General features: G+C 44.1%; 2 protein-coding genes across 2 annotated transcripts; one reads left to right on the top strand and one right to left on the bottom strand.

The window, feature by feature from the left end:
- The first annotated feature begins 162,900 nt into the window (after positions 1–162,900).
- RCN1 (reticulocalbin 1) lies at positions 162,901–176,960 on the top strand. The gene is made up of 6 exons (XM_079787730.1): positions 162,901–163,395; positions 168,571–168,764; positions 169,752–169,930; positions 171,584–171,644; positions 174,504–174,703; positions 175,798–176,960. The coding sequence occupies exons 1-6, from the start codon at positions 163,142–163,144 to the stop codon at positions 175,903–175,905; spliced, it is 996 nt and encodes a 331-aa protein (XP_079643856.1). The 5' UTR covers positions 162,901–163,141; the 3' UTR covers positions 175,906–176,960.
- A 5,563-nt stretch (positions 176,961–182,523) lies between these two features.
- Positions 182,524–270,154, bottom strand: LOC307109381 (uncharacterized protein; the record flags this gene model as incomplete). The annotated part of the gene is made up of 3 exons (XM_079788059.1): positions 270,064–270,154; positions 257,328–257,573; positions 182,524–182,908 (listed from the first exon to the last, which is right to left on the bottom strand). The coding sequence occupies exons 1-3, from the start codon at positions 270,066–270,068 to the stop codon at positions 182,524–182,526; spliced, it is 636 nt and encodes a 211-aa protein (XP_079644185.1). The 5' UTR covers positions 270,069–270,154.
- Positions 270,155–288,358: the final 18,204 nt, after the last annotated feature.

Raw genomic sequence — 288,358 nt, 5'->3', positions numbered from 1 at the left:
CACATATATTCTCTCTGCACCACTTCCTCGTGGAAATGGAAACATACCTTAACACTGTCTTACTTTTTTCACTTAATATTGTATCTTGGAGACCCATTACTCCAATCCACTGTATTGACCTGCCAAAATTTATTTAATCAGTTAAAAACAGGGTTGTGGGGTTTTTTGGTGTTTTTTTTTGTTTGTTTGTTTGTTTTTTGCTATTACTGTATAAGTCAAAGTGGCAGTGAATGTTCTAAATATACATTATTTTGCACGAGCATGGGTATATTTGTTAGACAAATTACCAAGGAGTGGAATCGTTAGGTCACAGGGCTCATGCACTTTTTAATTTTGAAAGATGATCAGGATGTTTGTTTAGGTAGAACTACTATTTAGCAGTTCTTATTTAATAAGATTATCCTGCTACATAAGTTAGTAGTCTCTTGGTCAGAAGGAACCTCAAAGTTCCTTTCTAGAAATGTCTCAACCAGGTGCAAGCTACAAATCTCTAGGACGTAGTAAAATGGTATCACATTTGGAGATGTGGAGCCCTCCTGTCAAAAGCAATGTCAAATAGACCCATGGAGTCCTGCAGATGCTGCTGGGCAATGAAAGTGACCGTAGAGGCCTTGAAGGACAATCTACTGGGACTGCCAATGTTACATACTGTAGGTGCTGCCTGCTATTAATTAGGCTGAACCATATGAAACTGTAGCTGTTAGACCACCTTTAACCTACAAAAATTGCAATTTTATTTTCATGTTATTTAGTAGTTCAACTACCATTACATTTATATTTTGGTATCTTAGAGAGAATTCCTTAGGAAACAAGGGTTTAGAGCTTGGGAAGTGGAGAGAGAAGAGTGAGGGTCAGGAAGGTCGACAAGGGCATCACAAATTGAGGGTATAGGAGACCCCTGGGAATGTGCCTGCATAGAAGGCAAAAGTGTGAATCACAGGTCTCATGTCTACAAATATTCATGAACTGAAGCCGCCATCCCAGCTCCCCATGTGAAGCAGAGAACTGCAGTGCAGCAAGAATGATCGGGTCAGGGCAATGGTGGTTCACATCCCCGGGTATGTGCATCTGGATTAGGGTTTAACCCCACAACAGATTGAAATAGTGGTTCATTTTGGGATTTGGTACTGAAAACTTCAGTTCAACACTGCGGTCAGTATCTGTCCTGCCAGCATAGGCTTAAAAGTGGCCCTGAAGTTCATTATCTCAAGTGGCTGCTAAGGGGATGATTGTAGGGATTTCCCCACACTTGGGAAGAGCTGTCCTGGAGCACCGGGATAAATATATAGTGAGGGAAAGTGTGCTTCCTTCTAAAATTATAGATACATAACAACGTGAGAGTTTAGAAACAGAAAGGAAAACCCCACCTATAATCACCTCCCTGACAAAACAGCTCTGAATTTCTATAATCCTTTCTACTCCTTGACCATTTGCTTTCATATTTTTACACCGTTGCAGTCACACACTTTTCTCATTTTACATCTCAGTTTTGCCAATTATTGTTTCTAAATAGTCTTTTGAATGGTTGTACTATAATTTTCCTATCCCTCCGCCCCCGTTCTCAGATGTTTCAGGTTGCTTCCAATTTCTTGCTCTTAGAGAAAAGGCTGGGCCTGAAAAAAGGCTTCCATCCACACTTTAGTGTTGTTGTTTTTTAAATTAAATTATTCTGCTGCACAGCTTCCTTCTGCCAGCATAGAAATCTATTTGTCTATTTATCTAATATTAAAGGAGATAATTTGGATAGCAAGCACTTACTAGTAAAACAGTGTTTAGGAAATAATGAGTGCTACATAATGTGAACGATTATTATTACTAGTCAGTATCTTTCATCACCAGTGTCAGAAAAAGACCTGCAAATAAAGAAATTTTTGAGAAAATATTGGATTGCCCACAGAGAATCAGAATCAACAAATGGTGAGTAGTCAAGTGAGACTTGACACTTTTAAGAAATGGTGGTTAGCTATTTTGTATAATGCTGCTCCATTTGGGTTTATAATTTCTGAAGCGACAGGTTTGGGATAACCTATGTATATCACAGAAGTTATACACCTTTATCATCCCATTATATTAAGGGATGCATAATGTTGATATATTTTATTAAGTGATGTTAACCTTGATCACTTAGTTAAGGTGCTGTCTACCAGATTTTGCTAGGTCAACTTACAATTTTTCCCTTTTCATATTCCATTCAGTAGAGGCAAGTCATTAAGTTGAGCTCACATTCAAATGGAGGGGAATGAAGTTCCACTTTCTGAAGAAAGAAGAATCAAGTAATTTGCAGACATATGTTAAAATCACTACAGTAATTCATTTTGGGGGAGGTACTTCGAGTCTATGCTACTATTCAGTTTCTCCTTAAAATATCACTCATTAATTTTAGCATTCATCAAGGATCTTGCCTGTACTGTAGCAGTTATATTATGGAGCTCATGGATTTCTGTTTGTACAAAGAATGAAAATTCTTACTCATAAACTCATTTGAAGTTTGAAGTTAGTTTTCTTAGCAAAGAAAGCATTTTCCTATGGCAGAGAATTCATCCTGGAGAAATGAGAATAAGGACATTTTGGGGTTTTGTCTTTTTTCTCTTTTTCTAGCCTTAAGATGGAAATCAAACCATAGTCTTTAATTTATAACAACAGTTCTCAGCTTTCAGCTCACATATTTGTTATGAAAATTAAAACAGAAGAGTTAAAAGGACCAGAGAGGTGTTATCAACAAAATGGGGTACTAGGTACTTAGGCAGAAATTAATAATACACAGAGATTGAGTTTTCAGTTTCATCAGCAAATCTTGTAACTTCTGGAGTCTTAGATGTTGCCTAAAACATAAAGTCCTTATTCTTCACCCATTTTGTTTTCAGCGACATGAGGCACATTTTGTAGTTAATTCTCTCAAGAGGGACAAGGATGGTGAGAGAAGGGTAAATCTCCTACAAACAGGAGAGGTTGGTATGATTGTTATTATCCCAATGACTCCATAAGAAAAAGCAAAAACTTGGCAACACAACATTGCGTTGTTTTTTGGAACAAAAGTGGAGAATAACTTTGTCTCCATCTGCCAGGGACACCGAAAACAGGCCTACTCTTTACCGTGTGTGTAATCTCCATGGGAAGAGGGAGAGAATGAGGTGGAAGCCATACCAGAAAGGATCCCAAGAGTTCTATCTTTTAAAGAACGGTGGGGGCCCTGGAAGAGCTTCAACTCAAGAGAGGAAGAAAAACCCATAGTGGTATCTGAACACTGAATTGGGTTTAGAGAATGAAAAACATGCAAATAGGAAACCATTCAAAAGATCAGAATAAAGGTTATTCTATGACAAAAATAAAAATAAAAAAAATCCTCCCAAATACCTCCTAACAGTATCATGGAACCTTGACTCTTGACTCTGGGCTGCACTTTGTGTTCCAGATGACTTGTAAAGCAATGATTTATTGGCCCTGGAGCCAGGGATCTTGGGAGCAGTTCAATAAGACAGTGTGGTCTGTGAGTCCCGAATCATTACTCTGCCTGGCAACCTTATGACAGCTGCTGAATCTTGGAGGGGGCCAGGAGGAAACGATGTTGATTTATAGAGGGAGTAGAAACGTTTGTCAATGAAAATATAATTGTGCTTCTTCCTAGCTCAGACATCTATGGAAACCAGACCAGCCTTTCCTGACAATTTAACATAGACCAACATTTGGAACAGGAGCATCTTCTTAAGACCTTCTACTTTTTGTTAAAGGTTTCACTTTCATTCTATTAATATACTTTCTATAAGCTAATTGGTGCACACTTGTTCTTTATAGTTTGTAACCTTTGCCATAATGTTAATAAGTGGCCCTCTGAAGGTGAGTGTAATGCACAGTGTACATATATCTTTGAAGGAATAAATTTGTATTTTGTAAGCAATCGTAATACCTGCATATGTATATACATGTGATATGACAGACATAGTTTCATTTGCTCTTTATGACAACCTTGTGTTTAGCACATTTTGAAAGATGAGGAAACTGGGATTCTGAGACTTTCAGTAACTTGGGTAACGTTACAGATAATGACAGAGCTATTGGCTGAAGATTAGAGTGTGGCCTGTTGCCCTGTCTTTCCACGGCACTGGCCCCTCGTGCTGCTAGCCTCCTATAACACATTAAACGATGAAGGAAGCACATGCTTCGAGGAGTTTGGCAGGATCAATTAAAAGCAATTGTATTTTCTCTATATTAAGCATAAAAAAATTAAAAGCCATCCAGGCTTGAACTTTAGATAGACAAGTAATAAGTTGCCCTCACTCTTAGGTAGAGCCCCCAGGAAAATGCTCTCAGCTCTGGACAGCACACACATGAATAAATAGTAAAACCTTATCATAAGAATAATCCTGCCCAGGACTGGGGGTGGGGCTGCTCAGAGAAAGTGGGGATGATGTTCCAATGGACACCAAAGTCCAGAAGTTCAAAGCCAGAGCAGGGGAGAGCCTTGTGTGGGGCACAGAACCTTGGAAAGAGATTTAATCCAGCAGAGAAGGGACTACCTGAGTGGGAAGGACCTGCAATTTACCTTCTCCCAGGGTGCACGTCCTTTGGGTACTGAAAAGCCATTTGCTTTTTGTAGAATATATGAATTTTCTCATACTTGTAGTGAATTTTAAAATCCAAATGTTGTGACATGCCTACAATTTTTTCAGTCCTACTATTAGGGATATATATTATGTATTATATACAACTAGAGGCCCGGTGCACGAAATTCGTGCATGGAGGGGGTGTGTGTCCCTCAGCCCAGCCTGCACGCTCTCCAATCTGGGACCCCTCGAGGGATGTCCGACTGGATCGGGCCGATCCAGTCGGACATCCCTCTCACAATCCAGGACTGCTGGCTCCCAACTCCTCGCCTTCCTGCCTTCCTGATTGCCCCTAACCGCTTCTGTCTGCCAGCCTGATCACCCCCTAACCACTCCCCTGCCAGCCTGATTGATGTCTAACTGCCCTCCCCTGCAGGCCTGGTCCCCCCCCCCCCCCCCCGCCAACTGCTCTCCCCTGAAGGCCTGGGTCCCCCCAAACTGCCCTTCCCTGCAGGCCTGGTCGCCTCCAACTTCCCTCCTCTGCTGGCCTGGTCACCCCTAACTGCCCTCCCCTGCAGGCTTGATCACCCCGAACTGCCTTCCCTTGCAGGCCTGGTCCCTCCCAACTGCCCTCCCTTGCTGGCCATCTTGTGGTGGCCATCTTGTGTCCACATGGGGGTAGCCATCTTTGACCACATGGGGGCAGCCATCTTGTGTGTTGGAGTGATGGCCAATTTGCATATTACTATTTTATTAGATAGGATGGCCTCATATATTGTTGGATGGAATACCTGTTCAAGGCACCAATTTCATTCTAATTAGGCTTGAAATCTGAAGTTGTTTGTAAGGGAAATAATGAAAAGATTTATGGACTTAAGATTTAACCAGGTATGACCCTTATTAAGAATAGAATTTGGTGAGAAGAGTGAATGATGTAATCCAGTCTCAGGGATTATTTATATTCACACATCCAATGTGTGTAATGCTGGTCTCCTAAGTGTTTCCAAATGTGCAAAAGAACTTTTATTTATTGAAGGCCTTCATTGAAGATGACTCTAAGATACTGATATAAGGCACATGAGTTGTTTTTAAAATGTGAATACTTAATATTTCATGTTAATAAATAACTTAGGAGTCAGCTAAGTGAGTTGCAGGGCCTGGGCAATAATCCCGGGTCCGAAAGTCAGTATCTCCCCCTCTGCCATGTGTCTAGGTAGCCTTTGCTCACAGAGCCTGGCTTTAGATTCCTTTCCATTAGAGAGTTACCATTTCCTAGGAGGTTGCCAGGGAAATTGTTGAAGGCCAGTCCCAGGCTGGCTAACTCTCTGACTGGGCTTCCTTGGGAAGCAGAAGAGCTGAGGTGGGCCAACCCCTCTGGCAGGACTCATGGACGCTCAGGTTCTCCCTCCCACCCCACCAGACTAGGAGAGCTTGGAACCAATCACAAAACTCCCGAGTTCTTGCTTTCTCCTCTTGCACAAAACATGCATTTAAATATTTAAGAATGTAAGAAGTTATGAGAGGAAAATGTTACATGACTATTGCTGAGAACTTAAGAATAGTTCTAAAATAAATTTGTGGATGAGAAGATAAGTCTGTTAATGTAAAATTCTCCAACTCCCAAACTACCATTATGCATTTTCTCTTGGACAGGGAATTTTAGGATCATCTCTTCTGACCCATAATAAAGCCATTTATTTCTCCCTAAGATGAAAGATTCATTTATTTTTTCCTTGTTGCTCCTTGGTAATTATCTCTATTACTACTTATAATCTGGCCAATCTTATTCAATAACATCCTATGATTAAAGCCAATTGGCTCATGTTGAAAGCTGAAGGCAAGTTAACCAGGCACAAAAATATCACCTTTGGATAAGAGAAGGCCAACTTTCAGTAGGCTGGTGTTTGAGAGATTTTTGGTAGGGAAGGGTGGATGTTGACCTGATACTAACATTCAGTTTTTAAAAAGTCATGCTCAAATTAGGACTGAGTAGCATATGGGTAGTTCCTGACATAGACCAAAAGACAGATCTGCCTACACATGAGGTCAAAGAATGTCTTGTTGATTTTCAAATATTGTTCCAAGTATTATACTGGGCAGCCTTTCAGAAAACAAGTAAAACCAATGATGATGATAACGAAAGTAGCCACCACTTATTTAGCTGAGTCATTTACTTTTATTAATTCACTTTATTCTTTCCATAGCTCTTTAATATGAGGCTTATTATGTAAGTTTTTTAGAGAAGCTACCTGATTTGATCAAGGTCACTCAGTTAATAAGTTGAAAAGCAAGGATTTGAACTTGGTTTTGAATGCTCAAGTTATTTTATGTCCAACACTGTACTTGGCATTGATGGGAAATATGAGAGGAGCACAAGCTCTTTTCTTGCCCTTCAGTTAACAATCTGTCTTGGGATAGATGATACACTAAAAACTCTTAAAGAGCAATGAATAATCATGTACAATTAAATCCCCTCAGTACTTAATCCCCTGTTACTAGTTAATAACTTTTTTATTAGATAGTCCCTGTTCAAATTACTAGTATAGTTTCTGTCTCCCAATTGGATCCATGCCATGAGGCATACACAACCGCTGGGGCTCAGCGATGACGCCAGGCATTTGGGGGGCGATGTTGAAGCATGGAGCCTCAGCTTTTGAGCTGTATGACCTTGGCAATCACTCTCAGTCTGTTGCTTCATTTAAAAGATGGGAATAATGCGTACCTCAAAGGAGTGTTGGAGAAAAAAGTGAAATAGTGTGAGGAAACTGGTTTGCACACAAGAAGGTCTCCCGTGACAGCAACCAAAACATCAGTAGTGGCATAAAGGCTCAGAAATAGTGCTATTAAGATTCAAATCTATTACAAATTAGAGGTATACCGCCACCACCTGTTTTCAGTACAAACCTTTTTATCTGGCCTAGTTTTGGAGTTGTTTCAACTCTACAGCTCCTTTGAAAATGCTAAATACCATGTAATGAGGTGCGTTGTCGTTGCCATAGGATTTTGTGAGTCCTTCAGTATTTCTGACCACATGTCCATCATAGTGCCCTGTGCACATCAATTCACAGAGAGTGATTTTTATTAATAGTGGACTTTTCCGTGTAAGGGTCCCTTTCTCAAATATCTCCCCCAGTAAGGTGTCACCATGAGTAAAGTCCACCATTTTCATGTTTTTGGATAAATACTATTCCCTTTAGCTATTCTTTTAAAAATGGACTTATTCCTCTGAGGACCAATACATGAAACTTCCTTTAATCATGTCTACCTTAGTGGGAGTTATTCGACCAGGTAATTTTGTAACAGGAAGTGACCAGATAGCACGGAACATCTGGAGAGAAAATAATGTGATGAAAGTTAGGGGAGGAGGGTGAGTGAAAAGGAGTAGTCATAGAGCAACCTGTTTCCCAATTCTACTAGTAGTCAGAGCCAGCGCTGCACACTGGACATGCACAGTAAATATTCTCTCATTTTTGCAGAACTAGGCATTTATAGCAGAAAACAATCAGCAAATTTGGGAGGTTATAACATAGAGGTTTAAATTATAGGCTCTGTAATTAGCTAGATCTAGGTTTGAGTTTCAGCCCTGTTGTTAAGTAACTCTGTAATACTAGGCAAATAATTTTATCTCTCTGATCCTCAGTTTTCTCATTTATGAAATGGGGATGATAATGGTACCTACACAAAATTGCAGTGAGAATTTAAAGAAATAATGCATGTATTGTTTAGCACGGAAACTAGCATGCAGTAAATGCCATTACCTATTGTTGTTATTAATGTTAAGTATTACTCAGAGTTAGGCTGGTGGAAAAATTATCTCATTGTGGTATTATGGGTCCCATGACAACCACAGGATACAAACTACAGTGCTCAGCCTATCCCAACTTAAGTTATTAAAATATTTTCAAAATAAACTTTTTATTTTGCAATAATGCTAAATTTACAAGGAAGTTGCCAAGGTAGTATAGAGGGTTCCCATATATCTTTTACCCACATCCTGAATATTAACACACTTGAAAATGTGTTTAGGTGTGACAAAATTCTCACATTCTAAAAGTTCTCATTCTTTTATTTTGTCCATGTTTCTTTCTAGTTCTTGTTTACCTGGTGTGATAGATGGAATTATTGTTCTCATTCCTTCACTACCAATAGTATTTTTTAAAATATATTTTTTATTGATTTCAGAAAGAGAGGGAGAGAGAAATAGAAACATCAATGATGAGAGAATTATTAATTGGCTGCCTCCTGCATGCCCCCCACTGGGGATCGAGCCTGGCCCTTGACCAGAATCAAACCCAGGACCCTTCAGTCCACAGGCCGACTCTCTATCCACTGAGCCAAACCGGCTAGGGCCTACCAATAGTATTTTTAACATCCACACCTTTGCCATAGCCTCGTACTATAATATAAGCATGGATATATTTGCACTCTCTACAAAGGATGTGGAGTGAGGTTCTTTCCTTTTCATTGCGACATTTATTTAAAGCACTGGTTCTCAGTCTTGGCTACACATAGATCATCTAATACCAAGGTCCCACCCACAGAAATAACAATGTCATCATCTGCATTGGGGCCCAGTCACCACTTTTGTTTTAAACACCTCTGGTAGCTGTGATGTGCAGCCATGTTTGAGAACCACTTCTTTAAGGTATAGTGTTTTGAAATTTAACATGTGTCATTTCACGCCGAGTCTCTCTTTCTGCGTCAGGTTGTTTATACGAGTCCATCCATTTCCGTATGCAGTGCTGACGGCCCCGTCATTACGCAGACTGGTAACTGTAATATCACCTGCACGATATGAAACCTTCAAGTAATGCTGCAAAAGTTGAAGAACAGGAAATGCAGTCTGTTTGGAAATTGACACCCTCCTGGAAGAGGAAGGAATAGAAGTATGAAAAGGGAGCTCAGTAATGCACACACGTGGGTACATTTGTTCTATAAACTATCACTTATATCATTAGAAATATTTTAAATCAATATACTCACGTAGTTCCCACTTCCTGATTCACCTATGCAGTCTGGCTTTCAACTTCCTTGGGGAAATAGTTCAGGGCAAACAAAGGGCAGTTGATTGTCCTTGTCATGCAGAGAAACCTCTCTCCCGCTCAGATACCTGCCCAGGTGAAAGGACGTGGTTTAGAGAAAGAACTATTGAACAAGGTCAGGCACTTTTTTTACTGACACATGTGCTAGCAGCCCAGGGAAGGAATCGATGGGAGTGCTTGTGCATGGATCAAATCACTGACTCCTTGGCATCTGATCATCTTAGTTTTTATTTTTATTTTTAAATATATTTTTATTGATTTCAGAGAGGAAGGGCGAGGGAGAGAGAGATAGAAACATCAGTGATGAGAGAGAATCATTAATTGGCTGCCTCCTGCATGTGCCACACTAGGAATTGAGCTTGCAACTCGGGCATGCGCCCTGACCAGGAATCGAACCGTGACCTCATGGTTCATAGGTCTATGCTCAACCACTGAGCCACACTGGCTGGGCGATCCTAGTTTTTAAATTTGGGGCAAAACCGGAGGTTGATTTGGAATTTTGACTTCCTTCATTTCACATTTCCTGCCTTTCTTCCTTCAGACAATTCCAGGCTTGGATTTTCAGGTGACCTTTGGCCTTTGTTCTATGTCACCCTCCTCCATCCTAACCCCTTCCTCCTTACTAGCGGGGTCATTAGGAATCCGGATACCTGAGTTCCAGTCCAGCTCTGCTTTTGACAAGTTCTGTTTCATTCTCTGAGTCTACGTTTCTAATCTCATTTTCCAAATCTATAAAGTGGAACTGCTGATGCCTGTTCATCTCATGAGGTTTTTGGGAAGAGTAAATGAATAATGTCTGTGATTGGGCTTCGTAACTGTAAATCTGGGAGTCGAACACAAGAGTCAGCACATTTGGCCAATGAGCTGACCCATGACAGTCCATGATAGCTCTGGTGAGTGCTGACCCAGTGCGTGGCCCCCGTTGTGATCACATGCAGCTTCATTGTTGTCTTCTTAAACACAGTCATTTTTGAAGACCTTGGCATACAGAAGGGTTCTGCACCTCTGCTTTGAAACCACTCAGCATTCAGGAACTGGAAAAATGGAATCACTACCCATTTCCCTCCCCAGTCCTTCAGTTCCTAGCAAAGCCTTTAGGAGCTTGGGCACATTCGGGATGAGGAGTGTTTGTTGTGGGTGACATTGGATCCTGAGCTGACAGAATTTCACACTTCTGGTTACACTGCTGGATTAGATTACAATTTATTGTTGAGAACTGTAATTAGTTATAAACAAGGATCTGAATCATCTTTTGGCCTACCGTACCATTCCAGTTTTGTTTCTTTAGGTGAGAATAATAGTGCAACTGGCCTACACAGATGTACTAGTATGTGTGTATTATGTATATCAGTGCATTATATATACATGTCCTTATTAATATACATACTCATTGTGGCTCACGAATAAAGACCCCAATCATAAACAGTGACTACCTGTTCAGTGACCACCACTTACTCTGCACATTTTACGTGCTAGGGTTTTTATACATATTTAATTCTTACAATAATCCTGTGATATAGTTATTGTCTCTTTTTTATGAATTTGAATTTTTCAAGATCACCAGAGGAGGGGTTATTTAAACTCAGATTTGTCTTGCAAAACTTGCAAATCTTATACTTCTAACCACTCAACTTTTCTTTCTATTTTGCTTCCTCACCCAAGATGTTTATTGGAACCTGTGTGTGTAAGGGATGGGGGGAGGCTGTCATGTGATTACTATAAAGAAATGAGACTAAGGCCATACCACCCTGAATATGACCAATCTTGTCTGATCTAGGAAGCTAAGCAGGGTCGGGCCTGATTAGTACTTGGATGGAAGACCGCCTGAGAATACTGGGTGCTTTAAAAAAATAAAGAAATGAAAGGCATAATTTTTTGTTTATTGTTATGATTCAGTGGAAAGCTTTTATATGTTACTTGATGTTTTCTGTAATTTAAAAAAGTGGATAATTCATTTTCAATTTCAAAAATAAAGATTTCTGGAGATCAAATACACTTCCAATCAATGAAAATTTATCTACTTAAAACTTTGGAGAGATTTCTCAGGCACTTTAGCATGAGGAAATGGCTTTGAAAGTCTCAAGAAAGAAAATAAGGCACTTCCTCATCAGGAATAACAATGTGACATTGTCTTAGAAAGGATTCTCTTGTTGCAAGGAATAGACACTCACTAAACAGGCTGAAACCAGGAGAGAATGTATAAGGAAGCATAGTGTCTATCTGAACCCAGAATGTTGCAGTGGGCTATCATGGTGAAAATGTATCCACTGTGCATTCAGCTCCTAGAATAATGCCTAGTTCAAAGTTAAGGTTCAATAAATATTTGTCGAATGGAAGAAGGAATGAATTTCTACATTTCTAAGGGACAGAATCCAATTTGCTCAGGTGCCCATAAGCTGGTCCAATCAGTTTTGGCCAGAGGGCAGATTATATAGGAAGAGGTCATATGATTCCCAGAGAAGATCTATGGATGGAGAAGACACCCCAACAAGTGTCTGAAGTAATGAGCCCAGCTGGTGTGGCTCAGTGGTTGAGCCTTGACCTATAAATCAGAAGGTCACGGTTTGATTCCTGGTCAGGGCACATGCCCTCGTTGTGGGCCCAATCCTGGGTAGGGGGAATGCAGAAGGCAGCTGATCAATGATTCTCTCTCATCATTGATGTTTCTATATCTCTCTCCCTCTCTGAAATCAATTTTAAAAAATTTTAAAGGCAGTAATGAGTACCTTGCCTTGATGGAGCTGCTGAGCCCCCTTTTACGTGAAACAACATGGCCCTGCTAGGGAAGCACTATAACACTGGCACAAGGTAGAAGTGGTTGAACAGAAAAACCAACTTGTTCATACTTTATCTCACTTTAGAATATTGGGACAATGGGAATATTTTGAAAATATGAAGCAAAAACACCCTGTTTATAGAACTAACAAACCCTGTTAGTGACCACCACTTACTGAGAACATTTGAAAGTAGTTTGTTTCCAATTCAGCAGGGGCAATGCTATTAGAGTGCTACTTCACAAGGCAAAGATTGAAGTAAGGGTCAATGTTTGGTGCAGAAACACCTGATTGACAATTTGGAGACTTTGGTAAGATCTGTAGAAACCCCACCTGAATCTGGACTTGGTCAGGGAAAGGCCAAGTGTCTAAGAGCAAAAGAGACCCTTACCTGTTTGGCCACTACCTACTACCTTTGCTCACCTGTCTTTGTCCACCTCCCATTCTCCCAGTTCTCAGCATATTCACTACTGCTGTAGCCACACTAAATTCTCATCTTTCCCCAAACATGTCTTTCCTTTCATGCCCCAGCCCCTTAACTCAAGCTTTTCCCTCTGCCTAAATGTTTTTCTTACCTTTTGGGTAAATGCCTACTTACCTTCAAGGTTCCACATTTAGTTAGCCATAAAGTCTCCTCTGAGCTTCACTCTATATCCTCAACTCCCCTCCCCCCTTTATTATTTTCCTTACTCTAGAGGATATCGAGAGAAAACTACATGCCCAGAAACTCTTGTGGTAAGTTTAAGTTTGTGACTGAGGTCCATCAACTGGCTTTATCCACCTGACAGATGAAGGTAGGAGTGAGCAACCAAGACAGAGGCCCCGGATGGGAAGATCACCCTGGCAAGCATGTAGTATAAGTATTTGGTTCTTCTGGGATCGCAGCATGGCTAGTATGTAGTCTCTGGCGTCATAGGTGCCAGTGATGGAAGGTGCAGAAGTGAAGATACCTAGAATAGTCCTGTGGTCTGGGTGATAAAGTATTGATTTCTGGATGTAAAGCATCGAGGTCTGATCCTCCTGGAAATTCTCTGATGGTCTGATCAGCCTAATATTCTCTAGTAAATCCCCTTGTGCTTTGACTGCAACTAAAAACCTTTGCTAATACTGCACCCCAGCACAAGTTCTAGATCTTAATAAGCTTTGGGTTGCCAATGTTTTGGATGTGGTGAGTACTCAGGAAATGAATGAATGGGTGGATGAATGGATATGTCTCAATGGGAAGTCTCTGATTCTGTAGGTTCCAAGGTGGGAATGGGAAAGGTGTTGGGGACAGTAACATTGAATCTGAAGAGATGGGCTGAGTGGTAAGTGCACAAAGGAACCAGAAGGAAGCTGAGGAAAAAGTAGCCTTCAGTCCTGCCAGCTTTCAGTTAGGTCATGCTATGCCTACATATACCCTATTGATTCAATATCTCCAACAACAAAAAAAATCTGGTTAATTTCAAAGAGCATAGCTGAAGCTTTTGCTCGGTGTGCTGACTAAGCACTCAGTGGGCTGACAGAATCATATTGATTGGCTGGGTTGGTAGCACATCAATAGTCTCAGAGACCCAGCCAAGTAGAAGGGTGTAAATTGGAGATGAGATTGGGTCTGAGAGGAGCACGTCAGGGATAGAGGTGCTGTGCAAGTCTTGGGGTGATGGAAGGAAATAAAAGGAAATGTGGCTTTCATATTTTGTTGTGATTATTTTCCTTTTTATTTTTTTGTGGCCAGTAGTAGGTTGATAGCCAACTTTCTTTCTCATTGACTGAAACAGCATCTGCTGCTGGTGGTGGTTAGCAATCTAGAAACAGCATCTTGGAAATGAATAGCTGGAAATATTTGATGGGACACTCAGTGAGAAGCAGACATTTGGAAAGTTACGAAGCTTCACTCTGGATGGCCTGTAAATTCCACATACATGCACTAATTAGGTAACAAGACCTAATTAAACTATTTGGAGTGATGATTGAAAAATAAATATTTTAAGGGGCTAGAGGGCAAAATTTAAATGCTCATTTCTTTAGTTCACAGTGTTGACTGAGGAGTCCGGATAATTACAAATGGTAATAATGATTGATAATTCTATAGTTGCCTGTGTTTACATTGGACATGAAACCAGGGAACTTACCTCCTAAGTAAGCCCTCATTGATGTCCTTTCCAGAAAGGCCTTGGAGAACAAAGTTTGTATCACAACCAAGCAGCAAACGGAGTTAATTGTGACATGAAGCACAGGAGAGCAACTGGGGGTAAATGTTCAGACCAAGGGAGTGAGATGGGGGTGGAGAGAGGAAAGAAGTGCCTACCAGCCAGATAAATGGCAGATGTTTTTTGAGCATCTGTGTTTGTGCATGACCCCTGTGTTAGGTACTGTGTGGGGGAGGGAATAGGGGTGGGAGAAGGAGTCAAAGGGACATCTAAGACATCTACAATGTTCCTGGGAGGCATGACACGAGAGGAACATGCTATTCCTTTCATATGGGGTTTGTGCCAAATCTGTACTTCAGGAGCTCCATGGATGGAGAGGGTGAGGACAGATGGGAGAAGCTTCTTCAAACAGGCAGGTGTCAGCCAACAAACACCAAGCGTTCTTGGTGTTGAGACACAGGGTTGATCAAGAAAGAGTCCCTTCCTCAAGAGGTTCCCATTCGGGAGGAAGGTAGATCACACACGATCTTAGAATACTATTATTAGATAAAAATATCAGATTTATTAATCAAGGAGATGTTAGCTGCATGGAATCTGGTGACCTACACTCAGACACTGTCACTTCTGACACTCTCTATTATTTGAAACAGTCTCAAGTCTGCCCAGGTTTAAGTAGAAGTGACATAGGCTACACATTTCAGTAGAAGGAGCATAAAAAATTTTATGGACATATTTTCAATCTGACATGGAAATAAAAAAAAATTTAATTTTTAACTCCTCATAAAAGCCTCCAAAGCCTGGGACATCAGTTTCTAACCTTTTCCACACAAAGACCTTGCTTACTAAAACCAAGTAGAAATCCCCCTGAGAAAATACTTATTGTCTTTCAAGGATTAGCACACACTCACAGCATATAATTCAAGACAGCTAAACACAAAGAATTCAGAATAGTACAAATAATGTAAAATAGCCTTGAAAACTTACTACCTAGAGATAACCACTAACTGTTGAAGAATATCCTTTCAGATATTTCTCTACGTGTTTACACATATAAATATGTGAATAGTTTTATGTAAATAGGATCATGCTATTGAACTCTTTTGAAATGTATTCTCTTTTTCCCCGCTCAATAACATGTTAATTTTTCTATGTTGCGACAGAAACTGTTGGTTCCTTACTCAGTATCTATTGTCCCTTCATTTCTTAGCAGGATTCCCATTTTAATTCAGGAATCCAACCCTCTGTGAGTGGCAATTCATTTTTGGGAAGGCAGACTCCATCTCTAGTCCCCAGGGTAAAAGATGATTTGGCTTAGTTAAAATAGCAGTCCATTCCTCTGGCCAGTGACTGGAATAGTGATGGAATGTGACATAATTCTGGTTAAAGTGAGGGCCAGACTGAGGGCAGGTTTTGGGGCATAGATTTCCCTGATGATACAAAGAGATATTCTGCACCCTTTCTACTTCTACCATATATTGTCATTTCTACACACGATGTCTATCTAAACTACTGCAGCTTCACATGGTTTTTGGTGTGTGTGTTTTTTTCATGAGAAAACAAATTATTGTTTAATTGAAATGAATTGAATTGTGTCTTTCTGTGACTTACAGCCAAAAGTATTCTAACTGATGCATGTCCCCCCAAAAACTTATGCAAAAGTACTTTGAATGGCTGCCTATTCGATTGTATGGGTATGCCAGAAGCAACTCTAGAAAAATTACCAATTGTTTGACATTTAGGCTATTTCCTAAAATTGTTGTCATTGTTTTTGCCATAATCAGCAACACTGATGAGTATCAGTATTTTCATTAATTCCGTTTTTAGGTGCTCCTTGGTGTTTATGCACCTTCCATCCTCTGACAATACTAGTAAGTCTCTAACCCACAAGATTGGTCCTCCTGAGACACAGGCTCTTAAATCTGCCTATCTGTCGAAGAGAAAAGTTTGGGACTTTCAGTTATCCCCATTTTTTTTCTTCCTCCAGTGGAAAGAGCATGGACTTTGGAACCAAACAGAAATGGTTAGAGACTCATGCAATGTCCTAGACAGACTCTATGCTCTGTTTGTGAGACTAGAAATACCAGCGTTCAAAGTTGTCCTCAGAGTTAAAGGAGATGATGTATATGAAACAACTCTGAGTTGGAGCCTGTATGGAGCCTGACACATCGTAAGTGCTGCAATGGTCATTACTCTCACATTGTATTACTAGTATTTACCATCTGGAGAAATGTGTGTGGAAGAACAGGAAGAAGGGTCATTGCTCTCAGAATGTGTCAGTGAGATGTTATTTGCATTCTTTCCAAAAGGGCCAAGACTTCCTACTACTTTTTTTTAAAAACTTTTAATTTAAAATAATTCTAGATTGACAGAGGAGTGGCAAAGATAGCATAGAGAGCCCTTAACCCAGTTTCCCCTAATGTTAACATCTTATATAATCATGCCACATTGATCAAAACCGACAAGTTACCATTGTGTGGGCCACATGCTAACCTGACAAGCTCAGGGAAGGCCTGCATGATCATCTTGCAAACTCAAGAGACCTAAAGTAACCACAAAGGATGGTCTGAAATTAAACTCTAACTGAAAGCAGTTATGGTGGGTAGTTACATCCTAGGCCGGCATCTTCACTGACAAGGTAAACCTTTACCTTAATTAAGCCTGTCTTTTTGCATCTATAATAACATACCCTTGAAATGTCTGGGTAACTTGTAACTTCCCTTTATCTGGACCCCTTGAGACACAACCTAATGTGCCAGGGAGCCAGGACAGATACCACAAATTCCTCCATTGTTATCATGTTAATTGTTCCTTCACCCACCTAAATATGTGTCTATCATTTTACTTTTTATCCAATCCCAGGGGTTTCCCCGCTTTGCTTTCTCCCGCCTCTCTAGTCCATCACCTATGTCCCTTCCTTTGATTGCAATGTATAAATTCAGATGTAACCCGCCATTCTCCGGAGCATTATCTCAATTTGTTGAGGTTCTGCTTCCCAGCAATTGTTGACAGTTTGGCTCAAATAAACTCACAAAAATTCTCTCCAGGTTTGAATGTTTTTATGTTAACAATTGGTAATACCATTAACTAAACTACAGACTTTATTTGGATGTAACCAGTTTTTCCACTAATGTGCTTTTTCCATTCCAGGATACAACCCAGGACACCTACCATATTGCTGGCTTTTAATAGACTTGGAGCCATTTCCTTGAGGGCTGAGCTGATCAAACTTCTGTTGAAAAATATCCAGGCACTATTTGCCCAGTGCTATTGCCCGGTGCCACCCTGACAACTCTATGGGGTAGGAATTCCGGTCTTCATTTTATAGATGGGGAAACTGAGACTCAGAGAAGTTGAGAGACTCCATCAAAGTCGCTGAGAGGCAGAGCAGAATTCAGAGCACGCAGCTGGTTCATGCTTGGCTGCCTTTCCCAGAGGACGTGGTTGGTCTCCTGCCCTCTCCCCAGAGCCTGTCCTCAGTGTGTGGCTGGGAGGGCAGAGGGAGTCCTTGAGCAGGGGCCCCGTGCCTGTGGGCAGAGTCAACTCTGGCCAAAATTGGCCCTTTCAGACCATGCATCCTCACTCTGGGTTACCTCCTGACCCTTCAAGCCCCTTTCTCCCCTTCCTTCCCCATCAGCTCTGGCTCTCAGGAAGTTGCTGCTTGTCAATCTTATCACAGCGCTGGGCCACAATGCAAAGGCGCCTCCTGGTGATTGCATTTGAATAGGGACCGGAGCCTAAAGTCAAACAAGGAGGCTCGCGTGGGAGTGGGGTGATCTGGGCAGAAGTATTGCGCAGCCCTTCTAGGCCACTGAAGGCAGGAAGGCGGCTCCTTCTCCACTTACTCAGAAGGCTTATTTCACCACCTGAAATGTCACTGACAGAACCCTTCTTGCTCTCATTCTGTGGGACTGCCCTGCTCCTGGGGACAGGGAAGGGACTTTCTTGTAGTCAGCACAGCCTAGGATCTTCCCGATTTCCCTCCCAGGAGCACTGTCCAAGGGGCAAGCAGGGGGCAGGGGGTCAGCTTGCTCTCCGAGCGCCCAGCTGCCTCACCCCTGCCAGCCCTCCGAGGGGCCACAGTGTGTGCTGCGGGTCACCTCCCAGCAACGCGGTCAGGAGCTGTATGCATCACTTTACCCAATAAGGAAACGGAGGCTTGAGCTGCCCAGCTAGCAAATACGGGAGTGTGGACTCGAACCTGCACCTGCTGGCTCCACAGTGTAGAATCCTTCCATGATACCACCTGCTTTCATGACGATTGTTCTGGAAACAGGACCATTGCCAAACCAACCTCAGGTTCCTGGTGCTGGGAGAGCCCCATGCTGTCCCACAAGCAGATCCCAGGCTCTGGAGGACCAGGCTGGTGACAAAGCCCCCTTTTAAGGGCCGGCCTGAAGGTGACAGAGGGCTCTGCTGGCAGGGAGGAAGGTGAGGCAAGGGCCTGCATCCAGTCAGGGAGCGGGCATTTCCTCATCAGCGTGACACACTTTAAAGAATGCCCGTAGTGAATTAGTCTCTATTTATCCGGCAATGAGGCCTGGCAGGGGTGTTCCCCCGGCCTGGAGCAGCTTTAATCCTTTTGTTTACATGAAGAGAGTTCAGTGAAAACAGCATCCTCCTAAGCTGGAACCGCATTTCAGCTGCAGGTCTGCTCAAGTCCTGATGCAGAAACTGGCTCTGGGGGAAACAGTCATAATATTCAGAGCTGCAACCTGGGGTGACTCAACTCAGAGTCACCGGCTCGCCGTGGCACCTCTCTTGCTCGTGGGTGGCTTTGGGTGACTGGATGAACCCAGAAAGTCATTGCTGAAGTGTGTGAACAAGAACAGCGACCCTGCCCTGAGCTCGCCCTACACACCAAGCACTTCCCAGGTATTAACAGGGTTAATCCTCAAAGCAACAGGGCGGTAGGCGGACAATTACCTGCACTTTATAGATGAAGAAACCGAGGCACAGAGAGCTTAAATATACTGCGAAAGTTCACACATTCATTCAGTGGCAGAGCTGGGAGTCGAACCCAGGCAGGCTGGCTGGAGCTGGTGCGTGCGGACTGGGACTGGGACTGGTGCGTGTGGTCTGGAGGGACATACTAGTAGACCAAAGGGCTCCTGCTGGCTGCCTACAGGTGATTTCCTTCAACTTTTTAATTTGTCTTTCTTAATTTTCTACAATATACATTTTGTGGGGACAGGCAAAACAATAAAAGGATTTATATGATTTTTTAAAAAGAGAGGGAAGCTAAGTCCTTGGTGAGTACACGTTGCACAGGGCTCCCTCTCAGGGGTGTGCACAGAAAAGCAGTTTAGAGAGAACACTGTGGCTCAGGTGGGCAGAGGGCAGACAAGTCATTGATGAAAAATGAAGGGTTTGCTTATTGACACACTCTTGCATTGGTTCGATTATTCACTCATTCCTTCAAAGAAGTATGGAGCCCCTGTTCTGTGCAGGCACTGTGGTGGGCACAGGGGTGTAATTATGCCTAAGACAAGGTCACTACCCTCCAGGGGATCCCAGGCCCAGGGCGGGGTGGGGAACGTTGTGCTTTTAGTTAAGCACCTTGTAATGTGTTAAGGCATCAAAAAGTTTGCAAGTCTGTTCCCTCTGCCAGAGTTTGCATCCTTGAGGGCAGAGACTGGCACCTACCACATATTCCAACCATTCATTCATTCGTGCACTTTTGCATCAGCACATGGTAGGGCAAGCATGTCAAGCTCGTGGCCCGCGGGCCGCATGCCTCGTTTATTTGGCCCGTGTTAGCCTTTGAGTTTGACATGCTTGATCTAGGGTTTTCAGCAAAGGACCAGCCCAAGTGGGTTGAAGGAGGCAGAGATGAGGATGGGTAGAAAAATATCCAGAGGCTTAAGAATTGAGAAAGTTTCGCCAAGTGGAAAAGGTACTTCCAGGTAGAGGGAACAGCATATGAAAAATGACAGCAGTGGGAAGCTGCCAGTGCATTTGAGAAAGTGCTAGTGGTTCAGGATGGCTGAAGCATGGGGTGTGTGTGGGAGGGAGGGAGGACTCAGGGACGGATGGGATAGGAGAAGAGGGCAGAGCCCACATCCTGGTGGCCTTTGTCATGCTAAGGAGCTGGGACACAACCATGGTTAAGTTACAAGGAGAGAGAATCAAAGGACGGAATGAGGGCTATATGTGCAGATGAAGGCTAGGTCGTATGAAAGAATTCTCTCCTCCTCCTCCTCCTCCTCTTTCTCCTCCTCCTCCTCCTCCTCCTTTTTCTGTTTCATAAGCCCTCCTCTCCTTGTGTATAAGGGAGAGAAAGGGTAGGAAATGAACATCTTTCGGCATCTACTATATGCCAAGCCTTGGTGAGTGCTTTGCTGCCTTTAATCCTGACTCTGGCACTTATCACCAGCCCCATTTTCCAGGTGAGGAAACTGAGGCTCAGAATGGTTAACCTCAGAGCTGAGGTTTCCACCAAAGTGCATCCGATTCCAAAAGGGGTGCTCATTACACTGGGCCAGACACAGCTGAAAGGGGAATTAAGCTTTGCAAAGTGTTTCATGTTTCTAGGCTCACTGGATCCTCAGCATGACACTGAGTGGTAAATTGGGCAAGAATCATCACCCTGCTTCTCAGGAGGAACACTGAGGAACAGAGAGGTTCGTTGACTACGTGACAGTGATTTGAGAGTTTCAGGATTAGAGACCTCGTGAGTACAAAACAGGTATCCATCTGCAAACCACACATGGAAACAAAAATAACCCCACGAGTGCCTCTCAGTGCAAAGCGGCCGCTGTGAACATGCCACATGCCCACTGGAGAGCCTTCGCATGTGGAGCTTTGCCGCTGGACTAGTCCGAGGGGCCAAGCCAAGTGGCCCAGCTAATCCTTCCTCTGCCTTCTGCCTGCTTCCTCTGTCACCTTGGGGGGGGGGGAGGGGAGGCCCTCCAGAGGGGGCACCTACGATTCTCCAAGAATCCCTCATTCGGCTCCCAAGATCCAGCACAACCTGCGTGCGGAATGTTGGTGCAGTTTTGACAAGATGCTCACAGAGGTTCAGTGACTGGTTTTAATTAGGCCATCTTTGTTTACGTTTGATGTTTATCAGCTAATTGGCATGGCAAGGTGTGAGTCACACAGCTTTCCCCTGGCATGGAATCAGTTTGTCAGAGAAAAAACCAGGAGAACAAATGATCCCAATTACGAGAGAACCCACCGGGCTAATTATCATCCCACTAAGGACGGAGCCTCCCCTCCTGCTGCTGCGGCTGAGGCTGCACCAAGTACCCTGGGATCCTCCCACTCCTTCCCCCAGCTCCAGAAATCCAGCAACCCGGGATCCAGGGACCCAGCTGGCTGCCTGAAGATTTATTCTCTCTTTTTTAAAAAAAATATATTTTTATTGATTTTTTTACAGACAGGAAGGGAGAGGGATAGAGAGAAACATCAATGAGAGAGAAACATCGATCAGTTGCCTCCTGCACACCCCCCACTGGGTATGTGCCAGCAACCAAGGTACATGCCCTTGACTGGAATCGAACCTGGGACCCTTGAGTCCGCAGGCTGACGCTCTATCCACTGAGCCAAACTGGCTAGGGCAAGATTTATTCTCTTGAATTCAAAACCCACATGTCCCCTCAGCTCAGACACATCAGGGCAACATTCCCCCTTTAGTCCAAGATCATTCTTCCCTGTTACCCCTCTCACAAATGATAGGTTAGGTATGTTGTACTTTTCCTGTGTACCAGGCACCATTGGAAGCACAATTCTTTATTCCATATAACACAATTAGTCGGGCCCCATTGTTATCTCCATTTTGCAGATGAAGAAACTGAGGTGGGCAGCGATTAAATAACTTGTTCAAGGGCAATCTCAACAGAAGTGGGATTTGAACCCACATGACCTGTCACCGTAGCACTTTCTATTGTCCATCAATGATTCCTGAAGCCCTGAAATCAACCAGTCAGGATTCTTTAGGCAGATTTTTGGGGTGACTCCCCCTTTATGTAGGTACAACTGCCTTCTAGGACAGTGCTGTCCAGAGCTTTCTGCAATGATGCAAATGTTCCCCGGTGTTGTCCAACGCAGTAGCCACTGGCCACATGTGGCTGGTGGGACAGAGGAACTAAATTCTAGATCTTATTTCATTTTAATTGAAAGAGCCACGGCTACTTGCTACTTAGATAGCAGTTCTAGCTAATCAGCTCTTATTCCTCAGATGCAGAGGTTCTCTAATCAACCCTGTATTTGTGTCATCCCCTGCTCCCCACTTTTCCAGCCTTTCAGCCTCCTGTTGGACTTCCTTTGGATGAACAGGACCAACAAGACGCAGGTCTCTTCATTTTCTGTCTTCTCCCCTCCTGTGCTTTAAGCCCCTCTCCAGCCGAGGGGCTTGTGTGGAGGAATGTGGTTCGGCTGCCCTTGAGTTGAATGATGAGCGTGGACCTTTGGAATGTCCACAAAGCCCCACACCCTTCGCTGGGTAACAGATGGCCCCAGCTTTCACCAGCAGGGCCTGAGCACATTGTCACTCCCAGCTGAAAGTGAAATATTCAGTGGCATTTAAATTAAATAGACTCTAATGCTTCAGTAATATTAATTACGTTTTCATTCATCCCTGGCCTAATAAATCAATGCGTAAAGAGGGGATGCTCGGGAGGCTGGCAGGCTAGTGGGGCCACTGGGCCTTTGTGTGAGCCCGCACACAATGCCCCCATTCTTACTGGGCTGCGCTCGCCCCTGCAAACATCTGTGCTCGGCCCCTCTTGAGGAGGAGCCAAAGTGGTAACATTTACACTCTACTCGTCCAATTTGTCCCTGCACTGCTCCTGCTCCTGAGTCAACAAGAAATGTGAAGGCCACACTGAAAATAGCACGCAAGATTGAAGTGTGTGTGTGTGTGTGTGTGTGTGTGTGTGTGTGTGTGTGTGTGTGTTTGGAGCCAGAGATTTGCAAAATTTGGGGGGCAGAGGGTTAGGGGACTGATGCTGAGACTTCTCTTTAAGGTGCAGGATTGTGTTAGCTTAGCTTTAACCATGGGAGGAAGGAGAAAAGAGAGAAGAAAGGGAGGAAGGAAGGAAGGAAGGAAGGAAGGAAGGAAGGAAGGAAGGAAGGAAGGAAGGAAGGAAGGAAGGAAGGGGACCATAATGACAGCTATCATGGAATGAGTGCTTATGAGGTGCCAGGAACTATGCTAAGCTCTCTTATTTATTCCTTACAACAATTCATTACATGAAATAGCAACTATTATTGGCCCATTTTACAGATGAAGAATTGATTTGTGGTTCGGAGAAATTACATAACTTGCTATGCTTTCTGCCCATAAGTCCAAGATGATCTTCACTTCCATGATCTACTTCTATCATAAGGAAATACAGAAGAAAGAAAGGGATCTAGGGGTGTGGTTTGGGTGGGGGGCAAGGGCCAAGCTTTGAGAAGTTTGCAACTTTCCCTGGAGTTTCAGAGCTTTTTTGGCTTTGGGGAGGTCTGTCCCCACTGAGCAGTAGCCTCCACCCCACTCTGGGACTATCCATCTGTAAAAGAAGCCAATAAAACAGTCCAGAGAGCCTGCCCTCCTAAATCTTTCAGGACAAAACCTCCCACTTGTGATGTTTCAAAGCTGCCCAGAGCTACCAGTTTACCCCCAGAAGTCCCAATTCAATGCCTCTGATTGGAAAATAAATAGCCTTGCACATAAAAACCGCAGGCCAATTGTGACCCCGGGAATGGAAATTCTGTCGCAGACCCCTGCACGCCAGCCCTGAGCCTGACTACCAGGGCAGGGCAGTCTCTCCGACTGAGCCGAGTGGGAACCGGGCTGAGGGCCGGGGTGGAAGTGCGGATTTCAAAAGTGGCTCCTTAGAAAGATTTCTTTTAAACTGAGATATAATTGACCTGTGAGTTAACACAATGATACAATATAGATAGATATTGTGAAATGACAGATTTTTAAAAGCCAGATTAAAAAAGAAATGTTAAATTCCACAAGAACTTATATATTGTAGAAAATACATATAAACAGAAGGAAGGGAAAACATCACCTTAGTCCTACTGCCAGAGCTAACCTTTGGTACTTTTCCTTCTAGAGACTCTTTCTACCACTGCTTAGCAAAAAAATGGACCATAAGATGCAAACTGCTTTGTCACTGGCTTCTCCCCCATCCCATCAATATGGCTCAAGACTTTCCCATGGCATTAAGTACATATCTACACCACTGTGTTTTGAATGACTAGTTTTGCAGCTTAGGAATGAAACATGCTTTATTTAATCAATCCCCAATTCCTGGACATTTGGCTTGTTTCTATTTTTTTCCCCTCCCACACATAATACTATAATGAATTTCCCCTTGTGGCTAAATTGGGGTACTTTCACATTCCTGATAAGTCTTTTATAATAAATTTCTCAAAGAGAATTTGCAAAGTCAAAGTGAATATACATGCATAGTTTGATGGTAGATATACTGAGTATTTGTTAGGATTTTAAAAAAATTCCTTGGGAAGCTAAGTCTCAATACCAAACCCAATTTCTTTTAAAAAAATATATTTTAATTGATTTTTTTTTAAGAGAGAGAGGAAGGGAAAGGGAGAGATAGAAACATCAATGAGAGAGAAATATCAACATCCATCAGCTTTCTCTTGCACATCTCCTGCTAGGAATTGAGCCCCCAATCTGGGCATGTGCCCTGATCATGTGCCCTGACCAGGAATCAAATTGGAGACCTATCGGTGCATGGTCTGACACTCAACCACTGAGCCACACTGGCAGGGCCCAATTTCTATCCAGTGTAAATATCCTCACCCTTCATCATTTAAGCCTGACACTTAACGCAGGTTTGACTGTGCAAATCCAAGCTTTGGAGCCTTCCAGGCATCTTGTTGGTGATTATGGCTCCGCCCCTGCAGCTCCAGGATGAAGGCAGCAGCACGAGTGTCCCACAGGACGGCGCTGAGACGTGCGGCCCAGCCTGTGCTCCTGTAGTCAGCCTAAATCCGTTCAACATCAGCTCCACCTGGGACTGGCTGTGTGCCCTAGGGCCTAGGAAATCACCCAACCTCTCTGAATCCACGCCCCACCTGCAAATTAGTGGGTGATGTGTATGTCTATCTTATTTCTGTGAATATTAAAAAAATATGTAACACACTTAGCACAATGCCTGGTACATGGTAAATGTTCGTTCAACATTTGCTACTATACTGTTGCTATAGTGACCCACTAGTGTGCTGTTTGACTGAACTCGTATTTATTCCAGTCTTGGGGAGTTTTCTTGGATGCCGAAAGAGAAATCATCAATTGTACCCTATTGAAATCCGCCTACATTACACTGAAGGTGATTTAATTCAAGATGCTATCAGTTGAAGCCCTACCACGAGCTTGACACTGTGTTTTGCACTCTGGAGGAAGCAGAGGTGAGGGTACCTCCAGGAGCTCACTGGCTGGCTGTCACGCTGGAATATGCATCAGTAACTCAGAACTAAGGCAGTATGTTGTCAATGTGTAACGAGAGGTGCAGATAATGCGTGGATGAGGCATGCTGAACTGTATCTATGGGAGGAGGGATTTGAAGTGGAGCTCACTGAGATCCAGTTACTTGTCCAAAGCCACACAGTTACTAAGATTTGTAGCTGGGATTAAATGTTAGGTCTGTTTGGTTAAAAACGCATGTTTGTTTACCCCATAGTACCAATCAGCAGATAAAGGTCAAAGCCATTCTAAAGCAGACTAAGGCTGCCCAACAGAAAATGACAGAAATGCTTTCCATCTGTGCTGTTCAGTATGGTGGCTACCGAACACCTGAAATGTGACTTGTTTGAGTGAGGAACTGAATTTTAAATTTTATTTAAATGTGGCTAGCGGCCACTGTGTTGGACTGCACAGGTCTAGACTGAGGAAACTGATGTTAAGGGAAAGGGTAATATTGAAGATCAAGTTTTCCATGACTAGGACAGTGAACTATTTGTAGAAAATAAGAAGTGAAACGGGAAGCAGACACTGATTGGAGAGGCACCGTTAATAATAATTTAAAAAATAGTTTTCGTGGAGGCCAAATATTTTTCCACCCTTGGCTCAAGGCATCTGCTTGGTTGATGTGCTCGGTCCATGCCATCTTTGTGGCTCTTTGTCAGATAGCTTGGGGCCCAGCCAAAGCCCATGGGGAGGGCTCCCTTTGGCAAATGCATTCCCCTTCTTCTCTGTTTTGTATTTGGCATTAAACCGAGGAACTGTCTCATGCTGAAACCACCACACGCATCTAATTCCCATTTTGTTTTCTGTCAGATTCAGGCAGAGAGCTGATAGAATAGCTGACCCTTTGAGGTCAAAGAAAACTTCCTACCTGTAGTTTTTCATGATTGGAACTGTGCAAAGACACACTAGGCCACGTGTGGAGGAGGTGAGTCTCCCATCAGGAGAGGTGTTCAAGCACGGGCTGAACAATCATGGGTATGTTGTATCAAGGTTGTGAATTTCAGGCAAGAGTGAAAAGGCGGTTGGAATAAAAGGTCCTTTATGTTATTTCTAATTCCCAAAGCCGGATTTTTTGTAAAGCAGCACCTTTGCTCTATAAAAAAATCCTCATCTATTCATATTCAATAGTCAAATGAGTCAAATGTAGACTAGGAACCCCCTGAGGTCAGGGATATGTCATATTTACCCCTATACTATTGAGCCAGGTGTGGTACTTGGCATGTGGAAGGTGTTCAGAAAATCCTGAGTTTGAGAGATCATTCAGGTCTTGATGTCTTAACCTAGTTTTCATTTGCTTTGATGAGAGTAAATGAACTAAATAAATCCAATGCAAATTTGGGTTACTCTTCATAAGGACCAATCAATCCTCCTGTATAAATTTACTAAGCACCCTATGTGCCCAGCCGTGTATACATAAAAGGGAGGGAGGGAACTCACAATGACCAAGTGTGTACTATGGGATGAGTACTGTGGTTCATCGGCATACATTTTGTAGTATAATTATCCACAAGCTTGGAAGAGGGACTAACATTCATATTTTATAGTTGAGAAAGCAGAGGCTTGACAAGGAAGCAATCCAAAATCACATACTAAGTGACTGGGGTAACAGTCAACAGCCTTCAGTCCGAGCCCTAAACTGGTTTATGGGGCAGGTGGATTAAAATTTATATAGGAGAGATCACTGTCGGTAAGGATAGGAGACTGGAGGGTCAACTTGGGAAATATTGTGGACACCTCAACACTGAAGTGGTGGGGAGATGTCTTCTGAAACCACCATGCCTAGTGGGTCACATAGTAGCTGTAGGTAGGTCCTAGGAGCACCATAATAGATAATATCACCTCTTCACCTCAGCCCTTCTCATCCTAATTCTTAAAAGTTCTTACCTGACTATAGGAACCCATAAATTGGTGTCTAAAGAATTACTTCAAATGGAAGACCCTTTTCTTTCCACCTCCTTCCCATTGGCCAACTTTCAATGCGGTTTAATTAAGAAAGTGGTTCATGATGCTGGGAAGGCCAGACTTCAGGGATGGCTGATACAGTTGCCCAAACGATGGTATTAGACATATCTCTCATGTGCCTTTGGGCTCTTCTGCTTCAGCTTCCTTATCAGGGATGGCCACCAGTGACTCCAGACCTTCTTCTTACCTGCTTAGCATCTTCAGCAGAGACCAGGCAACTTTCCCCCAATAGTTACAGGGTCTGCAGAAATGTAGTACAATAAATAATGCTGCGACTGTGAGTTCCCTCGAGCTAGAGGTTTGCGCTGGGTCTGACAGATGTCAAGCACTGATGTGTTTCCCTTGAAATTTTAAAATATCCTGAGGCAGTCCTGGGGGTTCTCTGTGGCACTCCAGGCGCTTGGTTGTACAGTCTGGGATAGAAGGTTGTTGGGTTACATTCTCCCCTTGCCTGACTTGCTGCTTCTCTCCCTTTCCTAACTCCTGGCCTTATTCCTTCCTGTTCTAGTGTTTTGAGTTCTATCCTTTGCATTTATTAATGTATCGCTTTAAGCATGTTACTTATTTTTTTCTAACTTATTCTTTCTAACTCTTAGTATATGTGAGGATCATATAAGATTCTATATTCAACAAGCACAGTGCCTGGAAGATAATCAGTGTTCAGAGTTGTAATTATTGTTTTCTTCTTATTGTTGTTAATATTAATACATGAGGATGATATATTAGTCAGCATTAAGCTCATCTGTGAATGGCAGAAAAACAAAATAAATGGCTTAAGTAAAATGGAAGTTCACTTCTCTCTCTTGCAAAAGGCCAGAATGATGATCCATGGCCAATGCAATGTTACCCAGTGTTAGGGATTTGGGCTCTTTCTCTTATTTATCCACTATGCACAGCTGCATTTTCAAGACTGCCTCATGACCCAAGACGGCTGCTCTAACTCCAGCCATCTTGCCCCACGCCAGCCAGAAGGAAAAAGGCAAGGAGAGAAGTTCACGCTCTCGTCCTAGAAGCTGCATACCCCAGTCCTGCACAAATCTCAATGCTAGAATTTACGTTGCATTTACCTGCAAGGGAAATAGAGAAATAAAAAGTTATCCTGGGTGGCCATGGTGCCCAGCTAAAAGTTCTGTTACTATGGGGGAAGGGGAGGCTCTGTCATAGCAGGACAGTTGGAAAAAAGCCTAGAAACTGGGCTCACTCTGCATAATGGAGCTCAGAGAAAACCATGCTTCTGCTTAGAGGGAAACACTGCACACTTTTGCCTCCTGAGGAGAATGTAAGACTGAACCCAGAATTTTTAAGAGAGCTGGAAGTTGAAACTCCGGTCTGACACTCTCTTCCCTGAGCCGAGGAACTTAGGTCTGTGTTTCCCCTCGCACTGCCAGCCTGGGCCGGGAGAGGAAGGGCACTGGCCCCAGACAAACTTGGTTTGGGGCCAAATTCCAGGGCTCTTGGGGCTGACTGGCAGCCACTCTGTCTGAGCAACCTGGGGGATCCTGAGAAAAGAATGAACATCCGAATCCCAGAACAAAATCAGCAGCAGTGATGCTCCTGCTGCCCGGGTCTGTCTAGGAGGCTGCACAGTGGGGAGGATGAGGTCATGGTGACAAATGAGAGAAGGGGGAGGCCTCGAGAGTGCAGAGCCGAGGGAGGGAGCCAGAGCAGAGCCAGCGTCAGGGGCTCCATCTCTCGTCCTGCCATGGCTCTGGAGTGATTTTGGACTTCAGTCTCCCCAGTTAGAAGACAGGAAACACATCTGCTGTCCTCGCTGCTTTATAAGGCTGCTGTCAGCAGCAGCTAGGGTTAAGACTGTCCAGAAAGTGTATAGAGTTTTTAAAGAAAAAGGGGTTTGTTTGCTGGAATTGGGGTGGGGGTGGATAGAAAGGCAGAACACACAGAGGGTTTTTAGGGCAGTGAAACTGTTCTGTATGATACTATAATGGTGGATACAAGTCATTATACATTTGTCCAACTCATAGAATGTATTACACCAAGAGCGAACCCTGATGTCAACTACGGACTTTGGGTGATAACAGGGCACCAGTGTTGGTTCATTGACTGTAACACTGGTGCATGATGTTGATGCTAGAGAGGCTGTGGGAAGGGTATTGGGGTGCGTGGGAGTGGGTATGTGGGAACTCTGTATTTCCTGCTCAATTTTCCTGTGAACCTAAAATTGCTCCCAAAAAATTATCTATAATTTAAACAAACAACAACAACAAAAAAAGACAATAAAGGAAGATGACCTTGGGAGTAATATTGCCAAGTCAGGGCTGAGTAAAGAGTTACTGAACAGCTGTTGAAAAGAAGTCAACCATGCATATTCATCATCTGGTCCAAAAGCCAACTAGAAGGCTACAAGGACAAGTAATCAGATATTAGGTAAATAGTGGTTATTGATCAAGATAAATGTAGTAAAAGAGATCAAGAAGACCCCAAACATCCACACAACATAAAATTGCTCATGTCTTGTTGTGGAGTGGTCTGTGTGATGGGGTGATAGTTCACTTTGGATCGTCGAGGCAGGAAGTAGGTAAAGAGGTGGCTGCCACATTAACTGGGTCTTACTGGTGTGCTTTCCAGTCATTCCGTGATCATGCCTTTAATTCCTGCATTTGGCAGATACAGTTCGTCTGCAAGTACTTTTGTTCCGCATTCAAGTTTTTCTGCTCTTTGAAGAAAACCAGGGTTATACACCGCCCTGAGGAAAATACAACAGGGACCCGTGCCTAGAGCAGCGCTGTCCCATAGAACTGTCTGCCACAGCAGAAATGTTCTAATCTTCACTGTCCAATATAGTAGCCACCAGCCACGTGTGGTTACTGAGCACTTGAAATGAGACTAGGGTAATTGAGGAACTGAATTCTTCTCTCATTTTAATAAATTCAAACTACAATTTTAAAGAGCTACATGTGGCTAGTGGCCGCTGTCCTGAACGGTGTGGGTATAGGGTCATACTCCTCAGTAGTTTATTTTCTACTCATCTTAGGTCTCTTGGATATTTGTTTCTTATATATGTACATGTGTGTGTATGTGTGCATGTGGGGGGCGGGGAGTGGCACATGCATTGATGAGCATATAAGAATACTATAGCACTTCCCATGGATGTTGTTAACTCACAAATATTCCAGACCCCAAATGACAGGGCATCATCCTACACATCTAGAAAAACTTTTACCTGAAAAAAGCAGAAGATGCACGGAGTCCAAGAGATAAGACAGGAGTTTTACTGAATTTTGTTGCTGTACATCTTCTGTAAGTTTTTATCGTAAAGAAATAGATTTTGACATTTATAATTATGCATACATAATGGGTCAGGCGATCAGATCAAGGTCCAAGGTTGGGCCCTGGCTTTGCCACCAAGTTGCTGTATGAATCTGGGCCTCAGTTTCCCCATGGTTACTACAGGGTACATTTTTGGTTGAAAAACATAAAAATGGAAAACTTACTTCAGACTGGTCCAGATCTTCAGCAAATTAGGTCAAAGTGTGTACCATAGGTTCTTACCTTCAGGGCGTCTCAGAACCTTTAATATGCTCACAGGCATTGTGACTCTCCTGATAGGGGATCCAGTTGATGTCTTTCCTCAACTTCCCCAAGTTTATTCCTGTTTGAGGAGTACCTTGTAGGCAGGACTAAAGTTATGTGGGACACACTTAGGGAAATGCTAATTTGGAGGCAGTATTAGTAGTGTTTTTGGGACACAGTTCTTTCCCCAACTTTCACCCCGACCCCCATCCTGCCAGGTGTGCAGGGAAGGGGTTCTGCACTCAGCAAAGAGCTGAATCCTGTTTTCCTTTGCACAGATGCAGCTCCCCATGGCCCCAGCCATGCAGCTGCCCCCCGCAGCCTGTTTTGTTCTGAGCACAGACCCGGAACATGCCCCGCTGGAGGGACAGTGTTGACCGAGACCCCCAGCAGTATCGCCATCTCTGTGGGAGCTGGCAGCACCTCGCAGAGGGCAGACTTTGGCTCTGCACTTGTACAACCAGTTGTAAATTCTGCTGAGCTCTATGGATCCATCTGGATGAAAAGGTCTGTATAAATGCAAGGTCATTATCGTTATCAGCTGTCCCAGTTGGAGCCCAGCGATTCACAAGCCCTCAATCAATGGGGCTTTTCCAACAATCCCGTCCTCCCCAGCTTGAAAAAGGTGTAATTACACAGAGCTGCACATCCTCTGGAGAGACAGAGGGCATGTGTCGCCCCATGTCTGTCCCCAGTTGTGATGGAGAGAGGAACCTCCCAGATCCCCGATTAGACACATGGACAGAGGTGCCCTTTAGGCCCTGCTCCGGTCAGGGACAAGTAAGAAACTGAATGCCCCCCTCCATTTTGTACTGCTAGACATGAAGGGGTAGCATTTTTTTTTATTTTATTATTATTATTATTTTTTTTGCCTGTCTTCAGCTCAGTGCTCTCAGGAGACCTCTCCTACTTTTTTTTTGTTTCCTGATTTCCTCCAGGACCAAGGAAACATGGACTCAGAGATTCTTCCTTTGGGAAGCTGCTGGCCCACAAGCACACAGAGGTCAAGAGAGGCTCCCTACTTGGGCCACTCTGAGCCTGAGAATGGAAGCCCCGCCTCATTCTTTCCCTACAAATCTCTGGCCCTTCCAGCCCTGTGACCCTGGGGAAGTGCCTGACCTCTCTGAGCTTTCCGAAACAGGGATGGCAACTCTCACCTGCCTGAATGCAGGGGACCAGGACCAACTGTTTTGGGGGGCCCACTAGCCTATTAGGATAGAAAGATCTTTCATTCTAACTCAAAGACTTTAGGTGCCATAAAGGGGAAAATAAAGAGACACACTTCATTTTAAAAATAGATTTCTTCTGTTTCTTATATCCACAACAGAGAACGGGAACTCCTTCGGGGGGCTTAAAGGACAGCTCAGGGGTCACAGAAACTTACTAAGAGTCGGGCTCTTAGGAAATTCGCCAGGGCTGACTTTTCTGCTCCTCACTTGTCTGACAGCAGCCTCCCACCAGCCTCCTGGGCCTGTGCCCCCACAGATGTTGGGGGGTAATGATAGTGTGCCCCCCCCCCCAGGATCCTGACTTGCCTCTTAGCTCTGGTGAACGATCTCTAATGAGGCCAGAGGCTTTCTCCTGTCTCCAAATATGCTTTACGTGCAATGCCTGAATCATGCCCCACCCTCTTGGCCATCCCCCCACACCCTCCAATCTCTATTCTCGAGAAAATGACAGGGAGCTGCCGAGGAGATGTGGTTAGAAAGAAACCTAAAGTGGGAGAATAAAAGAAGACCACTTCCCCTGTCACTCTAGAGACACAAAGTCCAGGCCACTTTCACCCCCAAACCATCCATTCTGTCCCCAGGACAATGACTCCTTCACTCGGGTTCATTTTTAACTTTTAAAAATGGCCTCTGTGACCCTGCAGGGTGAGGCTTTGCCCTTTTGGTGAGAGGGAAGTGGCCTTTCTGAGGTTATGCTTGACACACACACAAAAATTCTCCATGACCTTGGGCCACGTCTCTGATAATAGACTGGCTGGGTGAGGAGCCCAGCCCACTGACCTCCCGGGTGGCCAGGGTTCTCTTGGGACCTTGGCTGACGGGACATTCAAGAGCACCAGGGGCACACTTAGTCATGTCTGGGGAGCAGGGTCCAGACAAGCTTGAGGAGCACTGCAGCCCGAGATCTGGTCCATCCGGAGCGCTTGGGCCAACACATCCTGGGCAGCCGCAGTTGGTCTCCAAACCAGGTCTCTGTTTGGGGCAGTGAGAACTCTAAAGCCTCTTGTTTATGACTGAGGACTAAGGCAGGGCTGTGACACACCAGCTCCTTCGTCCGGTTCAGCCTCCAGGACTCTGTGTTCCAGGCTCCTTTAGCTGGAGGGCACTGCTCAGTTATCGGTGCACGTGGCCATGTACATGAAGCCTTAATATTTGATGCTTTATGATTCTAATAATAAAAACATTAACTCTACCTCCTGTCATTCTTAGAAATGAGCCCGATTTACCCCCTTCTTTATTTTTTTATTTTTATTTATTTATTTATTTTTTAAAATATATTTTATTGATTTTTTTACAGAGAAGAAGGGAGAGGGATAGAGAGTTAGAAACATCGATGAGAGAGAAACATCGTTCAGCCGCCTCTTGCACACCCCCTACTGGGGATGTGCCCGTAACCAAGGTACATGCCCTTGACTGGAATCAAACTTGGGACCCTTGAGTCTGCAGGCCGACGCTCTATCCACTGAGCCAAACCGGTTTCGGCTACCCCCTTCTTTAGATCTTTATGAGACCGGATGTCAGATATTTAACCTAAGAAATATTTAGCGTATGAAAAAGAGTGTAGCCCTAGCTGGTTTGGCTCAGTGGATAGAGCATCAGCCTTTGGACTCAAGGGTCCCGGGTTTGATTCTGGTCAAGGGCACATGCCCATGTTGCGGGCTTGATCCCCAGTGGGGGGTGTGCAGGAGGCAGCCGATCAATGATTCTCTCTCATCATTAACGTTTCTATCTCTCTCTCCCTCTCCCTTCCTCTCTGAAATCAATAAAAATAGAATTAAAAAAAAAAAAAAAGAATGTAAAAAACACCCAAGGCTGTCCTAAAAAATAAATCATAAAGAAGTAAACAGGCTGCCTAGGCTTCCTAGCGCATGTTTCACAGGCTGTGCTTAGCAAACATGATCCTCATGGGCACGGCCTTTTATTTAGCAGTAAACCCTCCCCTGACTCCATTTGTGAACTCGGCATTTAGAATGTGAAGAGTCACATTAGCTAACGTGGACAGAGAGCCCTCCAGAGGGGGCTGATTTTTATTCAAACCCCCGGGAAAGGAGTGTGCACGTGGCGAGAGGTTCGGTAAGGGAGGTGACGCTGTTTTTTGAGTCTGGTAGACACAGGAAGAGGTGCTCACCTGGTCTTCCACGTAAGCCTCACAACCAATCCTGGAAGCAGATTTGATTGCTCTGGTTTTGCAGATGAGGAACCTAACGTTCTGAGGCATTAAATAAAGTATCCACAGTCCCATAACCTCAGAACTAGGATTAATGCCTGGGGGGTTGGGCTTCTCGTTCCTGGTTCTTCTGAGGACACCACTGTGCTCTCTCTCTCATCGCTTGTAACCATGGGAGCCAGGTGAGTAGTTTGTTCATTTCTCCAAGCCTCAGCATTCTGCCCTAGTAAATGGAAATGAACATATGTGTCTCACTTCCTTCCCGGGGCTGCTGTGTGGACAAAATGAGATAATACCCGAGGAGAGGAACGAGAGAGCCTCTCCCTGCCTTCTCTGTAAGGTTTCAGGCCAGCCCTGCCCAATTTGTCCACGGAGAGGAGACTGGCTCCCGCTGTGATCCTAGAGTAATAAGCCAACTTTTAAACTCCGTACCAGCATATCTCAAGGCAGAGGAGATTTAAAAGTCCACACCTTAGGATGAAATTCTGTCCCACTGAGACCCTGCAGAGAAGAAAATAATAGGTTATCAACCACCTTGTTTCAAGCTTCCTCAACCTGACATAGAAAAGCAACGTGGCTGAAGGGAGACCAGCGGTTTTTCACTAGATCAGCCCGTGGCCGAGGTGACAGTGGGGGCAAAATTGTTAAAACACCCTGGGCCCCAGCAGCCAGGGGCAGTGCTCAGTAGTGGCATACAGGACGTTTCATAGAGTTCCGCATGGGAATTTTTTCAGATTGAACCTCAATCCTGAAACTATTCAACTTCCAAGAAGACGGAGATGCCATGGGACAGAACCGCAGTCCCACATGACACAGGGGCAGCTGGCCCAGGCACACCGTGTCCAGGTTAGAGGGGAGCAGAAAGCCACAGGGCCAAGCAAACTGAGAGAGAAGCTGTCAGGGAGAGGAGTGAGGGAGGAGCAGTGGGCATTTGACAAAATACATCGACGAGAAAGGATCTCCTTAGCATTACTTTTGGCAAAGCCCGTGCAATTTCTAAAAACCCTTTTGTGAGAAAATTTCCAATATGCAGAAAAGTTGCCAAAAATATCCAAAGAACTCCCAAGAACATACTCATTACCCAGATTCACCAGTGGTTAACATTTTGCATATTTACTTTATCATTATCTTCCTCACCACCTCCTCTCTCTATAATTGCTTTCCCTGACTATTTGAGGGCGAGTTGCAGACACAATGCCACTTTACCCCTAAATACATTAGTGTGGATTTCCTAAGAACAAAGTCATTCTTTTACATAACCTCCGTACAAATAAGAAAATTAGAACATTCAGCAAAAATTTTTACTTAATCCAGGGATAGGAAAACTTTTTCTGTAAAAGGCGCCCACAGTAATTATTTTTTGCAAATAGGCCCTACGGTGCCTGTCACAAAAGTAGTGCAAAAGCAGTCGTCAGCAATGCATAAACAAATAAACTTGGCTGTGTTCCAATAAAACTTTATTTATAATAATGGGTGGCAGGCAGGATTTGGCTGGAGGACTGTAGTTTGCTGACTTCTGATCTAACCTAAAGTCCATATTCAATTTCACCCATTGTTCCAATAATGTCCTTTTAAGTAGATTTCCCCCCTGTTTCAATCTAGGATGGCACATTGCATTTAGTCATCATGTCCCCTTAATGTTTTGTAACATAGATGGCTCTTCAGCCTTCTTTTATCTTTCATGATTGACATTGTTGTAGAGTACAGGCTGGTTATATTGTAGGATGTCCTTCACTGTGGTTTTAGCGAGGGCATTGGTCCATAGAATCAACATCGGACGGGGAGAGCGTGGGCAAGTAGAAGAGGCACCCTGGCCTGATTACAGCACAGAATGTGTAGCAATAAAAATAGTTGCTAATAATAATAATGAGATATTGCCGAAACCGGTTTGGCTCAATGGATAGAGCGTTGGTCTGCGGACTGAAAGGTCCCAGGTTCGATTCCGGTCAAGGGCATGTACATTGGCTGCGGGCACATCCCTGGTAGGGGGTGTGCAGGAGGCAGCTGGTCGATGATTCTCTCTCATCAATGTTTCTAGCTCTCTATCCCTCTCCCTTCCTCTCTGTAAAAAATCAATAAAATATATTTAAAAAAAATAATAATGAGATATTATGTGATATTGAACATCTATGTGCCAAGCACTGTAAAAAAGTATTTTAACATACAGGATCTTTTTAATCCTCCAATGATGCTATAGGCATGATCTATCATTGTTCCATTTGGGGAAAACAGAGGTGTAGAGGACGGGAAATTGCAACAGTGACCCCAATTCTTCTCTCCTTTCCATATCTACTATCTTTGCAATGTAACTGTCATTCTTTCCACAAAAGGAGGCAGGTTTATTTCCATACGCCCTGACGCCAAGTTTGACTATGTGACCTCTTTTGGCCAACAGCATGAGGCAAAAGTGCCAGGGTGTCAGTCTGGAGCATGGGCCCAAGAGACTTCGCATGTTTCTGCTGCTCTCTTGCGCCTCTGCCATTGCCAAGAGAACATATGTGGGCTAGTACTCTGGTCCCAAGAAGAGGGTGGGAGACATGTGGAGCAGAGCTATCATCAGCCACGCCCAGCCTAGGTCAGCCAACCCCCAGTTGACTTCCAGACTGGTGAGTAATAAAAAATGATTATTTTAAGGCACTGAATTTGGAGACAGTTTGTTAGACAGCAATAACTAACTGAAATAAAGGGTTTAACTAACTTGCCCGTGGTCACACAACTATTAAGCTGTTTAGGTTTTGAAGCAAAACTAATGATTCCAGAGACTTCCATTTTAACCACTATGCTCTAGGTACATATTATCACTGTATAATTTATGCTTAAGCTTACAATATGGTAAGTGAAACATAGTTCTCATTTCACAATGTAGCTATTTCCCAGCAATTCTTGTATTGACTTGATGAAGTCCATATGTTCTTAGAGAATCAGGGTTTCTTAAAATGCTGGGGTCACAGATTATTTAGAGGATCTGATAATAGCTCTGAGCCCCATTTCTTTCTCCTTCCTCTCATGACAAGATCATACAAACAAACACACAGAATTTTAGATACAATTTTAGATGGTTGGTGTGTTCCCCCAAAGCTTTCTCATAAACCACCCAGAAATGTATAAACTCTTGGTAAGGAATTCTGGTTTTAGATGAGAATTTGATCTGAGGAGTCACCCCCTAATGGTTACAATCAAGATTTTTTATTATAAAACTACAGGTGGGCAGACTTACTTGGCCAGATTTTTCCTTTCATTTGTGTAGCTTTTTAAAAAAATTTGATGCCAAGCTACTTAGTCCAGCCTCACCCCTGTTCTGTCTTCCCACCCCAGGCCCCTTGAGTACACTCTAAAACCCCAAATGATCTTTGTGGCAACTTAGAAGCAAGTGGGTTTTGTCAGAAATGCTCTCATGCTCCATTTCCTCCGCCTTTGCCATAACCACTGCCATCCTCTGCTTTGTTCACATTTCCAGATAAAACCAGACCAGAGAAAGCTAAATTTAGACTAGCCCAGTCAGCCTCTCATTCTTCCTTTCTGGTAGGGGTTGGTGTTAGTTTCCATCCCAGGCCCTGCATCCATTTAGTCACTACCAATCATGAATAACTATTGAACATATACTTCGTGCCAGATACAATGCTATGAGGTAGAAAAATAGTAACAGCTGACATTGATTGAGTGCTTGTTGTGTGCTAAGCATGGAGAAAAGTGCCTTTTACCTCTCATTGCATTGAGACCTTAAAAACAATCCAGTGAGGTAGGTTGTATTATTATTTCTGTTTTGCAGTTAAGGATGCTCTGGCTTAGCTCTACGTAAGCTGGTCAGAGGTTGTAGTCAGGACCTGAACCCAGACTTCTGAGCCATGTTCTTATCTACTGGCATTCTTTAGCCTACAGCCGGCCTCTGGACTCCTGCATTGTTCTTAGGATAATCATTTATGCTAACTGAAGTAAGGATGAATATCCTATGATGATCTCTTGGCTGGAGTTACTCCATAAAGTATAACTCTCCACACTCTATTGACACATACAGACAATAAAAGACTGTCTTTTAGGGAAACCACACACAAAGAGCTAGTAAAGAAACACTTTGCCCCTTTCCTTAGAGGCAGAGAAGAAGTTGGTAACTGCTCTTTAAGAAATCACCCAAAAAGGTCAAGGCTTCTAAGGTTTTGTTTTGTTGTATTTAAATGTGCAAAAATAAAATTTCAGTTTGATTCCCTCACAAGGTGCTGATAAAGAAACACATTGCCCCTTTATTAGAGGCAGAGGAGAAATTGGTAACTAAGAGATCACCCAAAAAGGTCAAGGCTTCTAAGGTTTTGTTTTGTTGTATTTTAATCCCTTTCTCTGGTCAAATAAGGACAACTATTATCTAAATGCCTGCGAGGCAGCAAATGAGATAAAAAACCCAGAAGCTCGATAGCACTAGGGAAATCAATGGTTCCTTCACTGGGAAGGACTGAAGGTGTTGCAACTCAGGGTCCTGAGGATTTGCAGTTTTGAAAGTAGCCAAAGGTGCTAAGGAGAACCCACTGGTCATACTGACAGGCCACGGAAGACTGATGAACTTGCAAGTTTTCAAGGAAAACAATAGTAACCCTCATCATCTGGGTCATTACCATCAAGATAGGGAGCTCTCTGGTCACCTCAGACAATGTGGACTGATCTTTAAGACCAACCTGGTGAACATATGAGCAACCTAGTTTTCAGTGTGTGGGCACATGAACCCAGGTTGGATTGCAGGTGAGCTGGGAGATTGTCAGCCAATTTGTTATAAGTTCATGGTCCCAGACTTTGACAACTTCATTGAGGTAGGGGTGGAACCCAAGAGAAGTAGCTGGACTCAGGGTTTTTTAAGTGTGCAAAGAAAACCCCAGCTTCCTCCATCCCCATCTCTTAGGGGATTCTACACATGATGGGATGACACTATTTCTTTGGCAGGAGTGGAGGTCAAGGTGAGGTGGGTGGGAATTGTTATTCCTTTCCTTTCCATAACTACCAAGTAACATTAGTTTCCTATTGCAGGGAAGAAATATTTTTCCCATTGATTTTTATTTTTTTATTTTTTTAGAGAGAGTGGAAGGGAGGGGGAAGAGACAGAGAAAGAGAGAGAAACATTGATGTGAGAGAGACACGTCGATTGGTTGCCTCCGCATGCGCCCCAACCTGCCCAGGGATCAAGCCTGCAACTGAGGTATGTGCCCTTGACCAGAATTGAACTCAAGGCTTTTCAGTCTGCAAGCTGATGCTCTAACCAGTGAGCCAAACTGACTAGAGCAAGAAGCTATTTCTTAATCTTGCCTCTATTCTCTCAAGTTGAAGGTTTTAAAATTTGTCTCTGATAAAAATGCTTGAATCTGTTCTTTTTGTTAATTGTTCAATCTGTTCTTAAGGTCCAGAATTCCCTTTGCTTTCCCACCAGACTTTGTTGAAAGCTAAGAATAGCAGGCAGAGTTCTTAAAGCAAAGTTAGGAATAGCAGAACTAATTTCTTGACTCTCAAGAGGTCTATGGGCAGCAAGATGCAAAATGAATGCTAAATTGATCATTGATATGCTGGGAAGCCTTCAGCCCAAGGCATCACTTGCTAGTTTTTCTTTGACCTCCTAGGTCCTTCGTTTTGGTCCATGAAAGAATTAATAGCTACCTATCTTTTCTCCCATCGTACTGTATGTGTGTCTAGATATAATTTATCACAATCAGTTATGACCTCCTTGAGATGAGAGACTACATCTTTCGTCATTTTTGTATGCCTGGAATACAGTCAATGTTCAGAAGTTAATTATTGATTTACTTAAATTACATTTTCATGTACCTGCCAGAATAAAAATTCTTTAGAAGGGAATATATGAAATGTAAACTTTTATAAAGATTCTTCCTTCCTTTCTTCCTTTCTCTCTCTCTCTCTCTCTCTCTCTCTCTCTCTCTCTCTCTCTCTCTCTTCAAGATCGAATTTAATTCACCTTATCTTGCTCTCTAACAGACCACCCTGCTTTCCCTGGGAGTCTGGGCAAACATCTCTGATTCTTATAAAAGATGAATTACCTTCTTCGAAATACAGCACAGTAATTTAAAAATTAGCTTTTAGATGAAGTAATGTTGTCTAACATACCTGACCTTATTACCAGATTCAAATTACACAAATAACTTGGTACTGACCAGAGATGCTATTTTTAAAAGCAACATTCAGTTAACTGAAGCATCTCCTTACAGAGGCGGTCTTTCCCTCATCAGTGGATTTTCTCTCATATTTTTCCAGAAGTTATTATTTGATATGATGAGAACAAGCTTTTAACCTCAGAATTAATCTAGACTCTTAGAGTCCTCTGTGGTTTGTTTTGGTTTGTTTTAACATACAGAATTAATCACGCTTGTGCCTTGTCTGAGGCCCTAGGGATCAACATATAGGGAAGTTTTGTCCACTTTTCAAGAACAGAGACATCTCATCAAGGGATTAAGAGTATGTGACAGATTAAGGAAGTTTATCCCTTTAAGCATGAAAACTTTCTTTTGTTATTTTAACAATCTTAGATGGAAATCTCTTTCAGATACGTTACACGCTCACCCATCTTCCTTTTTGTTTTTCCCTCCTGATTTCTTAAATTCCCAGTGCTGCACAGACTTTACTCTTCCTCGGGGCTCAGGGCAACATTGCAGCAGAGGCTTGCCGTTCTATGAGAAAGCCTGGAGGCTCTTCGCCTCTAGATAACCACCCAAGACTGCCCAGTTCCACCCCCTATTTCCCTTGCACACCCAAAATAGAAAGACCTTTTTTTTTTTTTCTGATTATAGGAACAATAGTTATTTGTTAAAAATTTTAAGTAACATAGACTCTATAAAGTAAGAAGAGAACAATTTGGAACATATCCTTTTAGAATTTTAAAATGCATAAAATATATACCAGTTTTAGCTGTATGACTTTGGGAAAGCTTGTTAACTTTTACGAGCGTCTATTTCCTAGTCTATAAAATGAGGATAAAAGCTACCTTCTGGGGTTGTTGTCAAGGTCAACTGAGCATTTCGCAAAGTGTCTGGCATATGGCAGGTGTTCAGTAAGTGTTCGTTCTCTCCTCCAACCTTCCCTTTGATGAACTGGTTTAGGGGATTGCATGGTTTTAAATGTTAGTTCCAGGGACTCTACTTTCACTGCTATCAGTGAATATTTATTGTAATGTGACCACGTGTAGCAATAGCAACATAATTGAATACTTTTCATGTGCAAAGTCTATTTTAATCCTCACACCTATGAGGCAACTACTATTGTCTCCCCCATTTTACTGAAGAAACTCTGGCTTAGAAAGGCTAAGTAACTTGCCAGTGCTGGGTAGAACCAGGTATCGTATGGAGGAAATCTGATACCAGGTCCTATGTGTTTGATCGCTACGTTATTTTGCCTCCCAACAGACTGCAAGGATATAAGCAGGAAGTATGTCAAGCATCTAGGTGGGGAGGTAAAACAGGCAGATGGGCACAGATCACTAATGCCTAAGCATGAGTTATTCAGTCTCTCTTGGGCTCATCCTGCCCGTGGCTTCAACATGGCTCCACATGGCTGACTCCCACTTCTCCATCTCTAACCTTGACCCTCTCCTGCTTTTAGATGCTCCACTCTTACTTCCACCGACCCAACCTAACCTTCTTTACCAACGCCACGCCCATTCCCATGCCACCCACTGAGTGCCCCCACCACTGCTCTTCTCCTCTCAGCAGTGGAATCTTGGAGCCATGGCTCCCTTTCCTGGCCCCTATTGTCCTTCATTGGCACACTGCCCTTTCTTTCCTTTGAAAGGCCTCCTGCAGATCTCATATCTAATCAATTCTTTGGGTCAAGGCTTTATTACTTCATGTCTGGATAATGACAAGCATTTCACACCCCCACTTTTTGCTCACCCCTTCTTTCAGTCTACTCCTGTGACACAGCTGCTCATCATGCCACCACCATGCCTATGACATCGAACAAGCTGGGCTCTGATGCTCCTTTATGGGCACACTCATTTTCTGCTGCTCACCTGTGAAATGTCTCCCCCCAGACTTTGTCTTTCATTATCTCCTCTCCCACCCGTGCTCATTCTTGCCCCCCAAGACATTGCACCCATCTTCTTTTTATTCCTGGGCTGCCACTTCCTAAGTGTCCCCCACCCTACTCTACTCTTCCTCTGGAGAAAAATTTAGTTTCTCAGTATTTCATAGAAATACAGATTTTTAGAACCAGAATACTTTTAGGAGACCATCCACTCTCCTAAATTTTTAAAAAAATGTGTCCCCAGAAGCTGTCTTTTTTATTTAAGACTCAACTGAAGAGGTACTTCCTCCATGTCACTGACTCTGACTCCTCAAAGAACCTGATGTTCTCCAGGGCTTTGAGTAATGTTTGTTCTGTTTGCTCAGCTGGATGTCAGCTTTCTGAATGTGGGAACCACATGTTCTTGTTTCTCGTACCCCATAGCACCCAGCACTGGGCTTTGCACACAGAATTTGCTCAACAGATAGTTATTAATGGATGAATCAGTGAGGCAGACAATTATATAAATTAAGAGCATCCCATAGGGACTGCAGTAATTAGGAAAGACTTCATGAAAAATTAAGATTGGTGATGGGCCTTGAAGGATGAGCATTCTGATTTATTTTGTCCAGAAACAAAAATTCAACCTGCTAAAGGGTTTTTGCGTTGCTTTGAGATGTAAGAGGTGGTCTGGGAGACATGAAGAGTCACATCCTTCTCATGGCTTCACATAGCATTCACATGCTGCTGATTCTGAAATGTAGCTCTCTAGCCTGAACCTATCCCTTGAACTTCAGACTTGTATAGGCACTGGCCTGCTGGACAGCTCCATCTCATAGAGACAACTCAGATTTCTCAGGTCCCAAACTGAGTTCCTGACCACCACAGCTCTTTCCCTTTCCACTTGCTCCATCCAGAGTCTTTCCCATCTTAGTAAATGTGCTTCCACCCTCTTAATTGCTCAGGCCTCAAACCCCAAACACACCCTAGGTTGTTTGTTTTTTTACACTTGACATCCAATTAAACAAAAAGCCCTGTTGGTTATACTTATACCTGTCCAGTATCTGACTCTTTACCACTTCTGCTACTACCTCTGACTTGGTCTCCCTGCTTTCCTATTTACCAACTCTACAGTGTAGTCTCAACACAGCAACCAATGCTAATCTTGGAAAAGCATAAGCCAGCTATGGCTTTCCATTTCTTTCAGAAAAAAAGCCCAAAGCCTTTATAATGGCCTACACATACAGGATCCCCAGCAACTCCACTGACTTCATCTCATACGTCTCTTCCTTTGCTTAATCCTTCCAAACACACTGGATGCCTTGCTATTGCTCTACCTCGCTAGGCATGCTCTAGCCTCAGGGCCTTGGAACTTGCTGTTTCCTCTGCCTGAACCACTTATTCCTGAGGTATCTGCTGTGTTGATTCTCCCACCTCCTTCAAGCTTTTGCTTAAATAGTGGGTTACTGTATATCCCTGTTTGCTCAGGACATTCCTAGTTTGCACCTGTTTTCCAGTGTGATTATGAATAGCTTCCCCTTGCACTCTTAAAAGTTTCCCAATTTGGATGATAAATTATATGTTCATCCTATTCAAAGGTTACCTTCTCAATGAGGTCCACCCTGATCACCCCACTTAAATTGTGCTGTCCAACAGTTGACATTCCTCACTTCCCTTACTCTGTTCTATATTTTTCTATTGCACTTATCATTCTAAAACTTTTTATGTAAGTTGCTTATTTATTGAGTTTATTATTTATTATTAATTTGCCTCACTTCACAAAGAGAGGAATTTTTGTCTATTTTATTGATTGATTATATTCCTATCATCATTCTAGTGCATAGCAAGAGTTCAAAAAGTGCTTGTTTAATGAAATAATTTATTTTGGAAGGCAAAATGGTGGGATTTGTTAGCACTTCACATCATTTATGAGGAAAATAAAGCTGAATATGTGATGCCAAAATGTTTAGAGAATTCAGGATGTGTGTTGCTAACCTGCTTACAAAGGATTTTGAGGTAACTTATTAAAATAAAGATTTGATGTGTGGGGAGCATGATCCAGGAGTGTGTATGTTAAAGGTAGAGAATGAGGTTGGGTAAAAGGATGAGGAGGTAGTTGTACTGGGAATCAAAAACTAGGGATGATTGTTGCAATTGATATAAAACTTAATACTGAACTTCCTGGAAGCCCAGGCACAAGGAAAAATATCAGATTGCATAGCTCTGCTCCCTCCCCCATGGCCTGATATAAAAGGAGGGCATTGGTTCAAACATATACTTCCAAGTTTTACATTTCAATAGGAAAATACCATGTTGATTTTTCTAAGTTGGGTAACCACACATCCAGAGCAGTCACAGTGTATACATACTGTCTCAGGAAACCTGTTTACAGTGCCCCCTTTCACACACAAAGTGTCTTGGTTTGCATAATACAAGGTCACACCCTTCGTAAGTGACATCAAATAACATGATAGATAATGGTTTCAGTATCTGCCTTTACAGAGGGGATGCGGACAGGTTGCTCATATGACCTTTGGAAAGACCAAGGCCTGGAGGATGAGCTGGGCTCCTTTGAGAATCAAGACATTCTTTGAGAGACACAGAGTTCCATACTTGCTCAGACGCAACTAGACTTTGGGGAAGTTTCTACTGTTAAGAAGTTCCTGCCACCATCTGGCTCTTGACACTTGCATGATGTCAAGGCCCTTGTTTACCCAAAATTTTCAACAACAGGGAACCCCTTCTTGGCTCATTTCTTATCCTAGACTTTTGAAAGTGGCTGGTGAGGTCAGCTGGGGAATTTTTATTGAATCTCTTTGGGGTTCTAGGGAAGTTTTTATGCCTGTTACTTCCTAAACAGATTTGTGGGTCTTTTTAATGGGACTGAGTACATGTCCCCTCCCATCCACTAACAAGATTTCTTTTTCAGGGAATAATAAAATCCAGACCACCATGTGTTATATTTTCCATGAAAAATCAAATGCTTCATTTTACAATATTCAAAAAGCCACTTGACTCAACTCGAGACATTTTTTTTTTTTATCCTTCAGTCTAACAATACTGTCTGGGTTTGCAGCACTTCATACAATTCTCAGCTGGAGTGGAATGGCCTGGTTCTTTGTGTAGGCCCTTAAGTGCTGTGACCTTGGGCAAGTCCTTTTATCTCCCTGAGTCTTACTTCCTCAGGTGTAAAGAGAAGATATGAATTCTAATTCTATAGTCCCTTGTAGCTTTATTGATATAATTCTCCTGGAGAGCTGAGAGGTTTGTTCACAAGTTGTAACCTGAATACAAGTACAGATATCTATCTTTCTTAAACACCTGGCATTCTAAACTCTCAATACCAGGAGGTCCTCCAAGTTCAACCAGCCAGGACCAGCCTGAGGCCTAATTAAAAGACATAAAAAGCTTGACTACTTCCTTGCTCCTTTCTTCTCACCTTGTCACTCTCCTTTTTCTTGGCTCAGGAAGGCCCATCAACAATGACAAGGTAAGTCAGAACTAGGGTCCTTATGCAGGTCCCAATTCCAAGAGTTTCATCCCTTCTCTCTCTCCATCCATTAGAAATAGATCCATTGCAAAAAAAAGTATTATATTTTTAGAACACTGACCATGTGCCATGTACAAAGTATTTTGCCACATTTAATTCTCACAACAATCCCATGAGACAAATGTGATAGTTGTTCCCATTTTGGAAGTGAGGGCTTAAATCCCAGGAAGGTGAAATGACTTGCCAAAGGCCATCCAACTAGGATGTAGCAATGCAGCATTGCAACCCAGTTCTGTGAGCTCTGAAGCACACCTGCTTTAGCCATGTAAACTGCCCGGTTAGATCTGTGGTCTATTTTCAAGATGGCAGCCATTAATGTGACCCATGAAGCGTGGGCTAAAGGGAGGAGACACCATTTATCTACTATTTCTTCTAACCCAACATGACCAATGAGGTGATTTCCTGACAGTTAGAAGGGGAGGGAAAGGAGAGCCATCCTTCTGAACTCTAGTGCTCAAAGGGCTCTAAGGCCTCACCAACCTAAGCCTGGGGCACATGGGAGAAGGGACCAGCCCCTTTGCCCTGCAGAGTGGACAGGAGCTGAGCTGTGAAGATGAGTCTAATACCCTGTTTTCTCACCTCAGCTGCCAGGTTCCTTCCTGTTCAAAAGCCACTGAAGTGGATGCAAAAGGCAACCAGAGCCTGAAGCCTTGGCACCTCCCCCACCTGCAAAGGTCAGATAGTCTTCTCGGGAACACAGCAGAGGAAGCAATGTCCCCAGTCACCCTGTGCTGGGAGATGACTTGCTCCCTTTTCTCCCTCCCCACAGAGCTCTAGCACCCATGCCAGTGAAGTCTTTGAAGAAAGAGTGGATGGGGCCTCAGGTGCCAGCAGGAGAGGAGGCTGGAGAGGAAGGAAGGCTATGTCTGGTCTGGTCTTTCCCCACCATCCACAGAAGGCTCCTTCTTCACTTGGAAGCCTCCTAACCTGAAATACAAATGAGACCCCTGGGATCCCAAAATAGCTCCCTTCACAGCTGCACAGCATCCATTTATAGCACAGCCGCTCTGCAGCCTCAGGCTGCTCCTGAGATGGCACTTCCGAGGTCAGAGTCTGTGAACACCAGCCTCAATGTCATTTGAGAACAGAAATGGTCATAAAGGACCTATTATGATCTTGTCAATGTTTTTCAGGATTTGCCCCAACCCTTAGAGACTTGAAAGGGCCACATTTGTTTTGACCCAGAGCCAGACGACTTTATGTCCAACAATAACCCAGAAGCACATCAGATCCCTTCCCCAGTGCCCCACAGCAGGTGAGACTGTTCTGTGTGGTGGCAGCAGGAACACACAGTACCAACTTTACGCTTGGGCCTCAGGCCAAGTAACTCAGACACCCCCAGGGTACATCCACCAGCAGGCTTTATGTATCGGATGTTCATTTATTAGCAATGAAAACTAAGGCCATTCATTGACTTCATCCATTCACGTGACTCATACCAATTCTGAATGTCAGATTACAGAGCAAAGAGACACCCTTAACCCCTATGAGCTGTGTCTATAATTCCTTCTCAACCCTGATTTAAAATAAATGAACTTCCACCCACTTTCTCACACGTGGCTTATTTAGAGAGGGGCAGAAATGTGTCGCCCATTCATAACCAAGTGTATTTTGCTTTTTCACTGGACGCAGGAGTACCAAGACATGAGTATGCAGCCAGAGACCCAGATGCTACTAATGCTGAACATGCAAAATACACAGCTATCAAAATAGTGCTCATGGAAAGCCCGGTACTGAAGGCAGTGAGAACCTTGTTCACCTTTTCTAATATTAATACTAATCAAGGACATTGGTTGAGCATGTTCTCTCTGCCAGGAGCTGTGCCAAGAAAGCCCTTTGCTTCCAGAATCTCCTTGGCTCCCTATGATTACCCTGTGAGGTGGGTCCAATGATCACTTCCATTTTTCAGATGAGGCCACTGAGGCTCAGAGAAGGTAAGTTACTTCCTTCCAAGGTCATACAGCTACTAGGTGTGGCCCAGTGAAGATTTGAAACTGGCACTTAGTTTGGGTGGCCATAGCTCAGGTGGTCAACACTGTGCGCTGTTGCCTGGTCTCCTTCCACTCAGCTGTGTGTTTCCTGTAACAGCAAAGTTGGCTTCCCAGATCAATGTTGCAGCTTCAAAACTGCCTGTGGACAGGAGAACTGACATTGCTAACACAATTTGCCTTATATTTATTTAAATACTGTTTGGGCTATAGTTTCATTGGATCTCTCCTTCATCCTTGCTTTTTGGTTTGGTTTCACTCCTCTGTCAGGAATCGTGTGGTCTTCCCTCCTCCAATTCCCAACTACTGACTCAGCACCAATGCCTTGTGCTGTTCTCCCAAAGGACAATTGGGTTGTCCTCCAAGTTGTACCATAAAATCGCTCCTCACCATATCCCCTCCCTCGAAGGAAAGGGGAAGGGCTATTACCCAAGAGTTTCTTAAGAGTGAAAAGAAGAAAGGAAAACACACGCTGAGATTCAAGATCCTCAAGCTCATTTTTGAGGTGACTTCTTCCCAGACTCAGCTTCAAGTGGACCAAATGGACCGGGGAACACTGCCTGCCTGCCTGCCCCCTCGGAAAGGACAATCCAATTGTAAATACTATCCGCACTTCTGAGAACATTTGAATGGTAATACCCAAGCAATTACTTTCCTTTCAAGATCATTAAACACAAATCAGACTCGTACTTTAATAGGGCAGCCAATGTCGTTAATGGTGGGGAGGGTGGCATAAAGAGTAAGTTTTCCCTCTAATGGCTGAATGTTTACATTATTGCCCTTTCGGAGAAGCTTTGCTGGGGGGGAGGGGGGAGTACTCAGTGCTCCAGAGCATTTCTAGGCTTTCTCGCACCCCGGAATTCCACCTTCTTTTGCCACACACACACACCTCCAGAGCATTTGGAGGAATGGCGATTGTCATTGTGACCCATGACAGCTCCATCCATCCCCCCCTGTTACCCACAGTCTCCCTCATCCAGCTTTTCCCCATGAACACCAGAGGGGCCCAGGGAAGAAAGTCGTCTCTGGAAGGAATAAACAGTGGTTTTTACATAGGAGGCTCCACTCTCATGACTGGGATCCCAGCTTTTCCCTAGCTTCTTTCTATTTTAGGGAACAGAGATGCTTTACAAAGGTGCCAGAGGAGCCTGTTCAGGTAGAAGGATGGGAGAGGGATGGATCCTTCGAGAAGAGAGGCCCGTAGAACTTGTTATCCTCTTCTCCCTGCCTCCCTGGTCCCCTAGTGGCATCTCTGAGACCACAGAGAGACAAGCTGCTGCCCAGTAAAAAGTGGGCACTGAAGTCCGTGAGGGGGCTCCTGGAAGACACTCACCAGAGGTGCTGACCCCAGGTATAGGGTAGACCAAACCTCACCTCACGCTGCTGAGCCTCTGCCAGTCCCTTTGCTGGTGACCATATAGCATGTCCTAGGGCCCTCCCTTGGCTCCCTGTGAAAGTGACCTGAATGGGTGCCTAAGGTGTGAAGTCTCAGGTTCACCCAGAAGGTGTCCCTGAACATTTCTCCTGTCTGGCAGTTGGGGTCTGAGAGTCCTTTGCCAGGGTCTAATGCCTTTCACTGTTCATTGAGAAATTGGACTGCAAATACGGTGTTGTGGGGCTGTTTTCCTTTAAATTTGTGGCTTAGGATATTTTTATTTTTAAAAACTTTATTGAGAAATAATTGACAAATACATTTATACATACTTAAAGCACACAGTATGATTATTACATATACATATACATATACATATACATATACATATACATATACATATACATATACATTGTAGAATGACTTGTGGTTTCATTTTGACCCTTATTTCTAGAGAATAGAAAATAGAGTATGCCTAGGTTGTCATTTCTAAGGAGCAAAGTAGTCAGGGGCACAGGCTTTGGAATCAGATAGCCCCAAGTTTTAATCAGCTCAGTTGCTTGTATGTGACCAAAAGTGGTTTGTTTAAAGTCTCTAGGCCTTGGAGGGCCCTAACCGGTTTGGCTCAGTGGATAGAGCGTCAGCCTGCAGACTGAAGGGTCCCAGGTTCAATTCCAGTCAAGGGCATGTACCTTGGTTGCGGGCACATCCCCAGTAGGGGGTGTGCAGGAGGCAGCTGATCAATGTTTCTCTCTCCTCGATGTTTCTAACTCTCCATCCCTCTCCCTTCCTCTCTGTAAAAAAATCAATAAAATATATATATTTTTAAATGGAGGGGAGGGCCCAGAGGCTGATAATACCGATTTCACAGGGTGGTTATAAGGTTTAGATGTGTGTAAAGTTGTTCAAAAAGGCTGCTCCATGGTAAGTACTTAGTGGTAATTTTTCTGTTCTGGAATCAGCTGTCTGCCTGTTCCAGACACTTCCAGCACTGAATGTATAGACATAACAAAGTGGTACAGTTACTTCCAAGGTTTATGTGACTACTGCCACAGTCATTCTTAGTATCAGCTTTTGATGAAAGAGGGAGACCAAGCAACAAGCCCTGCTGAGTTCACAGCTCTGCAGAGAAACTGCTGCATCCCCATCTGTCCCAGGGGAGTGTGACAGTGAGGAAGCGAATTCTCCCCAGTAGTTGTTCTTCTCTGGGACAAATATTCACTTCACTTTTTTTCTTTCTTTTTGCTTGCAGGTCTCATCCAGGTAATGCCACAAGAATAGTCCTATTCATATCTTTTCAGTACACTACTCTAGCAATGGAGCCCAGAATATGCCTTACATTCCTTGATCAAGAAACAAAATGGCCAAAAAAACATGGCTGTCCAATGGGCACAGAGTGATAGGAAGTTTGGCATTTAGGAGAGCTACGTTTGCCCAGGGCCACCAATGAGGTCCATGGTCCTGGAGCATCTTTTATACTCAGATCAGCCAATAACAGACACAGTCACATCCACCAATTTCATCAATGTGCCCCCTCCCCCCCGCCCCGCAACTTCTCCTGCTCTGGCCTGGTCTGTTTACCTTTCTGATTCTTTTGGACAAGGGCAAGATCAAACTCTGGGCACCTTCAGTGCCTAGTCTACTGGTTTAATCAAGAGGAGTGAGTACTCTGTCAACTGGAATCTCAATATTCTGCTCAAGAACATCCATTTGTACCCCAGGAAAACACAAGTACCTGAAAAGTATTATCTTGAGAAGTATTTACTAGTATTTAAGGATTTGCCTTGAATATTTCTCACTAATAAAGCTAATTATGAAATAATACTTCCAACAACAGCTATTGCTACTTAGCCCTGTGGAGGTAATAGTAGATCAGCAATAAAAGCTTTTAATGCATTCTCATTTGAAGCTCACAGAATGGGTAACTGACACTTGCCCGGAGGGGTTCATGGCTGAGTCTCTGAGCTTTTGTATGCATTCACTAGTTTTCATGGTCTGAAGGAGGCAGGCCTACATGACCAAGTCAAGGCTACCTGATTCTGTCAGGGAGCTGGAAGGGAAAATTATTTTAAAAGTTTAATAACATCCTTTCTTTTATAAAACAGTACCTGTTACTACAGCAAATTTGGAATCCTACATAATAAAAGAATAATATGCAAATTGACTGTCACTCCAACATACAAGATGGCCACACCCATGTGGTCAAAGATGGTTGCCCCCATGTGGACACAAGATGGCCACCACAAGATGGCCAGCAGGGGAGGGCAGTTGTGGGCGATCAGGCCAGCAGGGGAGGGCAGTTAGGGGTGACTGGGCCAGCAGGGGAGGGCAGTTGGGGACGATCAGGCCTGCAGAGGATGGCAGTTAGGGGTGACTGGGTCAGCAGAGGAGGGCAGTTGGGGGCAACCAGGCCTGCAGGGGAAGGCAGTTGGGGGGAGCCAGGCCTGTAGGGGAGGGCAGTTGGGGGAACCAGGCCTGCAGGGGAGGGCAGTTAGGGGTGACCAGGGCTTCAGGGGAGGGCAGTTGGGGGGGACCCAAGCCTGCAGGGGAGGACAGTTAGGCGTCGATCAGGCTGGCAGGGGAGTGGTTAGGGGGTGATCAGGCTGGCAGGCAGAAGCGGTTAAGGGCAATCAGGCAGGCAGGCAGGAGAGCGGTTGGGAGCCAGCAATCCTGGACTGTGAGAGGGATGTCCGACTGCCCATTTAGACCTGATCCCACCGGTGGGATTGGGCCTAAATGGGCAGTCAGACATCCCTCGAGGGGTCCCAGATTGGAGAGGGTGCAGCCTGGGCTGAAGGACACACAGCCCCGCCCCCCCCCCCCCCCGCCCCCCAATGCCAAATTTCATGCACCAGGCCTCTAATCTTATTTATAAATAAGTAGAAAAAAAGAGAAGAAATCCATCCATAGTTCCACCACTTAAAGATAACCAATGTTAGCCTTTGGAAATACTTCTGTCCATTTTTTTTCTTTTCATGGATTTTTTATTTATTGTACAGTGTGATTGTTCAATTCATACATTTTTTTCCTGCTCTTTTCCAGGAGCATAGCTATAAACATGTTATTGAAAACTTTTTACAAATGTAATTTTAATAAATGTTTAACATTTTGTTGTAAAATTTATCTGACCATTTCCATATATTGGAGATTTAGGTTGTTTCCGATTTTCTGTAATTATAAATAATGCTATAAAATATGTATGAGTATAAAACTTTTTTATTATTTAAGTCCCAGAATTAGAAGTACTGGGTCAGAAGGTAAACAATTTATAGCTCTTAATCTATAATGGATAGTAGAAATTGTTATGTTGGCAAAGAGGGTGGACTTAATAGTTATTTTATGTTTCTAAGATTTTTCTTTTTCCTATATTTATGTGCCTATCAAGGAACTATAAGGCTTGCTAGGTACTGATTTTCAATATCAAACATTTGAGGTAGTGTATGATTCTCACCTTTCAAAAGGGTGGTATTTGTAAATAATATTAGAACTTGAATCAAACACACTTAAGCAAAAAAGACCATTTACTGGCTCATCTAATTAAATGCCAGAGGTAATATGCATTCAGGAATGGTTGGACCCAGGACCCTGGTTTTCTTTTCCCCATCCTTTGGCTTTTATTCTCTACGGGCTTAATTCTTAGGCGCTGTCTTTCCTTTTGCTCATATGGTTATGGTAGAAGCTCCATCTCCATTCCACCTTCCCAGCAACCCTAGTGGAAAAAGCTTACCTCTTTCCCACTAGTTCTAGCAAAATTCCAGGATTGAGACTTATTAGCTCTGATTGGCTTAAATTGATTCATGTGACTTGGTCAGTGGCATTTTATACTCTGTTAGGCCCAGCCTGGCTTACCTGCTTTTTCCTAGAGCTGGACAAGGAATCCTCTCCACCTAGACCCAAACTGACTGCGAATGGAAAAGAGGTAGTCCCCCAAAGGAGAATGAGGAGGTGTCAACCTGAAGAAGGGGGGTGAATGCCAGCCAAGCGAGAACAAGTGTCCATTAAAAAGCACTCCTCTTTTATTGTGCTCCTGGAGCTCTCCCTCTAACATAGGCACCTCAAACGAGGTATTATTGCCTTGATAAAGGAGCTGAGCCCTCATGACACTCTACAGGAGTCACATGATCATTAACACCAGGTAAACAGGCCACAGTGGAAGTCATTTCTAGGAAACCAAACCCATTTCTTTGCTTATTTGTTTGGCAAATATTTGTTTTAGCACCTACCTTGTATCAATTCAGCATTTATTTAGCTGCCGATGTTCTAGGTGCTGGGAACACAATGGTTCCTATCCAATCTTGCCTTCTAGTTTAACCTTTTGAAGGCTCTAATGAATTGCCTGAGATGTCTCCAATGCACCCGGCTGTCCACAGGCCATGCATGTGTTTATTTACAATTGGAATGGCTCATTGCCGCTCTGGCAGGCTGGGCTATAATTTGTTCAGGCACTTAAGCTTACTATTAAAAAAAACAACACACTACTTCTTCACTAGCCTTAATTTGGCTGTTATGTTTATACTGGAGATTGTCTGTATGCAGCAGTCAACTTAAATGCAGCAGAAATGTAAAATAGGGCATGTGAAAGAAAATAGGTAAGAATTGCTAATACATCCCCACCAATGAATATAGCTTCTCATGTGGCCTTTGAAGGTATTTGCATAACCTAATTTCCCACACCAGAATTGCTGTTATCCATTCACATGTTGAAATCTTTCTAAAAGAGAGAGGAGTCATTTGTACTTTTAGTCATTGGTCATTTTACTTGAATATCACAACATGTTTTAGTCAGAAACATCTCCCTAGAGCATAATATCATGGAACCTTGTGTCCGAAAGATGTATTGAAATTAGTGAATGAGTGTTCATTCATTCAGCAAACATTGATGGAGCCATGTGCTCTGAGAGCATTTTTGAGCCAAACGAAGATACTGAAGTCAACGAATCTTTCATGATGCGATGTCTCCAAGTCTGAAGAGGAGTCAGCCAAGCAAAGAGGGCAAGGCATGTGGATGCTGAATAAGAAGACTCTTCATGGACACACTGACCTTGTGACCCCGGAAGTCAGTTGTCTTCCTGACTTCATTTTGCTGACTTTGCACTCTGAGTAACAGGGTCAGAAAAGGTAAGGAGGAGGCCGCAATGTGAGGAGGTTAAGAGCTCAGGTGACAAGCTCCCTGAGACTTGCCTTTAATTGCTAGTTCCCTACTTACTAGCTGCATGACTAGGTTGTTTCTTTTCTCTAAGTTAATGTTCACAACTGTAATGTGGGGTTCCTAAGAGATCCATCTCAGAAGATTGCTATGAGAAACACCCTAGATACTGCATTAAAAGCACTTAGCTTAGGGACAGGCATGTAACAAGGCCACGGTAAATGTGAGATGTATTTCTGCATTACTATTACTGTTACAATTATTGTTGCTATTGTTACCTTGGCTGACAACTTTAATTATTATAGTAGGTGCCGAATTCTCTCGCTTATTTCATATATGTTTAGTGGGGCCCATTATCCACCATGCACACACATGTTGAAATCTTTCTAAAAGAGAAAGGAGTCAAGAGATGGGGATAGAGCTGTGAACAAAGGGAAAGGTTCCTGCTGACAAGAAACTTAAAGCCTAATGGAGACATATACACAATTAGCAAACAAACATATCTATAATAATAAAAGTGTAATATGTTCATTAGGCTGGACATCCTTCCGTATGTCCTTCCGTCCTTCCGGATGAAGCCGGGGCTGTGAGGGAAGTCTGGGTCCCAGGTGCCAGAGGGAAGCTGGTGCTGGCAGCTGGGGGAAGGAAGGCCTACTCTTGCATGAATTTCGTGCATCAGGCCTCTAGTACATAAATAATTTAAGTTCAGAGGTGAAATGTGCTCTGAAGGAAATAAAATGGAAAGTTGTAACACAGAGCGATGGCAGGTCAGGGGATCTTCAGATAGGCAGACCTCTTGCCAAAGATGTGAATGCTGAGAAGACAGCAGTTAAGTCAAAGTCCTGAAGGAGGGCTCTGGCTGATGCCTACATTTCACTTATTCTAAGTTCATTTGCAACAAAACATCCTTTTGGAGAATGGCAATTTGGATTCAAGAAAGAAGGCTAAGGTCACTTGAACTGTAATACATTTAAAGACGTATCTGATACTAATACTACTCTGTCTTCTCTCACTCTGCTCTCTCTCTCTCTCTCTCTCTCTCTCTCTCTCTCTCTCTCTTTCACACACACACACACACACACACACACACACACACACACTTCTGAGATCTTAGGATTCATATTTACAGCTACTTGAGGTATTAGATTAGTAAGTAACATGAGCAGAGCCTGTAGCTTTACTTTGATGTAGAATTGAGCACAAAAGTATCTCTGAACAATTTCTCCCATCATCTTCTTTGAATTAAAGCACAGAGCGGCAGGTGCTGGCTATTCCTCTGTCCCGCTGCATCCTGGATGCTGGAAGTTGTTATCCCGGCATTCCATGCCTCTGCAGCCTCATTTCTCCTCACTTTTCCTTGGAGCCCTATTTCCAAATGACTTGCTATTCCTTGCTCCTTTTGCACTTTGAGCCTTTGAACTTTTGGTTTCCTCTCTCTGGACCTCTCTCCCTTCTGTCTGAGGTCCTGTCTTTTCCTGCTGGCTAATTTCTTATTCTTCCTCCAAGACTCAGAGCAGGTAGCAATGCTCTGTGAAACTTTCTTATTTCTGCTTTCCTCATCCTGTATCCCCTTCATCTCCCATCAAATTGGGTTCAGAACCTCTTGTATCTCCCACATTGCCCTATCAGATCATAGCTATTAATTTGCATGCCTTTCTCCCTTGGTAGACAATGAGCTCCTATAGGGCAGGTACTGTGTGCTGTTTATATATGTAACTAGGTACTTCACCAGGCACTGCCCAATTTTCCATGATGATAAAAATGTCCTATATCTGTGCTGTCCAACACAGTAGCTACAGGAGGCTTTTGAGCACTTGAAATGTGGCTAGTGCAACTGAGGAAATGAATTTTATTTAAATATTAAAGGCCTGGTGCATGAATTTGTGCACTGGTAGGGTCCAGCTGGCCAGCACCCCGATGGGGGCTGATTGGGGCCAGCAGCAGGGGGGAGGGGGCATGGGAGGTTGGCTGGCTGGCCCTGCTCCCAATTGGGGTAGGGGGGGCCAATTGGGGCCAGGCCAGCCAGGGGAGAGGGGCAGTGGGTGGTTGGGGTTGTAGGGGGGCTGATCAGGGCCCCCATTGGGCTGGTTGGCTGCCATGGTGCATGTCATAGCGACCGGTTGTTCTGGTTGTTCAGCCATTCCGGTCGCTTGGCTTTTATATATATAGATATGTTTTTTAAAATTTTAATTACAGTTGACATGCAATATTATATTCATTTCATGTGTACAACCCCATGATTAGACATTTCTATAACTTACTAAGAGGTCACCCCAATAAATCTAGTACCCATCTGAAACCACATATAGTTATGAATTTTAAATTTTATTTAATTTTAATGAAACTGAAATAGCCACATGTGGCTTATGGCTACCATTTTATTGGACAGGATAGACTAGCCTTTTATGCAGTACACAGCAGGTGTCAAATAAATGGCTCTTGAAGGAGCATATAGTTGTAGAGCTCTATATTTTTTATGTGAAGGTAAGGACTGAAAGATCAATTCTTTTGCCTTTTATTTTTAGTGACTTTGATCTCTCAACTGCATTAATACTCTCACTGGGCCAAAACAGCAAGTTTATCAATTTGCTATTCTATTGAGGCTACGCACATAAGTTCTGGATTCAAATAAAACCCAAGTCTGATCTAGTTTCACCACTTACCGGTACTATTTACCATGTACCACTTCCAAGTTATTTGACCTCTTTAGGACTCAGTTTCCTTATTTGCAAAATGGGAATATTAATAATACCCTGATCAAGGCTATTTGTGTTGATTAAATAAGGTAATGCATATAGACTATTCAGTACACAGTTTAGCACATAATTAGCACTCAATAAATACTAAGCAACAATTAGTTACTCTTTTATTCATGTAAATCATGTTTATTGAGCACCTACTATGTTCCAGATTCTATGCTAAGGGATAGAAATAAAGAGTCTTCAAGCCAATGAAAATGAAAAAGGGAATATAAGAAAAATTATGGATTGGAAAGGACATGATATTACAATATGAGTATCAACACCTTATGTTTTAACCAAAAAAATCATATTGAAGTATTTTCTTTTCAAAGGGGTAAATTTATCCCAAATAATTTTTTTAAACCTAGAGGCCCAGAATTTGCACCCCCATATAGTGTTTGTTAATGCACTCAGTCTAGATCAACATTTTTTTCATCATCCAGTAATAAATTTGTAAGTGGCATTAAGCTTTTATATTGTGAAATCCAGTTCAAAAGAATAAGATTTTTCTGCTCTGAAGAGGTTCTATTTGCTGACTTTGATATATCATTTATGCATCTCATCCATCATTGATGTATTACAGCTTTTACATGAGGCACCGACCTTTCGAAAGAAAAATAAAACAGCATCATCCTGATATCTTGTTTGTCAATACTGTTTTTCGAGTACTAGAGATTCTTGTGTTCTGTGGAGTTCACTCTGAAGCTCCCTCTCTTTGGAAACAAATGGCGGGAAGTCCCCAAACAACCTAGGCTTTCCTATTTCATGGAAGAGCTGCATGTGCGTCTCCTTTTAAATTCCGAAGTGCAAATGTCACGTAATGAAAGTATCAGCAGTTACTTAAACATGGTTAAATATGGAAACTCGGCACAAAGTCGATGTTTATTTGCAGTGGTGACAGTGATAAGGGCAGGAGCCCTCCCGATAAGTGGCTTTCAGCCTCTGTTAATCATCTGATGGATGGATTCGTGTGAGGCTGGTCACAAGGAAGCATCTTGTCCTCTGTAATGGACCACGTTGATCCCTCTAGTGGAGGGGAGAGAGGGAGCACGTGCTCGGATGGTTCCATTATTCTGCCCAGAACAACCTCTGCTGCTGCTGAGAGGAGGCAAATATCAGGAGACTTTGACCTGAGTTGGAGTGGAAACCTGGAGATTTGCAGAAGGTCACAACTGGAAGCGCTCTTGACGATCATCTAATCCAACCCCTGTATCTTTAGATGAGGAAATTTCCATGTGAAAATATACCCCAGCATTTATTAATCAATGCACATGTATTTACTCCCTGCTTAAAATGTATAGCCAGCTGCACACTGCGCGCCAGGCAATTCCTTAATAAGACAGCAAGGCCCTTTATAAACTAGATTCTACTTCTCTCTCTCTCCCTACTCCCAAGCCCTCTTCTCACCATGCTACACTTCAATGGGAGAGTCCCAGCACTTTGAGCTTCTTGCTGGGAAACTCCTATTGAAGCGTTAGAGGCCTACTTGGATGTCACCTCCAGAAAGGCCTCCCTGACTCCCCAAGACCAGGCTGAGTACCCTCTCTCATTTCTGTTTTTTTTTTCCCCCCTCTTCTAGCCATTGCCTAACATATCTGTCTGTTAACTGTCTGTCTTTTCTACTTGACCAGGAACTCCTTGAGTACCAGGATATTGTTTCACCCATAATTGTATCCCCAGGGCCTTGCAAATTGCTTGCCACATAGTAGGTGCTTCCTGAATATCTTTTGACTAAGTGGGTGGCTCATATTATATGCCAAGCCCTGCAGTAGGTACTAGGAATACAAAACTGAGTAAGACACTGTTTCAGTAGTAGAGGAAATTAGGTTAATTAATTCAACTTATTCATGGCTTTTCTTACATATGACATTTTGCCCAGTTTACCAAATCTGAACAAGTCATATTTCTCAGTTTTGGGAAAAGTATAGAGAAACACTTGAAATTTCCAAATTTTCAAGCAGTGTTTACCAATACCACTACCATTAGAAATCAGACTAAAGCAATCTCAAATAACTTGACCTCAACTGAGCAGTCCCCTCACAGTGACAGGAAACAAGCTCATATTTGTTGTTCAAAAGAACCACTCTCAAAGTAATCTCAGGTCTGGTAATTATTCTCTCTCATGCCTGTTGAGGTGACAGGCAGGAATGAGAAATAAGAGCCCTATAGGATGTTACGACTTGAAGAGGCTTTGCCCCCTTCTTTTACAGAGGAGAAAATGGCAGACCAAAGAGAAGTGATTGACTCAAGTTCAAGTAGAAAGTTAGTGGCCACCCTGGGCCTTGAAGTTCCTTCTTTGATGAGTCACCATTCAGAAACATGACCCCAAATCTCCCATCCTAAATCACTCATCATTAGACACACATCTGTTGGTGGTAGTAGACATTGGCACTTTGGGCTGCTCAACAGCCCTGCTGCTTGGTAACAGCACTCTAATTTTTGTTTGTAAACCTACCCCTCTCACACATGAGAGAGCTGACCCCTCTCAGCTTTGAGTGTGCATCCTGATGGACTTCAGTCAATTAGCACACCCACCAGCACTGTGGTTTTCAGTCTGAGTTGAAAGTCATGGAAGTTTCTCATTGGTTCAGACTTAACAAGGACAGTCCTTTTCAGCTGATCTCTCAGCCTAGTTCGGCAGTCAGAACTCAGGCTAATGAGCCCCCCAAAGCTCCTGGCTCATAAGGGATTTTTGATCTATAAACAGAGGCTGCTCTTGAAATATATGAACACAAATACCTACAGAAGGTCTCCATGGCATCTGTGTTCTGCTCTCACATGACTTTCTGCACACTCAGATTCTATTTTCTTTGGTAAGCACCTGAACCTTGTAAACTGCCAGTCCTGCAGCAGACCCATATGCTCTGGGCATGTTTGCAAACCCCAAGAGAATCAAAAGCAGAAAAGGGAGCAGTTTTCCAAAACTTGAGCCTCTGGTCTGATGGCTCAAAAGTGTTAAAGGATTTAGCAACTCAATAGAAAAACCCCAAAGAATCCCTCTCAGAAATGCTGAATCGTGATTTTGCTTTCTTCCTCTGAAGAGCAACTGGGAACTCTCACCTGAGTCCTTATACTGCAGTCTAGATGGGGACAGGTGTAGAGATTCTCATCAGTCAGGCAGGAAATAGGATGCCCTGAGAGGTACAGTCACTTTAGTTAGGTAATACATCAGATCACTGTTGATACTCAAGAATGTTGTTTGGCCTTTTACTAATGCCCAAGTTACTGCCTCTCTGAAGGTAGCTAGAAGCAGGGGTTTGGGTGCAGGTGGGCAGAAAACACAAAGGTAAATGCTGCTCCCCAGAAGAGAGATTGGCAATAACAAAAATTATATTTTAGCTTATTCCATACAACTGAAGTTAAAGCACCTGAGTCTCCAGCCTGATCATTGTCACCACAGGGCAGTAACATTCATAGTCCTGAGCAATGCAGTTTGAAGATGGTATCAAATATCAGAAAGCATGAACCTCCATACGCTCATAAGAAAACCCTGCCGAAACCGGTTTGGCTCAGTGGATAGAGCGTCGGCCTGCGGACTCAAGGGTCCCAGGTTCGATTCCGGTCAAGGGCATGTACCTTGGTTGCAGGCACATCTCCAGTAGGGGTTGTGCAAGAGGCAGCTGATCGATGTTTCTCTCTCATCGATGTTTCTAACTCTCTATCCCTCTCTCTTCCTCTCTGTAAAAAATCAATAAAATATATTAAAAAAAAAGAAAACCTTGTGAATATGTCATTGAAAATATACGTATATTTTTTAAGTTATCACCAGAAACTTCCAAAATTATGCAGACTTCTTAGGGTGATACAGGCATTTGACTTTGAAGAGGCCCTGTACAAGCTGGTTTTAATTCTTCTCTTTACACTAGATTTTCCCACAGGTTGTGTGGCTGCCTTTACATTCAGCATCTGCCTTCTCTCCTCCTTGCAATCGGCCTTCCTCCAGCTTCAGCATCTCAGATATCATAGTAGAGACGGCTAATTATTTCTCAATACACATTCTTCCTTCAGGAGAACTTTCAAATATTTTGCTGAGGAGATAGCTGCTCAGCTAAAAACTACATTTCCCAGCATTCCTTGCAGCTAGTGTGGCCACATGACTCTTCTTGACAAAGGTGTGTGAGTGAAAGTGATGTATGCAATTTCTGGTAGTATAATAAAGAAAAGAAGCATGCCCTACCCTTCCTCCACTTCCTCCTTTCTTCTGTTTGGAACACGGATAAGATGGAAGGAGTTGGATCAGCCATTCTGGGCCATGTTTTGAGCAGAAGAGCAGCGAAGGAGCCTGGGTCCCTGATGTTATTGAGCATAAAAATCTAGACTCTCTACCTGAACGTTAAGAGAAAAATAAACATCAATATTATTTGAGCCATTGTATTGGGGAGGGTCTCTCTTATAGCAGCTTAGCATGTTTCTTAATTTAAGTCATGGTTACATCTTTAAAGCAGCTATGGGCAATACTCAGGATAGAGAATTAATGAGCGACAGACTAGAAATCAACAAACTCACCCATTTTTTATTTTTGCTGGTCAATAATCTTTAGGAACTAAAAAATCAGAAAAGAGCATGTCTCATTGGTGACGTCTGTTAGCCAAAGAAATGTGGAATGGAAGGTTTTTGATGGAATGGAAGGATATGGATGTAAGACAGACCTGACTTGGACTTACTAGTTTTGTGGCCTTGGTTTATTCTTAACGCTTTTATGTTTCTCTTTTAATCAAGTGGCTGCAATAATTCTTGCCTGGCTATTCTGAGAATCAAATAAGACCATATGTTTAAAGATAACCATAGTAGGATTGAAAGAGTCACGAGGTCTGAGTGAAACCCATCTGCCATCATCTTGCCTTGGGCAAGTCACGGCACTTCTCTAGGCCTGTTGCCTCATCTGTCAAATGAGAAAATTTAAACTAGATGATCTCTGAGGTCTTTTGCTGCTCAGACATTCTATGGTTTTAAAAAAATCCAGTTATAATATTATGAAAAGAGAATCAAATTTAAAGCAACACTTTGCCAGAGCCAACTTGGCTGGCTACGGAACCTAAGTTGATTGTGTTTATCACATCAATTCTGTAGTCAGAAAGGTTGTAATGGTAGCTTGAACTAGGCCACGGTGGTAGTATTTACACCACAGAAATTGGCAAATGCTATAAAACAGGGCTTACCAGCCTCTGCAGAGAGCCGATTGTTAAACATTTACCAGCCACACCACTTACTACAAGGAAAGTAAAATGAAGTGTTGTTATGTCTTGGCACTTAAATTAGCAAATACAACTAATAAAGTTTAAGACGAGAACGTACAAGTGTGTTTTTATAGTGTACAGAGGACCAAGGGGGAAGAATTAGAAGTTACCCAACTCCTGGATCCCAGGTGCTCTGGTCCAGCTTTGGGTTGCAGTAAATGGGCCCCTTGCGGCATGAAAGAGTTAATACCTCTCCCTCAGTGACCAACTTACCTGGCCTTGTTGTGCTGTTGTTACTTCAGATGCATCATCTTGTAATTTAATTAAAACCAGAGATTTGAGCTAATGGGCTGGTGGTGCCTGTGGCCCCACCGTGGCCGAGAGTCGGGCTCCTGGGAGCAGGAAAAAATATCTTCCAAGGCACCAGGTGATCAGAAGTAGTCGTTAAATTATTCCAGTTAATCCAAACAGAGTAGTTACCTGGGGCCCTGACTCATCTAGCCAAGTGGGACCTGTGGCCTGGACAATATTTGCAGACTCTGGACCAAGGGATTACCACTCATTCATTCTCAACATTTAGCGTGTCTTCTCTAAAGTGTGTTTGGAGGAACAGCAGTTCCTTGGTATGCTACTAGCACCCCCTTTCCCACCCCAAAAGGAGTTCATCGTTAAAGATGTCTGGAAAACATTGGATTTATCAAAGTAAATGGGTTCTTTATGGCAGTACTTCTCAGAGGTTTTAACAGGCTGAAGTAGTACTTCTCAAACTGTCTGTGGTGATACATCATATTTTTAAATTTCCAATCAATACCTGGACCTATTGCCCCCAAGTGCAACTTACCATGTGAGTTTGCCAACACCCAACCTGGATCAACCCTGTCCAATGAGATGAGTTCATGTGTCATGCACTTGGATGTCCTAGCAATGTCCAATTGTCATAATAGTCTCTCATTGCTTAATGGCAGTTTTTGTACTTGCCACTTGTTGTCCAGTAACAGACTGTGGCACAGTGTGTGGGTCTTACTCTGAGTAGAACTGTGCTAAGTGCCTGGCTGGCCTCCTCTGGATGGAGCAGGCTCCTGTCCTAACAGTCCTTTCCTCTCTCACTGGGATCCTCGGGTTTGAGCTGGTCATTGAGGAGGAAAACAAAGCGCACCCAGAGCTTCCTTCAGTTCCCCCCAGGCTTGTTCATTCAGAAAAGGAATAGCAACCTTCAGGATGGACTTCCATGAAGGCCCCTGAAATAGAAAGTCTTTGCAAAGACTATCTCATTTGGTCTCTGGGAGCAATACACTCATTCCCATCCCAGGCCCCTGACCCACATACTAAGGGTCACATGTGTCTATAAGACTTGGGCAGCCCTCAGCCAGGGCACAGGTAGCAGGGCCCAACTCCATCTCTGGGCTCCAGAATTATTTATTCACAGCTTGACAAGTGGGTGCCAGTGCAAGGCAACTATCCCCTCCCTTTTCTTCCCTTCCACTTCTTTCTTTTGAGCTGATTCTTGTTATGCATCCGCATTGGAAGTCAAGTGTAAATAGAAGGCTCTGACTACCAGGTCAGGCTGCTGTCAGGGTTTCCCCCCTCTCTCTGAAATGCTCACTGTCCCTGCCAACATTTATTCTCTACCTGTCAGAGCCGACTCCCTCCAATGTCTATATGGACAGATTCCCTCCTCAGCTAACACTTCCTGTGACCCAAGAAGTACCCAGAATCAGGCTGTCTCTTTCCCAGGAGAGACAGCTTTGGTTGGATGTTTTTCCTCACCCTTTCACCAGTCTGTTCTTTAATGTGGGGAACAATTTATTCATGAGGTGGGCCCAGGGCCAGTAATGGGAAAGGAGGTGCTATGAAGGATTCTGTCAGGTAGAGGATGCTAGGATCCACCCCAGCACTGTGTCTCTTGGTACATTCTTGCATGGTCTCAAAACTTGCATGGTCCAGATAGAGTGAGATCTCAGAAAGGTTGGGTGTTAGGTAGTATTGGGTTTTGGAGTCTCCCTCGTGTTCAGAGTGGGTGTCCAGCCAGCATGTGAAGTGGGGAGAGGCAGGTCACTTGTGTAGAAATGACAGTTAATACCATGAGAGTCAAGGTGGAGATCTCTGAGGCAGGCTGTGTGGGGACAAGAGAGAGCCTGGGAGAATACCCACAGTTAGTGAGAGGAGTAGCAAGAAGAATTAGGAAAGGAGGCTGGGAAGGAGAGATTGGAGAAATAAGAAGGAAACTTGGAGAAGATAGCACCTCATCAAGCCAGGGAGGTGAGAATCGCCAGTGTGTGTTGCCAAGAGATCAAGAAGGTTGAAGACTGACAAAAGGAAGTGGTGGTAATTAAGGTGGCTCCCAAACAAGGCAGCCTGGTACAACCTGCACACCTGCAGAGGGAGCCATCCACACCTTTGTCTGTAGGATTGGTGACCCTGGAGTTGCGTGGCCCACTACCTGTGTGGCTACTGAGCACAGCTCTACTTATGAGAATCTCGTCAGCCAAGGAGTGAAGGCAGAAGGCCCATATGCTGAGGTGTAAGTGGGAGGTGAGGCAGGAGCTGGGACCAGAGAAGGTGACCCTTGAAAAGGGTTTGGAAGGTTTGAGAGGAAACAACATATTTTTCACTTGAATTATAGCTGGGATTTAGAAATTTAAGCATATTTTAGGCAAAGGAAAAAACCCACAGAAATTAGGGGGGATAATAAATGAGGGAAAGTGAAGAAAGGAAAATAAATCTATCCATTCAGAAACATATATTTATTGTTAGTTTCCTGAGCATCTTTTCATAGTTTGCTGGAATGCAGCTATGGAGAGAGAGCAGCTTCCGGTTTTCTGGGAGCTTACATGTAGTCAGTGTAAGTTGTAACAATAGAAGGCACGGGGCTAGTGGTGGGTGAGGTGGGGTGAGATTTAGCGATCAGGGTAGGCTTCTCTGAGAAGGTGACCTTTGAGCGGAGACCTGCATGATTAGAAGGGCCCACCCTGGGAAGACTTGGGAGGAGAGTGTGCCTGGCTGGCGGAGAGAACCTCCAGCAAAGTGGTTCCAAAGTGGGAATTGAGCTTAAGACGTTGGGGAGGCAGGAAGGGGCCAGTGTGGCTGGAGCACAGAGGTAGAAAGGGATGTGAGGTGAGGCCAGAGTAGCAGGTGGGGGCCTGGTCATGTAGGGCCTCTCTGACTGCCGGACATTGGGCGACATTTAACACCAGAGGGTCTTGATCCGGCATCTAGAAGGGTTCTGGAATCTGGAAAAGGCTGTTGCTTAGATTAAGTAAGAGTCTAGAGACAAAAGATAATTTTGAAAGGCATTGGGGGTCAGAGGAGCCTAGCTGAAGGAGCTAAGATCTCCTTGTCTCAGGACCCCTTGCTTTTTATTCACACAATTTGTCCTAAGGCAAGGTGGGGATATACACTTCAAAGGCTAAGGTTTCGTACAGAAGCATTGTTAGATTGGGGAATAGCCTATGGCTGTTCAGGTGTTTGGCCAGTAGGTAGCAATAACATGTAGATTAAGATGCCCTGAGCTGTCTGGCAGCAAACAATCATCTTATTCAGGTTTGGGGAAATGCCTTTAGCCATTCCAATAAGCGATAACATATGTGACTCAGCCCTTGTTGAGTCCCCAAGTTCTATCAAACTTTTGATGAAACTCTTGCAATTATGACATGCTGGAATTGGATTCCGGCATCTGACTATGGGAAGAAGTTTCCATGTGAGAGCACAAGTGACATATACTAGTATATCTCATTTACCTTCTAGTCTGAGATCTTGAGGGTCTTATTCATCTCCCGAGGCTAACAGAGAGCAAAAAACTGTGGATTGAGTGAAAAATCTCCTTTCAAGCCTTACCTGAGTCACGGAAAAGCTTAAATTCATGGCTTCTTGGGAAAGTCTCCAAGTCAGATCTAAGGGCTGGGCATTTCCACGGGCTTCAAATGCTGTTTTGGTGGTGGCAGCAGGGGAGTGGCATTGTGCATTCAGTACTCCTAAGTCACCTCACCTAAATAAACATCTGATGCATAAAAATTTCTAGGTGGATAAGTTAACTTTGATGTCCTCCTGCCTTTCTTTCTGGAGCCTGGCATTTCCTTATGGTGCCCTCCTTCATTCCCATTGCTCTTGTGCTACCTCTTGCTGCTCAAGCTTCCTCTGGGTCATCTCAAAGACTACATCCCTTATTTCCAGCCCTTTACTCATCCCCATGCAAATGCCTAGTTCCTTAACCCAAATACTACAAGAAAGCAATCTGATTGAAAAAATTCATACCAAGGTGCTAGTGACTGACAGTGGCATCACACTCATGGGTATATTTGATTTTGTACAAAGGGAAGATCTGCACTTAAATTAGAGCATTTGTTCAGAGCAATTAGGACATGTGGCTGCCAGGGGATATGTTTGAGAAAGATAGGAGAAAGGTCTCGGGATGGTGAGCCTTCCCAGACCCCAGCACCTGCTGTGTGGATGCCTGTTTATGCTTATGGCTGGCTCAGTTTCCAGATCTAAATGGAAAGAAAAGATAATTCTTCACTTTAACAAGTCAAGATTGAAGTAGCTTTGTGGTCTGAGGGGAGGCTCTGGAGGACTGTGCTCACCACTGTGCAACCCAATCCTGAAGCAGCTTCTCTGAGTGGGGTTTACAATAACACCAAAAGAAGGATGAAGGAACATATGTTGGGCACCTTCTCTGTGTAATCTCATTTACTCTTCACCATAACCCCATGATGTAGATGTTATTATTGTCCCCATTTTCCAGATGAAACCGAGGCTCAAGGATGTTTCGTGACTTTCCCTGAGTTACATGGATAGTAACTTAAAGAGCTGGGATCCAAACTCAGGTCTGTCTGAATCTGAAGCTCTACTTTGCTATGTCTCAGGGTTAAACCTCTATCCTACCATAGTGCCAATCGTCCTGGCAGGGGCAATCTGAGAACTAGCTGCCTCCACTCTTCCTCTTATCACCTTTGTGACTTACTTCCTCGTTCTGGGCCTCAGTTTCCTTATCTGGAAAACAGGGAGATAGAATCAGTTATCCCAGGACTCCTCCCTACCTTGAGCATCACGATGCTGGGGGATCCTTCCTTTGATAGATACATGGCTTATGTGGTCTGTAAATGTCAGCAGTGCCCAGAGCCCTTTAGCACTCAGGTCTTTGGAAAGAGAAGGGCAAGAGGTGGCCACCTTGGACCAGCATCAGGCAAGTCCACAAAGGCCTGGAGATGAGATGCCCTTGGGGTGCATTCAGCTAAGCCTGGTAGATGGACAGTCTGTGCACCTCCTAGTGAACAGGGCTGAGCCCACGGCTCAGTGAGCACCAGTCTTCTTCACCACCCTCTAGAAGCCGCTCCCAAGGTGGCTGAGAGTGTTGGTGTTTTTCTTCTCTGCTTTTGAAAGCCAGAGGTCAGCGCGAGTGTAACTCTGACGGATGACATCTGCTCCTTGTTTGGAAACACCCTTTTCAAATCCAACCTGAGATGGGATTAAGAGAACTGCTTGGCTCATTTTCAGGACTGTCATTTGATGAACATCTCCAAGTTCATGTGAAGGAAGTGACAGAGGAGAGTGAGATTTCAAATCAGGGAAATTGGCGACAGGCTCTGCTCAAAGTCAGCCTCCCCACCTCCAGCCTTCAGCCCGCAGAAAACAAAAGCTCCAGAGCAGGAAAGTGACACAGCGCCACCTCCCGGCAGCTGCCTGGGTGTGGAGGCCTCTGGCTGAAGGGAGATCTCCCCAGTTTCAGGGCCTGACCAAAGCTTGGGGTGGTTAGACCTAGGTTAGTCACTAGGTTCCCAGGAGGTGGGGACAGAGGTTTGTGAGAGCTACATGAGTTCTCAACTTATGATGTGTATATTTGTGTATATTCCTGTGTCATGCCCTCATGCAGCCAATTTGAACCCTGAGTAGGATTAACTTATTTTATGAGTAACTGTCTCCTTCACTTACTATTAAACAGTTTTTTAGAGCAAGATCATAGTGGTTAGGCTATGACCTTTGGGTTCAGACCTTGGTTTTGTTACCCACTAGTTGTGCAATCTTAAGCGAGGTACTTAGCCCCTCTGTGCCTTTGTCTCCTTTCCTATAAAATAAAGCTAATAAGAATATCAACCACAGAGGGTTACTGCAAGAACTGAAGGGTTGACACATGTAAAGTGCTTAGCATAGTGCCAGACCCATGGTAAGCACTCAATACCTATTAGCTATTATTATTATATCAATAATAATTATCATACTAATAATTAATATTTAATTAAACATAGTTCATATATATTTCTTCCTTCTTTGCACACACCCATTAGGCCCATTGCTAACTTCTTATAGGCTGACAGGTTCCATGCAAATGTTTCTGGTTTAAGGAAGATAATGTTAATTTTGTTGAAGTAATTGACCCTTCCCAAACCCACATCCTAACTTCACATAGACTCCCTTTCAGAATCTGAGAAAGAGCCATGTCTTTTGTTCTGTAAAGCAGGCAGCTGGGCGGTGCTTCAGAGCAACCCTGGGAGAGCTAGGTGGGCCTGGGGATGACAGCCTCTTCACATGTTGGACTGAGATTCCATTCCTGGGGGAATCTGAGTCCTGGATTTCCCCACAGCTGTCTGAGGAGCACTCCTAGGATGCTGGTGAGTCATCTGAAGGCTTCCTGCTCCATTTGAACCAGAAGGTCTCTCAGAAGCTCTGTCTTGGGGTCAGACTAGGCTCATCCATCCTGAAGGGAAGTCCTCCCAACCTAGAGAAAAGATGGTGAGGCGACAGGCTGCCAAGATCAGAGGCTGGCCTTTCTGAAAGTCAACCATAAATCAAAGCCTGCAAGGTGACCACGTGTCACAGACACCAGCTCCGGAGTCTCTGGGGGTGCTGGGCTTGATGACAGGAGACCACCTCTTTCCCAGACCGTCTGTGTGTGAGCTGTCCATTGCCACCGAGGAAGTTGTCCCGCTGTTTAATGAGGTTTAGCTATCCCTCCAAAGGAGGGCCCGGCCCAAACATCTGTCTCATCAAAGGGGTTGGGGCCTTGGAGACACAAAAGCTTCCCTCAGTGCTCCATTCTCTGGCCTTTATCGCTCCCAGAATCCATCCCATTAATGTGTTGGAAGAGCCATGACTTTGCTGCTATGCACGCATCTGGGGAGCAAGCCAGGTTTCAGGGCAAGAAAAGAGGGAGACAAAGAGAAAGCCCCTTAAGTCCCCTCAGACTTTGCACTTGGCTTCCTCCTGTAGGCAAGGCTTAGCCATGACTCGCCTGTTGTAGAATGTTTTGATAGCCAATCCCCAATTTGCTTGAAACCTCCCAAGTCCCAAGATGATAGCCCAAGGGAACTGGGAGCAGAGTTGCCATGCCTTGGGCCTGACAAATCATCTGCTGTGGGGGACAGCAGGTGTCCAAAAGAGCAAATCCCAAACTGGAGCTTTGCAGAGCAGTGCCCAAGCACCTGAAAGTTATGGGGACTTCTGCAGAAAAACATGAAGCATTAATTTTTTATTGAATTTATTGGGGTGACATTGGTTTGCAAAAACCTACAGGTTTCAAGTGTACAACTCAATAAAACATCATCTGCACACTGCATCCTGGGCCCATCGCCCCAAGCAAAGTCTCTATCTGTCTCCATTTTGTTCCCCTTTGCCCACCTTCAACTACTCCCACTCCCCTTTTCCTCTGGCTCTCTGGTTCTCACCACACTGTTGTCTGTGTCTATGTGATATATATATATATATTGCTTAAGTTTGGAGGTTCAAATCTACAAATGTCTATGTGATAATAGACAGAGACATTGTTGTCTGTGTCTATGTGATATATATATGTTTTTGCTTAAGTTTGGAGGTTCAAATCTATAATTGATGGCTACATCAAGCCATGGAGTCATAGATAGCTCTGGCCATATTCTGCCAATTTACTAGCTGTTTTCCTTTGAACTAGTTATTTCACATCTCTGTGTCTCAGTTTCCTCACCTACAAAAGAGACTAATAATAATGGTGTGAGGACTAAATAACAGTTGATCAATGGTAGCCAAGTAATAAAAGCATAAGAAAAATGTATCAGAAAAAAAGCTAAGTTGAGATGCATATGCCTTTTCATTAAAAATTTTTTTTTAATTTCTTTCTTTCTTTCTTTTTTGTAAATTGGGGCAAGCCTGCCACTGCTTATGATAGTGGCAGGCTACAGCGGCCCAGTTAGTGCAGCGTGTAGCATAAGACCTTCTCCAGGTGTGACTACATACCTGGCTCATAGCATGAGGATGCCCAACACACTGGCATGAGTACAAGTCATGTCATATAAATGACAAGTTTAAAGCCTGGCTTCTTCACTCACTGGCTTCCTGACCTTGGACAAGTGGTTTTAACTCTCAAGTCTGGGAACCAGCAATAGTAATAGTGTTTATCTTGAAGGTTTGTAGGGGTGTGTGGGTGAATGTGATTGTGTACAGGAAACACTGAGGCCATGCTGAGCCCAAAGTAACTTCTCAATTGAAAAGAAAAACAAGGAAGCTATGACTTATGCATGCTTTTCAGTCCCACCTATAACTCCACCCTTTTTTACCCACTTAGGGAAGCAATTTAGATAGTAACATTTCTATGGGGATAACCTTGAAATTGCTCAAAATTGTTAAAATTCATTCACACGTATTGTTGTAGTCATTACCAGTAACAAACTATTTGTGAACAACCTTATAAGTGATATTGGTCAGAATTCCTCAGGTGCAAGTAGGTGCTAGGCTTTTCTGCAGGTGCATGAAATCGGTATTAGTTTCCTACGGCTGCTGTGACAAATTACCATGAACTAAGTGGCTAAAGACACACAGACTTATTGTCTTACAATGCTGCGGGTCAGAAGTCCAAAATTGGTCTCAGTGAATACTGTGTTCTTTAAGATCTATGGGAGAATCATTCCTTGACTTTTCCAGCTTTTAGAGGCTGCCCCATTCTTTGGCTTGTGGATACTTTCCATCTTCAAAGCCAGCAATGGTCAGCTGAATGCCATCTTTCTCACAATGCCATCCCTCTGGTTCAGACTCTTCTCCCTCCCACTTCCCTATACCAGGCCCACCCCAATGATGCAGGACCATCTCTCTATTTTAAGATCAGGTGATTAGCAACTTTAATCCATTTGCAACCTTATTGTGTATGTTGTGTAATAGAACATACTCCTTGGTTCTGGGAACTAGGATGTGGACATCTTGGCAAGAGGGGGCCTTATTTCACCTTACATAGGATAATCTTGAATCTTATTTTTAAATTATTTAAAACTAGAGGCCCGATACATGAAATTCGTGCAAGGGGCTGGGCCCTTGCAGCCCTGGCTTCATCAGGAAGGTTGTTTGGAAGGAGATTCGGCTGTCTGGTCTAATTAGCCTATTATGCTTTTATTATTATAGACTAGTGACCCGGTGCACGAAATTTGTGCACATTAAAAAGGGGTTAATTAGAGGAAATAATTTAATAATGCTATTTGCCCTTTCTCTATAATAGAAGTGTCAGAGATGAAAGAAAATTAGTAAAATGTATATGAAACCTTCCTTCTGTCAGAGTCTGGGGCACACCACAGGACCCAGAGTCAAGTCCCCGCCCACCCACATGCACCTCAAAATCGCGTGAGACCCAGACCCGCCCCCCCCCCATTGGACTAGATCCAGACCCGGCCAGTCCCACCCTTGTCAATCCCAGCACCAGGATGGGGGGCATGGCCTGAGGTCCCCCAGCCCAGACTGGGGCGGGGGTGTGCCTTGAGGTCCTCCATTAAGCCCCACCAGGTGGGGGACACTGCCTGAGATCCCCTGTCAAGCCCTGCCAGGTCGGGGGGCGCAGCCTCAGGTCCCTCGTCAAGCCCTACTGGGCAGGGGTGCGGCCTGAGTTCCCCCGACCCAGCACTGGGGTTGTACCTTGAGGTTCCCCGTCAAGCCCCGCTGGGTGGGGATCATGGTCTGAGGTCCCTGTCAAGCCCAGCCAGGCAGGGGGGGCGCAGCCTCATGTCCCCGGCCCATTGCTGGGGTGGGGGTGCAGCCTGAGGTCCCCTGTCAAGCCCTGCCAGGCAGGGGGTGCAGTCTGAGGTCCCCCAGGCTGGTGCCAGGGTGGGGGGCATGGCCTGAAGTCCCCTGTCAAGCCTCACCTGGTGGGGGTTGCGGCCTGAGTTCCCTGGCTTGGTGCTGGGGTGGGGGGAGCAGCCTGAGGTTCCCTAGCCCCATACCAGGATGGGAAGCGCACCTTGAGGTCCCCCATCAAGCCCCACTGGGCAGGGGGCATGGCCTCAGGTCACCTGGCCTGGCACTGGGGCGGGGGACACAGCCTGAGGTCCCCTGTCAAGCTCTGCCGGTGGGGGGGCATGGCCTGAGGTCCCCTGTCAAGCCCCACAGGGGCGGGGGAGGGCATAGCCTCAGGTCCCTGTTGATTGCTCATTAAGGCTCCTTATGGAACTTGACCTCAGCTGTGTGTGCAGCCATCTTTGTGATGGAGTGATGGTCAATTAGCATATTCCCTCTTTATTAGATAGGACTATAGGCCCAGTGCACAAAATTCGTACATTGGGGGGAGGGGTGTTCATCAGCCCAGCCTGCACCCTCTCCAATCTGGGACCCCTCAAGGGATGTCTGATTGCCAGTTTAGGCCCGATCCCTCTCACAATCTGGGACTGCTGGCTCCCAACCACTCGCCTGCCTGCCTGCCTGATTGCCCCTAACTGCTTCTGCCTGCCAGCCTGATCACCCCCTAACCACTCCCCTATCAGCCTGATCAATGCCTAATTGCTCCCCTGCCAGCCTGATTGCCCCCAACTGCCCTCCCCTGTTGTCCCAATTGCCCCCAAATGCCCTCCCCTGCTGGCCCAGTCGCCCCCAACTGCCTTCCCCTGCCGACCATCTAGTGGCGGCCATCTTGTGACCACATGTGGGCAGCCATCTTGTGATCACCTGGGGGCAGCCATCTTGTGCGAGGGCATGATAGTCAATTTGCATATCACCTCTTAATTATATAGGATTTTTTCACACATATTGTTTGTGTAATAATTATCAAATACTGTGAATAACTACAACTGCCATTGACCAGATGATGGTGAACATCATACTTTTCTTCAGGCTTCATGAAATGTGAAAAAAATGGAAAAATATGTAATTTTTCATAAAGGTAAATCTATTACAGCAGATGATAGCTGGCTGTTCTGCTTTTAACGCCTTTGGCAAATATGAAAGTAGGCACCCCAGTAAGTCAAGACTCAAGAGCTTTTGGGAGTTTGTTTGTTTTTCAATTGTGGCAAAATGGATATAACATAAAATTTACCATTTTAACTTCTTCTAAGTGTACAGTTCACTAGTGCTAATTTTATTCACATTGTTGAGCAACTAACCTCCAGAACTCTTTTGTCTAGCAAAACTGAAACTCTGTACCCATCAAACATCTCCCCATTTCTCTCTCCCCCCAGCTGCTTAGCAATACCATTCTATTTCCTGTCTCTATGAATTTTACTATTCTGCATACCTCATGTAAGTGGAATCATGTAGTATTTGCCTTTTTTTCTGACTGGCTTATTTCACTTAGCATAATGTCCTCAAGATTCATCCATGTTGTAGCATGAGTCAAAATTCCCTTCCTTTTGAAGACTGAATAATCTTTCATTGTGTGTATGTGCCACATTTTGTTTATCCATTCATCTGTCTATGGACACTTGGCTTGCTTTCCTCCTTTTGGCTATTGCAAGTAATGCTGCTATGAATGTAGGTGTACAGATATTTCTCTGAGGCCCTGCTTTCAATTCTTTTGAATATATATGGAATTGCTGGATCACATGGTAAATCTATTTTTAATTTTTTGAGGAACTGCCATGCTATTTTCTATAGCACTGCACCGTTTTATATTCCCACTAACAGTGCACAAGGGCTCCAATTTCTCCATGTCCTCTCCAACATCTGTTTGTTTTTTCATAGTGGTCGTCCTAATTGGTGTGAGGAGGTCCCAATTTTTCCTATAACAAAAGAATATCTATTCATAGAAAAAAAAATTCAAAAGAGGCAGAAAGGCGAAAATTGAAACATAAAACTTACCTCTTTGCCCTTTACTTCTGGCTATTTCCCAGAGGTAACCACAATCACACTTCTTTGTGGGTATATCCAGAAAATTCCATGCAAATACATTTCTGTCATGTATCTTTTTTATTACACAAATGAATTTATGCAGTACATACCATTTCACACTTTGTTTCACTTAGTCATGTATCTCGGAAGTCTTTTCCTGTCAGCACCTATAGATTGACCTCCTGAGTCCTTTTCACAATCACATAATATTCCATTTCATGAATGAACTACAATTTAAACAATTTAGTACCAGTGGATGCTGTTGATTTCCAAAGCTTCCCCCCCACCGAATTTATTTTTATTTCTTTATTTTTTAAATATATTTTTATTGATTTCAGAGAGGAAGAGAGAGGGGAGAGAAAGATAGAAACATCCATGATGAGAGCGAATCATTGATTTGCTGCTTCTTGCATGCTCCCTAATGGGGATCGAGCACGCAACCTGGCATGTGCCCTTGACTGGAATCAAACCTGGGACCCACAGACCAATGCTCTATCCACTGAGCCAAACCAGCTAGGGCCAGAATTTTATTTTTAATTTTAAAAATGCCAATGATGAGAAACTGCACAGCATGTGATTATGAGTGCAGACTCTTCAGCTGTGCTGCTTAGGCTCAAATTCCAGCTCTGGAATGTTGGACTAGTGATTCAGCCTCTCTGTGCCTCAGTTTCTTCATCTCAAAAATGGGAATAATGATAATAACATCTACCTCCTACATTATTGTCAGGATTAAATGAATGAGTATATATATATACAGTTCCTAGAACATAAGGCGTATGTGGGAGGGTGTTAGCTGTTATTTTGCTTCAGTCAACATCCTTGGAAAATTTTCTGAGTATTTATGTAGGACAAGTTGTTGAAAGTCAAAGTGCTAGGCCAAAGGGCATGATTTTTTTCTTTAAACAGATATTTTTAAAGAAGAAATTGTCATTAGCAGTGAGAACAAAATCATTCATACAACATGTGATATGACAGATTTGGATGTGGCTAAAAAGTGCCAAATCATTTTCCAAGACGGTTGTACCACCACACCAAGACGCTGGTAAGGCCTCCAGGCTCTGGCACTTTATGCATCCCATCACTTTGCTCCTGTTCCTCAGCTGCTCTGCCTCCTCTTCCCCTAACACCAGTCATTCCTCTTTCTGCCTGAAGAGAAGGAGTTGGCAGAGATGAACATGCCAAACCAAAGGCCTGGCGACCTTTTTGGACACAAGTATTTCCTGGGCACTTCCCTCTCTGTCATTGAGGACTTCTCTGTGTGGTGCCCAGCTCTGCCCCTCCCCATTCACATTCACTTCCACAGCAAAAAGCCTCCCCAAACCTCTGCCCCCAGCACCTCGCTCTTCTCCCCATTCTTGATCTGATGTCACTGGTGACCACACCATGGGACTTAACTAAATATGATAATGCACCAAAGCTCACCAAGTCACCATGAAAGGCAACCTTATTTTTTTAGGTCCTGCTCTAGTGTTCTCTCTGGAAATACATCACCATCATTTGTGTTGATTGTAAAGCAATTCATGCTTCTTGTAAACAAGTAAAAGGCAAGCAATACAGAGGTATGGACCAAGGTCAAAGCAAAACTTTTCCCATTATCTTATGTCCCCAGAAATAATTAGCATTAGTCATTTGTTAAATATTCCCTTAGGTTTTTAAACATGCACATATTTTTAAATGTAATCATATTACATATTCTATAACCTGCTTTTTTTCACTCAACAATGGACATCTTTCCAGGCCAATACATACAGATCTATTTCAATAGCTGCATAATATTCTGAAAGTATTTTTATTAACTACTTCTTGACCTTGGTTCTCCAAAATTCAAAGGGGGTGTTCTTTTCTGAAAAGGGGTGTGACATGGTAGAAAATGCGTTAGACCTGGTGTTGGAAGATGGGTTCTCGACTCAGCTCATTGTGTGTCCTTAAGCAGCTAACTTCTTCCTCTGTTAGAAATGAAATAGGACTATGCATGTGAAAGTACAAGCCTACATTAAAGTATTCTTTTCACGAGAACAAAATAAGGCCTTGGGTAACAGGACTTAATGCAACCATGGTCAAGCCGTTCCATGGTTCTCATGGCTTGTGGCATCCTCCACGTGAGAGCTGCTTCTGTCTTTCTCCGACAATGGAGCTGTCTGAAGACTCTAGGGAACCCAGACTCACAAAATCACAGAGAGTTGAGCTAGAAGGAGAGCTCCGAAGTCTGGGCCATGAAGCACTGCCCTAATCTGTCTCTAATCCCACATTTGGACACCATTGAAATTGAGACAAGACGTGGAGGTCTGGGACTGGGCAGCCACAGGCTGCATGGGCATCCCAGTCAGACTGTCAGCGGATTTTATTCCGTGGCCTGGATTCTCCATCTCACTGGCTCTGGGGTGGCAGCCCAGCAGCCAGCTGGCACATTGGCATCCTGGGATGGGTAGAATGCACAAATGAATGAGTAAATGATCTAACCAACTAATGGACAGAGGAATGAATGAACATAAACTAATAAATGAAAGACTGAAGGAAAGAATGAATCCATCGGCCAATGAGGGAATGAAGGCACAAGCCCTTTGGCCACAGCCTCAGTCTGGGTCCTGGGGCCAGTGCATGGGTGAGGGGCAGAAGTTTAAGAACAGGACAAATGACAGCATCAGGAGCCACGCCGTCTGAGATGCCAAATGGGGAAACCTGGCTGACATTTTGTGGGCATTCCTCCTCTGGAATCCTTTTGGCCTAAGTGTCACTCTCTGCCCCTTTGCCTCCAGGCCTGGATTAGAGGGAAGATCAGAGCCCCTCCCATTGGTACCCGGTGGAAGGAGAGCGGAGCCAGCCCCAAGTGAAGGAAAGGCCCTAACTCCCTCCCTTCCCCCTCCGGGAAGCCACACAGAACTCCAAGTTAATTAAAGCCTCCACTCTGAGAAGAAGGGAATGTTCCATTTGGTAAATTTAGAAACAGCTGGTTAGTTTTACCCATTACTTTTGTGCTAACATCAGTGGAGCTCATTCAACTCTATCTTTTTATGAAGCTGTCCTTCCAATGCTACCTGATAGCTACTAATTGCTGCAACTACATTTCTGAATTGCAAATTTTCTGCACTGATAAAAACTTTGATTGCCTGTCAGCTACACATAAGGAAAAGATCAGCAGTGCTAAATGAGGGGTTCCACGCTTGGATAATAATGCCTAATGAATTATTCAGGAAAGAATGCTTGAATGAAGCAAACAATTTGAAGGGTTACTAGCAGCCGTAACAGTTCAACAGGCAAAAGAACAAAAGTATCATCCTGAACATTACACTAATGATTAAAAAATGCGTATTAATTCTAGATTTGGAGAAAAAAGAAATGCCAATCTGATTTTAAAGGTTAATCATTATTTTCTCAGTAATGCGCTGATCTCTGGTGGTGGGGGGGAGGTGATGAAGGGGGAGAACCCTTTACCAATATTTTGGGATGTATAATATTATGACATAATAGAGTCATATAATTTCACACACATCATTTAAAAATTGTAAATTTCAAATTTCATTGGAAAAGATAACACAGAAAACTAACAGCGTGGCAGCAGAATGCTCGCTCCAGAGAACTTTGCTGAGTGCACAGCGGTACCAGCGCCAAGAAGCCCCTCCCCAAAGTGCGGGGCCCTGCAGACATAGCAAAATGAAATAAGATATATGTGATTAAACATATGCAAATACATATCATAATTAGTGACTCTTTCTGGCGGAATTTGAATGTGTTTTACATATTTTGCAAGTGCGCTGGTGACACGAATGGAAAATTCTTTCAAAAGCTTCTGCCTACTGGGTCTGAAACCCAAGAAAATAAACCAATAAATCAGGGTTAAGCTTCTGTCCAATCCTGACACATTTGCTGCTTTCATAAAAAAATATAATTTCTACCACCCAAAGTGCTAATTTGTTTTGACAGGTGCTGTGGAGTTGCCAAATATGAGGGGGTTAGGGGTAGGTCCTGGAAACTATAATGCAAAACAGTATAATTAAAGATGTTATAAAGTAAGAATGTAACCACGGTGATATTAGGATGTATCTGAATATTGAAAAATAGTTCTTCAGAGCTGCACTTCAACATCTCAGGTCTCCTGGACAGCCCTGGGGGAAATAAAAAAGTGGTTTTTAAACTATGGAATATGCAGCCAACCACCTAACAGCCTGCACGAGATTTTTTTTTTTTTCCAGCTCAAAAGCCTGCGGTATTCGCCATCAATTAGTAATTTTATTATAAAGATGTTCAGTGTCAAGATAACACTCTTCATTTGTGGCAGGGACGCTGCACGGTGGCTTGGAAGTCTGACTTCAGGAGAAGAGCTGACCATCTGCCAGGGCCTGCGCACTCACAGTGACTAATGTTTTCCCCGGAGGACCGCAGCTCCCTGTGTTCCTGTTGCTGTCTTTTCGATGTCACAAAGCGAGGTTGACAAACACATTCAAGTCACAATTAAAAAACAGTTTCACCGACCAGTTGCCACTGACGATATCATTAGACAGCTTGGTCCTTGTTGCAAACATGCATTTAATGGTGTTGATGTGCAGGCAAGACGAAGCTTCCCGGTATCCGTTCTTTACCTCGCTTCTCGATTCCTTAATAATGCTTCCAGCCACTAGGAGCCTTGCAAGGAAATGCTGTTGGGCATAAAGCAGGCAGAATGCTGGGATTTGCAGGCTAAGGCCACAGGCTGGAGGATCCATCTAAACTGGAACTCACAGAGCAAGGTGCAAAGTAGGGGGTTCAAACCAAAGCCAATCAATGAGCTATTCAACTTTATGCTGTCAACAAACCCAGCCTACAATGGAAAGCAGTACTCTACTTTTTCCTAGTCCTGACAAAATCATATCATTCAGCTGCAGCTCCTGTAAGTGTTATGCAAAGGTCATGACACTTAGCTTAAAACAAGAGTTATCTAACTGGACTTAAGACCTTTGTTCCGGATGACGGAGGAGAAGATGGTGGATGGAGCAGCTACGCACATTTATTTATTTCCGTGCTGAACACTGTTGAGGTATTATGCCACTGAATCTCTACAATGACTTTTTAAAGTACCATTTTCTCTATTTCACAGATGCAAATATTGATGCTTAGAGAAGTTAGGTTACCTGCCCAAGACCACACAATGGTGGAAATAGGATTAGAACCCAAGTCTTTCTGATGTCAAGGTCTAAGCACTTTATCACTCAGCAAGACACTTTTAGGTTCATAACGAAGGCTGTTAGAGCTGGAAGATGACTTGGTGGTTAGCCAGTTCTTCATTTTGCAGAGAGGAAACTGAGACTCAAAGATGTCAAGAACCAAAAGCAATGACCATAACACAGGGGTGGGCACGACTCGTGGATGAGCCAAGTCATGTTGTCAGCTGGTGCAGGGCTGGGACTCATGCTCCCCTTCCACTAAGCCACACCATGTTTCTTAAAGTGGAACATACTACTTGGACCTGCCCCTGTGCAGTCTCAGGATTTCCTGGGCTTTGTCCAGTCCTGCCTGGGAGTGTATACTTCCTTTCATGGTCCCAACATTCTTGGGACTCTCTGAGTCCTGGGACACAGCATGGGTCCTGTATTATACTCCTACACTTTTCAGCCATATTGGAACAATAGTCACCACAAGGTGAATTGGAAGTTCCTGTGGAAAGCAATGACCATAACTCATGGGTGAGCCTGACTTGTGGATGAATCTCTGAGGGTGGAGGCTCCATGGTCTTCCCTTTCAGGACAAAATGAGATTAAATGTGCTAACCAGTAAGGGGAGGGCTTGGGTTTGATAAGATCCGGGAAGGGACCTTGGTCTACAGTAGGGTGCTCAGCAGAGTTCAGAAGGTGCACTGTGTAAGCAGAGTGCTGGATTTCAGTGTAGAGTCCTGGTCCTGTCACTAAATGACTGAGTGATTTTAGGCAAGTCACCTAGCTGCTCTGAGCTCCAGTTTTCCCCTCTAAAACAAAGAGCTCATTAGCTGACCCATCTCTTATCATCTACACTTTGTCCAAGATAATTCAGGCCTGGAAGTCCGGGAACAAGATCTTTTGAGATCTCCCCAGCAGAAGATTCTGTTTTGGGTTTCCATTTGTGATATTGAAGGGCAGTCTTCCTGTCAGTTGGAAATTCCAGAGGGAAATACAAAATGTGACCTTCTCGAAAGCCTAAGAATACCTTCAGCATTCTTGAAAAGCTTTCAAACCATTTTTGAGTTAGTTCTTATTTCTTTCTATTAAGATGACTTAATCTAGGCTGTTTGCTTTGGAGCTCTGAGCTGTAACATGAGGATCTCAGAAGCAACCTTGAACATTGCTCAGAGCTTTCTGAGAAAAAATATGCCCAAATCTCTTAATATTCAATTAAAAATATATTTTATTCTAGGCATATTTTGTTGTTGACAGGCAGTTGGTGATGGTGGTGAAGGTATGTGGGAATATGAGATGGGGTGGAGAGACAGGGACAAAAAGAGGCCAAAAGAATCAAGGGAGAAACAAGAGGCTGAAGGAAACTAAGCCCAAGGCACAGATGGGTCCTTACTTTCTCCTAATTTCTGCCCTCTTTATGATTACACCAAACTGCCATCAACAGTAGCTAACATTTATTGTGTCCCCACTGCATGCCTGGTATATGCTAAACATTTTACATGCATTAACTATTTAATACTCATGGCAACCTATTGAGCTAAGAAATGCTATTAACCTTCCTTCTACAACTAAGGGAATGGAAGGACAGAGGTGCTAATGAACATTCCTAAGTTCAGTAAGTGGCAAGAAGAATTTAAATTAGGCAGTTTGGCTCTAGAATCCAGATTGTAACCATTAGGTTCTACTGCCTTCAGTACAGTGATAGCCACATGGCCTGTTTTTCTTTTTTTTGTCCGATGTAGAAACCCTTTCATTACACACACACACACACACACACACACACACACACACATGCAAACACACACACAGTAATTCTTAACTGTATTCAAGGCCCAACCACAATCAGGCTTAGGAAATGAAGGGCATGTCCCTTTTAATGACATAATAGAATTTGTGTCATAAAGAGCTGGGTATTCAGCTAGGTCAATTTGTATTGGGTTGGACTGGACCCACCAATGCAATTGAGTTGCCAAGTTTCAAGAGTTCCTTTGCTCTGTGGAATGGTATGTTTCATCTCTCTTCAGGAAAGGACAGCTCCTTAGAAGAATGATGTTTTAAAAGCTCATTGGTTCAGGAGCCCAGGTCAGCTGTGGGGTTCTGCATTGCTCTAACCTCCCCATACCACCTGGTTCTTTCCAGACATGCAGTCTGTGAATCCACAAGGCTTTAGTGGGCTGGGGAGCTGTCTGTTAAAATGCTAAATTGACTGCCACCCACCCAGTCCATTTCTGCGTGTAGAAGGATTTGAACCTAAGCTGGGCGAGTGAATTAACCCCGCGCCCTCTTGGCCCCTCAGCCCTCTAGGCAAGCCATGAATCAAATGGAATCTTGCTCATGCTAAGAGCTGCAGAGCTGTCATTCCATTGTGCTTCACTCAGGGTAAGAGGTCCCTGGAGACAATATAATGAGCCAGGGCTCCTAGGGCAGGGGAAGCCACATTACTGAGTGTCCTTAGCACCATGGCCACCATGGAAGCAACATGTACTGGCATGTTTCTGGGCAAATAACAAGATTTTTTTTCATTTGTGTAATGAAGGATTATGTCTAAACTCCCCAGTGACTAACAGGAGATTGTCAACACCCAGGTGGCCACTTTCCTGAGAAGCTGAATGAGCCCTTCTGCTGTGGAGTGCACAGGGGAATTTTCCAAGTGGAAATGTTGCCTCATTGCCGCCCTGCCACAGAAAATAAACAGGAGAGGCGTTCTGGATCAGATAAGGCCATTACTAGAGAACCCATTTGACCCCTTCTGACTGTGACCCCGGAGGAAGGAGGGAAAAAAAGGAAAAGAAACTACCTTCTTGATAAGGAAGGAACTTGTGGGCAAAGTGTTAACCTCCAAGCTTCATTGCTGATCTGGAGAGAATGTCCATTTCTCTTACCCTTCAAGGTGCCAGCCCCTGAGCAGAGAAGACTAGTTAGAAGTTAACAAGTTCTGTTCTCTGAGGAAGTAAGGACTAGACTGGGGATCTCCTGGGATCTTTCTCTTCCTCCCAGTCTGCCATCCCTTTCAATGACTTTATTTATTTATTTATTTATTTAACAAATATTGAGTGTCTGCTTTGTGTTGGCTCTTTGTTAGGCATGAAGGATAAAATGGTTAAAAACAACCCAGAGAAATAAATCTCAAAAGTGGTAGAGCTGTAATTTCTCAGGAAACTTATATATCCTTCTGAAGCCTCAGTGTGTCCTCATCTGTATCATGAAAATACTATTTAAGTAAAAATGAAAGAACTGTTTCTGAGATCATTCTTTATTTAAACTGCTGAATATACCCAGCATTAAAATATGGGCCACTTAACCTGGCTGGTTTGGCTCAGTGGATAGAGCATCAGCCTGCAGACTGAAGGGTCCTGGGTTTGATTCCAGTCAAGGCATATGCCTGGGTTGCGGGCTTCATCCCCAGTAGGAGGTGTGCAGGAGACAGCTGATCAATGATTCTCTCTCATCATTGATGTTTCTATCTCTTCCTCTTCCCTTCCTCTCTGAAATGAATAAAAATATATTTAAAAAAGTATGGGCCACTGTAAGACATCAATTGATTCTGATCAAATGGAAGCTTCTGGAAATCAGAATGGCAGCAGTTATGAGGAAAGAGATTCAGGGGGCAAAGCTGCAAAATCAGATTCCCAATATCTCATTCCTGAATCACACAAATTTCCATTGGTATCCTCTGGTGCTGCCAACATTTGTTTTCAAGACAAATGCCTAGGCCTCAGATTAAATGCTATTATTATGAGTTGCAAACATGTAATCCTTTTCAAGCAATTTATACTGCAGAGGTATGATTGATTATTGATTACCTAAAGCTGAACCAAGACCAGCCATAAAATTAAAGAGGCCACAAAGGACCTTCATTCACACACACTCCATTTTTTAACAAAGAGATGAATAACACTATTGTATCTATCTAGTTCAAGACAATTTTTAAAAATTTTAAATGATTTTAGAGATAGAGGAAAGAAGAGGGATAGAAACATTGATGAGAAAGAAACATCATCTATTGGCTGCCTCTTGCACACTCCCTACTGGAGATGGAGCCAGCAACCCAGGCATGTGTCCTAACCCAGAATGGAATCGTGACTTCTTGGTCCATAGGTCAACACTCAACCACTGAGCAACACCAGCCACGCACAAACTTCATTTTTAAACCTGATGGCACTAGAGCTAAGAAACGAGTAATGTCTAAGTTTTTCCATGTCAGTTACCTTTCCTCTTACCAACTACGGAGCCTCTCTTTAGGAGGAAAAAAAAACTCCACAGTAAAATGAGAATGAAAATACAGTAAAATCCTCATGTAATGTTTAAAATAGGGTTAAAATATTCAGTCACATAAAATGTGGGGATGCATTATAGTGAGGTTAAGGAAATGACTGGAATAAACTTGCTACAGAGGATGGAAGCAGTAGTGCTATATCCAAATTTGCCTTATTCATTGGGTGTGCTACCTCATTATTTAATACTAGGTAAGCCCTTGCACAGAGTTCTCAGTTAAGTTGAAACAGATGTCTTAGGCCTTAAGACCCTCAAAATCTAAATTTTGCATTTAAGAGCTTAATACTATGCCTATTGAATGCAGTTGGTGAATTAGCCATTAATATTATTGCTGTTGTTGATACAGCAAGTCATCCATAAAAGTTGGGTTGAGCCGTATGTCCTCAGTAAGACTTGCAAAATCTAAACCAAAACTGCTGTAATGTACAAATCAACAAGTTCATGCCATGGATCAGAATTTGGTGCAGAGCTCAGAGAGATCAAGTTCAAGGTGTTTTCTCTCCTTCAAATGCCTGCATGCCTTCAGCAGGACTTCTCTCTGCTGGGGTTGACAGCTCTTAAGTTTGTTCTCCAAAAGGAGTCCCGTGCACGTGGGGCTGAGGTAGACACAAGAGGCAGAACTGAAGGCTCTTTTCACCGATTCTGCTGCTCCAAGAGTGTTCCATTTTGAAACTCCACCACAGTACTGATTATCAATATAAGGGCAGCAAATCGTGCTTGTGCAGATTTCAGGAAAAGGAGAAATCTGGAAATGAGTTAGTATCAAAAAGGATATTGTCAAAAAGCCTTGCTCCACAATGTCAAATGCTATTAAGGTGTCTTCCATAAACGCTTCTTCCAAAGCTCGGACATGGACACAGAACTCCCAGAGATGGCTGGTGGGCTCCAGTGGGGTCACTGTGATATTGAGCTGCTTCTTTCCTGGCCTTGATGCTGGGAGGAGGGTGGGAATAGAAATATGAGTGGTGCAACCTTTCCCATTGTTCTCAGCCAAGCTCGTTTCTCTCTGTCCCTATGTAACCCAGATATGCTTGAAGATCAGGAATTGAACCATAACCATCTCTATGGCCCGTGATGTTCTCAAGTTCTTGGCACAACGTCTGCTAATTCCAAGGGCTTCTGTTCAGTGGTACAGATCCTCAACCCACATGTGTTGTTTTAATTTTTCCCATGAATCCCACCTTCCACCCCACTCCCACCACCATGCAGGCCTAAACCTCAGTGCTTTCATGTCTCCATGAGAAGACCTCATACATGGTTATGGGGTGGGGAAGGGGATGACATTGTGAAGCGCACCACATTCTCTCTTCCCTCATCCCCTCTACTCCTCACCTCCTTCCTCTTGGATTGACTCCTAGAGGATCCAAATTCCTTTTCTCTACCACACTGAATCTTCGGTTCGGAGCCAACATTCTCACCTGGGTTCCATCCCAAGAGAGCTCATCAAGCCATTCCTTCTAACAATTCCTGTGGTTTCCCTTAGAGAAATTCTGGGGAGCAAAATTTCCCCATCTCACTCTCAGAATGAGGTCTTTCCCATGAGGTGTCTTGGTGGCTCCTACATGTGGTCCCCGGGAGGCCACCTCCTGGGCCTGCAGGATGCCTGGTCATGTCTGAGTCTGCAGCTGATCCTCACATGGCCCAGCCAGCCCTTGGGACTTCACTCCAAAACAGGTGGATTTGTGAGGATATTTTGGGAAGGTAAGGAAGCTTTAAAAACACTTTCATGAAAAAAAACAAAAACCATCAACAACTGTGTATTGATGAATAGTCACTCTAAAAAGAAACAGAATCTTAAAAGCTCCTATACAGGGTCTCAAACTCTGCCCCCACCCCCAGCCAGACCTGTTTTTTGTTTTGTTTTGCTTTGTTTTGATAGTGGAGTCAGTCAGGGACTGCAATGAGGAAGCAAATGCACTTGGTGGGCTCTGACAAGGAACCATGAAACCTAAGTTCCCGTCCTCTCCAAGCCACTAACCAGTCAGTGTGGCTGGTGTGAAATGGGAATTTCCCCAGCTTCTGAGGACTGTGATGGGGCCACATTTCAGCAATAGTTCAAATAGTTTCTTTCTGCTCAGGCAAGACCCCAGACCCCTGTGTGCCACCTCCACCCCAGCCCCACTACCAAATACTCCTGAAAATTCCTGGAGGGTGTCATATATGTACTACGTAAGTCAGTTATGTTTAGGATCTCGGGACACTGTTCCCACGTCTGGTGGCTTCCATAAGGTGTCGTACTGTTTTAACAGGCCCTCCCGTGGAAAAGCCACAAGTCTTAGGCCAAGAATTCCAAGTGGTCCACAGGAAAGGCTGCCTTCCCTGAGCTCACTCTCTGTAAGCAGTTTCTAAAAGAAGAGCTTGTAACCTTTTGTCCACAGCTCTGTCCAACGTGGGATACCAGGATAAAGGTTTCACCTGGGTCAGCTTGGGATGCTTGGCTCCTTCCCACGGGGTGAGCACTCTTCCAGGAGGCCCCTCGGCAGGACATAGAAATAATTGTGGCAGATCATCTCCTCCCTGCCAGGGTGCTCATATAGGCCTGCAGCCAGGGATGGGCACATTGACTGAGAGCACCACTATAGCAAAAAGATGTGGAAAATAGTTTGGGAAATGAACACATCATTTACCCCGCTGGATCTCAGTTTTTTCACACACAGGATGACTGGAGTAAATCAATAGGTTTTTAATATATATATATATATATATATATATATATATATATATATATATAATATATTATTGTATATATATTGTATACATATATATGTGTATATATATATATATGTATATATATACAATAATATACATATATTATTGATTTTATAGAGGAAGGGAGAGGGAAAGAGAGATAGAAACATCAGTGATGAAAGAGAATTATTGATTGACTGCCTCTTGCATGCCCCCTACTGGGGATAGAGCCTGCAACCCAGGCATGTGCCCTTGACTGGAATTGAACTGTGACCTCCTGGTTCATAAGTCAACACTCAACCACTGAACCACGCAGGCTGGGCAATCAATAGGTTTTTTTAAATATGAGGGCTTCCTTACTTTTAAGATCTAGAGTTTGATAAGTTTTGACAGTCATTTAGTCACCACCAGACATGAGCTAGAGAGCATTTTCATCAGCCAAAAGTTTGCTTGTACCTCTTTGTAATGAATCTCCTCCACCCTCTCCAGACCTGGCATCCCCTGATCAATTTCCTGTCTCTGAAGTATCAGACAATGGAATCTTGTCTTTTCACTGGGGTGGAAGAGTTCTTTATATATCTGGGTTCAAGTCCTCTATCAGTTATGTGTTTCATGAGGGCTCCTTTTTATACAAATACTGAAATATTTCAAGGATTTCCATACCACCATATACATAATACTAAAGTAACCTTTGACTGAGGAAACACACAATGACAACTGCTTTTTTAAAATCAATGCTTTAAATGAATTTATAGTTTATTAATTAGAACAGAATCTAATATATTTTAGAAAGAGATATACATGGTAAGAGCTTCCTTTGGGATGTTGATAAAATGCAATGGTCCTTTCCTCCCAGGAAAAAATTGTCAAATATACATACATATAAAAATATTTGCATTCAGTTTAGAGGGCTCACAGAAGCCTAAAATTCACCACGAACCACCAAGAGATAGATCCACAATCCTGAGATTAAAACTCACTGGTTGATTCAGTTCACAGACAGGCATGATGTCACTGTGGGCTCTAGCATCCCTTGCAATAGTTCCAAGGTTCATAATTCACTATTGGGAACCCCAGCACTGGTGACTTCTGAGGTCCTTTCTAGCTTGACAAAATCTACAGTTCTCAGTTCCTAGGACTAAAAGATTCAGGTGACCCAAAGGGCACATGTGCCCAGTGCTGAGAAAAAAAAAATCCTTGGAAAAACCAGGACAACTGGACTATGCTTGTGCTGATATTAGAAAAGACGGGGAGAATTATCCCTCCCTGGGACTGGTGGGTGCAAGCTTCTCTTTTCAACCCTGTCTGTACCTGTTTTAGGAGCTGAGATCCTCTCTCCAGGTGAGCTGACTGGGTTTGGGTCAAATCAGCTGGTCCATGCCTGCCGTCTTTCCGTGGGCTTCACTGCAGACTTCTCTAGCGCTTCCCATGAACACACTTAATTGGCCATGTGTCAGCTCAATTGCTGAGCTGATCTAAGTCATGATGAATCTTTCCTGCTCTTTGCCCCTGGCCCCAGCTTGCCACAGAATTCTGTATCATCAGCACTCACCATGAATTTACATTTGTTCTTTTTTTTCTGGGTCATTTACAAAGCTAGAGGCAGAAAGAGCCTGAGATATGGATTTGGAGCAACTGTGTTTTAGCTTTTCCACTTTGCTTTTGCTTTTTCATAACAATAGCAGACATAGAGTTGTGGGATTTGTGGATGGAAAAGAGGATCACAGTCAAGAGATACTTTAGACAGATTTGGTAGTTTGATGAGGAAATTGTTGAAAGAAAGAGATCTCTGATGAGTGTTGGCTGAACAACCGTTGCAGGGTAATCCCTACGAAGGTCCCTGGAATTCTCACCTACTTCCTCAAAATTCTTTCTTTACTCTGCTAAGCAATTTGGTTCTATTTGCCCCACTCCTATATCACAGGGCAGTATTTAAAGATCTGTTACACAAAACAGAGCTTTTTATCCTCCACCAAGAAGAAACCATTCAACTGTTGGTTTGAGAGAGTCCATGGGAACTCATCTAAACAACAAATAAAAACTCACAAATCCCCTTCAACTCACAAATTCTCCATGCCTCAAAAGAAGATCATCCCATGATCTAATTTCATCCCTCTATGAAAGTTAGAACGAAAATCCATGGTTTCATAGGGGTGAGTGAATAAGTTGGCTTTCAGTCCTCTTCACGGAGAGGTTATAATATCCTTTTCTCAGACAGCAAAACTGAGGCTCAGAGTATAAAATAATGGCTCAAATTCACACCAGTGAAAAGGGCTCTGAACAGGTCTGTCTGACTCCACAACTCCTCCATCTCACCACTGCGTCCCTTAGGTGGAAAGCACCCATAATGAGGGGCTCATTCTTCATCCTTTCTGCTGTTTTGCCCACCAGCATTATCATCTGTGTGCTGCTCTGATTGTTTCTGTTGACCTGGCTAGGGATACTCCTTGGCAAGATGCCCATTTGAAAGTCTGTTTACCTGCTTACTATTGTAAATTTTTAAGCTCTTGGCTGATATCGGGCTCTCTTCAATCATTGACTTGGACCTTTTAAAACCTACTGTCAGCTATAAACAAGAATTCACAAGTGTTGTACCTTTTATGTAAAGTTCAAAAATATGTAAAGCAAAATAGTATGTTCAAAGAAATATGAGTAATAAAACTATAAACAAAAGAAAGGCTGTATACATTAGCAATTGCCACAAATAATGCTGTATAAGGAACCATCTCAAACCAGTGTTCAGAACCTACAGTCATTTATTCTCATGGACCTGGTGGCTGACTGATCTAGACTGGGCCCGGCCAGGTGACTCAGCTCTGCTCCACGTCTTCCATCCTTCTCCTCGATTGGTATGTTACTCCAGGCATGTTCATTTTATGGTGATGATGTGGACAAACAAGGGGCCACATACTAAACCAGACAAGCTCAGGGAAGGCCTGCATGGCAGGCCTTACAAACTCAGAGACCTGGACACCACATATAATGGTCTGAAATGAAAACTTTCTAACTAAAGGTGAGTCATGTCCTAGGTAGGTATCTTCCTTGACAAAGGTCAATCTTTACTTTAACTGAGCTTGTCTATTGTCTTTTTGCATCTAAGATAACATTGGGATGTCAGAGTAAGCCCTATTTTTCCCAGACCTCTCAGGGCAAACCTCGCACTAGAACACAAGACCACGAAATCCCTCATTGTTACCTTGTTGCCCAAATACCATCACTATGTGCTGTAAATGTTAATTGTTAACTATCCTGTACCCACCAATGTAAAAGAAATGTGTCTCTTCATTTTACTTTTCATGGAATCTCAGAGATTTTTCCCGCTTTGCTTTCTCCTGCCTCCCTAATCTACCACCCATGGATTGCATGTAACTGCCTTTATGTCTCCTTCTTTCATTCTAATGTATAAAATAAACTGTAAAACTGCCATTTTCCAGAGCATTTTCTCGATCCGGTGAGATTTTGCTTCCCGGCAATTGTCAGTTTGGCTCAAATAAAGTCATAAAAATTCTCTACAGGTTTGGATGTTTCTTATGTTGACAGTGGAAAGGGTGAAAAAAAGCAAGTGGGACATGGAAGAACTATTGAGGCCCAGGTTTGGAATTGACATATCATTTTTGCTCTTTCTGTCGGCCAAAGAACATAATGCAGCCTTTTTTTTTTTTTTTTTTTTTTTTAAATAGGAAATGGTGCCCTCATCACAGTGGGAGGAGGGCTCTGACAGAGAAAAGGGTGTGGATACAGTGAGGGATGAAGCATTGGGTCTGGTAATATAATCTATCACAATAGACAAAATTCAGCATAGTGTTTACCCCTGGGGTGGGGTGGGGCAGGGATTTTCACAACCAGGATGTGACCCACAAGGGCTGCAATGAATTTGTTAATGTTATGGCCCTTATGGCTTGTAAGTTCATGGCTGCTTATTATCTTGCTCTTTATAGCTTATATATAAAATATTGTTTAGTAATTTTTTCAAGTTCCTGGGATCAGATAAATAAATAATAAAAGTTACAATATTGGAAGTCAGAGTCAATACGATTTCAGCTTCACTTTTTAAATTTGTATTTCTCTTTCTTAATTTCTGATTTTCTAATTTTGTTTACTCTCACTTGCCAATATAAATAATGATTTGGTTGTCTGACACCTGGACATTAATATCCTCTACGCGCATATTTATAATCTTAGTACTCTGCTCACACTTCTAAAAAAAAATGCAGCCTTTACGTTCTAACAGAGTACATTTTCCTTAGTTCCTTTCAACATCGGCTCATCTGAAACCACAAATTGTTGTCCTGGCAGTTATTAGTCTGGATTGATTAGGTTTGATCTCTGGGTTAATTTCACATGTAATCATATTATAGTTAGTCACACCTAGTGGCTCTATTAATTCAGATGTATTTGCACTCCCTTACCTATTAATTACAGCCACCTCTGAAGACTGATTGGGCCTCAGCTACCAAAGAAAGGCAATCCCCATATATCAGGGAACAAATTACTGCCTCCCACACTAGGCGAACTTGGTCGACTTGGAGGCTCTGTAGGAATATTATTGATGACATCTTTATTCTCTTCCTTCCTTGCAGATGAATGGTGCACCTGCTAAATGAACCAGAAATACCCAGGCCAGATCTAAACAGACTGGCAGAACTTGCTTGGACCATGATCTTGGAAAGAAGCAGTGGGAGAGGCACCTATATAGCATCAATGCAGTTTTATTTGTAAGAATTAAAAAACATGTCTTTGGTTGAGTTCTACTTCACATAACTTATGCATCTTCCGTTTTCGATTTGAAGAATGTTCACTGAGTAACTAAATTGGGAATAAGCTGGATAGAAAGCCTGAGGCTAGATCTGCACTTCATCAGCAAAACACAGGACTCACACTCAAAGCTTGACCTGCCTGCTGCCCACATCCTAGCCAAAGCCCCACTGAGAGAAGCACTATTTGGGGCAGGCTATTTGAAGGTCTTGTGGTTCCAGGTATTCCTCCATAAAATTAACCTTTAACGTATGCATTCAGGGACTATCCAAACTGTACCTACACGGCCCTTCAAAGCACTGTTTTTACCAAGGTTCAATTTTTTGTTATGTTGCCAGCTTGTCTTGTGAAATGAAAACAACATTGAATTTACTGTAGGAGGAATTTGGTAGAGGACATTACAATGTACATTTCTTAGTAGATGAGGTCCTACACAAGAAAATTCTGTTTGTTCTAGGTTTTGAGAATACCTCAGCATCTTCTGAGCAACTCAGCATATCCTCATAGAAAATTGGAATCATATAGTGGTTGTGTTTCCCTGTTCACTCTGGCCAATAGGAAGCTCATAGTTTTGAAGCTCATCTGCAATAACTGTTTATGATCTTACCATCTGCACATTTGCATTCTAGCTCTCTTCTCTAACTTCACAATTTATTTTAATTTCTATCTTTATCTGATTTTAGTTTGTTTTTGCTAATACCCAATTTTATTGTATGTCTATTGGAGAACACAATGGGATGTGACTAAGTAATACACATGAAGAAGTAACTCTGAAGATATTAACTGCAAGCATTTGTAAGTCTGGATGAAGAGAGGTATGGCTAGGGAGTTAGGTTGGCACCCAGCAGGCTGATTGGATCCACTGAGGAATTGTCACCATCATGCAAAGGCAGGATCATTACCTTCTCAACAGATTGCAGGATGTGTTCCCCTGCCTCCAAAGCCTGAGGCTCTTATTTCCCCTGTCCTGAGGCTATTGCCCTTTCTTACCCACTAACTCCAGGAAATCCCTGGGAACAAATTTAAACCACAGCATCAGGGTACTCTCTGTGCTTGCTCTCACGTCACCTCCACCAAGTCTCTTCTCTGACCTGCACAACGTTCCTCTTCTCCATGACCACCACCTGGAGGTAGATCTGGGAGGGTCTTTTCTAATGGCCGCAGGTGCTCCTGGAAGTTTTAGAAGAAACAGAGAATAAAGTGCAGAGGAATAGCTACCCCGATATGCTCTGAGACATTCCATTCAATGCGGCTTGCATTTGCTGAGACACAGGGCTGGGCACTGCGGGGTGATGCACAGAGGAGACAAAGCTAGCCCTCCAGGAGCTGTGGGGCCAGTAGTGTTGTCTATTAGATCCCAACCTTAAAAAAAAAAGTGTTAGCACTGGAAATTCTTTGTCCAACCAAAACCTTACAGATTCACCTGAGGGGATAAGAGCAGAGCTATCCTGGCTGGATGGGCTAGGCTTTCAGATATGCCCGATCGGATGGCCCTTTGCCTCAATCTCTTTCACCTCTGGTGGAATGCTGGGGTTCCTTGGAGAACAGTCTGAAAAACATTAATACAGCAGCACCTAGTGTTAACTGTGTGGGTGTGAATCCCGACTGTAACTCACTAGTGCTTGATCTTGAGGAAGTTACTTAACTTCTTAGAACGCTGTTTCTTCATGCATAACATGGGCACAAAAATTGTGCCTACGTCATTGGAGTTATTGTGAGGTTTAAATGAGCTAATTTATAAAAAGTATTGGACACATTGATTTAATAGTGCCACTTAGCCAATAGGTAATGAGTACTAATATGCTATAGCTATTAGTCCTATTAAGGACTTACTGCCACTAGTCATTTCAATGAACTGAAAGTCACTGAGTTCAGTAACCGTGAGCTTAAGGTCTGTCAGTCTGAGAGCTCTCAAGGGCACCATTCTTCTAGTCAGGAAGATGCTATAAAAGCAGCCAAACAATCAACCTGCAAGTCAAGTACCCACAAACTTAGGAGATTTTTTTTTAAATGACCAAAATATTACATTTGGATTTTTTAAAAAGGAAACCCATTTCTAGAAAAATTATGTCAAAATGAACTTGGGCAGGCCATTTGACCCCATGAGCTACTGCTCCCTTTTCTGAAGAATGGAGTTTTGGGAAGGTTCGGATGAGGCCTTGAATGTGCCAAGCATCCTTCTAGCTGTTTGTCAAAAAGCCCCAAGGAGCCCTTGGCACCTAGTGGGTGTCAGAAAATATTTGTTGCATCTGAATTCTTTTCATCTGGGAAGCTCTCCAACGTCCTGGAATCCCCAGCTCCCCACCAAGCAGGTCAGAAAAGCAACTTAAAGGATTCATTTTAATGTCCATTTTTCTACTTTCCCCCAAAAAACCACTTATGAAGCTGCCAACTTTCTCATTTGGCTCTTTCTGGCCTGGTTGCATCTTATTAAGGGTCACTTCATTCATCAGCACAAGGAAGACTCCATTCTGTCAACAGGAGAGAAAGCGCTGGGCCTACAGTCACAGGCAATGGGAGGGGGTGAGGAAAAGGAAGAGAAACAACCACAGGACACATTTAATTAATAAAGAGCTGCGGTTGAGGAGGCCCAGAATTTCCAAACAGCCCTTCATTCTTGTATTACCAGCCCTCCCTCCACCCCCAACCAGCTGATCATCGGATGGTGAGGAAGCAGGTGCTAGTTCATAAAGCCTGTTCATTCATTCATTCATTCATTCATTCAACTATGCAGTCATTCATAACTATTTCTTGAGAGCCTGTTATGTACTGGGAATAAATACAGAGCAAATAAGTACACCCATTCCCTGTCTTCCCAGAGCTTAGAGTTTAGGGCCGGGGGTGGGAGCACACAAATTAATCAATTGGTCATAGCCATGATTAGGGCTAGGGTGTCATTCAGGGCAGGCCTCTGGTAAGTGACATTTGATCTGAGATCTGAAGGAGCCATTGGAGGAAGTGAGGGATGGCAGGAAGTTGTGTGTGTGTGTGTGTGTGTGGGGGGGGTTATAAGGACATCGTATGCAAAGGCCCTACAGAAGGAAGAACATTTTTTGGAACATAGAAAAGCAGTATCAAGAAAGTTCACTTGCTTTTTGGTTGGACCCTTAGGCTGGGGACATGCTGGTCTCCATGTCAAGCCAAATACTCAGGCAGGAGTCAGTTAACTCGGGTTCTAGTCCTGGTCCCGTCAGTGGTCAGATCCTTCTTGCACCTCAGTTTTACAGCTGTAAAATGGGACGGAGACCCTTCTTGTAGCCCTCTGGTAAGGATAAGTACAATGTGTCGTTTTCACCCTATGGGCAGAGCAGATGTGTTGGTGTCACCCCCTCTCCCATTGGACGCGGGGCAGCTGGAGTTGGAGTTTGGATGGGGTATGGAGGTGCGGTCCAGGGCGGGCTTCCCAGACTGGAAACTGGCATCCGCAGTGGGCTCCAGGTCATCCCCTCCACCCACTGGCTCTCAACATATGCGGGAAGGAAAGTGCTACGACCACCAAACGGCCGTCCACCCACCTCAGCCCCAGCCCCCCAGCGCCATCTGCCAGGCCCCGCTAAACCAACACAGCTGCGAGCCCACCCCGCAGCCCGCTCTGCGCTTGGGGCTTGAGGATCCGAGCCCAGACCACACCAGGGACAGCGCCTGTCCCGAAGGCAATACCACCCTCTGGTTGGCCTGGCGGGGTATTCTGTTCTGTCTCCCAGATACATGTAACTTGGGGAACCACTGCAACCCCAACATTCTATTTTAATGTCCAAATCTCCCCAACCCCAAACCCAAGCCTCCACTAACTCATGTTGGAAGTCCAGGCCCCTTGAAGGAGCCTCCTCCCTTGATGTTTCTGGTCTCTACCAAGGGCTCCAGATTGATGTTGCTGTCATGTCTCACTGAGCTGCTGCTCTAGAGCCTCTGTCCACAGCAGGCCCCCCGTGAGCTGGACTGCCACCCTTGATGTGGCAGATCTCTGGCAATACACTTTTTTCAGCTTTATTGAGATACTAGAGGCCCGGTGCACGAAATTCGTGCACGGAGGGGAGTTGTCCCTCAGCCCAGCCTGTACCCTCTCCAATCTGGGACCCCTCAAGGGATGTCCGACTGCCCGTTTAGGCCCGATCCCTGGGATCGGGCCTAAACGGGCAGTCGGACATCCCTCTCACAATCCAGGACTGCTGGCTCCCAACTGCTTGCCTGCCTGCCTTCCTGATTGCCCCTAACCGCTTCTGCCTGCCAGCCTGATCACCCCCTAACCACTCGGCTGCCAGCCTGTTTGCCCCCAACTTCCCTCCTCTGCCGGCCTAGTCACCCCTAACTGCCCTCTCCTGCAGGGTTGATCACCTCCAACTGCCCTCCCTTGCAGGCTTGGTCCCTCTCAACTGCCCTCCCTTGCAGGCTGGGTGCCTCCCAACTGCCATCTCCTGCTGGCCATCTTGTGGTGGCCATCCTGTGTCCACATGGGGGCAGGATCTTTGACCACATGGGGGCAGCTATATTGTGTGTTGCAGTGATGATCAATCTGTATATTACTCTTTTATTAGCTAGGATAGAGGCCTGGTACAGGGGTGGGGGCCAGCTGGTTTGCCCTGAAGGGTGTCCCTGATCAGGGTGGGGTACCCTTGGGGCGTGGGGCGGCCTGAGCGAGGGGCCTGTGGTGGTTTGCAGGCCAGCCACGCCCCCTGGCAATGCAAGCGGAGGCCCTGGTATCTGGAATTTATTTTCCTTCTACAATTGAAACTTTGTAGCCTGGAGCAGAGCCAAGCCTGGGGCTCCCTCCGAGGCCCTCAGCCATTTGTGTTGGGGTTATAATTGAAACTTTGTTGCCTTAAGCGGGTGGGCCTGGCCAGGGTGTGTGGAAAGCTTTGCTTCCCCTGTTGCCGCCGGCAACCTTGGCCTGCTCTCTCAAGCTCCATTCTGCCGCCATTTGTTTGAATTTGTTTACCTTCTATAATTGAAACTTTGTAGCTTGAGTGGAGGCTTAGGCCTGCAACGGCTGGCAGAAAGCTTGGCTTCCTCTGTTACCTAGGAAACCTTGCTCTCTGTGGCTGTAGCCATCTTGGTTTGGGTTAATTTGCATACTCGCTCTGATTGGATGGTGGGTGTGGCTTGTGGGTGTGTCGGAGGTATGGTCAATTTGCATATTTGTCTATTATTAGATAGGATAATTGACAAATATTACCTAACAATAGACAAACATGTAAATTGACCATACCTCTGCTACGCCACCAGCCAATCAGGAGTGATATGCAAATTAACCCAACAAAGATGGTGGTTAATTTGCATACACAGGCACCCAGTGACAGGGGATGCTTGCATCGTCACCATGGCGATGATGCAGGCGTTCTGCCCCACCCCCATCTCTCAGGGCCTCTGGGCAGCATGGGAAGGTGGGGCCGCAGTGGAAAGAGGCAGCTCCCCGAGCAGAAAGAGGCGGCTCCGGGGCCTGAGCGGGGAAAGGGGCTGGGCCAGAGTGGAAAGGCGGTGTCAGCAGCACCATTCTAGCACGAATCTTCGTGCATCGGGCTTCTAGTAAAATAATAAGATGCTTAAAATGTACAATGTGATCATTTGATGTATGTTTATATTGTGAAAAGATTGCCTCTATTGAGGAGTTAATTTACATATCCATCACCTCACATATTTACTTCTTTTTCTTCTTCTTCTCCTTCTTTGCTTTTCCTTTTTTTTTTTTTTTTTTTTTTTTTTTTGTGTGTGTGTGTGTGTGTGAGAACATGAAGTTTTACTCTCTGGCAGTGTCTTTGTCATGATATCAAGGAGGAGAGGGTCCTGCTATTGCCTTCATAACATTGTAGATTTCTCTCCAGTTTCCTTTCTTGTAAAATGAGCAAGATTGCCCTTTGCTTGCATGATGCTCATTTGGGATAGATGGAGATGCACGTTAGGTAGAACCCTAAATGTCCCAAGCTGAGTAAAACAGCTCGTTTTTCTGGCTCAGACTTGTGAACCCTGCCATAGCCTATGCAGCTACCACTACGTCTGTGCAGGTCAGGCTGGAACCATGCTCCCATCGTCACCAGGGAGGTGCCACGAGAGCTGAGAATCTGTTACAGTTTGCCCTGGTCATTGACATTTCCAAGAGATGAGTTGGTGATGGTGCAGTTAAATTAGGATGCGAATCCCACATCAGGGGGTCTCAGGCATAGAGTTCAGGGAGACCCCTTTGTATATATAGTATGCTTTGTGTATATAAGATGCTTTTCAATATTTTAAAAAAAATATTTTTATTCATTTCAGAGAGGAAGGGGAGAAGGAGAGGGAGAGGGAGAAAGAGAGAGAGAGAGAGAGAGAGAGAGATAAACATCAATGATGAGAGAGAATCATGGATCAGCTGCCTCCTGCTCACCACAATCCAGGCATGTGCCCTTGACCGGAATCTGCAGGCCGATGCTCCATCCACTGAACCAAACCAGTTAGGGCTTTTCATGGCTCTTTCCCTCAAGGAAGATACATTCTGCCAAGGTGGCTAAGCCATTTGCTGAGTATCACTCCATCAGACAAGATTTAGTCAATGGACAAGGATTTATCAAATGCCTACCATATGTCAGGTGCTGTTCTGTTATTCTAGGCACCAGGGAGACAGTAGTAAAGAACATAGAAATAGCTCCTCAGTCAAGGAGCCTGAAGATACCAGCCTTCTTTATGAAAGGATTTTCTCTCAGGACCCCCAATGTCTTCTCTGGCAATTTGGCTTCCATTAGAACCCCAAGAAATTCATGAGATGTATCTATGTATGTCATAATCCCAACTGTGGGCCAAATCCAGACCTTTCTCTCAAAAGCACCTTGTCTCTCGGTAAACTGGGCTTAAAGCCATTGATTCTGGAGCTGTATTGCCTGGGTTCAGGTTCTGATCCTGCTCCTCTTTGGTCACTGACCTTGGACAAACTACTGAATCTTTTGCGCCTTGGTTATCTTATTTGTAAAATGGAATGATAATAATAATAGTCAACACATCTAAATGCTTACCATAACAGGCACTGTTCCAAGTGCTTTTGGTGTATTAACTGAAGATTCTCACAACAAACCTATGACGTGGGCACTATTAATGCCCCATTTTACAGATAGGAAACTGAGCCACAGAGATGTCAAGTAATTGCCAATTATGGAACCAATTCTATGAGGTTGCTTAAGGATTTAAATGACGGGATAGACAGTGGACAATGAATTGTAACTGTTATTATTAATGATGATTTTAAATAAAAATGTAGGCAAATCTTAACTATGAGGAAAAGCACATAGAAAAATCTATGGAAATATATAAAAACATTACTATGCAGCAGTAAAAAAGAAGGATTTCCTATCCTTTGAGACAGCATCATGGGACCTGGAGAGTATTATGCTAAGCAAAATAAGCCTATCAGAGAAAGACAAGAATCACATGACTTCACTCATATGTGGAATCTAAAGAAAAAAATAAACTGATGAATAAAATAGATCCAGAGACATAGAAACATGGAACAGACTGATCAATCTCAGAGGAAAGGCAGGGGTGTGGGAGGGGGGGCGGGGAAGAGATTAACCAAAGAACTTGTATGCATATATGCAGAACCCATGGACACAGACAATAGTGTGGTGAAGGCCTGGGGCAGGAGTTGGGGGATGGGCTAGAAGGGGTCAATGGGGAGAAGGGGGAAAGGGGTCCATCTGTATTACTTTCAACAATAAAGATAAATTTTTTAAAAATGATGCTAAAAATGCTGGAAGAAAATAAACCAGGAAGCTTCTCCTCTGGCCCAATATTTCCATGGGCCACTTCCTGTTGGTCCTGATGACAACTTTGCATACTCCTCCTAAGGATGTGGGGCCCTGTGGGGGCTCCCAAGGCCAGCTGACTTTGTGACCCCTATTCCCAGGGGCAAGAGAGGGCCTCAGGCAACATTCACTTCCCCAGTGAATCATAGATCCCATTACCCACTTAGCTTCATTATATCTTTAATTATGACCTTTTAGTCTGAGTGAAAAAGAAGTATAATTTTACTTCAAGCGATATGCCAGGCCTACACTCCCAACATTTCCAGGTTTCATGGAAATTGCAGGGATCATAGAAATTTAACCTGATAATTACTTCAATATTTCAAGGCACACAGTTTTACTCTCTTAGAATAATTATGGGTTGTTGTTTTTCTCCCAAATTCTTTTATTTCTCTGCTATTACAGGTTATGTTAGTTTCTGTTGTGTATGCTTAGAGGCATAGACGAATACAGGGCATCTTTCTGTACTCTGGTCCATAGCACCCTGTTGTTAAAATATGTTCCTCTCTAATTTCCTCCTATTAGGGTATCTCTTAGACTATAAGTTTTATGTGGGCAAGGAAAACATGTGTTTGATTCACTCTACCCCCAGTGCCAAAAATAGAACTTAGTACATAGTCAGCATGCAATAAGTATTGGTTGAATGAATACCTGAATGAATATATTTTGAAGCAGTTATACAAGTTGAATTTGTATATTATAAAGCAATCTTTACGTCATCATACTGGTGTGGAGTGGCTACATTGGAAAGGCAGCATAGGTCCCCAATGCCGTAGTGAAACCCTTGGAGCCAGAGGGGTTTCAGAATTCAGAATGTCCAAATTTCATAAAGGATATCTAATCTAACCCTCCCTCCAGCAGTGATGGGGCAGAACCCCATGATTAAACAAGCAAATGGATATATTTTGCTGTGAGAATGCATGAATATACACATTAAGTGGGCCAAATAAAAACTATACATAATCTCTACAGTTCAGGTGAGATTTTGGTGCTGAATAACTCAGATCAGGCCCAATGCTGCTGTTGAATGAGATAGAAGAAGTTTTGGGTGTTAGGAGTTTGGGATTGCAGGTAAGGACCTGGGGACCTTTACAACCCAGTGCTTAAAATTGTGGGCTTTAGAGCTGGCATTGCTTTATCTGGGTCTGCCACTTATTGGCTATAATCTTGGGCAAATTATTCACATCCTTTGCCTTCATTTTTTTCTCATTTATTAGCTATTAGCATATTAACTCATTTCATGATGCAAATAAACAGCTTGAGATACAGAGATAATTTTGGTCATTTGACAAATGAGGAAACAGGTTAAGAACTGGCATGAAGTCACACAGTGGGACACAATGGCAGGTCAAGGCTTTGAAACTCCAACTACAGCATCCTGGTATCAGCTTGCCTCAATTCCTGTATCCATTCAAGATCCCTTTTGTCAGCTGTTACCCTCTGCTTTCCCCTCTCCAGCACAGAATTTTTGAGGGGAGAAACTAAAAGCCCAGGAAAACTGCAAAGTGTTTAGGTGTGCATTTTATTAACAGGTTCCCTCTCTCTCTTCTCTCTCCTTATTTCTGTTTTTGTTGAAAAGCAAGAGGCAAAAGAACTTGGCACCATTTCCATCATGTCGATTCTTCTGGGTTTCTCAAATGTTGTGATCCCTGGAAAGCCAGGATTCATGCTTACCTCCACTCTTCATTAAGGAGGCCGTGGCCGCGAGATCGGGAAGGCAGGCTGCCGGTACAGTGGGTGGGCGTGCTGAATAACACCCGAACCACAGCTGGGGCTGCCCTTGTCAGAGTGCCAGCCTGCCTTACCCAGTCTGTTCTCGCCCGCTACCTGGCCCTCGCCCATCTGCTGCAGAATTCATAAAGTGCTGAAGATCACAAACATCTGAACCTATTATAGGTAACATACTTCAATTATATTCTGATTGTGGGCTTGGCTTCCCCCAAGCTTGGTTTATAGTGATGCAAGGATCAAATTCTCCCCACAAAAGAGGCACTAATATCTCAATCGTTCAGTCATTGGGGTGTGCCCAGGAAGAAGCCACTCTATATGCTACTTGCTTTGTGTCATTTGACAAGGGTACCGACAGAGGAAGGAGAGAGAGAGAGAGAGAGAGAGAGAGAGAGAGAGAGAGAGAGAGAAGGAGAATGGGAGAGGGAGAAAGAGAGAGAACTGACTTAAAGCCCATTCACTGGGACTTACCATGTTTGTGTGTTCAGTGTGTGTTCATCTGTTGTTTGCTTCCTCCATTATGAAAGTGTGATTTGTTAACTGAAATGACCTTCCCTCCTCTTCTGAGGGTGGCTTACATCATGCAAATTGTGACCACTCTTCTAAGGACATCAAGAATAAACTGCCCATGTATCCTCAGTCTACTGCTCCCACATGCCCCTGCCTTTCCCCTCCCAGAGAGCTCTGGGCAGCACCATGGGTGGATGGCATCCCAAACTCGGGCAGACCACAGGTGGGTTCAATTAGAAGCTTGGTGAGGACGACACGTCATCCTGAGCTGGCAAACAAGAGGTTAAAAGACACACACACACACACACACACACACACACACACACACACCAATGCCCAGCCCAGCCGTATTAGAGCCTGAGGCAAAGGAAAAATCAATAAAACCAGTGCTGACTTTATTTTCAATTTTTTTTGATATTTTGTACATCCTGGAATGTTTGCATTAATTTTATTTTTTTTAAAGATTGCAACCAAGCCCGATTTACCTTGATTACTGAGTTTTTCAGGGACTTCATTTGGTGCCTCGTCCCAGCCTTGATACACACCCACTGAGGAGTGTGGAAGCTGGAGTATCTATGCACCAACTGCTGCCCCTCAGTTGTAGGTTGCTCGGGGAGCATTAATTGACTCCATGGCACTTCCGACCTGCCCCATGTGCAGGTTAGACTGGCACCGGCAGCATCCCCTGCAAGGTCCATTTTGGACCAATCACGGTGGCCAGAGAAGTATGATTGGCAGTCCTTTCCAGAAAGTATATGGTTTGAAGGAGCACTTTCTGAAATTGTATTCTGAGCTGCTCTGTGACTCATGAATACCCAACATAGCCCTCTCTTGGATGTCATGAGCCAGTGCATTCTTAGTTTTTTTTCCTTAGGATTAAGTTGTGTCTTTGTCACCTGAAACCAGAGTCCTTAGGCTCTTACAGGTGGATGGCTGAGAACCCTGCGGCTCTTCTAGCTTGTTGGGGTGCGAGGAGGGATTGGAGGGCCAGGGGGATGTTCCTATGCCTCAGGGCTCTGCCTCTTCAACTTGGGGTGGGGGAAGGTTGGTAAAAAATTGGGGAGCTTCAAGGTCACTCACACTAAACAGGACTCAGGGTAGCAACAGCCTTAGATTTGCATGGCACTTTATGGTTCCAAATCATGTTCATATTCCTATATTTTTCCTCAGTAAGGGTTAGAGGTGCAGGTAAGCCAAGCTGTAGGATCCCCATTTCATAGATGAATAAACTGAGGCTTTAAGAGGCCAGCGACCCATCTATTGCCAAGTGGTAGCAGAACACCTTGCCTTTTACTTCGGCAACTCAAACCGGCAGACCCAGAACTGTTAACGTAAACGTTAGTTTATTGGTTCTGTTCCTTGGATTCTTTAAGGAGTAACAAGTGATTGTTGGTGCTTCTTAGGAACAAGGACCTCATCTCTGTCACCTCCAAATCTGCAGCTCCGGCCCTGCTCATGGCAGGAATTGATTCTCAGTTGATGCTTGTTGGATTAGATCAATACTGAGGAAGGAGCAGCTCAGAAAATTTCTGGCACCAGGTGATGTTGGGACATTTAGAGGCAAGACTAGAATGATGAGAATGGTTACACCATTTGTTTATTGGACATACACTGTGCCAAATGCTTGACAGACACTTCATCTGTTCAGCAACCACAGGAATAAATCTCGCCCTCCCTGTTTTACAGATCAGGAAAGTGACCTTCAGGAAGATGAAGGATCCCAGCCAGTGGCAGGGCTGGGATGGAATCCCAAGTCTGCCTGACTCCCAAATCCTAAACCTCACACGGTCTGTCCACTCGGAAGCCACACTAAGTCATATTGCAGTTCGATGCGACAGGCTCGATTAGAATGGCCTGGTCTCACTTAGGGAGTTTCTTTTCCTCTCCTGCCCTGCAGGAGGGCTCCAGGTTATTTCCCACTTTGGCATACAACATCTAGAGCAAAATGGGCAGAGGGGAAGTGCCGGAAGTCCTGGGGTTAGAGCAGGTCGGAGGCCTTTGGGGAAGGTTTGGAAAAGACCGTGTAAGAGAGTACAGGGTGTGAGATGACTAGGAGAAAGAAAACGGGGTACAAGAGTGTTGCTGGGAGGTTTCTGAATTAGATTCCCATCGGTTCAGTAGACATGTCCAATTATTTCTGGCTCATTTGGAAGATGCATTTTAAAATGCCAAACTGCTTGGGACTAAAGTACATAGGTCAATGTGTCATAAGAAGGTGAGCTGAGATGATCAGGAGGTGTCCGGGCAGAGGCTGGGCAGCCCTTCGGTGGGGAGGTTGCTCGCCGCATTGACTGGAGGAGGGCTGGGCCACCAAACCTTTCTGATTTTGTGTATCTCCCACCCTGGCTGAGCCTGGAGGCAGCCCTGTCATTTTGCTCATCCCAGCTACACATAGTCCCTCTCCTGCCTTACCAAACGTGAATCAGTCCCCGCCTCCCATCCCATCTTAATGATTTGCAATGATCCGTGATAGACACACAAACAACTCTGCTGCCTGAAATCCCCCCATCAGGCAAATATGAAATTATTCACATATTTCTTGCAGATTTTTCATGAAGCAAGTTGGTGATGAAATGACTCTCAAACGCCTTCCCCATTTTACGCTGGGGACCCTGCCCTTCCCCTTAATGTGTGAGTGTCTTCATGCCTCAGCTACACTGAGCGTTCTCCTTTCCTGTTTATGTTTATTTTGGAAGCAAAATGTGTTTACAAAATCAGCTAAAAAGTGTTAATGATCAGTTTCCAGAATACTAATGTGAATCCAAATTACTTTCGCATGAATCAAGGCAAATTAAAAAATGCCAGTTGATCACAAACTGTTTTAAGTTTGTGTTATAAGTAGTACAGCAAATCTGAATATATGTCTTTTTTTTTAAAGAGGAATTTAAAATAATCATTCTGGTGGCATGAAGAAATTCATAGTAAAAAGTCTCCTTGTATCCTGGTTGGTGTTGCTCAGTGGTTAAGCACTGACCTATGAGCCAGGAAGTCATGGTTTGATTCCTGGTCAGGACACATGCCTGGGTTTCGGACTCCATCCACAGTGGGGAGTGTGCAGAAGGCAGCCAATCAATGATTCTCTTGCATTGATCTCTCTATCTCTCTCTCCCTTTCCCTTCCTCTCTGAAATCAATAAAAATATATTTTTTAAAAAGTCCTTGTAGAGTCCTGGGCTAGAGGGTTTGAGGGAAGGAAAGAAATCAACTTTTGGGTATTCACATGGGGGAAGGTCCTAGGGGACATATCCCCAACCACCCAAAGGAAATAATTGTTTGCAATTGTCAAAAATAGGGTTGAGCTGTGAAATGTACATGATTTTCATGTCTTGTTTATTATTATTTCTCCAATGTCTAGAACAGGACTTGGCACTCAACAATATTTGCAGAATAGATGAGTGAGTAAAACCAGCTATATAAATAACATTTAACCCAAGATTTTATTTCCTCCCCGCTCCTCCACCTCTTCCTCCCCCTTTTCTTCCTCTTTCTCCTCTCTCTCTCTCTCTCTCTCTCTCTCTCTCTCTCTCTCTCTCTCTCAAGTTGTTAGGGGACCATAGGCTTTGTCCTCTGCAATGAAAGCTATGGTCCGGTAGGGGCCCTTCCATCAGCAGGGGCTGACTCACCATGTCCCTTAATGGTGCTGCCTTCATCTGTGGCTTTAAGCATTGTCCATGCTCCGAAGGGCCATTGACTGGTTGCAAGTTGCTGACAGGCGAATGCTTGGTCCTGAGCTGTATATATTTACTGTACCATATAAATAATAAACACTAACAACTCACTTCATCCCTCACAATTTCCCCATCCATTTCCTGGCCATTTCTGGACCTTTCATCACATAGCAGATTGGGTTGCTGACTTTTATTGCCGGCTGCTCATGCAGGGTGAGAAATCATAGTTGCCTCATAACTCACTCATTGAAAAGTTATTCCAATTCAACCTAAATTTCCAGCAATCAGGAAGTGTTTATATAAATCATCCTCCATCCATTCGATGAAATTACACAACCATTAAGAATCATTATTTTGAAAGCAATTCAACTATACAAAGGGGAAAAAAAATGTGCGCATCATGTTAGATGAAAAAAAAGCAATCCGGAAAATCCTACATCCAGCATGAGCCAATTTTGCCCATGCATTTCTATGTAGATTTACATGTGTGCATTAGAGAGACGGCCAGACAATGTCTGAAATGTTTTCTCAGTCGGGGGGTTGTGGGTGATTTTTATTTTCTGCATTTTTCAAATTTGCCAATGTCCTTTTAAAATCTGGACAAAGGTTAACTTCTTTATTTAAACATCTTATTTTTGAACAATATTTTAATTAATTTACTTTTCAACATTATTCCTTTGTTCAAAACACTTCAAATTGTTTGAATATGTACAACAATAAAAACACTAGCACTGAGCCTGCCTGACAGATATTGGCCAATGGTGAGACCAGAGGGAAGTGCGTTTGGCAGTAAAATTATTAACTCTTGTTTAGATGCTGCTATTTAGGCTCTTTGTTTTGTTTTGTTTTTTTTCCCCCACTCTAAATATGAAGTGTTCTGTCCACACACATTCTATCCAGACATGTGAAATGTATTTTCTGTTCTCAGAAATTACATCCACCTAAGAAATTACCCTAATGAAAGCCCCATCACTCACAAAAACTATTGCTAGGGAGGAGGGGGCAATTTTATTTAGCTAATTTTTAACAAATCTCAAATGTTGCCCACATCTCTTGAAGCCCGGAGGAAGGATAATCAAGTCAAGCCCCATTGACTAGGAGGATAGTGAACTGTGGAAAATGACTTCTCAGCACTCCACAGGGCCACAGCTCCATTTGAATAACATGCTCATTATTCAGATGCTCAGCCTCCTTACAGGGGCTATAGGCCTGCCCTGGGCTTGCCCCAGCTTCTGGGGACTCTGCACCTCCTGGGCCAGCCTCTCGCTGGTCCATGTCATGCATGGCACAGCCCCAGGCACCACCACAGTGGATCCTCCCAGCAGCACCGAGGGGACATGAACAGTTAACTATAGATGGTCCCCAACTTCCAATGGTTTGACTTACGGATTTTCGACTTTACGATGTTGTGAAAGCAATATGCACCCAGTAGAAACCATACCTCAAATTTTGAATTTTGGTCTTCTCCCAGGCTATTGATATGTGGTACAGTAATCCCTTGTGTTGCTGGGCAGCGGCAGTGAGCCTCAGCTCCAGTCGGCCACACGACCATGAGGATAAACAACCGATACTGCACAGTGCACTGGATTACCAGTGGTTTTTGGATTTTATGTTTTGTGTTTTTGCATTCCACCATGTCTACAAGATGCCCATCTGTGTCTCTTGCTTCTGGCGAGAAATAGAGGAAGGCAGTCACTCTTGAGATGAAATTAAAGATAATTCCCAACTGCAGGCTAATGTAAGTGTTCTGAGCACATTTAAGGTAGGCTAGGCTAAGCTATGATGTTTGGTAGGTTAGGAGTACGAAATGCAATTTCAGCTTAGGATATTTTCAACTTGCAATGGATTTATTGTGATATAACCCCATTGTTTTTATTTACAGATGGGGAAACCAACGCTCTCACTGATCGTGTGGCTTGCCAGGGTCACACAGCCAATCGGGGAGAGCTGGACCCAGGTCTCTCACTCCAAGACCACTGCCACAACTAACAGCCAAAAACATGTCACACGCCCAACTTCCCTCCACTGGGCCATCTTTACAAGGTGTGATTCTGATCAGCTAGCCTATGTTAAGACTGGAAACAAAGAAGAACAAGAACAACAAAAAAGAGGCAGATTGCTGAAAAACAAATTTAAATGAAATTTATAAACAGACTGCAGATTCTGGTCATGCGTGCCAGCCTGGGAGACAAGTGACCATGGGAATGAAAACAATTGACACTCAGCTCGGGTCTCAGTTGCTCTACCAGTAAGCAGGCTGCCTCGGCCCAGACCCTTCAAGATGCTGGATTCCGTCTCCGGACAGTGACCCAAGGGGACAAGCTCAAGTCCTGGCAATGACTATTCCCTTCCTCGGCCTTTTCTCCTCCCAGACTTCTCTGGGCAGTTCTTTCTTAGCTGTCTCCCTTCTGGTGGAGTTTGAAGGGTGGACATTCTAAATGGCAGTCAGACACTGATTTTTGCTGAAAACTGTTGTGCCAATCGAAGGGGAACTGTGTGGGATTGTTTGTTATTGACAACAAATTCTTTTTGCCTAGCGGCAGGCTTTTCATCAAGGTGTGCTTGCCCCTGACCCCCCGCTTCTTAGCTCCAGAACTCATCAGGCCTCTAAACTTTCTCGCTCATAAGAAATATCCAAATTGACAACAGAAAAACTAAAAACGTTCAAAATGAATGGTGTTGGGGAGAGATTAGATTATAATTAAAAGTTCTTCAAAACCAATGATCCTGACCTTCCAAGGTAGTGAGATGATAAAAAACAAAACTACAGCAAAATTTAAAAACCAAAGTAGTAAAAAAGAGTGACCTCAGCACATTTAGAGAATGATTATACCCTGTTCATAGTTTTGAACCTAAATGATTGCACTATTTCTAGCATTAAGGACACTTAACTGTCCTGTGTCTATACTACGTTTGGGGTAGCTACTGGTGTGTTGTTCTCAGATGTGTTGTGCTGGGTCTGATTTTGAGCAAGAGAAAGGTGCTTAAAAAAAAGAGAGAGAAAGGTGCTTGCATTCTAAGGTACTGAGAATTGGCTGTTTTCTCTGAGTATTTTTCAGACTTGAGCAGGCCAGCAAGAGAGATGTATTGCCCTCTGTTGGAAAGAGTTAGCAAAACCAGCCAGGAGCAGGGGGAGCCCTGTGGCTTTAGCCTTCAAGAGAAAGCCACCTTTGAGGTTCTTTCAACCTTGGTGACATGGGTCTCCCATTAAGTGCAGCCCAGAAACAACAGAATTAAGAATGTCAGACACCCACAAAATTATATATGCATTTCTACAACATATCCGGCTCTGGGTTTTCATTATAACAGAAAGAATGTAAAAAATGGTAAAATGCAGGTCTTGGAGAGAGATCTGTGTTCATAAATATTTTAAATTGGAGAACTGGGAATAGAACAATTTTATTCTCAAGTTTACCCAACACAGAGATGACTCATCTGACCTCACTGATGCTGTAGCCTGTGAAGATACTATTGCTTTGCAGGGTTTTAGAAAATCAGTCAAATTGCCACTGTCTCCTTCAGGAATATGGATATTTATATGTGTCCCCGCCCCACCCCAACATGCACAAGCATGTGTGTGTGTGTGTGTGTGTGTGTGTGTGTGTGTGTGCACACACACACACACACACACGCACACACACACACACATCCATGACTATTGTTTTCTGCTGGCCAGGTCATCTACCGAACATAAAGAAAAGCAAATCCAGGCTCTGCCTCTTCCATGGGAACCATCACCTCAGCGAGAATTTGCAAGGATGTTGCCTCCAGGGAAGAGAGACTATTTTTATTCCCTCGCAGGCAGCCAGACATACTTTGAGCAAAAAAGATTCAGCCATGTTCTACTTTTCCTCCCTTCTAAAACTAGAGCACCACTCCTCTGAACCTGTTACTTTTCTGAGTTTGCTTTAAATATATTTTGAGAGGAATAGAATTAGAGAAAAGAAAGTGGGTGAAGAGAAGGATTCAGAAGAGAATATTTCAGTGTGTAAAGGGTTTTGACATTTCATGCAACAACTGAATAATGGGCAGGGGGAGGGGGAAGCTTCATAGCTTTGGCTCAGTAAATTCCATTTCTAGGAATCTATACACAAAAATACTCATAGAAGTGTCCAAACGTAGCTATAAGGATGTTCACTGAAGCATTGCTTGTGATGATAGCAAATTAGAAACAATCAAACTATCTTGAATGGACAACTGGTGGAGTAAATGATGTTATACAATGGAATACTATGCAGTTATTAAAACAAGGAAATTTGCTATGGGCTATGTGGAAAGCACATTACTATTAAGTGGACAACACAAGTTACAGAACAGAAGTGCTGTCTTTTTTTCCAATATTATAAATAAAATAATAATGTTATTATAGTTTTTAAGATTTTTAAATTAAATTTATTGGAGTGGCATTGGTTAATAAAATTATATAGTTTTTAAGTGCACAATTCTATAATACATCATATGTATACTGTATTGTGTATTCACCACCCAAAGTCAAGTCTCCTTTAATCACCATTTATTTAACCTCCTTTACCTTCTTCTACCTACCCCCACATTCCTTTCCCTCTATCAAACAAAAACTCATAGTCACAGTCAACAGTATGGTTGTTATTATAGTTTACTGCTTTAAAAAACCTGGGAGAATAGATACCAATCTGTTAACAGTTGAAATATCTGAGGGCTGGGATTATAAAAGGCTGTTTCCTCTTAAATTTAATCAATCCATATTGTTGGGCATTTTTATCATATTACTTGTGTTATCAGAAAATACAGTTGATTTTTTACTAGATCTGTATGTTTTTCTTACTGTTAAGTACTGTTAGCAAGTTCATATTAGCACTTTAATGATGGAATTTAGTTGCTCAGGCAAACCACAAAAAGAAAAATCAGATGAAATACATAATGTAAATGCTCAGTGTCTGGCATATAACAGGTGTTCAATAAACATTTGTTGAATGACATTGAGTGAATGCAAAACTGTTTTCTAATGTGCACTGTTTTATTTGCCATCTGGTTTTTTTAAGTAGATACGTTCCCTTTGAATAACATCTCCAATAGATTTCTCTGAAGACAGAATTCATTTTTTTTTCTCTTATACATCTTCAGAAACTAAAATGCTAGAATGGGGGCAAGGGGAATGGTAGCATAAAAAATCAAGGTTTTAACATGAGGGAAAAGGGATTTTCACAAACCACCAAAGTGCTACTTTTCTTGGAAGAAGTGCACCCTGGATTTTTTCCAGCTGAATTCTGCAACAAAACCCAAGGAAAATGAACATTAATCTTTTATGAACTAGGCCCCCAAACGAACAGGCTTTGAGCTCAACCCTAATTAGGTTGCATCTCAATATAGAGAATCCTTAACGAATAAGGACACATAACAACACAGACGAGCTCTCTGCTGGGACTGAGTCAGAAATGAAGGGGCTGCCCAGGCCACACTCAACTGCTCTTGTGCATTAGGGGCTCCTGACTTTACCTGGAAAATGTGCGGTCGTCTTGGATGGAAAGCAAATGGAGTTTTCTCTCACTGAAATTCTTGGCCACCTGGCTACCTCCATGGCCATCAGGGGGGCTGTGGATAAATGAGAAGAGAAAGGGCAAGAAACAGGGTTCTTATAGCGAGTGTCAGCAAGTCAGGACAGTTTCTTTTGCTTTGTGCCCAGCAGAGCAGCCAACACTGACTATGCTCAGAAGCAAGATAACGCACAGTTGTGTTATGTGCTTGATGTGGGAGGCAAGGCAGGGTTGTAGAATCTGAGAGAACCAGGTTCAAATCCCAGCTCGGCCACTTTCTAGTTCTGTGACCTAGGACAAATTACCTAGCCTCTTTGGGCCATCATTTCCACATCTATAAAATGGGGGTAGAGGTATGGCGTGGTTGGAAGGATTAAATAAGAATAACTAAGCAGTTAATTGCTGAGAAAGACCTTATTTCTCCAACTACAGCCTCCCCAAATTATTCTACCATACAACTTCTACATTCTCTTATATGCTCCTAACAGCTTTGTAAAATAAGTTTAATGATCCCCATTTTACAGTTGAGGGGCCTGAAACTCAGAGAGGTGAGGTCATTTGTCCATGGAGCAGCAAGGCTAAGATTTCACCTTCAGTTTATCTAACCCAAGTCATGTGCTAACCACCAGAATGTGGGTCAGCTGGGTGGATGTCAAAGACAGAAAGAACTCCTGGTGTTTAACATCTCAGACTCAGGGAACTCTGGCTCCAAAGACCCATATGCATGCCCCAGGCCACCAGAGAGGAGCCTCAGGATGGGCTCCGACCGGGCTGTTTTGGTGGAGGAGGTAGGAGGCTCCCTTCCCAGGGCAGCTGGGCTGCTGCATTCAGCTGCAGGAAAGGCACCCAGGTTGGCCACCTGGTGTTGGCACCTGGAAGACTACTCCAGGGTACTGTGGGGTAACTTATGGCCCTTGATAAACCCACATCACCCCATCTCAACTGCACTGGTTCTGTCTTCATTCAGGGCATTCTCCCAACCCCTCCAATTCTCTTCCCCCTGTTCACACATTGAGATGGTTCTTGATCCTCACAAAAAAATTGTTCCAATATCCTCCCCAATCTTCCTTATGGGCTAACCCTCTCCCCCCACCTCTCCACCAGCCTTTAGCTTCACTGCAGTGGACACAGGCTTCCTCAGAGATTCTCTGATGCCATTGATTTGGCTTATAATAAATCTCCTGCCCTAAAGCATGCTGTCCCACATTTGTCCAGGATCTCCCTGCTGCCCAAGAATGCCTTATCCTATTACTTGTAATTAACTGGTACCATGCTAGAAAGCTGAGCCAGAATCAGAACTCTTGGGTGAAGAAGATTTGCCAAGGGTTACAATGCATGAGAATTGGAATGGATAGAACTTGGCACATGAAACCTCTTCCCTCTCCGCAGAACTTTAGTCTAGAAACTCGTTAACTCTCAGCAGCACAGTCACATTTCCAGAAGAAGCTGGTGTCGGGAGTCTGTCTGGATTTTGCAATCCTGCTCTTTTCAATTGCCCACCCTGCAATGTTTTCACCTCCTCTTTTCATTGTCAAAATTTGATATATCATATAATACTATGATTATTTATTTTAATATATTGTCATTATATTTATATTAGCCAACATTTATTGTATATACAATGTGTGCCCAACCCTGTGCTAAATATTTTGCACCCAATATCTCATCTGACCCTCACAAACAAATCTGAGAGGGACAATATGATTATCTCTGCCTCATGGATATGGACCGTAAGTTCGGAACATTAAGTTTTCTGAGTGCTCCTTATACTAAGGTGACCAGACGTCCCGCTTTTGACTGGACAGTCCGATTTTTAACAATTTGTCTCGCATCCTGCGGCATTTTAAAAAAGTCCCGATTTTTGGAAAGAATGCACGACAAGCTAGGGAACGGCGGGAGAACGGGAAGGGAATATACGGTTTTCAGCGGCCATGTGGCTATTTAGCCAGGATATGAGTTTTATATTATTTTTGTTAATTTTATAATGTTAAACTTTAATAATAACAAATAATTGTTGAGAACTGATTATTGTGAACTGCTTATCAAAGTTCGCATTGTTGATCAGTTGTTAGAATTCGACCACCATTGTTTGGACTTAATGAACAATGGCATTTTTTGGGATTGGCAACGACGAAAACATTTTGTAACTGTCTCTCCGACGATACACATCGTACTGCATGCTAGTAAGCTAGTTAAACAAGTGATGTCATTACAAATCAGCTATTCAGATAATTTAGGTAAGTAATTTATTTATTTCATAAATACATAAATTTTCTTGAATTTAGCAGACAGTACTCGTATTATTTATATTTTATAGTGGCGGCAAAAAGTCTAGCGCCGGCCTTGAAAGTGACACTTACGACTTATGTTACAGCGAATTCATGACCTTTTAAACAACGACAGCAATCTACTAAAAAAATTCACTCAAATGAGAAATATGCCAAAGAATAAAATAATACTATACATAATTTTTTATTTTTTATATTTGTAAATTGTACTTATGTTGAAATTTAAAAATATATATTACAATACTATTTTTGCGTTCTATGAAAATTTTTGTTGCTCCATATAGACCAAATTTTTAATCAAGGAACCCCTCCCCCCCCCCCCCCCCGGGTCAATGGTGTCCCGCTTTACCAATGTTAAAATCTGGTCGCCTTACCTTATACACATGAGTATTTGAGAGCCTCTGGCCTAAGTACCTGTGGTGAAGAGAGACATCCAGCCAGGAGAACCAAAATGAGAAGGTGAGAACTGAACTGGTTGGAGGTGGACAGGAGGAGATGAGGGAGAAAAGCTTTCTAGGCAAGGGAACAGCAAGGGAGATGGCTCAGTGGGTCTCTTATGATAATGTACAGTCTAGACGCAGTTACATGAAGAGGAAGGATGGGGCAAGGGCTCCTCCTACATGTGCCAGCCACTTGTCTAATTTTCTGAACAATCCAAGGGAGTAGCTTCCATGTCCCCATTTTACAGATGAGAAAACAGAACCTCAGAGAGGTGACTTGCCTAAGAAAGATCAAAAGGTTAGAAAGTGGAAAAACTGTGTTCAGACCCAACTCAGTCTGGCTTCCCAGCCCCAGGCCATCCTCCATGTCATGCTAAGGAAGGAGGCCTGCCTTCACTGCAGGAACTCCTTTCCTGGCAGACACTGACCAAGTCTGGCTCTGACCAGCTTTGATTGGTGACACTGGTCCTTTAAGAAGCAACTGTTTTCCACCTCTTGGGATTTTCTGCATGAGATGCAGCAATGCCAAGGTTCTAGGTGGCCCTCATCTCCAGGGAGACAGCTACAAGATGCCTTTGGGCAGGCAAGGAAGCACCTCTGTTTGAGGTACAGCTGAAATCAGCAGACAAGACTGTGTTGCTCCAAGCAAAGCCCCAGATGGGGCCCCCAGTGAGATCACCCCCATCCTCCCCCGGCTGCCAATTCAACATCTGCTCCCAACATATTGGCCTGTGACTATTTCAGATCCACACCCCCAAATCCAGATGTGTTTGTGTCATGAACTCTATGTACTCTGCTAGAAATTACTGAGGTCTGAAAAAAGGAAATTAAGCAATCAGTCAGGCACACACGAACCAGTGACCTGAAATAGTCTGTCCGTGTCCAAGGTTTGGGGCGCTCATATTTAGGGACCCTGAGTACCAGCTTCCACCCATCTACTGGCCCATATCTGCTCTCAATTTAGTCCCCGCGAAAGTTTTATGAATGTGGAAATCATCCTTTGCACAGTGGCCAGATGCTGCTTTGTTTTTATTTATTAGCAGACTGGTCAAAACTTCAATCCAAAAGGAGCCAGAAATTCCTTCTTCATTTATTCACCATCACTTCTTCACTCAACATTTATGGGGTTTCAACTATGTGCCAAGCACCACATAGCAGGTGGGGAGAGAGATAAATAAGTCACAGTCCTTCTTAAGGAATTCACGGAGGGAGGGACATTCAACCTACGATGACAATACAGCGGCGTGAGAAGCACCTCAATGGGGAAGCTCTGTGTGAACACAAGAGAGGCACATAGTAGGGGCGGGGGGGCGGGGGTTGTCAAGGAAGAGCCCGATTCCTGAGAGAGTTCTTGTTGGATAAGCAGGAATTACTACCAGTTGGGGGGGAGGGGAATTTCAGCAAAGGGAACCACAGAGGTGACTACTCAGAGACAAAAGGCATCTTCTGGAAACTTCAGGGAAACCAGTAAGATAGAACGAAGCGTAGAAGAGGAGGTGAGAAGGAGATGGGGAATGAGCAGTGTTGGGAATGAGCCCAGAACTTTTCTTCAGAGTCTTCCAACCTTCAGTCATTTCTGTACCTTGCTTGTGGACTTTGCCACATCTATGACCCACCTGTATTATTTTTTTTAAAGACTCACATTTTAAAAGCTTCACTTAGCCCTGGCTGGTTTTGCTCAGTGGATAGAACATTGGCCCTTGGACTGAAGGGTCCCAGATTCGATCCTGGTCAAGGGCACGTACCTCGGTTGCAGGCTCAATCGCCAGCCCTGGTGGGGGTGCATACGGGAGGTAACCAATCTGTGTGTCTCTCTCACATTGATGTTACTCTCTGTGTGTCTCTCCTCTCTTCCATTTTCCCTAAAAATCAATGGAAAAAATAGCCTTGGGTGAGGATTAACAAAAATAAATAAAAATAATAAATAAATTTTAAAAGTCACACTTAAATGTTCTGTCACAGGAAATTTGACATTGTTACCATAAATAGAAAAATCCAAACACTTGCTTGCCACAAATGGAAGCTAATGATAAAGAAAGAAGTCCAGGTGATTAAATTCTACATAGATTCTGGTGACTCAAGCCTGAAGCCCGCATTTTCTTTGTTTGCAAGGGAGGTTAGCAGGTGTTAGAGGTGGGCAGAGACAAATGGAGGCTTTCTTCTGGATAATCAGAAAGCTTAAAAAGAAAATTAGGAAAGGAGTTATGTTCTCACTCTATGATTCAAGGCTCCTTAATGCCAAGAGGCTGAGTAACACCTAAACCATTCTCTCTTGCTACCAGACCTGTGCAGCCCATGCTCTGGAAAACGCAGTCCCAGAGAAGGGCCCTCCATGGGAAGGCACTCACATTTCTGGAGACAAAGACAGGAAAGCCCAAGGAAGATCAAAGAGAAGACCAAATTAGTCAACACAAACTCACCGTGAACTTCCCGTGCACCTTAAGCAATGTCTCCGGCACTAATTGATGAAAGCCACGTGAGGAAGAACCTAGAGGTTGTCTCTGTGCCTTTCGTGGCTCAGGAGAGAAGCTAAAACTGCATGGGCTCTAGAAACAGTCGCTCTGGCAATGCCCAGCGCTCCCTAATCGACTGTGCTAAATATTATTCCCGATGTCCCCCAAAGTGTGCTCTTATCATAGCACAACTGGGTAAATATTATGATAAGTTGTGGTTTTTACTGCCACAGAAGTATAAATGCTAACTTTTTCATTGATGTGAGGGGTGGCCAGGAAATCTCTGTGGTGAGAGCTTGAAAGCAATTACATCCTTGTTATTTGGGGGTTTGGCCAGATGTCAAGGGAGTTTATAGCCAAACCACTACTTTGGTGGTGTTTTTGTCCCCCAAAGTAATCCAAAAATTAATGTACCAGAAGGAAATAATATGTTTGTATTGTATATTGTGAGAGCTGAGGCTTGGCTCTTAGAGAGGGCACAATAGAAAATGTTTTATCAATAAGGAGAAATGGTGCATTTTGGAGTACTTTTTGACTCTGGTTAATAGCCTGTTCTTTGGTCAAGATTTCTCAAATAGTAGAAGCTCAGAAAAAAATTGGGAACATACTATATGGCTGTGTGTGTGTGTGTGTGTGTGTGTGTGTGTGTGTGTATAGTTTTATTATATTCTCATATGCTTAAAAGTTCTAGAAGAATGATATGAACCAATCTTGAGGAGAATTTGGATCATGAATGGGTTCTCACTTTTTTTCTTAAATTATATTGCTTAAATTATCTCTTAAAGTGTATTATGCATTTAAAAAAATTAAGTTAGTTGAATTTCGTATAGAACACAATGTAATGGAATTTTTTATGTGCCGTCTTCCATTCCATCAACTGAGGAACCTTGAAGAAGACTGAAAAAACAAACCCAGCTCTCAGTTCTATCAGACCAAAGACTTCTCTGCTTTAGCTTTAGTTGTCATTTTTTATCAAATGCTGCTTTATTTAACATAAAATGTTTGCCGATCTCATGAATCCACGTGAGAAACTCAGACTCAAAATACTTCCTAATTTGGGTCACCATGGGTGGCAGAGAGAGACCACCACCTCGATCTCTGACTTGATGGAGTCTACCTAGAGCTCATTAATCTGAGCAAGCCCAGCTTCTCCTAAAAGCCCACTTCCTGGAACGTCCAGCAGCTTCTGAAATCCCTGGGCACTTTAATAACAGCTGCCATTTATTACCTACCAACTATGCCCCAAACAGTGTGTTAAACCAGATGCATTGCCTTTTATCTTCACAAAACCTTCAGAGGTAGAGATCATCATTTCCATTTCACAGAAAAAGAAACTAGGCTCAACAGGACTTAAGCAACTTGCCCAAAGTCACAGGCGAGCCAATGGCACTCGATCTCAGCCTGTCTCCATTTTCTAATTTCTATGCTACTTGATGGAAGAAGTAAAGTTTTATCCCTCCAAAAGTCTCCACTGTACCCAAAGACTTACTTATTCACCTGCGGTATCTGGCCCATCAGTCATTTTCCCCTTGGTATGTGCAAATTATTGCAGCAATCAAGATGCATGCACCCCATTGTTATCTGACATTTAGATACACAAGCCTTGGATAGTTTTTAACCAAGGCAGCAAAATCCTTTCACAAATGAGTTCATTTCAGGGGGAAAATCTGTTGGCAAGGAATAAACTACAACTTGTCAATGGCATGTATATTTTTTTGGGCTAAATTCATGTTTTCCTTTGTTAACCAATAATTCTGCATAAAGATTTTTGTAACATTCATTGTGGTGATTCACTAGCAATATCATTATGATATAGTAACTTCTTGGCAATAAAGAATAATTTACAGATCTGGGGACAAGGTTTTTTAATGATGGTGCTTATAGGATACTGGCTCATATGAAATTTGTTTCTGGGTTAGATTCTTAAATCCTTTCAATGACGTAAAATTGAGGGATCATGAGGTAAGCACTTTGATGATCTCTTAAACAGACATTATTCCCCTTCCCACCGTGTAGTCTAGTGGCTAGGAAGTTGATTCTAGTTCTAGAGGTAGACGGAACAGTCCAAGCCAACTGCCAGGGCACCCCTTTGCCCTCTTGTTTAGAAACTCACATCTAACCCAATCAGAACATGACATTTTCTGGCCACAAGAATTTGTGTAGGAATAAACATGTAGTCTTATACAGAGCAAGTAAGTTATATAGGGAAGTTGATGGGGGCTTCCAGAAAAAGTGTCCTTGCTCTTAAGAGAGAACCACAGGAAGCCAGTCTCCCTGTATGTGGATGTTGTCCTACCTGGGAAACAAGGTCTGGAATGACCACAGCTACCTCAAATCACACTGAAGGTGGCACTGGCATTCAGAAGACAACCGAGATAAGAGAATCCCAGAAACACTGAGCTGGAGCCATCTGTCTAAACCAAGCCCGGAGCCTGCCTTACTGTTGAACTCCAGCCAACACATTTTCTCCTTGTGGAAGCCACTTTGAGTTTCTGTCACTGTAACTTAAGCATCCTAAGCTCAGGCTGCCATGACAAAATACTGTAGACTGGGTGGCTTAGACAAAAGAAGTTTATTTTTTTCACAGTTCTGGAGGCTGAAAAGTCCAAGATCAATGTGCCAGCCGATTCAGTTCCCAGTAAGAGCTCTCTTCCTGGCTTGTAGACAGATGCCTTCTGACTGTATTCTCACAGGAGAGAGAGAGAGAGGGAGAAAGAAAGAAAGAGAGAGAGAGAGAGAGAGAGAGAGAGAGAGAGAGAGAGGAAGAGAGATTCAACATAAGAATTGGGGGGGGGGTCGCAAAAACATTTAGTCTATAACACATTTTAAACAATACCAGCCACAGTCATTCCACTGACCTAATTCTCAATTTATCATGATATTGTCACAAAAGTCAATAGGGATCGTCTATTCATAGATAAAACCATCATCAACCATTCTATTCCATGGACTAGGAAACTGACACCCAAATCATAAAGAGCAAATGACTTAAACTTACCCAGAAATATGTGACCCTGGCTGGGTAGCTGAGTTGGTTAGATTGTCATCCCAATACATCAAAGTTGCTGATTCAATCCCCGGTCAGGGCACATACAAAAAGCAAACAATGAATGCATAAATGGGTGGAACAACAAATTGATGTTTCTCTCTCTCTCTTTCTCTCCCGTACTCTCTCTCTCTCTCAAATCAATTTTTAAAAATAAAAATGACCCTATTTGGCTTTCAGCTTTCTTGTTTTCTCCATAACGATGTCTAACATGCAGTCTCCAAGTATGTTCAAACAGGTTTTCTAAAGTGTTGGAGCCCACTCAGAAAGGTGTCTGCATTGATCTCTGTTGATTCAGCTGAGCCTAAATTGAAGCCAAAAGTCATACAACCGCCAATCCTGGGTCTATTGATGGAAAAGAATTCTAATCCTGAGACCTTGTTTCAAGGGGCATACATAAGTCAATTTTGTTCTGCAGATCTCAATAGAGTAATCAGCATTAAAAGGACAGACGATACATGTACCCAGGTAGAATCCATGTCTCTAGCTCTCCTGCAGATCAATGTAGCTATGTGACTAAATTCTTACCAATGAGATGTAAGGAAAGTGATATGTGTAATTTTCAGGTCACATTTTAAAAGGACGCTGTTAAAATCTTAACAATTGTTCAATCTGGATAAAGTTAATTTTTCCTATTCTTTTGTGTTACTCGGTTCTCTGTTAAACCTGAAAGATAAATATCATAACTAATCATCAAATTCTCCAAGACTCACCACCCTAGGAGCATAAATTGAGTTTCATTGTGAATAATGCCCAAATAGTTCTTGTTCCACGTGCTACCACAGGATGGTGGTCAACAATTATCCCAGAGATTCCCCAGAAGCATCACACCTGTGTACAAACAAGAGAGGTCAGCCCTCCTGTTAGTAACCACATGTCATCTGATATTTCTTCCTGGTCCCCTGCTCCAGAGTCCTTCCAGCCCAGCAAAGGCACAGAACAGAATCACTCAGGGTTCTGTTGCAAAATAGGAGAGAAAGCAATTCCCCCTCTTATGTGTTGAATTCTATTAGAGGGCCCCACAGATGTGTTGCTTGGGCCCCAAAGCAAACCTGTTTATTTCTAGTCCTGCTTTCTCCTTGATTCTAAGACATATATTCAATGCAACACAGAAGACAAAGCCAGTTGAGAGATACCACCATGCTCTAGTTTGCATCTTCCCTCTGATGAGTCAGGCTTTGCCACTGGGTCAAATTTGTCTGTCTCATTCCTTCCTTCCTAGGATGCATTCTCTCCCACGAAGCCACCAATTTCTCTTGTAATGAAGTCTCCAGCGGGGCCCACCTCACCAGTTCACTAGGCATACCCTGAACCCCTGCTTCAAAAGCAACAGAAAAACACCAAAAATAAAGTGTGTTCATAGTAGAAGGAAGAATGAGCAAGAATCACGGAAGGTTTGTATATATTCCCTTGAATACCAGACCCATGTAAATGATGTTCCAAGGAGAAAGGTTCTATGGTCAAATTACTTTGGAAAACACAAATACGGTAGTTCCTCTCCTCCCACACCCGCTAGCCCTTCAACAGGGCACATTAGCACATTAATAGCTCCAAGAAGCCCTCAGTAAACCTGTTTATTTTTGTTTCATCCCATATTTCTTCTGCACATTTGACCAGAGTGCCTGCCCTGCAAGCCCCTGCAAATACTTATTAACATTCTGGGAACACCCTTGGGAAATGGCAGGTGTTGGCTGGAGCACTCATCCCTTCAGCTTTCTGCGCTGTGATTTTGGGGAAGGGCGTGTGTGTGCATGCATGTGTTATGCTGTCACTTGGGGTGTCAGTGGCTGCTCTCGGTAACAGCATTAATGTGGCAGCTGAGTGGCATATTTTTCCAAGAGGAGAAGGATGGAGCAGGTCCCCAGGGCTGGGAAGCACTGAAATATTTCCCCTGCAGCATGCCAGGGTTCCACGACCAAGAAAGTTGCCAGGGTAAGCATTGGCACAGACAGCCCATCAGGCAGAATTGCTCCTTTTTGGAACTGAGGAATTCACACCCACTCTGAGGCTGGCTTGGGCACATGCCTCTCCCAGCTGGTCCCTCAGTAGGAATCTCAGCTTCTAGAATGTCTGAGCTGCTTGAGAGATTGAAGAATCTCAGAGACCTGGAGAAGCTGTCCTTGAAACAATGCAAATCTCTGTTAGAGGCACTCTGTTTTAAGAGAGAAAACAAAGCTCATGGACCTCAGAGCTCTTGCTGAAGAGGCTGTTGAAGCCAGAAACTGCAAGAGGATTGTTCCGGAAGAATGACCACGATTCACATGCCTGGATTTGGCCACTAAATATGAACACTTTGCGAAACAATAGAGGCACAGGGGTTTTCTGGAAAGAAAGAATGATGCAAAGAGCAAGGCAAAGGCTGGGAAAGCAAATGTGTTGTCCCCTGGGTGTAATAGATCTCCTGAGACATGTGACTCTAAAGAAAGCTTAATTAAATTTAATGGACAAACCTCTCGGTGCTAGGAGGCATTTTAATGTGGTATTTCGGTTCTGGGTGGACAAAAATCAGTCTTCCTTGCCTCGCTGCTCTCTCCTTTAAATGAAACAAACTTCCTGATTAGTGCCATAACTCTCAGGACTGCCCGTGTTCTATCTGCTGATAGCCTCTATAGGACACCTCAGGGGTGCCGCTCACTGCATCTGCAGGACACTGGCCACATATGTCAGAAGGGAGATCCTAGATGAAGGACAGCAGTGTCTTGACCATCTAGGTACCTTCAGTGTCTAGAACAGGGCTTGGTGCAAAGGATATTTGATGAATAAAAGAAGAAATAAAGAAAGAATGGGTGGGAGGAAGGAAGGAAGAGAGAGAATGAGAAAAGGAAGGAAAGCAGGGCTCTAGCTAGAGAAAGTGTCTCAGGCATAGCCCAAAGAGAGAGCAGAAAGGAGATGGTGTGTTTATTTAGAAGAGAAGACTAGCAGAAGTTCAATACTCTGATTTTGATCAGGTAATGCTTCTTCCCATCCCCTATCTACCCACCCACGACCTCCCCTGCTACTCATGTGACTCAGGAGAAACTGACCCCACTCCCAGGTGGGCCTGGTTGGCTGAGACTAATTCCATCCTCTTGCAAGTGATTGGTTCAGGAATGATTATATGATCCATTTGTGGTCAATGGAATGCAAGGACAGTTTGCTAGGGGTTTGGTGAAGTTTTCTTGTCCTGGGAAAACACCAAGAAGTTATACTCTTTTCTTTTTTTAGGCCTACAAAGATTGCTACCTTCGTGTTACTGGCCTGAGAATGAGTCCAACAAAGAGTGAGGTCAAGAGAATAACAGGAGCCCTGACTGGTTTGGCTCAGTGGATAGAGCGTCCACCTGCGGACTGAGGGGTCCCAGGTTCGATTCCGGTCAAGGGCATGTACCTTGGTTGCGGGCACATACTCAGTGGGGAGTGTGCAGGAGGCGGCTGATTGATGTTTCTCTCTCATCGATGTTTCTAACTCTCTATCCCTCTCCCTTCCTCTCTGTAAAAAATCAATAAAGTATTTTTTTTTAAAAAAGAGAGAGAATAACAGGAGGTAGATGCCACTGGATGAAATACACTTTCAAGCCCATCTGACTCCTAGACTTCTAGTTATGGGAATCAATCAATAACCTTATCTTTCTGACCACTTAGAGTTGGATTTTTGGTTATCTGCAGCCAAAGGTATCTAACTGATCTACCCTCAAACATAATTGTTCTCTGAACAAAGCCAAACAGCAATCTATTCTCCAACACAGGCTGGAAGTCAGATGGAGAAAACAAGAAATTACAACTAGATTAGCAATGAATAGCCACTCCCACCCTGAGCCCACCACTCTAGCCCATCAGGTCCTGTGATGGATATTCACTAACCACACTTCACCCTTTGTACATTGGTACTCACAGAAAAAGATTTGAAAACAAGAAGACTTTCAAAGAGCTATAGCTAGTGCTATTTCTGATTGAGTGATCTTGAACAAGACACCTAGCCTCTCTGAATCTCAGTATGCCTCAATCCATGACAAATAAATTAAACAAAGATTAGTAGGGATTCTTATCTTATACATTCTTCACAGAATTTCTGAGAAGATCAAATGTAAATTCTGGGGGCTTCAAATCTAAATAGAGGTGTTATTATTATCTTCGTCTGATCTGTTTTCCATTTATATCTCCCCAGGCTGCCCCTGGACAATGCTTATATCTGATAACTTAAATCTACATTTAACTTCATCATATAACACTGACTCCAATTCAATCTTTATAAGCTATTATTTCTACCTGACTACTTTCAGAATGGATTTAGGGTAGCTTATAATAAAAGGTCCAATACACACAAAATAAATAAATAAATAAAACAAGCATGCAAGGATAAGAGTTAAGTAAGGAAAGGTGGGGAATTGTTGTACTCGAAAATCCAAATGAAGAGTAACTGTAATTGAGCCAGAAAACTTAGTTCTGAGCTTCCCAACAGCTAAAGGAAAAAGTGGAATTCATTTTTAAAGCTAGTATCATACAATACACTATACCAGGCACTACGAAAGCTACAAAAATAAATAAGACATGACTTCTCCCTTCAAAGATTTTAGAGGATAATAAAGAAAAATATCCAATAGTACTAATACCAAGGCATTGTTAAATAATGCAAGTATTACTAATTGCCATCTACAAAAAAATCCGTGGGATTAGTTAGAAAAAGATTAATTTTGGCTTAAGGAAAAAACTTGATAGAAGAAAAGATATTTGAACTGGGCCTTAGAAGGGGTTGGAATCTGATCTTTGGAGATTCGTGGCAGGGCTTTCTGGCATAAGCAAGGTGCCCACATATGGGTACTATGTTTAAGAAAGTAATACACTTGGTCTGCAGTGTACTGGGGTGTGGATGTGTGTGTGCCTGTGTACACATATATGTTCATATGTGTACCTTAAGTGTAGTAGGAAATAAGGTTGGGAGGGAGATTGGGGTCAGTTTAGAACAGTTCTTAAAGGCCATTCTCAGAACTTTGAACTTTATTCTGTAGGAAATGAAGAAAAGTCACTGAAATCTTTTTGATAGGAAAGTGACATAATTGTAGTTGTTCCCCAAATAATACATTTTTGGTGGTATTTTCCTTCTGGAGATCAAAATTGAAAGTGTGGCTCTGCTGTGAGCTAATATATTTCCTTCAGAAACTTATCCTTCCCCTGTGCTATTCTGTGTTCACTTGACAATTTTTCATTACATTGATTCTAAGTCAGCTATTCCCAGAGAAAATACAGAAATTCATCATCTTTCCCTTTATGATTTTCTCCTCTGTCATCAAACACATCAGCAGGCATGAGTTTTATCATAATTCAATTCCCGCCTTCCACCCACCTTAATTACATGCATTTCCACTTGATAATAATTCACTGGAGTATTCAAGAAGATTAGGAAGTTAAACTTCTGTTTGCCTTGGCAACTCTTTTGGGAGAGTTCCTGCATCAATGCACAGGATGGGGAGTCCTATCTTCCCGCCTTTCCATGAGTATGAGCATGAGAGATGCTTTGTAACCTTGAAGGTTCAGAATTAATTCACCTAGCAGGGATGGGGAACGTCTGGCCCACTGGTGGTATAAAGCCTGCGAAATCATTTGGTCTGACCCTGCCAAGGCATTAGGGGTGAATTAATTAAATGTTTGGCCAAATACAGCAGACTACTTTTTAAGTTGATAATTGTGTATGGCCCTCGAATGATGTTATAACTATCCAAATGGCCCTTAACAGAACAAAGGTTCCCCACCCCTGAATGGAACCATGGAGTTTGGCATTAGAGGGAGTTTTAAGTATCTCCTGTTGGAATGAAAGGAAGAAGCACTAGTCACGGTTTCTTGCCAGCAACCAGCACCAAGAACCTTACTTTCTCTTCCCCATGATATTAGTCTTGATTCCAATCATTGCAGATAAGGTATAAGTGAGTCAAAATTTGTTGATTGACTGCTCAGGATCAGAATCCTAAAGTTAAAGTAAAATTTGCTCACTGTTTCTTAAATATTTAGCCTATCACTCCTAAACTGAATGCACTATCTGAAAAGCCATTAAATGTGAAGTTATATAAGGGTCTTTAAAAAGCCTTCTCTGATCCCTTCAGGTTTAATTCAATTCCCACCCCTCCTCTGTGCTGTCATAGAATGTATTGTTATCATGTGAACCACATGCTGTTACAATATCTAACATTCGAGTATTTAATGTGCACCATGAATTTTATATATATTATTTCATTCAGTCTTCCTAGGGATGTAGACATTGCTATTATCTCTGTTTTAATGATGAGGAAGATGAAGCAAAACCTGGCTAAGTGACATTCCCAAGGTCATATAGCTAATGAAGAACTGGAAGAAAAGTTTGATCTCCTATTATATGACTCCAAGCCTTGCTCTTAAGTTCTTTGATATAATGTTAGGATGATCTGTTTCTGTGTCTACTGCCCGTCTACTACCCCTTGACCCCTTCCCTGACTGCAGGGGTTGGGAGGGAACAGAATTTCCTGGTGTGGGTTGGTTTTACCCATTTTCATAGCCCTATTGCCCAGCACAGTGCTCCAGGCACTCAAGCAATGACAAGTAGCTGCATGGATGAATATATGAGAAAGTCAACTGGTAACTCTTCCTCCTAGACTCACTGGTTTGTATGAAATTTAGATTTTAACTCTGGTTAAAGATACATCAAATCATCAAGAAAGAAAAAGAGGCATCTCTAGTGTGTATCTCTATTAACTTGTTAATTCAGCCAGACATCTCTATATGTCAAGTGACCCAATTGTGGGAGTAATTTCAAGAAAAGATTGCAAAGGGAAATTGAAAAAGAAACATTTCTCTCAGCCCCCTCCCACCCCCCCGCCCAAGCAACTTATCTCCTGCCAGATTTTGTAAACAAAGGGGATCCATTTCTAAAACCGTGTGTCCAAGTCTTTGCACAAGCAAGGATGACTCCTTTTTTCCTGCTTCATTGCCCTACACTGCTCTCCACCCAGCTCAGCAGGGGAATGGGCTTGGGATCTGGCCTGTGGTGGGACCCTCACGTACCTAGATCAATGCAAGGAAATTCTGGCCAGCATTTTCTCTCTATTTTGCCTGGAGATTCTAAGTTGCACCCTAAACTGATGCCAGGGACCAGACATCATTTTGACACATGTGTCAGGCTAAGGCTTCAAGGAGACATCCAAGCTCAGAGGCCAACTGCCTTCTTGGATCTGAGATACAGGAAATAAACAATCGAAGAATGAACAGTCTTCCAGGGAAGACCATGGCTAATGATACTGAGAGACTCGGGAGTGTCATCAAACCTAAGGGAACTGGGCAGTCTCAGCTCTCATTGCCTGTCCCCAAGACACTCGGTGCTTTCCTTGCAGAGAGCTGCTCCTTCAATAGTATGGCTTTATTGTCTCTATGTAGGTGGCACGAAACAGACATGGTCATTTTAAAGATGAGAGCAGAATTCCTCTCAGGAAGAAAGAGGTAGTTAGATCTTGAAGATGGGGTCCCCTCTGCGTGGCAGGAGTGCGTTGGGAAGGAGGACAAAGAGAGAACCACAGTGCATGTTCTGAGTAATAAACAGAAAGTGGGGAGTTGGGAGAGAGGAGTAAACCAGATAAGGAAGGGGGATTGAGATCAATACAGCATTAGAGGTGGCCTCTCCTTCAAGAGCTTCCCAGTAGTGGGAACACACAAAATGCTTTTAAGAACAATGTCTAAAGTTCATTTTAAGCTCTTTGCTGAGCTGAAAGGTCATTCCCTCCATTGTGCAAACCTTCAAGAGATGCTTGCTGCCTCCCAAGCCTTGGGCTAGGAGTACTTTGGGGAAGAAAGGAATTGGGGTGATGCCCAACGGGGTGACCCAGAGCAGAACAGCAGTGGTGTATGCATGGAAGGCAAAACAGAGAGGAGCTGTAAAATTCAGCAAAAACAGTTCATAGGTGACTGTGGAAAATCTGAGCTGCCCCAAGACTCACCCTCAAGATATTGAGAAGAACCTGTGTTTCCCTCCATATGTTGGATGAGGTTTTGAGACAAAAAATGAAAATAAAAAATAAAAATAAATAAAAAATTGTCAAAGGCCAGCAGCCTGGATGACTTGAAAATATCCATGAAGCTCACATTTGAATGAAATGTGCTTGACATGATTCTTTCAAATGTTATAGTGATACTTTTTCTTTTAAAATATAATATAGATCCTTTTTCTGGGAATACAATAATTTTAACCCCTCTTCTAGGGTTCCAGAAAGCCCAAGGAAGATTCAATATTTTTAAATAAGAAACTTGACTTAGGAGACTCTGATTCATCGGAACAGGAATTCAGTATTAGTGAATCACCCTTAGCTGGGACGCAGTCAGTGGCCAGCTTTCATCAAATCTGATTCATGTCACCCTTTTACTTGTGTGTGTGGCAGGGGAGACAGAGGGTGGGACACAGTTGAGAAACAGAGGAGCCTGCGTTCCTGTCACTGCCATCCACAAACGTTCTAGATGAGAGGTCGCCCGTCTCAGCCCCTCCACCACGTGGGAGGTGCTCGCCTTCAGAGGCTACAATTTCTTCCTCTGCAGCCCACGTTCTCCTTGTGTTTGGGTGGAGACATGCCTTAATGAAGAGAGGGAGGAAAATATGGGGCTTGAAGAAGACATCAAACAGCCCAAAACAAATCATTTCTTAGAGTTCAGATGTTTGTGAAACTTTAAGAGAAATGACAAAGGACATGTTTTTAGGAGTTGGAGTTTTCTCTCCTTCCTAGGCCTCCTCCACTTCCCACAGGATCCCCCATTAGCAGATCCCCGTAGGTTTACCTGAAGCCATTTGGTGCGGCTGGGGCAGACGGGAGACAAGACACAATACGCACCCCAAAAAACATGTCACAGTGTGATCATCAGTGTGATATGAGCTGGGCGTTATTTAAATAAAATGTGAACGCTGGTATTAATGACCCCCTTGGCTGTCCAACACAGCATTTCATTTTCCTGCCCAAGGAGGCAGAGAGCAGGGCCCTCAAATAAATTATAGATGAAACCCCCATCATATGTTTATAAATACACTAACATTAGCATTTTACTTCCTCATAAATCTGCCGCAAACACTCAGGCACGAGATAGAAAGCCCTGTAAAACAATGATATATTCTCTGCTCCTGGGCATTGACTAGTGGCCCATTCACTCCCGGTGCTGTTCTTCAAACACGCTCCCTCCGCTCATGCCCCCTCATTTAAAATCCATTTTAATTTAAAGATGCGCAAGGCAATGCTCGTGGTACATTTATTCATCCTAGTTATACATCATGGAGCAAGGGAAAGAAAATTGTTTCATCTAGAGATACGGTTCAATGTGGTCACCACTGAACAGTGGAGTAATTACCATATCAGGCCCACTCAAAATGCACTCAGGGTGTTCCGTGACCTATCATTTGCTAATCTGCATAGTGAAGTATAGCTTCATAACTATAAATTGCTGACTTAATTAAAACCAGGACCTTTCTGTCATTTAATTACAGGGAGAAAGGTTATTGCTTAAATGCAATTTTCCAAATGTGATTTCTTAACAGTTATTAACTGCTTCACCATCATTTATTGTTTCAGATTTTTCAATTTGAAAATACTCCCCGTGACAGAAGTAATGACTTCATGAAAAACTCAATCTAGAGGGAGGCCAGCCAGCCCATTTGTTTCTCATAAGTGGAGCCGACAGGAAACTGGAAAATGTCACCGAAGGATCCTGGGATGGCTCTCACTTTCGGGGAGTAAAACCCAGAAGGTTGTATCAGAAGTGGGGAGAGGTTGTTTGCAAACATTATCAAGGTGGCCCCTTCTTTCCATCCTCACTGATACGTGTGCTTGCCTCATAAAATATGGTGGTGACAGGGAGGTGGGACAAGACTGTGCTAAGCCACCAGGGGCCCAAAGACAGCACTTGGGGTCAATCGGCTACTAGACACCAATTTGAATGTGTGTGTTGCTCTTTGTAATTCCCCTGCATCTAGGATTTCTTCTCCCCAAAATGAGGACCACTATAAGTGTGGACATGGTCGGTGGCCACACAAGGAAGAGAATAATCTACAACTTCATTCATTCTACATCTTTCTTTAACCCTTGAATAGTTGTCTTCTCTTTTTCTCTGCATTTTAATACATAGCCTGGAGGATAGGCAGGTAAAATGGAGTAACCATGAAGTTGGCCAACAGAGGTGACCTGGACAATTGGGCATACCCAGAAGCTCTTCTTTAATAACTGCGAGTTGAGTTACTGTCGTAATGCCCATTGGCCCTACATGGAGATGTGTGACGCTGATCAACTCAAGTCTTTGCTCATCTCCAGCAGAGGAGCCAGGAGGTTAGCTGAGATGGAAAATCTGGTCTATTCCTACACCCTGGCAGCTCCATGCTAGAAAGTTTACAAACAGAACAAACTTGACTGCTGCCTGCCGAGAATTTTAGTTTTCCTTTCACTTTAGAAGAGGGTTCAAATTTAAATTGCTCAGATGAGGAAGTGAACATTCACCCAATTTCTATAAATTTAGCCATTTCTTTTGGCTTTATTCGTTGTGGCAGATACACAGAAATGACTAATGGGGTTTCATAAAATCTTAATCAAATTATTAATAATCGCTTATGCTCTCCATCAGCATTGTGTGTTGCAGTTTTCAAAGTATCTTCACACTTTACCAATTTCAGTTCAATTAAGCAAATATTTTAGTAACACATATTTTCAATGCATGGCTCCTGCCCACATTCAATTAGGGGAAATCACTTGATCCTTGATCTAATTCTATAAGGTAGCAAGGAAGATGTTTTAAATGAGCCTACATCGTACCCCCTCTTCCCCCCCCCCAAAAAAAAAACAACACAAACACATTCAAATGTGCTCAAAATAAGTAAAAGTGGGGCTCAGCATAGACGTGTAGAATCTCAAAGAATCCAAGGACAACAACGAGAGTGTAGCCAGGCTTTCAGGTGAACTGGACCGGGAAGGCTGAGATCCAAGGCTGCTCTGCTTCCAGTGGCCACATGATCTCCCTCATCTGTTTCTCTGAGGGTTTCTGCCCACACCTTTCTCTCTTTCTTGACCAGTTCCCCTTCCTCCTCGTTTCATACATGGTCCCACACAGCAGCCATCATGACTCCTCAGCTTCACTACACCCACCATCCACCAACATCTGTATTCCTTAGCGCAAATTTCTGGAAAAGGTAATCTAGTTGTCTGATGCTTCCCTATTAAAAAAAAAAAAAAGGCAAATCATGAATTACTGGCTAGCTGGGCCTTTGGACAGGGCAAGCAATAATATACATATCTAGGGCAGTGGATCAAGAACTACGATCTTTATTTGAGAACTAAAGAAACCAAACCTCAGAGAGGTTAAGCAACCAGCCGAGGTTGACACAGCATTTATGCAGCGGAGTCACATCTACATTCTCTCCTGCTTTCAATCAGTGCCTTCTCCAGGGGCCAGAGATATTGAACTCATTTAAGAGATTACTATGATACATATACATACTTAGATTTTTATATTTTTTATGTTTAATTTTATTGATAAATATTAACACTCCCTGCTCCAACAATTGATAAGAGTACAAATCTTCTAGTTAAAGAAGAAATTTTGTTGTTTTTAAATGAAATAAATAAATTATTTCCTGTTGGTAGTTAATATAACTAAAGCTCTCATTTGTATCCTATTAGCCAATCTAGTGACTATTACTATCACCTAATCAGAAAAAAATGGTGGAGGAGAGAAACAATTACTAATACATATTCAAGGTTTTCACTTGGAAGCAAAACCAAATATCACTTTTTTTTTAACATGCCAAACGCACAACAGTGACAGAGTTCATGTTATTCTTGCCATGACTGCTGTATGTGGCAGCCTCATATTTTAATCTAAAAATCAGGCTCTAGCATGGATAGGATCCAAAGTTGCCCTTGATGACCTGCTTTTAATTTGGACAGAGGAAATGATTTGAATCCCTTCCCCTTATCATCACCACCACCAGAAATGAGGTGGTTTTGGAGAAACATTGCCCTACATTTTATGAAATGACTGGTTATTCTAAAACGTCGTCCAGGATAGAATGTGCGATATGCACAAAGACAAGGGGAAGACAATTGTTGGATGCTTGTGCTGCTGGTTTCTTTATTGGTAGGTATTTCAGTTTTGTCCACCACTTTGTGGCTTTATAGCAGCAGCCACAACCACAGCAAGCCACAAGACCACACAAAACTTGCACATACAGGTCATTTCTGTACTAATCCTGTAATTTAAAGAGATTGCTCAGTCAAACCTGCTGCGGTTAGACAACTACACTGATTGATTCTGGACTAACTCCCCACTTCCCACATGTCAGTCTGGTTTTGTGTTATTGTTTTTGTAAAGTTCTATTAGGATATTCCGAGATCACAAATCACCCACTTAATGTGTACAATTCAATGGCTTTTAGGATAGTCACAGAATTATGCAACCATCACCACAATAAATTTTAGAATATTTCATCACCCATAAAATTACTTCCTCTTAGCAGTAATTTTCCAGTTCCCCTAAACCCTAGGCAACCACAAATCTACTTTCTGTCTCTAAAGATTTGCCTATTTTGGGCATTTCATATGAATGGAATCATATAATATGTGCTCTTTTGTGACTGGCTTTGTTCACAAAGCAATATATTATCAAGGTTGTAGCATGTTGTAGCATGTATCAGTACTTTATTTCCTAATACTCTGCCTAAAACTCACAGCTAAACTAGAGGCCTGGTGCACGAAATTCGTACACAAGTAGGGTCCCTAGGCCTGGCTGGTGATCAGGGCTGATCGGGGCCTTCCAGCTGCCGGCCGGGGCCTCCCTTCCCCGGCTGCCGGCTGCTGGCTGGGTCCTTCCTTCATTCTGCGCCACCCTCTGGTGGTCAGCACATGTCATAGAGAGTGATTGAACTCCTGGTCTCCTGGTTGAACTCCCGAAGGGACACTTTGCATATTAGCCTTTTATATATATAGATAATATTCCACTCTATGGGCATACCACATTTTATTTATCCATTCATCAGTCAGTGGGCATTTGGCTTGTTTCCACTCTTTGGCTATTATGAATAATACTGCTATGAACATTCATGTACAAGATTTACATGAACATGTTTTCAGTTATTTTGAGTGTATACTTAGGAGTGAGAAGAATTACATTAAAACTGCATAACATGCCAAAACTGGTTTGGCTCAGTGGATAGAGCATTGGCCTGAGGACTCAAGGGTCCCAGGATCGATTCAGGTCAAGGGCATGTACCTTGGTTGCAGGCACATCCCCAGTAGGGGGTGTGCAGGAGGCAGCTGATCCATGTTTCTCTCTCATCGATGTTTCTAACTCTCTATCCCGCTCTCTTCCTCTCTGTAAAAAATCAATAAAAATATATTTTTAAAAAAACCTGCATAACACAATGTTTTGAAATTATTTTTCTGTATCACCCTGTCTCTTTATATTTCTTTCCTATATAACAGGGCCCTCAAGTCTTTCCTTCCTTCATCTAAGTACCACAAAGTACTCTGCCTAAAACTCACAGCTCAAAGAGGCTCTTTCTTCCCCATCACCCTGCTCTCTTTCCCAAACTGTTCTTTCCTCTAGTCTGAGTTTCCTGTCCTTCCAATTTAAATCTTCTTGCCTCTCTGGCTTCTACATTTTTCCTACTACTTTTCTGCATCTGCACTAACATAGCAAAACCCTTGGGCTAGTGGGTGCTCAAGAGTGCATAAGTGTGTATGTGCATGAGGGGGAGCGCTGCTAGTGGGCATGAAAAGTGAGCAGAAAACACTGCAGATATTATAAGTAGGTTCCTTCCAGTCACTGTTAATGTTGAGATATATTTAAATGCCAATCCAACTTGGACAAAATATCTTGAAAAAATAATATACATTTTACTTAAGTTTCCAGAAAGGCCACAAAGGGGGAGAACTTCATAGCATGACCTCTGGCCAGTGTCCTAATGTTTCTCTCCACTCACCTTTCTCAGCAGAACCAACTCAGCATGGCAGCTGCTCTCTGTATCTCTCCTCTTAACCTCCACATATCTGTGAATTCTTATATGTGAATGTCTTGAATCCCATCACGTGTAAAACAATGGCATTGGGCTAAGCAGTCTCTTCCATGTGAGAAGCCAATGATTCTATGAAATCTGTGTGCTTGAAGCCCAAGTGCTTTACAAGGGGAAATCCATACCCTGAGTGAGCTGAACTGTAGAAACATCCTCTTCACCATCAGGTAAGCCCTGAGTCTTAAGTCTAAGTTAGAGGAGAAAGGTGACAGGAGCTGGCAGGTTGTGAGCCCTGATCTCAGATTACACCAAATTATTTCCCTTTGGGAAGAAGACACTATGATTTTTTTATCTGTCTCACCTACCTAACCTCTTCTAGTAAAAGATCTTGCCCCTCTGTGCCAGTCACAAGGCTTCACTCTCTGGTCACAATCATTGACCAAAGAAGATGGCCAAATGACTCAAGGTCACTAGAGTGTATTCTTGGGGATTTTATCAAATACTAGGGGCCCAGTGCATGAATTCATGCACCTTGAAAGGAACTGTGGGCTGTGAGGCTGCAGTAGGCACAGGGGCAGGTCTCAGCCCATCCTCTGTGCCCCCGCCTGGTCCCGTCTGCTGGCAGCCCTGCTCCCACTGCTGCCGCTCCCATGTGCTGACGGTACCGGCCCTGGTCAAACCCGCTGACAGCACGGAGCAATTGGGGCCGGCACCATCAGTGGGTGCAAGCAGTGGCTACTGCCCCAATCACCCCTCAGGAGCAGGGGGAGATGGAGAAGCCCTCACGGGTGATCGGTGCCGGCAGCTGCCACTCACACCCATTGATGGCACCAAGTGATCAGGACCAGCACTGAGTACTAGCAGCGGGTGCGAGTGGTAGTTCTGGCGCCAGCTGCAGGTGCAAGCAGGGCCGGCGTTGGCAGTGGGTGTGAGTGGTGGCTCCGGTGCCGGCAGCTGGTGCGAGTGGGGCCAGCGCCAGCAGCAGGTATTCATCCTACTGCTGGCATCTGGGCTGAGAAGATGCAAACAGCTGGGAGCCGCCACAGCTGGCTTCTCAGGCATCTCTTTCTCTCCGAGTTGTCTCTCCTCATGGTGGCCTCACAGTAGCTGGGTTTCTTACATTCAGCTGAAGACTCCTGGAGTGAGTGTTCCAAGAAAACCCAGTGGGAGCTGCATGGATGGCACTCTTCTGTATCCCATATTTTTCAGGCAGTCACAAGGGCCACCACCAGGTATAAGGGGAATAGATCTAGACTCCACCTCTTAATGAGAGGAGTATCAAATACTGTGGACTTGTTTTAAAACTGACACATACCATCTATGAAATAGCCTCCCAATCATTCTATCACCTCACTTGGAATTATAACCATTGCATATTATGTACTGCTATTTGATATATTTTCTTATGTGTTAATTATCTCTCTAATTCTCCAAAGCATGGAGATTGTGAAAATAAGAGCTTCATGTGTCTTATTTGCCACTATATCCCCAGTGTTTAGTAGTGCAGTGCCTGGCACTTAGTAGACAGTAAATATGTACTGAATGAATGAATGAATGAATGAATGAAAGATAAATGACAAGGGCTATTCTGGAGTGACCATCTCATCGAGATGGACAGTTGTAGGCTCCAATTTAGATGAAGATGGACCCTCCTCTCCTTCCTTTTCTCCTCTCTTCTTTTCATTTCCCTTCCCCTTCCACTGCAAAAATAATTACAAATCCATGATAAGACAGTATTTCAAACCTGGAATCCTTAGCAGAATTGTAATCCATTAGAGCCAGCTTTCCCTACCCCGTGTTTCATGAGAACAATCACACCCAAGCTTGCTGACTTCATCATTCGGGTATGTCAAGGATACTTACACAACCCTTGCTTATTTCTGTGTTTTGTTTCCAGTTTTGTTTGTTTGTTTGTTTTTGCTTTCCTTCCAGCCAAATAAGCTGAGACCTGATCTGTTTCCATCTAGGGGTATTCATCAGTCTAGCCTTCTCAATATTTCTGTCCCTGAGATTCAGCTAGAGACTTCACACGCTTTAACACTCTAACTACATGTCATTGCCACCACTGTCTCTTGTCACAATCCTAACCCTATGTTCTGATAAAAAAAACTTCATTAGAGTCTGCAGTTCCTTTCCCTGACCTTGGAAATACTGTCTTCTGCTGAAACGATTAGCAGTCTCTGTGTCATATCATTGGGTTGTCTGACAGCCATTGTGAGTGAGCTAAACTGTGAGAAAATGAAAATTCTGACAATTTCCATTATCGTCAAATGGAGATATTTACTTGTACAAATATTAAAGGTTATTTAAAGATGTAAACCGACTTCATTTCATTAGAGGTTTGCATAAGGTAATAATTTAAAACAAGTGCCCAGCCTCATTTGAATAAATTACCAATTCATCTTCTGAAAGAAAAATGCCACTTCTCCAGGCTGTATTTTTAACTGCTTGCAGTGGTAGAAGATGAAAACAAAACCTATTAATATTGCAGAACAAGAAATGTTCAAATTCTCTTATCATTTAACTTAAATCAGACAATGGGTTATTGTTCTGGAAACCTGACTGAGAGTGGCCCACGCAGATGAGACTGTGAAATATCATTCACATCAAAACAGGTCTTTAAAGGGGGGTAGCAGCCACTGTGGTTAAATCTCCTGCATCCAGTTCCAGGAGTTTACCCTAATAAAAAAAACCAGGATGTGTGCAAATACTTATCTGCAAGGATGTTCATCCCAGTATTATTTATAGTGGAGAGAGAAAGAGAGAGAGAGGGAGAAAGAGAAAGAGAGAAGTTTAGAGGGGGGAGGATGTATTCAGGACTAGGGTATTAACTGGACAATACTTTAGAGTATAGTCATATGGTGGTTTGGAGTAAAGATGATTAGAAATCATATTGTAGAAGAATTCATAGTGATATATGAAAATTATCCTATATAATAAAAGGCTAATATGCAAATTGACCAAATGGCAGAATGACCAGTTGCTATGATGCGCACTGACCACCACTAGGGGGCAGACACTCAACGCAGGAGCTGCCCCATAGTGGTCAGTGGGAGCACTGCTCAGCCAGAAGCTGGGCTCATGGATGGCAAGCACAGCGGCAGTGTCAGGAGCCTCTCCTGTTCTCATAGCGGCGCTAAAGATGTCTGACTGATGGCTTAGGCCCACTCCCCAAGCAGGCCTAAGCCATCAGTTGGACATCCCCCGAGGGCTCCTGGACTGCAAGTGGGCACAGGCCGGGCTAAGGGACACCCCCCACCAAGTGCACAAATTTCATGCACCGGGCCTCTAGTATTATATAAAAAGGTTATAAAGGCAAACTATAAAAATATATATCCTATGCTACCATTCATGAAAAAGACAAACATCTATATTTGCATTCAAAAAGACAGAAAAGAAATAGATCAGAATGATAACTTGATAATGGGATTACTGGTGATTTTCAACCTTGTGCTTTTAGAATGAGAAAAATACCAGTAATCCAATATTGTTCAACCACTTGCAACTCAATGGTGTTGGAAGCATCATTACTCTTTCTTGGTGAGATTGGCTCCTCTTTTCTTCTAGTACAGTCGTGAACATGCCAGGCGATTCAGAGCATTAGTGCTAGGGGTGTGGGTATCTGCAAGAGGAGATGGGCAGGAAGTTGGTCTGATATTATACAGGAAGTTCTTTATGCTTCCAGGACTCCGCACCTTGGGGTCAGTCCTTCCAACTTACATCCTTCGATATTAAGCCAGGTAGATAATCTCTAATTGTTAAAGTGCTTCTTATAAAACTTTCAGGAGATTTTGCTTCTTAAAGATTAGCTCAGCCGAAACCGGTTTGGCTCTGTGGATAGAGCGTCGGCCTGCGGACTGAAAGGTCCCAGGTTCGATTCCGGTCAGGGGCATGTACCTTGGTTGCGGGCATATCCCCAGTGGGGGGTGTGCAAGAGGCAGCTGATCGATGTGTCTCTCTCATCGATGTTTCTAACTCTCTATCCCTTTCTCTTCCTCTCTGTAAAAAATCAATAAAATATATTAAAAAAAAAAAAAGATTAGCTCAGTTTGTATGTCACGACACTCCCCTAACCTCCTAACCTCTATCCTCCCCAGAACACACACTGGTAATTTCCTCACTTTTAGGCAGTCCAGGGCTGGTAATGCCTTCTGAGGGTTGACATTTCAGCTATTTTTATCTTGTTGTCTCCCTACCCCCAAGCACATTAATTCCTCCTTATAGTCTAAGCTTCAGCCACGACAGAACATTCCAGAGGGCAGGAAGGCAGAAGAAGAGACCGGTGTGCTCCTATTCTAAAATCCTATTCTAAAATCTGTTACACTCCATTGGCCAGAAGTTGGTCACATGGTCATTGCAACAGTGTTGTGAAAACCTGGGAATTTTTGGAGCAAAAATTAGACACTGAGGGGCAAGTAGTGCCTCTCCAAAAAATAAAAATAAAAATCATACACATGGGCATCACAGGATGTCACTAGGCAGAGAAGATGAGCCAAGTGTATGTGACTATTTCAACGTTTTTTTTGCACCCATTCCATCCATAAAGTATTTCCTGGTGCTTGTATTTATTTGAAAACAGTCTACACGCTGCAGAATCCCAAGATATGGTCTCTGGGGAAGAAATAAAACAGCTGCAGCAAACAAAGCAGATGGGAATTAAGAATGCTGGAGGACCTCCAAAACACATCCCATTGTCCACTAAGTGCCAACTCTACAAAGAATGTGTGCTCCAAAATAGAAACTTTATGAAACTTTGAAGCATTTGATTAATGTAAACCTTCATGAATAATGCAAGGCTGTGCACCAGGGCTTGATGCGAAGCAGAGAGAGGAGAAAGATTAGCATGTTCATCTCGGCTTAAAGAAAAATATGAGAAATTCACAGAGGGAACTCGGGCATTTTGGGGTGAGGTGTGTGACTATTAAAACGGCTGCTGCTGACATGCTCCTTGGGTGGCCTCAGAGAAAACACCCGCCGGCGTGCCAAGGTGATTCCATCTAGAGGGTCGGCACAGTTTGCCCTCCTAAAGGCCCCCAGGTCCAGCCCTCTATGCCACTGGGTAGAACAGTCAGGGCCAGTCATGCATATGTGACTGCAGGTGGGGCCCAAAGATGCTTCTTTTTCCTGTAAATACCTCTTCCACCGACAGGTTGCTGGAACTAGACACTCCTCCACTAGACGTTCTCCCCTCAATGTAAATGAACTGTTCCTGTTGAAATGCGATTGCACGTGCAGAAGGTTCCAAAACACAACCCTTTCTATTCTTCCTCTAAAAGCCTTTTACAAGGTTTACTATGAAATATTTCAGATTTACAAGAGGTAATGAATCACATATCACCCAGCTTGATATATAAAACAGTACAGCGGAGCTGAAACCCTTTTGATCCCTTCTCCAATCACAACTCGGTCCCAGTCCCTAGAACTAACTGCCACCTTGACTATGATGAGGTGTATCATTCCCAAGCATCGGAGTCATATGAATTTATTACCTGCTACCCACCCCATACATCCTGCCCTTCTTTGGGTTCAGACTATTATCAGTTTTTCACCAAAGCCATTCGTTCAGCACACACTGAGCACCTGCTCTGGGCCAGGCACCATAACAATAGTCTCCTAGTCTCCAATGCTTCCCTCAACCCAATCCATCTCCCACATTGCAGTCACAATGTTCTCTCTTGTTTATGAACTGCCAGTAGCTCTGGTCATGGCAACTGTTTCAGTCTGACCTATAGCCATGTTCCTCCTTTCCTGTTTGGCACCTTCATAATCCATTCCTGCATTCATGGATAGAAGAGACAAGAAAATTTTTTTAAAAATATATATTTTTATTGATTTTTTACAGAGAGGAAGGGAGAGGGATAGAGAGCTAGAAACATCGACCAGCTGCCTCCTGCACAACCCCTACTGGAGATGTGGCCGCAACCAATGTACATGCCCTTGACCGGAATCGAACCCAGGACCCCTCAGTCCACAGACCAATGCTCTACCCACTGAGCCAAACCGGTTTCGGTGAGACAAGCAAATTTTTAAGGGCAGTAATGGACACTCCCTGGTTCTCAAACAGAGCGGGCCAGGCATGCCATGCCCTGAGCCTGACGTTGTCTTTCCGTAAGCTCTCTTGTTCTGTCAGGTGAAGCCAGCTGCCCCCACAGTGTGGTTGGCAGTAGACTTCCCTCCGTGTGGGGAGAATATGTGGAAGGTGGAGGTGGTGCGCCTGGAGAGTCTGTCTGGTCTAACGTGGGCACCGCAGCTCAGCCTGAGCTCTTGGTTGCTGTGGGGGCACACAGACTCATGTTGCCAGCTGTTGCCAATTTTTAAAAAAGAGAAGCTGAGAATCATTTTTGTTTTGTTTCCTTTTCGTTTATGAGGCAATTTCTGCACACTGAGGTTTGGGACCCTAATTGCTAGTGATCTTGGGTGAGATCATTTGCTCTTCTCAAGTTTGGTGTTCTCAGCTGTCAGGTGAAAGGAAAGAAAGAAGAAGTGCTACCTTTGTAAGGGTTTTGTCTGCTTAGCTGTGATAATTCATGCCAGGGTCTTAGACTAGAGCCAGGCTGGCACAGAGTGAGTGATCACGAATTGTTAGCTTTTTGTTTTTTTACTAGACACCAGGGGAGGCACTAGGTTGGGATCCCATCTTTCTCGCCCGTCTCGATTCAGAGTGCAGAGGGTTCTGTCTTCTAAGGCGGGGGCAGCAGAGCCCACCTGGAAGAGAGGTTCAGGGTTCGGCAGAATTCCCCGGAGCTTCCACACGCAGCGGTGAGGGAGGCAAGAGAGACTGCAAGTAATTGCCCCAAACATCTGCTGTAGACCTTTTCTACTGGAGGGAAAACAAAGAAGATGAAAAACAGGAAGGAAAGAAGGAAGGAGGGAGGGAGAAAAAGATAAAGAAGATGGGAAATTTGATTTAGCGAAAACTCAAAGCATAGACAACACTGTAATTAGTATGTAGGAAGAGGTTCTAAAATTCTGATACAGAGATATAAAACGCTGCTAAGCAAAAGTTATGCAGCATATTATAATTAATGATTCTTAAAGATATTTAAGACATATTGTTAAGTTTGAAAATCAGGCTATAAAACAATGTGCACTGAAGGAGACTAATAGTGTATGTGAATTTTATGTATATCCAACCAGAAAACAAGACTGGAAGGATAGCCAACAACATGGTAATCTCTGGGTGACAGGATTGTAATTTTTATGTTTTGTGTTACTTATATGAGCCTCCTAATTTGTCTACCATAACCCTGTGTAGTTTGTGTAATAAGACAAAATGAGAAGTATTAAAAATAATCATTAGGTTTGTGAAGCTACTAGTTACAGCCCAAGCAAGAATTTCAGATTCTTTTTCTAAACTTCCAGCAGGTGGCGCAATGGTGGTGTCAGCCTCTGGCAGTTTCACTGCTGCATTAACAGAATCTCAGATGCTTTCCTAAGTCCTCCCAGGGCTGCCCATGAAGCAGAGGGCCTGATTGTATTAGGAGCAGGTAGCTCTTCTGTGCATCACTCATTAGTTAAAGAAAGGCAGACTGTAGAGACACTGTAAGAAGGGAGGGTGCCGTGCCCCAGGGCTGGTAACAGTGGCACCATGACCACCTCTGGGCCTGAAGGGAGAAGGGGCAGTGTAGCCACGTGACAGGAGCTCTGACTACAACTTATGGCAGCTCTTTAGTGAGGAAAACAGAAGAACAAACACTCCAGCCCCCATTCTCCTCTTTCCCTCCTATCTCCCGCCATTGCCCACACAGCCAGACCCAACAGATCCACTCAGTTTCTCCTTCCTGGCACAGAGCAGGGTGGGAGGAAGGGAAATGTATGTGAAGATACATGGCACAAGGACTCTGTGTAGTTTCTGGTCCAAAATGTGCCATCACAACCAAATACACCAAAATTCAAATGGACTCTAAGATTAGACACCTTAGCCTGGCATTGAAGGACCACCTTTGAGAGGAGCTAAATATTATGGTAAAGAGTGAGGTTTTCTTTTCTTAAAATATATATACATTATTGATTTTTTTTACAGAGAGAAGAAGGGAGAGGGTAGAGAGTTAGAAACATTGATGAGAGAGAAACATCGATCAGCTGTCTCCTGCACACCCCCTACTGGGGATGTGCCTGCGACCAAGGTACATGCCCTTGATCGGAATCGAACCTGGGACCTTTCCGTCCACAGACCGACACTCTATCCACTTAGCTGAACTGGTCAGGGCAAGAGTGAGGTTTTCAATCTCAATTGCATCCTTGAACAAGTAACCTAACTCGTCTGAACCCCATCTGTAAAAGGGGATCTTAATGGTACCTGCTTCCTAGGTGTATGCAGAGGTTAACTGGGTCAACACCTGTAAAGCATCTAGCACAGTGCTGGGTACATATTGAGGATTTTGTTAAGGTTCACTTTTATGAGTATCCTTCTTACCTTTGCATTTTACTCTGGGGAATCTCATGATGGAGCAAATTTCCCCAGAAAATATCTTGAGGTACAAAGAGTCCTGGCTTAGAAGCCAAAACACCCAGGCTCACATCCTGCCGCAATATGTTCTTCCTCGGTCGGTCCTTGATGTCTCTGATCCTCAGTTTCCCCTCCATAAAATGGAGCACAGACACCCACTTCTCAGACCTACATGAAGGCCAAAGCAAATGAGATAAATGCACAAGAAAACGTTTTCTAAAGTGCAACAGCACTTTGCTAATGTAAGGGATTATAATTATTAACCCAGCAGAGAGCGTTCTGGGCAAGCATTTTTCTGATGATCTTTGTTGCTATTCTGTTGTTGATTCAGTGCATGTCAACAGATGACTCCATTTCAACCTAAGTGTCCATTGCCCAAGCTAATTGTTAATTTAGACTTAAACTGTGCCCAGCTCCAGATCAGAATTTAAACCTTGGAACTCCATTAGGGATGCATAATGCTACATTTTCCTTCACTGAAACTAATCAGCTGCAAATGATTAAATTACTATATATAGTGTGAAACACAACAAAGCTGTAATTTTTATATAAATTCCAGAATGTTACATTAGTTCCCTTCAGCTCTGACATTGGAATAATTCCTCCACAATCATTGCTTTGTCTTCTGTAAAATAAAATTGTAAAAACCCATTGCTCTTCAAGCGTACCAAAGTCTGCGTTCAATATTTAATATGATTAATGTTTACTGTATTTGTTGTGGGGTTGTCTGCTAATTGTGGCGTTAAACCACACCCCCTTCATCATCTTTGGGGGCTGAGGGATGTTGGTTCAGAACCACAGTTTGAGAAAGTATCAATTAAAATTCAGCTCCATTGAACACACGAATCTTTTTTTGTTGTTTGTTTGTGATGCCTGGCATATCTGGTGGCAACAGTCTCCTTCTCCTCCCCCCAAAACCCCCTAGCTGCAAGAACAGATCGAAATTCTAGGCAACTTCTCAGTGGGGATCTAGCTCATGGTGAAGCCCCAGGCTTGCTCAACAGGCAAGCAGGGGCCAGAGATATCTAGGGTGCAATCCCAGCAAGAGACTTCTCTTACAGAGTCCTCCTCCACTGGACAGGGACAGGTAACTAAAGCTAATGGGATGTGGGTGAGGCAAACAAGGTGTCTAGGGCCAAAATTTCAGGAGGCCAATGGTGCATTTGCATGACCCCAGGAGCGAGTGCCCAATACTTAAATTTTGTGCCCCAACCTCCTCATGCCCAAGGACCCTACCTCCTTATATTTTGCACCCCAGGTGCCTCACTTGCATCCCACTCTCACTGAGAGTCAGAAAACCTAAAATGATGACCCAGAGTCATCATGGCACCACCACGATAGACCTGGGATTGGTCCCTTAGCCTCTCTGAGTCTTTGCTTTCTTATGCACGAAATAGGAATAATCCCCTCTGCTGGGAAGAGGTAGCATCAAGATAGTGCTCCGTAAATGGCAGGATGCTCTCCGGATGTGGGGGTCATTGTCATCGAGTGGCATGCATTTCCCTGGCTTGCCTCCGCACCAACAGGTCCTCTGGTTCTCTCCTCAAAGTCCCTGTAGCCTTTTGGAGGAAACCTTGGACAAAGTCTTGGAAATGCTGTCCCCACAATGACTCCTAGCCCCCATGTGGCCTCCAAAGCCCAGGGAAGGTATCCCTCCCAGCTGTTGCTGTTCCTTCCAGACGTTGGGAGGGAGTTCTGCTGACCTTGAGGTTAAATGGTACCATCTATAGCTGGGCCACTTTAGTGATGGAGTGATCTCTTCTCTCGCCCTCTCCCATTCTTCTCAGTTCCAAAGGACAGCTGCTTTCTTCTCCCAAGGGCTCTCAAGGAATTCGTAGACAAACCATTCTTCCAGCTTCTCTTTGTAGCCCCTCTCTCTGGGGTCCACACACAAGACCATGGAGGCTGGTGTCACAGTCTTCTCTCTCCATGCCCGCATTCCTTCCCCTCGTCTTCCTCACCTCTGTGAACTTTGCCCCAGACACATGACCTAAGGGAGAGTTTGGCAGGAGCTAGTGGGAAAGTTTCCTTCTTAAAAAGGGAGCCAGGAGGAAATGGCTTTGTCCAACTTTGTGGAGGAATGCACCTGCCAGGTCCCAGAAACAACAGCAACATCTCTCAATGGGTCAGGGGGCCGGGGGGGGGGGGGGGGGGGAGGGGAGCTTTGCCTTTGTGCCGAGGAAGGCAGAGCAGAAAGAGAGGAAACATCTGAGTCATGAGAATACAGTAGAGCTGCTGAACAAACCAGTCCTGAAATCCCCTGCCTCCAGATTTCTTAGGTGACATAATGTCCTTATTGTTTAAGTCTGTTTCCTGTGCCCAAAAGCACCCTAATCTAATTAGCTGATTTAATGTTCACTGGAAGAGCTCACATCAAAGGAATCTTGCTTATCTAATCAAAGGTATACTTACTAGTATGAGGTCGTTTAATACTTTCATCATTTACAAATAGCCCAATGAAACACTAAATATACCTATATATCTATACCCATATCCCCATCCCTTCAACTCTTCATCTCTGCATCCCTCCATTCCCTCTGTCTGTCCATCCGTCTGCCTGTCTGTCTGTCTATCTGAGTTCTGTGGTCAAAAAAGTTTGGGAAATTGTGGTGGCTGCACACAACTGAGTATGTGCCCCTTCTGGAGACTCACAATGAATGTTGACGCGTTAGAACCTCCAAGAAGTGTTACGGTAAAGAAACTTGTTTTACCTTAACTCAATATTTCCTTGATTTTTTCAATCACAGAACCCTTTCTTTAGAGCACACATTTGAACAGTAACCCAGTTTGGGAAATGCATCCGGGACCGGGTAACTATCTCTGCCCTAAAACACGCCCCCCCCCCCCCCCCCGCCCACCCCAACACACACACACACATTTTAAGAGGGCAATTGTTCCTTCTGAAGGCAACACTTGTTATTCTGAAACACTGCTGAAGCAGAACTTCAGGACAGGGAGGCCACTCGGAATTTGCTTAGCAGGTGTTTACTCATAGCCGATGGTAATTTCGACACACAAGGTATGTTTCTGGCCTGGGCTTACTGTTTTTGATTCACAACTACATTCTAGGAACCTGAGTGTGGCCGTCATCCTGCTACAGCTAAGCACCTTTGGCACAAACAGTTCCCTTTCATGGTGGCCCCATCCCCTGTTTAGACCAAGCGGTAATCTCGTACGTGTGTTTTACCATAACCTTCAAATCACATGCATACTAACACTACTTCATGAGCAAGAAATTACCACGTCTGGTTCATTGACATTTACTTCTGGGAACCATTTCAATCAGACTAATCCGTTTATCTAAATAACCTTCCACTCACTTCACAACATCAGAACTCACCAATACATTCTCTACTGATGTTCCAACCTTCCCTTTTGCAGCCTGAGATGCGAGATTAATTATTACCTGGAGCTCTGCAGGCTGAACTCCTATCGGGTGTAACAGAGTTCAAATGACAGCCTTTTTCCTATCAGAATTTGAGAAAGGGAAAAAGGAGTAGGGCAGATGGAGGTGTCATTGTCAGCCTATTATTGACAGGCTGTTAATAGGCTGGTGGAGAAGGTGACTTAGATATGCAGGAACAAACCGCCTTGTATTAGTTAGGACAGGAAGCTAATGCTGCAGTAACAAACATCCCATGAATTTTGGTGGCTGAGAAAAATGAAGGCTTCTTTCTTGTCCACATTACATGTCCACTGTGGGCTGGCTGAAAGTCTCCATGTCACCTTCACTCTGGGACCCAGCAGTTGGAATGCACCCTATCTGGAACATTGCCAATCGCCAATCGTCATAGCAAAGAGGGAAATGCAAGGCTAGAAAGCCCCTCAGTGACTCTCAGAGCTTCCACCTAGAAGTGACATCACCTGCTCACATGTCATTGGCCACACGTGAGCTCCATTACCACAGGCCCCTTGACGCTGAACCTCAGAGCTAGACAGACGTGTCGCCCTAGCACAGGCATCCCTGGAAGAGCCACAGGCCTCATCCCACTGGGCAGAGCCTACTGCCACGTTTACCCTTTAGCGAAGAGCAGAGCCCAGCATATGCTCGCTGCCGACAGGCAGATCTGAAAGAGAGTGGACGGTGGTGCTAACCTCCTGAACTCCTGGCCAGGTGAGAGGGCACACAATGGCTGGGCAAAAACAGGTTATTCCACTTCACAGCTGTCTTCTTCATCTTCAAGTTCTCCGTTTCACTCTCTTTTTCTGAGGCGTCCTTGACGTATGACATTACATTGGTTTGGGGTATACAGCAGGAGGATTTGATATTTGCATTGCCTTCCTGAGCCCTTGCCTCTTGAACATGTTCTCCACCTTCTTCCTTGTTTGCTTTCCTGTCATCCTAGTCTGCTTCAAACTCCTCCAACCACCATGAATCAGGCCGGGAATGTTCCTTGAGGGAGTTCCCATCAGCCCTTCATCATTCACTGAACACATTTATTGAGCACCTACTACATGCCAGGCACTGGTCAAAGCACAGCCCCTCAGGGACACTTTTTGAAGTACAACAATGTAGTACATGACCACTGCCAGCTCCACAAGTGTTTTGCACAGATTAGGGAAGGTTGCCTCTTCTGGGCAGATGCAGCCCTGTCCGCACACAGCTTGGCAAGCACAACGCCCCTTTGTGTGTAAAGAAAAAAACACCCCTTCATCTGAGTGGACACAGCCCATGCAGGGCACACAGCTTGGCGAGCAACCTGAGGGCTGGACTTTGACCCTGCATGCCCCAGTGTCCTGGCTGAGCACAGGTGTCCCCCTGGATGCATTGTCCCCACAGTCGTGCATTTTTCTTAAAGGTAAATGTGCTCTGTTCAAGGTCTTCTCTTTCATTCCCTCCTTTCAGATGCGTGAAAATGCCCTTCCTTTTACGCAATGATGGTAACCGTAGGTGGTAGTGTTTGTTTTGTCTTTTGGAGGCTGTTCTTAGCAAAATAGAGTTAATAACTTTGTGTCTGACATCTTTCTGGCCCATAAATTTCAAAACTTTGGGAACCACTGACTGATGGGAGGGGTAAGAAGCTCTCTGTTCAAGCAAAGGAAAAAAATCACCACAGAACTACACAGACCTGTGCAGGAAGGATATTAACAGTGTCCCCGAGCCGCAGCAATCTGCATGACATTACATCTCAGAACTGCCAGGTTGCTATGGTTATCGCCATACCTATGTAATTACCTAGGAAGTTGCTGTCTTTGTGACATATGAGGTCCAGGCATGCAGATATTCAGAGAAGAAAGGTTGTTGTTTTTTTTTGATCTGAGAATCATACATGCTGGCAATAAATGCCATGCTTGAACGCAGCTGCACGCACACACGACAATGTCCGTGCACACGGGAGCATCAGTGTCTCCTGCACGCTTTGGTGATTAGATGTGCCACGTGTGAAGGCCACACAGCTGTGAGGAGGCAGGCCTTGGCTCGGGGATAAATCTGACTTTCTCTCTCAGCCAGGATTCTTCAGTTGCTAGAAACAGAAAGCTGGTCGCAGTTGCAGGGAAGTGCATGGGCTCACCTAACTGAGAAATGAGCATTCAGGTCAGGTGTAGCTTGATCCAGGGGCTCAGGGACAGTGTGTGGGCCTGGCTTTCTCCCCAGCCCAGCCCCCCCCCCCCGCCCCCCGCTGTCCCCGGTGATTCCTAAGCCCAGGCTCTCCCCTTGCGAGGGCCTCACCACACAGGCAGTCAGCTGCCAAAGCTCTAGGTTCGGATCCAACCGAAAAACAGAAAGCAGATCTTTCCCAACAGCTCAAACAAACCAAGTTCTGTGCCTGGGTCTCTTTAGCCTGAATTAGACCAAGTGCCTGCCTATCCCTGAACTTATCGCTGTGACCGGGGGCATGCTGGGTCCTGGAGCAGGGGTGTGGGGGAGGGTTAGTTTTCTAGAATAAAGTCAGGGTCAAGGGATGTGGCCAGTCAAGCTTCCCTTCCCTCCCCAAAGGAGTGGGTTCTCAGAAGTTCATCCTGGAAGAGACAGCACCGTGCTGCTGCTTCTCCCTGTGCCTCCACCCGCCTTCCTCTCCCCCCCCCCACCCCCCCCCCACCCCCCTGTCTGTTTTCCCTGCTGCTCCCCCTGCTCTGAGATGCTGCTTCCCCTGGACTGTGCCCCGGGCCCCTGATTGGATCAGACAGTGGGAGGCACAGGCAGATCCGAGGGAGGAAGGAGGAGAGGTGGGGGCGGGGGGATTTTTTCCTCTCCTTCCCTGCTCCATAGTCTTCCAGGGCCCATCTCCCTGGGGGCCAGTCACACTATGTCCCCACCTGCCCCTTCAGCCCCGGAGGGAGCAACAGCTTCCTGCTGCCGTCATCTGTAGGCACCTCGATGCCTCGTGTTCATTCCCTGTCCATATATTTGTACCTTGTCCCTTAAAGCCTTTTCATTTAAACCAGGGGTCAGCAACTTTGGCCCACAAGCCAAATGCCTCCTCCCCGCCCCGCCCCCCAAACCCACCCCCAACACAGTTTCACCAGAACACAGCCATGCCCAAGATTTAGGTGCTGGCCCTGGCGAGTTGTGGCAGAGACCATGTGTGACTAAGAAAGCCAAAAATATTTCCTACTTGGCCCTTCAGAGAAACAAATTTGCTGCCCCCTGGGGAAAACCATCCTTGATGGATGCTGGCTCCTGCTGGGGCCGGGGCCCTGTCTATCACATCTCCTTAGAGAACATCAGAGGGCACTGCTTTTGCTGGGAGGTTTGCATGTGAATGTTGGGAAGAAACTAACATATAAAGCCCACCCCGCTGGCTCAAGGGGAAACCACGGAAGGGAAAGAGAGGTGCAGGGGTCTTTTTTATACATGGGCCCGGCCCTCTCCCAGCCCCGGAGCTGAGGGATCTCAGAGCGGACGATGCCCCAATCCAGCCCCCAATCCAGGCGCCCTGGCGGCCACTCTTACAGACAGCACACCTGAGTGCTCCCACTTCATCCCGGCGAGCCAGTGAACGGGAAAATCAATATGTAAAGAACCAAACCGAAATGCTGGATGAAAAAGATGAACACTGCTAGGTTTAGAAAGTAAAAATGTTCTAAACAGATAAACAGTAAGCAAAGCGCTTTGATTTGTACTGTTTTCCAGTCCATAAAACCCTAATATCTGCCAACGTTTCATTAAGAGCTTTCGCCGCAAAAAAAAAAACGTTCCCCGAGCCGCAGACCCAATCTTTGGCAATGTTTTACGTGGGTGCTAAATGGGGGGGAAGTCTGCTCAATCATACACAGAGCGCTAGTTTAGGGGGAAAGTAAATGCTGCAGTTAAATGAACAATATCTATCATTTTGCAATGCATTTATTCCAGTCAATCAAAAAAGGAAAAAAAAGTAGGCAAAGAGCATTTATGGGAGTGAAGAAAAAAGCAACCACCCAGCAAGGAACATCTGTAACCAGAGCCTTCAGCTTTCAGAAGCAGGGAGGGTTTGTGGTTTGAATAATAGCTTCGGTGAAATAAATGGTCAAATTATGTCAGAAAATGGTTCATTTGGACTTCTAGCCCTTTGCGATCTCCAAACCTAATAGCACTTCATTTTATGAAATCCCTTCCTAATCCAGCAAAGCCTCTTTCTCTAATGTCCCCCTCATTCCCACAGTGGCCCCACTGGACGCTCCCCAGAGTGACCAGCCAGAACTGAAGGGACCACACAGGACTCCTTTCTTTGATGATCTCTATTCCGTGGCTGCAAGGAAGAGGGAAGAGCCCTGGACAGGAAGTCGGCAACCCTGAAGTGGAGTCTGTTCCATGATGCTGAGAAGCCTTAGGCCAATCATTAAATCACCCTCTGGGCCTCAGTTTCTTGATCTGTGAAATGGGACCAACACTCTCCCCCTCACACCCTAGCCATCCAGGTCTTGTAAATGCATCCATTTCCACTTGATGATATTTACTAAGCACCTTGCATGTGTCGGGAGGCTGCTGGGTGAGAAGGGAGATGCAGCCGCTCCCCCTGAAAGCTCACCTGCAGAGGGGAGAAAGGCACACACTGAGGAGAGCTAGCGTAGCCACAGAGACGGGCCTTTGAAAGCACCTGTGGGCCAGAAGGAGCTTCTGGAAGGAAGGGATCTCTAAATATATTCTGAAGATAAGTTCAGAGACGGAGGGTGGAAGGGAGGATTTAATGCCTACCAGGAAGAACACAAGCCCTTAGAGGGACTAAAAGTAGTTTGGAGGCAGTGCCCTCAGTGGTCCCGGATCTGTCTCTTGCTTCAACAGTGTTTGGATGGAACAGACCCAGGGACGACCTTCTTCCAGCCTCTGACCACTCTCCTGCGTCTTATCCAGTTACCACCTTCAGAACCACCTCCGGGACCAGCCAATTTTCTACCTTAACTCCTTATTGCCCAACAACCATGAGCTCCCAAATTTGTCAGAATTATTCCACCGAGGTGGAGGCTGCGGTCAACCGCCTGGCCAACCTGCATCTGCGGGCCTCCCACACCTGCCTCTCTCGGGGCTTCTATGGATGATGTGGCTCTCGAGGGTGTGGGCCACTTCTTCCGTGAGTTGGTGGAGAAGAAGCGAGAGGGCACTGAGCATCTCTTAAAGCTGCAAAATAAGCGAGGCGGCCGCATTCTCTTCCAGGACGTGCTGAGGCCTCCCAGGATGAGTGGGCAAGACTCAGGACACCAGGGAAGCCGCCCTGGCCTTGGAGAGGAACCTGAACCAGGCCCTTTTGGAGCTGCATGCCCTGGGTTCTACCTGTGCAGACCCTCAGCTCTGTGACTTCCTGGAGAACCACTTCCTGGGTGAGGAGGTGAAACTCACCAAGAAGATGGGCGACACCTGACTCACCTCTGCAGGCTGCCGGCCCCTAGGCTGGGCTGGGTGAGTATCTCTTCAAAAGGCTCACCCTCAAGCACGACTAGGAGCCTTTGGAGCCCAGAAGCCTTTGAGGGGCCCCTCGGCATCCCCTGGTGTCTGGCTTTTACCTGAGCCTCTTCCCAAAACTACTAGCCATTCTTTTAACCACCCTGGAGCCCTCTCCCATGCATTGGACCAAATGAAACAATAAAGCTTTTTGCAGAATAATTAATTAATTAATTTTAAAAAGTAGTTTTGAGTCCCCAGATTCAAGGTGAGGAGGCAAGAGGCCTGGGAAGGAAGGGGAGCTGAGAAGACCAGTTAACCAGGGCCTCCTGGTTCAGCCTCGGAATTTGGACTTAACCTCAAAATCCACGGGGAGCCCACTGGAGGGTTTCTGTTGAGGGAGGTGACATGATTCGATGTGTCTTAGGAGGCCTGTCCCCACTCTCCAACAGCGGTGGGTGGAGAAGCAGTGAAAGGGGAGGCTGGCGGCAGGGAGCCCCAGAATCCAGGGACAGGGGGCAGCTGCTGACATGGGATAGAGGAAGTGGGGTTGAGGGAGAACAGACAGATGTAAGAGGCATGGAATTGATGGAATGACTTGATAGATTGGGGACAGAAGGGGCAGAAGATGGCAAGAAAGGTACTAGGCTTCTGGCTTGGATAAAAGGGCATATGCTGGTTCCACTCACTGAGAAGGAGCACAGTTGAAGTGGGGCCTGGCGCAAGGCAAGGTACATGGTAGGTGCTCAGTATGTGTTTGTTGACTCAAAGTAGAATCTTGATTCTCCTAGCTTCATTCTCACCCACCTCTGTTACCTTACACACACACACACACACACACACACACACACACACACACACACGGTCCCCACCCACTCACCTCGTCCTGCCCGTCACTGCCTGCTAAATCTTTTTAAAACACCAATTTGTCTGTCAGATGTAAATGGCTCATTTAAAAGGCTCAGGATTTCCCCAGGCACCACTCAAAGCCCCTCTGCTCAGCCTCCCTAATCCGGCTCCCCATACCAAGCCAGCCTGTTTCTGCTTGGCTTCAGTCCGGCTGTCCAGACAGCAGCCCATGACCCGCTGGCCTCCAGGCCTTATTTCAGGCTGTGCTCCCCCATCCCATCCCATCCCCCCAGAGCGCCCGCCTCTCCTTTCCTTCATGCTGCCACTGCAGGTTCAAATCAGAGAACCACGTGCAGACCAGGAAAACAGAAAGCAGCTCTCTCCACACTCCTGTTACTCCTGTTAATGCAAAGCAGGCTTCCAGGCAACACATAGGGTTGAGGAAGTTGTAAGAGGAGAAACAAGAGGTAAGTTTATCTTGATTATAAACTAGAGGCCTGATGCACGAAATTTGTGCAAGGGTAGGCCTTCGCAGCCCCAGCTGCCGGGGCCCTCACGGCCCCACCCCCACCCACACCCACTTTGGCCTGGCGCTGCCCGAATCTGCCGTCACATACTCCTGGTTCATCGGTTCTTCAGAGCCCCCTGATCAATTGTCCCATAGAGGGTGGCCTGGGCCTCCCTCTTTGGGGCGATCGTGGAGCCCTCAATTGATCACCCCGCTGGCTGGTGGCCTGAGCCTCCCTCTGCAGGCAATCGTTGGGCAATGGCAGCCCCCCCCTCCCCCGCTCCCCAATCTCATCGAACCCGCCTTGGCTGGCCTGACGCCAGTGCATGTCATAACGTGATCATCGGACAGTTGTTCTGCTGTTCAACTGTTAGGTCGATTTGCATATTATGCTTTTATTATTATAGATTGGCTAATAAGATATGTCTTAATGCATCCTCCTATCACATTCCAGACTCTGAGTCCTTTTGATGTTGAAACACGTTTTAAAAGTATGAGTGGATTATGATAATCAGTTTTCTTCCAGGCCTTAGCTATAGAAACTACTATTCCCATTCTCTCTGCAAATGCGTCCACTTTAGTATGTCCTGCTGGGAAATTAAGGCAATTGCCTCATGCCTGGGGATTACCAAAGATTTATTTGAAAGTACTACCTCACACTCAGTGAGAAATAAGGCTAAATGAAAAGGAAAACAATTAGCCCAAATGTGTCAACCTCAACCATGTTGATTGGTTGGTTGGTTGATTTTAAAAGCCCATTTTTATTTCTAGAATCAAAAGTTGCAAAAACAAACAACAAACAACACCACACACACACACACACACACACACACACACACACACACTCCAGTAGAGAAGCCCCTGGGGCATGCACAGACAGGGTTACTTTGAAGGCCACCCACTTTAGTATTGGAACCCCACCAGGACCCTGGGAAGGACACCCCATTTGACGAACAAGACCCTCAAATTGCAATCTCTCAGGCCAAGAGAGCTACCAACCAACAGGCCCAAGTTCTGCTCTCTGTTCGCCAGCCTCCCCCCTGGAGTACGACAGGCCTCCTGCCTGAAGCCAGCTCACTCCTCAGCCACTGGGACAGCGTTTCTCAAACTCTAGTCCAAGAACACCCTGCACCTGCATTAGGATCACCTGGACTTTTCTTTACACACGCAGATGTGTGCTCCCTAGCCTGCATTTGCTGAGTCCAAGTCTCTAAGGGTTCATTCCTCAGCACCAGCAGTGCAGACAGACTAGAAGGCTCTCTTTCCTCCCAGTCCACAGGCATTTCCTTCCATTGTTCTCGGGATCCATCTTAGGGTCTCTGGTCCATCATCTTTATTTTAAACGTCCTTGCAATTCTACTGTGTTCCCCCATTAAACTCACTTCCCATCCACCTCAATAACTGTCAATTCTCTTCCACTCTCTTTGAACTACAATTTCCTAATTACCAGTCCTGAAACTTGTAGCATGTGACCTCACTCTTGAGTTCTCTGAGGATTTAGAGGCTGCCAAATGAGAATTCCCTCCTCCTCTAGGTACCAAAACACAGACATGCACACACACACACACACACACACACACACACACACACACATCTCCACTGCCCCCCGCCCCCTTCACCTTGACTCTGGACCCCACCTCACCCTCCTCCGAACCTTCCACTATCAATATACCTCCTTTCTCCTGTGTGTCTGGTCACATCTTCTCAACTGAATCCTTCCCTTTGACTCTTTTTTTCCGTTGTAGAGTTATCACTAGAGTAACGAATTAGTCTGGGGATTCTCTCCAATGTCATTGCACCAAAGAGAACATACTCTATGCTCAGCTAGCAAAGTTGAATGTTAGCCTGATTGTTGTCTATAAATCCTTAACAGAATGAAGACTATGTCTCCATACAGCTTGCTAATTCTTTTTAAATAAAAATTTCAAATAGATTAAAAAATAGAGGAACTAGTATAATGACACCCCCCCCCCCACTTACCCATCACCAAGCCTCAACAATTATTAACATTTTACCAATGTATTTTAAAAGAAATCTCATGTATCAGGTGATCATATTATGCATCTCTAGCTGATATTTTTTCTATACATCATGGTTGTAGAGAAATCCATTCTCTTGTTTGCTGTTCATGGGCATGTAAATAGGTATATCTATCTGGAGAGCATTTTGGTAGCTTATTTACAGAGTCTACAGATAAGGATTTGCCTTTGACCTAGCATTTCTACTTCTAGGAATTTGTTCCACAGAATAATCAGATAATATTCAAAGGTATTTGTGCAGGAATTTACAGTAAAAATAAAATAAAAAAGGCCCAGACAGCATGGCTCAGTGGTTGAGCATCGAACTATGAACCAGAAGGTCACGGGTTCGATTCCCAGTCAGGGCACTTGCCCCAGTTGCGGGCTCACTCCCAAGTGTGGGACTTGCAGGAGGCAGCCAATCAATAATTCTCTCTCATCATTGATGGTTCTGTCTCTCTCTCCCTGTTCCTTCCTCTCTGAAATTAATAGAAATAAATTTTTAAATATATAAATAAAAATTAAAAAGTCCCCAATTCATCACCCTGCCCTGTATTCATGCCTTTGGGCCATATGTGTGCAGAGCCATTTTATTCTGTGCACTTGGCCAGATGGCTTGCTTTGGCCAACAGGATGTGAGCAAGTACGACACAAGAAGAAGCTTGCGAAAAAGTCCTTGCATATTTCTGGATAGTCCTGCTCTATGAGGCATGCCAGGGCTAGCTTCCTGGAGGACAACTCACCCGGAACAGAGCAGAAGTGCCCTGTTGCCCCAGCTGTGGCCATCCTAAAGGAGCTAGGAGCCAGCCAGTCCCAACACGTGAGCAAGTCAAAATGAAGAGGGCTGCTCAGCCAACCCGCAGCTGGCTGCAAAGGCATAAGCGAGCCCAGGTGAGCTGAACCCCTGCAAACTTGTAAACTAAGCAAGTGTTTATTCTTGTAAGCCACTGAGATTTTGTTTGCTCACTATATGACATTATTGTGTCAATAGATATCCGATACAATTTGATGTTTAAACCTCCAACAGTTGAAGAAATAGCACTGTGCAATACCACGATGCAATACCATGTAGCCACTCAGAATGCTGCGTAGGTATGTACCAATATTCACAATAGACTGATAACTTGTAGAAGGGGGAGCAGGTTGCAAAACAACGTATAGAATATGACATCATTTTCATAAAACATAGATGACTACATTTGCTAATGAAATTGTTGCTGACATGATAATCTCTGGGTGGTAGGATGTAAGGTGATTTTTTTTGTTTTGTTTTGTATAGTTACCTGAGTTGTATAGTTACCCTATAAGAACATATGTCATGTAATTTTTTAAAGGGAAGAAAACCACCGTTGCTGCAGAGTAGAACATGTTGTTTAATTGTCCTCTGGCTTATTTAAAACATTAAATCCTGAATGTTTTTTCAAGTACTTTGTGTGGATAAAGTCGTCGGTAGTCATTCCTGCGGCATCCTTGTGTAGGAAACTTGGAAACATCACCTCTTCCAGGATTCACTAGGGATTGCAGGTAGCAGAACACTTACCTCCTCCCACCAGCAAACCTGAGAAGAGCAGCTCTGTGGGTGGAGATGGCTTCACACTAGCCACAAAGTGTAGAAGAACCCCATGTTCCCAGACCACCATTAGAGCCAAGGAAGTCTTAGAGTCCCCTCCCCTGGAGACAAGGGTTGGGAAGACTGGGAGCAGAGCACAGCATCCCAGTAAGTTCCTGCCTACAGCCTAGTTATAACCCTTGGACAAACAAAAGAGAATTTTCTCTGAGTTCCTACTAACAGGGTGTCAAATTTCATACATTCAGAATAAGTAATTCAATGCCCCAGGGCAGCTCAAGGCTACCTAACACTCTAATCCTTCACTCTAATCCTTCCAAAGGCAAAAGAGACCTTCTTTTCTCTCTCTCTCTCTCTCTCTCTCTCTCTCTCTCTCTCTCTCTCTCTCTCTTCCTTTCTCTGACTTTGCAATTCTAATTTTTTTTGCTTCATGTGTTTTCAGACTCTGCTATAATGACTTTTACTAGTCTTTGCAATATTCTTCGCTGTGAAATGTACTTTGATGTAAATATAGCCCAACTTTCTTTCAATTAGCATCAGCATGTGTATTTTTTCAACCTTTTACTTTTAGCCTCTTTCTGCCTTCACATTTAAGGGGTGCATTTCCTGTAGGCAGCATATAGCTGGGTATTGCTTTATTTATCCAATTTGACAATCCCTGCTTTTTAAACTGGGGTGTTTATATAAATTACTTTTAATGTGATTCTAAACATGGTTAGGTTTAAGTCTATCACCTTGCTACCTTTTTCTATTCCTCTCATCTGCTCTGGGTTCCATTTTTCTCTCTCTTTTTCTACCTGTTTTTGTATTAATTGAGTACTTTTTATGATTTCATTCTATGACCATTGTTGGCTCATTAGCTATAACCCTTTGCTTTGATATTTTTGTATTGCTTAATGGAAGTTAAACAGTCAATTGCTGAAGGAGACTCACAGCACTCAAAATGACAATGTTTACTAGTACAAACTTACAGGAAAAGGATACACATATAACAGCATAAAAGACTCCGATCACAACCGAAGTCTGTCCCATAGCAATGGGTCTGGAAACATCAGGAGGGGTCTCTGATGGTCCCTGCCTCTCTAAGGGCCATGGCCAAATGCAGTTTACACCTTGGATCAGGAACCACTGTCATGTAGACAGAACACCTCAGAACCAAGGAGACCCTAAAGTGCCTCACCTGGTCTCACAGGAATATTCTTGCTGCGTAAGAACAGAGTCCTCCAGGAGTCTCAATAAATAACTCTGACAAGTTGGTAAAAATTGCTCCCAGATTCCTCAGTCCCATGGTTTTGAGGCAACACTCTGAATGGGTATGTTTGATGCCTTTACTAAGGTTCAGTGCTATGCAGACCTATTAGCAAAACTGCTCAGGTGAATTCCAAGGCTGCTGGCATGAACCCTTTTATGCAAATCTACCGTCCAGTGATATTACACCGCTTCATGTATGAGAACCTGAAAACAGTACACTGCCGCCCTAACCGGTTTGGCTGGGTGGATAGAGCATCGGCCTGCGGACTGAAGGGTCCCAGTTTCAATTCCGGTCAAGGGCATGTACCTTGGTTGTGGGCACATCCCCAGTAGGAGGTGTACAGGAGGCAGATGATGGATTGTTTCTAACTCTCTATTCTTCTCCCTTCCTCTCTGTAAAAAATCAATAAAATATATATTTTTTAAAAACCAGTATACTGCCATTTCTCTCCTCCTGACCTTTATAAGATTGTTATTATGCATTTTACTTATGCATGTCATAAATACCACAATACATTGTTATTGTTTTAATTTGAGCAATTATATTTTTAATGTTTTAAATAAGAAAAATAGCTTATATATGTACCCTTTCAGTTACTATTCTGGGTCCCTTTGATTTCTATGTGTAGAGCCAGATTTCCACCTGGTAACATTTTCCTTTTGCCTTCTTGATTCTCCAGTCCTCCTTTGCTGCTTTCTTTTGTATTAAGTGAATGTTTTCTAGTGTAACGTTTTCATTCCTTTAATGAGCTTTTCACTACATATTTTTTATATCCTTAGTCCCTGCACTAGAACTTACATTATACATCTTAACTCACCAGAATCTACTTAGATATACATACTAACAATTCCAGTGAGATATAGAAATGTTGACCCTATATAACAATTCCCTTTCCCCCCTTATTATTTCTATACCTGTTAAAACTATACATGTTACAAACCCAACAACACATTATTATAATTATTACTTTATATAATTTTATGTCTCTTAAAGGAGCTGAGGAAAGAAAGGAGAGTAAGCACAGTCATGCATCGCTTAGTGACTAGATATGTTATGAGAAATGTATCGTTAGGTGCTGTGCGAACATCGTAGAGTACACTGACACAGACCTAGATGGAGTAGCTTCCCACTATCACTGTATGGGCTACATTTTTATAGGACTGGCTGTGCACAGGTGTGTTTACACCAGCATCACCACACACACACGAGTAGTGTAGTGTGAGCCGGGACAGTGGGCTTTTCTTTTTGTACTGTAAGTGCCTGACTTAAGCTTTGATGGCTGAGGTAGCCACTACAGAGACATCCACTCCCTCTGGCTGTCCTTTCGTTATCTTACCTAATAATAGACAAACATGTAAATTGACCATACTTCTGCTATGCCCACAGCCAATCAGAGTGAGTATGCAAATTAACCCAACAAAGATGGTGGGTTAATTTGCATATGCAGGCACAGAGTGGCCGGGAGGGGCTGGACGCCTGCTATGAGGGGTGGGGGGCAGCAGAGGGAGCTACAGGAGTGGTGCTCCAGACAGAAGCAAGGACTTGCCGGCTCCCGGGCGGCTGGGAGTGAAGCCAGGAGAAGGAAGGCCTATCCTTGCACGAATATCATGCAATGGGCCTCTAGTAACCTTTTATAATAAACTGGCAATCGAGTAGGTAAAATGTTTTCCTGAGTTCTGTGAACTGCTCTAGCAAATTAACTGAACCTGGGATTAGGGTGCAATCTATAGCTAGTAGGTCAGAAGCACAGATAACACCCTGGACTTGTGATTGGCATCTGAAGTCGGGGCAGTCTTGTGGGACTGAACCTGTAACCTGGGGGATCTCGATGCTGTCTCTGGGTAAACAGTGTCAGAATTAAGTTGTAGAACACCCAGCTGGTGTTGCAAATTGCTTGGTGGTATGGGAAAAACCACACATACACTTGGTGGTCAGGAGAGTCCGAAGTGAAGAGTTGTACTAGGATTGTGTGTGATGAAAATGAAAACAAGTTTTCTTTTACATCCATGCGGTGTATTTTTTCATCTCAGATATCATATTTTTAATCTCTCAACTTTCAACTTGTGTTTTTTGTAACTTCCTTGTCTCTTCTGAACTTTTTAGACACGTTGAATACAATTATAATAACTATTTTAATGTTCTTCCCTGTTCATTCTAACATCTGTGTTAGTCTGGGCCAGCTTTGATTAAATGATAACTCTCATTATGGGTCATGTGTTCCTGCCTTTTTGTGTCTTTGATTGGACGCTAGAAATTATTAGTTTTACCTTGCTGGGTGTTGGACATTTTTTATATTCCTATAAGTTTTCTTTAGCTTTTTTTCCTGGGAGGAAATTCAGTTACTTGGAGACAGCTTGATCTTTTCAGGTCTTGCTTTATGTTTGTGAGGCATTTCCTGGAGCAGAGCTCAGTCTAGGGCTAACTATTCCCTACCATGGAGAGACGACCCGCCTGAATACTCAACCCAGTGCTCCATGGATCATGAGTCTTTTCAATCTGGCTGGTGGGAACAGGCATTGTTCCTGGCACTCACTGCTTCTTCTAATTTCCAGATGTGGTTCATTCCTTGGCCTCCCAGCATGCCCGGATCAGTACTCCGCTGAATACGTAAGGGGCTCTGTCTCTTGCAGCTATCTGCTCTCTAGTGCTCTTGCCTAAGGACTGTGACTTGATCTTTCTGGACAGTCACCTTCCTCTTTTCAACTCAGGGAGACTTCCAGGCTTCATCTTAGTTCCCTCTCTCTGCATTGTGGCCTGGAAAGTTTACCAGAGCAGTGGTGTGAGGCAATTGTAGGACTCATCTTGTTTATTTCCAATACCCTTCGTTCCCTGGTGTCCAGTGCCTTGAAAATGGTTGTTTCATATATTGTGTCTGTTTCTTGCTTGCTTATTTGTTTGTTTTCCAAAGGGGAGATAAATCCAGTCCCTCTCTTACTCCATCTTGACCAGAAGCAGAAGTCGGTAACTACTCTTCTATTATTTACTCAAAATATTCTCTGGGCACCTACGAGCCAAGTACTGTGCTAGATGCTGAATATACACTGGTGAATCTCAAAGGTCTGTCCCTGGCCTCATGGCAAACCTGTCTTAGGAGGATCGACGTCTGTGAGAAGGCAGAAAATTTGCTAGTCCCTGGATCTATGCACACTGACATGAATCACAGGTGGTTCTTCCACTCAGGAATTCAGAATTAGGAAAGACCAAGGCAAATTAGTTACTACAAAGCAGACTGTGAAAAGTGTTGTGTGTGAGATACAAAGACTCTGGGCATCTATATTGAGGAAGTAATGCATTTAATTTGAGTTAAGAGGAAGCACAATTGAGTTGGGCCTTGAAGAGTGAGTGTAATTTTGCTTGGTGGAGAAGTTGAAGGAGGTAGAACAGTCAAAGTGCTTTTAAGCATCAAAATACTAGTAGTTCACATGATTCCCTCTAGCAGACACAGCCGTAGGCTCATTCTTCCTTGTACAGAACCCCGATCCTGTGCTTCAGAGGAAACTGTATTTTCCAGCCCCAGAGAGTGAATTTTGATTTGTCAGCATCAACTCCAGGAATTCCACCCCCATTGTCTGTCACTGGGTCAGGCGTAACCATGTGACACAGGTCTGGCCAATGAAATGTGAAAGAAAGTCTGCAGGGAAAGCTTTCCTCCTGATAAAGGGAGGAAACACACCTCTGAGAGAAAACAAACAGAAAACCTGGTCCCTGACGTTGTCATCAAGTCATGCGAATTAACCAATCTGAAATTGATCTGACTCTTGTTACATGAGGTGATCAAGTTTTCTGACTATTTTAGTGACTTCTAGTTGGATTTTGTTGTAGTCGGTGATATTACTTACAGCCAGACGCAACAAATAAGCACACCCTAAATGACCAACTCAGCTCTTGGACATTTGCTCTTCCTTTCCACTGATTCAGCCCACTGCTAAATTTCACTCTTCTTGCTTCTGGTCCCTTTGTCTCGTCAAGAATGGAGATTAATCTAAGAGATGACCTTGTACTTAGCCATACAGGCACATGGGGAGAAATAAAAAGCAATTTTAAGATGAAAGAAAGCAATTGCACAGTCCATACTTTGACTAGGACTAGTCACTACTCCTGATTCTTTGGTTGAGAGGACTTGTTTAACACTCATATGATGGTGGAAGGATGAAAATACAAAAAAAGAAAATACAAAGGCAAGCCCAGGAGAAATTATATAAACTCTTTCACATTCACAGCCCTGCTGGAATTCTCTGCTAATTCCCATGGGAGCCAAGACTGCCTCTGGAACAATATGACTGTTGGAAACCACTAGTGTCTGGCAGGAAGCCAACTAGAACAGGAGCACAGGAGGTACTTCCCCATTCCTGAGAGTCTGGATCAATCCTGTGGGCCCAGGGTGCCTGTGGCAATTCCCATTCCCTTCCTGATCCTCCTCTTCTTTGTCCTGCTCCCATCTCTTCCTCTCTGTGCCTCCTCCTTCTTCTCCTTCTCCTCTCAGCCCCATCCCCCAACCCCACTCAACAGTTCACATCCTGCCTGCCTGGTGAACCCAGAAGGTACTAAGCCACCTACTTCTCAAGGCTCTTGCATTTTAATAGGGAGCTCTTACACACTCAACATAATGCTTGTCTATTGCTAGAAATTCAGGTCTCTGGACTGGCAGTGGGGAACATGTCTGTTCTCGAGCACAGCACTTCCGGTCTCATGAAAAGTCACCCCATTAGGTGGGGTGAGGCACCAAGGACCAGATCCCCAGGCCTCACTGCCAGCTGGTAGAGAGGTACAGGATCACAAGGACATTCCTACTACTCCTCTCAAACCCTACTGCTTTCTGCCAGCTCACACGGGACCTTATCCTCTTCTCATACACCCAGACCCCTGCTGTCTGTCTATCTTATCCCACTCACCTTCAGCCTCAATTTAGATATCCCCTATTCCAGGAGGCCTTCCCCAATCAAACCCCAAGTCTGGGTCCTGTCCCTCTGCTGTACCTCTATAACGCTGAATGCCTTCCTCTCCGAGCACTTGTTACGCGGATTTGCAATCCATGGCTGCTCAGTACACCAATAGCCAGCATAGCCCTGACATTTAGCAGGTGCTCAGTTTATTGAATGAGTGAATGTTCACATACCCTATCGCTCTGCAGAGACCTTGGCTGTGTAGTTTCCCATTGAACTCTTAGTTCCCAGTCCAGTGCTTCGGCCATGGTGGGCACATAATGATTATTTGTTAGTTGATCAAAAGAAAGGTAGATGCATCTATACTGTTGTTAGTAATGTCCAGACATTCTTAATACGAGGGCAAGAAGCACTGACCAGGGGTCTTTTCTAGACTATCAGGGATGAAGTGGAGTGGGGGGGGTGGGGGCGGGGCGGGGGGCAGGGCAGAGCAGGGAATAACAGAACAACCCTGGAAGTACAGCTGTCAGGGGTGTGGGGAGGGGCTCCTCTTTCAAACCACACTTTTAGTTTTCTAGGGATTCTTAACCTGGGGCTCACGAGTGAAGCTTCAGAAGATCCGTAAATCCCCTGACAGTTTAATCCAACACCCATGCCAGTATGTGCATTTTTCTGGAAGAGGGCCCATGGCTTTCAATGAGTCAGCCTCGAAAGGCTGGGACACAAAAAGAACTGTTGCCCTGGACCTGCACTGTCCAGTATGATAGTCACTAGCCACAGGTGGCGATTTACGTTTAGACGTCAAAGCCTCAGTTACACCGCCTACATATCAAGTGCACTCAGTGGCCACAACCTCCTGGACAGCCCAGGTATAGCGCATTCCCATCACTGCAGAAAGTCCTGCAGGCTTCTTTACATTGGCAGCTCTACTCCAGATTCAGTGCACAGGCAAGATTTGTTTGGATCAGTGCGTTTGCAAAATGAATTGACATCATTTAGAGATGAAAGCATAAGCATCTGAAATCCCGATTTCTTTTGGGAAATGGGACACTCTGCCAGCTTTGGGTCTGCATTCCTCCTGGTGCTGGAGTGCACGGGCTGCTCCGTTTACGTGGGCCCTCGGTCCTTTGAAATTACCTGCTTGGCCCTCCTGCACATTTGAGTTCGCGACCCTCAGTTCCAGGGGTCCTTGCCCACCCTGGTCTCTTTCCAGCCTCTTGTGTTTGGGACCAGACTCCCAGTTTGGGTAAGTGGGGTTGAATCTGGTCTAAGAGCACATCTTGGGGAGGGGGTCTGGGGCTGAAATTGGGGCTCCCAGCTGGAAGTTTGGGACGCAGGTCGGGGTGCGGCAGTGCCTCCCTCCTTTCAGTCCTCCGGAACTGGAAGGAGAGAAAGGGAATTTTATTCTGAACATCTGTTGCTTGACAAAGAACTTCTTCCCAGTCTTCCCAGGAGCCCTCCAGTCTGGAGCACTGTGTGCCTGGGCCCGCCCCCAGCGCTGAGATCGCGGGGAGGGGCCGAGGCGAAACCCGAGCCCGCGCCCACCACCCCGGCTGGCGACGTGGCTCGGCGGCCCGGCCTCCCCCCCGCAACCCGGCGGCCAATGGGCCCGTGAGCGCGCCGCCCGCCCGAAGCTTCCCCGTCCGCGGCCGGGCGCGCCCCTCCGCTCCGGCGCGGGGCGGGAACTGACCGAGGGGCGGCCCGTCCCCTCCCCCCGCCGGCCCCAGCCCCCATTTCACCAGCCGCTTCTCTCGTCGCTCGCTCGGTGCCTCCCTGCGGGCCGCTCTCTCCTCCCGATGGCGCGGGGTAGCCGCGGCCGCTGCCTGGCACTGGCCCTGGCGCTGCTGCTGGCGCTGGCGCTGGCTCCCCGGGCGCTGCGGGCCAAGCCCACGGTGCGCAAGGAGCGCGTGGTGCGGCCCGACTCGGAGCTAGGCGAGCGGCCGCCCGAGGACAACCAGAGCTTCCAGTACGACCACGAGGCCTTCCTGGGCAAGGAGGACTCCAAGACCTTCGACCAGCTCACCTCGGAGGAGAGCAAGGAGAGGCTGGGGTGAGCCGCGGCCCGGGCTGCGTTCGGGGGCGTTGCAGGTGCTCGCAGGGCCATCCGGGCGGGAGCCACGCGGAACTCGAGCCGCAAATCGAAAGAGAAATCGGCGCGCGGGTCCGAGGGCGGGGTCCAGCGGCCGCGGCGGCGGTGCTGGCGAAATTTGCCCGCCGGCTCCGGGACCCACGCGGTGGAGATCGCCACCCCCACCCCGCCCACGCCCGGGCCGCGGTGGCTCCCCGCGGGGAGGCGAGAACGTGGCAGCAGCCGCGGGAGCCAGGACGGCGCGAGGGCCCGCCCCTCCCCGTGGTTGCATCAGAAGGAAGGGTAGAGAGTGTACAAAAGAAGAGTTTGTCCACTGTGGCCTTTTGGTGAAGGAGTTCTTCCCCACCCTCCCAGTTTCTCCACAACCCCTCTCCCCCACCCTCACTCCCGAAGAGGAGCGCTTGAGATACTTCTAAGCAGGTCTCAAGGATGAGCAGAGGAGAGGCTTGAGTCCTGGCCTGTGTCCCAGGACTGGGGCTGAGGTGTTCTTGCCTTCTGCCTCATCCCCGCATAACTCTGATGTAGGGATATCAAAATCCTGTTGTTAAGAAGGGAGGGGCATTTGGAAACTGGTCCCCGTGTTCCCAGCAGATGTCTGCAGAGGCACCCAGACCTTTGGCAGCTGAGGGGAAAAAGCGGGAGGGTGGTGTGGTGGATTGTAAACTTCACTGTTGAAAGCAGTTGAGTCAGGGGAACCAGGCCAGGGAAACAAAACTTTGTGACATCTCAATGCACCCTCTGCAGGTTCCCTGGGGAGACACTGGGGCATTGTGCAAAGCTATCTGGAATCAATAGCCAGACTGACGGAGGATGGGCTGGGGAGGGTCCCCGGAGCCCTGCCTCCTGGGCACCAGGCCTCCTGGAACCTGGTTCCTGGGGGTGGAGATCTTCAAGTCCTAAATGAGAAAGAACACAGCTATCCCTGTGTTGATGGAGGCCACCAAAGGCAAGTGGGATTGGTTGGGATATAAGGCTAAATTATACCTATTGTGTAGGTGCACCATCTGCCTACTCTGATAAAAAGATCTTTGAATTTCAAAGTCACCTTCAAACAATCACCTTTTATTTTGCAGAGAAGTACTTTCTCTTCTTGTTTGGGACTTAACAATGGGGGCCATTGATGAGTTTAGTCCATTGTATTGCTTTGAGGCACTTGAAAACTGATTTATTCTGGAGCCCTGAGTGGCCCCCATTTGCATTACTGCCAATGAAGGCGGGGGTTAGGGTTTGGCAAAGAGAACTTTGTAGTTTGCAGTCCTACAGCTTCCAGTTTTTAATGCCTTCATCGTGAAGAGTACACCTGGTGGTGAGGGCAAGGGCTGATGGAGTTGGTCTGCCTTTGACCCTTGTATGAACACCTTAACTTCATTCGTTTATTCATGCAACAAACATTTGAATGGCCACTGTGTGCCAGCTACCATGTTAGGTACCTGGCAGGTGCAGAGAGAAAACCTGTGTGTGCTCTAGGCCTCAAACTTCTTAAAATCAGATGAGACAGAAGCAGGTTCTGCTATAATTGCTGTGAAGGCACATAAAAACGAAGGTGAGCACACCCAGGAGGAGCCCCTTAAGGGTTGAGGTTGGAGAGAGAGGCTAGGGGGTTTAGGGATGGATCAGTTTGTGTGATGACTCAGAGAGGTTGCCTGGCACCCCACCAGAGAAAGGCATTTTCTGAAGAGAGAACAATCCACTTCTAAAGGTTTTGAAACAGGTTCTACTATGTGTCAGGCGGACTGTGTCCCGGACTTTGTTTGGCATCTGGAGGATGAGAGCTATTAGGACAATAAAGGGACAGGGCAGAAGAAGTGGGAAGTGAGAGTGGAGGGGGAACCAAGAACAGAGCAGGAGGGACCTCCGAGGTGGAGATTAGATGTTATCCTGTATGTGGTTGAAATGTCTTCACCCGAATTCTTGTTAGGAAAGTCAGACTGGCAATAGGGAGGAGAACATACTAGTAACTGAGGCATGATGGGGAGACCAGTGAAGGGTCATGGCCATGAGCACCTGAACCAGGCACGCTGGTCCAGAGGGCAGGAGAGGTGAACCCAGGAGCATGTGGGAGGGAGCACTGGCAGTTCTCGCTCTTGACTCAGCGCGGGGGTGGAGAGAGAGGGAGCAGGGACTCACAGATGACATCCGGGTCTCTGGCCTGGGCCACTGGATGGTAATGGACATACCACTCACTTGTAAGGTAAATCCAGGCCAGAAGCGGGGGAGGCGTAGGGTGGGAAATGATGGGTGCAAGCGGTATGGGGTGATTGAGCATGAAAAGCCGCCTCTCTGTACATAGCTCCTGGTGCAACAGTCCCCTCCACGTCAGGGAGGAGCATGGCTGAATCTGGGCAACTTTGTCACCACCTCCTGCCCTGATCCTGAAAATGTGCCAGCTCTATGGTCCCTGGAGACACGTAGGCCAGAGGGCTGCAAAGTGGGAACCTGTAGGCTGCCTGCTGTGACAAACAGAAGAAATGGAAATCAATTGTCAGCTTTTAAAATCGGGTGATTTTACCTATAGACCTCAATTTCTGGTTTCCCTTTGACTCCCACAGGCCATCATTCCCATACGGCAGCCACTGTCTGGGGCAGCTGGGGCACCCTTGTTGGCAGTTGGCAGGGGATCTCCAGGTTGCCCTCGGCTCGGCCTGGCGGCTTTGTTCATTTCTGATACCTGCTAGGTGTTTGTTGAGTTTTCCATCCACCTGTTTATTGTCCTTAGTGGGAAGGCACATTTTCTTTCCTTAATTCCTCACCACATTCCTGGTGAAGTAGGTATTCCAATTTGCAGTTGGAAAAACTGAGACTCAGAGAATCAAGACATTTGCCTATCACACAGGACTAGGTAAGATCCAGGGATTGGCTTTGTCTACATCATAGCTGCCTTTCCCAGTATCTCACTCCTGAGATATTTTTTTTACGAGAGATTAAGATCATATTTATTCTTCCAACAGATATTCATTAAGTTCTAGGTGTCAGGCTGACTACATCCCATGCCAATCCCATGTTATTTGGCATCAATTAGATGCTGTCTTTTCCACAAAGAAAGGTTATTCACAATCTGACATTAGGTCTCTGCTGGTCTGAGATTCTGTTCCTCAGCCAGCTTTGGATAATAGATGGGCATGTCACCTCTGTGTCCCAGGGTTGGAGCAGTGCCTGGCACATAGTAGGTAGGTTTAACACTGCAGTGTTGAAAGAATTCTGCTGTGTCTGGCTGTGGTCTCCTGGAAGGAAGCCTGGAGATACCTGAGGCTTTGTCTTTCAATATGGAGAAGTTACTATTGCAAATGAAAGGACCCATTAAAGCTGTTAATAATGCTTACACCTCCCCGAGAAAGGAGCTCTGGCTCCCCGGATACCAGGTGGGAGATGGAGACTTAAGTTCTAATGAATTCATTTCCCATATCTAATTAATCAAAAGAGAAACTGCCAATCAAAACTGCTGTTCACAGTAAGAAAATTTTACAAGAGTTGATAGAATTCCAACCCAAAGCAAAGAAACAAATCCCTAATCAACCTGTATGACCTCCTCCCAATAAGTGGACTATCAAAGTAAAAGTTTTTTAAACATGAGGAATAACTTGTGGGTATCTTTGAAGTTTCCTACAGGGATGGAGTCCCTAGCTTGGACCCTTTGGCCTAGAGATGGACACTGGTGAATTCTAGCCTGAACTTTGCTTTGAACTAGTGTTTGGCGTACCTCAGTGGAGTCCAGTGGGAAATTGCTAGAACCTGGGCCAGCTGTGGAACAGGAGATACCAGTGGGCATAGGGGTCTTGAAGAGCAGGGGGTTCAGGATCCTGAAGCTGCTTAAGTTTCTTGAATAGGTTTCATTGATGTCAAGGCTCTTTCATCCCCAACATTTTATGCTTGTCCAACCAAGTCTGGTCTCTTGGCTAACGCCAGTGGTCTTGATCTAGCATCTAGAAGGGTTCTGAAATCTGGAGAAGGGGCTGTGCATAAATTAATAAAGAGTCCAGAGATGAAACAATTTTGAAAGGCATATAGGGAGTCAGAGACTCTTGGCTGAAGAAACCAAGTTCTCCTTGTCTCAGGACCCCTTGCTTTTTATTAACACAAATTGTCCTAAGAGGAGGTGGAGATATATACATCAAAGGGTAGGGTTAGGTACAGACCCATTGTCAGATTGGGGAATAGCCTATGGCTGTTCAGGTGTTTGGCCAGTATGAGGCAATAACATGTAGATTAAGATGCCCTGAGCTGTCTGGCAGCAAGCAATCAATTTATGCATCCCTTTCAGGTTTGGGGAAATGCCTTTCAGCCATCCCAGATGATTCAGCCCTTGCTGACATGCTGGAATTGGCTTCTGGCACTTGGTTTCAAGTGTCAAGTGTTTGGGTACAAAGTGGTGAGTTTAAAAAACAACAACAACAACCACAAGAACTCACTTATCTGTTGGTTTACATAGAATTTTCCATTTTTTTAGATTGAACCAAGTTCTCCTTGTCTCAGGACCCCTTGCTTTTTATTAACACAAATTGTCAAGCATAAAATGTTGGGGATGAAAGAGCCTTGACATCAATGAAACCTATTCAAGAAAATTGAGCAGCTAAGCAGCTTCAGGATCCTGAACCCCCTGCTCTTCAAGACCCCTATGCCCACTGGTATCTCCTGTTCCACAGCTGGCCCAGGTTCTAGCAATTTCCCACTGGACTCCACTGAGGTACGCCAAACACTAGTTCAATTTTTTTAGAGTCACTTCTTAACCCATTGTACCAAATACCAGCTGTGTGATCTTGGAAAATAATTCAAGTTCTCTCAGCCTCAGTTTCCATTATTCTAAGGACTACATCAGGGAAGACTGCTAGGTTTCACCTTACAAATCAACACTAATCAATCGGTCATGCCTATCTGCAGAGCACTGTGTTGAGAAGGATTCTGAGGCCACATCTAGGTTTATTAGGACAAAGGGGCATGACCCACTAGTAGTGTCTGCCAGTGGCACTGGGTGGGGGGAAGGCATGTCATTCTTGGAAGAGATGAACTTGAAGATCCTTTCCAGCACCATCGGATCATTGCGCTTGTGTCTATGCATTTTAGATTCTGTGCAGGTGTTTGATCTTTCTCTGGATCAGGATCATGCAAGTCTTGATAATAGCCTTGTTTTTTTAACGTCAGGAAGATTGTCGATCGCATTGACAGTGATGGGGACGGCTTTGTCACCACTGAGGAGCTGAAAACCTGGATCAAACGGGTGCAGAAAAGATACATCTATGATAATGTTGCTAAAGTGTGGAAGGATTATGATCGGGACAAAGACGATAAAATTTCCTGGGAAGAATATAAACAAGCCACCTATGGTTACTACCTAGGTAAGAGGTGCTGCAGGAGAGATTTCACAGCTGGGGCCCACATAACAAGCTTCTCTCGGAGACTCTCTACTCCCTCATCATATCCGCCCCCTTCGGGGGATGTCACAACCTCCTAAGTAGAACCTGCTTGTGTAACATCCTGCTGTGCTTACTAAGAATACACTTGGTTGCTTACTCTGAATGAGATCCTAGGTGGTGAGTAGTGGCAGGGGCCCAGGGTCTAGTGAAAAGTGACTTAGGTTGCCACCCTCCCTGAGCTACGACCTCGAGGGTACACTCAGAACAAAGCAGAGAGGAAGCGTGCCTGCCGTACAGTTCACAGTGCTGCCGATTTCAAATAGCAAGTGGGCTGGAGCTATCGGGGAAGACTTCTGGTAGAGGGTGGCTGGGGAGCTGGGCCTTGAAGAATGGATTTGTATTTGGAGAGAGAGGGGTGGGGAGGTGGGTCAGCTGGAAGGGCAAAGGTACAGGGATGCACTTAGCAGTGGGCGGGGTTTGGATATGAGACACACCCGTTTGGGGAATGATGGAAGGGTGTGTGCAAAGCACAGGGTGCAGACCCGCTAGGTGTGTGGTAGGCAGTGAGGGGACAGGTCTACGCGTTCACAGACAGATTAAGGGAGATCTTGAAAGCCAGGCAGAAGCATTTAGACACAATGTGGTACCAGGGAGCCTCTGCATGTTCTGGAGCGAAGAATGATATGATGAAAGCAGGGTTCAGCAAAGAGAAGTATGGCTTTAGTATGGGCGAAAGCCTGTGCTCTTAACCACTACTAGAATGCCCTTACTATGCCCAGTGGGGCTGTATTATGGGGTGGTTAGAGGGGGCAGATACTAGAGGCATTCTGAAATAAACGGTGCCAGAGAACTCGAGGGGTCAGGATCTGTAGTCCCATGTGTAATTCTTTGGGCATGAAGGACCAGCGATCTGGCAGGAAATGCCTTCCCTAGCAGCCCAGTTGAAACGTTTGTGTGCACATCCTGCAGGAAACCCCGCAGAGTTTCAGGATTCTTCAGATCATCACACCTTTAAAAAGATGCTGCCACGTGACGAGAGAAGGTTCAAAGCTGCAGACCTCAATGGTGACCAGACAGCCACTCGGGAGGAGTTCACCGCCTTTCTGCACCCTGAGGAGTTTGAGCATATGAAAGAAATTGTGGTTTTGGTAAGATAAAAGAAGAGCCTGGGCTGGGAAAAGACCAGAGCAAATGCTACACCAAGATCTTGTCTTGTTTTGTCTTCCAAAGAGAGAATGTTCTTCCTCTTGAGGGGACTTGGAGAAGGACCCTGAAGTGGAGTGCATTGGAATACCTGTCCACTCAGTAAATGAGTCAGGGCAGGCTAGGTGCTGTAACAAATAGCCCCCAATCATAGCCATTTATCACAATCAAAGCTTATTTCTTGCTTATACCACTACAGGGCAGATGGTCCCAGTCAGGTAGGTTTTCTGGGCAGTTCTCCTCTAAGGGCTCTCAGGCAGCCAGCCTGCTTCCATCTTATACATCACCATCCTGTGGCCTCAAGGTCATCCTGGTAGCTGCCAGCTGGTAGACAAGAGGAAATGAGGAGAAGGTAGTCTACCTAACTGCTCTGACCAGGAAATGACACACCCATTCCTTTTACATTCTTCCGGCTCCTCCTGGATGTGATAAGGCTGGGAAATGGTTTACATATGGGCTCAAAAAGAGCAAATGGGTTTGATAAGGAAACTAGCTAGTCTCTGTCCATTTTCAGCTTTGAGGGAACTAAAATAAGACTCTGAAATGGAATACATTGGATTGTTAAACCGTACAGAATCGTAAAGTGAAAACCACGGCTGGAAAGGACTCGCCCCTTAACTCGGGTCTTCAGAGGGTGAATAGATAAGAGCCTGTAGGCTTTGAGGGTCAGCTGGGCTTGCAAGGCCTCTGAGTGTGGTGGCTTTCCATAGTGTTTTGTGGAGTCCCAAAAGTCTTAATTTTCCACAACAATGATATAATGCTGTCACCTGCTTCCTGGTCAGATATCCTGAGCCAGTTCCAGCTGCCGCGGTGCTGGGAAACAAGTGGCTGAAGCTTTTGTTTATAACCAGCTCGGGGCTATTTTAGTTATGCAGTTGGTGGTTGGGCCCACTCTTGCCTCCTGCTTCATCCTCATGACCTAAGGACTGAGCAATGGCTCTAAGAATCATTTCTTTTTCCTGCCCAACATCCACTTAGTGATAGCTGATTTGCCAGAGGACGATGAAGATGAAGAATTAGCCGCAAGTGGATTATGTGCCTTTGAGTTGCTGAGACAATGGACATTAAACGCATTTAAATACTTCCCATGGCAAAATGCCTAATTAGGAAGTCAAATATGCTAAATACAAGAGCATAATACACCCAAAAGTCAGATAGACTTTTATTTCTTAATTGCCCGCTGTTGCATATTTTTCTGACACCACCCCGGTGTTCATTGTCCTGTTAGCCCTGGAATCTATCTCTGACCATCTGGTCCAGTGGCTCTCAAGCGGGGTCCTCCCAGGTGCCCCCGGGGATGATTTGGCTGGATGGCGGAAGTGGTTGGGCTGGCATATAACCAGGGCATCTCTGGACTTCCACGTATACTTTCATTTGAAGAGAGTGTTCTGTGAAAACTGTGGGAGTGGGGAGGAAGGATGGAAACCATCGCCTGTTTTTACAGATAAGAAATTAGTGCGTGGGAGGTAAGGAGACCAGCCCAAAGTCACCAAGTGTTCAACCATAAAAGCCAGACGAAGGAGGACAGTAGTCAGAACTCTAAGACTTAACTGAGAGCGCAGAGCCACCTTGCATTCTGTTTTCTGTTTGCTTCCCAGGAAACTCTGGAGGACATCGACAAGAACGGGGATGGGTTTGTGGACCAGGATGAGTATATCGGTGAGTGCAGCTTGGGTCCTGCTCCGCTGTTCCAGCTGGGCAATGTTCCTCCAGCCGCGTGTCTGGCTACTTTCTCCAGACATCTCTGTTAGCAACCGCCACAAGTCTGTAGGTGTCACCCTTGTGAGGGGCTTTGACACCATCCCTAGTGGTGCAATGTCAGGGAGGAGTTATTAGACCTCATTAAGTGGAGAAGAGACCAGAGGCCGGCCCCTACCTGTAGGATGGCCAGCAGTTGGCCCCACAGCTCTCAGAGGTGCCCTTCACACTGTGTAGTTTCACCTTTGCGAAATGCGATTGGAGATGCCACAGGTTTACAGTGAGTGTAGACTAGACAGTCTCAGTGGAAAAACTGCAATCAGACTGGGTCAGCAAGGCCTAGAAGCTCTAAGTAGACACAGCTATGATCAACAGAGCTACTTATATGCCCAGGCTGTCTGCAGAAAAGCATTCCTTCTTACAGGGAAGTCCTTTTGCAAAGTGCATAATTGCCCCATAATATAGCTGTTTTGTTTTTGATCCTTTCATTGGGAGGGCCATAGCTAGCATTTTGTTCTGAAGGGCTCCACGTGAGCAATGTCAAGAAGTGCATTTTCAGGTAACTGGGCACTGCCTGAATGAGACTCAAATTATTGTAGCTGGGTCAGAACCCACTGTTGCTGGTTAGAGCCCTTCCCGGCAGCCCCATAGCCCTCCAAGCATAAAGGACTGGAGCAGGCAACATGGAAATTTCTATTTGATCCTCATCAGCTGCTACTTCAGTGCTTCGGCGCATGGCTGCCTTCTCATGATACCTCCTCTTTTCCCAAATCTCAATAAGGTAAAGCTGGTAAATCATTCGAGGGCTGGGATCAATGTAATTCTTATACACATATTGATTAGAAGCAGTTAATTACCTTTCAGTGTAAAACCAGAGCCCAAGTTGCCATCGGTCTTTGGCCTGTGGTTGTGTGACTTGGCCACCCCTTACCCAAGAACAAGTGCCTTCAGTAATGAAGGGCAGAATTGCTTCTGGTCGTTAGGAATTGATCCCAGGAACGTAACGCTGTTCTCTGTCAGTCTGTGGTGTAACTGACAGGTAGCCCTCGCCACAGTCCTTAAAGTGAGTGGTGGCACTAATTTTGTAGAATAACAGATGCTGAGAGCCCCTCATCAGTGCAAGAGCAGAGCCTTCCTCTTGCTTGGTGCACGTCTGAGGGAAGGTTCAGAGCCGCAGACGCCTTGACGGTGGGGATGGAATTAGACTGACAGAAAAGGCTGGCTGACTAAAACCATGCAGCACTTTTGATTAAGGGTGTGTGCTCTTCCCAGCTTTCCTGAACTCCGCATTGAAACAGTGCGACGTCAGAGGCAAAACTCCTTTAGTGGCTCTGCCTAAAACCAACATTGCATTCTTTACACTGATCAGAGAGGCAGATGGGGGCATTGTGCCTGAAAATCAAATTCTGAGCAATTTGCAGTCAGAAAGGCCTGTTGCATGGACTTGTCCAGCAAGTGACTTCTCTTCAGGAGGGAGTGAGTGCCAACCCAGTGGTGGTGTGTAATGGGAAGAGCGCAGTGGAATGAGGAGTCCTGGCTTCTCCACTTACTAATTCTGTGACCCCAGGGGAGTCATGCAATCACTGTAAGCCTCAGTTTCCTCGTCTGTAAAATGGGAATACACAGCACCCATGCTTCCAGGACTGGATGGAGCTCAAGGTAGCTAACGTATGTGATAGCCATTTCTCAAAAACGCTGTGCGGATGTCAGGTGTGGTTCTACCTGGTAGCAGAACCAAGGGTCTTACCTCTCTTTTACCTTCGCCGCCCGCTCCCTGTACCACTTGACATTTCCAAGCTGTGTTTCCATTAAAGAGAAACTGCCGCCAAAACCGGTTTGGTTCAGTGGATAGAGCGTCGGCCTGCGGACTGAAAGGTCCCAGGTTCGATTCCGGTCAAGGGCATGTACCTTAGTTGCGGGCACATCCCCAGTAGGGGGTGTGCAAGAGGCAGCTGATTGATGTTTCTCTCTCATCGATGTTTCTAACTCTCTATCCCTCTCTCTTCCTCTCTGTAAAAGATCAATAAAATATATATATATATATATATATATATATATATATATATATATATATATATAAAAAGAGAAACTGCCCACAGGGTATCTCTCTTTTCTAAGATAATCTCAGTGATTTAGCAAACAGTGCATAAAACTTCGCCTTTTTCTCCTTTTGCCATTTTGTATAAAAATGAAATAAAATGATATACGTGAAAACCCTTTGGAAACTATGTAAACGACAATAGGAATGAACATGGTGGATAAAGCCTATGTTTCTATGCAACCTCAAGCTCATAAGCTGTGGCCTCAGTGTTTTCATCTATAAAATGGAAATTAGAACAAGACCTGCTTCATAGGATTGTTGTGTATGTAAAGTACATTATAAAGTATCCGGACCAAAGAAGGTGCTTGATGGTGATTATGAGTTTTCACCTGTAGAGTGCCAGTTTGGGTCGTAGAGGGCTTTCATAGAAAGTGTCCCACTTGGCCTTCATAATAACCCTGTCATTTGTAAATTATTATCTCTGTTTTACAGACAAGGCAATTTAAGATTCAGCCATTGAATTGGGTAACTTAATCCTAGTCACTGAACTGAGTCATCTTTTATCTTCTGGCTCCTAAGCTCAGTTCTTTCTTTTTATTCCACCAAGCGACTTTCATAATGGATAAATCATTGAAAAATTATTCTCAAAAAACTGCCCACCAGATGTTTGGGTTAGGTCTCTAGATGGGTCATTGTCCTTCCAAAAACTCAGGAGGTCAGGTTTTCTTTGATGTACCTTCCCAGCTGTCTTCCTAACCAAGATCAACCTTCCTTTCCAGCGGATATGTTTTCCCACGAGGAGAGTGGCCCTGAGCCAGACTGGGTTTTGTCAGAACGGGAGCAGTTTACTGAATTCAGAGACCTGAACAAGGATGGGAAGTTGGACAAAGATGAGATTCGCCACTGGATCCTCCCCCAAGACTATGACCACGCACAGGCTGAGGCCAGACACCTGGTGTATGAGTCGGACAAAAACAGGGTATTTCACATTCTTCTGGGATCAGTCTTTGAAGGGAGACAGTTTACATAAGATTGGTTCTGTTTGCTTCTTTGTGATAGCATTGGCCTGTGCCGCTGTGCCTTATTGACATTTCTCATTCTTGCCCTACGCCAGAGACCTGTAAACTTGACCCAATACCATGATAATCCACAGTGAGTTCATTAGGTCACGACATTCCTGGAGAGTCTGCTATGGGCCACAGACTTACATTCACTCCTATTTCCTGGAATTGCAGAACTTTGTTTGCTGTGGGCAGGGCATGGATTTAAGAGGCACACCCTGCATTGCCTTAAGACAGTGGTCGGCAAACTGCGGCTCGCGAGCCGCGGTTTGCCGCTCTGTTGACTAATGAGTTTGCCGACCATTGACCTAGACTCTCGATTCCAATAATTCCAGGCTGTTGTTGTTCCTTGTGATTAAGCCCCTATCCCAGTGGTCTGCAAACTCATTAGTCAACAGAGCGGCAAACCGCAGCTCGCGAGCCGCAGTTTGCCGACCACTGCCTTAAGACAACTTTGTTCATCCTTTCATTCAGTCAGCAGATATTTATCCAACATTCATGATGTGTCAGGCACAAGAAAGTCCAGCCCATTAAAACATAAGGCATCCTCAGGCAACCTCACACTTCTAGCTCTGTGCCCAGCACTTCAATATCTATTGATACATATCCACATAAATAAGTAAGCTAGATTTAGAAAGACCTGCCTTTTTCCACTTTGATCACTGCTCCAAGCTCTTAGGAGACAATTGTGTGTTGCAGTCAGGCCATGAAAGGCAAGTGGACTTCTTCAGGGCCCTTTTTGGGAATGCCAACACTGCTTGTAGACACAGTTGGTCGAGCTTCTGAATTCCTCGGGGCCTTACCTAATATATTTTTGCACAGCATTTACAGCAGGAGGCTGTTCCCGCTTGGGGTTTCACAGTACAGCAACGGTAGATGAAAGAGGTACCTAGCAGCTTCTTAATTATTAAGTGTAGGGTTTCAAATTTTGCAAATCAGTGAACTAACATAGAGCTTCATGCTATTCAGTTACTAGAACTTCGATAACACAGCTCTTTCCTCTCTCCCGCAGGATGAAAAGCTAACGAAAGAGGAGATATTGGAGAACTGGAACATGTTTGTTGGAAGCCAAGCTACCAATTATGGAGAAGACCTCACAAAAAATCATGATGAACTTTGATACACACGCACCATAACGTGACAGACTGTCATGGGCTTTCTTTTATTGTCTTGGATGGTTGCTACAGTTGTCTAATTTATAGCAGTTGTGTCCCTGAAAGAGCAGTTTATAACCTCAGATTGGGGTTAAAATTGGTTTTCACTCAATATTTACTGGGAAATAGTCATTTCTTTTCCTTCAATAAGCTGTCTCTACAAACACATTAAAATCTTTGTAAACCACAATATTTTTTTTGGGGGGGGGGGGCGGGATACATTACAAAAACATGACTTTTTAGCTTTTTTCATTAAATTTAAAGGGAAATAAGATTAGAAAAAGCCCTGTTACTGAGAAGTTGGGTGGGTTGGGGAGCAGTATATGGAGTGACTGCTATGTATTTTAACTGAAATGTTTATATTTGCCACATTGAAAAATTGGTGAGGGAAAATTCTGATAAAGTTATAGTAGTGTCACCCTATGTGGGCTTATTTCAGAACAAGTCTAATACTTCAGATTCTTCCTTCTTGACTTTGTACTCTGAGCTGTTACTGTAAGTGGAGTATAAAACCTCTGTGCATTTTTCTGTATGAAACTGATAATGTGCACAACAAATCTACATCTTTGTTTTTTATTTTTACCATAAGAATCAATGAAGAAAGATAATGTGAAAAAGGAAGGAATTTTAGAGGTAGGGAAAAGATGAATGTCAGGCATTTGGCGAACTATAGGAAAATGGTAAACACGTTATTATACTTGAGAAGATTATCTTGACATAAATGAGGTAGGTCCGATCTTTGAAAAAGTGAATAGAAATATGATCCATTTCCTTGCTGATCATGGATAGGAATGAAGGAGGGGATCCCAGGGAAGCCTGCCTGGTGGGGGGCTGGAACCCAGACCCAGTGATTCCACGACCCTCGGACCTGCCAGGGGACCACTTATACCGTGGAATTAGGAAAAGGTGATGTTCCAAGCCATTGGCTGAACTGGAGGAAACAACGTTTACAGGTTGAAATGCTACCTTATAAGTAGGAAGTGAATGAAATAAAAGATCCCCCTGAGGATTTTCTACTGTGTCCTGTGGTGTACTGTGCCATTATTCACAGAGAATTAAATAGGATGGGGTAACATGAGTAAAATTATAAAGGGTTTAGATCCATACTAGAATGTTCAGAATATCCTTGTATTTACTGATTTAATAAATGGGTACTTCCTTCTTTCTCTATGCTAGTTAGGGAATCTGTAGGCCATTTTAACAGTAAGATCTTTCTGAGATAGGTCTCAACTGGAAGAATATCCAGACTTCTCACCAAGCCCTCTGAGTTGGTCCCTTGCTGTGTCATCAGCACCATCTTTTCACTCTCCCATTTACTTCCTATTGCTGGCCCACTGACTTTCTGGTCCTTGAACACACCAAGTTCACTCCTAGGTTGGACCCTTCACACTTGCTGACCCCTCAGATTCAAAACACCATCTCTCACATTCTCTGGTAACTCAGTACTTCCTCAATAGAGCCTTCCAGACTCCACCATTTATAGTATAGTCATGTGCCACTGAATAACAGGGATATGTTCTGAGAAGTGTGTTCTTAGGCTCTTTGGTTGTGTCACCACCAGAGTGCATTTATACAGACCTAGATGGTCTACCCTCCTACACTCCTAGGCTAACTGGTACACCATCGTCCTGTATGGGGTCCATCACTGACCGTTGTTATGCAGTGCATGACTAGTACCCACTCAAATCCCTATCATTTCTGGTTTATTTTTTTGATACAGATTTCCATTGATATTTGGGCTGCTGTACAAATTACACAAAGTGAATAGTTAATAGACAACAAAAGAAGCTTACGCTCAGTTCTAGAAGCCAGAGTGAAATCAAGGAGACTCTAGGGGAGAATCCCTCCTGCCTTTCTTCCTCTCTCTCCTCATCCTGAGATCCTTAACTTAGTTACAGCTGCGAAGACCATGCACCACTTAACGACAGGGATATATGTTCATCTTCACAAGTAAGCTCATATTCACAAGTTCCAGGTTAGGAGGTAGATATGTCTTGGGGACCACCATTCAGCCAACTATACCACTTGACATTATCTTGTTTGTATATTGTTCATCTTCCCCAAGCTAGAATTATGTGCTTTGACAGACCAATAGAGTCTACTCCATCTTATTTACTCCTATTTCCAGGAATTTAAAACATGAGAGCCCAGCCTACAATAAGTATTTCAATTATTTGCTGAAGAATGAGAGGTTGTGAGCTTTAATCAGATAATATACATCAGGGGGGAAAATTTTTCTGAAAAAAATATAAAAAACAGTGAACATGTGCTGAATGAGAATATAAGTAATTTTGTCCAAGATTCCACAGTGATTAGATGGCAGGGACAAAATTCAAATCCAGATGTTCCTGTCTTCAAGATCTCTGTAATGAGAAATACTGTAATGTCACAAAGCATTATTTATATGCTTAATGGGACTGAAAGCATTAATTGCTAGGAGCCAAAATCTGTCCAAGCAAAGCATGAACACATTTTGTACCTCATGTCTCTTCTTGTAGGTGTTTAGCACTAAGTTTCACTGCTCCAAATCTCCAAATCTGGCATAGGTTTTCTTTATTTCTTTGCTCTCCCACGGTACATGATTACACAGTCAGGAAATGAAAATAGCTCCTCCTACCTAGAAACAGGCTGACATTTTTTTAAAGCAATAAAAACCTGCCTTTAAACAAAATATTAGAAATTCTGTGTAACCTAATTACAAGCATAACACTTTAAAAAGGTGCTAACATTATTTTTCCCCCGAAAGGGAATATCAGTTGATTTATTAAGTTATACACAGTAAGATGTTAAATATAGTTTGAGCACCAAGTTTTTCCTTTCAAGTCAGTGCACATGAGAAGAGAACCCTCAAAGAAACCAGGGCTTCTGGGGCTGAATTTAACACTATTTAAGGAAAGAAAACCTTAGCTAGGGGACATAGCTGTTAGCATGGTGATTTGTAAAGCCTTAGATTTCTAATAGGGTCTGACTGTTTCAGGGAAAACATATTTTGTTTCTAGGTAACATTTCAAGTCTGATTATGAGCAAATGCTACAAAATCGATCTGTAATGAGAAATACTGTAATGTCACAAAGCATTATTTATCTGCTTAATGGGACTGAAAGCATTAATTGCTAGGAGCCAAAATCTGTCCAAGCAAAACATGAACACATTTTGTACCTCGTGTCTCTTAATGTAGGTTTTTGAATGAATTCGAGTGTAACGAAAATGTAGTTAGAAAGTCAGCGACACCTGCAGGTTTTCTTCACCCTCTTGGATTATCATAGCTGTTTCTTGTTAACAATGGCACGAATCATACCTGCTCAGAAGTGCCCAGCAAACAGCAGGCACGTGGCTACTTGTTAGCTCGGCTCTAAAACATCGTGAAGTAGTGAATGGCCGGCTGGGGTTTTTTAAAGTTTCTCTAGATTCATTTTGCCAGCTTTCTAATAAAACCTGGCTTCTCCCTAGTACGTGCACCTAGATTTAGCGCTCTCTGTAGTCTTAAAACTGGGTTTATAGTGTTAGAATTTCCCACTAAAAAGCATTAAGTGCCATCATGCTCACTGCTGTGGCTCACACGGAAGTATTAAAAAACTGAGAAGTGGAAAGACTGTGTCATCAGTACTTAGAGTAATAAGATTTACATGAACTTGGAGATATATTCAGAGTCTATCAACACTCTTAATTCTGGTCAGTTCTGGGGTCCAGGGCTGGGGATACCCACCATTCTATGAGCTGCAAATACCTCTAATTTTCCTCATCAAATAGAAAACTGTCTGATTCCCCACAGAAGCACACGAAATGAAATACTTTTCTACCTTGAAACTTGTGTAGTTGCGAGCATTTCTTTTCTGAAAAATACAAATAGCTGTGCACCAGGCACCATGCCAGGTACTCACATACATTTCTCATGTAACCTTCACAACAGGCCTATGAAGTTGGTACTTGTAAAAAAGAGGGTAAGCTGGCTTGTGCTGCGGTAACAGATAACTCTGCCGTTTCAGTGGTTTAAAGCAGCAGAGGTTTAATTTCTGCTTTTGCAAAGTCTGCTGTGGTTCTGGTCCACGGGGCTCTTCTGTGTGTCTCCACATCCACCCGTGTCCCCTGGAGAATCAAGTCAGGCAACCAAATTAGTCACTCCTGAAAGCGACTCTGGTCCCCCCATGCTCATTTCCATTGGTCAAAGCAAGCCACGTGGCTGCCTCTGACTTCAAGGGAGCAGGGAGTGCATCCTGCTGTTGCTCAGAGGGGTAGGGTGAAAACCTTGGTGTAACAAAAATGTTATTCCTGGTAAACAGTGATAACTGTACTATTTTCACCATTTTACAGTAAGAGTACTATAAAGGGAAATAATGCCCAAAGTTACACAACTCAAATTAGGTGACTATATAATTGATTGTCCAGACCACAATATCCTTGCCAGTGAAGGGGCACAGTCTCAATCAGTACCTCCCCAAATCCGGGCCAACCTGCCTTGCCCACCTTGGGATTCAGAGACCCACCCTGCACCTCCTCTGGCTGGAATCTCCCTCATGGGTTGAGGAGTGTGTGGGCCAAAGGGATTTGCTCATTCAGATCATTCAGAGCCAGGGCCTTTGCCTCTAGGTCATGCTCCAGGTCCCTGCAGCACCCAGAACTCCCTGCCAAAATAACCCCAAGCGTCTTCCAGAGCCTGTGTGTGCGCCTCCCTGGTGGATTTTCCAAAATGCAGACAAAGCCACAGATGTGCACACACCTAGGCCCAAAGGACCCCAGGGGCAGCTGGTGGACTCAGTTTGAACATGCAGGTTGGGGTGTTCACACACACACACACACACACACACACACACACACACACACACACGGAGCCCCTTGGCAGGAAGAAATATGGTGGAGTGGCCCATAGACCTTTTTCCATTTTTACTCTAACCCCGGGACCCACGGTATTAGGAGTGAGCCTGCCATCACACTGGGACAAGCAGCCCTGTCCTGGGCAAACTGGAACCTGTGGTTCCCCTATTTAGAAATGGCAGATCCAGGAGGATCCCACCCTCTTAATTACTCTACGATGTTGCCTCCAATTTAAGAACCTCTTGGTGAAACCACTGCTAGTGTTACTATAATTTTAAAAATTCATGGCAGTGCATGTTGTAATTTGAAAACTCAGGACCACTGGGATGAGATGGAGAGTTGGTGGCATGGAAAGACGGGTCCTATAGCCCGGCTGGATGTAAGTTCTAGTTCTGCCTCCCCGGGGCTCTGTGACCTTGACAGGTCACCTTCCTGCAGAAGAGCCTGTTCTGACTGGAAATGGGGACACCTCTCGGAGTAGCTACAAAGATGAGGTGAGGTCGTGCCCGTGCAAGAACTTTGAGAACCGAAACATGAGACACAAATTAAAGGAGTTCTCCCTAGTAATATTTTTGAGCAGGTCAAATGCCAGAGGTCAGACAAATCAATACCAACAAACATTAGGCTGCTGGTTAATAGTCTTTCTGAGTCCCAGAATTATTGTGTGAAGTGGTTTTAAAACCTCAAAATCGACCCATTACTAGGTGAAGTTGAATTGATTAAATGACAAGGGAATAGCATTTAACATTGTTTTTATCTTGGAGACTGTATTCTAAGGCTGTTTATTTGAGGCAGGATTTGGAACTGAATTCAGAAAAAGCAGATCAAGAATCTCCGGGTGTTCAAAAAACACTCATGGATCCAACTGAAAAAGGTCACCCAGAATCATGTTTGCAGAGGAGGAAACTGGGGCCCAGAGCCATTAAACCTGCACGTTTCCTTGTCACAGGACTGAGACAGAGGTGACTAGAACTCCTCCCCCAACTCCCGCAGTTCTCTTTAAAGCCTCAATGTTCTCATCTGAAAAATGGCAACATAAGGATGACCTAAGGTAACGAATGACTGTAAAGCACTGGGTGTAGTCAGCACTCGAGAAATAGTAACACTTTATGATTATGACACCAAAGTAGGGTCCTTGTGTGTTTCAGCATCAAAGATTCCATTTAATTGTCCCTACTTTCAAACTTCAGTGCATGGCATAAGTGACTGAAGGAGGTTTTCGATTTATCAGAAAATTGTCAAAGGTGTGCCTGCTGTTTTAAATACATAAAAGAAAGGTGTGTGTTTTTTTTAAAAAGATCACATCATTTAAAAAAAGAATTCATGTGTTAACTATAAGAAGCTGAGGACATGAACAAATCCTATCAGATGAGTGATCACAAACCACCGGAAGTGTGGTCCCTGCTGCTCAGATGTTGGAGATTACGATGCACATAGAGAGGACCTCCAGGTGGACTTTTGAGTCCAAGGGACTCACTAGCTGAATGTCTTCAGGCCAGTTGACTTCCACTCTGCAAATCTCTTTTCCCTCTCCTGAAAAAGGAGGTAAGAGCAGTCCCTGCCTTGTTGGGTGGTTGTGAGCATTTAGTTCTGGGCCTGCTGCAAGGAGAGACTTCATCAATGGAGTGAGATGACTGTTATAAAAACTTTTAAGAAATGGACAGTGATTCTGAGGGTAAAAAAAAATATATATGCTAAGGAATGAAAGGAAATCATTTGGAGAATAATCTCAACTTTATTCTTTGACGGGCACAATTCCACGTACAGACACTTCACACGGAAGCCAGCCTCCTCAGCCTCAGGAGGCCCCTCCTGAAGTCTTCTGGGAGGCCCGTGGGCTTGCTGGTGGCTGGATTCACAAAAACGTGGACCGAGGAACCGGTGGTACAGGCCAAAGTGTCAAACTGCGCCAGCTTGGGGTGGCCAAAGAAAAGGCCGTCAGCGAGGTCACAGTGGTCTGCTGTGGGCGGCTCCCGGGCGGGCTTGGGTGGAAACAGAGCAAGGCGGTAGTGCACACTGGAGTGGCCCACTTTCTCCACGGCCAGAGCAGCCACCGGGACCTGCGGGAAGCCGACCGGTGCGTGGAAGGTGCACTGATTGGTCACCATGAACCCCACCAAGGGGGACGTCTGCAAGCGGGTTTTCAGGCCGCAGTACCTAGAAGGTTCAATCACAATGCTTATTCCGGGTCAGCAGGGCGCGCTCCCCCAGCCCAGTGACAGTGCGTTTCAGCAGCACTGACTTCAAAGGGCCCGGAATCAAATCCCAGACACGCACTAGCTGAGTTACCTTGGGCAAGTTACTCAACTTCCTTTTCCCTCAATTCCACAACAATATAATGTCCATACCGTGGTACTACCTCAGAGACTGTGAGAATTAAATAATGAATATAATTCAGTACAACATTTAATATATAAACAGTTCCTAGACATAGCACGTTCTAACAAACATTGGTTATGATTAATACTATTATGTTCATCTTGCCCTTGCTTCTTATCATGAAAAGCCAAGTACTTTTGTGTTAAATGAGAGAAAAAGCCAGATACTTTTGTGTTCAATGAGAGGGGAAAAAAATTCATTTATTAGATATAATTGTCTCTTATCTTCACTATGTAATCTCTTTAAGGACAGGTACCAGGTCTTGTTTATTTCTTTTTAAAAAACATATATTTTATTGATTTTTTACAGAGAGGAAGGGAGAGGGATAGAGAGTTAGAAACATCGATGAGAGAGAAACATCGATCAGCTGCCTCCTGCACATCCCCCAAATGGGGATATGCCCACAACCAAGGTACATGCCCTTGACCGGAATCGAACTGGGACCCTTTAGTCCGCAAGCCGACGCTCTATCCACTGAGCGAAACCGGTTAGGGCTTTTGTTTATTTCTTAAGTTCGTTGACTAGAAATGAGGTTGCACTTGAGATCAATTTGGAGGTTGAACAGAATCGAAGATGAAAAGTGTAAGGCCGAGATACAGCTTCTCCCCTCCTCGCCAAAGAGGCCACTTCTGATTTAAACATTTTAATCACATTGTCTTGTCTTTTTTTCTTGAGAAAATTAAGACTGGATGTGAGAATTCACTGTAAGGGAACAATCGTGTAAAGGTTTGACTATGGAGCTGTTCACTGAGTCACTGTTCACAGCGAGGAGACAGACACAAGCTTGTCTCAGCCCAGGGAGAGCACCGAACGTGCCTGAGGCCAGCCACCTGGGTGTCCACCGAGGTCACCCACCTTGACATTAGATGCGTTCATTTACTGACACGGAAAGCTGCTGAGTGAAAAGGATCGGGTTATAGAACGGTACGCGCCATTCGATCTCACTGGTTTTACAAGAACATGTTTGTTTATGTACTCATTGTCCAGAAAAAACTTTGAAAGGATAGATTCCAAAATGGTTTCAATTATCTAGCAGTGGAATTTGGGATAACTTTTGTCTTCATAGAAGAGAAATGTTATTTTTAAAACTGTCTGAATATGGATCTCAGTTTTAAAAGTATTTTTATTGACTTCAGAGAAGAAAGGAGAGAAAGTTAGAAACATCAATGATGAGAATCATTGATTGGCTGCCTCCTGCACGACCCCCACTGGGGATTGAGCCCACGACTGGAGCATGCGCCCTGACCTGGAATCAAACCGCAACCTTCCGGTTCATAGGTCAACACTCAACCACTGAGCCTCACCAGCCTGGCTGAATTTCATTTTTTAAAAAGCACTGGAGAGATGAGCAGGCTGATAAACCCAGATCCTTCTTGTGCCCACAAGGATCCTGCTCTGGCCGCCCTCCCTGGGGGCCTTCCTCCTGAACACCTGAGGAGGGTAAATGGAGGCAGGAAAAGAAGAGCCTTGCCCTCCAGGGTAACTCCAAGATCCAGCAGGAACCAAATTCCCCTATTTTGTTTCCCATGTTTCTTTGTGGCTTCGCTTTCTTATTTCTCTGCCACTTCCCTCATTCTTTTAGGGCACGGACAGGAAAGAAATAGCACCTCTTCCCACCGAGAGAGCAGAATTTCACCAACTCCTTGTACCCCTGAGCCCGGCCAGAATACCTTTAAATAATTAAAATGCAGAGGCACTTTTAAACAATGCCATCGTGGATGAGCGCCTGGCGGCCAGGGCTCTGCTGGGTGCATTACATTTTGCATCCAGTTTTCAAAACAACCCTGCAAAGCAGGTCTCATCTTTCCCATTTTCCAGGAGAGAAAGTAAGTGGAGAGGCTGAACAAGTTTCCCAAAGGCACGCATGCGGTAAGTGGTGGGTCAGGCCCAAACTTCAGGCTCTCCATGGCCAATGTTTAAATCGTGTCCTCCATTCTGACTTACAGATGGTGAAGCCAAAATCTACATTTTAGTCCAGTGGATGAATTGCATCTTCTTTAAGTGTTTTTCTGACTTTAATAATTACATTTTCTTTAAATGCTGCATGACAGCTTCACTACATTTGGACAATAGAGATTTTCTGGTTGCAAGTTCACAACCCGATCTGATTTGGCTGGTGGTAACAATAGGGTAACTTAGTGAGAGTTTTGGTCCTTGTTTCATCTTTGCAGGAGTTTTAATTTTACCAGCATTTATGTATGTGCACATATTCTAAAAGTCAAGTAGTTGCTCAAAGCTTATTGCAAAAACAGTAGTTAGTTCTCTAGCTGGTTATATCTTTGGCCAAGAAGTTCTTAGAATGAATTCATTCATTCAACAACCTCCACTGCACACCTGCTCTTTGTAAGTTAGTGAGGTTAGAACATTAAGAGAGAAATCGTGCCCTCAGGACTTCTCAATTTTAGGGGTGGAGGGTGGGATGTGTCAGCTCTTGTCCTCCCTTCAGCAAAGGAAGGCACTCATCGTGTTCCTTTCTGGTTCCCCTTCCACTCTTTGCTTCCTCTTCCTTTCTTCCTCTCCTCAACATTCATTTATTGTGCACCTACTAAATTACAAGGATGTGCTAGGCCTGGAAGAGAAAACAATAAGCAAGCTAGACAGGGATAGTAGCTGTCCTCGTGTAGCCTGGGTCTAGAAGGGGTACAATCACCATGCTGTACGATGAAAGCCTGACTTGATCTAGGGTATCAGGGAAAACCGGAGGAAATGACAGCTGAGCTGAGACCTGAAGAATATGCAAGAACACCCCATCCAAGTGAACAGTAGGGGCAAGAGTCTTTCAGGTGGAAGAACAGCGTGTGTGAGGGCTCAGAGGTCAGAGCCAGTAGGGCACATGCTAGAGATAATGAAAGTCCTAAATGGCTGGAACACAGTCTGCCAGAGAATGCTGCAAAGGAGGCAGAAGCCAGACTAGGGACAGTCTTGTTAAGGTATTTGCATTTCATCCTGGCACAATGGGAAGCCACTAAATGGACTGCATGCAAGAGAAAGACAAAATCAAGTTTTTTAGTAAAAGGAGCATTGTGACTTAGAATTGAACAATGGGTTAGGTAGAAATAATCCTGTCTTCTGGAGAATAATTAGGCAACTACATAGTCCAGGCAAAGACTAGGGTGGAGAAAGCAGGATGGGGTGGAGAGATTTTGCATAGGGTTTGGTGATAAATCAGAATGAAGGAGACAAAAGAGCCCAGATGTCTCCCAGTCTAGGCAACTTACTGATGATGTGATTTGCGGAGGAGGGGCTTGCGGAGAAGGTGAGGAAAGTGATGAGCTCTGTTTTGAGTAGGTTGAGGTGAGGACTGTGAGATTCTAAGAAGAGGTGCACAGTAGGGGTAATAATACATCTTACTAACTGACATTTACTTAGCCCTATACTGCATAGCAGGCCTTCCATTAAGTACACGAACGGGACTTCCTTGCCCAAAGGCCCTTGGATGCATGGTCTGATACTCAGAAAGAGGTTTGAGCTGGAGACGGGTGTTGAAGAGACTGACTTTGATCTAAAATCAGGGCGTAGGCAAGCAAAGTAAAGGGCTGGAGCCGGCTGGTGTAATACACGGGTGTGGTGGGTCCATGGTCAGTGGAAAGCAAATGCCCAGTCTGACCCAGGAAGACTCAGACTTATAAAAACTACTGGGCAGACTAAATAAAATTCATGTGTGATCTGCCTGGATTTGTCTTTCTGGCCCCTAGTTTATGACCTCTAGGAGGGGTGGTAATTAAACCATGGGAGAGGGAGAGATTGCCTAGGAGAGAATGCAGAAGGGAGTAAACTTGAGCCCAGGTTTACAGCCTTACAAATGAAAAACTGGCTTTGAATAAGCTCCCAATTGGTGAACTCTTAGAACAAGTGACTGATAATGGTGTCTGATTCTGATGCCACCTAATCATCACATGCGGTGAATGCCCACCTTCCATGCTTTCTTATCCCTGACTTAGTAAACTTTAGAATAGAAGGGGGTTGGAATTGGAAGATTCCTTGGGAATCATGCAAGTACCTGGCTCCCCAACACTGGTGAGGGTCAGAACCCGGGAAACCTCCAGACCCCCATTGTCCTCCCAGACCTCCTCAATCCATCTGCAAGGCAGGGCCCAGGCATCCTGACTTCCACAAGCTCCCAAGTGATCCTAAGGTACTCACCTACCATGAGTGTTGCTCTTCTAGGCCCACCCCCTTGGATAAGGCAAAGCCCAGAGATGAAGTAAGTTGCTCACCTGCACACAGCTGGAAAGGGGCAGAGTCTGTCTACATTCCAGCCCTTCGGCAGATCCATTAAACTCCCCAACCCCAGATTCAGCGCCAGCTCAGCCTTGAAGACCAATAAATCTCTGGGGCATTCACGGCTCAGATTCAGATCTGATGCTTATGATCCCACCCTGATTTTGTACCCAACTCCAACAGCTGAGTTCAGTCTTACCTATTAATCCCCTCTCCCATGCTCCCACCTTCTTTCCTGCTGCTATACCAGTAATTAGGTTCTGCCTTGACCACTGTCCTGCCTTAACCCCGATCCTGAGGCCCTGCTTGGATGCCTCCCTGGGCTCTGGTGTCTCTTCCCCAGGAGACAGTGTGAACATGCAGGACCTGGTGCCTCTGGGTCTGTGTGAGGACCCAGCCCTGCTGCCTCCTGAGGTCTGGAGAGAAGCCTCGGTCAGAAGGTAGGACAGTGGGCGTGTGGCACAGAGACAGCTTTCAGAGGCCTGAAACTATTTCTGTCATTCTCTGTAAACATCATAGAATGGGCCATAGCTTGTGGTCAGTTACCTAGAATACCAGGGCAGGATGTGAGATGGAGCAAGTATCTACATAAGCCTTTACCCCATGCTATGTTTATCTTGCCTTACCACTTGGTATTTCTAAACTAAGTTGCTATCTGCAAATATAAGAAGCTAGTATAATGAACTGACAACAGCCACATTAGGAAAATGCCCAGATGCAGCTGGCTGCTGAACATTGCTGTTGTGAGTTTCCAAGTGCATGCATTGGGTCCCCAAACCGAGCAACCCCAATGAACAGCATCTGCTGTCAGAGCAGAACGCTTTCTTTTGCCAGTGTTCTTGCCGCAAGTTTATTCTGGTAGATCAGTGTGAAAATGACAAGAAAATCCAACATGTCTCAAGAGGCACAATACGTAACAAGCAAAAATCTCCCAATCTATGTTCACAGTCTGATGAAGAATTCAAGACCAAAAAATTAAGGACGTGAAACAAATTCATTGAAACATTTTGACTAAAAATAAGACGACCGTGACATTATGCTCAATTAACAGGAAAACACAGTCTTATGGGGCAAATGTGGTAGATGACGATCTGTTTATTTGGACATCCAAGGCAGAATCCATCCTTAAGTGAGACTAGATTAGAGAGGAACTTTGAACCCAAGCACAACGATATCACAACTGTTGTGCTTTTTGCCTCTGCTGGAGTTGCTCTCTGAGCAAGAGATTTCAAAGAAAGCATCTCTGAAAGTGACTATTAGGCCTTTCAAGCCCTCAGAATTAATCAGGCCAGGGTTACTCAGAGATGGGAGGTGGGGAGGAGCAAGAGGGAGGGATTACAAAAGGGGCATCAGGAAACTTTGCAGTAAGGGAGGTGGGGTGTGAGGTTCATTTATCTTGGTTACAGTGATGGTTTCACAAGTGTGTGTGCAAATGTGCCCAAACTCATCAAATTGTGCACTTTAAAACATGTGCAGCTTATTTTATGTCAGTTATACTTCAAGAAATCTGTTTAAAAATAATGCAATGGGGAGAAATTCACCAATATCTTAGCAATAGTATATCAATACATTAACAAAACCAGTTCTGATTATAGGCTGATTAATGATACTCTTCTTTATCCTTTTCTGAATTTTCCAAAATTTTTTGAGCATATCAAAAATCATAACTATTTCTGAGGGAGAAAAGGAATTAGATGTACAAAGAAATTTGGAGAAAATAGTCTATGCTTAATGAGCCTGAAGAACATGGGGTGAAAAAAAACAAAGACAGGACACTTTTCAAATGATAAAAGATCCTCTATTCTTTCAAAAGCCATTGTAGGGTGTAAGGGACTATGAGAAGATTCTGTAAGTCCCATAGGAACAAAAATGTCTAAATCTAAAGCAACCTATGGAAAAGACACCATATTAACAAAATGCATCATTTAGCTTGACTTTCCAGCTCATGTGTCTTTCAAATAAACCAGTGGGAGACAGATGTAGGGAAGAGGGAGAAGGAAAAGACAATGCCAGCCAGCAATAGGAGGTAAATTTTAACATGATGTCATGATCCATCATTTCTTGAGTTCACCCATGAATACGAGGATTAAGGAATAATCCAACATAATTAGCAAGTGACCCACATCACACATCCTTAAAAACAATACATACTGCAAAGTACAAGTCAGGCCAAGGAAAACGCTGTTCCACATCTGACCAAATATAGTCAAGTCTCAATCTCAGTTTCTACCCTTAGAAATGTTTGCTAAATCTGGCTGTACTGGGCCGAGGATTCACTCTTGAGTTTTTATTAATAGTAAAAGTAATAATTTTTCAAAGCTTGCAGGTAACATATTTAACCTACTTAGATGATAAACTAGTTTTAAAACCCTCAGTGCACTAATTATTTAGATATCAAGTATTGAGGCATATGAAGTAATTTTTATTCATTTTATTTAACAAAAAGTCACTGTCAGCAACTGTGCGAGGCCCAAGGGTATAAAGAAGCAAATACAACCTGTGGGAGCTCTTGAGGTTATTTTCATCTATCGCATCTAGTGAATAGTGAGAATACTAAATAAGGGCGGGCTGCTGAGCAGCTCTTCCCAGCTCTGCCTTCAGTGACATCAGTTAGTACTTGAACAAATTGGCCATGATGGGCAGATTTACACCATGGAAATCAGCAAACACTACAAATTTATTGCTTTGACTTATTCATTAATTTATTGTTTTATTGATTTAATGTTTGTTTTTTGACAAGGAAAGTAGGTTAGCAAACTTCTGCAAAGGGCCAGAGAGTAGATCTTTTAGACTTTGTGGGCCACAGGGTCTCTGTCACAGCCACTCAACTTCGCTCTTGCTACATGAAAGCAGTTATAGATGATACCAGAACGAATGGGCATGGCAGTGTTCCAATAAACTTATTTACAAAAATAGGCAGGAAGCCAGTTTAGCCCAAGGGCCCTAGATGTTGACCTCTGAGGCAGACTAAAGACTTGAGAATGTATTAATAATGCTGATTAAATTTAAAAGTTGTGAATCAGTCCTAGCAAGTTTGGCTCAGTGGATAGAGTGTCAGCCTGCGGACTGAAAGGTAGGGTTCAATCCTGGTCAAGGGCATATGCCCAAGTTGCAGGCTCAATCCCCAGTATGGGGCATGCAGGAGGCAGCCGATCAATGATTCTCTCTCACCATTGATGTCTCTCTCTCTCCCTCTCTCTTCCTCTCTGAAATCAATAAAAATATGTATTTTTTTAAAAAAAGAACTGCATTTAAAAAAATAAATGTTTGAATCACTCAGAAATTTGAAAAAATATTCCTCAAGTATTCAAAAACTATCTTTTTTTAGCTCACAACATACTTCTTATTCATACCTGTGAACAAAAATATCAACTAACATTCGTGCTAGAACTATACTTGTTTGTCATTTGCAACTAAAGGTTAGCTGGCTAGGGATAGAGGGATTCAGCTGAAGATGAGTGAGAGCATTCTGTGAGAACCAGCTGGCCACAGGGGGGAGGCTCTGACAGGGCTCCACGCACAGAGAGCAAACACTCGTGCACACAAGTAGGGGCGGGGGACTTCCTGTGTCAGGGCTGCAAGGGTAAGCACATTTCTTCTCATCAGTGATGGTGTTGTACTGATGAAACTGTGAGTGCAAGCATCTATGATCCAATTACATGGGTTTGCTATAGGAAATGCAGCATGCTTTTCAAGTGGTACCCAGTCAGATTAATAGAAGGTGCTGTACCACAGCTAGAAATAATACTAGTGGATCATCAGGTGCTGATGTTGTGGCTTGGAAAGGAAGGAAGCAAGAAAAGCGGGCCTCAGAGCTCCTGCTACCGAGGAAGAACACGAGCAAGAGAAAGTAGAACATCACTGCGGCGGCACCACTCCCACAGGAGGCCTTCTGTGGCCTCCCAGGGCTGAATGCCTCTGGCCGGGAGAGGCTTCACTGGCCCTGAACCCTGCCTCACCCTAGCACCTGACTAAGGGAAACCGAGTCCCTGTTTTCCTCAAGGCTCTTCCAGTTACACGTGAAAGAAAGTCAGCTCAAAACGCTTAAACAGGAAAGAATAATTTTTCTAGGGAATTAGTGCTTTTATTTTTTTTCCAGTTATAGTTTACATTCAAAATTATATTCTTTTGTATTAGTTTCAGGTGTACAACAGAGTGGTTAGATAATCCTATACTTTACACTGTGTTCTATCAATATTTCTAATACCCACCTGGCACCATGCAGTAATTACAATACTACAGCCTATATTCCCTACGCTGTACGTTATATCCCCATAATTATTTTGTAACTACCAATCTGAACTTCTCAATCCCTTCACCTAGAAAAGGAAAACTTACGGGCTCTTGCAACTGGGAAGTTTAAGGGTGGCCTCAGGATATCCAGGATTGAAGCAGTGTTTTCAGAAACTAACTTGGTCCTGCTTCTTCTCTAACTCTGCTTCTCTTTGCTCTGGCAGACACTTGCTCCCACAGCAAGTAGGAGGCATAACTGAGACAACTCAAGATACATCATCCTAGGACAGGTTAACACTCCTCCCAAAGGAAGGGAACTCCAGCCTGCCAACATCTGAATATAAATCCTCATTGGTCCACCCTTAGTCATGTGCCCATCTTTTGACCCAATCAGAAGGGCCAGGCAGGTGGATATTGTGACTGCCGGGGCCTGGTGTGGTGCTGAATTGACAACCTGGCCTGAACCACATGGAAGAAAGAGGCACTGCCCATCAAGTAACGAAGTGCTGTCACATAAAGGAGGGAAGGAATGCTGGATAAATTAAAAGCTGAAGTCCCTTGATTAGCAGAACTTCCCAGGGGATTCTCAGACCCAGAGAAACTGCTAACATAAAGGCTATAATCATTAAGAGGCCATGCCCTTAAGTGTCTTGACAAGACAGGGAGGGAGGGAAGACAATAGTCATTGGATGACTACTATGTGAGGGACCATACTTGTTGGTACACACACTGCCCCTTTTCATTTTTGTAACTATATCATCCTGGTTTTACAGATGAGGAAACAGAGGATAAGAAGGTAATGTAATTGCCTGAAGTCATATAGCTGGTAAGTAAATGGAGGCACATTTCCTCTGGCAGTGAGGAAAATGCTAATTTCTGACCTCCTCTCTTATCAGGCTTCACTGTCAAAGCCCTGCAAACACCCTTTATGACTCTTCAACCAGATTTTCTTGGGGCTATTTCCAAAGCTCAGGTGTAGCAAGATGTCTCCGCTTTCATCTCTCATTTTTGGAGGGTGGAATTATTTCAATGTCCCTAAACAGACACAGGAGGAAGAGAATGGGGCAAAATGTATTGTTTGCACTGCCCAGGTGGTCAATGGGCCCCGTACCAAATTCACCAGCCCTCAGCCTGGCTGGTGAGCTTCCCCTGTTCTTACACCTTGTGTAACAAACAGCACAATGTTAAAAAATAGGCACAACATGTGGAAAGCAGGGGAATGGAGTCAGTCCCAACTTGTCCTTAATTCCTGCCTCTGACTCTTGCTGGCTGTATGACCTCTAACAAAGAATTTAACCTCCATTAGCTTCAGTTTCCTCATCTGGAAAATGGGAAGGATTACACCTGTTTTAAAGAGGCACCAAAGAGATATTTCTTTCCCATTCTACTTGTTCTCCCACAACTTCTGTCCCTTCTGGACAAGGGGTGTATTCCTGACCCACGGGCAGAAAACTCATTAGCTGATAAGAAACCTCTGACATTCTACAGAGAATTTCAGCTAAGAAGGGTACAGCAGTGGGTGCTTCAGGTGACGGGCCCTGGGTGGATGGAGTTGGAACAGCTATTTGGGCACAAGCAGAAGACAGAAGAGCAGATGAGGCCAGTCAAGAAAGAAGAGAGCTTTGAAGTACACAGATGTTATGAGAAAGAGAAAAGCAGAATGAGACCACCATCGTGGCTCCTGAATGATAATGAAATAGCATGGAGGGCCCGCCCTTGGTTCCTCTTCCTTAGATTGAGTGACATCTGGCCTCCATTTCATCAGAGCCAGCCTGAGGAGGCTTCCATTCCTTATATCAACACAACACAAACAGAACATTGAGAAGAACAAAAGGACTGTTATGAGAGTTCTGAGAGTTTCTGACGCACAGTAGGTGCCCAATAAACGCTAATACAATTCCTTCCCTGGACTTGATTGAGGGAGATAAAATGCACTTAAACTGGCCTCGTGTGAATGCACCCAGATCTGTGTTTGGGTCATCTTCTAGTCTAGAAACCATGGCCAAACTAACTCTGCAAGATATACTGCACAATTAGTGTGCACCTCTTAGCCTTGGCTAATTACCTCTTTTATCAATTAAAAATATTTTCCCATTAAGCCAAGGAGTTGAGACGGAGAAAGGAGTCTCTTCTCTATTTCTAAAGCCTCTGAAAAATCCTGCAAGATAATGTCACTGATTTGGTTAATTTCAGGTGCACATCGGGCCATTCAACCTAAGTGAATTTAATGACTCAGGACAGGCTGGGCGATGAATGTACCAGTAAATCATTTATAACTGCAAGCATAAAAATTAAAAATCAGTCTGAAGAGCAAGATAACGTAATGCTAATGACGGAGGGCAGTAATCTGGAGAGAGAGGTTCCCCGCTTTAATCAGGCCCATTCGCCTGAGGAGCGCTAAGCCTCCAGGGGATTGTTCTGGAGACAAAAGGCTGGGAATCTACTTCAGTCTTTAATGACTCACCATGATAAAAGAAATTAACTGAATTTTCATGTTATAATTATAAAACTTAATAGGGATTTTTCCCCCTTCATATTTTTATTTTTCTCCTAGATGGCATAAACCAAAATACAGTCTATTCTCCTTACAGGGATGACCTTAAAAGGTTGCATCCCGTTAAAAGTCCGCTTAATAAATTCTGTCCAGGAAGAGGAATTGCCAGTGCTATAATGGAGGCAGTTCTAGCGGCCTTAGGAAATTAGAAAAGTCTTTACCTTATCTTCAATGTTTATGTAATACTGTATCCCTCCATGTCAGTCGGAATCAAGAATGAGGTAAGAAAATTTTGTTTTCAAACCACAAATTGAACATTCTCCTTTCCTTGACTTTTCTGCCTGGTGGACACTTACTCATATTTCCAAGTCTCATTCAGGTGGAACTTCTTCTAGGTGGCCTTCCCTCATCTTTCCCCCTTTTCCAGAATTTGCCATCCTGAAGGCTCATCACTTTCTTCTGGGTTTCCTCTGAACCTTGTCCACGAACTAATCCTGGACTTATCATACTGCACTGTAATATACAATAGTAAGATCATTGCATTCTCAAACCATAAGCTCCCAGATAATCTGAGAACCATGACCAATTGATCCTCCAAATATCTGGCACAGAGCAATTGATCCTCCAAATATCTGGCACAGAGCAGGCATTTGATAATATTTGTCAGTTGACTGAGATTTACCTTTACTCTAGGCTAACATATGATAACCAAGTGGGAGAAAACTCAGGAAAACACCAACCCTTTGGCAATGAAGAATAAAACATACAAAGAGAGATGCGGGGGTGGGGGGGGGAGAGGTGTTTTTTCAGTAGGTAAGTTTCTTTAAGTAGACACACCCACACACATACACACAAATTCTTGCTTGATAATAAGATAAAACCATGGGGTATTATCTCTGGAGCATTTAAATATTTCCACGAGCCCTTGATAAAATTACAGTCTTTTCCTGAGCAGCTGGAGTAATATTGCTCCATGTAATTTCCTCTCTACAGGAGTCACATGGTAAGGTGAATAAGTAAGGATTTTTCAGTTGCAAGCGAAAGAAATCTATTTCAATCAACAGAAAAAAAATTAAGTCAGGAGTGCATTTTGTTATTAGGACATAGAAGTATCTTACCAAAGCCAAGGGCAGGCCCACGGCTGGGCATCAGGAAGTGTGGAACCGAGAACTGGGAAGTTGTCTCATCCACAACTTTCCTTCTCTCCTGGGGCTCATATTCCCTTGGTCTGCCTCATCTTCTATACCAACTTCGTTGCATCAGAATCTCCTGCAGGACTTGTTGAAATGCAGATTGCTGAGCTCCTCGCCAGGGTTTCCAAATCAGTAGGTCTGAGGAGGGGCCTGAGAGTTCACAACTTGACCAGCTCTCCGGTGATGCTGCTGGTCTGGATACCAACTTAGAGAACCACTGTTCTGTACCAGCTAGTGCACAGGGCAGGAAGATGGCCACCAGAGACGCTGCATTTGCAGGTCACAGCACTAGCCATCAAGAGAGACTCACCCTGGTCCCACTATCAACTTCCTAGCAGACAAAACTGGCTGGCCCAGTTGGAGTAAGATGTCTTCCCTCGGCCCTCTGCTATGGCCAGACACATAGCTGATTGTGGGTATATTGTGCAGTTCCCAGGGAAGAGGGGCTGAGCAGACATCCAGTGCGACTGCCACGAGCATGAAGGAGCCTCTCATTTTCACTGGAGTAGTAAAAGCCCAGATGCCTTTATCACTGCAAAAGCTCAGCACCCAGAATACCCATCCTCAACTAAAACAAAACTTGTAAACAGTAGCCCCTATCAAACATAGATGGACAGCAAGGAAGCAGGATTTACACCAGGCTTTGTGAGACACTCCAGCAGAGGGTGGAAGAGCTCTGTCTAGGGCAGTGGCTCTTAACCAGGGAAGACTTTGCCCCCCAGGGACACCTGGAAAATTCTGGAGATAGTTTTGGTTTTCATAATTTGGGTGAGATGATGAGGTGGGTAGTGGCCAGAGATGCTGCTAAACATCCTACAAGGCACAAGACAGCCCTCACAACAAAAATTACCTGGCTTAAAATGCCAATAGTGCTGAGGTTGAGAAATCCTGGTACAGAGCCTACAAGATCCTCAATAATAATAACAATAATAATAAGATAATTACAGTCTTCTCATCCATCTCAGGGACAACAGTGCTCCATGTAGTCGAATCCCAGTCCAACCTGCTGAATCAGGGCCCTACACTGCTGCTTGCTGGCTGAATGAGGGTGGGTAAGCCACAACACCTCTAAGCCTCAGCTTCCACATACATAAAATGGGATAATAGAGGTTTTGAAGAGAATTCAATTATTTGATAGCTGTAAATAACTTAGTACCTAGCACATAGTAAGTACTCAATATATGATATTATTATTATTTATTTGTATGGAAATATGGAAGAACTTCTCCATGCCTCTGTGATTTGGGATACTGGCATAAGAAACTAAGCCCAAAGTTAGCAGAAGGAATGAAATAATAAAGACCAGAGCAGAAATAAATGAAATAAAGAACAGGAAAAAATATTAACATAAATTAAAACTAATAAGGGAATTTAGTGAAGTTGTAAGATACAAAAAACAATATACAAAAATCAGTTGTGTTTCTATACACTAACAAGAAACTATCAGAAAAAGGCATAAAGAAAGCAATCTCATTAACTATAGAATCAAAAACAATAAAATACTTAAGAATAAATTTAACCAAGGAAGTGAAAGATCTATACATTAAAAACTATAAAACAGCCGAAACCGGTTTGGCTCAGTGGATAGAGCGTCGGCCTGCGGACTCAAGGGTCCCAGGTTCGATTCCGGTCAAGGGCATGTACCTTGGTTGCGGGCACATCCCCAGTAGGGGGTGTGCAGGAGGCAGCTGATCGATGTTTCTCTCTCATCGATGTTTCTAACTCTCTATCCCTCTCTCTTCCTCTCTGTAAAAAATCAATAAAATATATTTAAAAACAAAACAAAACAAAAAAAACTATAAAACATTGATAAAAGAAACTGAAGATGACACAAACATATGGAAAAATCTCCCATGTTTATGGATTAAAAGGTTAATATTGGTACAATGTCCATACTACCCAAAGTCATCCCATAGATTCAATGCAATCCTTATAAAATTCCAATGGCATTTTCCACAGCAATATAAAAAGCAATCCTGAAATTATATAGAACCATGAAAGACCCTGAATAGCCAAAGCAATCTTGAGATATATCAAAGCTGAGAAATATCACAATTCCTGATTTCAAACTATATTGCAAAGCTACAGTAATCAAAACAGTAGGATACTGGCATAAAAATGATACAAAGACCAATGGAACAGAATCTAGAGCCCAACAATTAACCCATGCATATACAGTCAACTAATATTTTACAAGGAAGCCAAGAATATTCAATGGGGGAAAAGACAGTCTCTTCAATAATTGGTGCTGGGGAAACAAGATATTCACATGCAAAAGAATGAAATCTCTGTCATGCACCACTCAGAAAAATTAAGGCAAAATGGATTAAAGACTTAAATGTAGGACCTAAAACCATAAAACTCCTAGAAGAAAACATAGGGGAGAATTTCCTTGACATTGTTCTTGACAATAATTTCATGGATATTGCACCATAAGCATAAGAAACAGAAGCAAAAAATAGACAAGTGGAACTATATCAAATAAGAAATATGCACAACAAAAGAAATTATAAACAAAATGAGAAGGCAAGCTGAGGAATGGAAGAAAATTTTTGCAAACCACATATCTAAGGAGGAATTAATATTCAAAATATATAAAGAACTCAAACAACTTAACAGCAAAAAACAAAAACACCACACACACACACACATTTACTCACTCAACACACACAAAATCAATCAATCAATTAAAAAATGCCAGAGGATCTGAATAGACATTTTTCCAAAGAAGACATACAGAAAGCCAACAGGTACATGAAAAGGTGATCATAAGGCAGATGTAACCCACATTGAGCTATCACCTCACACCTGTTAGAATGGCTATTACAAAATAAAAGAGAAAATAAAATAAATAAGAAGCGTTGGTGAGGATGTGGAGAAAAGGGACCTTTGTGCAGTATTGGTGGGAATGTAAATTGTTGTAGTCACTATGGAAAATAGTATGGAGTTCCTAAAACAATTAAAAATAGAACTGCTTTGTAACCCAGCAATTCCACTTTTGGATATTTATCTGAAGGAAACAAAAACACTAACTTGAAAAGATATATGCAACCCCGTGTTCATTACAGTGATGTTTACAATAGCCAAGACATGGAAACAATCTACATATTCGTCAACAGAAGCACAGATAAAGAAAAATACGGCATATATAAGGTGTACCGGTTAATAATGCGGATTTTGTAATCAAAGAAAACACGATAATTTCAAGAGAAACATCAAAGGTGTTTTATTCAAAGTAATGTCCATCACTAGCTACACATTTCCCCCATCTTTCAGGTAATTTGTGGATACAGTCCCATTAGAACTTTTCTTGTTTTGAGGTAAACCATTCAAAGACCCAATTTTCCACTTCTTCGTATGTTTTGAAGTGCTGCTCAGAAAGTGTGTGTGCTATCTATCAGAACAAGTGGTCATCTGAAGGAGCAAGGTCTGGTGAATATAGCGGGTGGGTTAATACTTCCCAGGCAAGATCTTTTAACGTGTCTTTAACTGGTTTTGAAGTGTGAGAGGGTGCGTCATCATGAAGCAAAATTACTTTGCTGTGTCTTCTGGCACATTCTGGTTGTTTCACGATCAAAGTGTGTTTCAAATTGATTATTTGTTGTCGGTAGTGATCAGTATTAACGGTTTCACCTGGTTTTAGCTCATAATACAACACACGTTCCTGATCCCACCAAACGCAGAGCATTGTCTTCTTTCTGAAGTGATTTGGCCTTGCAGTTGTTGTTGATGGTTGACCTGGACCAACCCATGATTTTGTGCATTTGGGATTCTCAAAATAAATCCACTTTTCATCATCAGTCACAATTCGATGCAAAAAAGACTTTCTTTTGTCCGTTGAAGGAACATTTTACTGATGACTTTTCTGTTTTCCATTTGTCTTTCGTTCAGTTGATGTGGCACCCATTTTCCTTCCTTTAAAATATTTCCCATTGCTTGTAAACGATCGGAAATTGTTTGCTGAGAAACATTTAATCTTTCTGCAAGTTGTTTTTGAGTTTGACACGCATCTTCATCCAATAATGCTTGCAATTGTTGGTCTTCAAACTTTTTTGGTTGACCTGGATGTTCTTTATCTTTCACATGGAAATCATCACTTTTAAAGCGTTTAAACCAGCGTTCACAAGTATCTTGAAATGGAGCATGTTCACCATAAGCTTCCCGAAGTAAACAATAACTTTCAGCAGCACTTTTCTTCAAAATAAAATAATGAATTAAATCTTCCTGCAAATGCTCTTTTTTTTGGCACGAAATTCAACATTTTTAAGCGTAAAAGTATCTATGATGTTAACACCTTCAGAAAACTTGACATATGAAGTTTTGAAGCTTGCTGTCAATACAACAAAATAGCATACATATCAAATTGCATATATATCAACATATGTGTAACTCCATCTATTGAAAAAAATCTGCATTATTAACCAGTACACCTCTAGTATATGTATACTAGAGGCCAGGTGCACGAATTCGTGCACGGGTGGGGTCCCTTGGCCTGCCCAGCAATTGGGGCCGATAGGAGCCAGCCTGCTGGGGGATGGTCCACGGGAGGTTGGCCGGCCACAGGAGGTTGGCTGTGCGAGCGCACTGACTACCAGGGGCAACTCCTGCGTTAAGAGTCTGGCCCCTGCTGGTCAGTGTGCATCATAGTGACTGGTTGACTGGTCATTCAGTCAACGGGTTGTAATGGTTGCTTAGGCTTTTATATATATATAGATATATATGCAATGGAATGTTATTCAGCCATTAAAAAGAAAATCTTGCCTTTTGCAACAACATGGATGGAATTTGAGGGCATTATGCTAACTTAAGTAAGTTAAGCAGAGAAAGACAAATGTGATATGATCTCACTTTTAGGTGAAATATAAAAATACTTAATTCATAGAAACAGAGAGCAGATTGATGGTTGCCAAGGGAAGGGGTTAGAGGGAATTGGTGAAGGTGGTCAATGGTTACAAACTTTCAGTTATAAGATGAGTAAGTTTGGGATGAAATGTACAATATGGTGAGTATAGTTTACAATACTGTACATTTGAAAGTTGCTAAGAGTGTAGATCTTAAAAGTTCTCACCACAAAAGAAAAACATTGTAACTGTGAGTTTATGGATGTGTTAACTAACCTTACTGTGGTAATTAAACATTAACAATATAAAGTATAACAAATAATTGCACCTTAAAGTTACATAATGTTATATATCAATTATATCTCAATAAAGCTAGGGGGATCTACTAAATTAAAAAAAAGGAGGCTATGTTTTTCTGGAAAAGAATGAATAGGGGGGGTGGGAAAGCATCTTATCTTTCAGAAAGGAGACACTAGACCTTGTGAGTGACATCATTCCGCATTCTCTCTCCATCTCGTGGCAAAATGTTCTTATGTTGGCACTTTTCATACTGAATTAGGGAAAATGAATATTAATCTGAACGGATACTAATCATCCATGACAGAAATCTCCAACTCTGATCAAACTTTCATAACATATTAGGAGTAAAAAGCCCTCTCCTGCCTCTCACAGGCCAATCTCCATGCTGCCTGTAAGCATGTGGTAATAACAAGCATCTGTCCATCTGCAAAAGGCTCCTATGTAGGCCAGTGACACTGAAAATTGAGACTGCAATCGAAATGTTAACTGGCCAAAGGACAAGGCCAGCCTCCACCAAATGGACAGTAGAATCTACTGTTCCATTGTTTCTCTGGAATGCCAGCACCAAGCTCTGCCCACAAAAATGTCACATTCAGGAAAGCATTACATCTTGGAACTTCAGAAATCAAAAGGCCTTATGTATCTTCTAATTGTCTCACTTTTGAGCTATCAGTTCAGGGAAGGACTAGGTGAGCTTATCTGTTAAACTAGAGGCCCGGTGCATGAAATTCGTGCATGGGGGTGGGGGGTCCCTCAGCCCAGCCTGCACCCTCTCCAACCTGGGATCCCTCTCACAATCCAGGACTGCTGGTTCCCAACTGCTTGCCTGCCTGCCTGCCTGATTGCCCCTAACCACTTCTGCCTGCCAGCGTGATCACCCCCTAACACTCCCTTGCCAGCCTGGTCCCCGCAACTGCCCTCCCCTGCAGGCCTGGTCCCTCCCAACTACCCTCCCCTGCTGGCCCGATCGCCCACAACTGCTCTTTCTTGCAGGCTATCTTGTGGTGGCCATCTTGTGTCCACATGGGGGCAGCCATCTTTGACCACATGGGGGCGGCCATCTTGTGTGTTGGAGTAACAGTCAATTTGCATATTACTCTTTTATTAGATAGGATCTTTGTTAGGAACTGGACATAAGCTAGAGTGGAGGAATAATCTGAAAGTTCTTCTCTTCTAATGCAATTTATGATGGATGGTCCTTTAAATTTTTGAGCCAAAATCTCACTGGACTGTGTGGTGTTTTATTTTTTATTTCATTTTGATCCAATCTGGTAGTCTTTCATTTAATACATTAGTTATATGTCAAGATTACTGAATTGTTTCTCCTTTCTTACTTTGCTTTTTCTGTTGGCAAATCCATTTTCTTGATTTCTTATTGTCTCTCCTTTTCTGACTTCTTAGAGATTGACAAAGATATTCATAATTCCTTTTGTTTATTCTGTTGCTTTAAAAGCTGTAGCTTGTATTTCTATTCTTCTAGTGGTTGCACTTAATATTTTAACCTACCCACTTACTTGTATATTTGTACAACAAAGTCTCAAATTACTCAGTATTTCTATAGTCTTCCCAAATATGGCACAGATGTTAACATGGCCATTTGGCCCCCAAAGCCTAAAATATTTACTATCTGGCCCTTTCAGAAAAATTTTGCAAAACGCTTATGTAGAATAATAGTTTTGTGGGTCAGAAAAATTCTAGGTTGACACTTATTGTTCCTCAACACTTTAAACATATCACTTTAGTGTCGGCTGGCCTTTACTATTGCTAATAAAACATTATACTTTATGTGCAGTTTTAAAATGATGTGTAAAGCTGTGAATTTTTCTTTATATTTACTGCTTGGAATTTGACATGCACTTTGAAACTAAGGAGGGCATGTCTTTCTTTAATTTCTTGTCAAATACTGTTTCTCTGTGATTTCCTAAATTGTAGTCCTTGATCTATCCTCCATGTCTCATCTTTTTAAGAAAAATTACTGTTTTGTTTCATTAAAATATCCTCCCTGTTAGGGTGTCACATTTTGAATATTTCCTTAGGGTTATATTCTAATTCACTAACTCTTTCTTCAACTTTGTATAAACTAAAGTTTATCCTATTACTTTTTTGGTTCTGTGACTATAATTTTTTTAATTTCCAAGATTTCTAATTGGCTCTTCTTTCATTTATTGGTTTGTTTTGTCTTTCATTGCTTGCCCAACTTCCCTCGTCTGACAGCTTGGCAATTACTTCCATGTAGGCTACCCCCAATCAGATCTTTGAGACTTTGTTGTACTTCAGGGTTCAACATGTATTATTGGGAAAACACAAATCCAATTATGAGGCAGTGAGTAACTTGGTTAAATTCTTACTTGGGCCCTGGCTGGTTTGGCTCAGTGGTTGGAGAGTTGGCCTGCAGACAGAAGGGTCGTGGGTTTGATTCCCAGTCAAGGGCATGTACCTCGGTGTGGGTTCCCCAGCCCTGGTAGGAGCACAGGCCAGAGGCAACCAATTGATTTATCTCTATCACATCAATGTTCCTCTCTCTCTCTCTCTCTCTCTCTCTCTCTCTCCATCCCTCCCTCCCCTGGCAAAGAAGGTTACATGTAGCATCCCACACAGTTCCATCTGACTCAGATGTTAGCACCCCCTACAGTGTCTCCCCTCTAAGGAATGCCCCAGCTCAGGCAGAAGTGTCTCCTAGAGATGCACAGCATCTCCTCCCAGACCCTAGGTATCATGGGTCTGCTTCTCACCCATCCCATTGGATGAGGAATGGACACCTGGTTCAGTTAACTTCTCTCTCTGAGAAAACTGAATTTGGGTTATGGAGACATGGTCATTTACCTGGGAGGAGCCTAGCTAGAAGGTCATGTGGAATCGGGATGTGAGGACACTATTTGGGATTTGCCAAGATAAGGCCATATGCAAGCAGGGCCATCGTGTACAAGGGTATCCAACTGAGCGGTGACTGAGCACTGAAACCCAGCTTGCCACGCTGTGTGCACTGGAAGGGCCATCTCTCCCTCATTTGTGGGAAGTTGTCACATGGGTTAGCAATGGGACTGTGTGCAAGGAGATGAGTGGGGAGAGAAGATGGTCTGCAAAGATAAGGATGAAGAAAATAGGCAGCAGTGAGGAGAGATGTATCGGAAGGAAGGAAGGAAGGAAGGAAGGAAGGAAGGAAGGAAGGAAGGAAGGAAGGAAGGAAGGAAGGGAGGGAGGGAGGGAGGGAGGGAGGGAGGGAGGGAGGGAGGAAGGGAGGGAAGGAATGAAGATGAGTACCCTGGGTTCTGAAAGCCTTTTGTTCCAATCCCTATAACACCCAGCTCTAATCTCTGCCCTAAACTTAGACAAGATGCTCTAGTCCTTCTAATAGATCCCCTCAATTCCCTTTGAGGAGTGGATTTTTGTGTCTTGCAATTAAAAATATCCTATTGTGATTAAGCTGCAGGAGGCAAGGCCTGTTATCTTGTTCACAATTGTGTGCTCAGAGCCTAGCAGTGTCAGCACATAACAGTTGCTCAATGAAAATTTGCCAAATGAATGCTTGGATGAGAAAGTTGTGACAACAGTGGTTTAAGAAAGTGGCAGCATTGGAGACGCCTCACCAAGTCTTCTGGGAACCACAGAAAGACGAGGGTTTCTTTGGTGAAGTTAAATCAGTAATGGCTTTCACCAGAAGCCATTGCCAAAACTTCAATAGTTCAAAGAAAACACAGTGTAAGCCCCAATATTCAAAGGGCTTTTCTGCTCCCTTGGCAAAAAAAAAAAAAAAAAAAGAACAAAAAGAAAGAAATGTTACCTCTGTGGTGAAATAAAACCCAGGAGTTCAAAAAATAACCCTGAAAATGTTTTGCAAAGTACATAAATGGAAAAAATTTTGAATTCTTTCTGGGATCATAGATATGGCCACTGGGGTGGTCTAGAAAAGATCAGTCCCTTCAATCGTATTATTTGAAGCAGTAGCTCAGAGAAGCCCGATAACTTGCCTGAGGTCACACAGCAAAGGCAGGAGAAGATCCCAAGTCTTTGGCAGTGTTTCTACTATAACAAGTTGCCCCTGGCGAAGAAGGTTCTTCTCCTCTCTCCTTGCTCTACTACTGCAATTAAAAAGACGCCTTTTATGATACCCATTGAAACAGTTTCCATTTACTACTCTCATTCTTTAACCTTGGCCAAATGGTTGCACTAATGACTGCATTTATGCACTTATAAATTGAGCACGTTTAAGAAACAACAACCCATCAAATACATCAACTTCATTGCAGCTCCATTAAAAAAAAGTTTTAAATGACCAGGGGACCAAAAAAAAAAAAAAAGTGCAATTTTCTACTGTATTATTGCCTATGAAATATTACAAGTGCAAAATGTAATTACCTTAATGCTATTTTTGATATCATATCAGCAAATTATGCCAAGTCCCCACTGTGACACTTCTCTCAGGGTAGCATTATCCTGTTGTGAGTGTCGATCCCCGGGGAAAATGAAGTCGCTCTAATGGTTCCTGTGCTCCAGCAATTAGCCACCTCGAGACTGCCGGGAAGGGCTGGTTTCTGAGCCTCTTACAGAATGTTTAACCTGTAAGCATCTAGGACATGTATCTCCTGTTTGTTTTTCCCCCCGAGGTAAGCCCCAGAGAATCCTCTTTATGCAAGCAAAGAATCATCTGAGGTAGTAAGAACTTTTCTCTCTTTATTTTTCCTCTTAATCATCAGCAAGTCCCCCTCTGCTATCAAAATACACACCACGAAAACTGGGAAAAGAGGCAATAAGTATATATTGTGCGAAGACTAATACCCTAATACCGTGAGGAAAAAACACACGCGATGTGATGTGCTGGAGGATTAGCTATCTTCACGTTGTGCAAACAAAAATAAATAATTTTCAGCAACCTTCGGAGGCCAGTGATTTGCTTTCTGAAGTACAGAAGATTCATTAGGAGATTAGAAAGGATGCCACACACACACACACACACACACACACACACACACACACACACAAGCACTGCAAAATAGCTACATTTACAATATTTCCTCCCTCTCCGTGCAGCCCTGATTAATGTCTGAACTCAGCCATTGTGGTTGTGTGTGTATATATATTTTTATGTACAATTCTAGTCCCCCACAGCCAACCCGAGTGCTATCTTACTTGGCTTCTGGGTTCCTGCACCTCCCTCCTCCAGAGCGCCAGGTATTTGGGATTAAATCCAGCCTGAAATGTTATTTGCTCTGTTTAGTGCTTTTATGATGATCCTCTTATTATCTGCATGTGCTTCAGCGCTAATTGTACATTACAATGGTTGTAAGCAGGCGGCCTGCAAGCAAAACAGGAGAGTGGGGGGTTTAGAACAAGCTGCTGTTCCCTAGAATCCAGACGAGCAAAGGGCCAGAGGGAGAGACGCCAAAGGGAAGGAGAGAAGGAGCAACCTAACTTCGCTCTTCTCTGAAAACAGGGCCTGTGCCGCCCTGAGAGCCAAATTAACCGTGGCAGGGCATTTAGCAAAAGCATTCCACCAGGAGAATGTACGAAAGAGAAAAATGAATGCTATTCCTAAACTCCTAGGAGGGTGCCCAAAATAAACCTGAATCTTCAGACTCTAGAATCCACGTCTGATCATATTGAAGGAATGTTTAAAAAGGGAACTATTCCAGTTAAATGATTAAATAGTCCAAAGACTTCGATGATAATGGACATACCGATTTAGGCATAAAGAGTAAAAGAGCCAAATAATAAATTCCCAAACCCGAATTTGAACAGAAAATTTAAAACCATCCTTCTGATCCTTATGCTAACATAAGAGCTCACAGGAACACGTATGCCCCAGCAATATTTTCTGTAGCTTAGAAATCACATGAGCCCCAAAGCCATGATCTTTAGTGAGATCCTCCATTTTGCTACACGCAGGTTGAGAGTTATTTTAAAAGACTGCACGCGGCACTAAAATGCATCTTTAGAAGTATGATAAATTGCACATAGAAACCAAATTATGTAGTAGTCCCTGGCATTTTTATTAGCTTAAGAATGATTTTAGCATTGACATTTTGCGCAGAGTAATGAAACACAGATTATAATTAGAAAACATCTCGGTGGTCATTCTCAAATTCATCTTTCGCAATTCTTGGTTTCCTGACCACGGTTCAGCCACTGGAGGTGATGTTTATCTCTCATCGCTGTTTCTACCTCTCTATCCTTTTCTCTTCCTCTCCATCTAAAAAATCAATAAAAACGTATCTTTTAAAAATCTAATTTTATTGATCTCCTATCTTTTCCCAGGTATTTGCTACTATGAAGCTAATAAACCTCCCAATAATTCTGTGGGGTAAGTACCATCACTCTCACTGTATTACTGTGTAAACTGGGGCCCAGAGAGGCAAAGAAACTAGCTCAGGTCCTATGATTAAGAACAGAAAAGTGTGAAGTCCGGACAATTCCAATACACTAGAAAACTAAACATTTGAATACATACATAACTAGTCTGACAGTATACATGAAGAGAATCACTAAGAAAAGTTCAGAATTTGTAGTTCTCAAAAATTAATATACATAGTTTGATAACTCCAAAACAAAGCAAGTAAGGGTTTAGGGGAGGTGGGAGCATTGTCAAAGGCAAATAAGACTAAAAAAATAAAGATTAAAAAAAATAAAGCCTCTATACATCATAAAAATTTTCCAGTTCTGGTCATGCATGATTTATAGTGTGATAAGCAGAAATTGTGAAGGGTCATAGATAAGCAATAACATACTAGTTCCTTAAAAAAAAAAAAAAAAGTGCTGTCCTAACCGGTTTGGCTCAGTGGATAGAACGTCGGCCTGCGGACTCAAGGGTCCCAGGTTCAATTCCGGTCAAGGGCATGTACCTTGGTTGCGGGCACCTACCCAGTAGGGAGTGTGCAGGAGGCAGCTGATCGATGTTTCTCTCTCATCAATGTTTCTAACTCTTTATCCCTCTCTCTTCCTCGTTGTAAAAAATCAATAAAAATTTTTTTTTAAAAAAAGAAGTGCTGAAATGCTTGGGCTGCAGCTGAAAACTGATCCCAGGAAAATGTCCCTGATGCTTAAGATTTAAGAAAGAAACAGGCACTAAATAGCAACTAAGACCAGAAAGTAAGGGAAATTCTTAAAGGTGCTGGGCTTACACCAGAACACATACTCCAAGGGGAAGAGAGAGTGTGTCAGGATGGGATCAAGATAGTGTCAGTTTAGAAGTAAGTTAAGATTCTGAGGCTGTAAGTCAAAGGTCAGGAAACGAGGTCACTTATTCCAGAAAGTGATGTTGTTGAGATTTCTCAATGGGATTCAGTGGAGATGGAAGAGTGCCCACCCAGTTGTAAAGCTTGAAACTGACAGATTGAATGAGAAATGGACAGACTAAAACACCGAATCAAGGAAGATGGGCAGTCTTTGGCAAGAGAATAGACCTCTAAAATGAACTTGGGGCATAGGGTTGATTTTAGGTCTTTTGGCACTGATAAAAAATGACAGCAGTGCTTGATTTGATCTTGAGAATCAATGCCAGTTCCTTATTAAACTGTCAATCTTTCTTAGTGTCATCCTTAAAGATCTTGATTTGGTGAGTGTACCATGAACCTGAAAGCTGCAAGTTTCAACAGCCTTCCTTGGAGAGTCAAGCCCAGCCTCTCGCCCAGAACCTCCGGGGTTTATGGTGCTGTTAGTGCCGCCATCATACTGATCTTCCTAACAGGCTACACTCAATTATTTACTTAGTGAATGATATGCAGAAAATGCCTAACTTTGAAAACTGTTTTTAACATAAATAGCTGGTTCCAATTTCCCTAGAGCCTCCAAACAACCAAAACCTATCACAGCCCAGCCCCACACTGTAAAAATTGTGGGAATGGCTACACTGGCAATCTGAACAGTTGCAGGACCTTGATAAAAATCAATAACTAATTCTCCCTAAAAGTTAACTCCTGTGTCAACAGTCCATTTGAGCTCCTTTGGGGTTATAGAGAATGCAGGGAAAAGATTAACATCTGATCCCCTTTGGGGAGTGGGATATGGGGAATCCATTGGCGTTGCTGCTTCCAACATCTGCAATGACTTAGCTCACTCATTTGTCCACAGCAAACTTTAAAGGGTGGGCAGATTCAGGTAATCCAGAGAGTGAAGCGCCTGCTTGTGCCCAACTGCAATTCCAACCTCAACCAGGTTGTCACGGAGCAAGCATCTCCACACACAGAGGGGCAGCAGGATTCGGGGTTCTCCTTCTCCTGCTCCTGGGGTGTCTCGCTCAGCTCCGCTGCTATGACCACCATGGCTTAGCCCAGCCCAGCCCAGCGGACCCCATGCAATGCAGGCCAGACAGTGACATGGTCAGGCTTTGCTTAAGGACATTAACACAGAAAAACACACATGGATTCTCTGGACTGTGACATTTAGCTCTGTCTCCTCCCTCACAGGGTCCCGAGACCCTTTCCCCACCTGCTCCTAGCCTGCCTCTGTGTGACAGAAGCCACATTCCCTACTCCTGCTCCAGGCATGTCCTCAGGCTTCTCTAGAGCCTTCCTTGTCTAGATCCAAAGAGGTGAGGTCTAAGGACAGCCAGAACTGCCTTTTCCAGGTTCCATGGCCACGCTCCTGTCTGAGGCCCATCCTGGACGTTCATAGGCTGGTCATCTTCTCCAAGGGAGACTCTGGTTTTGCCCTCAGCAGTGGGCCTTACTCAGGACCTCCTCAGGTCAGGCTACAGCAACTCCGGAAAGGCTACCGACACCGTGGAAACACAGGCTACAGGTGTGTGCTGACAGACGCTCTCAGTGGCAGGTTTCATCATGATTCATTCACTTTAAAACAACATGGAGGACTCTCCGGGACAGACGCCAGCATGAGAATCAAACAGAATGCCGTCCCTACCCCTGAGAGGGGCACTGTCCAATAGAAATGCAACGTGAGTCACATAGGTAAGGTTAAATTTTCCACATTAGTAGCCATGTTAATGAAAGTAAAAAAGAAACAGGTGAAATTTAAGTGATTAGTATATTTTATTTAACCCAATATAATATCACCAACAATTATGAGTGAGATTCTTTACCTTTTTTGTGTGCTACGTCTCCAAAATCCCGCATGTATATTACACATACAGCACATCTCAATTCAGACAAGCCACATCCCTCAGTGGCCACTGGTGGCTACTGGCCATTAGGGTAGCTCTAGAGGCTTACAATCTAGGGAAGAGGTTCCCATTCTCTCTCATCACCTCTTGGTGTAAAGTGATGCTCAGACTCAGAAGTGGTCCCCTCCTTACCCTGGGGATTGTGGCCCAGGACTTTTCAGGCTGAATTTCCTTAGGCCACCCTTTAACACACGTGGCTCAGTGCTCAATCCCAGGCAATGGAACCAACCCAACGAGTAGTGCACGGTCTGTGCTGCCACAGGCAGCCCCCAGACTGCCCGGCCCCCAACAGCATCACCTCCTCGGGATTCCCGCTGTAGCTACTAGTTTATAAGGGGTAAAAAGAGCCTGCTGATGCTTCCACCGCTGAGCTACCCTGCCCAAAGGCTTTCAGTTGTTGTCTTGGCCAAATTCCATTCCACTAGTGATTCCTGACCAACTGATTCTAATGTATAAGACACTTTGGATGTTAGTGAAGTTATCAGTGAGGAACTCTTCAGTTGCAAGTGACAGAAAAACTAACCCAAATTCACGAGACCGAACAGCAGGCCAAGGGCAGGAGAGTGTGATCAGTCACCTAACTAGAAGGCCCAAGGAGGGTGAGCTCAGCTGAGGCTTCATCAGTCCCACCAAGGACCTGATTTCACACTCTCCGCACTCTGCATTCCTCCATGTGGGCTCTGGCAGCTCCAGGGAACCGCCTTGAGGTCCCAGAGTGGCTTCAACAGCAGCAGACTTCCATTCTAGCAGAAGAGGAAGAGCCTTTTTGCTAGCTCCCCACAAATCCTAGGAGTCACCTTCTGCCATTGGCCAGAAGTGGGTCGCATGCCCATTTCTGAACCAATCAGTGTAAGTGCTTGCTGGCTTCCCTACCTGGCTTAGGCCAATCAGGGCTCATCCCAGGAGCTGGAGAAGGGGTTAATCCCACCCAAACTACATGGCTGAGAATGAAGAGGGGTGAAATTCCCAAAGGAAAAATCCAGTTCCCTCAGTGTGAGAAGCTGGGGGTAGATAATGAGGAGACCCCAACAAATGCCCATCACAATCAACACGATGTGTCCAGGGTTGTTACTTTATCTTGCCCGATGTGTGGGGATTCAAATGGAGAACTGCTGAATTCTCTGGCAGCTTCAACCGTGTCACACAAAATTAATTTCAGTCCCTCCAGAGAACTGTCATAACCACTGGCCTCCTTTAGATGGAGAAAAATTTCCCCAGCACAATGCTCCTAAGAAAACAAACTCCCCCCACTCCCCCAACCTGGGTGGGATTCCCCCAGACTGCTCTATGGATATCTGACTATTCAAACATAGATGCCTGATATGAGTTGAAAATTACAGAAAGATTTTAAGACAAAGCTCAAAAGCTCACGTGTTATCAGCTAATACCTTAGGATTACACAAATAAAGCCTGGCCAAGCATGATCAAGCATGAGGTTGGCATATCTTTCAACATGTAGTAAAAGCATTTTAAGAAAGCTTGTAATGTCAAATTCCTGTGAAGGACTCTTCAAATAATTTTTTCTTAAGCTCATAGCTGGCTGTGCTAGCTCTTTCTGGTGACAAGATGGTATCATGTGTGTGTGGTGGGGGGCGGGGGGGCGGGGGCTGGGGGCTCCAGGAGTAAGGAAGCAAAGGATGCACTTGGAAAAAGAGTAGTATGCTTTAGCATATTTCTGCTCCACAGGGCTTCAAATGATCACATTCATTTGAAAGATGGAATGCTCCTCCTAAGTTTATAATCTATAGCAATTACTGTAATTAATAATCTGTGGCATCCATATGGGCAGGAACTGTGTCTGTTCTGCTCACTACCATGTACCCAGGTCCTGGAACACAGTAGGCACTCAGTAGATATTTGATGGCATAAAATCAGATGGAATTTGTTTTGTAGAAGCCAGCCTGTTTTAACACACAGGCTCAGCCTGAGGACGATTCCACGAGTTCCAATGCAATGCCTTTAGGTGGTTGGGACTGAGGTGAGGCATGTGCTGGTGGTGATGAGGGAAGGGTCAAGCCCTGAATGCTTAAAGGTGACGTAAAGCAGTCATTCCTAAAATTCATCCCCGGGGTTGCATAGTGCTGGGGGTCCAGCGATGGGAAAAACACAAGTTCATAGATGCTCAGGGCAAACGGGATACCTCTGTAGAGATCGCACAATGTGATAATCTACAACAGAAGGAAGGGCAAAGTGTTACGGACACAAAGATGAAGGAGCAACTAATCTTCCCTGGAAGGATCAGAGAGGATGACAGGAAAGAATTTGGGATTGTAACTGGTCCTAGCAGAAGCCTTCCGTTTCCCCACCCACTGAAGGACTGGAATGACGATGACAATCCCAAAACAACATCCTTTAAGGTCTCCAAAGATCCAACGGAGTGTCGAGTGGGAGTCAGGAAGATGAGTGGTGCCCTGTCATCCCAGAGCCTCTCAAAGTGGCCGATTTGTCTGCAGAGATGAATGAGTCTTCCCTCTGCTGCCCAGAGAACCTTTGTGAATGTCCCCACCACAGGCCCACAGGTTCCCAGTGACAGAACAAAAGCCCCAGCCAGTGATGGCCCAGGAGCTGGAGAGGTCAGCAGGAAGGGACAGGATGTCCCTGCTCTGAAAGGAGGCCGTGGGCTGTTTCTGCCATGCGATGTTGTTTCTGGTGAAGTTGAATAAACAGTGGTTCCCAAGGAGGGACCACCTCCTCTCCGCTAGATAGATCTGTGTTTGCCACATGGTCTTCAGTGTTCCTAATGAACTGTTAACAAGCTGTCAATTAAGTGCACAAATTAGGAGCGATGACAGGAAGAGGTTTCTACATCAGAACACGCTCCCAGGCTGCAGACTACAGACCTTCCCAGCGGCCCGAGGCCCTTGAGTTGGGACTTCCCAGTGCAAACCTTTGACCTGGGGAGGGAAAATGCTGCAATTGAGTCCCGGTTTGGTTGTGGTGAAGACATGAACTTAAAGTAAAATAATTGCTTTTCTCACTCTAAGGACCACAAATCCTCTTGGCTTAGAGAAGTCAAACAGTTGGTTCTCTGCTGCAACGTGTAAACCTGTTTTACTCCGATGGGCGCTGACAGAAGACTTCAGTCTGTGCGGCTCTTACTGTCATTTCTTTTCCAGGCAATTGGCTCGGCGGGCTTTCTGATGTTTGTTCAGGAAACGAACTCCACGCGAAGGAAAAACACTGCACAAATGAATACCAAACTTCAGATGTGAGTAACCCTGTTCTCCGGCTGCCACTCCTTCCCCAGAGTGTCCTCAAGGTGCATCTTATTGGGGGAGCCCAAGGTCTCCCTGGCCGGTGTTATTGCCAGGGATGGGAGGGTAAGGGACCAGTTGGGAGCAGAGTCAGGAGTTCTGAGAAGAGCAAGGCTGCCTAGCACATGGTGGGGGGCGAGGTGTGGGGGGAGGGGCAGTGTGAAGTTCTCGGACACAAAGGGACATGAAAGGGTTTCTGCAGGCCCCCAAAGAGAGAGAAAGGGGACAAAAGTCACAAGTGCTCACTGGGTGGGAAGAGTCGCAAGGGCTTCTCACACAGAAACGGAGTAACAAAAAGACCAGTTACTGGTTAACTTTAAGAAAGAGCTGGGCACACTGGGGGGAAGGGCGGCATCTTAATGAATGAGTGAAACGGCCCTGTGAACAGGTTTGTCAAAGGAGCCCCTGGGAGTGGTCCAGAGGAGGCTGCCAGGAGGGGCTGTCCTGAAGCACATGGAGCTGGTAGGAGACAACGGTTCCCATGTCACCCCCCGCCCCCCAGAGCTAATCATTACCCCAGAAAGACATGGGACCCTCTGTGGGGCTGGGCCCCAAGATTTGCAGAGCTGACTCCCTGCCCGCTCAGGCCCACTGTGACTCAGTTTCCCCACCCACTGAAGGACTGGGATGATGATGGCAATCCCAAAATGAAAGAAGATGCCCAGAGGCAGGGCCCTTTCTCCCTCCCCGAGCAGAGAGGCCAGACTGGGAGGAAGTCACAGACCAGGAGTCGCACCCCAATTCCCCCCCCCCCCCCGCCCCCCAGGCTCCAGGTACCCTCTTCCCTCCCGGGCTCTGCTGCCTCCCCCTGACCTGCCTGTTCAATGTCAGGCTTCTCCCTGGGTCTGGTTAGTTTGGAGCACCCTTCCCTTCAACACTTGTCTTTGTGCCGCCCGGGTTGCCTGCGGGAACATGGCCCTCTTCAAATCTAGTCTGCTACAGGGCAGGAGTCCTGAATTTGGAAGCCAAAGACTTAGGCTCAACTATTTGCTCTGCCATTCACTGTGTGACAATGAATACATTTCTTGACCTCTCTGGACTTTGCTTCCTTTTCTGAAAAGACATCAAGGAGAAAAAATAAAAAAACAACAATAACCAGCTTTGAGATTCAAATGAGATCATGAGAACACTTGGTATACTAGAAGGCAATAAACTAGAAGTTTAAAAATCCTCCTCCCGTCCGGCCAGTTGGCCCAGTGGTTGAGCATGGACCTATGGACCAGGAGGTCACTGTTTGATTCCCGGTCTGGGCACATGCCTGGGTTGCAGGCTTGATCCCCAGTGTGGTGCGTGCAGGGAGCAGCCGATCGATGATTCTCTCTCATCACTGATGTTTCTATTTCTCTCTCCCTCTGCCTGCCTCTCTGAAATCAATAAAAAAGGTATTTTAAAATAAAATTCTCCTCCCTCCCCCTTCCCCTGCTTTTAGCAGTGGCGGCCTCTTTTCCCAAATGAAATCCTAAGTGAAGCCCCAGAACAAAAAAGCAGAGGGAAGGCAGAGCGCTCTGGGAGGGTGGGGGCTCGGCCACACCCTCCAGGTTCCACTCCTTACCTCCTGGTTTGAAAACCACTGCCTTCAAGTAATATCCACTAATAACAATCACTGGTCAAAAGTATCTTGAAAATAAAACCCCATGCCATTACGGGAACCCTGAATGGAAGGTGGGCAAACAAGGCCCTTCAAATGCTGACGCACACTGATTCCAGTCCTGTGTGGGGCCCAGGCCCACCTCTGCAAGCGTGATATTACAACAACTGGGCATCATTTAAACTTCCACATGACGCCTCCCATTCATTCCCCTGTCACCCCGCTCCCCCCTGTCTTATACTCAGGGCTATGTGTACTTTAGAGGAGGTATCTTCTGTCCATTTTGTGACTCACTCCCCTGCCCCCAACACACACACACACACACACACACACACACACACACACACACGCTAACTAGATCAATGTATATGTTTCTCAAAACCGGTCTAAGAAAAACGAGTTACAGATTTATTAACAAGAACACTCTGGCATCCCTCAGTGATCCCCACCACCTGCCACGTGACGAAGGTGACCGCAGGTGACTGTCCCTGGCTGGCTAACGTCTCTGTGGTCAGGGATGGAGCTCGCTGGACAGAGGAGGGGCTGGCAGCTTTGAGTCCCCCTCGTGATAACACTCTGATCAGCTTCACCTCGGCCCCGTTTTAATTCAAAGTCACAATTCCTGCAGGATTCAGCATGACCTCCCCCTCTTGCACTCTGCCGATTTCAATTAAGCGGTTCTTCTCCCAGATTTGAATGTAACTGTCATGGCAGGCTGTGGCGGCATCTCCCTACCCCGGCCCCAGGAGGCCCAGAGGGAACGTCAGCAGGCACAATTATAGCTTTCAAGTGTCTTTCTGGAGAGAAGGCTTAAGTGTTATTTTATATATTTTTCTCCGCACCGTGTCACTGATTTTCTCAGGCTTTCCCAGCTCCCTTGACAATGAAAATGACATGGAAAAGTTATCCAGACTAAGGAAAGCAATGTTCCCTTTTTCTGAGAGACAAGTGGGCTACTGCTACAAACACAGAATCACAAATCCAAAAAGGTAGAAGAGGGGGGTGTGAAATATGAACAGGGGAGAAAAGAAAAAGTGGGGAGTTAGAGAAATCAAGAGTGAGCTCCGCATTTTCAGGAAAATAGCATAAAAGTCTGCTTTCTTTACAAATGAGAGGAACAGGCCCGCCCAGGGGCCTTTCCTACTAGTACTTCCAATCCCAAAACCAACGCTGGCGTCACCAGCATTCATGGCTATCTTGTGCCCTCTAGTGGGCAAAGGTGGTCAGTGTTTTTCCGTGAGTGACAGCCAGGGTCTCTTATGCACTTGTGGGCCTTCTTATTACATCATGAATTTTGATAAGCCCATTAGCCAGCCAGGCAGCCAGGAGGAGGATGTCTTTCTCACTTGATGACTACACAATGAGGAGTAATATATTTTAATTTAAACACCATAAACCTATTGAGTGCTTAATTAACTTTAACCGTCTTTAGGGGAATGAAGCCAATTTGAGGGGGTCAAAAGGAGTTGTTTCAATATCAAACAGTTTTACATAGTCAATCCATTCATTCGGCCTACAGCTACTGATTAACACACAAAATTAACATGTTAGTAAAAATTCATATTCAGGCCTCTGGGGAAATTAAGATGCGCATGCACAGGGCATGATTAGCACAGCTATTGTTTTCTCCCAACAATATAATTTAATGGGTTTTTAGAATTACAGAAAGAGAGACCCTGGTGCTGGCTTGAATTGATTATTTACCACAAAGCTTTGAAATATAGAAAAGATAGAAAACATCTCAAGCCAAAAGGGCCCGCGAACAGAGGCGGAGGAGCGCAGGATCTTCCGAAGGAGCAGGGCCAGGAGGGGCGGGTGGGGAGGCAGGCCGGGCGGGCGCCACAAGCACTCGGGAGCGGGGGGGCCAGCAGGAGGAGTGGGGGGAGGCTTTTGGCTGCATGGAAAGGCTTAGAAAGAGCTGCCTTCCCAGGAAGAAGAAAAGTATTTCATTTAAGATTTAATCATATTACACACCCAGTCTATGTCCCAGAAGTGTCTGAGGCATCTACATTATTCAACACAGATAAAAAGAAATAAAAAAAGAATATAAATTTTTAAAAATTATGTTTTTATTAAGTTTTAGAGAAGAGAGGAAGGGAGAGGGATAGAAACATCAATGAGAGAGATGAGAAACATCATTGATAGGCTGCTTCCTGCACGTCCCCTACTGGGTTAGGGTTAGTGTTAGAGCCTGCAATCCCGGCATGTGCCCTGACTGGGAATTGAACTGGTGACCTCTTGGTTCCTGGGTCAATGCTCAACCACTGAGCCAACCGGCAGGGCTAACTCTTTTTTTTAAAGAGGAGTCAATGAGAAAGAGAACAGAAAGCAACAGAATAAGGTAGTTACCACATTTGCAAAGCAAATGGAGTTCTGGGCTTCCTGGCAGCCAAGGAGGAAGTGTTAACTATGCCGGGATGTATAGTTGTCGTTATCTGCTGTCTTTAAGTAACATATAATTTTGTCCAAGTAGACACGTTTCCTTCTTCGTGCTGAATATGAGAGGAGTTGCTTGTGTGGTTACTTACCAAAAGGTTGCTGCAGAAGAGCAATCCCAATGTGTTTAATTATGAAAGATATAAAAATATTCTTTAGAAGGGGCTTCTTATGTTAGCACTCCCTAAAAGGCAAGTGCAAAGCTTTACATTGAAATTGGCAAAGCCATTTCTGCAGGGAACTAGAATAATAGTCTGGGTATATGCTTTTTGGTGGTCTTTCTTGAGTCCCTGGGGTAACAGGAACTTTAGGACCCAGGAAGCAGGAAGTAAAAAGGACTCTTCTCCCATGAGTCCACAGGAGTTCTATGAGAAACCTCATAACCAAGCAGATAGCCTTCGGTCTCACCTGACTGCTGAATCCTATAAAACATTTACTTTAAATACACCTGTCTCTGCTCGGAATCTTCCAGTGCCTCCTTGCTCCCCACACAGATCTAGTTGCGGCCGAATCTCTCAACACTACCCACAGGGACCCTCCCTCCCGCCAACCAGGCTGGGCTTGCAACAGCGCTGCCCGTCCATGCCTCCAAGCCCCCGCTCATGCCAGCCCCATCCCACCTGGGCTGCCTTTCCTCTGCCTTCCCACATCTTCAAGCCCTTCCTCTGCCAAACCTTTGCCCGCCCTCCTCAGAGACTAATTGTCCACACAGTAAATAACCAAGGTCCTTCACTCTCCGCCCAGACCCCGCTCCTGCCATGACCTTCTGTGTATCCCAAGCTCCAGGCTACAGACCTCGGTTTCCCCCAAACTCACCACCAGTGCCAAATCACCACACCGCTGCCCACACCGTCCTTCTGTCTTTCTGTTCCCTCTGCTTTCAACCTGTAACCACCTCCTTCTCCAAGACCCAGCTCATCTGAAACCTCTTCTGCGAAGCACTTCCCACCCTCCCAGCACAGTTAGCCCCTCTGCCGCCCTCCGCTCCCAAGTCCCACCCTCGCCTCCTCTCTAAGCTGCCACCGCCACTGTCTACTGGGAATACCGCCACTGTCTACTGGGAATACCGCCACTGTCTACTGGGAATACCGAGGGCGGTTTCCCTGGCTCCTGCCACACCGCCCGCAGCTCCCAGACCACAGGTTGAGTGTACTCATGGCTCCTTTTTCTTTTTTTTTTTTCTTTTCTTTTCTTTTCTTTTCTTTTCTTTTCTTTTCTTTTCTTTTCCTTTCTTCTTTTCTTTTCTTTTCTTTTCTTTTTTTCTTTTCTTCTTCTCTTCTCTTCTCTTCTCTTCTTCTCTTCTTTTCCTTTCCTTTTTTAATAGCCTGGTACTTAACAGGGCTCAGCATATGCTACTTGAACTACATCTCTCTGGGCTCCTCAACTAACTCCCAGCTCGTGGGTGACAGGGTTTCAGAATCCTGCTTCTGTCCTGTGCCCCTCGTGCTGTTCCTCACACGGTGGGAAAGCAGTGGCTCTCTGCTTGCTGTTGATTGCATGTCTGTCTGTCTGCCTTCTTCTTTCTCTTCTTTCTTCCCTCCTCTCTCAGTGGCTTTTATTCACCAAAGAAGCCTGGCAACGAGGACAGGGACAAGGAGCCAGACGGAGAAAAAGATGGTGGTTGAGAGGACCCAAGGAGCGCAGCCTCCTTCCTCAGAGATACCCTGACCCAGTGGCCTTGTTTCCTGGAGTGGGTGGGGCAAGGCCCAAGGTCAAAGGTGCTGATGCACAGTCCTTCAGCAAAGTGAGCAGCCAGTCAGGTCACCCCCACAGGCTGGGGTCAGAGGGACGGAGGCAGGACCTGGGAGCTACAGGGGTATCAGGGTCCCTAGGGGCAGGCTAGCAGGGGGTGGGGTGGGGGAAGCCCCAAGGTGGGCTCACAGGCTGGTACCGTCAAAGGGGAGGTGTCATCTTAATGTCTAGGTTACCGTGGCCCCCCGCTTCCCTTCCTTTAAGCTCTTGTTCTCCATTAATCCATGGGCTTCAGAGGCAAACATTTCAAGCCAAATACGTTCCTAAGGAAGTTTTCCCACTGCTCGCAGGCACGCACCAGATCCTCAGACTGGTCCTGGTGCTTTTTCATTGTAATCTTTCTGCTAATCTGCAGTTTTAAAATGTCTAACAGTGAAATTGCTTTTATAACAAGAAAAAGACAGTAGGACTTATTTTAAACTTTTTTTAAAAAAACCTGGCCATAGAGCTTAACAGCTATTCCCATTCATTATTACAACAAATACGATCCCCAGATTTTAGGAAATGGTTCTCTTCCTTGGCTAAGAACAATCACACCCAGCACCCATTTCCCCTCAATGCTATCCTGGGTGGCAACCACTCAGCTAAACAACTACATTTCCCAGCCTCCCTTGCCGATGCTGTGTGGCCCCTGAGGCTGATAATGAGCTACAAGCAAAAGTGTAGTGTGGGGCTCCCAGAAAAACCTTTCGAGGAAGCCAACTGCAGTGGAAGTTCTGCCGTCTGTCCTTCCCCACTTCCTTCTTCCTGCTGCCAAGGTGGCTGACATTCCAACAGCCCCCCTAAACCATGGGGGACATTAGCATAGAGGCCATGTGACAGGAGGGCGGAGGCCTGGGTCCCTGCCATACCAGCCAGGCCTGCCTGTCTCTGGACTTTTTTTGAGATGAAAACAATGACATTCTTGGTTAAGTCAAACATTCTGACTCCTCTGCTCTCTGCACTCACATCTACCCCTCGCTGCGACAGTGGGCCAACAGTTACTTAGAGGAAAAACAAAGGAGGGAGAGGACTTGAAATCTAAATTGGCGTGACAAAGAAAGCCAGCAAATACTTCCGAGCTGGGCTTTTAGGTGCTATTATTTAAAAACATAAATGCTGACACTGATGCAACTGAGGGAAGGAACGCCATTATTTGGAGCATTAGCAGCCCAGAGCGCGGGCGAGTTGCTTCGCGTGGAGGATGTTTAACACGGGTTCCGTAATTGTCACTTAATGGGTCAGGGAACCAAGAGAGACCTGCCTTTGTGTGGCAGGGCCTCCTCTCTGCAGATCACAAACATTTCCTTTTATGTTTAGGAGATGTAATTATGTCTAATGTAAATTACAAGCCGGAATACCACCGCACAGCTTATTGCTTTCGTGGCGGTGTAGGCCTTTCATTATTTTACAAACGCTGCTGCCCCCAACGGCAAAGCTCAACTCCCAAGGCCTCTGGAGAATGTTTAATGACGCCCATCGAGAAACAGAGGGTAACCCCCGTGGCGGACAAGACTCTCCAGGCGACTTGCTAACCACAGCGCCCCCCCAAACCCAAGCTCTCAGGTACCTCTCTGGGGCCTGACTTATTCCTACTTGTCTTTTAAGTAGCAGCTCTGGTGTCCCCTCCCCTGGGCAAAGCTCAGTTAGGGGCTTGTCCCTGGTGTTGCCACAATGCCTAGGGCCAACCTCTCCTAATCAGAGCTGCCCCTATTGAGTCCTCATGACGCCCAGACCGTGCTCCTGCCTGGGAAGGGGGAAACCTTTGTTTCTCCTCCGACATTCAGGAGAAACAGAGACCAGGTCTCCTGCCCCTGCTCCCTGCGCCTGGAGAGAGCTGCTAGTGGGCCTTCTCTCTCTCTCTCTCTCTCTCTCTCTCTCTCTCTCTCTCTCTGTCCCCCCTCTGAGACCACCTGAGTGGTGCCTGTGGCTGCAGTGCCCACCAGCAGGGAGACAGGGCCTGCGGGACCAGGCCCAGCAAAGGGCCGCCACGATGGGGGCGATGCCAAGCGGACGCCGGGCTTCCAGTAGCAGCACCTGGCTCCTGGCAGCCCCACAGTCGGGGTGGAGTGGTGCCTAAGATGTTTTGTTTCGGATTTTTGACATCTTCCCCACCCACCCCACCCCCACTTCAGTTTTTCCCAAATCGTCCTCCTGAAAGCCTTGCCTTGTGGCCTCGTGAGGGGCCGTCCAAACAGCTGTCCTCGTTTTCCTACCGCTGACTCCTTAGCCAACCACAGGCTCACACCGAGCCTTCTGGAAACTGCGAGCTTGATGCGGGAAGTAAGGCTGCTTTTGTTAAGGTTGGGCGCTCGTGGGCAGCTATCGGGCTCAGCCGTGGCCACAGGGTCTTATCAGTGACCACTGCGAGACCACGCATCCTGGGGACAGAGGCAGGCTGGCAACCAGGTGAGGGCTGGGCCAGAGACCCACCATCCCCCGGCACTCCTTCTCCCTGTGCGGACACAGTCACCGAGCTCGTAAATTCCATGTCCTTGATGGCTGCTTTAGAGCCTCTTCTCCATGCCCAGCGCCAAGACGCCCCTCCAACATCCATTGTCTGGGCTGTTGCGGCTCCCATCTCTCCTCCCTTTTGTCTCTCTCTGCCCTGCAGCCCTAAAGTACAGTGGGATGGTGTCTCCCTTGCCCTGACTCCTCACCACCACAATCTGGCCCAGATAGATTTTCCATCCTCTTCCCCATCTTTGACAATTCCTCTCCCCACCCTACTCTTGCTTCCTACCCCAGTGACACTTACATATCTGTCTGTGGGGTGGCCTTGCCTAAAGTCTGTTCCCCACACTCTAGTTTGGTGTGCCCCTCATTCTCCTAAGTCCAGGTCAACGTCATCCCCTTTGGGATGGAGACTGCCCACTGCCCACTAGCTGAATGGGTCACTCCCTTTGTGGCCCCGTGAGCGTGAAGTCATCTTTGCATCTCCAGCACCCATACAGCACTTGTCATATGTAGAGGCCAAGAGTTTTGAGGAGTGAATGGCAGTAAAAGGGAAGCATAGATGGTGTGCACAGATACCAACCTTCACTGGCCATGTAAGATCCTTTAGTCCCAACTGCTTTTGTCATCTCATCTCTGAGCACCTGCCTGAGAGACTTTGCTCTCCTTCCCTACAGAATTATCACTGTTCCTTTCGATCCAGATAAAATACCCTCTTATTTCTGGGCAAAACCAATGCCTCCATTCAAAGCATTTCCACAACACACAGTTTTTGTCTTAATTGAGCACTCCTTTATTCTGCCTATGATTATATCTGGTTGCTTTCATCACTACTGGCCCTGTTAGACTACACGCTCTCAGGGGCAAGAATCCTGCCTCATCCACCTCTGTAATCCTCCACCTTGCCTTGAGCACAACAGATGCTCAGTGTATTTCCATGACCTACAAATGAAACAAATCAAAGAAGCTATGAGTTGTGTTTAAATAGTTCATATGGGTTTGAAAGGCACCATGGTCAGGATCATGTTATGAATGAGAAAATGACTCTTAAGGAGCTCACAGTATTTTTTATATGATAGAGGTGAATGTCTAGACACTAAAAGCCACACACACAAAAAATGTTCTTCAAGCATGCAAAATGAAGCAGAGATGGCATACAACTTATGAAGCTCAGGGGTTATTTCATGCCAAGGCTCTGAATCACACGTCTAGGATTTGCTTGTTGGAAACAAAGAAGAAAGGCAGAGCCACTAACTGGACCACAGCTGGGCATCTGACCCAAACGCAGTCCAGCTGTGTGGCCAGCACAAAAACCCTGCCCCATGGGGACAATGGAAGTTAGTTAAACTCAACAAAGTCCCTGCCCTCTGGAGATGCAGGTACTATAATCATCAGCATCCATCTCAAAACTAAGAGGAAGCTCTAAAGCACTGAGAATGGGATGGGTTTATTTTTCTGAAACTAATTAAAAATCAAAAGTTCTGTTGTGATTTTTAAGCCAAATTTATTTTCACATGTAAGCTTTCCCATGTTAAATTTTAATGTGATAATGCACAGGAATGGATGGAAGCCGGGGGTCCTGTCTTGTTATATTTTCTCAGCATTACCTACTTACTGCAGGTGCCTAATAAATAGTAAATGAACAAAGGAAAGACCCACAACCTTGGGTTTTAGCTACTAGATTTCCTAAGGGTGGAGACTGGGTATATCTAGTTTAAATGAGGTCATTAGCCTGGGCCCGACTCCGATGTGACTGGTGTCCTTACAGAAAGGGGAAACTTGGAGGCAGACAGGCACACAAGGAGACCGCTGTGGGAAGATGAAGCCAGAGATTGAGATGATGCTTCTACAGGCCAAGGAACATCCAAGAACACGAGCACCAAGCTAGGGAGAGGGAAAGCAGGTTCTCCCGCACAGCCCTCTGAAGGAGCAGACGGGGACACCTTGATTGGAGACCTCCAGCCTCCCGGACTGTGCACAATCACTACTGTTTAAGCCACTCAGCTTGTGGTACTCTGTTATGGCAGCAAACCAATACAAAGCCCTATAGCATTATCATGAGGATTAAAGTTAAAGGTATAAAAGACACATTCCACAGTTCATAGAGGCGGACAAAGCTGGCAGCTGTTATTATTACTTACTAGAAGCCCGGTACACGAAATTCGTGCACGGCGGGGGGTTGTCCCTCAGCCCAGCCTGTACCCTCTCCAATCTGGGACTCCTGGAGGGATGTCCGACTGCCCGTTTAGGCCCGATCCCACAATCCAGGACTGCTGGCTCCCAACTGCTTGCCTGCCTGCCTTCCTGATTGCCCCTAACCGCTTCTGCCTGCCAGCCTGGTCACCCCCTAACCACTCCGCTGCCAGCCTGGTTGATGCCTAACTGCTCCCCTGCCAGCCTATTTGCCCCCAACTTCCCTCCTCTGCCAGCCTGGTCACCCCTAACTGCCCTCTCCTGCAGGGTTGATCACCTCCAACTGCCCTCCCTTGCAAGCCTGGTCCCTCACAACTGCCCTCCCTTGCAGGCCGGGTGCCTCCCAACTGCCCTCTCCTGCTGGCCATCTTGTGGTGGCCATCTTGTGTCCACATGGGGGCAGGATCTTTGACCACATGGGGGCAGCTATATTGTGTGTTGCAGTGATGATCAATCTGTATATTATTCTTTTATTAGATAGGATAGAGGCCTGGTACAGGGGTGGGGGCCAGCTGGTTTGCCCTGAAGGGTGTCACAGATAAGGGTGGGGGTTCCCTTGGGGTGTGGGGCGGCCTGAGCGAGGGGCCTGTGGTGGTTTGCAGGCCGGCCACGCCCCCTGGCAACCCAAGGGGAGGCCCTGGTATCTGGAATTTATTTTCCTTCTACAATTGAAACTTTGTAGCCTGGAGCGGAGCCAAGCCTGGGGCTCCGGCAGCCATTTCTGTGGCAGTTAATTCACCTTCTACAATTGAAACTTTGTAGCCTTAAGCGGGTGAGCCCGGCCAGGGTGTGCGGAAAGCTTTGCTTCCCCTGTTGCCACCGGCAACCCTGGCCTGCTCTCTCAAGCTCCATTCTGCCACAATTTGTTTGAATTTGTTTACCTTCTATTATTGAAACTTTGTAGCTTGAGTGGAGGCTTAGGCCTGCAACGGCTATGGAAAGCTTGGCTTCCTCTGTTACCTGGGAAACCTTGCTCTCTCTGGCTGTAGCCATCTTGGATTGGGGTTAATTTGCATACTCGCCCTGATTGGCTGGTGGGCGTTGCTTGGCTGGTGGGCATGGCTTATGTAGCGGAGTGATGGTTAATTTGCATATTACCATTTTATTAGAGAGGATTAGAGTATTGTAAGGGGAATATAACCCAGATATCAGACACACATGTATGCTGAATACAGGAAATACATTGTCTGAATGTGGCAGCTTCCTAAATGTCAAACCTCCACTTTTCTGATAAGAAAACCAGGGGAAAACTTTTAGAGATATAGATAATAAAGCCAAATACTTACCTACAATATATTTAAGTAAACCTAGTTAGGATACACATGTAAAAATGAATATATAAAAATCATGCATTGATTTGGAAATAAAGCATTTTCCATTTTCCTATTTCATGAACTAGTTTTATTCTAGCATCAGTCCTCACCATCACTAGAACCTTTTTTGAGTCCATTTGCAAGAGAATTTCATCTTCATTTCCATCTAAGTTATTTGAGATGCAGCACCTTTGAAACTGCTATACAATACTAATATGAAAATTTTATCCTAAGCCACAGTACTATTTTCACATACCTTTACTACTGTTTTTTTCATGTATTCATACTTACATATTATATTCATAACCTTCACTGTAACCACCGTGCTTTGTAGCGTGGTTTCTACAAGGTGCATATATGACAAATTCTAACAGATGCCATTGTGAAGTCACACCCAAAGGAATAATTCTTAAATTGGTGCTGGGGACCTCTACAAACATCAAAAACTAATATTGATTTAGGTCATTTCAGGCTAATGTGATTTTTCAAAATGAAACAACTGAAGGAGAACCTCATAATATGGGTAAACTTGAAAGACTTGAATATAAGGCAACTTCTTTTCTAAGAGGCAATTCTGGGGCGGAAACCCATCATTTTAGTTCAGATAATAAGCAACTTAAGCACGGTTGGCTTTATCAATCCCGATGTTGGTTCCTTGGCCCCACTGATTCTGATCCTTCAAAGCCAAGTTCAATGTCTCTTCCTCTATGAAGCCCCTCCTGGCCACGTAGCTGGAATAAGTCTCTCGTCACTTTGTTCCCCACTGCACACCATTGTCTGTCTCACAGTTTTCTCTTAGTCTTGAGACAAATCACTCACACACAGCACCTTGTTCTGCAAATAAGAGGTTCTTTTTTCTTTAATGAATTAGAAAAAAATACCTTTCTTTTCTTCTGATTATAAAACTAGTACCTATTTGTTGCAAAAAAAAATTCAAATTCTATAGCGATGTTTCAAGAATAAAGAATGCCTTCTAAAACTCCCCCAATTTAAAACTTTTCTTGTATATACTTCCATAATTTTTACTATATGTGCACACGCATGCTCATACATGTGCATACACATACATATAAATTGAGACACGTTTTTAAACAGATAAGGAATCACGCTATGTTGGTTTTTTGTTTTTGTTTTTTTTTAATCCTCACCCTAGGGTATTTTTTCCATTGATTTTTTTATTTTTATTTTTTAGAGAGAGTGGAAGGGTGAGAGGGGTAGAGAGAGAGAGAGAAAAAAAAGAAAGAGAAACATCGGTGAGAGAGAGATACTTCAATTAGTTGCCTCCCACATGTGCCCCAACCAGGGCCTGGGATCGAACCCGCAGCCCAGGAATGTGCCCTTGACCGGGAATTGAATCCGAGACCCTTTGGTGCTTGGGCCTGTGCTCTAACCACTGAGAACACCAGCCAAAGTACCATGTTATTCTATAACCTGCTCTCATTACTTAATCATGCAATCTTCCTATGTAAAGAAATACAGGTTTATAATTTTTAATGACAGCATACTAAATGAGAATATCATAATTTATTTAATCACTTCCCTACTGATGGACCTTTGAGTTGTTTTGCAGTTTTTATCATCACAAGCACCGCTACAATGAAAAGCCTTGAAATTACAGCTTGGGAACATCATCATTTCCATAGGATAAATTCTGAAAAGTAGCATGCCGGTTCAAGTTCAAAAGCATATACTTAATGCCAGTTTTAGCTACTTCCAGCAACATTGCAAAAGAATGCCTGCTTTCACGGTTCCTCACCAACATTAGTACTATCAGTGTTTTTATTTTCTTTTTCTAACTATAGATTGACTTATTTTTCTATATTTTTAAATTTTATTTTATTATCATTGTTTTTAATCTTGGCCAAAATGAAAGAACAAAAAAGTAACATTTCATTGTTATAGTCCCCATTTTTATTACTACTGAATTTGAGCATCTTTTTGGCTAACCAAATTACACAATCGTGTATTGTGCAATGCAGTTATTTATATTTATTAAACATACTTGAATACAATACAATTATTATATAGTGTAATTATTCACTGTATTGTTTTACTATAAAGTAATAATTTCTTAATAAATATTTGCAGAACAATAACAGCTAATGCTGATTATGTGCAAGGCACTGTTCCAAGAACACCTCAACATGGGCTCACCTCTTCTGGGCCATCTGGGTGCATCATCAGTGATTAGCTGAAAGCTGTCATTTAGTTTGAAAGGGAGATTATATTAGTAAGTTTGAAATATGATTTACATTTTGAAAGAATGTTACTATTTTTAAACATTTTACATACTTTTTCTCACTTTATTCTAATGAGTTTTCCAGGTCAGCACTATAACTATTATAATTCTCACTTTACAGATGAAGAAACTGAGGCAGGCAGTGCTTAGCTGGCTTGCCCAAGGACACAGATCTAAGAGGGATGGTCATGATTTGAGCCCAGATTTTTTTAATCCCAAAGCTTCCAACCGGCTAGTCACAGGAGGCCCTGTTAGGGGTACTTATCCCCCAATAGAAGTAGTGGCTGGTCCACAAGGCCCCTCAAGATGGTCTTGTTTCTAATCCGAAGGGACACCTAAGACTTTAAAAACAGGAGTCAGAGACATATCAGGGTATTGGAGACCCCAGGCTTCTACCTGGTGCTTTGACCCCTCCATCAGATGCAGAAGAGTCCCTAAACCAGGGGCTGGTTCGGGCTGGGCAGGGTCACAGCGGGAGGCAGAGGTGGGAAAGGTCAGGCAGCACCAGCACCTGAACTGATTCCATTCAGAAACCTAGACTAAGCAGCTTTGCTGGCCAAACAAAGAGAACAGGAGAAAGCCAAATGAGGGAGGGTAAGAGGGAGGGAGAGAGAAATAAATAAGGTGATATTTTCTGAGTGCTGACTAGGCACCGGACACTGAGCTATGTGTTTTATTAAATCACTAGAGGCCCAGTGCATGAAGATTCATGCACTCGGGGGTGTCCCTCAGCCCAACCACCCTCTCACAATCCGGGACCCCTCGGGTAGGGTCCCTAGGCCTGGCCTGAGATCAGGGCCTATCGGGTCTTTCCTTCCCAGGTCTGCAGGCAGCTGGCCCCACCCCCGCCACTGCCACTGCTTGCCATCTGTGCAGCACTGCCTCCCCTCCCCTGCCACCGGTGGCCTCCCTCTGCAGGCGACAGGCTGGGGTGCAATGGATTGGCTGGCCTGGGCCTCCCTCTTTCTTTGCTGGGGGGTGGGGCCAGCCATGCAAGGGGCTGTCTGCCTACCTGATTGCCCCTAACCACTGGCCTACCTGCCTGATCACCCCTAACCACTGGTCTGCCTACCTGATCACCCCTATCCACTCTGCCTGCCTGCCTGATTGCCCCTAACAGCTTGCTTGGGGGCGGGGCCAGCACTGACTTCCAGTTGGTCAGCCTCTGGTTGTCGCAGAAGCTGTAGCAGGCTCTCTGCTTTTGCCCAAGGCCGGAAAAGCCTCCACAGGAGGCTTTTCCGGCCTTGGGCTTGGCCACACCCCAGCGTCCCGGCGACAGATCGCAGGAGCCGACTGCCAGTTGCCTGCCATCCGTCACACCCCAGCATCGCCAATCGGCCACCCCAGCCACCCCGAGTCCCGCCCCCTGCGCCTCCGCTGGCCCAATCGTGGGCGTAGCGGAGTGATGGTAATTTACATATTACTCTATTATTAGATAGGATATTCCTTCCTACCCTTGAGGTTAGAATTAATATTATCCAATTTGCAGATGGTACTTGTGTAAGTTCATATAGCAGCAGATAAGGATTCAAAGCCTGGTCTTCTGATCCAAGTCCAGGAAGGATCACCAGGGTTCTATGGATGTGCGCTTGGGTGGAGTGAAGAGCAGACTCATGGGGCAAAATCTGGGCTTCTGACCTCATGTCAACCAGTGCCTCCGGCTAATCTGTTTTCTAAAGGGCAGCTCCATAGTACTACACCACATCTGGTTCATACCTACCTCCAACCATCAGTCAGTCCCACTAAATAGGCACATATTAATCACTTACTGTGTGCAAGGCTTCCTGTGCTGCCAGTGGTGTTATGAAAACAAACGCAACATTGAGACACAGCCCTCAGCTCACACTCTCACATTCCGGTAGAGGAGAGATGTACTGCACCAAACAACAAGAGTGCAAGGGCAGTGTGCAAACTGCAAACTGTGAGTGTAGGGACAGGAAAATGTGACCAACTGCATGACACAAGGCAAGGTTTCCCTGAAGATTCAGGTTACAGGGGGTCTGAGGGTTTATTTTTAACCAGGAGGATAGGGGAAAGGGAAGAGCTGTCATCAGGAAAGGCAGAGAGGTTGAAAAGGCTGAGGTATGTTGGGGGATAAAAAGTTGTCTGTATGTTGTGAGCACAGTGAGAAACACTTGGAGACAGAGGAGGCATTTCAGGACTAGGAACCCCCAGACCGACAGTCAAAGCTCTGGTAGCCTTTGTTCTCTTTACAAAACCTTTTAGGAAGCTAGACTCCTGAAAAGAAAAAAACAGAGGAAGATGAATGGAAGCTAGTGTGCAGCTCCCAGCCTCACCGAGTCTGAAATTCCTTCTCATGAGCCAGGGGTAAACACCACCTTCTCTACTGAGGACGAGGCCGGAAGAGCCTCCAAGCAAACAGAAGTGTTTTTTGTTTCGTTTTTTCTTTATTTTTTAAAATATATTTTATTGATTTCAGAGAGGAAGGGAGAGAGAAATAGAAACATCAATGATGAGAGAGAATTATTGATTGGCTGCCTCCTGCACACCCCACACTGGGAATCGAGCCCATAACCCAGACAGGTGCCCTGACTGGGAATCGAATCATGACCTCCTGGTTCATAGGTTGACGTTCAACCACTGAGTCATGCCAGCTGGGATGTTTTGTTTTTTCTTAATATGAAATTTAAAATGTGCATTCCTTTTGACCTGGAAAATTCTCCTCCTTAAGAAGAGGTATCTGATTGCAGATATTATTATAATAACATAAATGTCCAATGGTAGGGTGGTTGGTAAACACATTAAAGTACCCTCTACTATTATAAAGTAGACAGCAAATAAAATTAATGTTGGGGAGGAAAATTTACTAACATGAAAGATGTTCATGATATTGTTAGTAAAAGAAATTCTAGTGTCATAGTATTATTTCTTACAAAAGAAAAAAAATGAATGTATGAAGAAAAAAAAGTGTTCATAAAGGTTGTTGATTATTGATTAATGTAGAATTGTTGGTGATTTTGGCTTATCTATACTTTCTAAGGTTTCCATAACAAAGATTACTTTTGAAATAAATAAAAAAACAACAAGTAGATTTTAAATGTTCCTCCCACCTAGACCTAGAATGTTCAAGACCTAGAACAAGTACACATTGGCCGTGACCCCTGACTCATTTCTTGACCTTGGCTGGTTCACAGGCACAGAGTTCAAGATTAGGCATCAGAAAGTACAGACTGAATCCTCACACATTCCCTGTTCACTGCAGTGCATGCCCCCCAAGCCCTCCATCCCTTTCTACTATTTCATTTTATGGGGGGGGGGGGGAAGTATTTGAGTTCAATTCCTACTTAATATGTGTAGGCTATTATTTATTATTAATAGTAAGAGCTGTTATTTTTTTAAAATATATTTTATTGATTTTCCACAGAGAAGAAGGGAGAGGGAGAGAGAGCTAGAAACATCGATGAGAGAGAAATATCAATCAGCTGCCTCCTGTACACCCCCCACTGGGGATGTGCCCACATCCAAGGTACATGCCCTTGACCAGAATGGAACCTGGGACCCTTGAGTCCGCAGGCTGACGCTCTAGCCACTGAGAAAAACTGGCCAAGGCAGTAAGAGCTGTTATTTATGACACACTAGCATTCCCGTTGCAGGAAAAATCCTGCAATAGGGTTTCCTGCTGCACTCTACCCCGCCCTGCCTGCTCTCCTCCCTTCTCCCCCGCCCCGCCTTCTCCGCCAGCCCGCCTGCTCTCCTTCCTTCTCCCCCGGCCCTGCCTCCGCTCCTCCCTTCTCCTCCCCCCATCCCCCGGCTTGCTTGCTTCTCCAAAGCTTTGCTCCCTTCTGCAGCTCTTGGCTTCTTTCTAAGCTGTCTTGATATGCAAATCAGCCACCATCTTGGTTGGGGTAATTTGCATACTCGTCCTGATTGGTTGGGGCGTGGCTTGGCGTAGCGAAGGTGCGGTCAATTTGCATATTTGTCTATTATTAGGTAGGATTGTCTCCATGCAGGGCTCTGTGCTAAGTACCTTCAAATAATCTCATGTAACCCTTCAACAACTGTGGAAGTTAGGTCCCATTAGTTTCATTTACAGGCAAGGAAACAGAGGCCCAGAGATTTAAGTCACTAGCCCAATCCCCAATGACAGTTAACAAAAGAGTCAGGTTTCATTCAGTCTTTCTACACAATTCTGAACTTCTAAGGAATCAATTTGCATTGCAAGAGATCTTCCAAATGTCCTGGGACTAGAATGAAAACTAACATCCAGAAAGTTTCAAATATGAAATAATAGGTGGCAACTGTGACAATCAAATAAATTTTTAAAAGGTAATAAATATAGTACTCAGAAACACTCACTTCCTAATTAATTTATTACATTTTCCTACTAACTATGCCCTTATATCTGTGTGGTGGAAGTACCTTATAATGGTATGCTGCTGCATAGCTCTTTCCAACTCGGCCATCCATGACATCCGGTTGATAGACTGAAGCTGTCTATAGTAACAGTGTTTACACCAGGGAAATCAGCAAATGATACAAATCAGGGTTTGATGTATTGTTTTGTTGATTGACCAGATTTAAAAGGGTGATGAAGAAAATGTTAATATAGATTAAATTTAAACTGTGCCATCTTTGCAGGTGTTGCATTGTGAATAACACACAAAAAAACTTAGGAAAATCTTCCAATATTTGAGAACTATTATCTTCCTCACTAAAGAATCTCAGCCCTGGCCGGTGTTTCTCAATGGTTAGAGTGTCCACCCCCCACACTAAAGGGTCATGGGTTGTATTCCTGGTCAGTGGGAGCATTCGGAAGGCAACCAATCAATGTGTCTCTCATATCTCTTCTCCTCTCTCTCCCTCACCTCTCTGTCTCTCTCTCCCTCCCCTTCCTTCCATTATCCCTCCCTCCCTCTCTCCCTTCCTTTCTCCCTTCTACTCACTCTCTCTCTGAAAAGCAATGGGGGAAAAATGAGGATTAACAACAAAAAATGTATCTCATATCATTGACAAATGAGTAAAGTTCTGATATACACCTTTGTGTGTCATTCACATTGGGTTTGTACTCATTCATCAGTGATGTGAGCAACTTCTTTTCTGAATCACATTGTAATCACGCATTTATTTGCAGTCTAATTTTGTCAAATCATGGTTGGATTGCACTACAGGTTGGCTACAAATACAAGAGTTCAGCAAAAATTAACTAAAGCATTTTTGTGATAGTCAGCTGACTATATGAGATAAAATGTGTTGCAAATATCAATATTATTTGCGAGCTATACATCTTTTATGTAAAATTTTAAATAAACTTTTTTTCTACAAAGTCACTTGTTAGTTTAAAGCATACCACTGTTTGGAGTCACACCACTATCCATACACAACTGTACACCATTCCTTCAGTCATAAATTCTCATAATTGTACAGACAAGGTCCTCAGTGATTCCAAGGTCCTCAGCTTACCATTATAAGGCACTAGGAGAGTGACATTTCAAACTTGGCCCCTTCTCAATATCCCAGGTCCCAATTCCCAACTTCTTAAGGTCACTTGAACTCTGGGCCCAACTTTCAGAAACCTAACCACAGATCACTCAGTAGAGTTAGAAACTCTCCCTTGGACCATGGTCTAGAAACAAAACAAGCCCAGTTGGAACAGAAAACCTTTCTAAACACCTTGGAAAAGTTCATTATAGTCTCTTCTTAATTACACAGGAATACACTGTTGCACTTATATGACCTTGTTACTGATTTACCCTGCTAGACCTTGAGCTCCATGAAAATAGGGTATCTCTTATTCATCCTTTGCCCAGCTAGAATTCAACCAATGTTCTTGAGCTCATGTATGAATGGCTAAAGACAGAAAGACAGAGAGGAAGGATCTCTGTCACACATCTGGTGCTGGCAGAATTAACATCTGTTCTCACTGTTACTTGGGTATTTCCTGTATGGTTCAAGAGCCACGTTTTGATTGTGATGCTATATCCAAATAGATGCAATATCAAGTCAGTTCAAAAAGTCATCTAAGTTTTTCAAAATATACTACATATACTTGTTAGTCCTAGTATACGAAGCACATGACCATCATGATTAATGGAAAATATCCATGGAGTTCACACTAACAAATAAGCTGTCTTTACAAATATGGCTCCTAAGTACCCAAATACATAAATTAACGGCACTTTATGAGTATAATTACACTAAACTCTTCAACTTCTGCATTTGTAGGTGGCTCTTCCCATAACAAATGCATTGGGAAGAGCCACCTACTAGTGGTTGTGTGGCTGTGTGTAGTGGGAGCAGGTACCACATGTATGGTTTTTTTCCAGAGGGTATCACATCTGTCTTATTTCAGAGTAGGTGGAACCCATGCCCAAGCACTTTGGGAACGGGAGACAGATGCAGAGAGGTGACAGCTACTCTCCCAAGCACAACTGATCCTGAGATCAACAACAGAGACTGTTGCAAACCCACCCACAGCTTAGATGTTTTTTTGAAGTTGTGCCTGGAATTAAAAAAAAAAAAAGTATGCCATGCAATACACTTCAGATAATTAAGTCGTCGCTTAATCCAATCAGTGAAATAATAGACATCAAAATAGGACCAGAAGTCTCCTTCGGGATCCATCTGGATAGAAGTATTGGCCTACCTTGCTCATTTCCATGATTGCCACAGCTTTTAATCTCTCCTTTTAATGACTGAAAACCAAATACACAATCTTATCCTTCTAAATTCTCACTAGGAAGGAGCTGGGAATTTTCTGACATAACAAGCTAATTAAAAACACATTACTACAGCATAGGTTGCCTTGCAACTCACCTGGCATTTAAGGGTTAATCTCACACATTTAATATCTCACCTTAAACAGGAATAATAGGAGTCAGGAACTGGTTTTTATGACAATTTTCCTAAGATGGTGCTACTTCTTTAGAGCACAACACAACAGTTCAAAAAAAAAAAAAAAGGCAGTGCAAATGGAGATGAATGGTACACAGGCCACCGAGGTAATTAAAAATGTATTTTCCATCTCCTAGTAATTGAATTGTGTACAAGCTGCAAGTTAATGAGGTCATCTACCCTCCAGCACTGACAGGAAAGCAGGAATAATTATCTTTCAATTTTTTCTTATGTAGCAATTAATTTTAACCATTCGCCTACACCCCACTTCCACTCCCCTCAATCCAGTCAGTCAAAGTCATGGCTAACCCGAATTGACAAGCAATTGATACGGTGGCGGCACGGAGCCGCCGAGGCGGGCAAGGTAATCAAGGGGCTGCAGCTGTTGAGGGCTAAGCGCTTCCAGGTGAATGTCGCCTGAGATTTCCCATTCTGCCACTCGGAGGATGTGGGACACACAGTGGTGGCTGTCAGAACATCTGGTGCCAGGTGGGCTGGGAAGAGGCACTGCTGACTTGGGAAGGCAACAGAAGGATGGACAAGGATTGATGGATGGACAAGACTTGGAAACAAAATGTCACTTATAAAAACTGTGATCCAAAAAACAAGGGAGAAATGCTCAGCCATTTGTGAAACTTGTCTTGAGCTCACAGCACCCTCAAACTTCTTGGACATTTTTGGCTGGTGGACTTTGGAGTGGGGTCCTAATGGCCAATGCTTTCTATCGGCACAAAAAGTTTCTTCTCTTACTTAACAAGAGCTCTCTGGTCTTTTTCATCCTCCTCATTGTGAGCCCACTGTTCTGGTTCAGGGCAGAGCTGGGGAGCGATTTATTCTGATGCTGCTGCTGACTTGGCCCAGAATGCATCATTTGAGCTAGGCACTGACTCGAGTCTGTCCATCTGTGATGCTAGTCTGGCCGATGTTCAGATCAAGTCCTAGTCACTCCACTCCACCCCCCACTTCTCTTTCTAATTGGTGAAAATAGGAGCAAAACCTCATTTTTCAACCAACATGAGTAAATATGAGACAGACACAGAGAGAGAGAGAAATGGAGAGAGAGAGATGGAGAGAGGGGGGGGGAGAGATCAGGTCTTCATTCACTTACCCTATTCAGACTTTATTAAGCTCCTAGATAGCTCTTAGTACTAAATGCAGTGACCAGATCTCTCAGTTTACATCTGTCATCCCGAGGCAATTATTAATGGCATATACTTTTACTCTTGAAAATGCCTCAGTATGGACAATAACTTATACAACCACCTGGCCATGAGGTGCCACGGAGTGAAAGGTGGGATAGAGAGAGGGGGGTTTGTACTTATTTTTCTTTTTCTTTTTTTTTTAAAATATATTTTATTGATTTCTTACAGAGAGGAAGGGAGAGGGATAGAGCGTTAGAAACATCAGTGAGAGAGAAACATTGATCAGCTGCCTCCTGCACACTCCCTACTGGGGATGTGCCCGCAACCAAGGTACATGCCCTTGACCGGAATCGAACCTGGGACCCTTGAGTCCGCAGGCCAGCTCTCTATCCACTGAGCAACACCGGCCAGGGCTGTACTTATTTCTTGAGATCAAGTTGCCATGTCTTAACTCTTCTTTCCTTCTGATCCCAGAAGCATCAGGGATCACTGCAGCTTCTCACCGAATGAGTATCAATGACTTTGTAAATCCCACAGGAGATCAGAAGTCAGTACAGGGAAGCCACACCCTTAGGTGGTTTTCCTACTCGCTGTTGTGCCAAAAACACAGATCTGAGATAAGGCTAGTTTCTCCATCCACGAATCAAGGTGGACTTTGGAAGAACGTGGGGCCAGACAGAATACCTGGCTGGAAATCTTCACACTTTCCCAGATATTTGCATAAAGCAAATTTCCTTTTGAAAGTTTGGCCTGATTGTCTTAAACTAGAGGGAAGGATTAGCCTAGAGCGAAATGGAATTTCTCAAAGGCTATCCATTAAGACAACAGCCATAAACTGAGTGCCTTTAAGTGGAGCAGAAGGGCAAGGTTCCAGAACCCCTTTTCCTTGTTCCTGAGGCTTTTGTTGAATCCTCATTCCCATAAAGTCTCCACCATTCCCCCAAGGGGACTACAGAAGGAAGGGCACTCTGGATCCAGTCTAACTCTGATCAGTCAAGACCTGACACAGGTGGCCTCTGGGGTCCAGAGCCGAACAAAAGAGTCCCCCTCACAGCCTGTGAAGCTTCTATCGTGTCCCAAAGCACCTGCAGAAGGAGAGTGAGGCCCTGACCGGTTTGGCTCAGTGGATAGAGCGTCGGCCTGGGGACTGACGGGTCCCAGGTTCTATTCTGGTCAAGGGCATGTACCTTGGTTGCAGGCACATACTCTGTGGAGGGTGTGCAGGAGGCAGCTGATCGATGTTTCTCTCTCATCGATGTTTCTAACTATCTCTCTACCTTCCTCTGTAAAAAAAATATATATATATATATATATATATATATATCAATAAAATATATATATTTTTAAAAAGGAGAGTGAGAGCAGAAGCTCTCCCAGACCATTTTGCAAAAGGGAGCGGCTCTCATTACAGGCTAGCAGCCCTGCAACTGAATGCACATCTGCAAACCCGGAACACAGGGATGTCATCACAGAAAGGTGCACTTTGTACCATGGTTACTGCAATTTCTCACAGGTTTACCGCTCACTGCCCCTGCCTCCCACAAATAAATCTCTCTCCTAAGAGGATAAGGAAGCTAGGGTTGATTTAGCTCCTACCATAGGCTAGGCAATTTACATGTATTCACTCACTGGCTTTCCGTAGCAATCCTATACTGTATTAAAGCCTCAGTTGACAGTCGAGGAAACGAGGGCTCTGAGAAGTTAAGGGGTTTGTCCAAAGATACTCAAGTAAGTGGTGGGCCCAGGATGTAAGCCTGAGTCCATCAGACATCAAAGCCCTTGCTTTCCCTTGACATCCCTCCAGCAGGCAGGACTAGGCAGGTGAAGTTCTCATGCTGTTCTTATTGCAGGGTGGCTCTTCTCTAGCATCATGCCTGTTACCAGGTCTAGCTTTCTGGAGAAGTGATATTCCCATGGATGCCTGAGTATCCACTCTTGGTGATGTATTAAGCATTGCCCCCTTCCTCCTCCATAGGCAAACCCCATGTGGGAGGGAACACATATCTGTCTCGAATGCCTTGGTATGAGCTTGCCAGGTCACTGTTATCCTAAATTACATTGTCACCAGGAAATGAATTCTATGAGAAAGAAAGAAACAGAACCAGGGAGAAGGATACATGTGAACAGAACCAATAGGAGCTAGTTATAAACATTGTTAAGGAGTTGGCTACGTGGTTGTGGAGGTTTGGTGAGTTCAAAATCTGATGGGAGAGGTTAACAGTCTGGAGATTCAGGAAAAAGCTGCAGCTCAAGTCCCAAAGCAGTCAGGCTAGATACCAGAAACAGCCGACGTGGAAGGCTGTCTGCGGCAGAATTCCCTCTTGCTTGGGAGTGGTCAGACTTGGGTTTTATTTTGGACTCTCAGCTAATTAGATTTGGAGGGCAATCTGCTTTACGTCAAGTCCTCCGATGTTACTGTAAATTTCATCTAAAGCATGGTCCAGCCATGTGGACACAAAATGAACCATCATAAGAGGGAGAAGCAACAAAAGCTCGTGTCATCTCAGAGCATTTCCTGGGCCAACACCTGCAGGAAGTAAGACTGTTGTGCAGCATCCAGCCTTCGCACCATTTTTGTTTTCCTCAGAATTCCTGTCCCTATGAAACCGAGTAAGTGTGTAGATAAAGCATTCAGAATGTTTATTAAAAAAGACATATGGTAAAGGGTGATGTAAAAAGTGCTTTTATTTTTTAAGCATTCTCTTAGATTTTAATTTCTAATACAGTAAATGCCAAACTAATATCCCACATAAACAAAAGCTCTTTGGGATCCTTTTTAAATCTCAGAGTAAAGGAGTCTTAAGACCCCAAACTGAGAAAAACCACGGTGGTTTATCCCCAGCTGTGTCCGGTTCGTTTCTTGCACTGACCTCAGAAAGCACCATCAAGTTATCTCCTCTTGCTTGACAAAGAGGCACCACAACAGCAACTTGTAACTACATTTGGGAGAATAATTCTAGCTGCCCCAAGTACGAGGGGCATTAAAATCACCAGGGGCTTGGCTACAGAGAAGTCCTGCTGATTAATGACTTTAACAGCCATCACTGTCACTGTCAAAAGGTGCCAATCCAACCTCACATTGGTGAAGCTGCCCTCGCCACTGTGTTCAGGAGCTCATACTGGCCAAGGTGGGGCTCCTCGGCAGCAAAGATGGCTGCAAGGTGACTTGCTAACTACACGAATGACAATACTAACAATGCTAACTGTAGTGATTATACCAACAAGAGCAACTATCCCATGGGTTTGTCTTGCAGAAGAATGTTTTCAAGGTAGCGACCACCAGCTGCTGAACCCCGAAGTCTGATGTGAAAAAGTGTTATCTGTGACTAAAGAAACAGACTTCTCTCTCAGTTCCCTGGAACTCCCCACTCCCCTGCCTCCCTTTTAAAACTCTTCTGCTTGGTCTGGAACTTTGGAGATGACCATCTTTCCAGACTTGGGGCTTCCTGAATAAAGCAACCTTTTCTTTTCACCCAACACTTGTCCCTCAAATATTGTCCTGATAGTGGCAAGCATACCGAACTTGGGTTTTTCAGTAACACCTTCAGCCTCCAGAGACTTCCATTCTCAAAGTCCACTCATGAAAGCATTGAGCCACCCAAATGTAATGAAGTTATCTGAAGTGATTAACAAGAAAACATTATTCCACATTCTGCAGGAAAAGGGCTCTGAACGGATAAAGAAGCCAAAGGCATTTTCCTACAGCTAATATCAGCTGTATAGTATTGCCACACAAAGAAACATCGTACATAGGGACCTGAAACCAGAGAATGTGCTCTTTGATGCTCATGTGAACATCAAAAGTGTGGATTTTGGACTCAGCACTCAGTTTACCAGCAATAAGTTGAACACCTTTTGTAGATCGCTCTCTCAATGCTGCCCCGAAACTATGGAGCCTGAGAATGAGTCTATATGACATGGTCCCGGGAAAGGACTTCTGGGAGCTGCAGAAGCGGATACTGAGCAGGAAATACCACGTGCCATTTTTTGAATCTTTAGAATGGGAAAACATCTTAAAGAAATTGATGGCCCTCCACCCCAAAGATAGAGGGAATACAAAAGCACCTTAAAGAAATGATGGCCCTCCACCCCAGAGACAGAGGGACTTTAAAACAAATCATGAGGGACCCAGGAAACTCAGGCTTTGCAGTGAGCCACCCTGTGACATGGATCCCTAGGTGACAGAGGAGAGGATGAACCTGGTGTTTGAGCGGGACCAGACCCAGCACTCATTAACCGGCAAGAGGCATCACAGCATCATGACCACGTACCCCATCCTGAGCACCAAGAAACCAAGAGCACAGTGCCGAACAGTCAAGGTAAGACAGGGCCTTCTGTTCTCCCGTCCCCGACAGCCGTAATCCCTCCCCAGCTCGGGAGATTCAGCCAGACTTCTCCAGGTTCTGCCAGGCAGATCAGCAGCCTGAGGGCCAGAACTCAGGCAGAGTCCCAAAGAGTCTGTCAATCCTCTAACTAGCCTGGAGTCCAGGACCACCACCCCTACTCCATACTCTGTAGTATGGCCCTAGAGATTCCTACTCCACCCACAGCACCACCAGCAGCAGCAGCAGTGGAACTCCAGGGCCCGAAGAGGGTGGCTAGGAGGTTCTTGGACTTCCTTTTGAGAAAGCTCTGCCTTACGCTGTCCAAGAAGCGGCACGGCCAATAGAATTGAGTGCCTGTATCTTAAATGCAGAATTCAAAGATAGGCCAGAAGCTATAGGTACCAAAGAGTTTCTGGAGGAAATGGAACATAATGTACACAGTGTGTTCCAAGACTCCTGAACAAGAGAACTTGGTCCAGCAGACAAAGGTGTGTGTGTGCACGGGATTCACATCAGGAGGTTATCTGGCATCTCCGAGGCCTTTAGAAGCATCTTACCCAAAATACCTGGTGAGCTCGGAGGACAGCCTGGAGCCCTCTAGGGGACAAGAGAAGCAGCCCCCACTGCAGGTCCACCACTGAGCCCCCATCTGGGTGAAATTCCGGAGACTGGCCCGTTTTTTCCCAGGGCCCTTCTCACATCCCCTGCTCTTCTTCTCTTCCATGTTTGTGGGAGGGGAACAGTTCCTATTCTAGTATTCAGTTCTCTTCCAAGTCTTGCAATAAACTGGGTGCTTCAGAAAGATATATGGACTCTTGTTTTGCATCCTCCGCGCACAGAATTGAGGTTGTGCATCCTCCACTTTGAGAAGCGTGTTGAGATGCAGTAGTTGGAATGAACCAGAACAACTAGATGGAAAAGAAAAAGAATTCTCACAGTAACTCCCAAAAGCAACAAATGTGGTTCTGAAGGGGAAAGGCTGTGAGCCAGCCTGGAGGGCAGAAAGACGGACCTTGTGCTACTTTCCTACGCTCACATTACCTAACATTTGCAGAGAAACCCAGGGCAATTTATGGTCCTGTGGCCTGTGTTAATTGACCACAATAGGATAACTAAGTGCAGCTTTGTTTCCTGACTATAATGCAGGAGTTGGGCCTTTCCCCCTCGGGGTGGGGTCCCGACTCCTGGATTTGACCACAGGAAATGGAAAGGAGGCATGGAGGCAGAAGGAAGCCCAGGATTAGCAAACATCTTAGCTGAGTTTGGTGGGATGCCTCCTCTGAAGTCATAAAGTAGCATGGTGGATTGGGAAAGACAAGCTCTGGGTTCAAATCCCACCCCCCACAACTCCCCAGCAAGCCCCTTATCTATTTCCAGCCTCTGTTTTCTCCTCTGTAAACTGAGGGTGTCCTGTGTAAATTACAACACAAGTGCTGGGTTATTTCAGATGCCCTGGCTGGTGGCGGAGGGGAGATTTGAAGGCTGGGCCCAGGGCAGGTGGGAGATGAGGTGAGAGGGATGCAGGTGTCACTGATGTGACATCATAGCTGTCTAAACAATGGGGCTGAGTGTGTGTGCATTCTAATATCCAGAAACAAGGAGCTACCATTGGCAGATTCATTAATTAAGGTCATTAATTAAGGTCATGTATACTCTCTCTTGTCAATTATAATCATCTGAGCAGAGGCCTTCAAAGTATTAGCGACATAATTGCCTGTCATAGATGGCTCTGCTCGGTTCATAAAATACAGGGACCTCTGCACACCTATGATTTTCCATCTGCTCCGGTACTCACTCTCTTGCTCAGTGTTCTCAGTAGCTCCCCATGGCCTATGGCCTGCCCAGCTCCAGGAATAAGATGTAATATGAGACCCTGCCTACCTCTCCCCACCTGTGCTTTATTCTTGCAGTAATGAACTATTAATCCAAGCACCCAGGTGTCTCATGAATCTCTGTACCTTTGCATGATGTGCTCCTCTTGCTCTTCTGTCCCCTTGGCTTTGAACCCTCAGCTACCTTGTCCATTTCTCCTTTACAGCAGGATGGGGTTGATGCATTCTTCCCGAGAATGCTTAATTTGAAGGTATCGTTGTTGGTCCAAGCCCAGTTGTGCAGCAACCGCATTCCCTCCACTAGTGATTGGTTGCGGCAAGGACTCGTGACCCAGTTTTGACCAATGAGAATGAGAGAAAGTCTGCATGGGCCTTTGTGAGAGATTTTCTTTCCTGAAAAGAAAGGGATGGACAGGGAAGAAGGTGCCCCCTTGCTTCTGGCGTGAGTGCTAATTATGCAGATGTGATGGCTGGAGTGGAGGCAGCCATTGTGCAACCATGAGGGAGTGACACCAACATTCTACTAATGGTGGGTAGAGAGGTGGGTGGCATCTGAGTCACTGATGACATGGTTGAGCCTATAGTCTACCTCTGGACCTCCCATCTCCCACATCGTCTTTCAACATTAAGTATTGGATGCCTTTGTAGTTTAAACCACTCTTTGTAGGGTTTTATGTTATTTCAGCCAAACACATATATAACTGATACAGCATTTAAGTCTCAGTTGAAAATTCTCTGTCCTTACCCAGTTCCTCAGCAGACTCAAGTCTCTGCCCCTGTCCCTCCACCCTTCACCCATGAAAGCAGCTCATGAGCTATGGTGCTCTGTCCAACTGTCTGGCTTGTCCTTATTTATCTGTGAACACTGCAGAGGCAGCCTCTGTCTTTTCTTGTCTGTGCACTCTGAGCCGCATACAGTGGGCCTGAAGGACAGCTCAGGGACCCGGCCCTCTGCCCCCCTTCCTTGGCCAGAGCCTCCAGCCATCAAAATACCTGGGGAATCACTCTGCACCCAAGCACTGCTTCTGGACCCTGGGGCTTCTTTAGTCTCTTCAGCTTGAAGTGCAAGGTCCCACCAGTCAGATCTTGCCTCACCCAGGCCTTCAAGTGCTGAACGGTTGATTTCTCATCAGCTCAGTCTCCTGTGGCAGCCACAGGAGGCCATGGTGCAGAGAGAGGAGTACATGAGCTGAGTTGCAAGGGAGATGTGGAAAGGACAGTGATGGAAAAATCCCGCTCCGAATTGGGTGAGGTTCTCTACATGTTCTGGAAAAGACCTCTGGTGTGCAAGTGGGGAGTAGGGTCCCCCAAAGCCCAAAGGAAGATGTCCCCAGGCATGGGGGGGGCAAAGACGTTTGGCCTCCCCTGTAACAGCTCCCGATGCCAGCCTGTGAATGGGGGACCAACCGTGTGATCACATGAGCATGACCCTATAACTGCCAAGCAAAGTAAGAGAAAGGGATGCTGGGCGTGGGGGAGCTGGGAGGGTGAGTGGTGACCTTCCCTCCTTGGGTGCTAATTGCTGTGAGTCTTCTAACTGCCACATGGCAGGTATCCACTCTCAGGCACCCACTGTACCCCGGGTGTGGGGCTGAGTGCTTCAGCTCTGTCATGCAGACAAGCTAGCTCATGCAGCTTCCCAGGGTGCGGGCAGCGTGTGGGGTCTGGCTCCTCACTTCCTCACTATGGCCCACTTACCTACCTACTCTGAGTCCCAGTCTTGCTCTTTAAAATGGGGACATCAGTTGCTACCTTAACAGAGGCAATCCCATTAGGATTAATTTGGTTTAGTCTGTAGCCAGCCCTCAACAGACACTGCTTGAATGTATCGGATCTCCATATTAGACTGGAGTCTTACAGTGTCATCTGGAAGTTCTTCCTTGAGTCTGATCTAAATCCCTACTGTTACGGTTCCAGGGTGCGCCACTTAGCCATGGGAAGGAACAGTCAGACTTTTTTTTTGACAGTGACAGAAAACCTAACATGGCTGAAACAAGCTAACAAGGCAGGAGAAAACAATGTCTCTAACTAAGAAGTCTGAATGCAGATAGCTTCAGCAAGGCTGTACCTGGTACTCAGTGATGTGAGCAGGAATCGGCTCCCCGGCCCTCGTGGCTTGCTCCCTGCTGGTGTCACTGGGAGGTGAAGTTTCCGTTATGAGAGCAAGAGGGCCACCAACTGCCACAGGCTGATCTAACTTCCGCACTCCAACCGAAATAGAACTTCTCTTCCCCCAGAATTCCAACACGAAGAACTGACTCATGGGACCTGACTCAGGAAAAAATGTTTTAAAGATGAGAGATAGTGGACATGTGTCTACAGTGGCAGGAACGATCCACTGGAGAGGGAGAGGGACATCATTCAGGACAGGCAAACGGCCAAAGGAACCATGACCTATAGTCTAGGGCAGGGGTGGGGAACCTTTCTTCTGCCAAGGGCCATTTGGATGTTTATAACATCATTCGAGGGCCATACGAAATTATCAGCTTAAAAATTACCCTGCTATATTTTGTCAAGCATTTAATTAACTCACCCTTAATGCCTTGGCAGGGCCAGACCAAATGGTTTCGCAGGCCTTATTAGTATATGGCCTGTGGACTGGACATTCCCCACCCCTGGTCTAGTTGCTGCTGATAAAATCATAAAACCTCCAAGCGAGAAGGGACTTCTGAGTTCCCCACACCTTCCAGCCATTATAACATCAAGGTGAAATGACTCAGGCAATGCTACTCAGCTGGTTAGTGGCACAGCAAAAACTAGAACCCAGGTCTTATCAATTACTTACTGTCTATTGAGCACTTACTATGTGCCAGGCATTCATTTTACAGAGAAGAAAAATGGGGCTCACCCCCTTCTCAGGAAGAACCGGAGTGTCCTGGCTCTTGAAAGGCGGTCCAGGGAGGGGTGGTTCTGTGTGTATCTCTGACACATAGCTATACAGCCTCTTAAAGTGGGGAACAAGAGTGAGATCACATCCTTGGGATAGTACATGTGGAACGGCACACACACGTACACACATGTGAAAGTGCTCACAAACAGCTGGCACGGCTGCCCATGGCTCTGCGAGGAGGAGAAGGGATGCCGGCAGGAGCCTCCACCGTCACCTGCTAATGGCAAGCCGTTCCACCCCCACGCCGAGCCCTGGAACCAGTGCAGGCTTAGACACAAAGAAGCCTGGCTTCATTTTAGCAGCCAAATTGCTATCTAAAGAAAAAGACTTCCCAGGACAACGGATTCTCTGAGGAAAACACAGAAGGGTGGACAGGTGGTTTCCCACTGCAAAGCACCACCAGGAACTTCCTCTCCAGACTCAGACTGTCCGGCCCGAAGGGGAAAAGAAACGCTGGCTCCAAATAGCATTTTTGAAATGCGAATGTACCTTTTGAGATGTTTGGGTAGTTTGTTTTAATCCTATGTAATAAAGAGCTAATATGCTAATTAGACCAAACAGCAGAAGGACCATCTGGAGGACCTTCCGGACGAAGCTGGGGCTGCGAGGGGCTACGAGGGCCGAGACCCTTGCACGAATTTCATGCATCGGGCCTCTAGTAGATAAATAAATTTCTTGGAGAAAGGTAAAATGATGGTGAAGATGATAGCTATGACCTACTAACCTTGGTAATGATGGTAGCAGTAATAAATGGAGCACTTACTACATGCCGGGAAGTGTGCTTTACATGCTTCCTCTAATTTGATCTTCACAATAACTCTATGAAGGGCGTTCTATTCATGTCACCATTTTATGGAGGAGGAACTGGAGGCTGCAACAGGTTAATTCACTTCTCAAAGACACCCAGCAGTAGGTATAGTCACTGGGGTTTAAACCCAAGTCTACCTGATTTCAAAGCCTGGGCCCCAATCAGTGTGTGTGTGTGTGTGTGTGTGTGTGTGTGTGTGTGTGTGTGCGTGTGTGTATGAGTGTGCATGTGTGTGTGTGCAGCTGTGCATACATGGGCAATTAACTGACCAAAAAGCAAGAACTTTAGGACACACAGGAAATCAAACTCTCTCCTGTCTTTCCCCACTGACAGGCCCACCAGCCTGGGAGCATGCAGGAGAGGCCACAGCTCCCCTGTGCTGGAGGGGCACTTCACCAGACTGTCTCAGCTTTCTACACATCAGGAAGACACGGGTCCCCTGGTGCCCTCCCCAACTCCCTTCATGAGGCCCACCCCCGGCCTTCCTCTGCATCCCTTCCTATATCTTCAATCCCACTTAGAATAAAATCCAGAGCCCTCCCCTAGGCCCACAAAGCCCTGCGTGACCTGGCTCTGGCCTCCCCTCGACACTGCAGAGGCCCTGTCAGCCCACACCCTCCACCTGGACTGCTGTTTGAACGGGGAAATAAGCCTTTCTCTTGTTCAAGCCATGGTATTTGGGAGTCTCCTGTAACAGCAGCCTAGCCAATATCTAACTCACACTCTTGGTCTCTGACCTTGATACTTAAACTTCCTCCACTCTCCTTGAACCTCTGGCCTCCCCTGTCCACCTAACCCCACACACTCAGCAGACAACTTGATCTTCTATTTCAAAGAGAAAAGGAAGCCAGTACATGAGACCTCTCTCAACTTCCACGACCTAACCTTTCCAGGTGACATCAGCACCCTCCTGCTCCTGCCTTCCCTGCTGTGACTCCTCCTGTCCTGGCCAAAATTCCCATCAGAGCTTTGAGCCCCACGCCCTCCTACCCCTCAGAGAACACTAATAAGTTAACCTTTCCCTCTGGACAGTGTCCACAGCAGTACTTAAAATAAGGGTGCATTTTCCCATCTTAATTATTTTTAAAAAACCCCACTAAGATCCTTCAGTTGGCATTTACTTTTCAAAGTCCCCCTTTGCCCCCCGTAGGAGTTGTACCTCAACACTACCAGAGTCCTAGTCAATGTCTCCAGTGACCCCCATCTCAAGAAATCCAGTCTTCATCCTCTTGACCTCACAGCATGTTTGCCCTCGTTCTCATTCCCTCCTTGAAACTGTTCTCAAGACACTCTGCCTCCTGACTTGTTCTCTTCCTCACTTATTTCTCAGAAGAAACCTATGAGGTAGGACTATCCCTATCCACATTCTAGAGATAAAGAAATGGAAACCTAGAGATGCTAAGTACATTCCCCAAACTGACACAGCGAACTGACCGACATCACAGAAATGAAGTCTGGCTAGTTGATGAAGAAAGGGGGTTTATTAAAAGGACTCTGGAGAGACCACAAATCTCTGCAAGGGCTGGAGACAGGTTGCCAGGAATAACACTTGAAATCACATCACAGAGCAAGTTTCCTGAAGAAACCTCTATCACGGCCACTATCCCCAGCACACTCTGGATGATGACTGTCATGGGGTCACTGTCATGGCTGCCATCTCACACGGGATGTAGCCACCCTAGGTCCACCACCCTGGCCAGATCGTATTCTGCACAGTCCCTACCTCAACACATCAGCAGTTGCTGAGTCACGGCCAAGGGCAGGTGCCTTAGGCAAAGTCTAGATTGTGCACCAGCATCCTAGCCGCAAAGGACGCTGGGGAAACAAGTATGTATCTGCAATTTGCAGCTTCTATAATGTGTGTGTGGCAGGGCAGGGGTTTCCTGCAGTCATGTGAAGCATGTCCAGTTGCTGACAGACAAAAAGAATGACCAACAGTCACTAAAAAAATGAAACACTTGGTCTAGTACCTGATGTGTTTTCCTTCACCCTTTATTTTACCCAACTCTGTGTTGAGCACAGTGTCAGAGAACACCATAGCATAAAGATATTCAAACCACCCCAGTTCCCAACACCCTCACAAAAATGTCCAGCTTTCCCCACATCTGTGTCCTCATTCTTCTCCCCAAGAAGCCAATAGATATCTCATAAACAAGTCTCTGCTAAATGCTAATGACTGAAAACAGATTACTTAGTGTCTGATTCTTTCTGGAATCTCTGTTTTCACAGGAGATTCCAGGACCTGCAAAGTTTCAACCCCCAAAATTTCAAGCAGCTGTGAAATTCACCAGGGCAAGATTTGGGTCAGCAAGGAAGTCTTTTGACTCAGACAACTGCTCTTCAATAATAACCTTGGATAAACAGGTATCACCAAATCCTTACAATCCCTTACCTTTGAGCAGACCTCACAGGCTTTCCCACGTTTTACCTCACCTCATCTTCCCCCAAGCCCTACGTGTATTTAAGATAAGTGTGAATTTCCTAGGGGACTAAATTTGGTAAATGAGAACTGAGATTTACTGACCTAGGTTTACAGGCCTAGGTTTACTGGCTCTTAATCAAATGCTTTTCACTTTCTGTGAATCCCGCCTGTCCTCCAGGTCAAGAACAATTCCAGTGGTGTCAGTGAATCAGGGAGCAAGGGAACCCAAAAGACAGTCCCCGGGGGCAGGAGAGGCTGCCAGGGAAGAAGAAACAATCCCAATATGATCCCTTTCCTAGAACACATCCCATTCGCTTTCACTCCGAGTGTTTTCAAATGGGTTCTGATTCCAACACAGGCACATTCACCAGGGTGACTGAGTATAATTACTTCCTTTTTGTCTCAAAAATTGCAAAAATTAGGGGACGTGCAACAACCCCAGGAGGAATCCAGGAGCTGAGGGCGGGGGCAATCTGCAAACCCAGTGAGCCTTTTGAGTTGCAGCGATGGGGAAAGTGTGCCGTCCCTGAGCTCCGTGATTAAAGCAACTGCAAATTAGTTTCCGCAAAGGCCTTTCCCCTTAAATTGAAAACACCGTGTAATGGAATTTCACAGACGCTGCTTTGGAAATGACTTCATACCTCACTCTGTTCAGAGCCGAGAGGTGGCCGCATGCAGTGAATTGTAAGAGGATGAAGCTCTCCAGGGGCTGCCCAACCTCCCTCCAACTTCCACACAGAGACACTCAGGGACTGCTCACCCCGTCCCTTAACCTGGGAGGGAATTAGTGAGCTCAGAGCAAGGGAGTGATCGGTAGTCTTCTCCTTCCCCAAACCAGTAGTTTACCTGCCATCCACGCCTTCTACCAGTCAGGCTCCTAGGGGTGGCCAGCTGCGCCTGGAATGTCCAGGTACAGACATTTGAAGTATAAGGCTTTGGAAAACTATGGGGTTTCCGGGCTCTATTAAGATTTCCAAGAGAAATGAAGTCAGGCTGACACAGAAATACTGACTGGCACACCTTTTTCACTGACCACCTTAGCTGTCTTGAGGGCACCCTTCCAGAATGCAGGAATCCCATTTCCAAATTGTCAGCAGCTCTACAGTGACTCAAACAAGTGGCATTTCGGTGTCAAATTTCCAGACAGCTCAGGTTGTTCATTAAAAACATGTCTTAGTACCCACTATGTGCCAGGCATGGTGCCAAGGCCTTGGGAGACAACAGTGAGCAAAGTCACAGCTCTCATGGTGATTACAATCAAATGATGGAGACTGAATTACACTTCAAATAATTATTCCAACAAATGAAAAAACTGCAATTCCGACAATGCTATACTGTGGTTGGTATGGAGATGTATCCCCAGGAAGGAAGGAAGGAAGGAAGGAAGGAAGGAAGGAAGGAAGGAAGGAAGGAGGGAGGGAGGGAGGGAGGGAGGGAGGGAGGGAGGGAGGGAGGGAGGAAAGGGGAGGGGAGGGGAGGGGAGGGGAGGGGAGGAATTGGTGGGAAGGAAGGAAGGAAGAAAGGAAGGAAGGAAGGAAGGAAGGAAGGAAGGAAGGAAGGAAGGAAGGAAGGAAGGGAGAAAAAAGAAAATAGGGCTCACCCTATGTGTTAACATCTTTAAGTGTTAAGTACATAGTGTTCTGTCTTACTTTGCGCTGCTACAACAGAGCACCACTATTGAGAAATCTGACCAGGAAGGGAGCAGAGCCACAAGGTGGGTTCTCTAGTGACTTCCTGGACAGACCAACACACACACACACACACACACACACACACACACACACACACACACACACTGACCTGTATTGGATAGAGATTTAAATAAGAAACTACCTTTTGTTAAGTCACTGAGATTTGGTGGTAATTCATTATAGCAGCTAGCATCATTTACTTTCACTGATAGAGATCAATCTCTCTGTAGAGGATAAGTGTACCCTAGCAACAGAGCCATATCACTCAACAGATACTGGGAAGGTTTCAGGAATAAAGAAGTGAAGGGATTTATATTTACTTCAGTATAAATAAATATATAAGATAAATAAATATTTTATATTAGAACCACCAAATAAGTTTAACTATGACTCCTGGCTAAAGGGATTTTGTTTGTTTTGGTTTTAGTTATCTAATTTTCAAAGACTTAGCAAATATGTTTTATTTTCTTTTTCTCATCATGACTTGAACTTCATACTTACAAGTGCTGCATTTTTTATGCACTAGCTAAAGAGCAATTAACAATAAAGTCACTGTGGTTTACTATTAAAACGAAGCAGCAGCAAATGGCAATAGATGCCTGGTCCCATCCTCCAAGTCATAAGGTCAAGAGCACAGCAGCACCTTGGGGAAGAAACTCTTAGCACCTCAGCAGAGAAACACAGCAAGAACCCACAGCTGGCCAGAGGTGAACCAAGCTAACCTCTCTCCTTTTTCCTTTCCCTCGTCCGTTTTCCCTGTGACAGGGACTAGTTGAGAATAATCAGCAAGGTCTGTTTAGTGTATGGTCTGGTCTTGCTGTGACTAATAAGATGATTGGTTGTATATATCCTCTTTATGGTTGTTCATTATATCACCCTAACATAAAGTAATTTAATTTCAGAGGGATAATTAGGGCATTTCTAATCTAACTGATAGTCTGAATGAAATGAGATTCTCAGAGGGAGATTTGTGTATCAGGAGACTGGTGACCTCCGGCCCCAATTTTCACACAATGTATTAATCTGACAGCCCAACTTCCCCGGCATGCTGTATCCGAACACTTCCCGAGCCTGTGGGTTAGAGAACACACCCGCAAATGAGATTACTTTATTTATAATGAGATTCCCTTGGGCTCAAGAAGACAGATCATAATATTTTCACTGAGGCCTGCAGACTGATAGAGTCACCTTACTATTAACGGAAGCCCTGAGATGCCAAGATACTAAAAAGGCAGCATGGCCCTGCCTAGGGTCTCAGATGCTACTCAGCCTGCCTCTCTCAGCAGGCTCAAGGCCACCACAGCAGGGAAAACCTCACCCTGGCTGAGGCCATAGGAAGCTCATTCTCGCCTGCCCGCTTCAGGGAACTACAGAAAGAGTCTGCTCAGCTAGCCTGAGATGGGGGGACGAGGGAAGAGCCTCCTGGAAAGAGGAAGCAACAGAGGTTACTTGTGGGGGGTGTGTGTAGGTGTGGTAGCAGGGCCAGCATTCTGAGTAAGCAGGGTAGCCAAGAGACCATCTGCCTGCTGCCTAATCAACATACCTTAGGGCCAGACCCGCTCACCTCTGTCCTCCACATGGGCTCCAAACCTTACCATTACAGTCACTCTTTCACACCAGTCATCAGATGCAGGATGCTGACTCCTATGAAAGAAGATCTGCTGCTGAAAACAATTCCTGGTATCCGTTCAGTCATTGTGCACCCACAGTGCCGAGCACTGGTCAAGTCCAAAATAGATAAATCCCCTTTCTAAGGCTCCTTACTTTCTTGTGGCTGTTTAAGCCTCCTTGGTAAATTCCTTTTAGAATTTAATTTGAGAGAAACGTCTGATTCTCTGGGGAAAACATAATGTACTCCTTTATCAGATGGTGCAAAGTATGCAGCTCATCTTGTTCCCCTTGTTTTCTTGGGAGCCAGGAAGCTCAGCGATTACTGTCATGCTCAGATGCGGTTGCAGTATTAGGTTGGCGTTTTGTGTCTTTTTCCTCCTTACTTTCTATTTCTAGTGAAAAATTTTATTTAAATACATCTTATTTGGTGAAGTATTTAAAGTTCAATTTGGAAAGAGTATATTTTATTTTAAAAAATAAGCAAAGATAGAAGCATTAACTGACAAAAAGTCACTGTTACAAATTATTTAGTACTTAATAAGGGCCTGTTAATAACTAACCTTCAGAGACAAGGGAAGGGAGATCAGAAGAGCTGCGTAGTTTGCCCGAGATGACGCGTTTAGTAAGGAGCAGGATTAAAACCTGGGCAGTCTAGCGTCAACAGCTGCCCTCTTAACCACTGCGTCTCAGAATATAAGACTTACTGTGCTAGGCAGCAGCCAATGAACGTTAAACCTATTGGTCGCCCCTGCTAGGCTGCCTCACATCCTCTGAAGCCCCTTAGTCTTCCAGCCACTGCTGCAGCAGCCGGCAGCACTCAGGCCTGACCTGACAGCACCTTGCCTGGGCCACGTGAAGAGTCTCTTTCCGTCCCAATCTCCTGGGAGGATGCAGAAATCTACTTGGTCACTCTGACACATGCACACACTTGCAAACCTTGGCCAGTGAGGGACGGAGCCAGTGGACAAATGCCCCGTGTTTCTGTCCTTCGGGCAGGGAACTCTGAGGCCCATTCTGCAGGGCTCCTCGGGCATCCTCAGGGGAATTCAGCTGCCGTTGCCCACCACTGATCAGCTCAGCAAAGTTCACTCCTAGTTCCTTCTCCTAGCTCACTCCTCCTGGTCCCGTCTTGCTCTTCGAGATCAATTTCTGAAACTAACTACCTGTATGCAAGACCTGGTCCCAGCACTGCTTTAGGGGGAAATGGAGGCTAGAACACTACAGTGCCCAGCTTGAGGAGTTCAGATTCGAGTGACAAGTCACTACAAGAGGAAAATTTCAGTAATACTGCACGAACAACCTATGGTTAAGTAGCCAGAAGAGTGACTCACGCTATCCAAATACAAGAGCACAGAGAACGTGGAATAAGTGGAACAAGCGGGCAACTACAATAGGGTTTACTGGAACACAGCCACATATTCATGCTCACGTTGTCTAAGGCTCCTTTCCCGCTACAGCAGCAGAGCTGAGCAGTTGCAACAGGAGCCCATCAAGCCTCAAATATTTAGTATCTGGCTGTTTTCTGAAAAAAGTTTGTGGATCTGTGATACAGAAGAATCAAGGATCCTCTGGGAACGCAGAGAATGGACACATTCTGTTTGAGAGGTGGTGATTGGGAAGGTCAGGAAAAGCTAGGAAGAGGCTGTCGTAGAACAGGAGCAAGGAAGGGCATTCCAGGTAAAGGCAACAAGCTGAACCAAAGGCACAGAGCTGAGAATCAACACGCTGCTTGCGAGGAACCATAGGTAGTTTACTGCAGGAGAGGAAGGAACTACCAGGGATGTGATGGGCGATGAGGCTACAGGCAAAGATGGCTTGAAGGTCTCTGTGGCTGGGCCATTGCTCTCATTTTAGGCTATTTCCTTCAATAGCCAAAGATACCATAAACAAGAGTGACTGCAGAGTCTGGTTTGGGGTACCTTCTATTGAAGGGAGTTTATGTGGCGTTTGTGACAGTTATGCTCTTGTGATGAATGGTGGGACCCCCTCTTTGCACCTGGGCATTTTTTACCTTAAAGGACCCACACACACACACTTTGCCCTCCTCAGGTGCATGGCTCAAGCTGGGCCAGCTCCGACCTCCTGCTCTTGTTGCTGCTAAACCAGACACAGCTGACTCCCACCATTATGGTCGGACCCCCCAGGTGCTCTGACAGGTCTCCCCCACAGCCTGCTTGGCAGTTTCCGGATCTGAGGACGCAGTAACGTGTGGCAAGAAATCCTGGAGACGGAGGCCTGGCACACGGCCCCAGGAGGCAGTGCTTTGGGAAAGAAAAACCCTGGTGAGCCAGCATGGCCCGGGAAGGAATGATCTTGTTTAGCTCTGTCAAGTCACTGCGGACTAAACATGTGCCAGACCAGGCAATATACTCAAAATACATAAATGAGGGGCTCACAGTCTAGCGGGGGAGATAGACATGCTCTTTTCATGGGGGAGACTGGTGCCAACTCCCCTCTGGTGGGAAACAGCCCCCAAGAGGTAAAGCATGGGAGGATATGAAAAGCTTAATAAACATCCTAAGGGCATTAGCTTTAATGGTTATTGGGGAATAAACTACAGGTACCACATCAACTGCTGATATGCAAATACGTGCATAAAGTACCGAAAGATATCCCAGAAACAGTTTCTTCTTCCCCTTAAGAGTTTCAAGATTTCCCTGACAACACCTGTTTATACTCTTGACTGGTTTGGTAAACCATTTTTGAATAAGCAACGCAAAGGTAAATTTCAGTCCCAACAGGACAGAACTTAAACATAGTTTGGAAAACGAATTGATCAGGAGAATGCAGAAAACCAACACTGATTTTCTTTTTAAGGAAGAAGAATAGTTGACATTTACTAAGTATGTACATTTCGTCAAGTACTGTGCTGAGGGCTTCCCACGCATGGTCTCATTCAATCGTCACACCAATCCTTTGAGACAGATGCTGTTTTTATTACTGTCTCTGTGTTACAGATGTGGCAACTGAGTCTTAACCAAGTAACTTGTTCCCCCGCCATCACTGTAGGAGGCAGGTGTCACCTGACCGTTTATCCACAGGGGCCACACCCTTAACCACCACACCAACTGTCTCCCCTTACTGGCCAGTCCCCTGTTCCCGCCTGAGACATCTTTTTCAGAATTTGGCCCTGAATAGGCTTCAGGATAAGTTCCTTCATTGTGATAAGCAGGGCCCAGATCTCTGACAGCTGTTTCCTGCTCTTCATCATCATCTGAAACAATCAGGAAGCATTAGAGAGTACTTTTCCTTTTACAAAGGTGATAATTAGATAACAAGCTGAGATTAAAGTAATTACAGTTAGACAGCTGGCGAGCCAGCACAGTCACGTTGAAATATTGTTGGTACTTCAGCATCTGGTTCTAATAACAGCATAGGCTAAAGGATTTTACATTAATTACAGAACATAATTTAATATAAACATATTTAATTGCAATCGATGAGCGATAAACTGTTCAAGAATGACTTAACCCCTTCCGCGTGTCAAAGTGATGGGAACTTTGGGCAGGCTGCGGCCTCTTCTGCTGTCTCTCTCACCCTCCCTCGCCATGCCCTCCACACTCCCTGGTCTCCTCTTCTGGAGAACCCCCCCCCCCCTCAAAGGAGGACTTTCCTCATTGATTATCCCGTGGGTTCTTGGCGCATGTACAGCGCTGCTCATCCTTGGAAAGCCCGGTGGAAGGAGCGAGTGTGCCAGCCTGGCTGGGATGCATTGCTTGGGCGTGACCAGCTGCCCTCCCTCACAGTGGCTGGCGAAATTCTCACACCTTTATGTGGTGGTAGCTTGGCTTCTGACAGTCAGTGAGCAACCTGTTAAAAATAATCCTCAGATCTCTTAGCAAAAGTATAAAGGTAAACCACTTTTTTGTCCTGACTAGGAAGGCCCTGGCCACAATAGCCAGGGTATTTTCACAATTTTGGAATCAATGTGTAATACCTGCAAATTTCTTCATGAGATGGGACACTTTCTATTATGGTAGGAATTCATGCTGGCAACCCCCATTACTACCCCCACAATCTCCACTTGATAAAAGACTCAACCAGCATTTTTGCACATCATCTTTCCAGAAGCTCCATTCACTAATGGAACACATTCAAAAGCCACAAAATCCTGTTATGAGCTACATGTCTGTGTTCCCCAAAATTCGTATGTTGAGACTTAACTCCCAATGGGATGGTATTAAGAGGTAGAGCCTTTGGGAATTAATTAGGTTTAGATGCGGTCATGAGGCTAGAGGCCCCCATGATGGGATTAATGTCCTTGTAAGAAGATAAAAAGACTAGAGCTTGTTCTCTTGGCCATGTGAGGCGAGAGCAAGAAGGTGGCTGTCTGCAAACCAGGAAGAGGGCCCTCATCAGAACACAACCATTCTGGTACCCTGACCTGGACTTCCCAGACTGCAGAACTATGAGAAATAAATGTCTGTTGTTAAGCCACCCAGTCTCTGGTATTCTGTTATAGCAACCTGCACTGACTAAGACATACCACTAGGTCCTAACTGCATTGAGATGATTCCTAAGAGTCAATCCAAAGAAGTTACAAGGCTCTTCCTAAAAAAAGAGTGAGTAGCCATAGAGCGAGTTGGAAAATTCACCGTTAAGTTTCCCTATGGGGCAAATGATGTGGAATTACAAGGAGCCTTACTGTTTTTACTTCTTCCTATGGATTTCAAGGTATAAAGCACACATTCCCCTAAATGCTAAAGTGAGTGTTGAAAATTTTATTATTCATAATAAACTTCTAGAGGAATTACTGACAGGCACACACTAAGTAAAATTAATGTGAAGATTCGGGAGCACATATCACCAAGGGACAACCAGGCACTCTCCAAGTGAAAGTTGTTCCATGCATAACCTTTAGGAAGAAGTTCAAGTTTCCTGACACAGCCAATCCATGATGTAAGAACTATCAGGTATTTTTGTACATTTAGATTTATATTCCTGCAGGAGTGAGGAAGGGGCAGGAAAGGAACGTTGCCAATAAAGAAGCATTTGCTAATTTAAAAGTTACCACTCTGTCATAAAAATTAAAAAGTTTTATGGGTCAAAGGACACTAGCTAGAAAGTGAAGAAAAACCACAGAATGGTAGAAAGTATTTATAAATCTTATGTGATAAGGGTCTAGTACCTAGAATATAAAAAGAACTATTACAACCCAATAATAAAAATACAAATAATCTAATTGAAAAATGGGAAAATAATCTGATTCGATATTTTTCTGAAGACAATATACCAAAGGCCAATAAGCACATGGAAAGACTCTCAACAACATTAATCATCATCCAAACCAAAATAAGCTACCACTTCACGCACCCCAGGATGGCTGTAATAAAAAAGATAATAACAAATGTTGGTAAGGATGTGGTAATTTGCTGGTGGTAATATAAACAGTACAACCATTGTGGAAAACAGTTTGACAGTTCCACAACAAGTTAAATACAGTTACCATAAGACCCAGCAACTTGATTCTAGGTATATACCCAAAAGAATGTAAAAGATGTCCATACAAAAACTTGAACACAAAGAGCAGTATTATTCATACTAGCCAAAAAATGGAAGTAATCCAAATATCCATCAACTGATGAATAAACAAATTGGTATATCCATATAATGCACTATCATCCAGCCATAAAAAGAAACAAAGTATTGACACATGCTATAATATGGATCAATCTTGAAAACATCATACTAAGTGAAAGAAGCCAGACAGAAAACCACATATTGTATGATTATATTCATATGAAGTGTCCAGAATGGGTAAATCTATAGAGACAGAAAATAGAGTCATGGTTGTGAGGAGATGGGAGGAAAGGGAACTTAAGAGTGATTGCTAATAAGAATGGGTTTGTTTTTTGTGTGTTTTTTTGCGGGGGAGGGGTGTGTGTGATAGAGAAATGTTCTGGAATTAGTGGTGATGGTCGCACAATATTTTGAATATACTAAAAGCTACTGAACTGTACACTATATAATAGTTAAAACAGTAGACTTTATGTTATGTAAATTTTATCTATCTTTTTTTTTAAGAGGCCAATCTGAGAATTTGAGCTTAGTCCCACTAGGGACGCCTGGGAATCTGTGTAAAGTGATCACGGGTATTCAAGAGGTGAGGATGCTGGGGTATTTATACACCAACTCCCATCAGTCAGTGACTGCAGGTTGCTTCCAGGAGGCATTAATTCCTTGCACTTTTGGCCTAACTGCCCAAGGAACTCTGGTGGCCAGAGATAGTCCTGAGGCAGATAAATGTTGGTGCTGACAGACAACAGGCCAGTGTGCCCCAAAAGGGTATAGGCAGGAGATCCAGGCAGTGCACTGACAATCTGCTACTCTCTCATTGAGTTGTCTTGGAATTAAATAAGAAAATCTGTGTAAAATGTTTCACAGTGCTAGACACAGAGAAAGCTCTTAATAAATGTGAGCTATTTTTACGGAAGATTCAATAAGGCTAAATAATTTGATCAAAACTGCATAGCTAATGCAAGACAAAGCGAGGATTTATGCAAATCTGTCTATACCATGCAATCTTTCACATAGAGAATTATACTAACCAAACTTGCAAACATACCTATAGGATGGCAATCATGTCTTGAGGACATTCAGCAACTATAACAAATATCTTTATATCTGTACTCTCTCTGCCACCCCTTATGTGCCTTCAATGGGGACAGCAGCTGCTTGTCTCACAAAAAGGCCTTGAGGGCAGATGTTTTGTCTGCTCAAGTTGCCCAGGGTCTGGTTTGTTGTGTAGGTGATTATTTGAGATTCAAAGCCTGCACATTTGCTGACAGTTTAGTCCAAAGGACCAAGACACAGTACACCTGAGGCTGCAGGAGCAGCAGGACGACACTTGCCTCACCCACATGTCGGTCCTCCTGTTCTCCTCTGGAATAATCTGACTTTTAGTGACTCAATGGAAGAGGTGCGCTAGCAGAGGAAAATGGAAGGAATCTCTTCCCAAAATGCCCTGCCTGAACTCCCAGAGGGTTGACGTGAGGATGTGGGGCTGCAGAACCCAAGCCTACCTGATCAGGTAGTGGTTGATAATGGTGTCGAAGTAGCTGTAGTACACAACATTGTTCACGTGGCCATACTGGTCATTGTCCTGCCACCTCGTCTGGATGGGCAAGAAGTACCCATAGGCCTCCTGGTGACGATGACAATCTTCAACCCGCTGGTTCTCTGATGATGTAGTCAAGGAACGGACATTCCTGGGAAGCATCCTCAAAACCCAAGAGGCCATAGTCGGTGATTGTTGTCTTGAAGGGTACCTTCAAGTAAAAGAGCAGCACAGGATAAAATGGTCTGCATAAATCTTTAGCTTCAGAGAAGTGACTGCATTAAATTTTGGCCATTGGTTTCAAACAGAAATTAAAGTTTTTCCTCTAAGAAATAAATCTTTCCTGATAGTCCAGGTCCTTGTCACAAACCTATTTGCTGTTTTTATTATTGTAATTGATTTGAGAGAAAGGAAGGGGGAGAGAGAGAGAAATACATCGATTTGTTGTTCCACTTGTTTATGGATTCATTGGTTGATTCTTGTATGTGCCCTGACTGGGGACGAAACCCACAACATTGGTGTATTGGGACAATACTCTAACTAACTAAGCTACCTAGCCAGGGCCAAACCTATTTACTTTTTAAAGGACTCCTTACTAAAAAGGCTTTGGCACACACTGACAAAAACAAATGAAGCCTTTGTTTGAATTTGACTAGTGGGAATTTTTATGGAGGTCTTCTGTTCCGCAAAGTATTTTCAAAGAGGGCACTGATTCTGAAAAAAAATCTGTAATACTACTAAGCACATAAAGATAGAGCCAAGGAGAACAGAACAGAAATAAAACGTTTGCTAGAAAACTTTATCAAATGGGCCTATTGACTGTAAGTTTCTTTGGGGTATTAATTTTCTTTCAGAACAAAAGTATTGCCCTATGGAATTTTAAAATATGCATGAACAAAGGGGGAAAAGAAACAACAACCCAACAATTCCAGCTGTTAACACTTCCATGTGCATTATTTTAGCCTTATATTTATATATCTTTATAAATATTCTTAAATTGGACCATACAACACAAGTTGTTTTGTAACCTTTTGTGCTTAACAATAGATTATTGATATATTTAAATACTCTCCTACATCATTTGTAATGTTAAATTCCATTTTATTCCATTGTACCAAAGCACTATAATTTACAAAATCCTTTATTGCATACTGAGGATTATGATTCTAATTTTGTTGACTTGGATTGGAATTTTTGTAAATAAACCTTCACACACACACATGATTATTTTCTTAAAATAAATACCTAAAAGCAGAATTGCTGGGCCAAAGGGCAAATAAATTGTTAAGGATTTTGATATAAACTAATGCCCTCCAGAAAGGTGGTACCAATTTATACCACCCCAGCAGTGGCCAATTTCCTTGTCAATTTTAAAATGCTCTGTCAATCTGACTGTGTTCTCTCATTTCCATATAAATTTAATGAAATGTGCTAAGTGGAAAGATGACTACTGCTACCACCTATGATGGAATAACTAGTATCAGAATAACCCTTCTGTTTGCGAACAACTATAAAAGTGAGATAAAATACAGAAGAAGAGCCCTGTGAAGGCGTGAGGAAATAATCACGGTAGCGGGACTTTATAGGCTGCAACCCTGGGGCCAGGGTAACACACTGCAGCGAGCTTGCACTTGCTACTGTTGTTTCTCACCAGGGTATCTGCCAGCTTACTGTGTGGGGAATAAAGGCAGAAGAGATAACAGCAACCTAGAGCTTGCAGTGGTCTTGCTGTGTTGGAAGAGCTGACAACAACAACAACAAAATTGAAAGGCCAACATCCTGGAGAAGAGTGAGCTGCAGAGAAGTGAGCCTTATAGTGCAAATTTCCCCAAAGGCATTTGCTGGCTCCTAAGCTGCAGGTGCTCCAATGAGACAGAGAAACCAGCAGAAAGCAACTGCTACAAGGCTAAAAATCTAGGAAGAAAACAGGAGTCTCACTGTGCTGAGGACTGCCAAGGAGGAAGGTAAAGACCCCAGACTTTCAGTTTCGACGCCAAAAGGGCCACTTCCTTAGAGTGAGAGCAAACCCTAAATGGACCAGCCTTGAGCAAGGCTGTCTACCCGAACATCATCTGTTGGCCAGTGGAAACCTAAAGCATCTCTGCAGGAAAACAGCACCACCCAGAGTCTCCACAACTTTTTAGACACAAAGTCTAACATTCAGTTAAAAACTACCAGGCCTATTAGGAAAGAAGAACAAATGACCAATACCCAAAAGAAAAGACAATAGAATAATCCCACAGACTCACACTGATTTTAAAATAACTATGATTAACAGGCATCAAAGATAAAGGGACTAAAGGGAGATTATGCATCCCAAATACATAAAGAACTCTAAAATTGAGGGAGGAAAGATAAAAAAAAAACAATAAAAATTAAGCAAGGGTCATATAAAATTCAAAAATACAGATTTTTATAAATGAACTTTAAACATATGAAAAGATGGACAATTTCAGGCATAATAAAAAAATGAAAATTATAAGTATGCTGAGGTACCTTTTCCCAATGATTAGATTTGGTAAAAATTACAAAGCTTGACAGCACACTCTCTTGACAAACACACAAGGGAAAAGACACTCATACATTGCTGGTGGGAGTGTCCTGCCTTATGGGAGAAGAATTTAACAATATCTAACAAAACCATAAGTGAGTTTACCTTTTGCCCACATCTAAAGTTACCTTGAAGATACACCTTCACCAGTACAAAAATACATATGAACAAGGTACATCAGTGTTTGTAATTGAAAAATATTGGGGGCGGGGGGGAAACATAGGACATTGGTTGAATAAACTATGATACATTCACACAATGGTATACTATGCAGCTGTACATGAAAACGAATGAATATGTGATATGGAAATCTTGGTTGTCAACCAAAAAAAGCAAAGTGCAAAAGACTATATATAGTATGCTACTTTTGAGTAAGAAAGAAGAGGAAATAAGATAATATAAAGGTATTGATTTACACTTACAAAAAGCAATTCAGGAAAGTTGAACCAGAAACTAATGAGGGCACATTAACAGGGTAGATGGAGGGAGGGGGGGAGTAACACTCCTCTGAATACAGCTTTTTGTGTAATTTTGGGTTTGGGAGCTTTAATGTTTTATATACTCACCCAAGATGATGATGATGATGATGATGATGATGATGATGAATTTAAATTAAATTAGGTTTCTTTCCCCTCGTTTAAGATGGAGGGGAAAGAAACCTAAAATGGAATACAAACAGAAACAAGTGAGCCTAGCTATATGTCAAATGAATAACATAATTACACAGAAGAGAAAAAATAACTACTTTTGAGTACAGGGTTTTGACTATACACCCTCAAAGACAAAAATCTTCTAACAAATACTGAACACTGGTTAGTAGGTATGTTTTTTATAGTGGCAGAATCTAAGCCTGGGCAAATGAGTAAATACACTGAGGATATTTCAGCCAGACTTCTCACTTACAAAAAGGACTTGCAAACACAGGAAAGAGAAAGACCAAAATGAACCTTCAAATGTTAGGTAAGATTTGGGAGTCTAGTATGAACGCCTAGGTTAGGGATAGAGATAGAGACAGCCCTCTTTTTCCTTGCCCTTTAGAGCCCTATGGCACTCCAGCAGCAAGATAAGCACACTTAGTGTCCAGATCTTATTTTCTAAATACCATTCTACACAAAATGGAACCAGGGCTCCTTGAAGAAATGACTGATCCCAATGCCGGAGCAGATGAAGTAAAAGGTGACCCTGGAACATCTCATTGTGCCAGAAAGTAAGGAATGTTCGAAGAATGAGGGGCATGACAAAAGTAATCTGTGATAGAAATCAGAAGATGGTTACCGTGGGTAGGGACCATGACTGGGAAGTGGCACAAAGGCGGCTTCTGTTCTGTTAGTGATATTCTACACTGTGGTCTGGACGGTGTTTACATAGGTATGTTACTTTGTAGAAATTAATCAAGCTTATTCTTTTATGAATGTATTATATTTCAATTAAATGTTTTCCCAAAACTGTGCTACATGGAGAGAAGTTATCTATACTAATAAAAGGGTAATATGCAAATTGGTAACGATGCCCTCACAGTAACAACCGAATAGCAGGCTGGGTGGGGCGACAAGGCCGGCAGGGGGGTGAGCGAGGGACAACCAAACGACTGACCAGCAGGCTGCGTGGGGTGACCAGGCTGGCAGAGGGGGGCAGTGAGGGGCAACCAGGCCAGCAGGGGGGGGCAACTGGGGGCAACCAGGCTGGCGGGGGGGGGGGCAGTTAGGGGTGATTAAGCTGGCAGGCAGAGGCAATTAAGGATGATCAGGCTGGCGGGGGGGCAGTTAGGGGTGGTCAGGTAGGCAGGCAGGTGAGCAGTTAGGAGCCAGTGGTCCCGGAGTGTGAGAGGGATGTCCGACTCCCAGGGATTGAGCCAAAACAGGCAGTTGGACATCCCCCAAGGGGTCCCGGATTGGAGAGGGTACAGGCTGGGCTGAGGGAACCTCCTCCCCTGCCCCCCGTGCACGAATTTCGTGCACCAGGCCTCTAGTAGGATTATAATAAGTTAAATCTCTAATGTCCAGAGCATGTGCGCATGCTCTCTTCCCCCCTCTCTCCCTCCCTCCCTCCCTCCCTCCTTCCCTCCCTCATTATTCAGGGAATTTATCTCTTGTACATTCACCTAATACAAACTCAGAAAACTTAAAGAAGTCAAGATTCTTCTTTATCCACATAAGGCCCTGTTATATTGGTTGCTTTGTGAATATGTACATATTTATATGGCCCCAAACAGATAATGATGAAGACAGACTTAACTCCCACATAGTGGAAGCACAAGTACTGACTTAGAATCCTTGATGACCTGAAAATAACCCGCCATCTAAATGACATTTAAAAGGAGAACGTTCTTAATCTTGTACATTTTTGCATTAAATTTTCCCTAAGGAATCAACCTTCATCATCTGTACCTTTTGGTAACACAAGGTTAATATTCATCCATTTGAACACATACAAAAATCTCAAAATAGAAGAAATCTCTGCATGAGTGATATTGAGTACCAGGTGGCATTTTGACTGACCACTATGAAAAAGTCGAGGGAAGTAATTTTTAAAAATAATTTAAAGAACCACATTAAGTAGCAAAGCTCACTGGCATAATCTAAAGAAAATCCATTTGATACCTGCTTCATGCTCAGATTTTACAAATAATATTAAGAGCTTTCCCAATCCTCTGGGAATGAGCTCTGACTCCACAAAGGAAGTCGCCACTTTCCTGAAGTCTAAGTGTGTGGGGAGGAAGATCCTACCATGCAAATAAATTCTCAGGAAGCTGTGAAGATATTAGCTATTTTGCTCAATTTATTCCAAGCCGAAATATAATAATACATTATAAATCTGTTTTGATTTTACTTAATCTAATGAAAAAATGTTCATCTTTTTGATAAGTGCTCATTAGCCATTTTTTCCTGACATAAACAGACAAGAAAGATGTTCTCGTGCTACATTTAAAATGCAACTCAGCTAATTACAGTGCAATGACTCAAAGAACAAAATCAATGCACTGAAGTTTCTCACTTGAATTGTCTTCAGAGTTGAATTTAAAAAACTCTAACAAAAAAATTTAAAGGGCCCTAGCAGTGTGTTTTACCCTTAGGTTGCATAATGTCTAAGTAAACAAAGGCCACATTTTAGTACGTGATAAAAATTTTTAAATTTTCTCACGTCGATTGCTCTCTAAAAATAGTTGCTGAATTTACCAACAAAAATCTCAAAGAGAAGAAAGCCCTTTCTTGGAAGGGGTGATAAATTTGCATAAGCACTTCACCCTATTTCACCTGTCCTTTGTGAGACCAAAAGCTGCAAGGAGATAATATTTGGTCAGCGTTGGAGCCAGAATAGGACCAGGGAATAGCAAGAAGTTAAGAGATCTATATAAGAATCGAATTTACTTACAGGCCAAACTTAAGCCCAGGACTTTTAGGAATATCAGATAATCTTGGGCTTTCTGAATCACAGAGTATTGATCTACTGAAACATTACACTGAATGAGTCTAACAAAATCAGTGCCATTTCCCAAAGCACTTGGTTTGTGCTCCAAGAAGAATTTTGACTCATCTAACTCCTTGGGTATCTCAAGTCTGGCCACATGACTCAAACGATCACTTCATTGATTTTTAAAATTGTGTTTTATTATGAAATATATTTACCTGAAACTAGAAACTTTACAATGATTGTAGACCTATGACAAATAAATTACGTGTATTGTACCCACTTATTATGTGCCAGCTCCCATGCCAAGCCCTTCACATACATCATGCCATTTAATCTTTACGGCATATCAATTCTCGTTTTAAAGATGAGGAAATTGATGCGAGGAGATGTTAAGTAATTACCCCCAACAACTAATCTTTGTGATGTTTTGCCTGGGAGTTTGGGTACAATACACATAATTGGGTGCCACAGAATTTTAGTAATTAGTTTCTGTGTACCATGAGATGAAAAAGGTTGAAAATCGCTGGTATAAAAAATAACTTTCTAACATCCAAAACATTTAAAATTCACAAAATTGAAAACTACAACAATGTGGGGGTAAATTGGCTGTTGTTACAAGTTGACAAGCAGCATAAATCCACACACTCACCCTAAAGTTCCCCCTCCAACATGGATTATCACTGGGAGGGAGATGGGCTGGATGTCTTACAAATTCACTTCCGACTGTATGACTCTAAATTTGAATTAAAATCTACTGTAGAATATGAACAAAGGAATCATGCTAGCCATCAGGAAGGCCCTCCTCTCCTGTCAGCTCGACCTCAGAAGAATAGATTATAAGAACCGAAGGCAGTGACCTAAAGCATCGCAAAGATAAGGGATTCCAGAACAGAGAAGACTCAGTTGGCCAGAGGCGACAACCTAGAGGGTTGTTCTGGTCAGCTCCTAGAAGCCAAGTGCAAATCAAACCAACAATCAATCAATATTCTTCGGATCCAGGATTATAAAAAACTTCAGACACGGTCCCAGAAATAAGACTGAGACGTGGGAAATGGGCTGTGAGATCATTAAAGATGACAATGACCATGAACCTTCCTTTTCACCTTAGGAGCTGGGCTCCCAGGCCTGGGTTTCATTCTGAGACATCATTCTTCAGTCCCTTTTCTAGACAGTGAGGGACATGCTTTGAACAGCCACAGCAGTTAATTCTGAAGACAGTGACTGTACAAGGCTGGTGATGGTACTCACAATCCTTGTTCCTTTTACAAATGAGCCCCTGAACTGAATATTTTTCAAGGTTGCACTGGAGTTCTTGGGAGAAAAGTACACCAAAGCCAAATAAATGAACACATCTGAAAATACCTGTTCTTCTCAAGTACTTTAAAAATGCATTGTTATTTATAAAGCTACTCTCTGTTTCCCTACAGATGAGTGTAAACTTTGTCCCCAGTCAAAAGCTTTTTTATGCGTTTCGTCCCAAATTGCCAGGCTGCCTACAAAATTTGCAATAAAGCAATTAGAAGCCGCAGAGTAAACAAAATGTGTCCTGTAGGACGGCAGGCGCAGGAAGCAGATCAGAAATATTCACACTGTCTGTCAGGCTGTTTCCTGGCTTTTTCTCTGTGTTGTTCATGTATACTAATGTGTGGACAAGGGGGTTGAAAACATTTTGCTAAGAATGAAACCCTAAGATTTATACATAATTTCTAAGCTTATCCTTGGGAAAGAAACCACAATCTGTTTTCAGACAAGTGTAAAACACTTGCAATTCCCTTTGAAAAACAACGTCCAATCTTCCCTTAAATTGAGATGCCAGAGCAACTAGATTGTGATTTAAATCAGAGAACAAAATTAGTCCAGGTACACCGGGGTGGAAGGAGAGACAGTGCAGACACTGGTAAATGGCCTATGAATTCAAAATGTCGAATCTTTCCCCCTCTCTCCCCGCCCCAGCCAATTTTGACTTCCAACAAATTAGAGAAATAAATTGGCAGTTCACCTATGATTCACTGGTAAACAAACATTTTTCACCAGCTACTTCGTGACTATCTTTTGAGCTGAGCCTTTTTAGATTCCATAAAGGACTGGGTTGTAACAATAACTCTCAGAGTCCACAATAATCGTTGGCAGGGTTCTAATGAAAAACAAAAATCTCCACCTAATTCAGGGGTGGGGAACCTTTTTTCTGCCAAGGGCCATTTGGATATTTATAACATCATTCACAGGCCATACAAAATTGTCAACTTAAAGATTAGCCTGCTATATTTGGTCAAACATTTAATTAACTCCCCCCCGCCCCCTAATGCCTTGGCAGGGCCAGACCAAATGATTTCTCAGGCCTTATACAGCACGCAGGCCAGACATTCCCCACTCCTGACCTAATTCCAACAGTTCGCCACAATAACACAGAACTTCATATTATTAATACTGGCGGGGCCTGAGGGAGAGACTGAATCTCAGTGAGGAGCAATCTGACAACGGCAGCTGAAATTCTGCATCTCTGATCAAACCAAAGCGATTCAGGTTTCAAGTTGGGTTCAAAAAAGCATAAACACGGACCAGCACCAAGGATGGACTTGGCCAAACATCTACAGTTGCAGCAGAAATGAACTGACTGTCCTTGTTGGGTAGAGGCTCTACTGGCTAAGATTTTGTTGTGCTCCAGGAAAATGGACCCATTTGTTGGTCCTTCTGACGAAGCTGGATTAAGGATTTGACCTCCATATTCTCATAAAACTCAGTACACCTGGGGATAATCATACTCCCAGATTCATCAACTCTTCTCCTTGAATTCTATAACCAGCGAAGATCTCTGCTGGCAGAGAACTGGGGGGTTGGGAGGGGATCATTCTGATTGGAGGAGTTTCTATTCCACAGAGGTGTCTTTATCTCAACTAATATACTAGTATCCCACTGGCACGTTGGCTGAAACCAAACCTATCTCTCCAAGGCAAGGGCACTTCAGGACTCAGCCCATGGTGACACCTATTTAGTCCAAAACTTTGCCATCGAAAGAGCACACATTCTTCCTACCAGGGCTTGTGTGGCTCCCCGTCTCCGCCCCACCACCACCCCACCACCACCACCCACTCCTCTCCTGTGTAAGGCATTGATCCCAGGCAAGGGGATATAGCCAAAGATGAGAGAACCTTCTACAAAATAACTTTTGCAAAGGTTCAGGTAGGGAAAAGGGGTGTGTGTGGAGGGATGATTTCCCACCAAATCTTACATCCTAGCATTAAATTCTGTCCAGGTGGGCTTTTGTCAAAAATTGGTCCAAATGCTGGGAAGTGATAATCACCGGAAACCAAAGTGGTCCTTCTTTACAGAAAGATTTCAAATTCACCATCTTTTTTATGGGAGAGGTGGGTCAGGAGGTAGGAAAGTGGTTTTCTTTAAAGACACAGCTGATCACAAATGTGCTGATCTAACTTTGTCAACGACATTTCATCCCAGATGGCAAGTGAAGGAGACACTAGGATTTAAGGCACCCAGACACTTGACAACAGAATATGAAGACATTAGGGGGGAGGGAAAAACAAGCCAAACAAGAATCCTTAAATGGCATTATTTCAAAGGCATGTAGGTCTAAAAGCAATCTAAGATACAATTTTAAGAATAATAAGCATCTGAACCTCAGAATAATAGGAACTTCCAAATGCAGAGAAGGGAGATACTGACTATATCTGAGTCTGCTCAGAGACTTTATTCCAGGGCACGAGGCTGAGCTGCTGCAATGTACACAAGTGGGGCGCAAAGTCAATGGGATTACATTTTCCTAATTATTTTCTGCTTGAGCTTTACAGCACATACACAAAATGAGATCAGCCGGGACTTGTCTCTCCAACAAATCACTCAGATTTAAACATTGCTCAAATAAACAAAGGGGGGGGGGGGTGGGGGAGAGGCACAAGGCTGGGAAAAGGCAGAGAAGGGCTTCTTCAATCACAGTTGCAAGGAACAAAAACCTGGAGGGGAAAAGAGTTGTTGGACCGCCACCAAATCTCCCCCACTGGAGACAAGAGCCCATCTGCTGAGCTCGGCAACTTCGCTTTAACTACCATTCAGCTCGCATCTCTGCAGAGATCTGTCTGCAGCGCTGGCAGATGGACCCCTGCTTCCCCGAGTCGCTGTGTTATTTGTTTAATAAATTTAATTAATATCCATACTGCATTGGATTGCTCCCAGAAAAGGAGCCCAAGTGCTCCCTCTCCCCAATAGCTACATGATGAGTGATTTCCCAGCAAAGAGCAGATAACGGTACCCCGGGGCCCCTGAAAAAAATTAAAGTACCATGTGCTTACATTACTTTGCATGTGTTAATTTTCTGCAGTACACTAATATACTTTGGATGGGTATTTTAACTTTATGGAAGTATGCAGTTCTATAAAACTTTCTGATCAGTTATATTTGTTGGAATGTTTTCAAAGGAATCTAATTTAACCACGTTTTTTGCTGTTGTTTTTTAACCCTCACCCGAGGATATTTTCCTACTGATTTTTAGAGAGAGTGAAAGACAGAGAGAAATATCGATGTGAGAGAAATACATTGATTGGTTGCCCCCTGCATCCGCCCCGACCAGGGCCCGGCCGAGGAGGAGCCTGCAATGGAGGTACGTGCCCGCGTCATGAATGGTAAGGAGGTTCCCTTTGGCAAACAGCTAGCTCCACAACCGACTGTTCTTAACAAATTGAAAAACCTCCCTGATCATATTGAACTTGAACTATTTCCTAAGCTGAAATAATGGTAGTTGCAAACATGGAAACAGAAAGGGTCTTAGACAAAATCAAGGCCGTAACGTGCTCCCTCTTCATTAAGTGGTAGTGCCACGCTGTTTGGTGATGGAGTCCCTGCGATGAGCAAGTATGAATTTAAACAGTGTTTCCCTCACCCTGCTATCCAATGCCATCCTCTCTTTCTTGTCTGTATAGTTCATCTTAACCTAGATTCCCCACAGGGTGTTGCAAGAAAGAATAGTCCTTAGAGGATATAAAAGTCTAGGGAACATTATGTCAAAGAAGGTTAAAGGGGGGCTGCTATCATGACCATGGCCTCCGGTAGCAGTGGCCTCCCCGCAACCCGTCTCCTGTCCCGCTCCTTCCTCTTGCAACCGAATGGAATTCAGCATTGTTCCTATACCGCTTCCCAGAAACATCTCTGTGTTGATAAAAAATACAGAGGTTATTTGCCAGGTTTCACCTGCACCTTTCATAGCCAGGCATTGGCACAAAACAAACAGGGGCCTGCTATGGAGCTGTACCTCAGCACCTGCTCCAAGGCTGCCAGTGTTGCCGCCACCAGGACGGCCAGCAGCAGCCTGGCTGAAGGCAGCCAGCAGTGTGGAGATGTGGAAGAGAGAGGGAAAGACAAGAGAAATAGCTTTCCAGGCATCAGAGCAGCTCACTACTGGATCTGCCTCTTGGGGTCAAGCTGCCTGGGATCCCAGGGAGCAATACTTTCCACTATAGTACAAAGATAAGTGAAAGGCTTTTTCGACCTTCTTATGGTTTTAACCTGATTACACCTTATTTTCGACTTTTGGAAAACCAATATAATAGTCTCTGTGATCCACGTTTCAGAGCATACCATTCACGCAAAGATATCCTGAGGGGATTAAACAAAGATGGCTACTTCACCAGCAATAATGAAGTTGCATGGACCTGGATGGAATTGAATAAGTACAGGTAATATCTTAGCAGTTTAAAATTAGACTTGGAAAGAAATTATGAAAGAGAACAAAAAATTGCTTGCAAGATAAGTAAATAAGCTACAAGAAAACAATAAACTACCTAGACTTTCTGATGTTGCACGGTTCCAAAATTGGTTGTTATCAGAGGACACCCAAACTTTTAAGGACCAGGAGCGACTAGTAAGGCTTAGATATTTGGATATGATAAGGAGGGAATTAGAACAACATGAGCTCACGAAAGAGCAGCACCTACTCTGGATGGACAGAGAAGAAATACGACAGCGGGAACACACAAGAAGAAAACTTAGTCTTCACAGAAAAATGGAAGAGGAATGGAAGACAAAAGAGATGTTACTTCTGACAAAGATTGGAAAAGATGTTAAAAGAGAAGCTAGGATAGAGGAACAATGGCATAGGAGCAGAGAAGAGAATGACAAGAAGACACAAGCCCTTTTAGAGAGAAAAAGGCTTATCATTTACAAAAAAAAAAGGCAAGAAAATGGCTTTAAAAGAGAAGAGATGGTAACACTTACCCCTGAACCTCATTGTAAAGCACTGCTTAGAAATTATGAGTCATGGTAAAAAGGTAAAGTCTTTCTCCTCTAAACTAAATAAAAGCATTTATTGTCAACTTTAGGAAATAAAAGTCAAATCAGTCTTCCTGCAAGCCAGTGAATCAGTTCCATAACCTCCCACAAGATTCTTCTCAAATAATGTGCAAAAAGAACCGGCACAGCTTTTGCCAAAGGAGCTGAAAAAAACATCCCACTGTGTTTCTGTAATTCACTGATGAGTTTATGAGAGTCAATAATTTTCTTGTCAACAGAAAGATCCAATTTAGCTCTCTTCCAGTTAGGTTTTGTGTTTAAGTGATACCTTGCAGTTTAAATAAGAAGCCTTAATCAGGTAATGAAACAAGCCAACCCTTGGCATCTCACTATGCAGTGAACGAAGGGGGCTGTCACAAATCCAACGCCACTGTGTTCCAACCCACCTCGGACCTCTGTGTAGGGACTCAGTCCACAGTCAAGGGATTAGGGGGCCTCTTACCCCATCAGGCTGAGCAGAAAACGGAAAGGGAGAGGATGAAGGGTCCAAGCCTACTATTTCTCCCATGCCTTTCTCCAGTGTGTTCTTTTTTTTTTTTTCCCTGTTAAGAAAGCAAAGAAGCTTTTAAAATACTTTCATCATAGTGGCTCACGGGAACTCAAGAGAACATAAGAGTCCACGGTTATCTTTAACACAGATAAATAAATACCACAAGCTACAACGAGGTGAGCACCTGTTTTTTCACTTAAAGGCTAACCGCCCACTTCAATCCGACCATCAGCTCTCCTTCCTCCAAGGCCGGGCCAGAGCCGGTAGGCGCACTGATCTGACCAGACACGTAGTCCATAAGGTGACTTGTCACACACCTGGAACCTTTCTAAAGCCAAAGCGGCATAAAGAAGCACATCTTGCTACTGGGGGCCCAGAATAAACCCAGATAAAGCACAGATGCTCAAAGACACAAGGCAAAGCTATGTGGCTTGAAGCCGAGAATACTGAGTGTGGTTCCCAGGGAAGGAGCTTGGCGGGGCCACGCTGGCTGCCAGCTCAGGGTCGCACGATGCCTCTACAACGGATTGCTGCAAAACAAGCACTGAACACTATTTTCCCTTTTTGACTTGTCTCATAAAAGCAAAAATTCTTCTTTGGGTTAGGGAAAACGGGGACTAATGTAGGCACTTCGTAAGTGTGAAGCGGTAGAAGGCAAACTTTAGAAAGCAGGGGATACCAGTATCACAAGGCTATGCAGATGTCAGCAGCAACTATGGCATCCCAGCATTTGCAATTATGTATTCCTATTATAAGTATCGCATTCAGTTTTGAAAAGCTTATCTATCTGAGGTCCACATCTGGATTCTTCCTATAAGAAAAGGTGAAAAAGTAGTACTAGTAAATGTGTGTGCGTGTGTGTGTGTGTAAGTGTGTGTACATGTGTAGAAGGTTGTTAAATGTTAGGATTTGAAAAACGAAAATATTGCAGGCCTGGCTCAGTTGATTGAGCTTCCTCCCATGCACTAAAGTTTACGGGTTGAATTCCCAGTCAGGGCACATACCTAGATTTGGGGTTAGATCCCAGGTGAGGGTATGTAAGGAGACAAACGGTCAATGTCTGTCTGTCTGTCTGTCCGTCTGTCTGTCTGTCTCTCTCTCTCTCTCTCTCTCTCTCTCTCTCTCTCTCATCAATAAAAACATTAAAAAGCATACTAAGGAAGTCCAGAGGGTCAATCAACATGCCCCCCGCCAGGCCTAGGTTGGGAAATGTCTTTGGTCTGAATGGCACTTTATAAGCACATGTGTTTTATTCACAAGAGGCTTCATGCAACCTAAAACTACCAAAATGTGCCACGATTTACTACAAAATGTAAACAGAATGATGTACCCAAGTACCGTGTTTCTTTAGGCAGTTTGTACTAACTATGAGTAGATACATTATCCTGGCATTCACAAACGTGGGTGAGAACTGGGAGACGTGACCATAAAGATTGTTAAAGACTCCGAGCCAAAGTAAACAAGCCACGTGTGCTCTCATCAGACACAGTAGAAGGCTGAGACCTTCACTCAGAGCTTTAAGAGATATTCTAAAGCTCACTTTACTGCAAGTAGGATTTTCACAATATGAATTTCACTCAAGCACAAACTGAATAGAACCACGTCGGTATAATCCTCACATATTTCTGCCAGCTGGGATGCTGGATGTTGAGATGTGACCACTTCACCATGGGCCTGAAACCCCAATCTGTTTCACATGGGTCACCGCACAGCCATCAGATGGAGACACTATGTGGTCACTACCCCACTGAACAGATCCAAACCACAGACGTCGAGGGGAAAGGCTACAGCTCTCATTTCCAATCTCCCGAGCCACCCCCGTCCCTCTGCAATGGAATATCAATAGAGAGACTAAATGAATTGTTTGCTTAATTGTGCTGTGCAAGCTGAATAATTGCACGCTTTCCAGAAAGGCTTTGTAACCAATGAGATGGCGTTGGATCTGCCAAAATCTTTACCTTGAAGCCAACATCTTTTCTTTCTGCAGGTGAGAAGAAAATAAGGGCAGTCCTGGTGTTATTTCCAGAGGAGGCAAAACCATGGCAGACACATCAAAAATCATGTCTTTCAAAATGGAAAAATCTCTATTAAGCTGCACCTACTGAGAACTGCTATCTTCATATATGCCAATGTAAAACCTACAGTCACAAACCCTGATTTAATCCATCACACACTGATATAGCCAAATAATCTACCTTTAGAGTGAGCAAAATTGGCCCATTACATATGATAACCATATGTTAAGAGGTAAGAGAAATGTGATGAAAATGAGGGGGGTTGGGAGCATATTTTTAAAATATCAAACATTGTGCAAAAAGACTAGGAAGATGGAAAATGGAATATTATTTACTTGTCTAACTCTTTAGGATGATAAAAATCAATTAGTACCAACACAGGAAATACTGACATAAGATAAGTTGGGTGAAAAAAAAAATCCTTAAGAGTAGCAACAACAATATTTTAGCCAAAGAAAACTCCATATTACTTTTTTTTTATAAAACTTTTTTTAAAATTTCTTTATTGATTAAGGTAGTACATATGTGTCCTTATTCCCCCATTGCCTCCCCATTCCTCCACTCATGCTCTCATCCCCCTGTTGTCTGTGTCCATTGGTTAGGCTAGGCTACATCAAGAAAATAAGGCTAAAGGAGATGTCTTCATCACTCTTTCCCACAAATTTGCTTGAAGCACAGAAAAACACAATGAAAGTTCTCAAAACAAAACATTTGCTTCTTGCCCAGCCAGCATGGCTCAGTGGTTGGGCGTTGACCTATGAACCATGAGGTCACGGTTTGATTCCTGGTCAGGGCACATGCCCAGGTTGTGGGTTCAGTCCCCAGTGCAGGGGCATGCAGGAGGCAGCCCATCAATGATTTTTCTCTCATCATTGATGTTTCTATCTCTCTCTCTCTCCCTCTCCCTTCCTCTCTGAAATCAATAAAAAAATATATTTTTTAAAAAATTTGCTTCCAGTAAATAAACTATTTGTAGCACTTTAGACTTATTTTATTTTCATTTAGTTATTTTTGAACAGGAAGGCCTCAAAAATATAGTTCAAAATTTACACATCTCTCTCCCTCCTATCCTGATCTCCAGCCAGCCATCCCTCCTCCCAGAGGCAACCCCTATTCCTGGTTTATGTTTCTTTGCAGACCAGGTATCTAAATATTCTTTATACTCAGTTTATTTTATCATAATTTTCCTTCTATATGATCTTTTCTCCTCGAAAGGTCTATGTTTATACAGTTTGAGATTCTCCAACTGGCAGTTACTTCTTTGATGCCATGATTCCCCATAATACAGTCCAATTGACATGTCTCCCTAGTAAGATTAGAACATTGGAGGGACAATATGCTCCCGGATCAGACAAGAATGCAAAGATGTGATTCTTTATACAAATATCCTTCAAAAAACCCAAGGGATTTAAACAACGTAAAATATAATGTGTAGCTGCCACCAAAACAAAGTTCTAAGCGTGTTTGAGTCTTGACAGGATAGTGTCATCCTGATTCAAGTGCTAGGTGGTCTGGATTTTGGAACATCCATCTCATCTGATTTTTCAGGTTTAGATTGTCCACAGCAATATTGGCCTGAGTACCTCTGAATGGTTTGGGAGTGGGAAAGAGATGATGGATGTTGGGAGAGGAGATAGGAGGGTGCCATGCAGTTGGAGAAGCCCCCCACCAAAAGAGTCCTTGCTATGAAAATACCCAAAAGGAAGAAATATGCAAATTTCAAATATAACAGATCCATATTATTTCCCAAATCTGAGACTAAAGATAGTAAGGGGGAATAAAAAGACCCAAGTTCTAGTCCTGGTTTTGTCATGAACTCCATGTACCTTCAGCCTAATCACCTTTAATTCAGTCTCATTTATAAAATGGGGACCTTGGCCTTGATAAGCTCTGAGTCCTTTTTACCTTTAACCTTCTCAGTCCAAAATCGCTGTGCCAGGTGAGACTGTGTGAAATTGTCTTAATGAGAAACATCACAATTGTTGTGTGACCCTAAAATGTTGTCAAATGCAGTTCCTAATTGATGAAATTAATACTCTTATCTAATCAATGGGCTATTTCAGTGACCTAAGTGACAGTGATTGACTCTTATATCATTCTATACATCAAAGGTCCCAATGAGCCAGAAACACCTGGGTGAAACAATACCTCTCTCCCCCGCCCCTCCACACACACATGGTTGGATATTTAGAGGAACAAAAGCTTATGGTTGCTTACAAAGTCCTAATGTAGATTCAAATAATTAAAACTACAAACTCAAACACAGACCTGGCTTAAGAACTCTTTGGACAAAAACAAGGATGAAGGGGTGGGCGGGGGGAAGTAACAGCAAGCTTGTTATAAATCAGAAACTGTGGCTGGGAAATAGAAACCCAAAAATAAGGCTGCATTCATGTAAGAATCTAGAGCAGGAGTGGGGGATCTTTTTTCTGCCAAGAGCCATTTGGGTATTTATAACATCATTCATGGGCCATACAAAATTATTTACTTAAAAATTAGCCCGTTCTATTTGGTCAAACATTTAATAAACTCACCCCTACTGTCTTGGTAGGGCCAGGCCAAATGATTTCATGGACCTTATACAACCTGTGGGCCGGACGTTCCCCACTCCTGGTCTAGAGGAAAAGACAGGAGGAGCTAGCTCATTGCAGGTCCCCTGTTAAAGGGGATATTTAACAAACAGAAGTAAATTGAGGTGAAGGCAATCAAGGTTGTCCAGATATATCATTTTGTGAAAGATGGGAAAAAGGAACTGAGGTTATGCAGCTGGGAGTTAAGAAGACAGAGTAGAGATATGATTGGTATTGCGAATATATTCTAAAACTTGGAATAGGAAATGAAAACACTGTTGAATCTCAAAATCCTTGAAGAAATTATGTGTATTCTAGGTTGGCTGTCATGAAGGATGTTAAGGAAGGGAGTTACGGCTGGATGCGAAACTGGACCAGGTGGCCCTTTCAATTATACCATTTTATTAATACTATGTGTTCGTATTAGTTGTGAGTGGTTAATATGGAATGATCCAGGTATTAAACAAATGCTCCCTAAGGAAAATGATGATGAGCGCATTGGCCAGACCTTTTTCAACTGTAAGTGGATGAAACCAACTCAAAATAGTTTGAGGGGGGAAAATAAGAAATTTAGTGGCAGGGGCAAAGCTCACTTCAAGCATGAATGATCAAATAATATAGTCAGGAATCTTTCCCAATCTTTTGGGTCAATTTCTCTGACCTGGTTTCAGTCAGGCAGACTGTCACCAGGCAGAAGCCCAGCTTGGCCTCTGTCTGTTTCATACTTCATTCTCTAGTCTCCAAGTTGTAATTGACTTGGATTATCCAGACTTCCGACACAAGCCCATTGTTTACCTAATTACTGTGGACTTTGATTCGCCAGATTTGGGTCACATGAACTGAGAATAGGGAATAGTTGATTTCTACAGGGAAAGGAAGGCGTCTGCAGTAAGGATACTGCAAAGATAAAAATAATAAATGTCCACTACAATGACAACAATAAATGTGATAGATTTTTTTCATTGAAACTTTAGTGGAATTATGGGCCTATTCTGAATTTCAAAATAGGGAATAGAAACACTATTGTATCTTAAAATCCATGAGAAAATGAAGTGAATTTGATTCCAGGCCTTAATTTAAAATTCTAATACCCAGGCAAATAACAATTTTAACATGTCTGTCTTTTCAACAATTCCCTCCTTTTTTCCTGAAGATGCCTTTGTTCACAGACAGCCTCATCAGGCAAAATAATAGCAAATGAAGAGAAAAACATAAAATGTTTATTGAAGTGGATGAAGGCATGGCATGTGCAGAAAAATTCTTCATTAATAGCTGAAGAAATCTTTCTCTATATTTAATATTTAGGTGACATATTTCTATTTCGAGAGAAGTAAACAGTATAGTCATGAATAGCAAACAGAAACACAAACTCATTTATTTGTAAAATAAACTCATTTTCTTTTCATATCAATGCAAAAAATGACCCAATGCCATATGTTCCATTTGCCATGATTCTAAGACAGCAAAGCTATACAATTTCTAGATCATTAACTTGTCTTCCTAGTTCTCCATGTCATACAGTTCTGCTAGGTAAGCGTTCATTCATTCACTTTGATAATGCTACCTTTTTTTATAGGTTTGGTATTTCATTTGCTCAATTACTCCATGCAGAACTACAGCAGCTGGGGTGGCAAGAGGCTGGGGAAGAAAAGGACTCACCCCACGGTTTCTCTAAAAGAACAAGAACTCAAGACTATACTTCTAAAGGTTTCAAACAAAAGAGGAGTTTGCCTTTTGCTAGTCTCAAGTTAGAAAAGGCATCTGTACCCCCTCATTTTATATCACTGGGGCTAGGCTGCACGCCAGCGTGCTCAGGCTAGCACAATGGTATAACATAGCAGCTTGCCAGCTATGTAAGTAGTGGGTGGCAAGATGGGGAAGAGGAAAGTGTCCCTGCAATCATATGGGACTCGTGGAAGGATCCCTGGAAAAGAAGAGAGGCAATTATGGGGTTATAGGTTATAACATCAGAGAAGTAGAATTCTGCAAATAAATCTCAAACTGTATCAACAGCTCCAGTAATGACATATAGGTAATGACTTAGTAATAGATAATGACCAATAATAGGCAATGACTTATAACATTCTGAATGCTTACCTTGAAGACTTGAAAGAGCTTCGGTTGCAAAAGGCTGAATTGGGCATGCTAAACTGTGTTTATTGATATAGGGAAGTAAGACTCATTTGTTTTCTCATATGTTCAAGGACAAAGTTTGAAACTAAAGAGGTTTGGGGAGCGCTGCTAAGTATAAGGGACAAACTATAGGGACAGAGTTTGCCTCATGATTGCATTTGTAACACTAAAAGCTTTTGTTCATTTATTTAGTCAACAAATAATAATGGCAGCCAAGTACCAGGCACTGTTGTTGGCCTCATTTCTAATCGTTCCACCCATAAATTCCACCTTCTAAATATACTGAGTCACTCACAATTCTCAGAACATTCTGTGCTTTGTCCAGGCCTCTACATATGGTGTTCCCTCTGCCTGGAATGTCTTTTCCATGTCCGAGAGAGAGAGAGAGAGAGAGAGAGAGAGAGAGAGAGAGAGAGAGCACACACACACACGCACACACAAACACCATTCCGTTGTCTAGCTTCTAGCACAAATATTTCATCTTCATTCACTCAACTCAAAGGCCATTTCTTCCAAGAAGTCCTTGCCACCCCCTTAAATAATATGTGCTACTCTAGTCTGTCTCACTGCACAATGGGGCCTGTTTGCATGTCTCTTGTCAAGAGAGCTCTGGAGAGCAAAAACTGTGACATCGAGAAGCGTTTCTTTTTAGTGGTTATACAAGCCCTGGAAATAACTCCTTGGATTCTGATACTAGGCCCATCTCTTAATCACTGCATACTTTGGGGCAATAACTTAATCTCTCTGGGCCTGAGTTTGCTCATCTTTCAGTGGAGATAACATTAGTGCCTATCTCCTTGTGTTGTTAAAAGGATTGATTCAATACATGTAAAGTGCTTACATTTTATATAGTACCTTCTTGCTCAGAGCTCAATAAATGTCAAATCTCTCTTGTATAAAGGTGGGAGCAATTTACCTATGTATACTCCCATTATATTGTAAAAGGGTATTATAATGAAATAACTTACCTCTTTAAAAATCTTCAAAGATAAAATTAAGGTGACAAAGATGTATAAAAATAGAGCCAAGTTAAAAGAAAAGCAAGTACTGGAAGAAAGTATTCACAATGCAATTAACTGACAAAGGATCTGTTTCCAGAAAAAAAAAATAGAAACAAAAAACTTCCTATGAATAAATAAGGCAGAGATTACTACTAGAAAAATAGGCAAAGGATATTAATTATGAATAAGAATTTCATAGAAGAGGAAATATGAATGACCTAAATAACTATGCAATGATGCTCAAGGAAATAGAAATCAAAATGAGATACCATTTGCTATCCACTAGATAACACCAAGTGTAGGTGAGGATGTGGGAAACAGAAACTCTCCTATAGTGCTGGTGGGCTAAATAGGCACAGCCATTTGGAGCGTATTTTGAAAAGGAAAGCTGAAGATGTGTAATTCCACTCCTGGGTGTCTACACTACAGAAGCTTGTGGTCATGTGGACAAGGAGACATGTCCCCAGATGTTCTCTACAGTATGATTTTTAAAAATTTATCTTTATTGTTGGAAGTATTACAGATGTCTCCCTTTATTCCCCCTCCACCCGGTCCCACCCTCCAGTAGGATTTTTAATAGCAAGAAAAGTAAACACAACTTAACTGCCCATCAGTTATATGTATATGCATCACAATGAATAAATCTCAAAAAATATAGTGTTAAAGGACAAAAGCAAGTTGCAAAGCATATTGATAGTAAATACAAACTGTACAACTCAAAACAATACCAAATATTATTTATGGATACATACTGATGTAGTAAATGTATAAAACCATATGTGGGAATGTGACATGGACATGACATGCAATCTTTAAGGTAGAGAGAGGTGTGAAAGAGTGGGGATGGTGCTTTGACTCACACTGGTCTGTTTTCTTTAAAAAATAGGGACAATGGAAATTTCAGGCAATGATGGTATAATATGAAATTTGGATTGTGGGTACATGGGTGACTAGAAAATTATTTTCTTTTATCATTTCTTTATTCAATAATAAAAGTTTTACTTTCAAGTGAACTTCAAAATGAAAGTAGGCATTAGAGAATTAATGTTTCCAGATGTATGCCAAGAAACTGGATATTCAGTATCTATAGATATATGCATACCTCAGAGACATTGTGGGTTCGGTTCCAGACCAGTGCAATATAGCAAGTACCACAATAAAGCGAGTTGTAATCTTTTTGCTGGGGGAGGATCTTGCCTTCAATTCACCACTGAAGCACAATAAAGTGATGAGCAATAAAACAAGGTATGTCTGTAATTAATACCTTCACTTATTCCATTAAATGGATGACTGGTTGAGTGGATGGATAGAGGCAGGGAAGGAAGGATGCATAGATGGATGGATGGACTAACATTCAAATATATAGACAGAAATGGAATAAAGTAGCTTAGAGAAGTGAAAAGTTTTAATAAAGTTATATAAAATGAAGTGCTTAGGCTTTGGAGTCTGAAATCCCAGAGCTGCCTCCAGCAGGGCCACCTTGTGAACTGCACAACACCAGAGGGCACTATCTACATAGACAACAATGTGAATGGCGCCCCCTGGAGTTGTGCAATGCCCCAGTCCTGATGGACAAATGCCTTAACCACTCTGCGTCTTCATTTCTTTATCTGTAAAATGAGCCTAATCATACTTGTGTCACAGGGTCTTTCGGAAGTCTAAATAAAACAACGTACATGAAGTGCTCAGCACAGAACCCAACACATAATAAGGAATGAGAATATGATCATCATCCAGGCAGTACTAAGAACGTGAACACTAAGTCTAACATTTTAGAATAGGTTAATGTGCAACAGTAGTCCTAGGAGCTGACACCTTAGAATTTAAAAAATCATCTACTTGCAGTAGAAAATTAACATATGCACAGTTATATATACCTAGTCAGTTTGGTTGATCTTGATGACTTAAGTTTCCTGGCAGGCACAGGAGTGTGTTAAAGCAGCAGCCTTCCCATCGCAGTCCTAGGGTGCACTGGAGTAGCTTAAGGGAGTAGGGTTAGGCTGGGTTGCTAAGGGCCCAGATCCTCCCTCTGCTGCCATCAGAGCAAATGGCCTTCCATGTCCTTAGAGCCAGGTGTCTCTTAGCTAAAGCAAACGATGTAAGACTTGAACCTTAATCTCATTTTATGTAAAACTTTTCTCAAAGCATCTATAAAATGTTCATGGTGCATAAACTTACACAAGCTCAACCAAGATGTGGGTCTGGCATGCAGGGAGAAGGGGGTGGGGAGTGGGCAGGAGGAGGCAGCAACATGGGGACGGGGAGAGGTCAGTCCTCGTTGGAGCGGATACCTGAGACCTATCCTCATGGGCAGTGATGAGGGAGAGTGCAATGCTTGTGAGGAGACAGGCCTGCTCTCCAGTGAAAGAGGTGGAGCGCCGTGAGGCCGAGACCGTTGGGTGTGGGAGGGAGGCACCCAAGGAAGCAAATGCAGGAAGAAGCAGCAGTGCTCAGACACAGGCATGCCCTTCACCAAAGAGACCGAAGGCTGAGAATGGCCCTACAGAACTCCTCCTTTCCTCTTCTGGAAAGAGAGCAGGAAAAATAAACAAGAGGCTTTATCCAAATAGCCAAGCCATGTTAGCATAATAATTAGACAATAAGTGAGGAGAGAATCTATAAATGGACTGACCACTCAAAAGAAGAGGACAAAGGAGAAAAGAAGAAAGCAGAGTAAGACTTCACTTTATTTTTGTTTTAAAGATATTTTAATTGATTTCAGAGAGGAAGGAAGAGAGAAAGAGAAATAGAAACATCAATGATGAGAGAGAATCACTGATCAGCTGCAGGGGATGGAGCCTGCCATCCAGGCATGTGTCCTGACCGAGAATCGAACCATGACCTCCTGGTTCATAGGTAGACTAGAGGTCCAGTGCATGAAATCTGTGCATGGGTAGGGTCTCTAGGCCTGGCCAGCGATCAGGGACTGATCAGATTCCCCACCTCCGTGCCTCCCTGCCTCCCAACCTCCCCGCCTCCCTGCCTCCCCGCCTCCCCACCTCCCCGCCTCCTCCTTCCCTCGCTCCCACAGCACCCCGCCCCCTGGTGGTCAGCACATGGCATAGCGAGCAATCGAACTCCCGGTCTCCTGGTCAAACTCCCGAGGGGACACTTTGCATATTAGCCTTTTATGTATATGGATGTTCAACCACTGAGCCATGCCAGCCCGGCAGACTGCGCTTTAGACCATAACCAAACCACCACCCCCTGAGACACAACTTCCAGCTCCCTCTGTTCAGGCAGGTGGACACATAGAATCGCACTTATATATGTGGGTCTATAATTGGTTTCATTTTATTCCACAGTAAAATGAGTTGATAGTGCATCCATATTGTGACAACATTCTCTAGCAAATGCCCTAATTAGGAACCCTAACTACCTTTCCATTATTTCAAAACTGTCCAAATCTGGGTAGACCCCAAAGACCATCTGGAACTTGGACATATGCCCAGGCAGCAAGAAACTGTCCTTCATTAGACCTCTCCATGGCCCACCTATTTGAGAGACAGAAAGGGTGACGGAGAGTTACATGGTGAATACACTGGAAAATAGCATTCCCTGCTCAGACATTTGGTTTTGTGATTTTATCTTCCTTGTGATTGACCATGTTCATAAAACTTCAAAGGAAGATTTTCCTGGTGCTTTGGCTATTTAAAATTAACTGGGACATCAATTCATTTATTTAAGTATGCACTGATGTCTGCATACATATGCGGAACACATCCAAGAAACAGTAGAAAGGACCGCTATTCTTTATTTTATCTTTAAACTATCTGAGTTTGAAAGGGAAGCTTTTAAAAAATCAAGAATAACTTCAAAATCCAGAGGGAGGCATTGCCAATAAAGTAAAACCACTCATGTTGATTTATCATTGTGTTTCTGCAACCATTGCTTGCTTCAGTAGCTTGTCACTGTAGTGCATGGGGAGGGGATTGGGGGGGAGAGTCATCTGGATCTCTTGTGGCATATAAATCTGATACGGATTTTAAAAGTCAATCATAAAGCTCCCCCAAGTGGATATATTTAAAACTACACCAAGAAACCAGCCACTGTCTCTGAGATGGCAATCAAAACTGAGGCCCCAAATACATTTGTTTGGTTTTTTTCCCTTTTATATTTTTATTGAATTGATTGGGGTGACATTGGTTAATAAAATTACATAGGTTTCTATAATACAGCATCTGTATATTGTATTGTGTATTCACCACTCCAAGTCAAGTCTCCTCCCAATACCCAAATATGCTTTTGATAGACAGCAGTGAACTAGCTTACCCATCATTTTGTACATAATTTTATAAGATCAGCATCATAGGAAAGAGAGTTCTATAAGTGTTAAAACACAACCTACAAAAACACTCCCCCTGGCTTCCTGTGAACTTCCTCGGGGCCTAGACGCTGCCTAAGCTACACCAGACCTTACCTGGACTCAGAGGATCCAGGGATACAGTGATTTACAGCTGCTTGGGATGGAACCCCCCTGAGATCCCACTGGAAAAGCTCCATGGTCCATTTAATTGTGTTCCTTATTCCACTATCTGGGCTGATTATACTGAATTACTTGGCACCCCTGTTAAGCCTGTCACTTAGATTCCAGAACAAATTAAGTTTGTTGAAGGCTTTGCTCTTTCTCTCTATTAAAATATTCATATCTACTCTAACAACCTGATAAAAAACTGGCTAAAAGCCTTGCTGGTATCCTCAACAGGGAGTGCCATTTTTAATGAACCCACAAGCGTCATAAATAAAATATAGCTGGTCTTAATAAAGAATTGATAGAGCAGCTCTGGCCTCAGACAGGTGTCAATGGGGACGCTACACACAGCCTTGGGAGACTAAGTGCAGCAAACGAGTCTCCCAGAGCCTGGAGGTCCCCATGCAACCAGCAAACTCCAAAGGCAGAATCAATGAACTTAATGAGTAACTTTCCATACAACAGTTGAATCTCAATGGGGTTGGACGGGAGAGGGTGGCTGGAAGCCTTCCCGGGCGTGTATAAGAAAGTAGGGGGAAGGGGGAAGGGTATGGTGGTGGTAATCATAATAGCTAACATGTTTTGAGCATTTACCACATACCAAGTATTATCTTCCCAACAACCCTAGCAAATGGGGCAGTATTAACCTCTCTTCACAAATGAAAGCAAGTGGAGTTTATCTAAACAGCACAAGGTCTGATCCAACCTGGTTGTGTCCCTAAACCCAAGTGTGTAGCCACTAAAGACTTCATAAAAGCTTTAGAAACTTTGCTTAAAGGTCTTAACTTAAAGGTCTTAACCCCTTATTTTTTAGCAAAAAGTGGGACATGAAGTTAGCAAATATGGCATCACTTGCTTCGGGGATCAGGGCACCAAGCTCCCTGGCTGGAATCCTGGCCTCCTTCCTACAAGGCAGCAGACTGCTCACTCCAGCCCTACCACAGAGAGCACGGGACTTAGAACCCCAAGCTCCAGAAAATACACTAAAAATATACACAGAAGGCCTTTGGAATCCAAAGGGACCTGCAGCCCTGGCTCAGTCATTTGGGGATTGCGCTACATACTAAACCAGTTATCTCAGCGCTCTGAACCGGCAAATCGCCCATGAAATGAGGAGGACAGCCTTAACCATTCACACCCAGCCTTGTTCCAAAAGGACTGAAAGCAGCTAATAACATCTACTTCACCGAGTGGTGGTCAGAATGAAACATAATTTTATTAGTTATTTATGACAATAGCACTTGTTATGGGAGAGTCTCCATAAAGTGCCCAGCACAGTGCCTGGCTCACAGTGGGCTGGCAGTAAACATGTCCCTGCCTCCTTGTCCTGGCTGGTTCACACACAGTCCCAGTCCTCCCACAATGCCTTCCCCAGGGCTTCCACGCCAGAGCCACCACCACACTCTGAAAAGGCTCCCATTGCATTGCTGTCCTCTCTCCCCCCACAGCTCTTCATTCCTTTCCATAAACTCCTGGTTCAGAATGGAGGTGGGAGGGATGCAGGAGAAGGGAGATCAGGAAAAAGGGGTTGAAACTATCCTCGTTTCCCTCTCACTCCGCAAGTTCATTCACTGGAAACGTGCTTAATTCATCAAAAGGCTATTATTATAGGGAATCCCCTGCAGAAGAGGTTTCCCTCATTTCAGTCCAAGCCTCCTTCCCAAGTAGGAGGGGCAGGAGGACAGAGGGAGGCTTCACCTAAGGTAGCCCAGTGTGTGACATCCCACACAAGACAGAAGTGGGGAGTGACATAGGAGTCCCGATAAGGAAACCTTTGCTCTTTTTCAATCCTATCATTTTCCTGTTTTGTTTAATCACAAATTTTAGACAAGTATCATTTTCTAGAATGTTGGCACTCCAGTCTATCCAAGCTAAAGTGCGTAATCTCAGTTTGTTCATCTATAATCCTGGGATAGTGATAAACCATATCCCATGAGATGGCTGTGTGGGTTAAATGAAGTAATCTATGTAAAAGGCTTGGCATGTAGTAAATGCTCCATAATAAAATAGACTTGTGCCAGCTTCAAAAGCCAGCTTCCAGTTAGAATGCCACTGTTGCTAAGGGAGAATATATAGGGTGGGGCAAAAGTAGATTTACAGTTGTTCTTGTGAAAAATAACACAATAATCTACACTAATGAAGGAGAAAGATGCAAACTGACCGTATCTTCGCGACGCCCACCAGCCAATCAGGAGTGAGTATGTAAATTAACCCAACAAAAATGGTGGGTTAATTTGCATACACAGGCACTGAGCAGCGGGGGCGGGACATTTGCATTGTCGCCATAGTGATGACGCAGGTGTTCTGCACCACCCCAGCCACTCCAGGCCTCTGGGCAGAGTGGGAAGGTGGAAAGGTGGCTCCAGGCTGGAGCAAAGGCGGTGCTGGCAGCCAAGGGAAGGAAGGCCCATTCTTGCATGAATCTTTGTGCATTGGGCCTCTAGTTAACAAATAATAGTGCAAGAAGGAATCTGCAGTTCACAAGACCAACATCTACGAAGAACAGGCAACCTACTTCCATAAACCAAAATGAACCAACAGGAAGTGATGCTGGAGGATAAGGACTTGAGTAGGAGCCCTCTGAGAGAGATGATTCATATTCACAGGACCAGACCTTACATCCCTCTGAATTACATAGGAGGTAGTTAGGGGGCGTCACTACAGCTGCCGCTGCCGCTGCCCCTGCAAAGATTTCATCGCACTCACCGTCCAAGCCAGTGTCACCTGGTACACATCCTTTCCAAGGCAGCCAAGCACCCACAAGGAGCTTTTCTCTGAACTCAAATAGAATGCAATAGTGGGTTTGGGACTTTTGAGGTTTGTCACAGGCATGCTCAGTAACAAGCCCTGCCCGTTTCCCCCTGGCTGCACCCACCAGCAACTCCTCCACCTGCCCAACTGACCCTGACACTAGAAGCCAGATGCACCCCAGAGAGTGCTCAGGTGGCAGGTATGCTTCGATTCATGGGAGTAAGGACAGGTCACTAACAGGAAGTGAGCAAGTTTATACGGAAATGTCCCTCAAAGACAGGCGTCCTCAAACTACGACCCGTGGGCCACATGCGGGTGTTTTTGCCGTTTTGTTTTTTTTACTTCAAAATAAGATATGTGCAGTGTGCATAGGAATTTGTTCATAGTTTGTTTTTTTTGAACTATAGTCTGGCCCTCCAACGGTCTGAGGGACAGTGAACTGGCCCCCTGTTTAAAAAGTTTGAGGACCCCTGCTCAAATACATTCTTGGTGTAAGAGTGACATGTGATATAACAGAAGCACAAGGTTTCAATCAAAAGATTGAAATTTGTGTGCCAATTCTTATTCACTCTGCTAAGTTGGTCAAATCAGGTAACTGCTCTGGTTCCATCCACTCCCCCATAAAATGGAATGAACACACGCTTTAATCTCCAGTTTCAGTTGCACTCACATTTGTAAAAAATAAAAATTTAAAAAAAATGTGTCAACTTTGCTAAACTCTCTACTCTATGCATACAGGTTGTTATTGTTACTACACGTGTAGGGTTGAAGGAAGGGTGATAATTACCCCCAAAACTGTCCACCAGATAATAACAATAGCTACTATTCATTGAAGTTACCAAGAGCTTTTGCCAAGTTCTATAAATCTACTCCTCCCAAAATCCTATCATGAAGGTATACTACTTTTCCACTTACAGAGGGGAAAGGAATACAGAAACGCTTGGCCATTTGCACAGGGCAGCAGAGCCGGATTCCGAACTTAGGCAGCTCAACAAAGCCACCAGACAAGCAGCCTTTTGTTTTTAACTCCGCATATGGATGGACATCAAATGCAAAGTTCGAAATGAATAGCGGCGGTGGAGCTCTGTTTATGTTTGGGTTTGTGGGGAGGTGCGGGGGGTGGGGGGCGGTCCTTTTGCCTGTAGTTTTAAGTGGCTATGTGAATCACTGCAAGAGGCTGTGTTACCAGCTTCTGTTTGTCCTCTTTATAATGTGCTAACTCTTTCTAGAAAGCCTGTGCCCACTCTGGCCGCCTGGATCAGCACTGTGTCACCCGCTCCAATGTTGCACTTTCATCAAATTGGCCGTGGCTTATCCAACCTGTTTGATGGGAAGGAACAGGTTGCTGTGTCTCAGATCATCAGAAGGAACAAGCAGCTTGTCTAGAAAATACATGCATACGTGATCTGTGCAAATTAGCTACAAAATGAAGAATTTTTGCAAAAGCAAACATGCCCCCAGCTAGAGGGACAAGGGTGTTTGGACAGGATGCTAACACAATGATCATTTGCTGTATCAGTGAATGCTTGCATTTTCCTAAATGAACCATGTTCTTTTTCTTTTTTTAATATATTTTTTAAATTTATTTCAGAGAGGGAGAGAGAGAAACATAAATGATGAGAGAGAATTATTAACTGGCTGCCTCCTGCACGCCCCCTACTGGGGGGGATAGAACCCACAACTTGGGCATGTACCCTTGGCCAGAATCAAACCTGGGACCCTTTAGTCCGCAGGCTGACACTCTATCCACTGAGCCAAACCGGCTAGGGTGACCAGGTTCATTTTCATCGCCAGGTCTTGGTTCAAGCTACTCTCTCTGAGTTGTTTTGTCCATTCCTCTGACATCCTCGCTTTTATACAAGAATCAGCTTTAGAGTTCTCCTCCCTTGGGAAATCATCTTTGACCCTCTCCCTGAGCTGGATTAGGGACACCAGTTACCAAAAGGATCCCGGTTGTAATGGAGAAGAAATGGGACTTGGTTTCGCTTTAACAAGCACGTCTGAACTTACATTCCAAATGAGGGTTCAACCTTTAAAGAAGCCATTTGGTCCATTTTAAGAGATCAGCTGGGTTTATGGTTTTAGTAACCCTTCTAGAAAGCTAAGAAATACATTAAATTTTCCAGAGCAGCATACCACTAAAGGAGGCATTGCTTTTCTGAGTGAACCAAAAAACTCAAGACTGGACTGTATCTTGGAGATCATCGCCAGCCCTCCTTTCATAGATGTGAAAACTGAGGTCCAGGGAAAGTTGAGGTCATCCAAAGCTCAACTAGGACGTTGGTGGCAGAGTTCAGATAAGACCCCAACTCATCTTCAAGCCAATCACATCCTCAGGACTAATCTTTTCATCTCACTCTAGAAAACAAAGCCAGCAAATGCCTCCCAATACCTACTTTACTAGTAAATCTTATTCCATGCTCTGTTCTGTTTTTTGCTTCACAAGTTAAAGAATTATATTATGCTGAAAATTTAAAGCAAAGGTGGAATCTTGTGAGCTCCAGATTACTTGCAAATGCGAAGACATATTCTCTCCAGTGAATACAGACTGGCCCCAAAGTTCCTGGGAACCAGTCCTCCGTCCAATGTTCCTTGAACATCTCTTATTTACATATCATTATGTCAATTTTTGTCATATTTGAACATCACTTTTATTATTATTTACTTATTTCTTTGACTCACTTTTGACACATCTTTCCTTAACTCACTTTTTAAAACATAAATATCTAGTTTAAATTCAGTCTAAGCAAAATAATCAATAATCCAAGAAATCACGGGTTTGGTATGTCATACTGTTTTTCTAGCACATTTGAGATGAATAGATAACTATTAAAATAAAAACTATTCATGTGCCACTTAAAATCACTCAGCATATAACATTCTAAGAAATTGTGCTTTTACTCTAGAGCACAGTTGATGCCATCCGAAGGGGAAATGTTTCCTAGTATTCTCCATAGTTTCTATCCAGCCTTCTGTATGTACCTATTTTATCTGAAATGCCAATCAGTAGTAGCACATGCAGATCCCAAACTAAAGCTTATCTTTACACTAATAGCTTTTCTCATCAACTGCTAGATCATTATGCCCTTCACACATTTGATCTGTCTCTTTGTCTGAAATAATCCTTTACCCTAATGTTCTTCGCTGACTATTAATAAATTACGAACAAACAGCAAAAATAATTACCCTTTCACCTAGGAAAACACTGGCGACTCCAACTTAATGGTCTACCAGTGACGTATGGCTTTACCTACCTAGCATAACGATGCAAATGCGAAACAGGATATGGGTAAGTTATTTTCACAC

This window comes from Cnephaeus nilssonii (genome assembly GCF_951640355.1).
Source record: "Cnephaeus nilssonii genome assembly, chromosome: 13".
NCBI lineage: Eukaryota > Metazoa > Chordata > Mammalia > Chiroptera > Vespertilionidae > Cnephaeus > Cnephaeus nilssonii.
The sequence above is the reverse complement of the archived record's forward strand: the minus strand, read 5'-3'. Positions and strand labels throughout refer to the sequence as shown.

Coding starts and splice junctions, on each gene's coding strand:
- RCN1 (XM_079787730.1), top strand. CDS start 163,142: ATGGCGCGGGGTAGCCGCGGCCGCTGCCTGGCACTGGCCCTGGCGCTG. Junction 163,396..168,570: donor GAGAGCAAGGAGAGGCTGGG/GTGAGCCGCGGC, acceptor TTTTAACGTCAG/GAAGATTGTCGATCGCATTG. Junction 174,704..175,797: donor ATGAGTCGGACAAAAACAGG/GTATTTCACATT, acceptor TCTCTCCCGCAG/GATGAAAAGCTAACGAAAGA.